Source organism: Podarcis raffonei, chromosome 10 (assembly GCF_027172205.1).
Source record: "Podarcis raffonei isolate rPodRaf1 chromosome 10, rPodRaf1.pri, whole genome shotgun sequence".
NCBI lineage: Eukaryota > Metazoa > Chordata > Lepidosauria > Squamata > Lacertidae > Podarcis > Podarcis raffonei.
In genome coordinates, this window is record NC_070611.1 from 71399120 (window position 1) to 71627100 (window position 227981).

General features: G+C 46.4%; 6 protein-coding genes and 1 long non-coding RNA gene across 17 annotated transcripts; 3 read left to right on the forward strand and 4 right to left on the reverse strand.

Annotated features, from left to right (window-relative positions):
• Positions 1-3488: 3488 nt before the first annotated feature.
• NET1 (neuroepithelial cell transforming 1) lies at positions 3489-70423 on the reverse strand. 5 transcript variants are annotated; one of them, XM_053405074.1, is made up of 12 exons: positions 70098-70423; positions 46289-46355; positions 40500-40559; positions 14648-14755; positions 13070-13237; positions 11857-11919; positions 10805-10901; positions 9836-9912; positions 8847-9104; positions 7797-7967; positions 6348-6534; positions 3489-5575 (listed from the first exon to the last, which is right to left on the reverse strand). In XM_053405074.1, the coding sequence occupies exons 1-12, from the start codon at positions 70319-70321 to the stop codon at positions 5166-5168; spliced, it is 1890 nt and encodes a 629-aa protein (XP_053261049.1). In that variant the 5' UTR covers positions 70322-70423; the 3' UTR covers positions 3489-5165. The 5 variants fall into 5 exon arrangements, with proteins under 5 accessions (XP_053261049.1, XP_053261050.1, XP_053261052.1 ...); XM_053405075.1 differs by lacking the exon at positions 40500-40559; XM_053405077.1 differs by lacking the exon at positions 46289-46355 and having other exon boundaries at positions 70098-70289.
• A 25122-nt stretch (positions 70424-95545) lies between these two features.
• TUBAL3 (tubulin alpha like 3) lies at positions 95546-106399 on the forward strand. 2 transcript variants are annotated; one of them, XM_053406014.1, is made up of 4 exons: positions 95546-95785; positions 102546-102789; positions 103704-103852; positions 105005-106399. In XM_053406014.1, exons 1-4 carry the CDS (start codon positions 95783-95785, stop codon positions 105983-105985), a joined length of 1377 nt encoding a protein of 458 aa, XP_053261989.1. In that variant the 5' UTR covers positions 95546-95782; the 3' UTR covers positions 105986-106399. The 2 variants fall into 2 exon arrangements, with proteins under 2 accessions (XP_053261989.1, XP_053261991.1); XM_053406016.1 differs by lacking the exon at positions 95546-95785 and adding an exon at positions 99843-99875.
• A 1248-nt stretch (positions 106400-107647) lies between these two features.
• Positions 107648-227515, reverse strand: LOC128422779 (uncharacterized). The gene is made up of 2 exons (XR_008332594.1): positions 227071-227515; positions 107648-109619 (listed from the first exon to the last, which is right to left on the reverse strand). It is a non-coding gene; the product is annotated as an uncharacterized LOC128422779 (long non-coding RNA).
• COPG2 (COPI coat complex subunit gamma 2) lies at positions 110643-142903 on the forward strand. 2 transcript variants are annotated; one of them, XM_053407237.1, is made up of 24 exons: positions 110643-110812; positions 115150-115202; positions 116350-116430; positions 117292-117363; positions 118161-118240; positions 118891-118966; positions 119845-119937; positions 122363-122449; positions 123021-123178; positions 123454-123587; positions 124834-124901; positions 125770-125958; positions 126592-126687; positions 127877-128120; positions 130223-130298; positions 131776-131879; positions 132152-132277; positions 133455-133517; positions 133667-133806; positions 136372-136543; positions 136724-136821; positions 138969-139107; positions 140470-140568; positions 142345-142903. In XM_053407237.1, the coding sequence occupies exons 1-24, from the start codon at positions 110776-110778 to the stop codon at positions 142473-142475; spliced, it is 2616 nt and encodes an 871-aa protein (XP_053263212.1). In that variant the 5' UTR covers positions 110643-110775; the 3' UTR covers positions 142476-142903. The 2 variants fall into 2 exon arrangements, with proteins under 2 accessions (XP_053263212.1, XP_053263211.1); XM_053407236.1 differs by lacking the exon at positions 110643-110812 and adding an exon at positions 111105-111184 and having other exon boundaries at positions 115154-115202.
• Positions 147109-170689, reverse strand: MEST (mesoderm specific transcript). Of its 3 annotated transcripts, XM_053407241.1 has the most exons (12): positions 170618-170689; positions 164936-165090; positions 162687-162766; positions 162093-162170; positions 160936-161072; positions 157437-157495; positions 155275-155315; positions 154421-154491; positions 153362-153463; positions 149158-149234; positions 148962-149025; positions 147109-147529 (listed from the first exon to the last, which is right to left on the reverse strand). In XM_053407241.1, the coding sequence occupies exons 2-12, from the start codon at positions 165087-165089 to the stop codon at positions 147412-147414; spliced, it is 981 nt and encodes a 326-aa protein (XP_053263216.1). In that variant the 5' UTR covers position 165090; positions 170618-170689; the 3' UTR covers positions 147109-147411. The 3 variants fall into 3 exon arrangements, with proteins under 3 accessions (XP_053263216.1, XP_053263217.1, XP_053263218.1); XM_053407242.1 differs by lacking the exon at positions 153362-153463; XM_053407243.1 differs by lacking the exons at positions 147109-147529; positions 148962-149025; positions 149158-149234 and adding an exon at positions 150522-150789.
• On the forward strand, positions 172662-191683 carry CEP41 (centrosomal protein 41). 3 transcript variants are annotated; one of them, XM_053407238.1, is made up of 11 exons: positions 172662-172742; positions 177076-177139; positions 177843-177890; positions 180976-181037; positions 181466-181535; positions 182370-182514; positions 184189-184340; positions 186624-186691; positions 187911-188025; positions 189374-189592; positions 191474-191683. In XM_053407238.1, exons 1-11 carry the CDS (start codon positions 172710-172712, stop codon positions 191620-191622), a joined length of 1125 nt encoding a protein of 374 aa, XP_053263213.1. In that variant the 5' UTR covers positions 172662-172709; the 3' UTR covers positions 191623-191683. The 3 variants fall into 3 exon arrangements, with proteins under 3 accessions (XP_053263213.1, XP_053263214.1, XP_053263215.1); XM_053407239.1 differs by lacking the exon at positions 172662-172742 and adding an exon at positions 172749-172916; XM_053407240.1 differs by lacking the exon at positions 172662-172742 and having other exon boundaries at positions 177780-177890.
• On the reverse strand, positions 197098-219934 carry CPA1 (carboxypeptidase A1). The gene is made up of 11 exons (XM_053407244.1): positions 219777-219934; positions 218289-218370; positions 214961-215095; positions 214125-214223; positions 212306-212407; positions 211358-211459; positions 202785-202895; positions 202569-202659; positions 199863-200062; positions 198519-198603; positions 197098-197379 (listed from the first exon to the last, which is right to left on the reverse strand). Exons 1-11 carry the CDS (start codon positions 219839-219841, stop codon positions 197192-197194), a joined length of 1260 nt encoding a protein of 419 aa, XP_053263219.1. The 5' UTR covers positions 219842-219934; the 3' UTR covers positions 197098-197191.
• Positions 227516-227981: the final 466 nt, after the last annotated feature.

The following is a 227981-nucleotide window of genomic DNA, read 5'->3' on the forward strand; positions in this document are numbered from 1 at the left end:
CTTCTAAAACTCTGGTAGCTGTTTTTCTCTTTGACATCTGCTGGGAGGGCATTCCACAGGGCGGGTGCCACCACCGAGAAGGTCCTCTGCCTGGTTCCCTGTAGCTTTGCTTCTTGCAGTGAGGGAACAGCCAGAAGGCCCTCAGAGCTGGACCTCAGTGTCCGGGCAGAACGATGGGAGTGCAGACGCTCCTTCAGGTATACTGGACCAGGGCCGTTTAGGGCCTTAAAGGTCAGCACCAACACCTTGAATTGTGCTCGGAAATGTAAGAAGACCAGAAGAGGCTAGTTGCTGGATCAGGCCAAATAGATCTAGCCCAGCATTGCCTTCCCATAGAGGCCAACCAGATGTCACAAGGGGAAGCCTGCAAAGAGTTACCCTCCCCTCCTGCAGTTTCTGGTATTCAGAAGCACTGCTGATTCTGCAATTGGAGGGAGGATATCGCCATCAAGGTTAGTAGCCCTCAATAGCCCTCTCCTCCTTTGTGGATTTCTTGAATCCTCTTTTAAAACTATCCAAAATTGTGGCCAACCCTGCTTCTTGTGGCAGTGAGTTCCATAGTTGAACTACATTGAGACCCACGTACCTACGGGACCACCTCTCCTGGTATGCCCCGCGGAGGACCTTAAGGTCCACAAATAACAACACTTTGGTGGTTCCGAGCCTCAAGGAGGTTAGATTGGTCTCAACTAGGGCCAGGGCCTTTTCAGTACTGGCCCCGACTTGGTGGAACGCTCTGTCACAAGAGACTAGGGCCCTGCGGGACTTGACATCTTTCCTCAGGGCCTGCAAGACAGAGCTGTTCCGCCTGGCCTTTGGTTTGGAATCAGTCTGACCCTTATGTTTCCCTCCCCTTATGGTCTTGATCTATGGGCTAGTATTAAAATAAGGCTGCATTTTAAATTGTATTTTTAACCTGCATTTTAAATTGTGTTTTTCCCCCTATTTCCCCCCCCCCTGTAATTTTACTGGTGTTAGCCGCCCTGAGCCCGGCTCTTGCCGGTGAGGGAGGGGTATAAATAAAATTATTATTTACTATTATTATTATTATTATTATTATTATTATTATTATTATTATATGCTGTGTGAAGGACTTTCTTGTATCTGTCCCAAATCTTCCGGCATTCAGCTTCATGGCATGTCCACAAGCCCCAGGGTTATGAGGGAGAACAATAGCCATCATTGCTAGTTGGGCGACCTGTAGTTTTGTGCTGGATTTTCCCTCTGTTACCAGACTGGGGCTAGGGTAGGATGCAGCTGGGAGACGCAAAGGGATAAGGGGAAAAGCTGTTGCACAGCTTCAATGAGGAACGGCGCACGAGCCGCAAGTGGTACCCGCAGCCTCATTACAAACCAGCTCGGCGTCTGACGTGCAGCTCAGCAGCTGAAAACAATTAGGCTTCAATTGTGTGACCCCCTCCCACCCCTTTTAAATAAAACGTTTCTGGACCAGATGTTTTCCAAAAGCACATCACGCACAGCGAGACACAAAAGCCAGACGCTGCTTTGAACAGAGCGTGCCGATTACAACTTGGGCAGAGGGAATAACCGCGTGAGCTTTCTGGGGTTCAGAGGGCACTTTCGAACAGAAGCAAAGCCTCGTGTGCTTTCATTTCAGCTGAATGTATGAAAGGTTGGGGGATGGAGAGGTCTGGAGGCTTTCTCTTGCTGCGGGAGAGGATGGAGAGGTCTGGAGGCTTTCTCTTCCCCTTGGTGCAGGCATCCCAGATCAGCATGGAGTCAAGGAGTGGGACTGCATGTCCACCTTTCCAGTGGACAGATTTCTCTTTGAAGGGTGGTTGGGAGAGCTGTGTACAGGATTCAGCTAAAGCCAGACTGAATCAGGCCTATTTGGGAAAGCCATGCTTCAGCCAAGGATGCAGGTGACAGCTCCAGATCACTCCGAGATTGGTTGAGCCACCTGGTGTGTTCTAGGGATGTCAGGAAGCAGGGCAGACTGATACAGGAGGGACATGTTTTGTTGCAGCTGGGGCAGAGGAAGGCGTCCGGTTGTGCTGCTGCGGATGCACCAGGGAGGACGTTGCTTCTCTCTGCGCTTCTCCCAGTGGTCATTTCTCCTCTGGTCACTGCACAACCTTTCTGCCTGTCTCCAGGCAACTGCAGTCGTCTACAAGGGATTCCCACACGGCGGAGTTGACGGAGACATCTTTGTAATGCAGTGCGCGGGTGGCGCTGTGGGTTAAACCACAGAGCCTAGGACTTGCTGATCAGAAGGTCGGCGGTTCGAATCCCCGCAATGGGGTGAGTTCCCGTAGCTCAGTCCCTGCTCCTGCCAACCTAGCAGTTCGAAAGTACGTCAAAGTGCAAGTAGATAAATAGGTACCGCTCTGGCGGGAAGGTAAATGGCATTTCCGTGCGCTGCTCTGGTTTGCCAGAAGCGGCTTAGTTCTGTTGGCCACATGACCCGGAAACTGTACACCAGCTCCCTCGGCCAATAAAGCGAGATGTGCGCCGCAACCCCAGAGTTGGTCACGACTGGACCTAATGGTCAGGGTCCCTTTACCTTTAATGTTATTATGTAGGCATCAAGCCATCAGTTTCAAGCAAGAGGTATTTTTTAAAAATGCAAATATTTACAGCCAGGTTCCCTTGGACTGTTTGTGTATGCAATGCTAGCTTCTTATTGTGCTGGGAATTGGGGAAGGGTGGTAGTTTAATGGTAGAACTCATGCTTTGCATGTATAAGGTCCCAGAGACAGTTACCAGAATCCTCAGGTAGGACTGCAAAGGTGGACTGTTGGTTTGACTCCACATAAGCCAGCTTCCTATGAATGCGCACATTCCCTTACTGTCAACAAGCATTGCTGCCACATCCAGATCACTCAGTCAGATAGAGCATGAGGCTCTTAATCTCAGGGCTCTGGGTTCGAGACTCGCGCCGGGCAAAAGATTCCTGCCTTGGCAAGCGGCTTGGAATAAATGACCCTTGTGGTCCTTTCCCAACTCTATAATTCTATGATTCATTTCCCAGCAGCAAAGCCCATATAGCTTGCAAATAGCTCATCTCGACTTTTAATTATGGATGGAGATATTTTTTGAACTAAAACCATCAGCTAGATGAACCTTACTACTTTAGGCCCACAAGAGGCCAATGGGCTCAGTAGAGAGACAGAAAATCCAGCCTACTGTAAGGGAGTATGTTTCACAAGATAAATATTGTGGTTTTTTTCAGGTAATGCAGCCTCAAAGCTGCGTGACAGAGCTCACGTCAAGTGCCATTTTGCTTCACTATGTGTTTACTGTCAAAATACAGAAAAGGAACCCTCTCGGAAAAATGAAAGCGATAAGGATAGTGCAATATGCACCAACAGGTTTGGGACAGATGTTCCCATTGGGATAGGAACCCAGGTATCTGAACCACAGCTGGAGTTAAAAGATGCCAGTGAGATTTCTCTGCTTGACCGGGAGAGCTGGCGATTGATGTGCCTGATAAACCACTCTCACATTAAAGATGAAGGACAAGGAAATATGCAGGAAGTTTTAATTGTACACCACACTTAACACTGTACAAAAACACACGCATTTTTACAGAGTCGTTGTGCTTTGGTTGTTTTATTATTTACATTTGTTTCCAGAATTTCATCCCCATTCTAGCTTCTAGCCTGATGGTTCTTCTGCACCAGAAATTCCCCCTCAAAAAGAAAACTTGCAGAACTCGGCTAATTTTTGGAAGTGCTTCAGATGCACTACTAGAAGCGCTCAAAGTTTCTTCCTGCTAGTTTGCGTTACACTAAGGTAAACTGCCCTCCTTCCTTGACATTAAGGAGGGGGGAAGACCTCAAAACCGCAAGTAAGGACTTCACCTGTTTCCTTCCTTCTCCTCGCTAACACCACCTCCTACCAAGTCTTGCTACATACACTGTGCCTCCTATTGCTTCCAAATGCACCTTTCTGATGCTCCCCTTCTAAAGACCTCATCCCTTTTGTGCTCTCTGTAGTATAATCTCCTCTTTACCTAAACCTTCTGCGACATTCCCTAAGCCTTCTGCGTCCACTGCGATCTGCTTTCAGTAGTTCGGAGTACACAAGGCACTCTACGGGCCTGTGGCCAACCCAAAATGCTACATCAAAACGGACCTCAAATCTTCCCTCCCCGTAAGATTGCCAAACTTGCAGACCACCTAGGTTCTCCTGTACCTTTAAAAGGAAACACAATTCTGCTTACACAGCACCTTCTCTCTGCTGAAGTAGAGCTGTTTTAAAGGCACAGGCACCCCAGGTCAGTTTGGGGGATGGGGGTAAAAACTCTGTTCTCCCATTTTCCCAATGGCTCAAGAACATATGGCTTTGTTTCACCTTGAAAAGTCCTGAACTGGTTTTTAAATATACATAACATACCAACACATGCTCTCTTCTCACACACACACACCCATCAAGTACTTAAAAAAAAAAAGGAAGAAAAACACCAATTCGGATGTTGAGAAATACAATGAAATCAAAGTACAAAAGTTCTCTACAAATGTATTCAGGTAAAAATAATAATAATAATAAAACAAGATTAAATACTTGGCAGGTCATGTCAATTCACACAAGGAATGTACAACGAACAAACAAAAATTAAGTACAGAATTCCAGTCAGTAAAATGGAAACCTGTTGAACGTGGGAGTCTGTTTCTCTGAGAAATGTGGGTTGCAGGTCTCAGACCACCTTGCTTCTACACTAAGGGCTGAAATAAACCAGATTTAACAACCTAGGGGGAACTGCATCAATCCGAATCGCTCCACAAGCCAAAGTAAACTCAAATTTTAAATAATGAGCATTTTTCCATGTGGAACTGCTGAGAGAGAAATAAAACACTCTTTTAAAGATGGGCCCGCTCTATTTTCTTTGGGAATCAAGCCTCAAAAAATTCACAGCTCCTTGGCAACAGCTGAAGCTTGCTCCAATACGTTCCTCACAGATGCAACGTTTTCAAAACCCACTTTGTAACCCCAAAAATCAGAGTCCTTGCTTTTCAGAACCAGACTCCAGTTCAACAGTGTTTGCTGAAAACCAGTAGCTGCCATCAAAGGAGAACAAAAACACAAACAAAAAGACCACAGACATTTATATTCAGAAGGAGAAACCATCCTCACATTACAGGAAAGAAAATGTACACTTTTTATTTATAAATAAACAGTGGGGAGAAGGGCTTCCGAACCCTTCAAACGAGTGTCTCTTTCCGCTTGCCACTGAGCTGGGCTCTCTCCCTCGTCCTCCGGAGCCCGGAGTGCATCCGGTACGGCTTGGGGTTCTTGGCCTCATCCGCCGCCATGTCCGTGACTGAGCTGCACTCCACGCCGTTCTCGTCCAGCTCCATGTGGAGGCTGCCGGAGAGGGTGGACGGCCTCCTCTTGATTTTGGCACTGGGCACAGAGGGGTTGTTCTCCTCTGCCTCTTCGCTGAGCTCCGGCAGCTCTTTGAGCTCGCAAGGCGCAGCGCTCAGCTGGTAGGGCCCAATGGCCGCCCGGATGCAGTTGAACCACTGTTGCTTGTGGAAGATGTCGTTGGCCTGCAGCGTGTGGGACTGGCCAGGAGCTGGGTCTCGGAAGCGGACCCGGAAGATGTTCTTAGCTGCAGAGGGGGGAAACAAGGGGAGGAGAGATGTCATCAGAATGGAGCTTCAAGATTGCTGACTGAGCAATAAGGACGTGGGTGGCACTGTGGTCTAAACCATGCAGCCTAGGGCTTGCCGATCAGAAGGTTGGCGGTTCGAATCCCCGCAATGGGGCGAGCTCCCGTTGCTCGGTCCCAGCTCCTGCCAACCTAGCAGTTCGAAAGCATGTCAAGTGCAAGTAGATAAATAGGTACCACTCCGGCGGGTAGGTAAATGGCGTTTCCATGCGCTGCTCAGGTTTACCAGAAGCAGCTTAGTCATGCTGGCCACATGACCTGGAAGCTGTCTGCGGACAAACGCCAGCTCCCTCGGCTAGTAAAGCGAGATGAGCGTGCAACCCCAGTTGTCCGCGACTGGACTTAACAGTCAGGGGTCCCTTTACCTTTTTAACTGAGCAATGGTCATAGAGGTTTGCTTGCCTGACTACTTTGACACATGTTCCTGGGTCAGCCAAAGTTCCCTCCCAGCTCCCTCCCCCAGAGGTTTTCATTTGCTGAAAGGGTTTCACAAATGTTTGACCTACATCCAAATCATGAGTCACATTCAGGACCAATGCTGATATTTTTTCAGGGCCTGGCAAGTCCCAATCTGGATTTGTGTTGAGGTTTATGCCAAAATTCAGGGGAAAGGGGACTAATCCTCACAAATTTCCATTAAAGCAAAGACAGCTGCATACAAGCCAGCCTTCAGACAGAATTGCTGAAGGATGTGAGCCTATTTGCTTCATACCTTTATCAGAATTGCCAAAGGCACCTCGAAAGGAACCTCCCATTTTCACATCGCCATCCTGCAAGTCCTCCAGCACCAGGTCCTGAGCGGGTATCGGCTGCCGGTACACTTGGTAAGAATGACGCTCGTTACGTGTCACAGGCCGAGTTAGAACCAAGATATCTTGAAAAAGGAAGACGTAGAGCTTCTGAAGGGGGGAGGAAAAACTTTGGTCAAGATCTTAAACTGGAACAAAATACATATATATACATGCTACATGCAGAATGACTGTATTTTTTGCTGTATAAGACTCACTTTTTCCCTCCTAAAAAGTAAGGGGGAATCTGTGTGCGTCTTATGGAGCGAATGCAGGCTGCACAGCTATCACAGAAGCCAGAACAGCAAGAGGGATTGCTGCTTTCACTGCGCAGCGATCCCTCTTGCTGTTCTGGCTGCTGGGATTCAGAATATTTTTTTTCTTGTTTTCCTCCTCCAAAAACTAGGTGTGTCTTGTGGTCTGGTGCGTCTTATAGAGCGAAAAATACGGTATTAGGCACTTCTCCAGTTGAAAGGCTCCAAGGGGCCCTTGCTTGAAAGACCTGCCCAAGGCACAGGAGACTGTGCTGGCAGTCAGAGAAAATGCTCAAGCAAACTGGGTCAGCGGAACAACTCCAAATAAGTACCAGGTCTCCATAGGCAGACAACCACAATAACGCTAGAGGGTTTGCATTGCCAGAGCAACTAATGATGCAGGGCCGCCAGCCAGGGAGACACAAGATAGTTTTGACTACAAAATAGGTTGAGCTGACCTATGACAAGACGTTTTGCTCATAGCTGGGAGGAAGGCCAAGCAACCCCTTTCAGGTTCCAGCTTCTATTTTTGAGAAGCAGCACCGGCCAAGCTTTGAGAGAGCCGCTTTAGACTCCAAGCTGTCGTCAGTCTTCTTCAAGCCCAAAAGATTACATACTTGGAAGAATCTAAGGGATGCATTACATCACTGGGAGCCCGCAGGAAATACCTCTTGACCCACCCACCCCCAGCAAAATGCGTGCTGTGCTTTCTGTAGTAACTTTATGCTAATTATTTCACAACCATCTGCAGATGCCAGCCCTGCTTTCGGTGTCTAAGTGTTGCCTGGTGCCTCTTAATGGGTTCTTTAATGGCCCGGCACCAAAGCCAAGGTCTGGAAAGAAAGTGGGGGAAAGGGGTGCCAATTCTGTCACAGCAAGATAGTCTTCTCTTTTAAAAAAGAGAGAACAAATTGAGAGGTAAAAGTGGCCGGTCCTGGGCACTTATTTCTAGAGGGTTAAAAGATGCACCGCCATCAAGAATTTGAGACAGGCCAAGTTCTGGACCATTCCACCCTTTGCTTTAAGGTGGTGCCATTTCACTCTGCAGTTCCTTGGCAGGTGTTGTGGCTGCAGGATGGGAGCATCTGCAGCATCACCTCTGTAAAATCAGGTACTTACATGGCCGTTCTTGTTCTTCAGCTCCCCGTGGCAAAGCAGCACTTTGCTCGCTTCGATTCGTGGGTCTCTCTGCTTCTCGTCGAGGTACTCCAGCTTGTCAATGTAATACTGACATTCAGACTCCCCTTTCTTCAAGTTGATGTCAGAGAGGACTCCCTGGATTATGGAGATCTAAAAGCAAAGGGTCCACCAATTAATGCTGCTTGATAACTGAAGTCGGGCAGTGAAATCACAGGCCTCAATACAGGCAATGGATTGAGAAGATACATGGGACAGGGCCTTACTCAACCGAGTAAAGGTAAAGGGACCCCTGACGATTGCCACAACACAAAACAGAAAGAGAATGTTCAATTGCTTGAGCCAAGCAGGACTGCCCAAGACGTTTTGGGGCTGGGGTGGAAACTCCAACTAGCATAGAATCTCTTCCACAAGCACACACACAACACACAAAGCAGTTTCCTACAAAACTGCACTGAGGTGAGCAGAAGCCCTTGGAAGAGCACTGCTTTGTGCTTGCAAAGTTCCCAACCCATTTCAATGGGACTTGCGCAGGAGAACTTCCTGGCAGCTGGAACCCCCACAAATCAGACCTCTCCCTTTGCTTTTGTGCCTGGTGTTGGGCCTGCCGCATTTAACAACGTATTTAAAAGAACGTCAACTAGTACTAATTGAGAGGGGCCATTTCCACCTAATCTGATCCATCATTCAACAAACTGCATTTACTTTTTATTGCAAGAAAGAGACAGTTTGTAAGGTGGGACTTGGTTTTAAAAAGGTACTTTACTATGGAAAGAAGATTCCGATTAAACATCAGGAAGAACTTTCTGACAGTAAGTGCTGTTTGACAGTGGAACAGACTCACTCGGAAGGTGGTGGACTCTCCTTCACCGGAGGGTTTTAAGGAAAGGTTGGATGGCCATATGTCATGGATGCTTTAGCTGAGATTCCTGCATTGCAGGGGGCTGGACTAGATGACCCTTGGGGTTCCCTTTCAACTCTACAATCATTAATATATTAGAAGCTCTGTGCAGAGAATCCCCAGGCACTTACTGCTTCTTCCAGAATCTGAACATCGGGGTGATCATTGGGTGTATGCCTCAGGATTTCCTTCAGGAGGAGAGGGTACTTGACCAAGCGACTCCGAGGGATGTCCAGAAAGCTCCAGAGGTCCAGCTTGCGGCTGAAAGGAGATTCAAGGCAACGCTGGAGGAAGTCCTGGACCCGGCGGTCTTGCTTCTTCTGGTCCAGGAGGGCTTTAGCTGCCAGCTGGTTGCTGCAATAGGCCTTGTACGCATTCAGTCCTGGTAGCTAGAATAGAAGATGCAACAACATTTGTAAACTGCTGCTTCAGAACTGCTGCCCCCTCCCCACTTGAATGAGTCAGGCAATCTGCTAGGTGCTCTACAGTGTTAGATATGAATGTGAGGAATTCCAATTATGCAGCTCCCACTGTGAAGAATATAGCAGGGGGAGAAGAAAGCAAGGGGCACATTCCACAGCCAATTCCTCTGGAGTTCATGGCTGCCTTTTGGTTAAGTGAAGCCCATCTACCCTCACGTGAAGATCTTCAAAAGTGCAAAACTTATGAACTCCATCATATACCGTACTTTTTCAGCCTGGAATGCTAATATACCTGTTCACAGTTGCAGTGTACAAAGTTTCTTTTAGCACAGTTTATTTCAAGTGCCCAGGTTACTTCATACAGGTTATCTCAGTAACCCTTACACAACAGCCCTGTAAGTTAGGCTACTATCATTCTCATGTTGTAAATGAGTAACTGAGGCTGGGAGGAGGCGAATAACGTGAGAAGCAGGGCTCAGATGTTTGTTGTCTTGCTCATCTCAAATTAACTGGCAAGCAACCAGACAGAAATGCAAGTCAATTCGGCTTGAAAAGTTCATTATGCAAATGAAATCCAGAGCAACACACATCAGCTTAATTATAGGATCTCATGACTTTCCAAAGCCAATGTTCCCATGAATTTTGGATGGTTGATCTCCCGTAAGGAACAGAGGGAGAGAGATCTGAGGGTTACTCACCCATTTCACAAGAATGGGTCCAATTTGCTCCACTGTCCCATCTGGCCTTGTCGCTTCCCCCAACCTTGCCAGAAAGTCTGCAAGATAAACACAAAAGGGGATTAGTACCAGGACACTCTTCTCAACATACACATTTTTTAAAAATTCACATTTAAAACAGTAATCAACGCAAGTGCAGAGTGCTGGGGATGACGTTCAAAGCCTTCCACCTCTGCACCACAGAGAATGCTTCTTCTCATGTGGCTTTAGATCTGCAGAAAAACCCTGCTCCACATCGCAGAAGAGGTCTGCCGGAGGAGCTGGCCAGCCCTTCTCTCTGCAGTGGCACTTGCTGGTGGGTGTATGAAACAGCCCTCGCCACGGACAATTTACAGTCAGGTAAAAACCTGATTGGACGCGGGTGGCGCTGTGGGTTAAACCACAGAGCCTAGGACTTGCTGATCTAGAAGGTCGGCGGTTCGAATCCCCACGACTGGGTGAGATCCCGTTGCTTAGTCCCAGCTCCTGCCAACCTAGCAGTTCGAAAGCACGTCAAAGTGCAAGTAGATAAATAGGTACCGCTCCGGCAGGAAGGTAAACGCCATTTCCGTGCGCTGCTCTGGTTCGCCAGAAGTGGCTTAGTCATGCTGGCCACATGACCTGGAAGCTGTACGCCGGCTCCCTCGGCCAGTAAAGCGAGATGAGCGCCGCAACCCCAGAGTTGGCCACGACTGAACCTAATGGTCAGGGGTCCCTTTACCTTTTAAAAACCTGAAGCTTTCAGAAAGCTTTTGCCATAGGCAGCCCTGTGCTGCCTGCACATGGAATTTTATGTGAGTATTTTGTGGCAGATGCATTATGGTTTTAACATTTTATAGGCCGGTTTTTCGAGCTACTTTGATGTGACGGGCAGGGAATGTGGCATGTTTATGTGAATTCATGAGTGCTGGAGGTTTGGGGGTTTTTTGGAGATGGGGTGGAGAAGCTCACCTTCATGCAAAGGGATATAGGAATCCAAGTCGCCAAAGATGTGAGTGAGCTCTTCTTCAGACATGATGGACAGCTTCAGCATGGGGTCATGGTAAGCCTGTCAACAAGAAAGGATGGGAAATTACAAAAAAAATAAATAACAGCTTGACAGGGCATTGCAGTGCAGCTGCACAGTTTGGAGTGGGGAAAAGGGTAGTGACAGAGCCGTATCTCAATGGTAGAGCACATGCGTCACATGCATATGCTTCCAGGTTCAGTCCCCAGCACTGGTCTCCAAGGAGACCTGGGAAAGACTCAAACACCAGAGCGCCACTGCCAGTAAGTGGACACAAGGCTGAGGGCCTGACTTGTTATATGGGCAGCCTCCTATGGGAATTTCCATCCAAAAGGATTGCGACCTCCAGGCAGCTGAAGCAAGAGCTCCCAGAGCACTTTGTGGCTGCGGGATTCACCGCCCACAAAAAGGGCAGGTGCACTTGCTGACTGTTGGGCTGGGAAGGGCAGGTGAGCCTATAGCTGAGCTCTCTCCTCTTACACCTTCTCCCCTCCCAAATGCTATAGCTGCAATTCCTGCATTGCAGGGGGTTAGACCAGATGACCATTTCTAAACCACTTTGTGTTTTTAAGAAAAAATCTCAAAGCAGCTTGCTGCACATGAATGGTATATCCTGCCACAAAGGTGCTGCTTTGAGATTTTTTCTTAAAAACATAAAGTGGCATAGAAATGAAAATATTATTTATTATTATTATTATTATTGTTGTTGTTATTATTATTATTATTATTATTATTATTATTATTATTATTATTAAAATTACCATGTGACTTATTTCACTGAAAAACAGAAATTGGCACAGGAGCAACCAGCACAACTACTTCCACAAGGAATACATTTCTCCAGTGACCTTTAATGGAACGAGCAAAGTCCAGGAAGTCTGAGGCCTAATCCAGGATATCCAGTGCATTTAACTGTTGCTAAGTGGGGGGTGGGGAGCTAACAAATATATTGATTTGCAGTGTCATCAATATAAAGAAAGCAGAGAAAGATACTAACCTTTCTGGCAAGCTTCAGGTCCTCAATCAAATCCTGCTCACCCCGAGACATTTCGTAGATCGCCTGTGAACAAAAAGTGGAGGAAATATCAGAACTGTCTCCATTTTATTGCCCTAGAAATAACAGCTGCTGAAGTCAAGAATCTACCACTTCCGGGTTTCGGCGGTTTTGCTGACCACAGACTATTCCACTACCCACTTATGTTGAAGCAGAAGCAAAGCAACAGCCATTCAAGCCCCACCTGTATAGCCCAAACTGTTTTGATCAAGAAGCCAACCGCTCTGCAGCCCAAAAGGGGGGAAGCTCAACCGTTGAGCTGCATCCACCCACCTGGGCTTAAGGGCCAAAACGGAAGGGAAAGGCTTGAATCATTGCTGAGAAAAGTAAACTCCTTGTCATGAAAGGAGGCTTTGAAGCTGCGAGATCATGCCAAATCAAACATTGGGACGCGTTAGACTTCAGTGTGAAGGGCTGAACTCACCCAGAGGGCTGAACTTTGGCCCTCTTTTTTTCATTTGCTGCTTCAGTCATTTGTATTAATGCATAACTTTGGTCTGGATCATCATGAGTCATAAAGCTGGCGTTTCAGAATTAATCATTTTTTAATGCCCAATATGAAGTATATTGTCTCCCATGTTGGGGCCTTGGCCAGGGGGGATGTATTATCAGTCAAGATTCGGAGGGGAAATTTAATCTGTTTTTTAAGGAATGTGGCGGGACAGAAGCACCTTCATTTTGGAGAAGAGAGCAGTTCTTCAAAACTCTTCCGCCACTATCTTCTACACACTGAAGAACTGAGGCTTCCTCCCTTTCCCATCCTCACCCCCGCACAAGCTGCATCACAGAAATGCAAAACCAGAGAGCACACTATTTATGCAATCTTCTTCTCATGTATCTACTTGCCCAGTTCCTTTGCCCTTAGTCCAGGCAGCAAAGTAATGCATTCTGCAGTTCTGGGGATATGGTGGTGGCAGGAGGTTAGCTGTCATACATGGGGGGCTGGAAACATGATTGCTGCCTCCTGAATACTGGGTGCTTCTCTTTACACTGCCAACAGGTCATCTTAACACGCCTCCGGAGACCATGAGGACTTAGAAACATATTGCTCTTTTCCCTCTCAGCCAAGATGCTCAGAAATCCCAATTCAGTGCTGAATTCTAACAGCCCCATCCGTCTGGGGCTGGCTGTTGGGGTTGCCCCACTGGAGGCATACCTCTTGGCGCTTGATTTCTTTGGTGCTCAGCGTCTCTTTCATGTTGACATCCAACGTCTCGGACCAAAGCACACTGTTTCTTCTTTTCGGTGGCGTGGGGGCAGCTGACCGGCTGCACAGTTTCTGCGCGCTGCCTGGAGATTTGCTCTCGCCGCGAAGAGAGAACGACTGCAGGACAACAGGGTGGGGGAAGGAGATGGTTTGCATTCGGTCGTGAACCTTAGGAACTTAGGCGTATTTTAACAGACGCTGTACAGAAAAACAGCCGCGAGGCATTTCATGCCAACCAGGGATGTTGCACAGCCCAGCAAACTGTGTGCATAAGCACAAACACCACAACAAAGTCCTGGTCAATGCAACAGCCTCTTGAAGAATGCCTGTGGAAATATCCTTAAGATCAGGCCCACATAATCTGTCACAAACCCACTCATGCAAGCCAAAGGCAGCTGCATGCTAAGGAAGTGACAAATAGGTGAGTTGTCAAGTACCTAGCAGAACGCCATGCCCTGGAGGTGGAATCCAAATTGCACAGGCCTGCCTCAAGAAACTTCACCCTTAATGGCTTCAGCAACCAGGGTGTGTGTGTAGCTAATCCAGGCACCACGGAGCCTTGAGAGATCTAATTTGCCAATGCCCTCTTTTGCTTAACCCTCCCCCTTCCCATACTACAGATTTTGGATAGCTGGAGAGGGTTGGGGTTAAGCAGGCTGAGAATCTGGTTTCAAGTACATAAATAGTGTAATTCTACCTCTCCCAGCTCTGGTAACATTAACAAGCCATGGGAGCTGTGTTCTTTGTGGCTTGAAACAGCACTAGCATCCAGAGCAAGGAGTATTTACACAGTTGGGGTGGATGGTATATCTTACGTGACAGGCTTTGCTGAGGTCACGTTTCTATTATGAACAGCCGGGTAAACTCAGACTGTAGCACATGCTGCAGTATGTCACATGCAGCCATCAAGTGTTAGCACAGGAGGCAATCTAATGCCCCCCCCCCCTGCACACTGGCCTCAGTTTATAGGCTGCTCCTGATAAAACTGCACCAAGGTCTTGACTGGGCCATCTCTACACAATTACCTTATCTGCAAAAGTAACCAGGGGGGAAAGAATTCTGCATCCAAAAGCATGCAAATTTCATTTGTTCCAATGACTTGCTTATAGGTTTGTGCAGAGATGTGGACTACAAGGCAGTTAGGACACAAAATGCCAGTTGGTATGTGGAAAAACTGAATTAAAAGATTTGTGGGGAGGAAAAATTCTAAATCCAAGTTCTGCAACTGTAAGAACTGAGCAAGTTTCTATGTCCCCCTCACCCTGTGGCTTCACTAGAGGTGCTTGGAGAAGAGAAGGAAGACAAAGAAGCTATTGATACCCTCAAACATCCACTTCAATTTCTCCCCTCTGGACCCATGAGGACTATAAACTTGCTCATTTTAAAAAGTAAAAAGAGGAATATGAGGCTCGGTTCTGCAGGCTGTAGAAATCCTTTCTTCAGCAGAACTGTGGGTAATACTTACTCCATAGTCGCCCCCTCCCAACAATTGCAACATCAAACCCACATGCTTATCTACTCTCTTACCTGTATTGTCTGTCCAAATCTTCGCACTGCACCATTTCTCACAGGAGAAATCAGGTTTGCCAAGGAGGTGACCCGAGCCAGAGGTCGGACGCGCTTATTGCTAGGCTCCTGCAAACAGATGAGAGAACAAGTTGTACTGACTGTTTACTCAAGACTTAGTGCGCTGACAGTGTCCAGACTCTCTTGGAGGAAGGGGATAAGGACTGCACAGAGCATCAAGGCACCCAATCCCAAAGCACACAAGCCCCATCAAAAGACAAATATATTTTGTTTAAACACTAAAGTCATAACCATAGTACAAACCAATTGCTCAGGTTAGCAAGAAGCAAGAATAACAAAGTCCACTATAGCTGGAACAAACAAAGTTGTTTTCAGGGCCAACTTTTTTTTTGGCCTGTCCCCCAGGGAGAATGAGGTGTGAGGTTTTTTTCTGACTCTTAAGTAAGACAGGCCACCACAGCAAAGTACATGAATAAAGGAAGAGACCAGCTATCTAATGAGAGGTGTGGAAGAAGGAAGAGTGTCTCTGCCCTGGAAGATGACTCCAGTTTGCTAGCAGCTTGCTCACACATAGGTTTGTGTGTCACTGGCAGTCGCCTCCTGTGTATCACTACAGATGTGTTGCTACCACTGCCAGGCAACGTGCTGGAGGCAGAGAGCAGGGATACATCCTTGCACTCCTATGCCTCTCTCAGAAAGACACTCAGATTCCCAAAGCAAGAACAAGGCACAACCGTGCATTGAGAGAGAGAGATGTTCAAAGGCCTGAACTAAAGAGAAATAGGCTGCTCAAATACCTTAGGGCTGCATAGCTGAGGTCTGTGTCATTGCTAGGGCTGACTTTCAAGAGATAATGTCTTAAGGTATTGTCAAAGTCTGTCCCAAAACAGTAACTGCACTTTGAAGTTGCAAGACAGGGATTCCCCCTCCCTTGGAAATACAATCGTGATCTCATCAAACTTCCCTCCCAGTACTTTTGATTTAGGCTATCAATTCCAACCCAGCTTCCCTCCCCCAATTGATTTCAAGCCCTTGGGCAGGATCCTGTTGCTTTGTCAGTTTTGGTACAGCACCCACAATCGCAGAGGCCTTCTACACTTTTATTTTCGATGGGGAATTGACAGGATGCCATAATTTTACAAGAAGCCAGAGCAGAAGGCAACCCCGTCACAAGACTGCGTTGTCAGCCGGCTCTACTTCACACTAGAAAAGGGTCAAGTTCGTTTGATGTTTTCAATCCAGGAGATTTCTCCCTAGAGAAACCAGAAAGGTGGAAGCTATTGCCATGGGGATTAAAAGTGGGACCGACTTCATTCTTAGGTGCACAGATAGTAATGGTTGTTGGGGTTGGGAGATTACACATGCTGCACAGAGGAAGTGGTAGGACTAAAAAAGGAGAAGGACTGAGTCGGTCGGGCTTTACTGTCATGTCCAGGAGTGACGATTCAGAAATAGCTCTGCTGAAGTCAGTAAAGCACAGCCCCAGCGAGCAACAATGCTTTGCTCTCCCATTAAGATACCAATGAACACGGAGGAATGATGTCATGAATTCCACGGGAGGGGGGGGTTGGCAGAGTGCAGGATCCACTTTCAAGGTGAAGCAAGGAACATGCACATCGACAGCCCTTCTGACAGAGGAAAGTCCCATCACTGTTTGCTTGCAGTTTCATAATGTATCTCATTTGGGGGGAGGGGGGGAATGAACACACACAAAAAAATCTACAGTATGTGAAACTGTTTTATATAGGTTTTATTGTTAAATCGCTTTGAGTTGTTTCATAGGAAGCAATGCACACACAAAAAGAAATAAATAAAAGTATGCCATTTTCATGTCCATGGGTGTATGCAGAACTCCTTTCATACAGACCTGCTAGGTCACCAAAACTCATGACAGATAACCATGTTTCCTGTTTTATTTGTTATTGCGGTTAAAGCTGTGAAGCAGGGTGCTGTTATTTCCAGTTCACACATGTTGAACAGAGGCTTGGGAGACAAGAGACTCGCCAGTTCAGCTATAGCCTAAAGACCAGCTCCTCCCACCGTGTCTAGCCCAGAGAACAGCAGGTTGGGGTTGGGTCTGGGAGTGCCCCATTTGCCTCACTGTATAGCCTTGGGCAAGTCACTCTTCCTCATGTAAATGTTGTGTGCAACAACTATCTGAAAGGGGTACTGCCACTATAAAGCCCTCTGTAAATAAAATACTATATTAATGACTTAGGTGGATGAAGCCAACTTAAGTTTGCACTCAAAAAGAGGAGGTGGTGCACATATTCCCCCATTTGCTCAATGTGGAATGTATTACGGTGGGTGCTTTAGTTTGTGAGCCTAAAAAGGTAGACTAGACATTGATTCTTTTTAAAAATAAGCAAAAAGTGATGATAAAAAAACCAAGAAGAATGAGTTTTTCACGGTGGCTTCTACATTCTTTAGGCACTACAATGCATTCCACAGCTGTGCTGCAACTTGATATTTCAAGTGGAGAGTAAGGAAAAGGTTTACATGGGTATATGCTGAATTCAGAACTGCAAAATAAGGTAGAAGAGGAGCACCCAGAAGCTAGAGCTCTGCAGAGGAAAAACTGAGAACTGGCAGGGGAGCTCCTTTTCTCAAGGGCCTGTTACAGGCATGTACCACAGCACCATGCTGTTGGTGTGTACATTAAGTTTTCAGATGCCTGTATAGTACAGCACTGCCAATGTGAAGCACACACATGTGGCAAGGCTGGCAAAAAAATAATCCCTTTTTTACAGAGCACAAAGGATTCCACACACACACTCCCAATAGGCTTAAGTTGCCACTCAACATCTTGGCAATTTCATTCCAAATCAGACAGACACTGGGCAGAAACAAAACTGGTTTTCTTCAGACTGGGGGGAGAGGAACTTCCCCTCCTCTTCTAATTTTCTTTAGCCTTAAAAAAAGGAACAACACCCCTTTTAGACAATTATTGCTCTTCTGGAAACCTCTGTGAACAGGCAGACTGCATACATTTTGAGTTCACTGTTCTCACACCGAAATAGTTCACCAAGTATTTTTAAATTGTCTTTTGAGCAATTTGTTCATTGTTCCTGATGGGAGATTGGGAGGCAAGCTTTGAGTTTCGGAGTTGCTGCAATGGAGAGCATGACTGAACCAGTTTTTCAAGTCGTGAATTTTAAAGAGAGCATTATCTGGCATCCTTGCCTGTTCTCGTGTAGAAAACAGCCTTCACACTTCAGCACAGAAGCAAGCAGAGAAGAGAATATAAAATATTCTTCCAGAGGCTTCTTCAGAAAACAAATCAGTCACGTTCAGATGAAACCTTTGAACTGAACCTGAATGCCTCCCAGGCAAGCAAGTCCAAATGCTGAGAACACCTGGGAAACATAGGCTTTCAGTTAATGCCAAATGAGATGCGAGCTGAAGAGCTCAGGGACACCAGCTGCCTGGGAGAAGAAGCTGACACTTGATAGCCACATCTGGAAATTCACTTCTAAGACTAAAGTCTGATCCCACAATGTGCTTCTGTTTGTAGTTAGATATCCATTGGAACAGACCATGTAGGTGGTTCCTCAGCACTCATCCAAAGGTGCTCATGTGACAGTAGTTTCTCTCCACCATTTTGCCATATCAAGGGTAACAAAGGATTTAGGACTATGCAGCTGTTCATCTCTGAACCCAATAGAGAAACTACAAGGTTTCTCTGGAAGCAGAAACTCTTCTCTGTCACAAATATATGACTTAGACATAAACCCTATAAACATACTGGTGAATCAATAAAGAATCTGACTTAACCTCCACTCCTCAAAACATCACCAACATCTAATTTATGGAGTCTCTTTCATCAAGTCAAGATGTTAATCCTAAGCGCCTGTGTGTACATTTCTAATGGCATTATCTGTTCGGCAAGAAGAGCAGCAGCTCACTACATCTATTAATATCCACTTTAGGAAAGTTATGGCAATATCCCAAATTAAGACAGATTAACAAATGGCAAAGAGACACACCCTGTTGTCTTCAATTTGGCCATCTCAGGCAGTACATCCAAGCTGCGTTCAAGACCTATATAACCTGTCAGGACTCACAGTACTGAACCTTCAGGTTGGCAGATAACATAAAAACGGTCTCTTGCCCTGTCCTCCTAAATTAATAAAGTCTCCTGTACATGGAACATCCAGACAGACAAATAAAGGCAAGCTTACTGAGAAATATCCTGAAGTTTGCTTTCAGTTGGTATATTTCACCTCCACAGCTGCCAAAAATCCTTGCGTGTCGCACCAGAATGTTTAGACTCAACTTCCAAGTTCTGCCTTATTAAAGCCGAACTGTTGAATCATAAAGAAACCAACTATGCTTCCGGACAGGATGTCATATGTCACAAGTACTCACTTATAGCAGTCTTGACTTTTGAGTTCTCATAATTCCCACCAGAAGACACCTTGAGGTATGCATTTCAGCAGGATTAAAGTACTTTCGTTATGCCTCATATCACCTGGTCCATACAAGCAATAATCCTGTAGGAATCTCTTGGAGACCAATTTACTCAAGCGTAAGGGAAATGCCATTAAAGTGTACAACTAAGCACCCACAGTGGAGCTTGATCCCCTGAAAAACACATACCCAAACAAGTAACCCTACTGGCAGTCAATGAAGTACTGTAACTCATTTGTTGCTTACTCCATTGCAGGACACATACACACAACATCACAAGATTGGGAGGTGGGCGGAATTAATGTAAAAGAGGAACAAGCCATGCTAAACTCAGAAGGTGAGGGGGAGAGGAGAGAATGAGCAACCAAATTCCACTGACAAATGGCTCAGTTGCTTCAGGTTCCTTAAATGGTAAATGGATGGGGGGGGGAGCTTATTTCTCTTTTTTGTAATCATTTTTATTAAGTTTCCAATTTTACATTTCAAAACAAACATTTTACAAACTTTAGAATATCCAAAGACTTCCCTTCTCCTTCCATGGTTCATGTCTTTGTCAACATGCAACTTTAGATAACATGCATAATATTTTAGAACTATACAGTCCTGGCTCCTCAACATCATTGCTGTAAGCAGTCCCTCCCTCTTAATAAATAAAAGCAGGGTCAATGCCTAGACCTCAACAAATACCCAAAGGGTTTCAACACTCCCCAGCGGCTTCCTTTTAACAGGAAAGGCGTGAGACACACACTTGGCACCCTAATTAAGGAGTTCAGAACTGCCTGCCACAATTACACCTTTCCTTAACAGCACCCAGCTTTAAGAGAAGCTTTTCCTCAAAGGGCTGTGTTAAGTCATGCTTAGCTAGCAGCTTCAAATAAAGTATGCAAGACACAAAAGTACAAATAGTACTACTAACTTATCCATCTCTACTCACTGACTCACACCTTAGCCTATGGAGAGCAACTCCGACGGTTTTCACTCTCTTTTGCACCTCTCCCAGAAAGCTGACGGCGTTTCTACAGGACTTCCACGTTTGCCTGCTACAGGTGACTTCATTTCAGTCATTTTTAAACAGGCGCGTTTAGGAGCAAGGTGCCAAACAAACCAACGCTTCCAGCTCTTACACGCGCAGCGTAATCCCTTGAAAGCTTACTCTGAAGCAAACCTCCTTCTGCTGAAAAGAGCGGACTTTGGGCAACGCTTTGGGCAACTGTGCAGAACCGTGCCACTTAAGAAAACCCTTGATCGTTCTTCCGATTGCTTAAGGCTTTTTACGCACGCCTTACCTCTTGTTCCCTGAAAGACTGGTTCTGCGCATCTATCACCCGAATAGTCCTCTTAATGGGGAGCAGCCCCCCGGCGTCATCGTGCGCCACCATAGCCCCTCTTCTTTTCCAAGGCTTCCTCGTGGTTTGTGCTGACTGTAATCCGCCCTCCCCACCCCTGATACTGCGAGCGAGGCGGTTACTCAGGCACGATCTGCCCCTCGCCGCGCTCTGAGCTCTGCTGGGGCTGCAGCAACAGCTCCATCCCGATTCCAGGTGACTCACGCAGACGCGCTCTGAGCCAGCGGCTCCGAGGAGAGCAGTCCAAGAGGCAGTGGGCGGGGCTTAAGAGCGGGCTGGTGGGCGGAGCTTCCTGGTGCCCGGGAGCCATTGGCTAGCCCGCGGCTAAGTGGCCCGCCCAGCCGTCTCAGGTTCCCCGCGGCAGGGGAGAACCGGCGCTGGACCACTGGGCTGGAGCCCCCTGTAGGAAGTATCCTGAACCGTCGCAGCACCAAGGGAGACTGGCTTTGCGTGTATAGCCCTCCCACCTTCTCTTCAGACGTTTGCCTTGCACAGGAGGACGCCAAGGGGAGGCTCGCGTGTTCCTCTAACTTGCAACAAACTGGCAGTATTCACACCCGCGCACCCTGGAAACGTAGGAAGAAACTAAACTCTAAATGCTGAGATCAGAAGCCTTTGCAAAACCGCTAAAATTGGTCGACGCGATCCCGAGGAATAAGCTTGCAAACCCCATGCATGTTTTACCGAGCGGCGCTTACTTGCAAGTAAACGGGCTTAACTTGTGAATTGCAAAAACAAAGGCTGCGAGCCTAACCGTGTCCACTCATAAGTTATTGAATCCAGTGCGGCTCACTTCCAGGAAAACGGAATTAGGTTTGCAACCTAACCAGCAAAATAAATGCACGGGATCGCGGCTGGGTAACCCGATCCAGTGCATGCTTTCGCAGAAGTAAGTTCCGCCAAGATCCGTCGCACTTTACTCCCAAAGTAGGTTTCAGGGGTTAATTTCCGAGTTAACATGCATACGGTCGGGTTGCACGACGGCAATCATATACACGTTTACTTCAGAGTAAACCACGCTGAACCCCCAGCAAAAGTCAAGTTACACCGCAGCAAAAGGATGCACGTATCTGGAAGGAAACCCTACCGGTGGCTGTGGGATTTGTTTCTGAGCAAACAAGCATAGGCTCAGGTCAAAGATTTATTGCTTAAACAATGAGACTTCGCGAGTAAGTAAACAAGAGTCGTGGCACTTTGCGGGAGGCGGAACTAGCTACGCAGATCGCTCTTTGCAAGAGGAATTTGCGGAGGCGTCAGGTTTCTCACCTCTGCGCGACAAGTGACACCTGCTAAATGCCTGCTTTTAACACAACGTTTTTGCATCCTTCACACCTGGGTTATTCCTATTTTCCCTGCGTGGCACGTTTGATGCAGCTTTATCGGAACTGTTTGGAGGGACTGGCTAGAAATCCAGAGCGTCTTTATAAAAATGAGCTTTAATTTACTGTATGTGCAAGTATTTTTAAGAGTGCAGCAACAAACTCCGCTAGTAGTAGTGCTAATTCCAAAGCAACTGAAGTTCAAGCACAGCACTTGGGCAGCTTAGGGGAAATTTAAGACTGCAGTTTGGGGAACACTTCCTGGGGAACAACTCCGCGTCAGATCAGCTTCTGAATAGTATAACAGGACTGAGAAACCTTGGTCAGACCAAGGTTAGCATTCCTTTGGGGGCAAACTAGGGGTGTGTGGCATATGCCAGTGGTGCGTGGGACCAGAAGCAAAAGTGGGCAAGGCAACTAATGTAAATTTTACCTTTGTCCAGGCGACTGATTTCTGCACACACCCCTCTCTGTTCTCTACCCAGGCAGGCGAGAGGCGTTATCGGAGTTCAGGATGCATCCCAGCTTGGGAAAAGAGGGACGTGGCCTGGGGAGAGTTTTAAGGACTGGGCAAAGAGGCCACATTTGTTTCCCACGTCTGAGGTGGCCCACCCTTGGTGTATAGGGCTGGGCTGAAAGATAACCAGGTGCTAAAGACAACAAGGCTTCTTCCTGTATCTTTAATAGTGAAGGCTAAGTGGGAATTTTAGCAGGTGATTGATTTTTTTCTCACTCCTGGAGGGGTGGGGCAGGGCAGCTGCATCTGCACCAATCGCCTCTTCTGCCCCACCCTGACCCTTGAGACAAGCCCCGCCTTCCTTTGCAAGTAAAAGTTAATGGTAAAGGGACCCCCTGACCATTAGGTCCAGTCGTAACCGACTCTGGGGTTGCGGTGCTCATCTCACTTTACTGGCCGAGGGAGTCAGTGTACAGCTTCCGGGTCATGTGGCCAGCATGACTAACCCGCTTCTGGCGAACCAGACCAGAGCACGGAAACACCATTTACCTTCCTGCCAGAGCGGTACCTATTTATCTACTTGCACTTGGACATGCTTTCAAACTGCTAGGTTGGTTGGAGCAGGGACCAAGCAACGGGAGCTCACCCCGTCGTGGGGATTCGAACTGCCGACCTTCTGATCAGCAAGTCCTAGGTTCTGTGGTTTAATCCACAGCGCCACCCGCGTCCCTTATCCTTTGCATGTAGCAGCCCCTAAATATGTTTATGAGCCAGTGTGATGTTGCTAGACTTTGACAAGCAAGAAGGCATGGGTTCAAATCCCTGCTAAAGTTGCAAAGTTCACTATGTGATCTGCGGCCAATTGCCCAACTTAACCTAACAAGACTGTTATGAGGATTAAACGGGATGGACGGACTGGGGGGAATCATGTGGGTGGTGCTGCTCCAACCACCTTAGAGGAAGGCAAGGTGATGCGATGGCTAAAACCGAGTTAAATAGCCCAACTCTAGTGACTTGAGTTAACGGAGCTTACTCCTGAGAAAGTGGTTCAAGGATTTCAAACTGTGTGTGTCTAGAGCAGGTGTGGGGAACCTTTTTGGTTCCAGGCCACACCTTTATCAGATCTGAACCTTGTGGAGCCACACATGCATTGATCACCTGACATCAGGCAATTGAACTTGAGGACTCCTGAGTGCCCAGATTTCAAAGGTACCAGAGGCTTTGGTTTTACGGCCCATGAGGTGAAGGGCAGTAGCCAAAGCTTTCCTTAGCATAATACATATACTGTACAGTAGTATCATATCCCGATCCTCAATTGGTTGGATTAAACAGATTTTGACCCCAATCTCATGCCTTGGCCCATTTCTACAGTGCCAGAGTAATTATGCACCCAGGTCTTAAAACGAAAGACATGAAGCAACCCCCTTCACATCTCAACAGGACTTGTAGCCTAGTAAAGATGCTCAGGGCTCACAATATTCAGCCAACCTGTAGCTCACACCTGTGCATGATTATTCAAGGGGGAAATCCCACCAAGTTCTATGGGATTTATTCACACATGAGCGTGCATTAGACTGCAGCCTTGCAACATGATTTTTCTTGTATGGACATTATCCTCTGCTGCTAGAACCTTCAGCTTTTCTCTCAAAACTAGATAACAATTATTTGCTTTAGATTAGACAGCTTCCTTAGGTGTTCAAATATTCAAGATTTGCAAAACCCACATGGAATAAGAAAGAGGGCAAAACCAACTAAGATGTTGTGACATTTTCTCCTGCGGCAAAGCAGCTATGTGCTACAGTTTTTATTAATGAAACTGGAACCCCTGATTAATATATCCTGCATTCCACCTTCTTTGTTCTCAAAGCAGCCCCAGCCAGCCAGCAAACTGGATATGTTAACATCCTCTGTTTTATTTTCTGCTGTAAACAACTGTGCCTGCTGTAGGGATTAAAAAAAAAAAACCTACAAAAATCCAAACCTCAGGATGGTCCAAGGCAGGAAATAAAATCAGTTATTGTGGATAAGTGCTAAACATTACAGCCATTCTTTGCAGATGCCCACATTTCAAGCACTTTCCCCCCACATTGCTCCCTTACTTGAAAATAAGAGTCAACTCCAAGCATTTTGCTTGCTTTAAGGAGTGTGGCAATGTGCATCTTTCAGATTGTTTAGGGCTGAGTGACCCATAGCTGGTCCTCAGCACCCTCTGCAACATTAAAAGGGAACCCAAGGCAGGGGGGCAAAGTTCAGGTGAAGCAGCTGTTTCAATGGTACCCGTGGGCACAGAAAGGATTTATGTTGGGGGGCAGAACCTCAGTTAAGTGTTTTTATTGGTTTACTTGATTTGGGAGGGGCAGCTGCCCCCCTGAACCCTCTTGGCTACGCCCATGGTGGTACCTGAAATATTTCACATGGCTTGTGAAGTTAGATTGATCCTGGAGTGAAGGAACTTATCTTAGTGGCTCCCTCTGGAGGCCATGGGTCCACCAGAGGGGAGAATGTTGTTTCTACACTTAGGGGATACAGTGGTACCTCGGGTTAAGTACTTAATTCGTTCCGGAGGTCCGTTCTTAACCTGAAACTGTTCTTAACCTGAAGCACCACTTTAGCTAATGGTGCCTCCTGTTGCCGCTGTGCCGCCAGAGCACGATTTCTGTTCTTACCCTGAAGCAAAGTTCTTAACCTGAAGCACTATTTCTGGGTTAGCAGAGGCTGTAACCTGAAGCGTATGTAACCTGAAGCGTATGTAACCTGAGGTACCACTGTACTTCCTTTCGGGTGGACACCACTTACATGGAACTGCTCTGTGACTCTTGTTCTAGAAGTCAACATGACTGCATTTGCACTACTGCTTTTGAATTAAGCAGAACTCTTCATTCTGTTTAATGAGACATGCTAACTTCCTCCTCTGCCTCCTCTCTACGATCTAGAACAGGCTCCCCCAACCTGGTACCTCCAGATGTTTTGGACAACCATCAACTCCAGTCAGCACAGCAAAAACAGCCAGAAGGCACAGGCTGGGGAAGGCTGCTCAAGAACGTATTATTTTACTCATTTTGCATCTCAAGATCACACAAGCACCGCTGTAATAACAGCTCATCTGTTTTCCAGTAATTCTCCCCACCCCTACCCCCCAATCCCATCTTCAGTGCATTCAGTTCCTAATAAAATCTGTGTCAAACGGGGTCAAAGAACTGGTCCTATATTTAGGTATTTTAAAAGGATGAAGGAAGTTCTCGTGAAACTGAGAGGGGCGGGGCAGGGGAAACACCCATTGCATCCAGCTGGGCTCTTTTTAATTAATGAAGGTTCTCCCCCAAAGTAATGAGAAGATGTAGGCCAAGCCCTTCCAAGGTGTAAATAAACCCACATTAAAGCTTAATTAAAAGGTGGTGGACAGCAAGGGTTTAGATCATGGTCAAAATAAGGAGCACCTGATGCGATCACAGAAAAGCAAACCGCCATTGCTTTCTCAGGGATTATTTAGACAGAAACATGATTAGAATTTGCAGTCCACCCCTATGCATACTTGCCCAGAAGTAAATTTCACTGAATTTGAATGTGAAGGGACTGTAGAGAATGTAAGGACACAGGAAAGAACGTAGCAAGCTGCCCACTGCCGAGTTAGACCATTAGTTGATCTAGCTCGGCATTACCGTATTTTTCGCTCTATAAGACGCACCAGACCACAAGACACCTAGTTTTTGGAGGAGGAAAACAAGAAAAAAAATATTCTGAATCTCAGAAGCCAGAACAGCAAGAGGGATCGCTGCGCAGTGAAAGCAGCAATCCCTCTTGCTGTTCTGCCTTCTGGGATAGCTGCGCAGCCTGCCTTCGCTCCATAAGACGCGCACACATTTCCCCTTACTTTTTAGCAGGGAAAAAGTGAGTCTTATAGAGCAAAAAATACGGTATCTACATTGGCAGCAGCTCCCCAGCATTTCAGACAAGGCTCTCTCCCAGCCTCCATGGAAGATGCCATGGATTGAACCCGGGACCTTCTGCATGTAAGGCAGATGTTCTCCCCACTAAGCCATCGCCCTTCCCTGATGTAGAGGTCCTTCTAGCCGAAAGGATCTCAGCTACCATGGATGGGAAAGAACTCTGCTGGAGCCTTTGGAGAGCCACTGCCAGTCCGAATAGACAGTACTGGGCTAGTGGACAGTGGTCCGCTGCAGTAAGATGGCAGGGGCCACAAAGTAGGGCTTGCATCTAAATAAATAGGCACAGGATTGAAGCCTTAAGCTGGGTCTTCTTGTGCTGTTCCTGCTTCACCACAGCAAAAGAGGCAAGGGAGCACTTTCAAACCAAAGAATAGTGGGAAATACTTATACCAGCACCACATGCTATCCTATTGGCACACCAGCAGTACAGATCCCGTTACTTATTTGTGTAGCAGCATGCAGTCAATACACAATTTTGCCCCCAGTTTAGTTAAGTTTCTTTTTCATTTTCGGCTTTGCCAACCCCTCAGGCTCCATTGCTTTGAAAAAGGGAATGAGCAACTTGAGATTGTATAGCTGCAAAGTGTTAGGGGCTATAAATCCATTTCAATCGTATTCGCAATTATTTCAAGGAGATCAAGGGGCAGGTGAATGGCACAGCTTTCACAAGTGACACAGGGTCTCACAGGTGCCAGTTCTCTTTCTCCAAGAGTGTGCCATGTGATTTTTTTCTTGCTCTCAGGAAGCTAGATTAAAGGTATGAAAATTTCAGCTTCTACTATGAAAGTTTGACAACATGTGTGAGAGAAAACACACCCATTCTCTTGAGTTATTTCAATTTCATTTATTTCAGCTTTTCATCTGTGCCATTCTGGCTTAGAGCAGGTAAAAGCTTAAAATCATCATCATCAACAACAACAACAACAACATCCTTCAGAAAAGGCATTACCTAAAGAATAAGGTTCTTTCCCCCGTCTTCAGGGTCACACTTTGGCAACCCTTAGGAGGAACATATAGTAAGGGGATAATATCAAACAACCTCACAGAGCAGTCATAAATATTCTCAGTAATGTATATTCTCTAAACCATCACAAGACATGCAATATAAAAACTAAGTAAATAGGTTTTGGACGCAGTGCACTTGGATTGACTATATGTGCTGGTGTTGCTTTAGTTTTCAAAGGGAAATTGTTTCAGGTGGATTTGGAAATGCAATAATTATGGAAAGGAACCATATCAAACTTTGTTCCCAGTTCTGAAACACAATTACCGCCCCAGCATTCATTCCAGCATCACTCTCACTACACTTCTTTGCTAGGCTTCCCTCCCACCCACATAAATCCCTGTTCCAAGTTATCTACTTCAAGCTAGTGATAGGGATGAGAGAATGAGACAACTGAGCCTTAGACTCTCATACTTCTTTCTTCCTTTCTATATGAGGGGAGGAGGTTAAACTCTTGTACTTCTAAGTTTGTGTCAAACCATAGCTTTGACACAAAATCATGGCTTGCCTCTGCCTCATGAGGACGAAATGATAAGCTATGGTTCAAGTGTGGAGTCTTCCCATCACATCAAAAAGAAGAGTGAAGAGTGTATGAAACTAAGGTTCTTATCTGTTTATTTTTAACAAATTAGCATGGTGTAAAAATTGAGCCTATTGCTAGATCCTTGCCCCCCAACCCGGCCCCACATAACAGGCCCAGTTGTACAGGAAACCAGTAGAATATCTTGTATAGGAGCCTTTTTCTATTACATAAAATACATATTTTCCTTACCCCATCTCAAACTATTTGCTATTTTTAAAAAGAGCATATTACTTTAAAAACTCACTTCAAAGGACCAGGTAGACATCAAGGAGCTGTTCTAATTGTACTGGTTCTTCAGATGCTCAAGAAATCACCACATTTTCCCGTCAGCCAAAACATCCTCTGGTGGGCAGGAGATCATCACATCGCAAGATTTGTACAGCTAGTCTCTAAAGAGAGTCCCAAAGATATCCACAGCACAAACATCTAGCCAACAGAAAGGCTAGCACAGCAATGTAAATGTGGTGAAGAAAAGGACACAGCTACTAGCAGAAGAGCAGCTCTATGGAGTCACACAGGAACTTGTCATTAAGTAATTAGTGTTAATTACCTAATACAATGAACTGATGTTCTGCCTCTTAAACATGCTTGGCAATGGATTATGTAAGCGTGGGCATATTTTGTGGATGTGAAGTGTTTTCTTGTTACCAAGGGCCTTGGTATGGAAGAACTGTTCCTGACCTGGGATTTGCCAATGCTGGCCAACTTTCACCTACCCAAATGCTCCAAGCTCATACTTAAATGAAACTACCACATGATCAATGTTAGTTGAACTGCAAAGGAGCCCTAATCTATTGTGACACAATCTTTTGCCCCTGGGAGGTATAAGAGGTGCTGAAAAATCCTTTGCAGCCTGTGAAGTGCCTTGGGAGGGGACAGCAGGTGATGATTTAATGCTGCAAGGTACAGACAGGCAGGTATAAGTAAGTGGATGTGATGATTCTCTGCAAAGGCATTTATGGAACTAATCACATGTGGACAATCTCCAGGCATGAGCAATAAGAGGCTCTTGCAAGCATGATGGTGGGGGTGGGGAATGCGTTGTTCCTCCCTAGCTGTGGCTCCAATGTGCAGTTATTACATTTTGAATTACTGTTCCCTCAAGGAGTTCAGCATGGCATGCATGTTCTATCCACCCCCTCTTATGGAGTAGGTTAGGCTGAGTAGCCCAAGATCACTTAAGTAGGTTTTGGACTCTACATTTCCCAACACTTGTTTAACCACTACACGCACTGACCCCTGTTTACTCAGAAACAGAGAACGAACAATCAAATGGAAGACAAGAAAGTCAGCAAATGTCCCTATTTCCACCCAAGAAATGTTGGAGGGTATGGCATTTTCCAACCCCCAAGTAGGCTAAGGCAATCCTGTGTAGGGAAGTTTTTAAATGTTTATTGTTTTATTATGTTTTTATATATGTTGGAAGCTGCCCAGAGTGCTGGGGCAACCCAGTAAGATGTGTGGGTTATAAATAGTAAAAGTATCATTAAGGAATGGGACGTCCATATTTTCATCAGAGAATCGTTGGAGGGTATGCATTATGGGCGTACAGCTTCTCTTTGCTTCTCACCACTCTCTGACCCAAATGCCTGGGAATTCAGAAAGAATGTTAACTCTTAAGGGGTGGATGCACAACTTCACATTATAGTGTTTGTGCAGAGCAGCACCCAAATTGCATGGGGAGCATTGGCCAGCAAACCCGGTGACTTGCTGAACTAGGACATCCATGTCGTGACCAAGTTTTAGAAGGTTCTCCCCAATTATTATTTTTTATTCCTAATTATTATTTTGTAATTTGTGTAATTTGACTCTAAAGTAGGGTTACCAGACGTCCCCAGATTTGCAAATCTGTCCCCGGACAAATTCCGTCCCCGGAATGTCCCCAGATTTGCAAATCTGTCCCAGGAAACGTGACAGCGGCAGCCTCAGCAACCTGGAGCCAGCCTGGTAGCGCAGTTGGCTCTGGCTGGCTTCAAGAGCTGCTCGCAGCTGTGGCGTCCGCCATTTTCCCTCGCCGAAAGTCCCCAAATGATGTGTCTTGTGCGCAACACATCATATGGGGACTTCCGGCGAGGAAAAACCGGCCATTGCCCAATTTTTTAAAAAACTCTGTGCATTTATGTTTGACAGGGTGCGAAAGAAGGGCTTTGCACCTTGCCTGGCAGAGAAACCACACGCCTTGCACCCCTCCTGGGCAACGCCTGCCCACCTGTGACTCCCGAGCCTCCCCCAATCTGTCAAGACAAAGGGGGAAGGGGTCAGATCATCAGGGAAGGCTTGGGATATGCATGTGTGCTTGGGCCCAGGGTCTTTTGCCTCTCCAACCCCACTACTGACTCCCTGTTGATACTGAGCTTCTAAAAAAAAAAAAAAAAAGCCTCCCTGGATTCATTGAAAAAAATCTGGTAACCATACTCTAAATCAGTGTTTTTCAACCTTTTTTGGGCTAAGGCACACTTGTTTCATGAAAAAAATCACGAGGCACACCACCATTAGAAAATGTTAAAAAAATTAACTCTGTGCCTATATTGACTATATATAAAGTAATTCTCTTGAATGTTGTTGTTTAGTCGTTTAGTCGTGTCCGACTCTTCATGACCCCATGGACCAGAGAACGCCAGGCACCTCTGTCCTCCACTGCCTCCCGCAGTTTGGTCAAACTCATGCTGGTAACCTCGAAAACACTATCCAACCATCTCGTCCTCTGTCGCCCCCTTCTCCTTGTGCCCTCCATCTTTCCCAACATCAGGGTCTTCTCCAGGGAGTCTTCTCTTCTCATGAGGTGGCCAAAGTACTGGAGCCTCAGCTTCAGGATCTGTCCTTCCAGTGAGCACTCAGGGCTGATTTCCTTCAGAATGGAGAGGTTTGATCTTCTTGCAGTCCATGGGACTCTCAAGAGTCTCCTCCAGCACCATAATTCAAAAGCATCAATTCTTCGGCGATCAGCCTTCTTTATGGTCCAGCTCTCACTTCCATACATCACTACTGGGAAAACCATAGCTTTAACTATACGAACCTTTGTTGGCAAGGTGATGTCTCTACTTCTCAAGATGCTGTCTAGGCCTGTCATTGCCCTTCTCCCAAGAAGCAGGCGTCTTTTAATTTCGTGACTGCTGTCACCATCTGCAGTGATCATGGAGCCCAAGAAAGTAAAATCTCTCACTGCCTCCATTTCTTCCCCTTCTATTTGCCAGGAGGTGAATTCTGTGCCGCGGAACAGTGGTTGAAAAACACTGCTCTAAATGTTATTAAAGTTATACCACCTTCTAAGGATCTCAAGGTAGTGTCCATGGTTCTCTTCCTCCCCGTTTCATTCTTACAAGAATCCTGTGAGGTAGGTTAGGCTAAGAGATGGTGACTGGCCCAAGGTCACCCAGTGAGCTTCATGGCTGAATGGGGATTTGAACCCAGCTCTCCCAGGTCCTAGGTCAAACACTTCATGAGTCTACCACTTTATTCTGCTTTCTGTCCTTTAAAAAATTCAATTTTATTCATTATCTACTTATTCTAGGTAGAACTTTTAAGAATTTACATTTCCTCATAGTAGGGTTTGGGGGCCCACAGCTAGTTTAAGCTGCTGCCTTGTTCAAAGGTGTCATCTATCAAATGCTATGACCAGAATGCACATACACTGAGAAAATTACTGCTTGCTTTAGCTCTTTGGGAAAATACACAGCTTTGTTCGAATGAGTACTTATAGGAAGTCAGCCCATATGACCTGCTTGACCACATTACTTCTTGGCTATAACCTGCTTTTAACATTCCAGCAATAGATATTTATGTCCCTGTCAAAAATGTAAAGCTGTGTTCTTGTAAGCAGACGAAGGGGTTGCTTGGCTCCTATAATGTATACATGCAGTCTGGAACACAGCATTTTATTAGGCTGATGGGATGTCTCTGCAGTTAAGATGGACTATATAAATAAAAAGCTCAGCAGCACAGATGTGTTTTTTCTACAATTCATTCCCCCACTGAAATTCAGCAGTATAGACCATCACTAGTACCGTTCAAATATCAACATTCAAGATGGATGAAAGCACAGAAAATCAAATAAAGCCTTCTCTTTATTCTTTCACATTCTGCCTGTGTTAATTCAAGAGCTTTGCAATAAGCTCCTGGTGTAAAAACAAGCAAAGATTTACATGAAAGGAAGGGAGAAAAGCAGCCACCACACTACAAGTTTGAAACTACTTTATATTCTTTATTTAAACTTATATGCTAACCATACACTCATAGTTATTTTCTCCTCATGACTTGGGTGGTCCAGTTGGCAGTTCATCCTAAATGCTGATCTCCAACTAATAATTTATCTTTCAGGGCTGGCCAAGACAAATGCGTGAGTTTGAGCTGCCATGTCTGACTAGGGTTACCATAATTGTGGGCCCTGAAAGTGGTACCCAACACAGGAAAGGATGCTATTTTTTACAGCAGCATCTATCTGGTACAAGAGTAATGGCCATTCTTTAAAGAAAGTCATATAGTCTAAAACCCACTGGTTCTAAAACTTTTTTTTCTCTTGGCTACACTTTCAGAACAAAAATCTGTTCATGGCCACACCATTTTTTTTTAATCGGTAAGAAATACATTGGAAAACAAAAAGAAACAACTCCTAGCAGTGCTTGATTTATAACATAGAACACAACGACTTTATAATATGATCATGGGACACCCATACAGTATAAAACAATGCAGCTACATAAGAACATGAATCATTCCCAAAATATAATTATAAACGAGCCTCTTACACATGTACTTTAAGTATGTATACAAACTCAGTGAGACGTGTGAGCTTGCTTTTTTGCCGGGTAATCTCATTTATATTAGTTCTGCTTTGAGACAAACTCTCATCTCCTCACTGACACAAAGAAACCTTTCTCTTTTATGATCTTTCATATTTGTCAGAGTCAAAAATCCCTGTTCGCTATATGCAGTGATCAGGGATTTTCGACTCTGACAAATATGACAAATCCGTTTTTCACTATATGTAGTGGAGAATAGTAGAATAATAGCCAATGCTCTTGAAGAGAGGTATGGATAGTTTCTGGTTGAATATTTTTAAAAAAATACTTTGATACTATACTATATTATACTACACTGAATTGTTTAAATGTTTCTTTGATTGTCCTTGAATCTTCCTGCCACACTTGCCATCCTTTCCTGCCACACCCTTTGAGAACCACTGCTCTAACCCCATGAAAGGTTCATTTACTCCCCAAGGACTGGTTTATGTTACTACTAACAGCGACCATTTTACACTCGTCCAATTGATGCACAATCATGCACACGCTGGTCTCTGCCAACCTAGAAGTGGTCTGAAGGGGGGGGGCAGAATGGGGTGGACTTAATGTGTGCTCCACTGATGCACACAGGGGCCCGGAATGGAACTCCCGTGCAAAATAGTTGCCACCTGTATTTTGCTTGACTACTGCAAGTTTCATAAAGCAGCAACAGCCGAGAAGCTAGTTTACCATGCAATATAACTTTATCTGGACAAATCTAGAGTAATCTTAATTAAAAAAGGGGGCCCAGGTCAATTAAAGAAACAAAAAGTCCACCTACTTCAGCACCTCATTTTCTACAGAAGTCTGCAGAAAGTTCAGGCACAGGGCGTGATGGTAATGCCCCTCTACTGCGGTCCCATTTGGCCATCACGATTAATAGCCATAGATAAGAGATGCTGCCTATAAACTTGTCTAAACTCCTTTCAGATGGTTTAAACAACCGCCTACATTTGCGGTAGTCACATCTTGGATCAGCAAATTCCATAATGAATAATGTGCTGCGTTAAATACTGTCATCCTTAGGTCTACAGCCCATCAATTTGAATGGCCCCAAGTTCTAGAACTGTGGGCAAGGAAGGGAGAAAATCATAACCTACTTTCTCCATACAATGTCTAACTTTAGTACATTTCTCATGTCTCTGCTCATGTCGCCTTTTTTCTTAAGCAGTGGTGGGGACTCTCTAGTATGCGAACCTATTTAGGTATGGCACAGGTCCAATTTGGTCTGTGAGACTGTTCCCTGCAAATTATGCCCATATGCCCCATGCCTGATGCTCTCAATTGTTCCTTTACAAGTGAGGCTCCCCGCCAGTGCCCATCAACTGACAGGTGCTGGCAGGAATCCTCACTGAGATCAGATGCACTAAGGAGTTTCCCTAGAGCGGCCATGGGGACTTTGTTAGAAGCAGAGAAAGATCTTTTGATACCGGGATCTCACTTTTATATGGACTTGCTCTGTTTTCTTGAAGTAGTTTGCATTCAAACCACTTGGCTAAAATAGTGCTTCAAGCAAATGGAGTGTGCTCCTTGAAAGATGCACTTCCAGCACCAATTAGCTGATTGGAGCTGGGAGTTCACTTTCAAAGTAGGTCACTGTAACAGGTGAGCAGCTGGTTGGGGGTTTCTAGTGATTCCCACTCAACTTTGACATCATTATGACATCAAGCGATTGACAGGAAGGTGATCCCACCTATCAAAGTAGGCCCACAAAAGGTGGGGGCATTAAGGATCCGGCCCACTGGCAGATCCAGTTCTCCACCCTGATTCTAACGCAAAAAGCCATAATGCTTTAGCTTTCTCTTGTAATAAAGGTGCTCCAGCCCTTCATGTGCCAAGGGTCCTGCATTCTGTTGCACATGTAGCAGATAGTTTATGGTAAGGGCTACTGGCTCAGTTCACTCTAAAGCAGGATTAGACAAATTCGCAGAAGATGTCAATCAGTTATTAATATGCTATCTAACTGACTTTCCATGGTAAAAGGCAGTATCTTCCTATAACAGTGATCTCAATTCCAAGTGCCGTTTTTTTATGTGGTTTGCTACATTTAGTGTACTAAACTTCTTCTTTTTTATAAAAAAACAACACACTCATATTTTCTTGGCACAGAATTCCTATTTCTTACACATAACAAATTATCACAGTACTCCTTACCAGGCTTTTGAGGACCTAGAGCAGAGACTAGACTGGAGATTACTAACTATAGCTTCATCATGCCCTTTGCAAGCTGCACTGTACTTCTCTTCGACTCAGCGCTGGCCCCCGCAATCTTGTTGCTAATAAACATTGGGCCCACACCTTCTGAACATACACACACCTTGGGCTTCACCTGGCATGAATCATTAGTTTGCAACTTACATAATAGCAGAGCTTAGCATTGTAGCACAGTATATACAATGAAGACTTTATCTTATGCCAAGTCATAGAGTTGCTAATAAGTGCCAGTCCACTTAATTCATGAGATCCCTCAAAGAACCAGAGGAAGCCTAGTGTTATGACAGTGCACAATAAGAACATAAGACAAGATTGCTGGATCAGGCCAACGGCCCATCTAATCCAGTATCCTGTTCTCACAATGGCCAGTCAGATGTTTGTGAGAAGCCAGCAAGATGGACATGAGAACAACAGCACCCTGCCCATTTGGGAGTCCCAGAAACTCCTAGTCCCAGAAACTAGGTGGCACCTAGAGGGACAATGCCTCCAGCAATGGAAGCAGAATCACGGGTAGTAGCCACTGATAGCCTTGCCCTCCATGAATTTGGGTAATCCTCTTTTAAAGCCATCCAAGTTGGTGGCTATATCACCATAAGTTTAGCAAGACAAGCTATGGCACATCAGAGGCAGTTTTACTGCAAGTATAGTAGACAGAAATGAGAATGCAGTGGAAAGATACACATGCACGGGTTCAAGTACACAGTTTTGCAAAGATTCCTGCCAGCTTCACATAACTACATTTCCTGTGTAGTGGTTAAGAGCGGTAGTCTCGTAATCTGGAGAACCGGGTTCGCGTCTCCGCTCCTCCACATGCAGCTGCTGGGTGACCTTGGGCTAGTCACACTTCTCTGAAGTCTCTCAGCCCCACTCACCTCACAGAGTGTTTGTTGTGGGGGAGGAAGGGAAAGGAGAATGTTAGCTGCTTTGAGACTCCTTTGGGTAGTGATAAAGCGGGATATCAAATCCAAACTCTTCTTCCTAAGAGAAAGCTAAGCATCTAAACCATACAATTTATCTTTCACAGTGCAGCTGTAACCATAGCTATGCTTACAAATTTGGCAGACTACTGAAGCTTGTCAAATAGTGTGGACTGGGATCCCCATGAGTTGAGGAGGAGTTCACCAAGCAGTAGAAAGTTCTCTCATGAAAGCAGGGGAGAATTAGGAAGCAGACAGCCTGTATTTCTCAGTTTTAGTAATAAAGGGAGAACCCCCCGAGTGAAGTGTGATACTAAGAACGTACCCCAACCTTTCATAGTTTCAAGACCAGGGTCTGCATCAAATATGCTTTACCATCTTTATCAATGTGAGGAAGAATTCACAACGCCACAAGAAGTTCAAAACTTCCAAAGTCAACTGAATCTAAAATGGCCATGCATTCTTGTCCCTTCAATCCACCTGCAGTGCTGCAGCTGTCTCCACAGCCTCACTCTTCACCGCTCAGAATAGCCGCTCATTTATTGAATTCTAGGCTCTCGGCCTTCACTGTTTGGCCATTCACCAGCATTTAAGAAGAACATATCTGGATACTGGCCCCAACCAGGATGAGGCTTCTGGAAAAGTAGTGGGACCAACAGGGCCATCATGGGTCACCAAGCAACCTTCACCCATTAACCTTAAAGGCAAAGGGCTCAAACACTTGAAAGATGCTGTCATCAGCTTAAAATAGACAAGATATTTTGCCATCGATCAACATTTGTTGGCACAGACCTTCACCAACCTCATGCTCTAATAAAAATAGTTTCTGTCTCTCTTTGTTTCTCTCTTTTTCTCCAAATGTGTCAGCTTGAATGCTAGAGGAAGGTCAAGGATTTTTACAATCCTACAGTGACGTCAGCAAGACAAACTTGAACTGCTGAAAGCTAAGATCTAACCTTCCACCTTGTTGGCTTTGAATGTTAACAGTTGTGCATGTTCAGAAGCAAATGTCATTCAGACAAGACCTTTGCAATAATTCGTACCAGCTGCAAGAGAGATGGAACCCAGTTAATGTGGGGTGTATGAGCAACGTGCTACTGAAAATAGCAGCATTTTTGCTTAAATGAGTCAAAATGAAACAATGCCATCTTAATGTAGACAGCCACACCTTTTCAAAGCAAATATTGAATTATAACCACTAAGCATATATATTTGGTTTGGTAGTACCATTGCACTTAACTGTGTGCGACAGAACAGAAAGCCATTTCAATGAATTAAAAGCACACTCTGTTGGATGCTATCAAGCCAATTAATACTGATGTCTACCCTTTTGGTATTAAGACTACACTAAGCCTTATGCAGAACATACAAATGGTTCACTTAGACCAAGGCTGGAGACCTGGGGATCCTTTAGATATTGTTGGACTCTCATCTCCCATCAGACCCAGCCAGCACAACCAATTATTATGGATGATATGAGTTGTAGTTCCACAGCATCTGCAGGGCCTCAGGTTCCCCATCCTTGAATCAGTTGGACAAGCCAGGAGAGGTGAGAAGACAGAGACCAGCAGCAGCAGGACAAGCCAGAGAAGTTGTTGTTGTTGTTTAGTCATGTCCGACTCTTCGTGACCCCATGGACCAGAGCACGGCAGGCACTCCTGTCTTCCACTGCCTCCCACAGTTTGGTCAAACTCATGCTGGTAGCTTCGAGAACACTGTCCCACCATCTCGTCCTCTGTCATCGCCTTCTCCTTGTGCCCTCCATCTTTCCCAGCATCAGGGTCTTTTCAAGGGAGTCTTCTCTTCTCACGAGGTGGCCAAAGTATTGGAGCCTCAGCTTCAGGATCTGTCCTTCCAGTGAGCACTCAGGGCTAATTTCCTTCAGAATGGAGAGGTTTGATCTTCTTGCAGTCCATGGGACTCTCAAGAGTCTCCTCCAGCACCAGAATTCAAAAGCATCCATTCTTCAGCGATCAGCCTTCTTTATGGTCCAGCTCTCACTTCCATACATCACTACTGGGAAAACCATAACTTTAACTATACAGGCCTTTGTTGGCAAGGTGATTTCTCTGCGTTTTAAGATGCTGTCTAGGTTTGTCATTGCTTTTCTCCCAAGAAGCAGGTGTCTTTTAATTTCGTGGCTGCTGTCACCATCTGCAGTGATCATGGAACCCAAGAAAGTAAAATCTCTCACTGCCTCCATTTCTTAGCCAGAAAAGTATCAATTAGCAAATAGGTACAGTGAGAATATGCTGATTCAGCAAAGGCTTTGTTGCCTTCAGAGTGACAGGAGGATAAAGTTTTGATGAGGAGAGCGGGGAAATTTATTTCTTTATTGACAAAAATAGTTATAGACCACCCTCTGCATATAAAATATCAGGGTGGCAGAAAACAACATTTATAAGTGCAATAAAATACAAAATGCAATTAAAACAATGCAAAATAATCATAAAAATGAAATGCAAACTAATAATAAATGACTGGCTCACATTGAATAAGTTTAAACAACTGAATAGCCCTGTTGGCATAAAAGGGTTTTAAGAGACATCTGAAAATTAGTTGCAAGGCTGCCTGCTGAGTCCCCACTGAAGAATATTCTACAGCATGGGACCCATGACACTAAACAGCCAACTTCTAGCTGAAGCTAGTCAGGATTTTGAAAGACAGGGACAATTAACCGTGCTCCCCAGGACTATCTCAGTGACCAAGCTAGGATGTAAGTGCTCAGGTGATCCTTAATGCATCCTGGACTCAGGTTGTGCAAAGCTTTGTATAACAATTCAAGAACCTTGAACCTAGCCTGGGGGTGTAAGGGCAGGCAGTGCAGAAGTTTGAGCTGAAGTGTCTACACTTTAGCTGGAGTGCTAAGTACAACAGCAGCAGCAGTGGGTGAAGGCGGTAAAAGTGGTAGATTATTATCCACCTGAGAAGAGGCACATATTTCTTTCAGTGGTTATCTCTGGATACTTGTATATTTACTGAGCTGATACTAAGCCTCATTTCTTCCAAGGTTTTGGGGAGCCCGATGAACAGGGAGATTTGTGCAATCCGATATGAAGCAATCACTGAAGAGGGCAACAATTGTGTTGTCTGAGCCTGCTTTGATACCCACTTGTTCTGAGCTGAAGGAACCTACACCTGAACCTTAGATAAAAAAAAAACAGTCATGACCATTCACAGGTCAGTGAATCCACTTTTGAGAAATAATAAAATTGAGGCTGATAAAAAGACCAAACAACAGAACCATTAATTAACAAAGGAGGCAATGATTGGGGATCCCATAAACCAGAATTAGCATGTCTCAGTCTCATAGTGTTTACTTCAGAAAAAGATAAAGCCACATACAGGAAAAGTACTGCATATACTCTTAATGCCAGTTACACTCAAGGGGCGGTGCACTGCAAGCTTTCACGATTACAAACCTTTCACCATTGCCAAGTTCTTGTTTTTGGCAGTGGGAGGTGTTCTTTCATTTATAAAATGTCTAAGTTACCTTTCCATTTTGTGCTCAGGATGCTACGCAGCATACATTTCAAATTGCCAGTATATATTTTTAAATATTGTCACACACATTAGAATTAAGATTACAAAACCAACAAAAGGAAGCAATTTTGAGCAGCACAGTCTTAAAATACTCTCTTCATCTTCTGGAAAAACAGTGGAAGAGCCTGGTGGGTCTTCCCAGAGAAATGTTATTCTGCAGCAGGAATAGCCAATGTGGTACTACAACTCCCGTCAGCTTCACCAGCAGAACTAATGGTCGGGGCTAATGGAAGTTGTAGTTCAACAACATCTGGAGGGCACCATATTGGCTACACCTGCTCTACAGCATGGATGCCATTAAAAAGCCCAGAGAAATGAAGCCCATCCTAGGAAAACAGATGGCATTTTACAGTCCCTGCTAGAAAAATAGGGGGGAAAGGGTGGTATTCAACTAGGTTTACTCAGAGTACACCCACTGAAATTGATGGAGATGACTGGGTTAGGTCCATGAATTTCTATGCATCTAGACCAAGCAAAACCTAGTGTAATATTATTCCCCAATGTCAGGCAGTGGGAAATTGGTTGCTGATGGGTAGGGAAAAGCTGAAGGGAGAGCAGTCGGATACACTGTGGGATGTCTGTTGATAAATTATATTAGTTGTGGAAGGTACAGAAATAATTATTCAGAAAAATTGCCCCCTTTTATGGCATTTTGCTAGAAGAATGCAAAAAAGCAGGTATTGAGAATCTTCCATCTTACTGTGTATCTTGAAGGGAAACCATTTTTATAGCACAGTTTCTTATTCTTGCCTCTTGTAATTGCTCAATAAAGTTAGAATTCTGTAATAAAAAAGCGAAGGAGCAACATTCTAGGTTTCACGGTCACAAAGATAGGTTTGGAAATAAACCAAAAATCTTCAGGTAGTATAGCCTCTGGTGATATCCAATGCTCACCATACTAAGGGCAGAATCAGTGAAATCACTGGACTTGTCCATCGCTTTCAACTATGAGGACAGAGTAAGATACCACCTTCCAGGTCTGGAGGTCTCAATTATCAGAGACGATAATTTTGGGTTCTTTCAGGTGTTGAATTTGTCAGCACTGGCAAGTAGGTAGGTGTGCTGAACCTGAAGCTGGGCAACTGATGTTCAAATGCCAGTTCAGCTGGAGACTTGGTGGGTGGAGCCTTTGGAAAGTTGCAATCTCTCAGTCCCCATTTCCCATCAATTAAATGGAAACAGGAATATCCTCTCAACTACCTTGGGTGGTTGGTCAACAGAAGAAGGAAAACAATAAAACCCACCACAAGCCTTCAATATAAGGTGGACCAGAAACCTCAATGAATGCAGCACCTTTGCTTATCAGTACAATCATGCGAAAAATGTTTTAATTACCTTAAGATCGAGGCTACAAATACTGACAACATCATCATCTCTCTCTCTCCGCTTCCTCTTCTATAAGGAAAGAAAACACTAGTTATACGAGTTACGTGCCTGGCTTTGATATCCTTGAAAGGAACCAGCTTCCCCAAGTGTTACGTGCCCCAAAGCTGCCCTCCTTTTTACAACTATGATGTAAACAAGCTGGAGGAATTTCATTCTGGCAATTAACGTCATTTGACTTGACATACAAGCAATTCGCCTAGAAGTTATTGCCTCCTTTGTGCTCCTATGAGAAACAGATTAAAAAGAGAACAATGAAAATCCAGAAGGAAGGAGAGCAACTTGCATTAATGTCGCTATTGACACCTGGAATTCTTTCAAGAATTTACTTAATGAAACAAGAAACCTGTTTGGATTCCACAGTTCTCAGTTATGCTTACCATTATATAAGAGCCAATGTGTGCCATCTCCCACTTCTAAGTTCTACACATCACAACTATCCCATAATAACGTCCTTACCAGTTCTCCTCTGGTTGTTGTTTAGTCATTTAGTCATGTCCGACTCTTCGTGACCCCCTGGACCAGAGCACTGGTAGTGGCAAGTAAAATTTCCTCCCAGTGACCAGGCAAGTCCCCTTTGTCAGAGGAATACAGGCATGTGTCCCACCACCAGAGCATGGTCTTGTGTTCATGAAGGACCATACTCTGAGAACAACACATATGGCTCTCATTCCCCCTTCTAAATGTAAAAATATTTTAGCCTCATGTGGGATCCCTTTAGCACAGCCCTCTTTAACACAAGACTTGTTATTGTGGTTGCGCCCACAATTCTATCACCACAACACAGGGCTGTGTTGCAGAGGCTGCATGTGGCACTGTTTCTCTCCCTGACAGAATGCTGCTTTGGAGATCAAATGTGAGTCTCCTGTTCATGCAAGCATTGTGGGTTGGGGATGGACAGAGTGAAGCATGCAGGAGAAGCAAAGGAGAACAACTTGAAAGATGCTCCTTTCTCCACCAAATGACTTCCTAAAACAATATTCAAAAAAATTGTAATACCACAATATTATGAACAACATGGAAATGAGTGTTTTTGCACTTCAAAGTATTTCTAACCATATCTATTACATATCTGCAAATTATTCAAAGGAACAATTTGCTAATTAACTTTACAGACTTGGTCAGAATACCATTAAAAATAGACATTGTTTTCTTTTTATGAATCTTGCAACGCTACCAAGAATTTCAGATTGTGCTTTTACTCAAAAACCCTAGTTTCTGCAATTCAGCTTTACTCCCTGCTTATAGCCAACCTATAGGCTTTAGTCTCATCCAACTCCAGACTCTAAAGGAAGTCCAGAGGTTTGTTTTTAAGACTGGCTAGACTAGTTTTAATAGGTCTTGCCTTGGCTGGGCCCTTCATTTTTCTCAGCCCAGTTGCGATTCATACAGACAGCAGACATTTGACAGCAAAGCCAGCTGTTTTACATCTGCTAAATCAGATGCAGACTCTTAAAAAAAACTTGCACTTGAATGGCTCAGAGAAACAAAGGGCTATCCGGATTGATACGTTCTTCTCAGACTGGATGACCCTTTTAAACCCTCCTGAGATCAGTTCATGTGGAAAAGTACTTCTGAGGGTGCACCAGACTGAAAAAAGCAGGATGTCTAAAGACTCAGCAAAAAGTGTTCATCGCCTTTTTATAAAACAAAAAAACCCTTAATTAGAAAGAAAACCCATCTTTCTAAAATGGGTGATTCAATGATTGTATCAGATAACAGGAGACTTCTTATTTGTAAGGAGAGAAACCTCCTTTGGGCGAGGTTGGCTTTTCTATTTCCACACCAAATCTTATTTTAAAATAGCCTTTATAACATGGCTCTCCCCTCCGGAACTCAAAAGTGTGCACATATCACACACATGCCACATTTTGTCCTCACAATTTGGAGGTAGATAGGCTGAAAAATGGTGTCTAGTCCAAGGTCATCCAGTGAGCTTCACGGCTGAGCAGGGATTTGAACCCAGGTCCAAGTCTGACAGTTCCTCACTTGATAAATCCAGGGACCAGGAGATGCCGAGGTCAGGTTAATGGTTCCCTTTTATGATTTACAGGCTCATCTTGCTACAAGCTTAAAATCAGCTTGTCCTAATCTCCCAAATCAGGAAACCCTAGGAGCTGTGCTACCCAGGTGAGGTCAGGATTCTTGGCAGCCTCATGTCATTGGGGACAATTCATGTCTGTTAAACTTGTATAAATACAGTTTCAGGTTTGTAATATATAGCATCTAATCTTGTTATCCTCTTCTACTGGAACTAGCCTCTATTAAAAAAACATTTACTTACCCTAAGCCTTAATAACATAATGAACAGAGCAAAAAGTATACAAAAGCAGCTCCTCAAGAGATTAGGAGCGGAGAAGTATCACCTTGAGAAGTAACATTTTGAGAAGTATCACCTATCAGAAGTTATTACCAAGGGGCTGGAATTAAAAGCAAAGAAATATTTCTACAGCCATATTTCTAGGTTTGTAGCACACAGACTTCATCAAACAGCACTTATTACTGCTAGGGGTGCTCTAGCTCTGATTCAGCATCAATAGCCTGAAGGCAAGGTGGATTTTCTGATACACAGAAGTGTGGGATGAGCCAGTGTACTCCATTTACCTTATGGCAAATTTCCATCACTTCCACTAATCCCATACAAGCAAACTGAGAAGCAAAATTTAATAGACCAGACAGGCACCAACTTTTGCTTCTCGATTTCATACTTAAGGGAGACTTGGCACTTCTTTTTTTATGTGTTCTGCATGGGTGCACATGCAGATATGCATTCATCAAGTTTCAAAAATCTTGCTTACAATCCTCACCAGCTCAAAACAGGGAAAAAATCAGGTTCTTCCATGACCTCATGCTGCATTTGAAACACGGCACAAGGTTGGGACCAGTACCATGAAGTAAGAGAAAACTGCTTAGACCAGGCTTCCTCAACCTCGGCCCTCCAGATGTTTTAAGACTACAATTCACGTCATCCCTGACCACTGGTCCTGCTAGCTAGGGATCATGGGAGTTGTAGGCCAAAAACATCTGGAGGGCTGAGGTTGAGGAAGCCTGGCTTAGACTACGGGTGGCTAACCTATGGAACTCCAAAAGCTGCTGAACTCCCATTAAAGGTAAAGGGACCCCTGACCGTTAGGTCCAGTCGCGGACGACTCTGGGGTTGCGGCGCTCATCTTGCTTTACTGGCCGAGGGAGCCGGCGTACAGTTTCCGGGTCATGTTGCCAGCATGACTAAGCCGCTTCTGGCGAACCAGAGCAGCGCATGGAAACGCTGTTTACCTGCCCGCCAGAGCGGTACCTATTTATCTACTTGCACTTTGATGTGCTTTCGAACTGCTGGGTTGGCAGGAGCAGGGACCAAGCAACAGGAGCTTACACCGTCGAGGGGATTCGAACCGCCGACCTTCTGATCAGCAAGCCCTAGGCTCTGTGATTTAACCCACAGCGCTACCCACGTCCCCACAACTCCCATTACCCTTGACTATTAGCTATCCCAGGCTGGAGCTCATGGGAGCTGGAGGCACATCTTAACTTACATTAGTTAGGGTAAGGCCTGCAGGGCTTCTCCTACCTCAACCATTTGTTCACATAAAAAGATAAAAAGGCATATATAGTGAATAGGGAAAACACAAATTAAAATAAATATTGCTGCCCATATTCCTATCTACTTTCACTCCTTTGCTTTTAGGACAATAAAAAAATAATGGCCTTATTGTACTATCATCATTTTCCTGTACCGCAATCAACCTTAAAACTGAACTTATGTGGCTTCATTGCACAGGGACAGCCAGATCGCTAGTCCATCCAACCAAGTACTCTATTAATTGGCAGCTGTTCTCCAGTCTTTTCTAGCCTTGGTATCTCATGACCTTTTGGGTGAAGCTATCAGGGATGGAATCTGGAACCTTATGCATGCACACCATGTGTCCTACCACTACAGCTGTTTTCTAGTATTTGCTCTGGTGGAAAAAAGTGAATACGAGCTATTAAAACCCTAGTGGACAAGTGCCCTGTGCCTCAAAGCAAGAAGAAGAACTTGAGTGTGATCCAGCTTGGTGTCAGGGAACTGCCATCGGAGAAACAGGAGGTGAAAGGGCTCACAGAGGCTGAGAGAGACTTATCAGCTGAGGAGGGAACCAGCAGGGGGAGAGGAGGAGCTCCAAGGGAAAGTGAGTCGGAGGGAGGGCTCAGAGACACTTCCAGTGAAAACAGTGGTGAGGTTTCAGGACCTCCCATAGGGACACCCACTCCTCGCTGGAAACTGTCACGCCGAGAGTCCAGAAGACGCGTTTCCGTTAAGGAACTTTTATGCTGGAAGAAGTTCCGTAAACGCCCACTGTCTGATTCTACAAGCGACTGACGGAGCCATGCTTAAGGAGCTCCGTCACAGACAGAGGTTTGTGGACTTAGCCAAACTCTGAGGGACTAGGAACTTCACGCACAAGCAGCTCATCATCCCATCACACTTGGTATTCAGTCAATGCTCTGTATAGGCCTCCATTCTACAAGATCCAAAATAATTTGAATTGTATCCAAAGTTACTCCTACTCAGTGCAGACCCACTGAACTCAATGGGCGTGGCTAACTTAGTTTCACTTAAGTTCAGTGGGTCTACTTTGAGTAGAAAATGCTGGATATATAACCCTTAGCATCCCTATCTAGCTTCTGCAACTCATGAAGAAACAGAAGTGGTGGGAAGATGAGGTTCAAAGTAGGCAGAGCGGGAGCATAGCTTTGTAATCACTTTTTTGGTTGTTGCCTTGAAGGAATCACCAGTCTTAGCTAGTCACCGCAGGATCAAAACTGAGACAACAGTTAAGATCATAATAGTTAGTCACCCTTGAGAAGCACATTTCCCCCTAGATAAACAGCATGAACTTCCACTTAATGAGCAGGGTACGTCTGTAAGGCCTTGTTCTTGTGATTGCTTGAACATGAATATAAATCTCCATGTGACTGGGGACACTGATAAAGGATAACATGTATGGAGACATTGGGGCAAGACGTGTGTGTATGCCCCTGCCTCCCACCACAGATACAGCATTCACATGTTCAGACAAATGCCTGAACATGCCTTCTGTGTTCTAAGTTTGAAATGCACCATCTCCAATAAGCAAGATGAAAAAAATAATAATACTATTTTCTCCAATGATGCCAATAGTCCCAGGCAAGAAACAAATGTGTAAGCAGAAAGTGCCATTGGAAGATAAAATTACTTTAGCTGTCTAGCCACAGTGTTCCTGCTAAAAGCAATATGCTTTTCTGAGCCGCAGGAGTGGAAGTAGCTTCTACATGTAAGGAAATCAAGACATAATGGGCACACACATTTTGAGGCGGGAAATATCTTTTTACTGGATGATTTTTTTGGAAATCAGTTCCTGACTGTAGATACTGTATATGTCACACTGACTTCAGCAGGTCTTGTTTAAATTCTGCTCGACCCACAGCTGGTCAAATTATTCTGTTACAGTATGCAAAAAGAAGAAATTAATGGCAGACGTTGTTCTAGCACATGGAAATACACTGCTGCACATCATGTAAGTCTCACAAGGCAGATCAGGTACACTGACTACCATCTGAGAGCTAGCAAAGCTGGTTTAACCACCAGCAGAATACAGAAAGGAAAAAACTGTAGCTGTCTGTCTGGGCACAGAACAAACTTTTAGTTGAGAGAGGAAGAACATGATCTGTTTCTTTGTTCATTATTCCAATTGTGAATTAATAACGCTGTTTGCTTTACTCACCAGAGTAAAATCCCAATGTGGCCCAGGAGTTAGAAATGTGAATGAGCTTCCTCGCCGCAGAGAGTACCTGTGGACAGAAAATGTTTTCTTGTTTATGACAGCAGTTACAAGGAAAACTCTAAAGCTCTTACAGAGTTCCAGGGTACTTTGCTATCAATAACATTTAGCACAAGATATACATACACATGTGTGCATGTGCCAGTGTGCCAAGTGAGCCTTGACCCCATGCAAGGCAGAGAGCTTTTAAGCAGAGTTATGTGTCATCAGCATATTCTGACAACCTACTCCAAAACTCTAAATGATACCACTCAGCAGTTTCATGTAGATGTTAAGCAGCATAGGGAATAAAATTGAAGCCTGGGAAACTCCACACTGATGGCTCCCCAAGCATCACCCTCTGGAAAAGAAAATCCAAGTAGGACAGGAACCACTGCAAAGTGGGGCCACCCACCCCTAACTCGGACAGCCACTCTAGAAGGATACCATGACTGATGGTATCAAAAGCCAGTGAGAGGTTGAGGAGAATTAACAGGGACACATTTTCTCTGTCTCTTTCCCAACAGAGGTCATCATACAGGGTGATCAAAGCAGTTTCTCTTCCAAAACCGGACCTAAACCCTGGTTGAAATGAATCTATAAAGTGAGTTCCCTCCAAGTACACCTGGATCTGGTCCTTGACCACCCACTCAAGAACCTTACTCAAGAAGGGGAGATAGGTAACTGGCCGGTAAGTTACATAAATGTTTCTCTATAACCAAGCCTTTGGCTAATTAACATTCTAGGGCATTTTGTGGGGAAGGGGGTTACTGGTTTGTTTTTGTTTTATTATGTATTCTGTGTTCTCATTTTGAATGTTTATGTTGTGAAGTGCCCTGTGATCTTCAGATAAAGGATGGTATACAAATTTTAATAAATATTAATAATAATAATAATATCATGAAATTGCAGCCCACTAAAATGCCCTCACAAGTAATTCCAGGCCAAGAACTGAGAAGGGAACACTCCATTCCTAACAACTTCCATCTCAGCACCAGTGCTTGGTTTCCAAAATTAGATCTGACTCTGCTCAGGTCTCTGCATGCTTGCTCTCATCAGAACAGAACAGCTGTTTCTGGCTTTCCAGTGCAAGAGAATGGAAAAGCTCTTATTTCTTTGCATGATCACTACCTGAAGTTTCATAAAGGTACAAAGTAAAATAAATAAATATTGTTATTCTTTCTGTGCTTCTGAACATCTGCCATATGTCAGTGACTTCCATGGAAATTGCAGGTTCTGAAGAAGCCATATGTTTCTGACAAATATTCCAACTGCAGTGTTGTCTCAGTATTTCAGTGGCCAAATCAGCCTTGCAGAGAATGGAACAGTGCCAGGGAGTATTTCATACAATACCACAGTTGTGTGACATACACCTTTTAAGGGTGTTAAATCCACTGCCTTAAGTCATTCTCCAGGACTAGTACAGACTTAAGCAAATACGTTCACTTCCAAGTTTCACTGTCTAATAAGCTTGAGGCACAGACCTTTTCATTTATTTTGGACTCCGTAGCTTTTATCCAAAACTCAGATTTTTAATATCTCAGAAGAGTAGTTTTATATAATTGGCCAACGACAACACCTAATTTGATCAAATAATGGATTTTTTATTGCATGAAGCTCCAACAACTAGCAGCTATAATGTTTCCACTCTGTGCTTCAGTTTACATCATAGTATTTGGGTGGGTGGAAGTCCTATGAATGCTGTAAACTGTATAACTTCAACCAGTGCTCTGCTGAATCAATCTGAAACACATGCCTGTTCTACATCATTTACACAGGAGACATGCAGGAACCTGTGCAGGTACAATCTTTAAAAACTGGGAAGAGAAGTGATAGGTGGGAGATCTGTGGGGGATGTGGAGACGATTCTGAGAAGACAAAAAACATCTACCATTTAGCATGTACATTGATGTTGCTGCTACAATGCAGAAGAAAATATTTGTTCTAGCCACCATGACCAGTAAGATGATAGTTACTGAACCTGGCTCCTCTCTTGCAACTTCTGCTGGGTAGAATTCAGAGGGCCAGGGCATTGTTCTGTTCCTTTGTATTTACTGATGCTCAGAGCTCTTTGGTGCTATTTGACAAGCCATTTGAGCATACTAGAAACTCTTAAATATTTACTTGAGGAAGACAGAACAATGGCACGACTTCCTCCAGCAAATAGCTGCAGTCACTCTGGGATTTGACAGGAAGCTTCTGAGCCTCTCCATTTGTCTATATCAATATGCTAATTTGTCAGTTGCTCACCCCCCCCCCGCCCCGCAGAAAAATTGTTGGAGTCACTGACCTCCAAACTGGTGTGGAGGAACTGGATAACTTTTACATCTCTCAATTGCACAGACGAGTTGTTCTTAAGACCGTCCTGGAATACACTATTCAGCCAGCCATAATTTGCAGTTACCATCATCCTAGCCTCTCCTCCCATTTGGAGGTGAGACAGGTTTTCATCCCTAGGAACATAATACAAGGCAGCTTCCCGAGTTATTGCTCCGCCTAGCTCAATACTGTTTACATTGATTGGTAGCAGCTCTCCAGGGTTCCACAGAGATCTCTACCAGCTGGGACATTTTGCATACAAAACACATACCATGTCTAAGTCATCCCTAGGAAGCCCTACTATTTTCCAAGTGTCTTTCCAAGGTTCTTAAGCAACTTGGGTCCAGGACACCTCATGGAACACCTGATCCCTTATATTCTGTGCTCAAACCCAGCTGTCTTCAGGGGAGTCACTGTTAGTGGTCCCCTGTGGCTCAGATGTACAGATGCACTGGCCCCCGGTGGAGTACAGGATCAGGTTTAAGGTGCTGGTTTTAATCTTTAAAGCCCTATATGGCCTAGGACCCTCGTACCTATGGGACCGCCTCTCCTGGTATGACCCATGGAGGACCTTACGGTCTTCAAACAAAAACATCTTGGAGGTCCCAGGCCACAGGGAGCTTAGGCTGGCCTCAACCAGAGCCAGGGCTTTTTCGGCTGTGGCTCCCATCTGGTGGAATGCTCTGTCACAAGAGACTAGGGCCCTGCGGGAATTGACATCTTTCCACAGAGCCTGCAAGACAAAGCTGTTCCACCAGGCCTTTGGCCAAGGAACAGCCTGACCCCCTCCTTTGGTAATTCTTCACAGAACTCTAGCCCAATGGTTGCCATTAATTTGATTTGAACTGATTTTGTAATGAATTGATTTTAGAATGCTGTATTATTTTACTGTTAAAATAATAATAATAATAATATCTTTCTTGTCATTGCCCCCTCTCGGGGACAACGAAATTACTTGTTGTTAGCCGCTCTGAGCCCAGCTTCGGCTGGGGAGGGCGGGATATAAATATTTTATTATTATTATTATTATTATTATTATTATTATTATTATTATTATTTCCAAGCAAGAGCCATTGTGGGCCCAATTTTATGGAACTCACTTCCAATTGAAGTAAGACAGGCCCCCTTCCCTGTTGAACTTCTGGCACTTACTGAAGACTTCTTTAATCCAGCAAGCTTTTAATTGGGATCTGATTTTATTGTTTTAACTCATCTTTAGCCTCCTGTACATCACCTAGAGACAACTGTGATTAAGCGATAGACAAGCTGTTGAAATAAATATAAATATGTTAATAAATTGTGGGTGTCTTGCTCCATAGTCACAACTTGCACAAGTGCAGTGGTATGAGGTCTCCCTTATCCACATTTGGTCTCATCCAGCAGACCATGGGTAGGTAGGGTAACGCAGCGAACTGAATCCTGTCATTGGCAAATCCGTCATGGAGCAGCAGTGCACGCCATCCACTTGGATAGAACAGAACAGGATATTCTCCTGTTGAGGTTGGATGGTGCCTTTGCTTTGCAAGCAGCCAGGAGTCTGGCCAGCATATCTCAATGTTTATGCCATCTGGTTCTTTTTCTAATTTCTGCTTTGCCTCTCCAAAGATGCTTTGACAGCAAGTTCCTTTTGGCTGCCTGGCTGGAAGCTCAGCTTGTTTGCTTAACCTTCCCCACCCTCTCTCCTTCCAGAATTAATCTGCACCAAGGGAGGTAAACTGAAGAAGGAAAAACAAGAGTGTTTCCCTTCAGCCAAATATACTGGACCCTTGTGGTAGGTTTCCTGTTCTGCCTGCTTAACTGAAAGGAAAGCCTGCTACCCATCCCCACTATATGCATATCTTGTCAATCTATGTTGTGGAGGAAGCATGCTGGGAACATCAAACAGAACAATAAGCTGGGATTCTTCCCAAAATATAGATAAGAGGACCCTTTGAAGGTCCCAAAAGATGCAGATGTAAAAAAAATAATAGCAGAGCTGTCAGGTATTCAAAACATTTTTAGTTATGCATCAGTCATCTGCCTTTAAAACAGATGGATCAATTTTAATAAATCTGCATATTACTAAAAACTAAATATGAATGCCTTATAATTCAACAGAACTAAGTTTTCTTCTTCATTCCTTGCTTGAGCAACACACACTGGTCCATTCAGCCTGAACATTACAGTCCGGATACCTAACACTATTAGACGAGAGACATAGATACTCCCCTTAAAGGTAAAGGTAAAGGTACCCCTGCCCGTACGGGCCAGTCTTGACAGACTCTGGGGTTGTGCGCCCATCTCACTCAAGAGGCCGGGGGCCAGCGCTGCCTGGAGACACTTCCGGGTCACGTGGCCAGCGTGACAAAGCTGCATCTGGCGAGCCAGCGCAGCACACGGAAACGCCGTTTACCTTCCCGCCAGTAAGCGGTCCCTATTTATCTACTTGCACCCGGGGGTGCTTTCGAACTGCTAGGTTGGCAGGCGCTGGGACCGAGCAGCGGGAGCGCACCCCGCCACGGGGATTCGAACCGCCGACCTTTCGATCGGCAAGCCCTAGGCACTGAGGCTTTTACCTACAGCGCCACCCGCGTCCCTTGATACTCCCCTTAGGTAGCAGTATATCTTCCAGTCCAGCTTCTCCTCCTCCAAGTCACCTAAATTACTGCAAGTCTCAAAAGATTCCATCAGCATATTCTACCAAACTTTGGTAGCTGTTCTGTTTGAGGGTTTGTCCAGAGAGTTTAATCTAGTAGCCCTGTTAACTTTAAAACACCCTTCAATGTCCAAAATAAATTGGGTAGCAATTCTCTATTTCCTTCCTCTTTGGCTTCTAACCAGCTTTGTTTTTCCAGTTTTAAAACACTGGCGCACAGCTCTATTCAGTGATATTAAATGCATATTAAATAATGCATTTTCAGGCAGCTAGATTATGCTAATGACAATTTACAATTACAACAAGGAAATAACCTTCAGCACCCTCTAACTAACAGTTGTAAACAAGGCAGAAACCGAGTGAGCATTTTTAACTCCTAGGTTGGAAAGCGAGTTCTTTCAGCCCAATGTATTTGTATCTAGTTTACATCTTTTAAAGCCACAATTCTACATGTTTACTGAAAAGTAAACCCCACTGCACATAGCTTATACTGTTACCCTACTTTTGTTGTTTCTTAAAATATATATACTGTATATAGCTTTTCACATACAGTAAACATAATGTTAAAATTCTTAAATCCTTAGGAGTGGGAAAGGTAGAAATCTCAAATCTAAGCAGAAATTCTACCCTTCGAGAGAAGCAACTCCCAAAACACTCTGGCTGAGCCACTATTTGGCAATCTGCAACTCTGAATCAATTAGCAATTCTAGTGGCTGCTTCTAATGCAGCAAAACCATAAAAGTGGCACAACTGGGTAGAAAAGTTTAAATAGCAATTGGTGGGTGGGTCTGTGTGCAAAACAATATCTGACCACTGAAACCAAGTGGATCGGACACAGACTGCTACTGTTGATTTCAGGACTTCTTGTACTTTTCAGACAGTCTACAGCAGCCACTACTTTGATCTTTTCATATCCTTTGGGGTTTCTGGGGAAAGTGGCTTTAGACACCTCAGACAGGTTTCAGCAATATTGTGCATGTGCTTCCCCCACCTCCTTTTAAATAGCGAAAACAATGGCTGTAATCATAAACACACCAGCTTTTGAACAAGTCCCATGGCGCAGTGGGACAGACTTCTAAGAACATTTGCCCTCAACTTCTTTGTCCAGCTTGAAAAGGTGAAGCAACACAGCTGAACTAATCAGAGAATATTAACGAAGTGTCATTATCCACGAGTAATTTATATGATGGGCAGTGGTGATCTGGCATGCTTCCCACATCATCACGGCAGCATGCATGCATCAACACCGAAGTCACCATTTAACTCCTCCACTATCTCCCAACAGCAGACTTCCTATATTGGCAAAGGACCTTCCTTTCATGTTCTCTCCGGATTTTCCTCCCATGGGACTTCTGGTCCAAGTCAACTGCCTAGCAACCTGTAATAGGTTCGGGCCAAGCTACTCTGCAAAGGAAATTAACTCTGGACAACATTCCAAGCTTGCAGAGAGTCACTCATTTGAATCTCTGGGTAGAATATGAGCAGGTAGGGAAGCCTATACCTTATAGCTTTATTTGCAGAGCCGCAATATTACAGTCCTGCTCAGACAACTGTAAGCAGGCACTTGCTTGGAGATGTCTGCTTCAGTGGCTTAAGGTTCTCACAGTGCCAGAGTCCAGCATACTATTTCAAACCACAAAATGTACTCAAAAGATATTCTGGGCAAAGTGTTATGACAGCGTGACCTCTGCAAGACTTAATTCTGAGTACATCCACAGAGGACTTCCCTGGTCCCATCCTGTCTCCCACCTGCACCCACCCCATGCACTGAAATCAGACTTCAAAGGACCTTTCTATTTGAGTCGAAGGCAGCTTTATTCAAACCTAATTGTGGCACATGGGTATGAGTAGTAAGTGGAGCACATGAGTAGCTGTGTGGTACATGCATATGCCTACGTTTCCGAGCACAATTCAAAGTGTTGGTGCTGACCTTTAAAGCCCTAAATGGCCTCGGTCCAGTATACCTGAAGGAGCGTCTCCACCCCCATCATTCTACCCGGACACTGAGATCCAGCGCCGAGGGCCTTCTGGCGGTTCCCTCGCTGTAAGGTTACAGGGAACCAGGCAGAGGGCCTTCTTGGTAGTGATGCCTGCCCTGTGGAATGCCCTCCCAGCAGATGTCAAGGCAATAAACAACTATTTTACTTTTAAAAGACAACTGTTTAGGGAAGTTTTTAATGTCTGATACTGTATTGTTTTTAATATTCAGTTGGAAGCCGCCCAGAGTGGCTGTGGAAACCCAGCCAGATGGACGGGGTATAAATTAATTATTAATTATTAATTATTAATTATTATTAATATTGTGGCATGAGGGCAGTGCTAACAGTCCCCCCCCCCAAAAAAAAAACTTGGGAAATCCTCTTGTACAGGTTTTGGAATGGGGAGCAGACATGCAAATCCATGGGGCTGTATCCAACTGCATCCTACTCTGAGTAGACCCATTTAAATAAATAAATCAAGTTAGTCATGCCCATTAACTTCAGTAGGATTACTCTGAGTAGGATTATGCTGAATACCCCTCACAGTGATACCTCTAAACCAGATAGGAAAACAAACCAAGTTTGGGAGAAATATCAGATACTTTGTAGCCTGCATCAAATCTCCAAGAGTCCAAAAACACTCCCGGCTCTGTTCCCAGTTATCCCCATTTTACAGATAGGGAAGCAAGCAGAGAAACTGCAACGGAATCAAAGACATCTAGTGAGTCAACAGCAGAACACACCACAAGACTTCACAGGTCCAAGTCCACCACACTCTGTTGGTGCTGGCTTATCAGTTAGGACATGTTATCTCTTGCCTCCTACTCTTAAAAAAAAAAAGCAAGCAAGCCTGGGCACACAACTGAAAAATGAAGGTAGACAGTTAGGACCAACAAAACCCAAGACCTAGCACTAAGCAGCAGTTACAGCCTCAGCGATAAATAGGATTTATATATGGCCAATGCTCAAGGATAAAAGTGAACTCTAATTCCAAAGCAGAACAGCAAACAACAGCGTTGATGGGAAAGGGCAGATTGTGCTGTACTCATTCCTGCAGAAAGACGCACACCACGTTGTTTCCACGTGGACCGTGGCACAGCCCACGATTCCTTGCTGCCACCCACCAGCCCCTCGGGATTTGCTCTGCCTCCTTTTTAAGTAAGCTTTCCAGCTTACTTAATAGACTAGAATAGAATTCCAGACTAATAGCATGTTTCCAGTTAGCAGGCAAGAGGCCAATTCTAAGGCTAGCTGAACTTGATGCACATTTTTTCCTACCTATTTCAAGTGCTCCCACAGACGAACAGCAGAGATCAAATAAAGGCACTGGGCCAAATCCATGAACAAAAACCCCACTCGCAGATTATGCCAGCTCAAAAGAATTGCCAGTTGTGGGGTGGGGGTGAAGTTCAAGAGACATTTTAAGTTCTTGTGGGAAATTATGCCCAAATAGGATCAGCAGAAGTCGTGGCATGAGATTTGTCACAAAACACATTTCCCATGATTAAGACACTGTTTTCCGTTAGCTACTTATTTTAGATGATCACCTTGTTTATGAGACAAGTATTCCTTTATTTTCAAGCGGTGTTTGCAATGAATAGCAGCAAGATTTCGGCTATACTTTTAGTTACTGGAATAGACAGTGGTACCTCGGGTTACAGACACTTCAGGTTACGCTTCAGGTTACAGACTCCGCTAACCCAGAAATAGTACCTCAGGTTAAGAACTTTGCTTCAGGATGAGAACAGAAATCGCGCGGCAGCGGCACAGCGGCCCCATTAGCTAAAGTGGTGCTTCAGGTTAAGAACAGTTTCAGGTTAAGAACGGACCTCCAGAATGAATTAAGTTCTTAACCCGAGGTACCACTATATAGGGGATGGATGCAAAGAGATCAACTGTATTCTGTACAGTAAACAAGTTTCCATATTTTTATCTTTGGGAAATAAATCCATACATAATAGGCTAAACTTTGTCCACTGTTGTTAGGAACATATTGCCAATCCTTTCTAGACATTGCAAAGTTATGGAGTGTTCACTCATATGATGAGATGGAAGCTGACCATCAAAAGGATAGTCATAACCAGTTTACATACGGTACTTAAAAGGAGGCAGTTGTGGGGCAGCAGTTGTGTTTGACTGGGAAAAGCCGCACAGAGAAATAGAAAGAGTTTGTGCTCAGGGCAAGCAGGTGGGAGAGAGGGGGAGACTGAGAGCTTGGAAACAGAGAGCAAATTAATGAATTAGTAGTAGTAGTAGTACCACCCTGAAGATCACAGGGTGATTTACAACATAAAAATGCAGAATGAGAACACAAAATACATAATAATTAAAAAAAATCAATAGCAGCCCCCCAAACACATTTAAAAGGCCATAGAACTTTTAACCAGCTAAAGGGCCTAGTTATAGAGAAACACTTTCATCTAACTCCTAAAGATATGTAATGAAGGCACCAGGCGAGCCTCCATGGGGAGAGCAGTCCATAAATGGGGAGCCACCGCAGAAAATGTATTTTCTCATGTTTCCACTGTCCAGACCTCTTGGGGGGGCACATGAAGAAAAGCCTCAGATGATGATCTGTAGACAATGAGTTCAAGCACATGAGCCTAAAATATATCTTGTTTGCAGAATGTACAGGCCTGAAAGATTAGAGACAGATTAGAGAACTGGGCCAAAAGAAACAAGATGAATTTTAACAGGGAGAAATGTAAAGTACTGCACTTGGGCAAAAAAAAATGAGAGGCACAAATACAAGATGGGTGACACCTGGCTTGAGAGCAGTACATGTGAAAAGGATCTAGGAGTCTTGGTTGACCACAAACTTGACATGAGCCAACAGTGTGACGCGGCAGCTAAAAAAGCCAATGCAATTCTGGGCTGCATCAATAGGAGTATAGCATCTAGATCAAGGGAAGTAATAGTGCCACTGTATTCTGCTCTGGTCAGACCTCACCTGGAGTACTGTGTCCAGTTCTGGGCACCACAGTTCAAGAAGGACACTGACAAACTGGAACGTGTCCAGAGGAGGGCAACCAAAATGGTCAAAGGCCTGGAAACGATGCCTTATGAGGAACGGCTAAGGGAGCTGGGCATGTTTAGCCTGGAGAAGAGGAGGTTAAGGGGTGATATGATAGCCATGTTCAAATATATAAAAGGATGTCACATAGAGGAGGGAGAAAGGTTGTTTTCTGCTGCTCCAGAGAAGCGGACACGGAGCAATGGTTCCAAACTACAAGAAAGAAGCAGTAAGAGCTGTTCGACAGTGGAATTTGCTGCCAAGGAGTGTGGTGGAGTCTCCTTCTTTAGAGGTCTTTAAGCAGAGGCTTGACAACCATATGTCAGGAGTGCTCTGGTGGTGTTTCCTGCTTGGCAGGGGGTTGGACTCGATGGCCCTTGTGGTCTCTTCCAACTCTATGATTCTATGAAAGAAAGAGGGCAAATAGAAACTGGTCGAGCCTTTAAAGTACCCCATAGTCGCCTTGGGCTGGTCTTAACCATCCAGGGGTCCTTTACCTCTTTTTACCATTTACTGGCATATTGGAATAGCCAAGAAATAAACTTTCGGGTCAGAGAAGAGAAATAATTTCAGAAGTATTCAGATCTGAGTGGGACAGAGGAGAAAAGCAGGAGCAAGACAAATACTAGGCATTTAGCAGAGATAAGTGGGAACTGCAAGAGCAAAAGGAGTCTTCCAGGAAAAGGCTGAGGCAGCAGAGACAGGCAGCTTGGGGGGTGAACACAACTGGGCTGGGTCTGCTAGGAGTAATGCCTATATCATTTAGCAAACCTTAAAAAAAACCAAACACCATTGTGTGGGGGTGGCCAAGCTATATTCATGGATCCTTCATTTTAAAGGTCCACAGTGCTTATAAAAGAACAGCCATATCTGTGTCTACTGTATGTCTCCACCCTCTCTTCTTAACCAACAACCAGGTAGTTTGCAAATTGCTAAAGACACAAAGCCCACAACTTTTGGTCTGCACAAGGATTTGTGGTCAAGTAATAATAATAATTTATTATTTATACCCCATCCATCTGGCTGGGTTTCCCCAGCCACTCTGGGTGGCTTCCAACCGAATATTAAAAACAATACAGCATCAGTAAACAGGCGTGCTGAATTGGCTATCAAATTTCAAACAAGCCATCTTTTTTAATGGAGCAGTAAAAAAGCCAAATGTTCAGCACCTAATTTCTCCCCTTACCCAACAGTCTTTTCTCATACCTAGCATTTTGCCGTTGGCCTTTGTGCAGATACCCTCCTCAGCCATTGACAGGTTGAGTCAGAAATAATTTTTCCTTTTTACCAAACAACTGTATTAGGACCATGAAGAGGCTTTAATGTTAAACTGCAACTTATGGTAATAAGAAAATTAAAATAAATAATAATAATAATAATAATAATAATAATAATAATAATAATAATATCTTTATTGTCATTGCCCCCTCTCGGGGACAACGAAATTACTTGACTGCTCCATAAAAACACTAATTAAAACAATACAGTATAATACAGCAAGGAAGATTAGATGACTTTCAAAGTCCAGGCTTCCCATTCAGGGCCGAGATCGCTCTGGAGAAGAAGCTGCTCTTAAGACGGCTCGTTCTTGTCTTCATCGTCCTGTATCTCCGTCCCGACGGCAGGAGCTCGAAGAGACAGTGACCAGGATGCGATGGATCTTTTACTACGTCCAGTGCCTTCCTATGGCACCTTGTGGCATAAATCTGCTCTAAGGTGGAGAGTGGGCAGCCAACAATGCTCTCTGCTGCCTTAACAACTCTGCACAACCCCATCCTGTCCTGGGTAGTACAGCTTCCGTACCACACACATAAGCCATAAGTGAGCACGCTCTCAATGGCACAGTGATAGAAGGCAAGCAGCAGTTTCTGCGGAAGATGTTTTTTCCTTAGAATTCTCAAAAAGTACAGTCTCTGCTGCATCTTCTTCACAAGCCCCCTTGTGTTGACACTCCAGGACAGATCCTCTTGTAATTCAATGCCCAAAAATCTGAACGTTGTTACCCTCTCCACACAGACCCCATCAATCAAAAGTGGCTGGACATTGCTCTTCTGTCTCCTGAAGTCCACCACAAGCTCCTTTGTCTTCCTTGTATTTATGAGCAAGTTGTTAGCTCTGCACCACTCTGTCAGCCGCTCCACCTCATCTCTATAATCCGTTTCACCCTCCCTTTCAGGGATGAGCCCAATCACGGTTGTGTCATCTGCAAATTTGACAACCCTATTACTAGGGTGAGCAGCGACACAATCGTACGTGTAGAGAATATAAAGGAGCGGACTGAGTATGCATCCCTGTGGTGTTCCTGTGTTAGTCTTAAGCATATTAGAGGTATAAGGGCCCAACCGAACCCTCTGGGGGTGGTCTGACAAAAAGTCCAATATCCACCCACAAAGTGATAACGGAAGCCCCAGATCTTCCAGTTTAGACATCAGACGTTGTGGTAGAATGGTATTAAATGCCGAGCTGAAATCTAAAAAAAGCAGTCTGGCATAACCCCCCCGCTGCTCCAAATGGGCAAGGACGGCATGGAGGGCAATCGCCACAGCGTCCTCTGTCGATCTTTTCGTTTTATAAGCAAATTGGAATGTGTCCAGTCCCTCTGGTAGGCAGGCAATGACATAATTTCGTACCAGCTTTTCAAAGCACTTCATGCCTGGGACAACAGAGCTGTAAGATCTAGTGCGGCATGAGACACTAAATTTGTGTTTGAAGATAGAAGTTTGAAAGGGAGCAGCCAAAACCGAAGATGAGGAAGTTCTGTGCCTCATCTCCAGTAGCTCATTTTGAAATTGAATAGCATGAAGAGCTGGTAATAGGCTTCCCTTATTCCAGTTCCTGTCTCAACTGCAGTCACTTTGGGACCCAAATGAGGAAATGCAGGGTGTCAATTCTCTGCTAAATAAATAAGCAAGCCTTTAGATGCAGCTTACTATGGAGCACCTAGCAAGTGATAATGTAGGTCACTTTGCCATGCATAGCTCCTCCTGCTAATTCCTGCATATCACCCTGCTTGTAAAACACATAGCTAGATGAGATGACTGAAAAGCTAGCAACCACATCCCATTGTCCCACCCATCCTGCTTCATTACCACAGCCTCTCCCCTTTAACATTTTAAGAGCTGATTTGAGGCATAGACACCCTTTCACCATAGCCAGCTTGCTAATTTCCTTCTGTAAGAAAAAAGGGTAGTTTCTGAACTTGCATAACCCTGACTATTTTAGTCTCTTCCTTCATTTCCTTTTTCATGCCACATCAAAATCTCTGGTGAAAGGATAGTTGTACAGGTGTAATTGTGCACATTCAGAAAGGTTTGTTTTACTATTTGATATGTAGTATATTAGATGTATATCCAAGAAGTTATGTTGTTCTTAGGGGGGTGGGTGAGAGAACATCATGCAGGTCAACAGTGTTTCAAGTCAAAGTTATAGCATACAGTATTCCCTTTCATATTCCCATATACATTGGGCATCACTTTGTATCCATTTATGAATTGTGGTGCCTTTTGGCATGGCCATAAACAAAAAAGTTTGCATGTGCATTTTATTAAAGCCAACAAAAGTGGTAAAAGCAGGCCTCCGGTTTTGAGTTAATCTACACAAAGAGATGTGTTATTCTCTGACCAAGCAGCCAGATTGCATTTTCATGTAAACACCAACCTGATGGTACTGTGGCCTTCCCAAGGAATAGTAATCCCTGTTTCTACACTGTGTGCGGATCAAGGACAAGATGAACCTACATTCCGTAGTGTGCAAGAACGCTGCTTATTAAGTCAATTGTGAAGGAGCTGTTTTCCATGCGCTTGGAACCATAGAATGGTAGAATCGGAAGGGACTGCAAGGGTCATCTAGTCCAGCCCCTGAAATATAGGAATCTTTTGCCCAACGTGGGGCTCAAACCCATGACCCTTAGATATACGATATCTTTATTGTCATTGTCCCATACAGAACAATGAAATTGAAACTCTATTGACTGAAGTATCCTGAGTTATGTTGATGTGCAAAGTATCTTCTAAACACTTTGGGATTAGAAGAGAAGGAAGAAGGGCATTTATTTCAATCGGAACACATTACAGAAAATAGCTTGCAGCTTTACAATACATTAAGAGTGCATGGTGCTTCCCACCCCCCAACATACCCTCAGGTTTATTAAACCAACGCAATCCAGTTAAACACAACCCCAGCATAACCATCTGCACAATTCACTGTTTTCATGTTACTTGCAAGTCTACTAAAATAACAGTCCTCAACAATAGATTGTTGTGAGAGTGAACAATTCAAGTGCCGTATTTTTTGCTCTATAAGACGCACCAGACCACAAGACGCACCTAGTTTTTGGAGGAGGAAAACAAGAAAAAAAAATATTCTGAATCTCAGAAGCCAGAACAGCAAGAGGGATCGCTGCGCAGCGAAAGCAGCAATCCCTCTTGCTGTTCTGGCTTCTGGGATAACTGCACAGCCTGCATTCGCTCCATAAGACGCGCACACATTTCCCCTTACTTTTTAGCAGGGAAAAAGTGAGTCTTATAGAGCCAAAAATATGGTATTCTGTGGCTGCAACCCAAGCATACTATCAGAGAATAATCGCCACTCAACACAGTGCGATTCATTTCCAGGTAACCATACATAAGATTGCACTATAAAAACTTTTCTGTTCTGAAACAGATGCAGAAATATTGCTGCAACACAACCTGTTTGGTGTAGCTTAGGTTGAAGCTTCCGAATAACATGTCAAGAAACTTTTACTATAGGGGAGAAGCTAGGGAGGGAAGAATGCACACTTTTCTATTCAAAAGGGAAATGGCCTGTGGTCAGGAAGAAAAAATATTGTACAGCCAAACACAGAACAACCTTTGCAAACACATTGTTCTAGCTACTGAAAACTGAAAGACTTTCCATACAGAACAAAATATGCTGTTTTCCACAACACTGACCAAAAGCAGCTCCGTACAAGGACCAAGTTGGTTAAAATACAAAAGCAGCATCATTTGCGCCACCCTGTGCTCATGCATATACAGCATGTTAAGATACATGCCATAATCAGATTTAGTGGCATTCCCTTTAAGAACTGGAAAAAGATGTGCAATATAAAATGATATGTTTAACTGATTAATTCTAATGCCAGTAACTAAAAAGATGGGGCCTTTTCTGATAAGAGGGGGAAAGAAACAGCAACAAAACACATCCTTTCAGACTAAGATAGAACAAAATACAGTGGTGCCTCTGGTTAAGAACTTAATTCGTTCTGGAGGTCCGTTCTTAACCTGAAACTGTTCTTAACCTGAGGTACCACTTTAGCTAATGGGGCCTCCTGCTGCCGCTGCCGCACAATTTCTGTTCTCATCCTGAAGCAAAGTTCTTAACCTGAGGTACAGTGGTACCTCGGGTTAAGTACTTAATTCGTTCCGGAGGTCCGTTCTTAACCTGAAACTGTTCTTAACCTGAAGCACCACTTTAGCTAATGGGGCCTCCTGCTGCCACCGCGCCGCCGGAGCATGATTTCTGTTCTCACCCTGAAGCAAAGTGCTTAACCTGAAGCACTATTTCTGGGTTAACAGAGTCTGTAACCTGAAGCATATGTAACCCAAGGTACCACTGTATAGTTTGCCTCTAAGCAATGGCTGGCTGGCTTTTCCAGCAATGACAAGCTTTTGGGCCGGGGGGGGGGGAATTCCCTGATGGGGAACATTACAAAATCAGCATCAACGGTAAAATCTGATGCACTGTTTGGAATCATCATTTGTATTCATGAAGTCCACATGGCTTCCTGGAAAGCATGGAGCTTGCTCTTCGTTCCCCGCTTGCATCATCAGTCATAGCCATACGGGGGAAGCCTTGTTAATTTCACTTGTTCTGGATGGCTTGCAAATCACGCTGACAAAGCTTTTCCTTTCACTTTCTACTCCTGGCTCCCACCACCAATCAACCCATTCCTGTGTTTCATTGTTATGCTGTATTATGAACCATAGAGTAAAAAGAAAAGAGAAACTGAAAGGAAAGTATTTGCTATAGTATAGATTCAGAATCTACCTTGGTGCATCTAGCTCAGTGCTGTCTACATGGATTGGTAAACTCGCTCTCAGTCCTCCCCAGAGATGCCAGGGATTGAAGCTGGCACTTTTTATAAGCGAAGTATGTACTTTGCCTCTGAGTTGCAGCCTTTTCCCAATTATCTGTTTACTTTTCTCTCCCATCTGTACATGTTCCCTTGAGACCTGCAGGGAAAGCTCACACCCAGAACTTAATTTCTTTAAAAAGCAAGAAAGGAGGTAGGACACTCTATCACACTACAGGCAAAAACCAAAGTGTTGGGATTATTTTTTTATTGTGTAGAGGGAAGCATTCAACCTCAAGAATACCAAGAAACACCAAACCCAATATATAGTTATGTTGCACTCAGAATCATGGAATTGTAGAGTTTGAAGGGATCCTGAGGGTCATCCAGCCCAACCCACAGCATGCAAGAATCTCACCTAAAGAACCTAGGGCAGATGGTCACCCAAAACTACTACTGCTAGCTGGGGGAAAGAGCAGAATTTCCCTTTGAAATCCACAAACATGTGTGAACACCTGTTTGTTAATAGTAATATTTTCTGTGAGTGATCTGAGTGTATTTCCCTCATCTAATCTTTGACATTCAGATCACAGCTTGCATTTCTGGGAAATGCTGTCAACACTTTAAAGGAAGAAGTATAGTTCTTGGTGGTTCAGGCCACAGGTACCCAGGAGTCTTACTATCAGAAGACATACCGTATTTTTTGCTCTATAAGATTCACTTTTTCCCTCCTAAAAAGTAAGGGGAAATGTGTGTGCGTCTTATGGAGCAAACGCAGGCTGCGCAGCTATCCCAGAAGCCAGAACAGCAAGAGGGATTGCTGCTTTTGCTGCGCAGCGATCCCTCCTGCTGTTCTGGCTTCTGATTTTTTTTTCCTTCTTGTTTTCCTCCTCCAAAAACTAGGTGCGTCTTGTGGTATGGTGCGTCTTATAGAGCGAAAAATACAGTACTTTCCTTGTAATAATTTGTGGTTTTTAGTATATTTTCTCTCCTTTGCTTTTTACTAGCCAAAAGGTGGAAAACCTGTGGCCCTCAAGGTGTTGCTGGACTCCCTCATTCCTAGGAAGCATGGTGAATAGTAAGGGGTGACAGGTGTGGGAATCCTACAACCTTTTAAAAGGCCCAAGTTCCCATCTTTTAGGAGTTCAGCACCCAATTCTGCTTTGTTCTGCATCCAGCCTTCCCAAACCATGTCTGCCTTACCTAGTTTACACTGCAAACTGCAGGCAGGGGCTGCTAACATTACAGCTAATTTTTACAGCGCCTAGTCTCTATAATTATCACTATCATCTACTGGCATCTAGTGGACAGGAGCTGACTTACAGTCAACACTCTACAGATAGGCTGGCACTGTTACATGTCTCAAGAACTGTATTTACAGAGTCATCAAGGATTAGTTAAATCTAAGCCTATAACGCATAGGTCTGCTTGTCAGGCCTCACTTCCTAGATCTAAAAAGAACAACTTGCACCCCATGCTTTCCTGTTGGAAGTCATTTTCACACCATACACCTTACATTAGGTAGGAGAGACTGAATAGCTAAGGAAGTCCAGACTATAAAAACAAAATCAGTTATGCTGAAACAATCACCCAGAGCACTTAAGGGCTAAATAAAGCTATATTTTGTAATTTTACACCCTAATTAAGGCTCCTGGGACTAATCCCCAATGAATACTACGGGACATATACTTCCAACTAAGCATGCCTCGTTTTGTGTTGCATGAAATGTCCTTAAGGGAAGAATTGCACCCACTCACCCTGCCTTGCCTTGTTAATTTATGTAAGGAGTTTTGTGCCCTTGAGCTTGAGGTTGTAAGGAGTGCCCCAATGTGAGAGCCTGAGTGTATAAAAAACATCTCTGCATCATTAGAACAGACATTCAGTTGGGATAAACAGAAGAAGAAGAAGAAGAAGAAGAAGAAGAAGAAGAAGAAGAAGAAGAAGAAGAAGAAGAAGAAAGTTGGATATTTCAAAATGCAATTGAAGGGATGGGCTGATTTCTTAGCATATACCCAAAGTGTATTTACAAAGCGGCCTACAACTGGTTTGAATCTCTCTGAATTACAGTGGTACCTCGGGTTACAGACGCTTCAGGTTACAGACTCTGCTAACCCAGAAATAGTACCTTGGGTTAAGAACTTTGCTTCAGGATGAGAACAGAAATCATGCTCCGGCAGCGCGGCAGCAGAAGGAGGCCCCATTAGCTAAAGTGGTGCTTCAGGTTAAGAACAGTTTCAGGTTAAGAACGGACCTCTGGAACGAATTAAATACTTAACCCGAGGTACCACTGTATTATGATAAAATTTGTATTGTGGAGTTCTGGGCAGTGATTGGACACTGGCAACTCTTTTCCATATGCTATTGGAACAGTGCTTCATCTTACAATGTTTCAACAACCAACTAACCAGCCTCATTTTAAAGTTAATATTGACTCACTTTAAACCTGGGATTCAGAAAAATGGGTAAGACTCAAGCATGCATGTTTTTGAGGGTTCCACAGACTGATACTCAAAATCCCAGTACCATGTATTTGGAAAGTAAAGCACATGTGGTACACATATGTGAGCCACCTTTAAACATTCTGCCATTAGTAAACTTGTACAGGATTGCTCCAAAAGTGGCTGGCAGAATGGTAAACCTGTTTTGTCACTTTCTCTCACCCTAGAATAGTTCTGCTATAAAATGGATGAGTGGTTTTAATGTTCTCCTAGCTTACACAAAGAGGACACAAGCACTGCAACTCGTAAATGCTAATACAGAATTGGTGTAAAATAACTTTATACCAGCTTTGACCTACCTTTTAGTAATGACAAATGTTTCAACACTGCCAGTTGGCACTCCATCTGCAGAGTAGGGCTGGGATGCTGGTCAACTGGCTGCCTATTTCATTGGGGCCAAATATTATGTGAAGTTGAGAATACCCTAACCTTTATTATTACATCATGGAATCGTTCAATAGGAACGGCAGGAGTGAGGGCACCTTCCTTCACCTTAGAGGCAGCACCTGAATCTCCACCTGTCTCTCACACATTCTGTATTTAAGGGGAAGCCTGCATTGCACTTTAACTCCTAGAGAGCTTCTGCTCTCCTCACTTTCCAATTAATGCACATGATTTAAAATTTCCCAGGACCTCTGAAAAGGTACGTAAGAATTCAAGAGAAAGGATGCCATAGCCATCACTGGCTCCAATAATGGAGACCAACTCTATCAATTCAATTTTTACCCTCCATTAAGCCAGCTATTGGTATAAAGTACTGTGCAATGGGAGCAATCTTGGCCAGGGCAGAAACGCTTTAAAACAACCCTGTTTGTCCTTGTATGCCTTAAGAAAACTTGACCTACTTGAAATAAGTAAAAGTATGTTGCTGGTTGCTGAATTTTAACTGGAGTTACAATAAAAGGCTAGTAGAAGGCCATCTAGCAATAAAAGAAATGTTGCATGTTGAAGGCTTCATCTGCATGTTGCAACATTATGAGGTCAAGGTTAGCAGTGGTAGAATGTACTGCACAATTTTAGGCTGTGGGGAGGGGGAGGTTGTCAGATTTTGAATGTGACCTGGTTTTAAAAATAAAAAAACACCCCACTAGCAGACAACTAGCACAACAGCAGGGAGAAGGCTGGGTTAGAACTTTTATCCTTAGTGTGCTAGTGTGTTTGCTTGTTACTTGATTACTCCCTCATCTACAACTACACAGTCTATTTTATCCTATCATGATTCTGCCACCTCATTCTGCTGCATAGGTAGACCAGACCTAAGGTCGGATTTAGACATAATATCAGGTCTACAAGAAAAACGTATCCTGTGCATCGTTCCACACAACTAGCTTCCCTAAACTGAGAAGAGAAGGAGCCCAGGGCAGCAAGTGCAAATTCTATCAGCTCCCAGTTAGAATGAGAGGAATGTCAATCTTCGTTTTATATAATGCAGCCATTTTTGTGCTAAACTTGAAAACTGCCTGACGTGCCTGAGCAGAAAAGCAGTATATAAATCCAAAAAGTGAATAATGAACTGATTTGAATGGAATGTGAGTGACGCTTGCCTGGGTCGTTGATAGAATCACAGAATTGCAGAGATGGAAGAGACCCCCAAGGGTCATCTAGTCCAACCCTCTGTAATGCAGGAATCACAGCTAAGGAATCCCTGACAGAAGGCTAACCAACCTCCATTTAAAAACCTCCAAGGAAGGAGAGTCCACAGCTTTCCATGGTAGTCCATTCCACTATCAAACAGCTCTTACTGTCAGAAAGTTCTTCCTGATGGTTGTCAGAATCTCCTTTCTTGTCACCTGAAGCCATTGGTTTGACTCTCTGGAGCAGCTGAAAACAACTTCACTCCATCTTCCATGTGACAGCCCTTCAGATAATCTGAAGATGGCTCTCATGTCACCTCTGACTCTTCTTTTTCAGGCTAAATACACCCAACTCTTCCACATAAGGCTCGGTTTCCAGACCCTGATCATCTTGATCGTCCTCCTCTGCACACATTCCTGCTTGTCAATATCCTTCTTAAATTGCGGCACCCAGAACTGGACCCAGTATTCCAAGTGTGGTCTGACCAAGGCAGAATAGAGTGGTGTCCCTTGATCTGGACAGTGTACTTCTGTCGATGCAGCCTAGAATAGCATTCACTTTTTGTGATGCTGCATGACCCTGTTGACTCACATTAAGCTTATGGTCCATTAAGATCTCCAGATCCTTTTCACATATAAATGTACTTACACAGCTCAGGACCTCAATACCTTAAGGACCGCCTCTCCCCATACAAACTGACCCAGACCCTGCAATCGTCATCTGAGGCCCTTCTCTATATCCCCTCTCCCAGAGAGGTTCAGAGGGTGGCAACAAGAAAACAGTTCTTTTCTGTGATAGCTCACCATCTGTAGAATGCTCTCCCCAGAGAGGCTCAGCTGGTGCATCATTACATGTCTTTAGACACCAGGCAAAAAAATTATTCTTTACCCAGGCCTATGGTTATTAAATAATCTATGGCCTGCAAAAGTGTTGGGGATAGGACTCTTATTATTATTATTTTACTTTTTATTATGATTTTATCATTGATATTGTGCAATATGTTTCTAATGTTGTACACCACCCTGATCTTTTGATAAAGGGTGGTATATAAATTGAATTAATAGTAATAACAACAATAGTACAGTGGTACCTCGGGTTACATACACTTCAGGTTACATACACTTCAGGTTACAGACTCCACTAACCCAGAAATAGTGCTTCAGGTTAAGAACTTTGCTTCAGGATGAGAACAGAAATCATGCTCCGGCGGCACGGCGGCAGCAGGAGGCCCCATTAGCTAAAGTGGTGCTTCAGGTTAAGAACAGTTTCAGGTTAAGAATGGACCTCCGGAACAAATTAAGTACTTAACCCGAGGTACCACTGTACTGGTAAGCCAGGTTTCCCCTATCTTATATTTGTGCAGCTGGTTCTTCCTGCTTAAGTGTAGAGCCTTACATTTGTCCCTACTGAAATTCATTTTGTTAGCTTGGGCCCAGTTCTGCAATCTCTTAAGGTCATCTTGAATCCCGATTCTGTCTTCTGTGGCATTAACTACCCCTCAATGGGCACACATCTTGAGGGGCAGGGAAAAGACTTGCACCTTGAACACACTGCATAAACAGCTTCTGTGTCATCGGGAAAGGTCCCTTGGGCATAAACATGCAGTTTTGCCAGTTGCCGGGGAGCAATACTATTGAGTTTATGCCCTCTTTCTGACCTTCCCAGGGGTGGGATGGGACAGATTTGGCTGGTTTTTGTGGGTGACAGGATGCAGAATGAGATGGATTTCGGCTGTAATCCAGCAGTGCTCTTGTGTTCTTACGGATGCTTGCTGTGTCATTATTTTTTTTTAACCACACACATCACATATCAAGTGCCCACTTCAAAAATCCGGATGAAATATACAAAAGAGCTGGCTGGCTACGTCACTCTGATTTTAGGATTTTTGCCATACTGCTATGGGTGGTGCAATAGGGGACTGTCGCATTTGCTCTGCTTCTTCACCCGCCATTCATTTTCTTTTATTTGAGTGCAGTGGGGGCTCAAAATCCTTTTAGATGAGGGCAGCGGGGAGGGTGGTAATAACAATACAACAACACAATAAGAATAGTTTGCACTCGACTCATGATGATACAAGGATATAATACGAATAGGGGCTCATCCCTTTAACAAGTGGGGGGGCTGTAGGTTCTCACACTTTATCTCAGACTCCCTCCGTCCCCTTTTCAGGTAGAAAGCTGGGTCTGGGCATCAATAACACTACTACTACTACTAATAATAATAATAATAATAATAATAATAATCTTCTTTGGCGATCACTCGTAGCTGAGTAAGATTGTCTTCTATACAGCAATGTGAATAAATTGTACTGGACTCATCCCTTTAACAGGTGTGCCTTGGGGAGGGGAGACCCCTCTGCAGGTTCTCAGCTTTATCTCAGACCCCCCCCCCCTCCATCCCCTTTTCAGGTAGAAAGCTGGGGCTGGGCATCAATAACAGTAATACTACTACTAATAATAATGGCATACAGCAATGCGAATAAAATTGTATTGCACTCATCCCTTTAACAGGTGTGCCGTGGGGGAGGGGGGACCCCTCTGCAGGTTCTCAGCTTCATCTCAGACCCCCCTCTATCCCCTTTTCAGGTAGAAAGCTGGGGCTGGGCATCAATAACACTACTACTAATACTACTACTAATAATAATAATAATGGCATACAGCAATGCGAATGAGATTGTACTGGACTCATCCCTTTAACAGGTGTGCCTTGGGGAGGGGAGACCCCTCTGCAGGCTCTCAGCTTTATCTCAGACCCCCCCTCCATCCCCTTTTCAGGTAGAAAGCTGGGGCTGGGCATCAATAACACTAATACTACGACTAATAATAATAATAATAATGGCATACAGCAATGCGAATGAGATTGTACTGGACTCATCCCTTTACCAGGTGTGTCATGGAGGATGGGTGACCCCTCTGCAGGTTCTCAGCTTTATCTCAGACTCCCTCCATCCCCTTTTCAGGTAGAAAGCTGGGGCTGGGCATAAATAATACTAATATTACTAAAAATAATAATAATGGTAATCTTCTTCTTTGGCGATCACACATAGCTGAGTAAGATTGTCTTCCATACAGCAATGCAAATAAATTGTACTGGACTCATCCATTTAACAGGTGTGCCGTGGGGGAGGGGAGACCCCTCTGCAGGTTATCAGCTTTATCTCAGACCCCCCTCCATCCCCTTTACAGGTAGAAAGCTGGGGCTGGGCATCAATAACACTACTACTACTACTACTACTAATAATAATAATAATAATAATAATGGTAATCTTCTTTGGCGATCACTCGTAGCTGAGTAAGATTGTCTTCCATACAGGAATGCGAATCAGATTGTACTGGACTCATCCCCTTAACAGGTGTGCTGCGGGGGAGGGGGGACCCCTCTGCAGGTTCTCAGCTTTATCTCAGACCACCCCCCTCCCCTTTTCAGGGAGAAAACTGGGCCTGGGGTTCAATAGTACAATAGTAATCAATAATGGTGGTGATGCAATCGGATCGTCCCTGTGACGATGCAATCGGATCGTCCCTGTAAGAGCCTTCAGCCCCCTCCCCACTTTTTGAAGCGAATAATATTGGGGAGGGGGTCAACACCCCTAGCACCTCATGCCGCCCCCCGTCGATTACTATTATTCCTATTACCATGGATTTCTTCGTCACCCGCCCCTCACCCTAAGGACCCAGGGCGGGGATGCGAGGGGGCACTTACCGCCCGCAGGAAGCTGAGGAGGAGGCTGAGGCGGCGGCTGAGGAGAAGGAGGAGGAGGCGGCCTGCCGGGCCCCTCCGGGGGTCTCGAAGAGAGGCGCGCCTCCGTCGCTTCTCCTCACAGGCGCTCCCCCCGCGGCGCCGGGCCTCGCCGCTTGCTGCTGCTGCTGCCGCCGCCTCCCCTTCCTCCTCAGAGGGGGCTTCTCAGCCAAGGGGCCGCTCTCCATGCCGGGCGAGACCAGACTCGCCTCCGCTGAAGCCCGGGACGAGAATGGTTAATGGCGGCGGCTGAGGGAGGAGGGCCGCCCGGCCGCCGCGGCACAAAAAAAGCCGTTTGAAAATGGCGGCGGGAGCCGCGCCGGCCAATCGGCGCCGCCGACGGCCGGTTGCTAGGAGACGGCGCGAGGGGGGGAAAGAGGCCTAGCTGCCAGGCCTGAGGCCTTCCTCGCTTTGGGGATTATTTATTTTTCAACAGTATGAGGGTGGTGTTTTGTTTTGTTTTCCGCCTCTCTTCCTCGTATCGCCTCGTCTCGGGGAACGTGGAAGGAGTAGGATTAGGCCTACGGGTTTCAGTGGGTCTACTCCCGAGTATGGTGTATTATGTAGGCATCTGTGCACGTCAGGCGGCTTACAGATAAAAGACCAGAACACAGCTAAAATCATCAGAAAAAGAAAAAGAATAGAATAGAATACACACATATTTTGTGTGCATTTATTTTTTTCCATAAAATAACTCATTTGAGAATTCAGCTCCCATTATGGCAGTATCCATGGTTTCCATCTCCACTACTAGCATCCAGTTTACTCTAATAATATTAATAATAATTATTATTTATTTGTACCCCACCCATCTGACTGCGTTACCCCAGCCACTCCAGGCGGCTTCCAGCATATATAAAAAAATGTTTTACTATAACATTAATGTTGTGACGTGGGGTTTGTGATTTCAGCTCTCTTGACATAATATGCTGGAGACAGTTCTGTAGTAACACTTCTTTATTAAAGCAAACAAGACTGAGAACTGAGGAGGGGAGAGCTACATTTATAGGGACAGGGAACTAGCTAGAAGGGATACATTTTGGAGGGAACAATATCAGGCAATCACAGTCCTGCCTTTTGGAGGAAACCAATAAGACAGAGGATCCAAATACAGCAGCTTAAATGAACCAATAGTAGCTGTACCCTCTGGAACCAAAAGGCAGTTACTTTACCCTAATGCAAATACAGACAATAATAATACAGATATAAAATCCTTTGACTCAACACACAACAATTAAACTTTAAAAAGCCTCTCTATAGAGGGCTGCCTTCAGATGTCTCCTAAAATATAGATCCAGTTACAGAAAGTGTATCTGAAGAAGTGTGCATGCACACGAAAGCTCATACCAAGAACTAACTTAGTTGGTCTTTAAGGTGCTACTGGAAGGAAAAAAAATTTTTGTTTTGACTAAAATATAGAACTATTCAAAGCTAAGAAATGAATGCTGGTCCAGGGAATCCTTTGTTAGGATAAACCTGCTGACAAGTTTATTCTGTTAGTTGATTAATACACTTATATTTCACCTCTACTCCAAGGAGTCCAAGGTGGTGTACGTAGTTCTCCTGTTGCATGTAATATTATATATTGCATCTATTGTCAGCATATAACCAGTGCTCAGAGATGTGCAGTGTTCAAGGTGTTACTATTTTGGACCAGTTCACCTGCAAGTTTGCCTTAGCCCATAACATGTCCATCTGACCTCTTGGATTTGCAGAACTGGCGCTGCTTAGATTCAGTTCTCCACATCTGCACACCAGTTGGCGATTTATTTATTTTTTAAGTCCCAATATCCAGTTTTGCCTAACTTTTTTTTGCCAAGCAATTTCCCCTAACATGTGCATTTATACTCGCACTTTACTCTGCTATGTGCATCTTAGTACACATGACTTGGTTGGAGAACTGCCAAAAAGTGTGAATTTTGGAGTATGGCTGCATTGCGGTTTGCACATTGCTTAAAGGTAAAGGGACCCCTGACCGTTAGGTGCAGTCGTGGCCGACTCTGGGGCATAGCTGTCAAGTGTCCCTTATTTGAAGGGAAAGTCCCTTATTCCAGTGCCATGTCCCGCCGCTGTCCCTTATTGATGGATGTCCCTTAAATGATGTCCCTTAAATTTCAAAGGAAGCAGCTCCTCTCCCTCCCTCCCTGCCGGCCAGGGAGGAGGGAGGCTCCAAGTATGTTGCTTGGCTGTGTTGCTCACCCAATAAGAAGTCTAAGAATGACTGGGGGGTGGAGCTTGGATGCCTTGTGTGTGGCTAGTTAATGCAAGCTGAGGGGGGTTTTGAATGCTGGACGCCATTTTGTTGCACGTGCTGCTGCAGACTTTGCAGTGCAAAGCCAGGCCGGGGAGCCATCTTAAGTTGAGGCTGCATAGGCCTTGTGGTGCATGTGATTCAGATTCTATTCAATTGAACCTCTGGTTACAAAGTTGGTTGGACAGTGTTCTCGCAGCCACCAGCATGAGTTTGACCAGACTGCAGGAGGACAGGAAGACTGGAGTGCCTGGAACAGGTGAGGCTGCAGGGTCCCTTATTTTGGCTGCTGGTCCCTTATTTTCAAGGCTGCTGGTGCCTTATTTTCAAATCTGCAAGTTGACAGCTATGCTCTGGGGTTGCAGTGCTCATCTCGCTTTATTGGCCGAGGGAGCCGGCGTACAGCTTCCGGGTCATGTGGCCAGCATGACTAAGCCGCTTCTGGCGAACCAGAGCAGTGCACGGAAACACAGTTTACCTTCCCGCCGGAGCTGTACCTATTTATCTACTTGCACTTTGCCGTGCTTTTGAACTGCTAGGTTGGCAGGAGCGGGGACTGAGCAACGGGAGCTCACCCCATCGCAGGGATTTGAACCGCCGACCTTCTGATCGGCAAGTCCTAGGCTCTGTGCAAATTAGATAGGTTTAAGTGTGAACTGAATCAATTTTCTCCCACATCCCTGTCTCACTATGGAGCTATGGTCTGCCCCCCCCCCAATCACCTGTGATACAGGCCTGTGTCAGGTCTGCAGTTGGTACAGAATACCCCTTTCTTTGGAGGCGGGCTGGTAAGGTGGTCTTTAGAACTGCCTCGTGCTCAGTTTCTGCATTTTTCACCTCCTCCACCCCCATGTGTTACATGTCTGGCCAAAGTCTGAAGGCTCCTTTCAGGTATCGGAGCAAATCTCTCTTGCTGGAGTGAACAGCCTTGGCAAAGAACCACCTGACTCTGGTTTCATTTCTCCACAAAAGGGCAAGGAGCGGAGGGGGGAAGCAGTAAATTAATGTCATCTGGTGCAAAGCAGTTTTGACTGGTTCAGTTATTTTAAGCCAAAGTGTACAGTTTAGAATCTCTGTACCAATGCTAATGAGTTTTGTTTATTGCTTGGCATGCACACAGGGCCATTCTAAGTACTCAGAACACATTTCTGCAAAGAAACTCCATTGCAATCTTGTACTGCGTTGGCATGTTTGGCTGACATACCCTCTTACCGGCTAATATTTCCTATTTTGCCACTGTAAACATTTGCATCTGCAGCCTCAAGGAGCCCCAAAAGTGATGTCTGTAGCTCAGATTTGTCTGCACTGTTGAAGGTATTGCTGGATGTGTACAAGAATTAGGAAACAGACAAATACTGAGCCAGTTTTCCAGGGTTTCAGGACAGACATCTCTCCCAGCCCTTCCTGGAGAGGCCAAGAATTGAACCTGAGTGTGTCTGCATGCAAAGCAAATACTCTACCACTGAACTACAGTCCTCCACTTGATCTAACATGGTTCGTCTTAGATCCTTAAGGAACAGTTTCTCCTAATCTGAGACATCCAGGTTCCTTTCCTTTCATCTCTTCCAAGGCCCTGGCTCATACCTTATTAGCCCAATCCATAGGTAAAGGTAAAGGGACCCCTGACCATTAGGTCCAGTCGTGGCCGACTCTGGGGTTGTGGCGCTCATCTCGCTTTGCTGGCCGAGGGAGCCGGCGTACAGCTTCCGGTTCACGTGGCCAGCATGACTAAGCCGCTTCTGGCGAACCAGAGCAGCGCATGGAAACGCCGTTTACCTTCCCGCCAGAGCGGTACCCATTTATCTACTTGCACTTTGACGTGCTTTTGAACTGCTAGGTTGGCAGGAGCAGTGACCGAGCAACGGGAGCTCACCCCGTTGCAGGGATTTGAGCTGCCAACCTTCCGATCAGCAAGTCCTAGGCTCCGTAGTTTAACCCACAGTGCCACCCGCATCCCAGCCCAATCCATAACTTCTTTCAAATATTAGTGAAGTCCGACTGCAAGTCATTTAATCTCACTCAACCCTTCAAAAATAGCTGGGAGTTTGCAGAATCATTTTCCTTCAAAGCAGTTTACAGCATATATAAAACATAGTAAAATCTCATACATTAAAAACTTCCTGATACAGGGCTGCCTTTGATGTCTTCTAAAAGTCAGATAGTTGTTTATTTCCTTGACATCTGAAGGGAGGGCGTTCCACAGGGAGGGCGATACCACCACCGAGAAGACCCTCTGCCTGGTTCCCTGTAACTTTGCTTCTTGGAGTGAGGGAAGCAGCAGAAGACCCTCGGAGGAGGACCTCAGTGTCTGGATTGAACAAAGGGATTGAAGACGCTCCTTCAGGTATCCTGGGCCAAGGCCATTTAGGGCTCTAAAGGTCAGCACCAACATAACTTCCCCGTTCTTTATTAAAAACTCTTTCTTCTTGATTTCTTCTTATTCCCATAAGTTTTGCCATTTCTGTGTAATCCATTAATTTTGCTTTCTACTCTTCCTTAGTTGAGACAGTATCTTCCTTCCATCTCTGCACATAAGGCATCCAGGCAGCCATGGCTGCTGATTCCTGTGCCCCAGATGTTCCCTCTATTTTCCTCCATCCTTCACTGCTCCCAGTGCAATAACATTTCCAACTTTCATTTCAAATTTTCACCCCTTCTCACGACGCATCACCTGTTCAGTTATCAATTTCTGCTAAGACACTTATGCATTTCTTACAACCTTTCCTCAAAGTAGTCGATTAGAGTAAATCTTCTTTTATCTATCTACAGCTAGAACTGGATATGGAACAACTGATTGGTTCAAAATTGGGAAAGGAGTACGGCAAGGCTGTATATTGTCTCCCTGCTTATTTAACTTATATGCAGAATTCATCATGCGAAAGGCTGGACTGGATGACTCCCTAGCCGGAATTAAGATTGCTGGAAGAAATATCAACAACCTCAGATATGCAGATGACACAACCTTGACGGCAGAAAGTGAGGAGGAATTAAATAACTTTTTAATGAAGGTGAAAGACTGCAAGGAGATCAAACGTATCCGTTCTGATGGAAATCAGCCCTGAGTGCTCACTGGAAGGACAGATCCTGAATCTGAGGCTCCAGTACTTGGCCACATCATGAGAAGAGAAGACTCCCTGGAAAAGACCCTGATGCTGGGAGAGATTGAGGGCACAAGGAGAAGGGGACGACGGAGGACGGAGGACGAGATGGTGGGACAGTGTTCTCGAAGCTACGAACATGAGTTTGACCAAATTGCAGGAGGCAGTGGAAGACAGGAGTGCCTGGCGTGCTCTGGTCCAGGGGGTCACGAAGAGTCGGACATGGCTAAACGACTAAACAACAACAACAACAACAACAAAGTAATCATTAATCACTCTTAAAACATTGCTCTCTGATACCTCTTGAATAACGCTTTGCCTGAGAAAAACAAATCTGACTCCCTCCCCAATCTACAAATCTACTCAACACACAAGGAATACATACTCTGGATGGATCAGAACTAAACGACCCAACCAGCTCAGCACCGACTAACCAGAAGGTCTTTAGACACTCATAGCACAGATATAAAAGTTGTAGTCTTTTCTCGTTCTCTCTTCCTGCACCTGATACTCAGGTATACTACCTCTGCAAACACAGGTTCTTTTAGCAATCACAGCTAAATCCACTGGCTCCGAGGCACCCCAGGGTCAGGTTAATCTGGCCCCACGATTTGCAGGATGGTCTGATGCTGCTTTAAATGCACATGGAGGCGGAAGAAGAGGTTTAATCCACAGGCATGCTGGCAACTGCTGGATGACGAGTAACAGCCCCCAGTCCAAAGGGGGAAGAATGTGCACCGAGATCTAACTTCAAACATTCTGCAGTTATTGTTTACATAGCGCCATTGGCGCGCCTGCTTCTTTGACATGTTTCAGCCTTGGCACCAAGGCAAGTTGTGAGGATCGGGCCCTGGCTTGAGCTAAACCATAAGCACAGTCTGTTTCAGCTCCTTTCGGACAGCGCATTGAGACTCTGCTGCCTGTTTGGAGTAGAGGTTATAGCATTTGGTGCATGCTTCTAGCTGCACGCTGCACCACCAAGCCCTTTTCAGCTCTGCTTTAATGGAAAAGCATTGGAAGTTAAAGTCACGGGAATCTTGCAGATACAGCTCTAAACTTTCAACTCCCCCTCCTCCTCCCTGCTATGGCGTCCAGATTAGGATGCTGTTAACCCTCTGCTTCAAGCCATTTTAATCACCGCTAATAACATCTGAAAGGGATGCGGGTGGAGCTGTGGGTTAAACCAAAGAGCGTAGGGCTTACCGATCATAAGGTCGGCGGTTTGAATCCCTGCGACGGGGTGAGCTCCCATTGCTCGGTCCCTGCTCCTGCCAACCTAGCAGTTCGAAAGCACGTGAAAGTGCAAGTAGATAAATAGGTACCGCTCTGGCGGGAAGGTAAATGGCGTTTCCATGCGCTGCTCTAGTTCGCCAGAAGCGGCTTAGTCATGCTGGCCACATGACCCGGAAGCTGTACTCTGGCTCCCTCGGCCAGTAAAGCGAGATGAGCGCTGCAACCCCAGAGTCGGCCACGACTGGACTTAACTGTCAGGGGTCCCTTTACCTTTTAATAACATCTGAAGGGCTGCTGGATCAGGCCAATGGGATATCTAGCCCAGCATCCTGTCCTCACAGCGGCTAACCAAAACCCGAAAGCAGGATTCAAGCATAAGAGCACTCTCCCCTCCTATGGTTTCAAGCAACAGATATTCAGAAGCATCACTGCATCTAGCTGAGATACTGGGGCAGGAGATCTGAAAATAATACCAATATATTTCATATCTGGCAACCAATGCTTCTCTTGGGTTTCAGATGGATGGTACATCTTTCCACAGGGCCTGCAAGACAGAGCTGTTCCACCTGGCCTTTGGCTTGGACTCACTGACCCTTACGTTTCCCTCCCCTTATGGTTTTGATCTATGGGCTACTTTTAAAATGAGGCTGCATTTTAAATTGCATTTTAACCTATATTTTAAATTCGTCGTTGTCCCCCCCATTGTGTTTTAACTGTAATTTTACTGTTGTTAGCTACCCTGAGCTGGGCCCTGGCCAGGGAGGGTGGGGTATAAATAAAATTTATTATTATTATTATTATTATTATTATTATTATTATTACATGGGTAGACAAGTCCCAAAAGCCCAGGACACAAATTTTCATGGCCCTCTTGCAGCTGTGGTGGCCCATTTACCAGAACTAAAGTATTTAGTGTTAACTCTGGAAGTGTGTACTCGATTCTGACCAAATAAGCCTCCTAGAGCCTAATGTACTTCATGGGAGATGCAACATCAGTGCCGGATTTACGTACGTACAGTGATACTTCGGGTTACGAACTTAATTCGTTCCAGAGCTCCGTTCTTAACCCAAAACCATTCTTAACCTGAGGCACCAGTTTAGCTAATGGGGCCTCCTGCTGCCGCTGCACCACCGGCGCGCAATTTCTGTTCTCATCCTGAGGTAAAGTTCTCAACCCGAGGTACTACTTCCGGGTTAGCAGAGTTTGCAACCTGAAGTGTTTGTAACCTGAAGTGTTTGTAACCCGAGGTACCACTGTATAAGCTAAACAAGCTATAGCTTAGGGCCCCACTCTCTTGGGGGGGCCCCCAAAAAATAAAGGGGAAAAAACTAGATGTACATTTCCAAAATATAAGATACAAAACAAATAAAATAAAACCTACATACGTACAGCAACAGTGTTTTGTGTTGTGTAGGCTCCTATGATGTAAGTCATGGGCCCCGCCTGCTAGCCTGCTCCCTAAAATATTACTGCTTTGTGCCTTTCTATATATAGGGTTCCTACATTCTGCATGGACTGGTTGCAGGGCAAAATGTGCAAATGGCTTGAGATACCTATGAGGTCCATAAATTACCATATAGCAGATATTCAACAAAAAAATCAGCGACCATTTGTTGTTGACAAAGGACAGCTGGACATATCAAGGGCCCCATTACCTTCAGTAGCTTAGGGCCTCATCAAACCGAAATCCGGCCCTGTGCAACATGCCCAGCAATCTGTGATGTGGAAGGCATAGCTGTCAACCGTCCCTTATTTGGCGGGAAAGTCCCTTATCCCAGCGCTGTATCCAGCTGCTGTCCCTTATTGATGATGTCCCTTAAATTTCCCGGGTTTCAAAGGAAGCAGCTCCTCTCCCTCCCTCCTTGCCGGCCAGGGAGGAGGGAGGCTCCAACTGTGTTGCTTGGCTGCGTTGCTCACCCAATAATGAGTCTAAGAACGACTGGGGGATGGAGCTTGCATGCCTTGTGCCAATCAAATCAGCCGCGTTGCCTGGGGACTCGCCTTTGCTCAGCGCTTCCCAGCGGAGAGGTGACGGTGGTTTTCCTTGCTGCATCCCCTTTGCCGGGTTGCTGCGCTGTGGGAACTACCGCTTGAAGCTTCGTTTGGTTGCTGGCTGGGCTTTCTGCCTTTGGCACGGAGGGGCTTAGAAGTTGAACCTACCTGTGCTTGGAAAATCCCTTATTTTGGCTGCTGATCCCTTATTTTTGAGGCTGCTAGTCCCTTATTTTCAAATCTGTAAGTTGACAGCTATGGTGGAAGGTGATGAATGGTAAGATTCATTTCTCCCTACCCCATAAGGCTTAAACCAGTTCTAATGTTAGGACCGATTTAAATTGGGAAAAGGATATGGGGAGAGAGTTATACCCTGCCTTACCAAGTTTCACACACACAGAGGCACTGCACCTGCAAAGGGGCTCCCCACCACCACTTTGCCCGCTCATCAGTGGGGCATTTGATTGAGGTGTCCTGACACTACCCCACTGATCTCCCATCAGGTTTGGCCCCCAAACAGATCCACAGTACTGGGAGAGACACCCACATTATGAAAAGCTCTTTTCTTTCTGCTGCATGCTGGCTTCTGACGCAGGTTCATCATCATCATCCTAATTTATTATTTATACCCTGCCCATCTGGCTGGATTTCCCCAGCCACTCTAGGCGGCTTCCAACAAAATATTAAAATACTGTAATGCATCAAACATTAAAAGCTTCCCTAAACAGGGCTGCCTTCAGATTTCTTCTAAAAGTCTGGTAGTTTTTGTTCTCTTTGACATCTGGTGGGAGGGCATTCCACAGGCCGGGCGCCACCACTGAGAAGGCCCTCTGCCTGGTTCCCTGTAACTTGGCTTCTCACAGTGAGAGAACCGCCAGAAGGCCCTCGGCACTGGACTTCATTGTCCGGGCTGAACAATGGGGTTGGAGACGCTCCTTCAGATCTAATGGGCTGAGGCTGTTCAGGGCTTTCAAGGTCAGCACCAACACTTGTGCTCGGAAACGTACTGGGAGCCAATGTAGGTCTTTCAAGACCAGTGTTATGTGGTCTCGGCAGCCGCTCCCAGTCACCAGTCTAGCTGCCGCATTCTGGATTATCGCTGAAGGTTTATAGAAAGCGTTCTATAGAAAGTTCTATAGAAAGTACAGCCGGAACAAAAGCAAGAGTAAAGAAACATGCCATCAAACATTCTTAAAAACGGAAATTTACTCCAGTTCGTTTATGATCCAGATAGGCTGTTTACTGAGAGGAGACGCGACAGATTCGGCAGCAGAGTTGTTCTGCAGCCAGGCACACAAGTGTCTCTCATAGCTGTCAACCGTCCCTTATTTGGCAGGAAAGTCCCTTATCCCAGCGCCGTGTCCCGCTGCTGTCCCTTATTGATGATGTCCCTTAAATTTCCCAGGTTTCAAAGGAAGCAGCTCCTCTCCCTCCCTCCCTGCCGGCCAGGGAGGAGAGAGGCTCCAAGTGTGTTGCTTGGCTGCGTTGCTCACCCAATAAGGAGTCTAAGAATGACTGGGGGGTGGAGCTTGCATGCCTTGTGCCGATCAAATCGGCCGCGTTGCCTGGGGACTCGCCTTTGCTCAGCGCTTCCCAGCGGAGAAGTGGCAGTGGTTTTCCTTGCTGATTCCCTTTGCCGGGTTGCTGCGCTGTGGGAACCACCGCTTGAAGCTTCGTTTGGCTTCTGGCTGGGCTTTTTGCCTTTGGCTCGGAGGGGCTTAGAAGTTGAACCTACCTGTTCCCAGAAAATCCCTTATTTTGGCTGCTGATCCCTTATTTTCGAGGCTGCTGGTCCCTTATTTTCAAATCTGTAAGTTGACAGCTATGGTGTTAATTGGGTGACGGGAAGAATCTGTGCAGTAATTTGCACCCAGCTCCTGCAGGACTGAAGATGGCAAGTTGCACACAGTGTCTTCTTAAGCAACTTTTTAAAAAAGGAGCATCAAAAGTCCAAAAAGGAAAAGAGAATCAAAGTTACAAGACAGTTTCTTTTAAGACGTGCTTTAATATTTAGCATTTATACAAATCCGGGGTGTGCAAAGCTTCGGGATCCTTGCAAGAAGCCAGGAAGATTATCCCTTGATGGCAGATATGTGAGGGTTAGAGCAGAAGGTGAAACGTTTTACATCTTACCTAAAGCCCCCACTATGAGCTTGTGGCAATAAAGGCAGCGTTAGGACCAGGGGCTGCCCGATTCACCGCTCAACCTTCCTGCAAAAAGGCAGCGCCTTTCCAAGCTTCAAAACAGATGGTTTTAACTTAATCCTTGGAAAGAAATTTTCTGGCTAGATGCCGTTCAAATTGACAAGAACAGCGGGGGCTGGCTCAATGGTTTTGACTCATACGAAAGAATCTTTCGGTTGGGAAAGCCATTACTCCCTTATAAGTACTTGTAACCAGAGTCCTTTTACTATATACATTCTGCGCTTATGCATGCTTACTCACTTGTTTGGAGGTTCTAGCAGGGGAGCGCAGCTATCGTATACCCTTGACCGAAGAACGGTACACTCCTTCTATCTGGGATGGTCGTCCTCTTCCACCGAGCGCGCAGCTTCGGGAGGGATGCACATGGAGCGGTGAGGGAGGAAGGGGACACCCGCCTAGCCAGCCAGATCAGCCGAATCAACCCTGGCGATCAATGGGGTGACAGATGTCGCAGCCAGATCGCCCTCACATCGCCCTCATTGCCGAATTGCTGTTATTAAGATGAATGTTTTGCCAAGAATGCTGTTTTTGTTTCAAACATTGCAGATTGTGGACAGAATGGACTGTTTCAAGAAGTGGCAGAAAGATATATCTAGATTTGTCTGGCAGGGCAAAAAGCCCAGAATAAAATTTAAGATATTAACTGATGCAAAAGAAAGAGGGGGGTTTGCCCTGCCGGACTTAAAACTGTACTATGAGGCAGCAGCTTTTTGCTGGCTGAAAGACTGGCTACTTCTTGAGAACACAGACATTTTGGACTTAGAAGGGTTCAATAATAGGTTTGGTTGGCACGCATATATATGGTATGACAAGGTAAAAACTCACAAAGGTTTCAAAAACCATATTGTTAGGAAAGCATTATACAATGTTTGGATTCGTTATAAAGATCTGTTGGAAAATAAAACCCCTAGGTGGTTGTCACCAATGGAGGCTAAGGAAGTCAAAAAACTTAATATGGAATCTAAATGGCCAAAATATTGGGAAATTATAGAACAAGAAGGTGGAAATGTGAAATTACAGAGCTATGAGAAACTGAAGTCTAAAGTAAGAGATTGGCTTCATTATTACCAGATAAATGAAGTATTTAAACAGGACAGGAAAATAGGCTTCCAGGTGGAAAAGTCAAAGTTAGAAACAGAATTGTTAGAACCCAATACTAAGAATCTGTCAAGAATGTACAACTTGCTGTTGAAATGGAATACACAGGATGAAACGGTTAAATCAGCTATGATTAAATGGGCACAGGACATTGGACATGATATTATGTTTGCTGACTGGGAACAGTTATGGACCACCGGAATGAAGTTTACGGCATGTAATGCCCTAAGAGAGAATATTATGAAAATGATTTATAGGTGGTACATGACCCCAGTCAAGCTTGCAAAAATCTACCATTTGCCCAATAATAAATGCTGGAAATGTAATGAAACTGAAGGTACTTTCTATCACCTTTGGTGGACGTGCCCAAGGATTAAGGTCTTCTGGGAAATGATTTATAATGAAATTAAGAAGGTGCTTAAGTGTACCTTTCATAAGAAACCAGAGGCTTTTCTCCTGGGCATGGTAGGCCAATCGGTGTCAAAGAAAGATAGGACGTTTTTTATGTATGCTACAACAGCAGCAAGAGTTTTACTAGCAAAGTATTGGAAGACACAAGAACTACCCACGCTGGAAGAGTGGCAGACGAAGGTGATTGACTACATGGGACTGGCAGAGATGACGGGCAGAATCCGTGACCAAGGGAAAGAGACGGTGGAAGAAGATTGGAAGAAATTTAAATTTTATCTTAAAAATTGTTGCAAAATTAGTGAGTGTTAAAATGTCATGGGTAAAGTATAGCAGATTTGCAGCGATAAATGATTGGACAAGAGGAAAGAAAAGGGTTAAAGAAAGGGATTTATAAGTAATTTAGATCAGGGGTTGCTGAAAAAGGTTAAAACAGGGATGCAGAAAAGGGAGGCATGGGGAAGTCGTTGAAATTGGGTATAAGAAAAAAAGACTATGAAATTATACATGTTTATATGTTTGTTTGTTTGTGTATTGTTGTTTGTAATGTCCTATATTATATGTTGAAAAACCAATAAAAATTTTATAAAAAAAAAATATATATGCATGCTTACTCACGAGCAGCGAACTCCTATACATGTCTGCTCAGAAGGGAATGCCATGGAGTTTGATAATAATAATAATAATAAATTTTATTTATATCCCGTCCTCCCCAGTTGAAGACGGGCTCAGGGCGGCAAACAACAATAAAATAATACAACATTCTAAAATCATTTCATTATAAAATTAATTCAAATCAAATTGATGGCAACCATTGGGCTAGAGTCTGTGAAGATTGCCAAAGGAGGGAGTCAGGCTGTGCCCTGACCAAAGGCCTGGTGGAAAAGCTCTGTCTTGCAGGCCATGCGGAAAGATGTCAAGTCCTGCAGGGCCCTAGTCTCTTGTGACAGAGTGTTCCACCAGATCGGAGCCACAGCCGAAAAAGCCCTGGCTCTGGTTGAGGCCAGCCTAACCTCACTATGGCCCGGGACCTCCAAGATGTTTTTGTTTGAAGACCATAAGTTGATGGGATGCACTCCTAGGTTATGTGCCTATAGGATCCCGCCATAAGTCCCACAACATTCAGGGAGAGGGGTTTACTCCCAAGAAATTAATTGTACAGAGAACTGCAGTCTTATATTACAGCCTGATTATTGCGGTGGGTTCTTTGTGTAGGTGTCAGTACAAGTGACGGCAGGCTTGAGAACTAAAGCCAAATTTTTAGAAAATCTTGGGTCAGCGCTGCCTCAGGGAGAGTCCCTCCAAAAGGTTTTCATCTCATTGTATAGAAGAGAAGAGAAGAGGAGTTTTCGATTTGATATCCCACTTTATCACTACCCGAAGGAGTCTCAAAGCGGCTAACATTCTCCTCTCCCTTCCTCCCCCACAACTAACACTCTATGAGGTGAGTGGGGCTGAGAGACTTCAGAGAAGTGTGACTAGCCTAAGGTCATCCAGCAGCTGCATGTGGAGGAGCGGAGACGCGAACCCGGTTCACCAGATTACGAGTCTACTGCTCTTAACCACTACACCACACTGGCTCTATAGTAGCAGAGTCGGCCCATCCATGAAGCACCTGCCTCAGCCAGCGGAAGTGCAAGGGGCAGCGTTCTGCCCGCCCCACCACTGTTGGCAGAACTATTTAGTTCTGTGTAACTCACTTTTGACAAACCTAGACAGCATCTTAAAAAGCAGAGACATCACCTTGCCAACAAAGGTCTGTATAGTTAAAGCCATGGTTTTCCCAGTAGTGATGTATGGAAGTGAGAGCTGGACCATAAAGAAGGCTGATCGCCAAAGAATTGGTGCTTTTGAATTATGGTGCTGGAGGAAACTCTTGAGAGTCCCATGGACTGCGAGAAGATCAAACCTCTCCATTCTGAAGGAAATCAGCCCTGAGTGCTCACTGGAAGGACAGATCCTGAAGCTGAGGCTCCAAGACTTTGGCCACCTCATGAGAAGAGAAGACTCCCTGGAAAAGACCCTGATGTTGGGAAAGATGGAGGGCACAAGGAGAAGGGAGCGACAGAGGACGAGATGGTTGGATAGTGTTCTCAAAGCTACCAGCATGAGTTTGACCAAACTGCGGGAGGCAGTGGAAGACAGGAGTGCCTGGCGTGCTCTGGTCCAGGGGGTCACGAAGAGTCGGACACAACTAAACAACTAAACAACAACAACAACAACACACTTTTGATGGCATTTAAACAAGTGGTCATCTTTGCTTGACAAGCTAATGAATGTACACTTTGCGGAGACCTAACAACCAGCTTGCTTGCTTGCTTATGTGATAGCTACATACAAAGAGAGAGAGAGAGAGCGCTAGCTATAGAACAGCTGTTTGTATAACACAGGAAGTAGGTGGTTTCTTCACAGGAAGTAGCTACAAACAAGAGGAGACCAAGCTGCATGGGGGGGGAAATGCAGAACTGCAAGCAGGAAGGAAATGTCCATGCCAGAAGGACAACAACAACTGCCTGCGAGGCTGTCCAGGATCATACTCTTGTTTCTGATAGATGCTCTGCTGAATCTGTACATTCGCAGCCTTTCATCTGCATCCAAGAGGGGGCATAGGAAGATTTCTGTTGGATCAGAACAAATAATAATAATAATAATAATAACAATAATAATAATAATAATTTATTATTTATACCCCACCCATCTGGCTGGGCCTCCCCAGCCACTCTGGGCGGCTTCCATAAAAACCAAAAATACAGTAAAATATCACACGTTAAAAACTTCCCTGAACAGGGCTGCCTTAAGATGTCTTCTGAATGTCAGGTAGTTGTTTATCTCTTTGACATCTGCTGGAAGGGCATTCCACAGGGCGGGCGCCACTACCGAGAAGGCCCTCTGCCTGGTTCCCTGTAGCTTTGCTTCTCGCAATGAGGGAACCGCCAGAAGGCCCTCGGCGCTGGACCTCAGCGTCCGGGCAGAATGATGGGGGTGGAGACGCTCCTTCAGGTATACTGGACCGAGGCCGTTTAGGGCTTTAAAGGTCAGCACCAACACTTTGAATTGTGCTCGGAAACATACTGGGAGCCAATGTAGGTCTTTCAAGATCGGTGTTATATGGTCTCGGCGGCCGCCCCCAGTCACCAGTCTAGCTGCTGCATTCTGGATTAGTTGTAGTTTCCGAGTCACCTTCAAAGTTAGCCCCACGTAGAGCACATTGCAGTAATCCAAGCAGGAGATAACCAGAGCATGCACCACTCTGGCGAGACAGTCCGCAGGCAGATAGGGTCTCAGCCTACGTACCAGATGGAGCTGGTAAACAGCTGCCCTGGACACAGAACAAAGGTTCTCATGAGTCTGGCTGCAGGATCCGACCAAAGGAGGTCCATCTAGCCCAGCACCCTGTTCTCAGCGTGGACAAATGTCTCTGGGAAACCTGCAAGCAAGACCTGAAAACCTGTAGACACTGAGAGACACACGACTGCTGAAGGTGCCCCAACTATAAAATTGGAGAAATCGAGAGAGATATAGCCGCACCAGCAGCATATCTCTTCTTTTTCGTATCCAAAAATGCAAGAAGGGCTTTTACACTCGCCAGAAGCTCAGCTCTGCCCTTGCCGGTCCTGGAAGGATCCTTTAAAAAAGTCCCATATGCTCAGAGACTTTGCACCTGTTCACTGGGGCAGATAGGAAGCCCAGAGCACTTGTTCTTTAGATGTCCCTTTTATGAAGAGGCACATAGTGAGACCATTGATCCCCTGCTGGTGAGGCTCGCTGACCTCCCAGAAAAGCAAAAATTCGTCCTTTTCCTGTTAGGCAAAGATCATAAGACGACCTGGATGGTCGCCAGATTCTGTGTACAGATCTGTAGGCGCAGACCATCCCCTGACCCAAACTAATTCGTTAAGAAAATCCCCAAACTCGGTTCCGTGGGAGACTCGGGGTCATCTCTCTGCGGTTGTTGTTTAGTCGTTTAGTCGTGTCCGACTCTTCGTGACCCCATGGACCAGAGCACACCAGGCACTCCTGTCTTCCACTGCCTCCCGCAGTTTAGTCAAACTCATGCTGGTCGCTTCGAGAACACTGTCCAACCATCTCGTTCTCTGTCATCCCCTTCTCCTTGTGCCCTCCATCTTTCCCAACATCAGGGTCTTTTCCAGGGAGTCTTCTCTTCTCATGAGGTAGCCAAAGTACTGGAGCCTCAGCTTCAGGATCTGTCCTTCCAGTGAGCATTCAGGGCTGCTTTCCTTAAGAATGGAGAGGTTTGGTCTTCTTGCAGTCCATGGGACTCTCAAGAGTCTCCGCCAGCACCATAATTCAAAAGCATCCATTCTTCGGCGATCAGCCTTCTTTATGGTCCAGCTTTCACTTCCATACATCTCTCTGCGGTAGTTTATCTTAAAGTTTTAAATTGTTTTAAATGTTTAACTTCCTTCTGGGATTGTACCCCCAAGTGTGTTTTATAAGCTGGTCTCTGACCGTAATAAATTATCTATCTATCATCTATCTATCTATCTATCTATCTATCTATCTATCTATCATCTATCATCTATCTATCATCTATCTATCATCTATCTATCTATCTATCTATCTATCTATCTATCTATCTATCTATCATCTATCTATCTATCTATCTATCTATCTATCTATCGTTCGATCTAGCCATTTAGGCTAGTACCCAATTACCCTCCAGCATTCCTCGGATGAAAATAGGGACATTTCTCACTCCCCGCAACTGACCCTCCTCAACCCCCCATTTTTGGTGCCCCCCCCGAGAATTTCCTATCAGAAGAAGGGCAAGTGTCACCGCCGTGACACCAATGGGACACAGCAGCCACTACAAGCTGCCCAAGGGAGGAGGCTGGCAGCAAAGGCCATGGGGAGTTAATGGGATGGCTCCATTGCATCTGCCACAACCGCCGTTGCTCAGGACAAGTGCCAGCTCCTCCTTCTCCTTGTGCTCCGGTGGGGGAAATAAGGACATTCCGGAATCAAATCAGAATCTGGGACAGCTTTCATAATTCCAGGACTGTCCCTGGGAAAAAGGGACCCTTGGAGGGTATGGGACGCATTCATAGCCTTTGGAGCCTCCAGAAATTTCTCTAGCCCTATGCGGCCTAGGACCCTCGTACCTACAGGATCGCCTCTCCTGGTACGCCCCATGGAGGACCTTAAGGTCCACAAATGACAACACTTTGGAGGTCCCAAGTTGCAAGGTGGTTAGACTGGCCTCAACTACGGCCAGGGCCTTTTCGGTACTGGCCCCGACTTGGTGGCACGCTCTGTCCCAAGAGACTAGGGCCCTGCGGGACTTGACATCTTCCCACAGGGCCTGCAAGACGGAGCTGTTCCGCCTGGCCTTTGGTTTGGACTCAGTCTGACCCTTATGTTTCCCTCCCCTTATGATTGATTTATGGGCTACTTTTAAAATGAGGCTGCATTTTAAATTATAATAATAATAATAATAATAATAATAATAATAATAATAATAATTTATTATTTATACCCCGCCCATCTGGCTGGGCCTCCCCAGCCACTCTGGGCGGCTTCCATAAAAACCAAAAATACAGTAAAATATCACACGTTAAAAACTTCCCTGAACAGGGCTGCCTTAAGATGTCTTCTGAATGTCAGGTAGTTGTTTATCTCTTTGACATCTGCTGGAAGGGCATTCCACAGGGCGGGCGCCACTACCGAGAAGGCCCTCTGCTTGGTTCCCTGTAGCTTTGCTTCTCGCAATGAGGGAACTGCCAGAAGGCCCTCGGCGCTAGACCTCAGCGTCCGGGCAGAATGATGGGGGTGGAGACGCTCCTTCAGGTATACTGGACCGAGGCCGTTTAGGGCTTTAAAGGTCAGCACCAACACTTTGAATTGTGCCCGGAAACGTACTGGGAGCCAATGTAGGTCTTTCAAGACCGGTGTTATATGGTCTCGGCGGCCGCCCCCAGTCACCAGTCTAGCTGCTGCATTCTGGATTAGTTGTAGTTTCCGAGTCACCTTCAAAGGTAGCCCCACGTAGAGCGCATTGCAGTAATCCAAGCGGGAGATAACCAGAGCATGCACCACTCTGGCGAGACAGTCCGCAGGCAGATAGGGTCTCAGCCTACGTACCAGATGGAGCTGGTAAACAGCTGCCCTGGACACAGATTTGACCTGTGCCTCCATGGACAGCTGTGAGTCCAAAATGACTCCCAGGCTGCGCACCTGGTCCTTCAGGGGCACAGTTACCCCATTCAGGACCAGGGAATCCTCCACACCTGCCCGCCTCCTGTCCCCCAAAAACAGTACTTCTGTCTTGTCAGGATTCAACCTCAATCTGTTAGCCGCCATCCATCCTCTAACCGCCTCCAGACACTCACACAGGACCTTCACCGCCCTCACTGGTTCTGATTTAAAAGAGAGGTAGAGCTGGGTATCATCCGCATACTGATGAACACCCAGCCCAAACCTCCTGATGATCTCTCCCAGCGGCTGCATGTAAATGTTGAAAAGCATGGGGGAGAGGACAGAACCCTGAGGCACCCCACAAGTGAGAGCCCAGGGGTCTGAACACTCATCCCCCACCACCACTTTCTGAACACGGCCCAGGAGGAAGGAGCGGAACCACTGTATGACAGTGCCCCCAGCTCCCAGCCCCTCAAGACGGTCCAGAAGGATGTTATGGTCGATGGTATCAAACGCCGCTGAGAGATCCAGCAGAACTAGGAAACAGCTCTCACCTTTGTCTCTAGCCCGCCGGAGATCATCAACCAGTGCGACCAAGGCAGTTTCAGTCCCATGATGAGGCCTGAATCCCGACTGGAAGGGATCCAAATGGTCCGCTTCTTCCAGGCGTGCCTGGAGTTGTTCGGCAACCGCTCGCTCAATCAGCTTGCCCAAGAATGGAAGATTTGAGACTGGGCGATAGTTGGCCATCGTGGCCGCATCTAAAGATGGTTTTTTAAGAAGCGGTTTAATAACCGCCTCTTTCAGCGGGTCTGGGAAGGCTCCCTCACGGAGGGAAGCATTCACCACCCCACGAAGCCCATCGCCCAGTCCTTCCCGGCTAGCTTTTATGAGCCAGGATGGGCAAGGATCCAGGAGACAGGTGGTTGGTCTCACTCGTCCAAGCAGCCTGTCCACATCCTGTCCGTATCCTTGTATTTTAACCCGTATTTTTAAAAACTGTTCCCCCCCCCATTATGTTTTATTGTAATTTTATTGCTGAGCCCGGCTCTGGACGGGGAGGGCGGGGTATAAATAATAATTTATTATTATTATTATTAGTCCTTTTAGAGCTGTCCAAGTTGGTGGCACCGCAGCCTCTTCAAACTATTTGAGATACTTACATCAGACAGGAGTCAGCCCCGAATCTTGCGGGGTGGGGCATTCCACCCCAACCTTTTTCAAAAAGCAGCTTTCATACTTCTCAGCTGCATACATTTGAAGCACATTGAAAGTTCATATACCCAACGGCAGAAGCAATGTGCTTTTAAATGTATTCAGTGTATGCAGCCTGCATCGTATTCAAGAGTCAGCTGTTCGTTGCCGTACGGTTCGTGGTAACCACCTGGGAAAGTTCTTCTGGAATCTCCTTCCTTGTCATTTGAATCTGTTGGTTTGGCTCCCACCCTCTGGAGCAGTAGAAAAACAAGCTTGCTCCATCTTCCATGTGACAACCCTTCAGATATTAGAAGATGGCTATCACTTTTGAATTCTGGTGCTGGAGGAGACTCTTGAGAGTCGCATGGACTGCAAGAAGATCAAGCCTATCCATTCTGAAGGAAATCAGCCCTGAGTGCTCACTGGAAGGACAGATCCTGAAGCTGAGGCTCCAAGACTTTGGCCACCTCAGGAGAAGAGAAGACTCCCTGGAAAAGACCCTGATGTTGGGAAAGATGGAGGGCACAAGGAGAAGGGGACAACAGAGGACGAGATAGTTGGACAGTGTTCTCGAAGAGACCAACATGAGTTTGACCAAACTGCGGGAGGCAGTGGAAGACAGGAGTGCCTGGCGTGCTCTGGTCCAGGGGGACACGAAGAGTCGGACACGACTAAACGACTAAACAACAACAATCATATCATCTGTCTCCTGTTCTCCAGGTTAATACCCAACTCCCTCAACTGTTCCTCATTCAGCTTGATCTGCAAGGATCAATATCCTTCTGAAACTGTGGTGCACAGGACTCTAGGTGGGATCTGACAAAAGCAATACATGTTTTTATACTGCTGTTCTTTTTTTTTATGTGTAGAATAATTTTATTTCATTTTTAATTTCCCCCTTTCCTTTATTTATTTATTTATTTATTTATTTATCAAATTCATATTACACTTTAGTTACTGTACAATTTCAGCACTGTACATAACATAGGTAAAGGCAACGGGACCCCTGCCCATTAGGTCCAGTCGTGGCCGACTCTGAGGTTGCGGCGCTCATCTCGCTTTATTGGCCGAGGGAGCCCGCGTACAGCTTCCGGGTCATGTGCCAAGTTTCCCTGAACCGGCATTTTACCCTAAAAGAGCAATGGAGCAGGGAGAGAAGTGGAGCAGGGAAAGGAAGTAAATTGTGGCACCAGCTAGTTTTGGTGAGGATTATTGTCATTTATTGCTACTTAGCAACATCCCTTCTCATTTCCTGAACCCTTCCGCTATATTTTCTGGCTAGCAGCTACCATAGGTAAAGGTAAAGGGACCCCTGACCATTAGGTCCAGTCATGGCAGACTCTGGTGTTGCGGCGCTCATCTCACTTTACTGGCCGAGGGAGCCGGCGTGCAGCTTCCGGGTCATGTGGCCAGCATGACTAAGCTGCTTCTGGCGAACCAGAGCAGCGCACGGAAACGCCGTTTACCTTCCCGCCGGAGCGGTACCTATTTATCTACTTGCACTTTGATGTGCTTTCGAACTGCTAGGTTGGCAGGAGCTGGGACTGAGCAACGGGAGCTCACCCCATCGCGGGGATTCGAACCACCGACCTTCTGATCGGCAACATATATTATATTAAATATACAGATCCCCCACATTCCCCTATACCCTATTCACCATTTACCCAAATACACATGTGACTTCCCTCAGCCACGTCCATGATGTCCTTCTCACTACATTAAAACTTGATCATTGTGTTCATATTTATTCATCACATTAGTCAATCCTCTATTCCAGAATCATTGCATTTTAGCTTAATGAACTCAATCAGCACTTATCCAAAGATTTCCACTGAAGTAATATTGTAGAATATATTCTTCAAGACACTTCCATTCCTTTCTTAATTCTTGTTCAGACTGCATTCTAATTAGAACTTATACCAGTGTTCTATTGGTTCTGGGCTATATTTATATTTTAAGGATATATTTTGTTTTTTATATGGCACACCACTTAGACTATAAGAGCAGCTTGACATTGGAATGGTAGTGGACTCTCCCGCAATGGAGCTTTTTAAGCAGAGGTTAGATACTGTCCTAGACTGGCTGGATGCAGTTAATATTTAAATCTTAGCTTTGGAAGTGGATATAGGCTGTAGGGTCAGAAGTAGAAGATAGTGTATTTTAAAATAGTATTATTTGTAAGTGATAAAATATGAAGTTTTCTATGGTTAAAGTGTGATTTAAAAAATGGTTAGAAATTATGATATATGTAAACTGCTAAAGTACAGTGGTACCTCGGGTTAAGTACTTAATTCGTTCCGGAGGTCTGTTCTTAACCTGAAACTGTTCTTAACCTGAAGCACCACTTTAGCTAATGGGGCCTCCTGCTGCCGCCGTGCCCCCAGAGCACGATTTCTGTTCTCATCCTGAAGCAAAGTTCTTAACCTGAAGCACTATTTCTGGGTTAGCGGAGTCTGTAACCTGAAGCGTATGTAACCTGAAGTGTATGTAACCTGAGGTACCACTGTAAAATGAAAATCAGATAGGTGGGACGTGGGGAAGCCCACCTAACAATGTTTAGAAAAATAGGGATAAGACAAGAATCTGTTGGTATTGTTTGTTTTTCTGTTTGGGTTCTTTATTTGTGTTATAAAATGAATAAAAAAAAATTGGGAAAAATAATAATAGACTGGCTGGATGCAGAGGAACGGTGGGAGGCAGCAATTGAGGAAGAAGGTTCAGAGCCTGGGGACTGGTGGTGGGGCGACGATGAGTGGTCAGAGGGAGTAGACTGGGAGGAGAAGGTGTCAAAAGTGGTTTAGTGCGCAGGAAGAGGCTGTGGCAGAGAAGTCCAGAATAGGGGGCAGAGGTCGAGAAGGGAGAGGAGTGGGGGAATCCAGAGGCAGAGATGAGGCAGGTTGGTGAAGAAGCCAGGGTGTGTCCCCCTCCTGCTGCAACCAGCTCCCCTCTCTTCTGGTCTGCCGGAACCAGAAGCGATATGAAGAGAGAGGAGCAAAGGCAGGCATGCTGGCATAGTCTCAAATTGCTTGGGAACAACCCGGAGGAGGAGGAGACTTAGACAACTGTGGGAAGGTGGGGAACTTCAGTCCCTACAACTGCCTCATCATCATCGTCGTCGTCATCATCATCATCATTTTATTCGTAGGCCGCCTTTCCATAGTGAAAACAATGCTCAAGGTGGCTTACAGCATGACAAGATTTACAGTCATACCTCGGGTTACAGCTGCTTCGGGTTGCGTTTTTTTGGGTTGGGGACTGCCGAAACCCGGAAGTACCGGAACGGGTTACTTCCGGGTTTCGGCGGTCACACATGCGCAGAAGTGCTAAATCACACTTTGTGCATGCGCAGAAACGCCGAATCGCAACCCACGCATGCGCAAACGCACAGGCGCAGGTTGCGAACGTGCATCCCGCACAGATCATGTTCGCAACCTGAGCATCCACTGTACATAATTACCAACTAAACAAAAGTCATAAATAATAATTAAAGCACCTCAAAAGGTACACAACCAAATGGAAAACAATTTCCACATCAATCATAAAATCTAAAACTAAAAAAGACAACATTAATGTCAGTAACAATTTAAAATGACATAGATAAAAAATATAAAAAAACAAGTTAAAATAAAAACAAGTTAAAATAAAAACAAGTTAAAATTGGGGCAAGAGCTACTGGGACGAGTTGCTGAGCTCACTGGGCCTGGCACCCAGGGTCAACCTTGTTTCCTTGAAGAAAGAGCCAGCTTCAGTGATGCCATGTGATTTATTGCTAACCTGTTCCTGACTCCCGCTCCTGACAGACAGCCATTTGCCAGGGCTTCTTTCGGCTGTGGTTCCTGCATTGCAGCGGTTGGACTAGATGACTCTGAGGGTTCCCTTCCAGTTCTATGATTCTGATTCCAAATATATGTATGTTTTAAATGGTTTTAAAATAAACTGGCAGCCAGCACTGCTCCCTGAAGGAGGGTGTTTACGCAGTGGTGTCGCAATGGGGGGGGCGGCTTTGCGCCCCGAGTGCCATATCTAGGGGGCTCACCCTGCACATAATAATTATTATTTATTATTTATACCCCGCCCATCTGGCTGGGTTTCCCCAGCCACTCTGGGCGGCTTCCAACCGAATATTAAAAACAATACAGCGTCAGACATTAAAAACTTCCCTAAACAGGGCTGCCTTCAGGTGTCTTTTAAAACTAAAATAGTTGCTTATTTCCTTGACATCTGCTGGGAGAGTGTTCCACAGGGCGGGCGCCACCACCAAGAAGGCCCTCTGCCTGGTTCCCTGTAACTTGGCTTCTCGCAATGAGGGAACCGCCAGAAGGTCCTCAGAGCTGGACCTCAGTGTCCAGGCAGAACGATGGGGGTGGAGACGCTCCTTCAGGTATACAGGACTGAGGCGTGTGGAGGATCCCGGAACCATCTGTACAGCACTGGAGCACTGGCGCCGGCAAACTCCTATGTACAGTGCATGTGCGGCGGCGCTACGTACACCCCGCCCCGGGTGTCACGACGCCTTCGTTCACTTCTGGTGTTATGTGCTCACGATCTGCTGCTACAGTCCAACAATTGGGGGGGGGGGGTAGCTTCTTGTTTGAGGGAGGGCACTTGCCCCCCAGCCCCCCATCTGGTGCAAACCATACCTGCAGCTTCCAAACCAAGGGCAGCCCCGCACAGAGAGCATTGCAGTAATCCAGTCTCATGGTAGCCAACGCCTGCATGGTATACTGCAGCTAAGCTAAGAGCAGGAAGCGCAATATGTTCCTAGCTGTAAAAGAAACAAAGTTTTCCCTATCCTGACAAGACAGAAGTACTGTTTGGGAGGGACGGGGCGGTATGGTGTGGAGGACTCCCTGGTCCTGAATGGGGCAACTGTGCCCTGAAGGACCAGGTGCACAGCCTGGGAGTCACTTTGGACTCACAGCTGTCCATGGAGGCGCAGGTCAGTTCTATGTCCAGGGCAGCTGTCTACCAGCTCCATCTGGTGCACAGGATGAGACCCTTCCTGCCTGCGGACTGTCTCACCAGAGTGGTGCATGCTCTGGTTATCTCTCGCTTGGACTACTGCAACGCGCTCTACGTGGGGCTACCTTTGAAGGTGACCCAGAAACTGCAATTAATCCAGAATGCGGCAGCTAGACTGGTGACTGGGAGCAGCCGCCGAAACCACATAACAATGGTCCTGAAAGATCTTCATTGTCTCCTAGTACGTTTCTGAGCACAATTCAAAGTGTTGGTGCTGACCTTTAAAGCTCTAAACTTCCTCGGTCCAGTATACCTAAAGGAGCGTCTCCACCCCCATAATTCAGCCCGGACGCTGAGGTCCTCATCCGAGGGCCTTCTGGTGGTTCCTTCACTGTAAGAAGTGAGGTTACAGGGAACCAGACAGAGGGCCTTCTCGGTAGTGGCGCCCGCCCTGTGGAACGCCCTCCCAGCAGATGTCAAGGCAATAAACAACTATTTTACTTTTAAAAGACAACTGTTTAGGGAAGATTTTAATGTCTGATGCTGTATTGTTTTTAATATTCAGTTGGAAGCCGCCCAGAGTGGCTGTGGAAACCCAGCCAGATGGACGGGGTATAAATAATAAGTTATTTTTTTTATTATTATATCACCACATTGGCAGTATTGGATAACCGACACCTGTGGGTTCCCCACCACCACCAAAAGTGTGCACAGGGCAGGATCCTTCCTGGGGGGGGGTCGGGACATAGTAGTCATTTCTTCCCCTGTTTTCTGAGGGATGTTCTCCGAAAGGATGTGAGGATTTCTCAGCAGCCGTTTAACTCCGAACCTGACAGCAAGCAGAGGCATAAGCCAGCAGCAAACTATTACGCCCGATTCCAGCCTTTTCCTGGCATTTTTTGAAAAAGCGCCTCTGTTGCTTTAAATGAGGAGAGGACTTCATCTTCAGGTGGAGTCAATTCTTGCTGGGTTATAAATTTGCTGGGAGCCGAGAAAGCAGCTGGTTGTTGCTTTTTTGCTGGAATCTTAGCAAGCGTATAGAACCATTATGGTAAGCTGATGGCATTGTAGTTTCTCCTTTGGATTTGAAACTGTCGCTTGAGTGCTGCATGTATTGATTTTATCTGGGCTGTGGATCTTTTTGATAACTTTCAGTTAACTTTTCTGGAAGGGTTATTGATGAATACTCTTAAGCTCATTTGGGCTGGTGTTTGCTCCTTATAAGGTAAAAGCTAGGCTGTAGCAAAAAGGGGAGTTTAGAGGGAGGGGGGTCTTTTCCGCACACCCCTCCCCTTAGTTTTTCTCTGTTCAGGGGCTTAGCTGATCTTCTTGCAAAGTTGTGGGTCTCCTTTCTGACAGCTGAGATCCCTTTTCCCTCTGGATCTTTAGAGGCATAAAATGTGTTCTTCTGCTGTATAAAGTCCCGCTCTCGTTTTTCCACCTCCCCTTTCCTCCTGCCCTTTACCCTACATTATTTCACACTTCAGTTATGAGCATGGTTTAGGTAGGAGATTACTGTACTTTTGCAGATTTCTTTCCCTTATTCCCCTCCCCTGTATAAGAGGAAACTGCCATATTGCCTTTGTCTACTGTAATCCCAAGGGCTGATATGCTAAAAGAATAGAGTCGCTCCCCCTTTCCAGAAAAAGAAAAATTATATATATTATTTGTGAATGTTTCAAAACTATAGACTCTGGGACAACCTCAAAAAAAAAGTTTAGCTGAAACTTCAGGGAAGCGCTTCCAAAGGACTGCTGCTTGCATTTCATTTATTTATGCTAATCTTAATGGATTTTAATTAGGATAGCTGCTTAGGGGGTGTGGGGGGAGTCCAAAAATCTAGAGTGCTTTATCCCAAAAAGGAGATCCATTGTTGGTCTTTACTCGTGAGTAGGCCCAAGTCCATTGACAGGGCAGTTCTGGAAGTCTATATTGCATGAGCTGAATTTCTGAGCTGTGACTTCACTCCTTAACCCAGCAAAATTTTGGATTCAAAGACCTATTGTTCTCTTGTTATCAAGTTGCCCAGTTGAGTATTTGCATGGAAGTTTAACTAGGAAAACCTGCCAGTCCAACAGTGTTTAGTTGGAATTCCTAGAGGGGGAAGAAAAAAACAACCCTGTACAATTTTGATCTTGTATGATCCTGGAGCAGAAAATGGATTAAGCTTTTTTTATTATTATTTTAATTTTTTTTTAAGTTGGGGGGTGGTATGCTTTAACAGTTGCACGTGGAAGCCAAGAGACGGCTGTCCGCCGGCTGAGGATATCTTCTGCAATTCCAGACTGGCTTTCTTGCTCTGTGGTTCTGTCGGGAGCAGGTGCTACCACTTGGCAAACTGTTGAGAGAGAAGAAAAAGGGGAGTGGGGACTTCTCTTCTTTGCTGGCCGCAAGGAATGTCCTCTGAGTGACTCCAGCAAATTGGGACAGAAGAGCTACAATTAGAACTCCCATCGTAGATAGATGGACGGGGACTGTGGCATGTTGCGGAGGGCGGCGTGAAAAGCAGCTGTCAGATCTGATGAGCAGAAGCTGGTGTGGTCATCTTGCATTTTGATCGCCTGTAGGCTTCCTGGGGCTGACCGCTGTAGGATGCGGGAGGGAGGGAGCGAAGGACTGGATGAACTCTCCTCTGATCCTTCGCGTTGTGTTCTTGACACATGACTCATAATCTCGCCGCAGTTGGAAGAACGCGGATCAGGCTGTGGCTGACCGTAGTCATCTCACTGGGATAAAGCTTTTTTAAAAAAATTAATGCTGCTTCTGCTTTATTTCTCCGCCCAAAAAGCACGCATGTGTCATGGTCGTGGCATCTCAAATATGCTGAACAGATTTCGCCGGGTTTTACACCTGTTATTGAGGCGCTCTTGTCTCTCGGGCCATTTCTGGGCTCTGAACCAAAGTCTTGCCACAACTCCCTCTTAAAAAAACAAAACAAAAAGGGAAGGCGCTATGTGGAGTCATCGCAAGTAACTGCGGGAGTCCAGGACAGCTGAATGGAAGCAGTACTGCATTTATGGTCAACCAGGATGATCGGCCTGCTTCCATCAGTTTGGGGAGCTTTCAGGATGTTCCTAGTTTGGGGTAGGATTCCATTGCATTGCGGCCAATTCAGGTGGCGCAATGATAGTCGATCCGAGAGCTCAAGCCACAAACCTGCTTTGGCAAAAGCTTGGGCGTTTCTGCAAGAAGGAAAATGTCAGGAAGATGCGCTTGCTTTGATGCAACATCATCTCGCCTCCCCCTGCAAACAAGCCAGGACAAATGCACACCGACTAGCCAATGTTATCCAATCCCCTTGCAAACGAATCGGGATGAATGCTCAATATAACAGAGACATCTGTAAGTGAAGTGCCCTTAGTTTGAAAAACACAGAGCTCTTCAGCCAAATGTTTATTATCTGCTCTTCACCCTGAGATCCCAAGGGTGGGGTGTTGTTGTTGTTTAGTCGTTTAGTCATGTCCAACTCTTCGTGACCCCCTAGACCAGAGCACGCCAGGCACTCCTGTCTTCCACTGCCTCCTGCAGTTTGGTCAAACTCATGCTGGCAGCTTCGAGAACACTATCCAACCATCTCATCCTCTGTCGTCCCCTTCTCCTTGTGCCCTCCATCTTTCCCAACATCAGAGTCTTTTCCAGGGAGTCTTCTCTTGTGGTGTGGTGTGTGGTGTAGTGGTTAAGAGCAGTGGACTCATAATCTAGTGAACCGGGTTCGCGTCTCCGCTCCTCCACATGCAGCTGCTGGATGACCTTAGGTTAGTCACACTTCTTTGAAGTCTCTCAGCCCCACTCACCTCACAGAGTGTTTGTTGTGGGGGAGGAAGGGAAAGGAGAATGTTAGCCGCTTTGAGACTCCTTTGGGTAGTGATAAAGCAGGATATCAAATCCAAACTCTTCTTCTTCTCTTCTTCTCATGAGGTGGCCAAAGTCTTGGAGCCTCAGCTTCAGGATCTGTCCTTCCAGTGAGCACTCAGGGCTGATTTCCTTCAGAATGGATAGGTTTGCTCTTCTCACAGTCCATGGGACTCTCAAGAGTCTCCTCCAGCACCATAATTCAAAAGCATCCATTCTTTGGCGATCAGCCCTCTTTATGGTCCAGCTCTCACTTCCATACATCACTACTGGGAAAACCATAGCTTGAACTATATGGACCTTTATCAGCAAGGTGATGTCTCTGCTTTTTTAGATGCTGTCTAGGGTGGGTTACAACAATTTACAATTACAACCCAGGGTGGGTTACAACAATTTAAAATACATCTTTTAACAATGATTTAAAGCAAATGGTTAATGTTGCTGGCTATGAAATGACCCAGACCTTGCGATCCCCTGAGGCCCTTCTTTGTATGGCTCCTCTTCAAGGCGCCTGGAGGGTGGCAGCACGAGAACGGGGCCTTTTCAACGGTGGCTCCCTGGTTGTGGAATGCTCTCCCCAGCCAGGCTTGTCTGGCGCCTTCCTTAAATATCTTTAGGCACCAGGCAAAAATGTTTCTCTATAACCAAGCCTTTTGGCTGATTAACATTCTGTGGCATCCATCTGTATTGGGAGACAATGGAGCAGTGCACCTCTCATAGCTGTCAACTTTTCCCTTTTCTTGTGAGGAATCCTATTCGGAATAAGGAAATTTCCCTTAAAAAAAGGGAAACGTTGACAGCTATGGCACCTCTGGGGGCTGAGGTCAAGATGTAGGAAGGTTGCAGCACCTGCTAGGGCTGCAGAGACGCATGTGGGAGAGATTACTGGTTTGTTTTTGTTTTATTACGTATTTTGTGTCCTCGTTTTGTATTTTTCTGTCGTGAGCCACCCTATGATCTTTGGATGAAGGGCGGTATACAGTTTTAATAAATACCGTACTTTTCCGTGTATAAGACTATGTTTTTTCTGTAAAAAATCATGCTAAAAAGTGGGGGTCGTCTTATGCATGGGTAGTGCATAGGGTGGGCATTTGATTGGTTGCTGCCGAGGCTGTCAGCGGCTATTGTGCATGTTATTGGTTGCTGCATCAATGGATGGTGTTGATTGGCTGACGCTTTGGCAGTTGGTTGTGCGATTGGCAGCTTCTGCCGGCGATGGGACAGATGGGAGGTTGAGCGATTTTTGGCAGTCCCCCCTGATAAAAGCTCAATAACTCTGGGTAAAAAAGGTAAAGGGAGCCCTGACCATTAGGTCCAGTCGTGGCCGACTCTGGGGTTCTGGTGCTCATCTCGCTTTATTGGCCAAGGGAGCTGGCGTACAGCTTCCGGGTCATGTGGCCAGCATGACTAAGCCGCTTCTGGCGAACCAGAGCAGCGCACGGAAACACCATTTACCTTCCCGCCAGAGTGGTACCTATTTATCTACTTGCACTTTGACGTGCTTTCAAACTGCTAGGTTGGCAGGAGCAGGGACCGAGCAACGGGAGCTCACCCGGCGCGGGGATTCGAACCGCCACCCTTCTGATCGGCAAGTCCTAGGCTCTGTGGTTTAACCCACAGCGCCACCCGCATCCCTCTGGGTAATTCCCCCTAAAAAAGCTCAACAACTCTGTGGCATCTTTAATTTTGAGTCCCCCAAAATAGGGGTTGTCTTATACATGGGGGCGTCTTATAGATGGAAAAGTACGCTAATAATATTTGAAATTGGTATGTAAAACTGAATTTTGCTCAGCTATGCCTGATTCCACACGTGTGTGTGTGTGTGTGTGTGTGTGTCTCCCTCTGGCAATCTTCTCTCCTCCTCCTGTGGATTATGTTGTCTTTTGGACACGTTAGTCCTCCTCACCATCACCACAAAATACAACTCACCTTTGGCCTTCTGCCCCAGGCTCCTGCCTCCTCCTCTCTTAGACTCTCTGATTTGAGCAGCACAGGCAACAGTAGTTCAGCTTTTCCCAGGGACGGGGGATAAATTTGATTCCGTTCACATTTAAAGGCAGGCTTACTGAATCAGCATTCGCTTTGCAAAAATGCGAATAGTAGGCAAAATTGCATCGAAAAATGTATATAGTAGGAGAAAGTCACACGAAATGCTGACAAATTATCCCGAAGAGTATTTTTTTTTTTTTTAATTCACAAACTGGTGTAGAAATGAGGATTGGGAAAAATGAAAAGCCACAGTAGCGAAACACACACACATTTCCCCATCCCTGTCTCTCCTGGCCGCCCTGTCCCTCTGTGACATCACAGAAGCTCATCCAATCCAGGCCGGAGGCTCCAGCCACAAAGAGTCTCTGGCACAGCACACTGCAGCGTGGATTTTTATTGCAGTTAAGGTCTATTATTGATCGCTGGCCACAAAAGATAAGGATGGAATCTCTTTAGGAATAATGGGGTTGTTTTAAACACGTGGCTATCATAAGACCAAGGGTTTATCAGCCAAGCTGGGGGAGGGGAATCACATCTGGCAACCAATGTGCCCCTTTGGTTTCAGATAGTACACAGGTAAAAGGTAAAGGTACCCCTGCCCATATGGGCCAGTCTTGACAGACTCTAGGGTTGTGCGCCCATCTCACTCTAGAGGCCGGGAGCCAGCGCTGTCCGGAGACACTTCTGGGTCACGTGGCCAGCGTGACAAAGCTGCATCTGGCGAGCCAGCGCAGCACATGGAAACGCCGTTTACCTTCCCGCCAGTAAGCGGTCCCTATTTATCTACTTGCACTCGGGGGTGCTTTCGAACTGCTAGGTTGGCAGGCGCTGGGACCGAGCAATGGGAGCGCACCACCGCCGCGGGGATTCGAACCGCCGACCTTCTGATCGGCAAGCCCTAGGCTCTGTGGTTTAACCTACAGCGCCACCCGCGTCCCTTGACTAGTATAGAATAGAATAGTATAGAATGATATTAAATATCAGCATATAAAAATTAAACAGAAATCCACTCCTAACAATCACAATAAATAATTTCTAAAGTACAATCAATAAAACAACGGCAAGCCGCATCTTTATAGCCAGTGCAGCATAATGGCTAGAGCATCAGATTAGGAGCAAGGAGAAGCGGGTTCAAATCCCCACTTGGCCATAAAGCTCGCAGAGTGACCTTGGACTAATGTCCTCCTCTCAGGCTTTTGTGGGGATCAAATGGGGTACCCATCTGTGCACCCCCCCATCTGTGCACTGCAGAGCTCACTGGGATTTCCCCCACTACAGTGGTACCTCGGGTTAAGTACTTAATTCGTTCCGGAGGTCCGTTCTTAACCTGAAACTGTTCTTAACCTGAAGCACCACTTTAGCTAATGGGGCCTCCTGCTGCTGCTGCGCCGCCAGAGCACGATTTCTGTTCTCATCCTGAAGCAAAGTTCTTAACCTGAAGTACTATTTCTGGGTTAGTGGAGTCTGTAACCTGAAGCGTATGTAACCCGAGGTACCACTGTATAAGAGAGAATCGGTGTTGTGCCAAGAATTCGCCCCAAGTTTATGCTCAGTCCAACCTCAGTCCAGTATACTTGAAGGAGCGTCTCCACCCCCATCGTTCTGCCCGGACACTGAGGTCCAGCGCTGAGGGCCTTCTGGCGGTTCCCTCGCTGCGAGAAGTCAAGTTACAGGGAACCAGGCAGAGGGCCTTCTCGGTGGTGGCGCCCGCCATGTGGAACGCCCTCCCACCAGATGTCAAAGAGAACAACAACTACCAGACTTTTCGAAGACATCTGAAGGCAGCCCTGTTTAGGGAAGCTTTTAACATTTGATGCATTACTGTATTTTAATATTTTGTTGGAAGCCACCCAGAGTGGCTGGGGAAGCCCAGACAGATGGGCGGGGTATAAATAATAAATTATTATTATTATTATTATTGCTGGTGAAGCCTGTTAAAGCATCTTTCTCTCTGTCCCCTTCCATTCCAGAGGGAGTGCCTGTCGATCCACATTGGCCAAGCTGGAGTTCAAATGGGCAATGCCTGCTGGGAGCTTTACTGCCTGGAGCATGGGATTCAGACAGACGGCACCATCGCCGGGAACCAGGCAGCTCCCAAAATCCTGCCAGAGACGGAGCAGGTGGACGCTTCTTTCGAGACGTTCTTCTGCGAGACTGCGTCCGGGAAGCACGTGCCCAGGGCAGTCTTCATTGACTTGGAACCGACTGTCATAGGTAATATCATCTGCAGAGATCCATTGGGATGAAAACGACCTCTGGGACGTTTTGTCGATGTCCGGTAGTGAGTGCTGCCAACTCACCTAGGCGCAAGATACAGAGAGCTGCCTTGGGGCTCACCCAAACCTCTTTGTTTCCAGGAACAGGTCTGTGCTTTAAAGCACTGTGTCCAAGCACTCCCTGCAATTAATGCAGAATGTAGCAGCTAGACTGGTGACTGGGAGCGGCCGCCAAAACCACATAACACCGGTCCTGAGAGATCTGCATTGACTCCCAGTACGTTTCCGAGCACAATTCAAAGTGTTGGTGCTGACTTTTAAAGCCCTAAATGGCCTCGGTCCAGTATACCTGAAGGAGCGTCTCCACCCCCATCGTTCTGCCCGGACACTGAGATCCAGCACCGACGGCCTTCTGGCAGTTCCCTCCCTGCAAGAAGTGAGGTTGCAGGGAACCAGACAGAGGGCCTTCTCGGTGGTGGCCCCCGCCCTGTGGAACTCCCCCCCCCCCCAGATGTGAAGGAAATAAGCAGCTATCTTCTTTTTAAAAGGCATCTGAAGGCAGCCCTGTTTAGGGAAGTTTTTAATATTCAATGCTGTATTGTTTTTAAACACTTGATTGGGAGCCGCCCAGAGTGGCTGGGGAAACTCAGCCAGATGGGTGGGGTATAAATAAAAAAATATGATTATTATTATTATCCTGTCGCCGCCATCACCAGCCCCTGCTGCTCGCAAGGCACAGATAAGCAGCCACCGGGGCTCGTCTGGTGCTATGGAGAAGGGAGGGGACAGTCAGTGGGGGAATTCCCCCCACAAAAAAAATATAGTCCGGCCCCCCACAAGGTCTGAGGGACAGTGGACCGGCCCCCTGCGGAAAAAGTTTGCTGACCCCTGCTCTTACCTCTCTCCCTACAGATGAAATCCGCACAGGGCCTTATCACTCCCTCTTCCATCCCGAACAGCTGATCAGCGGCAAGGAAGACGCTGCCAACAACTACGCCCGAGGCCACTACACCATCGGGAAGGAGATCATTGACACAGTCCTGGGCAGGATTCGCAAAATGGTTAAGTTTCCCCTGCACACGCACACACTAACACCTATGCCACAGGATGGCGTAAAAGCTTAATTCACAAATGTTCATAGCCAGGCTGGAGCCAAAGACAGGAAAATGCCTTAATAAAAAGTCAGGCCATCTTGTCCGCCCATCCCAGAGTTGTCTACATTTTTTGGCTGGCATGACCTTCCAGCGCCTTGCTCAGAGGTCCTTCCCATCACCTGATCTCATATCTGGAGGCACATGGGATGGGTTTTGGCGCACAGTGTTGTGAACTGGTCTGATGGGGAAAGTGGCAAGGCTGGTCCAAACATGTTGGAGCACAGGCAGCTCCGAGGGAGCAGATAGGGGCCTTTTATGCCTCTGTATCCAGGCTCTTCCCCCTTGAGAGTGCTTCAGAGCCTTAAAGAGTCAACCTCTGGCTTGAAGGTGGTGGCCATGCCGTCAGCAGGCCACAGCCTCCCTCCTAATGTGCTGCTGGACTGGTGATGAGCGGTGCAAGGCATCCAGGCTCTGGCCCAAGAGGCCTTGGTGGTCTGAGAAGCTCCACTGGAAGTTCTTGTCCAGCTGCCTCACGTGCAATGGCCTCCCTATCTTCAGCAATCAGCTCTGGGTCCTGACCCCAAAACCCTGCTCCACATCTTGTGCCCGGCAGCCTCTGACTCTGTGTCCAGGTCTGCTTTGCACTGCACCACTCTGGGCTCCTTCCAATGTCCAGAAGATCAGTGATTATGTACCTAGAGGATCCCACTTCCAGTGTTTCTAACATCTCAAATGGTTTGCTTTTAGGAGTAATGGTTAAATGGAGCTCTGACTTAGAAGAGGTACTTCTTGAGTCCTGGGATCACTGAGTGTTTTCTCTCAAATCCCCTACTGCTTTAAGGTGGGCTACATTCAGGTGCCACAAACCCAGTCCTTCAAACCACAGTTTACCAACTTGGGAATGTGCCATGGGTTCCCTCCTCCTCCACTTCCTGGTTTTCTCCCATCACAGTTTGCTGTGATACCCCAATTGGGCAAACCATGGTTAGCACCTAAACCTGGTCCCACTTTGTGCATATGTACATGATCACATAGCTGTTGAGCAACGTTCTTACTAATCGAGCTGTTTTATATTGCCAGCAGCCATTGCTAATAACCAAATTTCTCTTCCTGATGCAGGCTGACCAATGCAGCGGCCTCCAAGGTTTCTTGGTCTTCCACAGCTTCGGCGGAGGAACAGGATCAGGCTTCACTTCGCTCCTGATGGAGCGACTCTCGGTGGAGTACAGCAAGAAGTCAAAACTGGAGTTCTCTGTGTATCCTGCCCCCCAGGTCTCCACGGCCGTCGTGGAGCCCTACAACTCCATCCTGACCACCCACACTACCCTGGAGCACTCCGACTGCTCGTTCATGGTGGACAACGAAGCCATCTATGACATCTGCAACCGCAACCTTGACATCGAACGCCCCACATACACCAACCTCAACAGGTTGATCGGGCAGATCGTCTCATCTGTGACGGCTTCCTTGAGGTTCAACGGCGCCCTGAACGTCGACCTGATAGAATTCCAGACCAACCTGGTGCCTTACCCCAGGATCCACTTCCCCTTGACCACCTACGCCCCCATCATCTCGGCTGAGAAGGCCTACCATGAGCAGCTCTCTGTGCCAGAGATCACCAACGCCTGCTTCGAGTTCTCCAATCAGATGGTGAAGTGTGACCCGCGCCGGGGCAAGTACATGGCTTGCTGCCTCCTGTACCGGGGGGACGTGGTGCCCAAGGATGTCAACGCGGCCATCGCGGCCATCAAGACCAGGAGGTCCATCCAGTTTGTGGACTGGTGTCCCACCGGCTTCAAGGTGGGCATCAACTACCAGCCGCCCACGGTGGTGCCCGGGGGAGACCTGGCAAAGGTGCAGCGGGCTGTCTGCATGCTGAGCAACACCACCGCCATCGCTGAGGCCTGGGCCCGGCTGGACCACAAGTTTGACCTGATGTACGCCAAGAGGGCCTTTGTCCACTGGTACGTTGGGGAGGGCATGGAGGAAGGGGAGTTCTCCGAAGCCCGGGAGGACCTGGCTGCCCTGGAGAAGGATTACGAGGAAGTCGGGAGGGATTCTGCGGACGGGGAGGAAGAGGATGCTGAGGAAGAATATTAAACCCAAGGCCATGCGTCTGTATGGGCCAAACCTGCATGCAACTGGGCTAAGATGGGGAGGTGAACCAAACCTGTTGACTCTTTCTTTAAAAATAAAAAAAAACCAACGCCCCATAATAAACATTACTGTATCTCTTACAAGACTTGTGTAGCGTAAGGACTCTTTAACACGTTGTACTTTGTTTAGAAGGCACTTCCTTGTAGCTTTTTGAATCTTTACTTCCTATCTTAGAATTATGTGAAATTAACTCTTTTGAGTGTGGATCTTCGGATCGGCGGGTGCAGGAGAGGCTTGGCTGTCCTGTATCACTTCTGCGCACTCGAGAATGGGTAAGGGGGGGAGTACCCTTTATTATTAGAAGACGCTGTGATCTGCTTCTTTGTACTTTAATAATAAAAAAGTGGAACAATTCTAGTATGGGAGCTTCCTTTCCGATGCATATCCCTAATCTGGTTTGGGATCACACCAGCGGGGGGGGGGGTGTTAAAAGCCCTTAACCCACCCCCTCCGCAATGCCAGGGTCCAAATTGAGGCTGCTGTGCTTGATTTTTTAAAAACCAAGTTGTGCTGTTGTGTCTAGTTTGGCCCTTATATTCATTAACACAGTGTTCCCCAAACGTACAGTAATTGCATATTCCTTTTCAGAGTTTAGTCTTACCAGCATACTGGTGATTTGGGGGTAGTTCTAATAATAGTATTTTGAAATTGAAATACTTTATTGTCACGTGTGCAACTTGTATACAGTGAGATTACACGAGCACCCCCCCACTCAGCTCTCTTAGTCTAAATTCCCCTCGTTTACTGACGCACACCCACCAAACCCCAAAGTCAGTTGCCCTGTTGTTATCTTTTCATTCAGCAGCCTAACAGCCCATGGATAGAAGCTGTTCTTTACCCTGTTGGCGCGACTAATCATGCTTCTATATCTTCTGCCCGAGGGCAGGAGATCAAGAAAGTGCCGGCCAGGGTGTGAATCATCCCTGAGGATTTTCCTCACTCTCCTGAGGCAAGATTCTTCCGCAGTTTCATCCAGCGGATTCACGGGACAGCCCATTATATCTTGTGCTGTATTCACCACCCTCTGTGGGCGCTTCCTATCAGTTGATGTCAAACCAGCGTACCACACTGTGATGCAGTATGAAAGGACACTTTCATGGTGGACTGGTAGAAAGAGATCATCAGGTGTTGATTGACATCGTTCTTCCGCAATACTTTGTCTCGACTAGTTCAAATACAATCTCTCTCTCTCTCTCTCTCTCTCTCTCTCTCTCTCTCACACACACACACACACACACACACTATAAGTTAAGTTATGATAAAGTAAAGAAATTCTGCCATGTACCCTTTGAAATCCTTTCGCATGCCTGCTTGGCTGCGTGCAGCACACTTTGGAAAACACTGCATTAGTGTACTGCACTTCCCTGCATTTCTGTGCAATCATGAGGACTACGAACTTGTAATGAAAGCCAAATTCTGTGTTGGAATGGCACGTTTGGCGCATGCCAGTCATCACCCCAAGTGGTGACAAATTGTAAAAGTATCGCTCCTGCTTTTCAGACCTACCTTGTGTTTTTTCACGTCTTGTAAGGAATTCAAGTTGACCTCTCACTCTTGCGCCCAGTGCCCTGAGGAGCCATATGTGGAAGAAAAGCTCTCTTACTCTGCACCCCCTCTAAAATATCGAGAGTGGATTTCATGCTCTTTATTCAGCTCATAGTGGTGAGGAGGAATAGAAGTTTCCCCAAAATATCTGCTTTATATACATTATTTACACAGTGGGCCCCACATGATTGGCTAATTCCGGGATTCTCCTGTAGGCCAATCAGGTTGCGGATTCACTTCCACCTGGAGCTGGATTGGGTGGCTCCTGTGGACCAATCAGAATGCTGCATTCTGGGTCCTATTGTTCTAGGACCAATCAAACTGCTGCATTTTGGATCCTATTCAACTCAGTACATAACACCCTCCTTACCTGGGGATTGCCACTCACCGTGACTTTAGAGTGTCTGAGAACCTTTAGGCTGCCACTGACGATGAAACTCAAAAATTGTCACTACCCTACTCAAAAGCCATTTCTCTTTTTAAAAACCACAAAAATGCACTTGGTGCAGACCGTGCAAGAGGTTAACCAAGCAGGTTAACCTGTAAATCCCATTGTCTTCAATGGGGCTTACTGCTTAGTAGGGGTGCCTAGAATTTGTTAATTTTTCATTTCAATGGAAACCTTCTAAAAACATTACCTTTGGGGCTTGGCTTTTTCTAGCCGTTTGTAGCACTGTTTTCATTTAGATGGCTTGATGGCAGGAACCCTCAATTCTGACAAGAGGAGGCAGACCGTTGGTCAATTTTCCATGGCGATTACTGGGATTCTTGGAAAGAGTATTGGATCTCTGCCAGGCCCCGCAAGACATATCTTCACGCTTAAAGAAAAGCACTTGCCCTGTATCACTTAACCTATAATAATTATGCCTTTCAAGCAATGTATTCAGTGTCTCTAGATGGGAGGTGTGCCAAAAATCCTTGTTAGCTGCAATTTATCTGGAGAGGGGTCTTAAGGGAAGAGGGAGTACAGTGCATACAAAGCACTATAGCTTTTTATACTCTACATTATTAAAGGTGCAATTATTAGGGCAAGGTTTCTGGAGGACATTCTTTTGTTCCTAAATCTTGATGTAGGAAGGGAAATAATGAATTTAGGTGATGCTCAGTAGGGGAAGGATGCGGGTGGTGCTGCGGTGAGCGCCCCGCGACGGGGTGAGCTTCCGTTGTTCAGTCCTAGCTCCTGCCAACCTAGCATTTTGAAAGCACGCAGTGCAAGTTGATAAATAGGTACCACTCCAGCGGGAATGTAAATGGCATTTCTGTGCACTGCTCTGGTTTCACCAGTCATGCTGGCCACATGACCCGGAAAACATTGTCTGTGGACAAACGCCGGCTCCCTCAGCCTGTAAAGCGAGATGAGCGCCACAACCCCAGAGTTGTTCGTGACTGGACTTAACTGTCAGGGGTCCCATTACCTTCTACAGTAGGGGAAAAGGAGTTGGTTACCACCCATCTTATGCTTTTTCCCTGGCCGATTCAGGAATAAAAATTGGTTGAGTGCTTACTGTAATGTATTAGGCGGATGAAACATTTTACATGGGATAATCATGTCCCCATCAGGCTTTTTGTGGGGGTCAAATGGGGTGCCCCCCATCTGTGCACTCCTGAGCTCACTGGGATTTCCCCCACTATTAAATAAGAGAGAATCAGTGTTTTGCCAAGAATTCGCCCCAAGGTGAATTCTTGCAGTACAAGAAAAGAAAATATGCTCCAAAGTATCAGGTAAGTGGCTCCCATGTTTGAGAAATCTAAATGCTTATTTTGAGTCTAATTTCAGAAAGAGGTAGGGACCCCCGGGGGCTGCTGAAGATCTTTTGTGGATACCACATGGCAGGTCTTGCCAGATGGGTGGGGTATAAATAATAAATTATTGTCATTATTATTATTATTAAAGCCACAAAGTCTGCAGCTGCAGATACGAACCCGATGAGTCTCTGCTGAGCTCAGATTTCAGGCTGAGCGGGTGAGGGCTTGGATGAAGAAACAGTCATGACCAGGCATAGGCAGACTCGGCCCTCCAGATGTTTTGGGACTACAACTCCCATCATCCCTGACCACTGGTCCTGTTAGCTAGGGATGATGGGAGTTGTAGTCCCAAAACATCTGGAGGGCCGAGTTTGCCTGTGCCTGGTCATGACTGATCATGAAACATGAATATATTACTTTCAATTGTTTTTTGAAAACAGCAGCCCCACAAGGTCTGTCTCCAGCTGTAAGCCGAATTTGAATGTAAAAAAAGAAAAAGGAACACAGCCTTATGAGCAAAGTTTTAAGTAAAGAGTTTGTTGTTGTTTAGTCGTTTAGTCGTGTCCGACTCTTCGTGACCCCCTGGACCAGAGCACGCCAGAGCACAGTCTTCCACTGCCTCCCACAGTTTGGTCAAACTCATGCTGGTAGCTTTGAGAACACTGTCCCACCATCCCATCCTCTGTCGTCCCCTTCTCCTTGCGCCCTCCATCTTTCCCAACATCAGGGTCTTCTCCAGGGAGTCTTCTCTTCTCATGAGGTGGCCAAAGTATTGGAGCCTCAGCTTCAGGATCTGTCCTTCCAGTGAGCACTCAGGGCTGATTTCCTTCAGAATGGAGAGGTTGGATCTTCTTGCAGTCCATGGGACTCTCAAGAGTCTCCTCCAGCACCAGAATTCAAAAGCATCCATTCTTCGGCGATCAGCCTTCTTGATGGTCCAGCTCTCACTTCCATACATCACTACTGGGAAAATTAACTATACGGCAAAAGTATGTTGGCAAAAGTAAAGAGCTACTGGAAGCCAAAGGGTTTAATATTAGTTAGTGGTTGGAGGGTATGACGTCACCCTACGTTTAAAATCCCACCCGCAGCTGCAAAAAGCAACTTCCCTCTTATTAGGGCCGCTGTCTCTTTAAGCAGCGCGCTGCTGCCTCGCTCGCTCCCCCTCCCATCAGCTGTAGAAGGGGGCGTGGCTACAGCTGGGCGTGCCCTATGCAAATGAGGACCCGTACTTCCTCCTCTGGACGGCCGGCGTCGCCCATCAGCTGTCTGAGGGAGAAGAGCAGGCGTGGCCCCGCCCGCCTTTGATCGGCGGCCCCGCCAGCCAATGGCGCCGCAGAGAAGTAGGCCTCGCGGGCGGGACTTCCTTCCCCGGGCCGCGAGCGTGTCGGCTGAGGTAAAGCGGGAGGAGAGCAGCTTACCCGGCCGCCGCCGCCGCCGCCATGATCAAGAAGTTCGACAAGAAGGATGAGGAGTCGGGTACGAGAGCCCCGGTGAAGGGTGGTCAGGCGCCGAGCCTCAAGCTAGGCCCCGTTGCTAGGCAGGGTGGGCTGCCCCTTCCGCAGGTGGGCCGGAAGCCCCGTAGCGGCGCCGGAGGGCGCTTGCCCCGCCCACTGGCTCGGGACGGTTTAAAACGGTTTAAAGGGGGGGCGGGCGCTACCACTTCAGGACGAGGGAAGGGGGGGTGGAGGTGGTAGTGTGAAGAGGCCCTTCTGGATCGTACCAAAGGCCTTTTTCAGGGGTGGGCAGCCTGCGGCCTTTCCAGGTTCTCCCCCTGGCACCCCCCTCCGAGGTGGCGCCCATGGTTCCCCCCGTGCCCCATTTTCTCCTCACAACAACCCCGCGAGGTAGGTGAGGGCGCCTGAGGGGAATTTTTGCCACTAGGCTTCGTGCGTGGATGAAGGCCGCCCTGTGGAAAGATATTTAAAGCAAAAGAAATAATGGTCTCCCCGGCTATTTCTTCCAACAATAACAACAACAACAAAATAACAATGGTTTTATTGATTTTTGTGTGTTTGTTTTGAATGTGTGACATCTTAGAGTAATTTTGGTCATTCTTTTATATATATATACACACACACACACACACACATATATATATATATATATATATATATATATAATTTTTTTATTAGATTTTCCACAGTGATAACACAAACCACAAAGCAAAATGATACACAAAAACAGAAAAAAGGGGGGGAACAATAAACAGATAAACAATAACAACAAACTTGATTCTTCACAAATCCAACCTTTTACTGGCTTGGATGGAGGGCGCCCTGTGGAAAGTTATTTAAAACAGAACAAATAATGGTCTCCCGGTCCCGTGTCTAATACACAAGCGGCTATTTCTTCCCGTAATAATAACAACAACAAAATAACAATGGTTTTATTGATTTTATGTGTTTGTTTCCTGTTCAGGGAGGTTTTTCATGTGTGACATCTTAGTGTAATTTTGGTCTTTGTGGAAGCTGGCCAGAGTGGCTGGGGAAACCCAGCCAGATGGGCGGGGTACAAATAAATAATAATAATAATAATAGTTATCAATACACCAGCAGAGAGTTGCAAACCCAGCCAGATGGGTAGGGTATAAATAATAAATTATTATTATTATTATATGTTTATTACAGTGGTACCTTGGTTCTCAAACGTAGTCTGTTCCGGAAGTCCGTTCCAAAACCAAAGCGTTTCAAAACTAAGGCGCGCTTTCCCGCAGAAAGTAATGCAAAATGAATTAATCCGACTTTTAAAAACAACAACAATAATAATTTATTATTTATACCCCACCCATCTGGCTGGGTTTTCCCAGCCACTCTGGGCGGCTTTCAACAGAATATTAAAATACAATAGTCTATTAAACATTAAAAGCTTCCCTAAACAGGGCTGCCTTCAGATGTCCTCTAAAAGTCTGGTAGTTGTTGTTCTCTTTGACATCTGGTGGGAGGGCGTTCCACAGGGCGGGTGCCACCACCGAGAAGGCCCTCTGCCTGGTTCACTGTAACTTGGCTTCTCGCAGGGAGGGAACCTCCAGAAGGCTCTCGGAGCTGGACCTCAGTGTCCAGGCAGAACGATGGGGGTGGAGACGCTCCTTCAACCCCTGAAACAGCCATTTAACATGAAATTTACTATGTAATGAGATCACTGATCCATAAAATGAAAGCAATAATCAATGTACTGCACTTTAAAATAAATAAGACAGTATTGTAGGTGATAGAAATTGAAATTATTATTATTATCTTACCTGCACTGATGATAGTGATTGTTTGGATGGGGGGCTTTTATCCATTTCTGCAGCCACGCCATCAGTCGGTAGCTGAACTGGGTTCCACACAGTCACAAAAACAAACGAACCGAAAAAGCCTCAAAAACAAAAAACGCAAAATAAATAGCAAAAACAAAAGCGCCAAACTTAATCCGTTCAGAAGTCCATTTGACTTCTGAAATGTTCAAAAACCAAGACACAGCTTCTGATTGGTGCAGGTGCCCCGGAAACAATAGTTGACAGCCGCATTGGATGTTCGGTTTCCGAAAAATGTTCGAAAACCAGAACACTTCCAGGGTTTTGGAGTTTGAGAACCAAGGCGTTTGAGAACCAAGGTACCACTGTATAATATATCACAGCGGTTTGCAGACAGCCTTGCCCAACGGTCAACCCAGTGGGGGCTGCATGAGAAGTTTGCCATTACATTGTGAATTTTAGTGGGTTTTGTACTGTGAACCCCACACAATGTGCACTATGTAAATATTTATTTAAATAAAACAAGTAACAGTCTCCCAGTGCTCCAAGCCTAACACATAAGCAGCTATTTTTAAAATAATAGTAATAAATTGTTGTTGTTTGCTTGCTTAATTTAGCCACCTCTGTGTCCGTAAAGATGTATCACTGCAGTTAACAAACAATATTGGAAATGTTAAAACCAAACAGTGACATAACGATTCCTGCATTGTAGGTTCCCTTGTGGTTCCTTCCAACTCTAAAATTCTGTGATTCTGTAAATCAGGGACAGACACCAGCAGACCATTGTGGGGTCTGTGGGTGTGCTCTTAATGGCCTGCATATTTATTAAATAGGTATACTGTACAAGCAAACATATGTAACTTAAGAAAAAAGGAACACGGAAACAGGAAGGGGGGAATAGAGTTTCCCGTTTACATTAGCTGACAATTTGCATTCAGGAGTTTGAAGAGAAGGGGGAAAGGATGGAAAGAATTACAGCACAGTTTACTTCCTTGCAAAAAAAAATCTGTCAAAGAAATAAGGTACAAAACAAATTTGTAACTTCCAGGGAGGCGGGCAAGCAGCAGTTTCTTATAAGTTTAGTGTGGCAGTTGCCCACACTTTGGCAATCCCTGCATTTTGCACTCAGGCAGGTGCCTTCACTGTTCTCTTATCAGCGCCTGCTAAAAACATTCCTGTTTAGACAAGCCCACTCAGATGCTTAGAAAATTCATGTATTTTTAATCTGTTTTAGTAGGATTGTGAACCTTTCTTGGGTTTTACTGTTTTACCTTTTGTAAACCGCTTTGAGATTTTTCTTTTACCTTCAAGCGATGTGTAAATAAATAAATAAATAAATAAATAAGCAATGGCAGGTAAGGAGGCAATTATTCTCTGCTTTCCCTGTCGGGCTCAGCATGCTTCTGAATGAAACCTGTTGTTCGAAATCACAGGTGGGAAAATGCTGCGGCACTCAGGCCCTGCTTGTGCAGGCTTCTCGAAAGTGGCATCTTGGCTGGCCAGGGTGAGGACAGGGTGCTGGTCTTGAGTTGAGCCTTGGGCCTCATCCAGCTGCAGGGCTCTTCTCACGTTCCTTGCACACCATACTTGCTTTTTCATTGCTGGACTACAACTCCCACCATCCCTTGCCACTGGCCATGCACTAAGTTGCTTTAAACTGTTTTTAACATTGTGGTAGAATTGTTGTAACCCACCCTGGGCACTTAGGGTGAAGGGCAGGTAATGAATTGTGGTAGTAATACCGAATATAAGCCGCACCTTTAAAATTGATGGGGGGGGGGGGAGAAAAAATATCTGAATATGTTGTTGTTGTTTAGTTGTGTCTGACTTTTCATGACCCCCTGGACCAGAACACGCCAGGCCCTCCTGTCCTCCACTGCCTCCCGCAGTTTGGTCAAACTCATGCTGGTAGCTTCAAGAACACTGTCCAACCATCTCGTCCTCCGTCAACCCCTTCTCCTTGTGCCCTCCATCTTCTCCAGCATCAGGGTCTTTTCCAGGGAGTCTTCTCTTCTCATGAGGTGGACAAAATATTGGAACCTTGCTGCTCCTGGCTGCATACTGGGGGGGGGGGGAGGTCAGAGGCCTTTCCCCTTCCTTGCTCTTTCCTTTTCCGGCCATAGGGAAGAGGACAGGGTACTACGTGTTCCTGGCATTGTTTGCCCCGCGCTCCTAGCTGCATACCGTAAGGTTGCAAATATAAGCTGCACTTCAACTTTTCACGGTCGGAATTTGGGGGAAAAGTGAGGCTTATATTCAAGCCAATACAGTAATAGTAATGTTGGCTGGGGCTTATCGGAGTTGGAGTCCTACAATATCAGGGCAACAGGTTCTGCACCATTGGCTTCTTCCCTCAACACTCCTGTGGAGTTGTACAGTTCAGAGAAAGATCACTTGTGATGAGGCAAAGTATCTTTTGGGGATACTTGTCCATTATTACTCACCTTCTCAGGAAGGTAGGTTTCTAGGGAAGCCCTGAGTTCCTCCAAACACAGTTTAAAAATGACGTATAGAATTGTCATCAAGGTATCTTGTGGCTAGCATCTGTCCCCTGCCAACATTGTGTTTTGTTTTTCAGGCAGCGGCTCCAACCCCTTCCAGCATTTGGAAAAGAGTTCTGTCCTCCAGGAGGTACGACTACACCTTTCTATACACCCCGCATTCCAGGATTTCCCAAACTTGGGTCTCCAGCTGTTTTTGAACTACGGTTCCTATCATCCCTGAACACTGGTCCTGCTAGCTAGGGATGATGGGAAACAGGTCCAAAAACAGCTGGAGATCCAAGTTTAGGAAACCCTGCCCTATAAGATCTCTCTTTTTTGAAATCAAGTTTGGGATTTGCAGGCTAGAGTCTGTGGCTGTCTAGGACTCTGATTCTTTGGGGGGGGGCCCACTGTAGGTCCACTGAGTCTCTGCAACTTCCCTTTTTGTGGCTACCAAAGATGTGGCTGCACCTTTGGTGTGTCTGGAAGCAGCTGGCGTCTCAACCCCAACCACCATGTTTCCTTAAAGAAAGATGGCAGCCTGAGCTGGAGAAATGGGTATATGGGATGGATAAGAGGGCAGATCTGTTCAGCGTGAACTAATTTACATGAATCTTGGGCTTGGACATGTGAACCACAACATCGGGTATGCCATGGGATCATCAGCCGTAGGGGTGCTATATGGGTGTCAGAGAGCCTAGCCTTGTCTTATTGCACCTTGGGCATCTCTGTACAATTGGGGTGTTGCCTGTCTGCATAGTTTCTAAAATATCTTGGAACAGGGATAAGTGATGTGTGGTGCAAGAAACCTCCCCTTTCTTGGAGACTCTAGAAACTGCATCCTTAATATAAAAAGATACCCTTGTGTGTGGAGACTTTGGGTCTTGGGTTATAACCTTGCATTGGCCACTGAGCAGAGATGCTCTGAGGGCTCTTCCCAAAAGTAGAAGCAAGACCTTGCCAAGTGAAGCCTTCTGGGTTTATCTGTGATTAGAGCCAGAAGGAAATAGTGGGTTGTAGCCAACAAAATAATACCATTAGTACAAGGGTTTATCTTTGTGCAATTTCCCTTCCCTCTCCTCTTGCACCAAATCTGCTCCAGAAGATTGGGGGGAACCCCCCCAGAACAGATTCAGGTAAAGGAAAAGAGGGAGGAGTTATTTTGTGCAGCCGGAGGTCCTTGCTGCATATTGGTTTCCCCCCATTTTGTTGAAAAGGAATTTTAGGGAACTTCAGAATGAAAATTCCTAATATCCGTCTTTGTTGACTGCACAATTCCCGTTCCTTTTGCATAGGCTCGTATCTTTAACGAGACGCCCATAAATCCAAGAAGATGCCTGCATATACTTACCAAGATCCTTTACTTGCTGAACCAGGTAAGTGCAGCTGCTTTTGTGCAATTGAGTTGCAGTCTTTGGCTAATGAGGAAACTGTTAGAATTCCTGCTCCATGATTGCAGTCATGGGATTTTTGTCTGTCACATGACGTCATATGTTTTGACTCCACAGAGTGGGAAGTGACGGAGACAGGATGTTTGTGTTACTGTGTTCCGTGAAGTGGGACTATTGTCCTTTGTTCTTTCTCTTTGCTGTCTGATGCTAGAGAGAGAGGGAGCCATGTTGCAGTGCTCCATGTGTGTTTATATGTAAATAAAGTAGATTTGGCAAAATGCTGAGTTGCTGAGGTCTGTTACCCAAGCTGCGCAAACTCTGCGGATCCCTAAGTGTGCCGATGTCTGTTGGCATCGGTCGCTGTGACGTTCAGGCAGAAGAAAGCTTTTGAAGCTCCCGAATGAAAGACCTGTCAGGGGTCCCTTTACCTTTACCACTTGATCTAGTAATGCTCTCTTAAGCAGTTCACATGAGAACAAGAACAAATACGAACCAGAACATTAATCATTTCCTAAAAACTAGGTAAAGAGAAAACAGCACTGTATATCACACATAAAACTGCACAGTTTATAAAACAAACTTGCTAATTAAGAAGAGTTCGGAAAGGCTAATGGGTGGTGGATGGGGAGGTCAAGGCTGGGGCTTCTCTGCACTGGCAGATGAGAATCAGGATCACATGGCAGAGAATCCCACTCAAGAGGCAGGCATTAGGTCGTCCTGGGATCACCTGTGATGAGCATGGCTGAAAGTGATCTCTGGAGCTAAAAGCAGGTCTTAGTGGAACATGGTCAGCTTTTCATATACGTTGGCTTAATTTTTGTCACATATTAATTCGCTTCTCTCTAGGGTGAACATTTTGGAACAACAGAAGCCACAGAGGCCTTCTTTGCAATGACAAGATTGTTTCAGTCAAATGATGTAAGTTCCCACTGCTCCAGGAAAGGGCTTTCCCCTCTGCCTGTGTCTCTGTCTATGGAGGATTAAAAAAAATAAAAATTCTTTTGTGGGATGCAAAGCAGCTTCATGACAGAACATTTCTGAATTTTGCACAAAAATGTAAAAAGCAGCAGTACAGATTAGATGGTGGCGGGAATTTGCTTCTTTTTTCTTGTACTGGGAGCCAATGTAGATCCTTTGGGACCAGTGTTACGTGGTTCCGGTGGCTGCTCCCAGTCACCAGTCTAGCTGCCGCTTTCTGGATTAGCTGTAGTTTCTGAGTCACCTTCAAAGGTAGCCCCACGTAGAGCACATTGCAGTAGTCCAAGCAGGAGATAACCAGGACATAAACCACTCTGGTGAGACAGTGCGCAAGCAGGCCAAGATCACAGCCTGCATACCAGATGGAGCTGGTAGACAGCTGCCCTTGACACAGAATTAACCTGCACCTCCATGGACAGCTGTGAGTCCAAAATGCCCGCCAAACTGGTCCTTCAGGGACAGTTACCCCATTCAGGACCAGAGAGTCCCTCCCACCCGCCTGCCCTCTGTTCCCCAAAAACAGTACTTCTGTCTTGTCAGGATTCAACCTCAATCTGTTAGCTGCCATCCATCCTCCAACCGCCTCCAGACACTCACACAGGACCTTCACCGCCTTCACTGGTTCTGATTTAAAAGAGAGGTAGAGCTGGGTATCCTCATACCTTTGATGAAAGTTGGTGTTTCCATGGCTAACTTCCTGGGGGGTGACACTTACTGTTATCTTGCCCTTTCCACAGCAAACATTAAGGAGAATGTGTTACCTTACCATCAAAGAGATGGCCAACATTTCGGAGGATGTCATCATTGTCACTAGCAGGTAGTGATGTTCTTGTTTCAATGAATGGTGACTCTGGAGTCTTTCCCCAGGCATTTGGTTGAGTGTGGAGGATCTGGCTCCAGTCAGTAAGACTTAAGTCCCTCCTATCATGTTAAGGTGTGAACTCTCTTTTGCCACCTCTAACCACTGTTTCACACACCATGCAAAAGCAGACTTGCCTTTGCCACTGAGCGCCCCTTGTGTTTGCTTCCTGATGAGCTGACTGACTGGTACAATATACGCCAGGTGCAGTCCCTCCAGACATTGAGGGACTCCAAATCCCATCAGCCCCACCTAGCGTGGCCAGAGATAATGGGAGTTGCACTACAAGAACAACTGGAATGGTGCAGGTTTCACTTCCCTGATATTTGCAATTGCATATTGGTCAAATGTAGACTTTACACATTTACATGTGCACTTACAGCCTCAGGGGTGTATCTAAAAATATAGGTGAACATAAGCTGCTGTAGGGTTAGGAAGTGTCTCACATTTAAACTGACCTGCTAGTGCCAGGCAAAAGTGTGGTTGCCCCATTTTGTACCAATTGAAGCCTCCAGGCTGTCTTCAAGGGCTGCCCCAGAATTGAAGCCAAGTCCACCTGTTTTCTGCAAAAGGTCTGTGTTAACAGAAGCTTGCCTTAACTCTTCTAGCCTGACCAAAGACATGACTGGGAAAGAGGATGTGTACCGAGGCCCTGCCATCAGAGCCCTCTGTAGAATCACGGATGTAAGTATCAAATTCTTCAGCCATGAATGGAGTCTTGCTGTACCCATTTTTAATGCTAGGTGTTCTCTCTCTAACATGCCTGGAATGATTTCCCCTGAGCCCTGTCCTCCAAGCCATTTTCCCCCCCCAGTGACCACATGTGGTCACTGTAACCATTTGTTTAAGTTTAGTGCTGTCTGTTTTCCAGCAAATGGGTTGAATAATAATGTGATGATTACCATTATCCTGATGGTAACCTGGTCATCTGAGCTTTCATTGGCTGTTCCGCTCCCCCTACAGTTGTGTACAGACAGTAACAAGAGAGTGCAGTTGCTCATGTAGAGCTCAGTCAGATTTAGGAATGGGATACTAATGGGTTTTCTCACCCACACAAACATCTGTACATACAAAGCTTGGCACATTAGCCTGTGTTGCCTACTCAACGTAGTACTACGATTTTGCTTTTTAAGGAATGTTTTTCCTAAACGTTAAAACTTATTAAAACCAGCCAGGGTATAAATAATAAGTTGTTGTTGCTGTTGCTGTTACCACTGACTGGTGTTATTTTTAAACAATAAATGGTAAGAAAGGTTTAGGGGGTGTTTCAGGAAGAATAGTGGGAGGCTGTGAAAAGAGTGATGGAAGTAAGTGCAGAGCCCAGAATCTTGACCTATTGAACGCTGGAGCTTTTTGCAGACACTGTTTCCATGCATGAGGTCTAGAAGCTTTTATTTTAAAACGGAAAGTGAGCTAGTTAGGAATCGATACCAGGTATCGGGTTCTGCCTGAACTTGGAGAACAGAAGCAATCCCAAGAAGATAACATTCTCCGTGTTGGTATCTCTGGCGTCTCCGTGAGTTGGTACCTCTTGTTCTCTCTCTCTCTCTCTGGATTCCCAGGGCACCATGCTACAGGCCATTGAGAGGTACATGAAGCAAGCCATTGTGGACAAAGTCCCCAGTGTCTCCAGTTCAGCGCTGGTGTCCTCCTTAGTAAGTGAAGGAATCTCTTTGCTGTCATCTGATTACATTCAGGGACTGGGCAGACCTGAGCAGCTCCGACTTGTCGATATCTTGGCGGCCAGGCCACCACCTGTGTCTTTCTTTATTGGCTTGGCCATGTTGCACACTGTCTTTTGCTTTCTGGGTCCTTCTTGCCCTGTCCAATTTTGCAGCAAAGTGCTTTGCTGGGAACCACTGACATTCTCATTGCCTGGCTGGGGTTCCTGCCACCGCCCTCCTCCCTTGCTCCGGCAGTAATTCCAATTCTCCCTTGCTGCCCCAGCTTTGCAGGATTTTAAAATACGAGAAATAATAATAATAATAATAATAATAATAATAATAATAATAATAATGATTTATTATTTATACCCCGCCCATCTGGCTGAGTTTCCCCAGCCACTCTGGGTGGCTTCCAATCAAGTGTTAAAAACAATACAGTATTAAATATTAAAAACTTCCCTAAACAGGGCTGCCTTCAGATGTCTTTTAAAAAGAAGATAGCTGCTTATTTCCTTCACATCTGAAGGGAGGGCGTTCCACAGGGCGGGTGCCACTACCACGAAGGCCCTCTGTCTGGTTCCCTGTAACCTCACTTCTCGCAATGAGGGAACCGCCAGAAGGCCCTCGGTGCTGGATCTCAGTGTCCGGGCTGAACAATGGGGGTGGAGACGCTCCTTCAGGTAAACAGGATCGAGGCCGTTTAGGGCTTTCAGGGTCAGCACCAACACTTTGAATTGTGCTCGGAAACGTACTGGGAGCCAATGTAGGTCTTTCAGGACCGGTGTTATGTGGTCTCGGCGGCTGCTCCCAGTCACCAGTCCAGCTGCCACATTCTGGATTAGTTGCAGTTTCCGAGACCTTCAAAGGTAGCCCCACGTAGAGCGCATTGCAGTAGACCAAGCGAGAGATAACTAGAGCATGCACCACTCTGGCAAGACAGTCCGCAGGCAAGTAGGGTCTGAGCCTGCGTACCAGATGGAACTGGCAGACAGCCGCCCTGGACACAGAATTAAGCAAACCCCAAAAGAAAACGTTGCCGACTAGTTGCTAAACCTCCTTCTCCACAGTTTACATATGAAGCTGCCTTATGCTGAGTTAGGCCCTTGGTCCATCTAGCTCAGTTCTTCCTACACTGACTGGCAGCACCTCTCCAGGGTTTCAGGTGGAGGAGATGCCAGGAATTGAACCTGGCACCTTCTGCATCCAAAGCAGATGCTCTATTGCTGAGCTACAGCTCTGGCATTCCCTAATACTGGGTTTGCTAGAGTGATGCCTAGAATTGCCCTGGTGTCTGTGAAGCCTCTGAACGGGCCCCATATTATTACAGTCATACCTCATGTTACGTTTGCTTCATGTTACATTCTTTAAGGTTACGTCCCGCGGCGACCCGGAAGTACTGGAAAGGGTTACTTCCGGGTTTTGCCGCTCGCGCATGCGCAGACGTGCAAAATGACGTCATGCGCAGAAGCGGCGATTTGCAACCCGCACATGCTCAGATGCACAGCTGCGGGTTGTGATCATGTTGCGAATGGGCCTCCGGAATGGATCCCATTCGCAACCAGAGGTACCACTGTATTAATAATAATTTTATTATTTATACCCTGCCCATATGGCTGGGTTGCACCAGCCACTCTGGGCGGCTTCCAACATACATAAAAACATAATTTAAAAACTTTCCAGTACAGGGCTGCCTTCAGCTGTCTTCTAAAAGTTGTGTAGTTCTTTATCTCCTTGACATCTGATGGGAGGGTGCCACTGCTAAGAAGGCTCTCTGCCTCTCCACCCTCCCCATAAAGTTGAAAAGGGAACTTGGAAGAGGGACGCTTTCCCCCACTTCCTCTTTCAGCTCTATGTGCTTTTTGAAGGTTGGGTGCACCCCCTGCTTTTGGGACGGCAGCAGGCAAGTGACCTGCTCCAGAAAAGCCTTCCTATAGTGTAATCATTGTCCTTCTGATCTCTTCAGCCACAGTAATATGCTATTGGGTTTAAACTACCTGCAGGTGGCGCTGTGGGTTAAACCACAGAGCCTAGGGCTTGCTGATCAGAAAGTCGGCGGTTCGAATCCCTGCGACGGGGTGAGCTCCCGTTGCTCGGTCCCAGCTCCTACCAACCTAGCAGTTTGAAAGCACGCCAGTGCAGGTAGATAAATAGGTACCGCTCTGGCGGGAAGGTAAATGGTGTTTCCATGCGCTGCTCTGGTTCGCCAGAAGCGGCTTAGTCATGCTGGCTACATGACCCCGAAGCTGTACGCCGGCTCCCTCAGCCAATAAAGCGAGATGAGCGCCGCAACCCCAGAGTCGGCCACGACTGGACCTAATGGTCAGGGGTCCCTTTACCTTTACCTTTAAACTTGGTTGGTAGACGTGCCAAGGCAGGAGCAGGGCTAGTGTTATTGATTCTCGGCCATTATTTCCAGCACATGATGAAGATCAACTATGATGTGGTCAAACGGTGGATCAATGAAGCCCAGGAAGCTGCTTCCAGTGACAACATCATGGTGCAGGTACGATGCTCCCACCTTCCTTGAATACATGCTTTTAGCACTGCAGGTGGTTTGAATTGGCTTTGTGCAGTTGTAATACGTGATGTGGTTAAATAACTCCCCCCCCCCCACTTCCAGAGGAGTCTGTGCATTAGTCTGCTGCAGCAAGTACAGTCGTATCTTGGTTTTCGAACGCCTTGGTGCTCTGACGTTTTGGCTTCCGAACGCCGCAAACGCGGAAGTGGCTATTGCGGTTTGCAAACTATTTTTGGAAGCTGAACATCCAACAGGGCTTCCGATTGGCTTCAGGAGCTTCCTGTAGCCAATCAGAAGCTGCATTTTGGTTTCCAAACATTTTGGAAGTCAAACGGACTTCCGCAACAGATTCCAAGGTATGACTGTATTCCTGCGGCACCTTGAAGATTATAACACATTTTATTACAGTATAAGCTTTTGTGGATTGAGCCTATTTTTATAAGTGCTTAAGAGTAGCTTCATTTGAAAAAGCAATCATATTTAGTTATATTTAGCACAACAGTAATCATGTATTCATTTGCTCCCCCCCCCATTATTTCCCCCCCTGACCTGCCAGTACCATGCCTTAGGGCTGCTCTACCACCTTCGGAAGAACGACCGCCTGGGTGTTTCCAAGATGCTGAATAAATTCACTAAATCTGGGTTGAAATCCCAGTTTGCATACTGCATGCTGATTCGGATTGCCAGCCGGCTGCTGAAGGAGTCTGAGGAGGGGTAAGCCTGTTTGTTTGCCAGGGCTTTTAGCAGAACAGCCGTACTCAATTCCTGCAGCACCATAAAGGTGCAAATAGAGTCCATTTCAGACTTTCTCTCTATGGCTTCAAGGTCTTCAGGAGTTATTGAAGCTGCTGGGTAGTGTTGGGGTCAGGGCTGCATGTGAGATTGTAGCTGCAGTTTCACGGCAACCTGGGATTGTAGCTGCCATTTCAGAGATCGGCAGCTTTCAATTCTGACAAATCCATAAAGGCAGTTTCCTTTCTCTCTGGCAGGCATGACAACCCGCTGTTTGATTTCATTGAAAGCTGCCTGCGGAACAAACACGAGATGGTCATTTACGAGGCTGCCTCCGCCATCATCCATCTCCCAAACTGTACAGCCAGGGAACTGGCACCAGCAGTCTCAGGTGAGCTTCAGGAAGCCATGACCTTCGCCAAGAGCAGTTTCCCCCCCCCCATCCTGGTGCCCTTCAGATGTTTTGGACTACAACTCCCATCAACCTAGCAGGGGCTGATGGGAGTTGTAGTCCAAAACATTGGAAGATCGGGGGAGGCTGATAAGGCAAGTATTTCCATAGGGCAAAAATGGCTGCTGGCTACCGTGGGAGAATGAATTTCAAGTGTCTTTCAGCTTGCTCTCATCCACCTAAAGTTGGAAGGGGCTGAGATTGTTGTTCCTTCTGCCCTAGTGCTGGCTGCTCTGGCTTGCGCTCCTGCTCAGCAGTTGCTAGGGACTGGCCCAGCAGTTCTCAACCTGTGGGTCCCCAGATGTTGTTGGTCTATAATAATAATAATAATAATAATAATAATAATAATAATAATAATAATTTATTATTTATACCCCGCCCATCTGGCTGAGTTTCCCCAGCCACTCTGGGCGGCTCCCAATCAAGTGTTAAAAACAGTACAGCGTTAAATATTAAAAACTCCGGTGAACAGGGCTGCCTTCAGATGTCTTTTAAAGATAGGATAACTGCTTATTTCCTGTACATCTGAAGGGAGGGTGTTCCACAGGGTGGGCACCACTACCGAGAAGCCCCTCTGTCTGGTTCCCTGTAACCTCACTTGAGGGAACCGCCAGAAGGCCCTCGGCACTGGATCTCAGTGTCTGGGCTGAATAATGGGGTCAGCACCAACACTTTGAATTGTGCTCGGAAATGGACTGGGAGCCAATGCAGATCTCTCAGAACCGGTGTTATGTGGTCCTGGCGGCCACTCCCAGTCACCAGTCTAGCTGCTGCATTCTGGATTAATTGCAGTTTCCGGGTCACCTTCAAAGGTAGCCCCACGTAGAGCGCATTGCAGTAGTTCAAGCGGGAGATAACCAGAGCATGCGCCACTCTGGCGAGACAGTCTGTGGGCAGGTAGGGTCTTAGCCTGCGTACCAGGTGGAGCTGGTAGGCAGCTGCCCTGGACACAGAATTAACCTGCGCCTCCATGGACAGCTGTGAGTCCAAAATGACTCCCAGGCTGCGCACGTGGTCCTTCCATCACCCCTGAGCTCTGGCCTTGCTAGCTAGGGGTGATGGGAGTTGTAGTTCAACAACATCTGGGGACCCACAGGTTGAGAAAGGCTGCCCTAGGACCTGGGCGCACAGAGCGGTAAAAGTTCCTGGGATTGTGCCTTCACATGTGAATTCCTTTTCGTTTCAGTGCTCCAGCTTTTCTGTAGTTCTCCCAAGCCTGTCCTGAGATACGCCGCAGTCAGGACCCTCAATAAGGTAAGCATTTCCAAGGCACCTTGTACACCCTAGAGGTCAGATACAGGTGGCTTGTCAGACTTCTCCAGTGGGTTTTTACTGTTTTCCTCCCCCTCCCCACAAGGTGAGAAGGGGGCTCCTGTTGGGGCAGTGGGCCTGTTGCTGGTCTTTGTGGGGGTGGGCAGCAAATTCTTGACCCAGTAACCTCTAGGACAGGTCCTGGGTAACTACCGTATTTTTCGCTCTATAGGACGCACTTTTCCCTCTCCAAAAATTAAGGGGAAATGTGTGTGCGTCCTATGGAGCGAATGCAGGCTCCTTGGCTTCAGTGATAGCAACGCGAACCCTCCGAAGCGCAGAGGGAGCGCTCCCTCCGTGCTCCGGAGGCTTTGCGTTGCTTTCGCTGAAGCCTGGAGAGCGAGAGGCGTCTGTGCACACCAACCCCTCTCGCTCTTCAGGCTTCAGATATAGCCGCCTGAAGCCTGAGGAGCGCAGCGGGAACTTGCGCTGCGCTCTTCAGGCTTCAGGGATAGCCGCGTGCAGCCCCTCCGGCAGGGAGAGCCTGCACGCAGCCTGTACTCTGCTCTTTGGGGCTGGGGGGGGAAATAAGATTTTTTTCCTGGATTTCTAAAAACTAGGTGCGCCCTATGGTCCGGTGCACCTTATGGAGCGAAAAATACGGTATGCTGTTTATGCAAGCCAAAATACTATGTAAAATCCAGCAGTTTCAAAACAGAACACAGAGGGGTGCAATTCTTAAGAATCAAGAGAAGCTGGTCTCAGCAGCGGGTGTCTCACCTTCCTATTCACTGGACCCCTGAACCGCTGCTGTACGATTCTTCCATTCTGTAAGTTGTTCTGGGTTGCCAACGTCCGACTGCCCTTCCAGGTGGCGATGAAGCACCCGTCGGCAGTAACCGCCTGCAATTTGGACCTGGAAAACCTGATCACGGATTCAAATCGCAGCATTGCCACCCTGGCCATCACCACCCTCCTGAAGACGGGGAGCGAGAGCAGCGTGGACAGGCTCATGAAGCAGATCTCGTCCTTTGTGTCCGAGATATCAGACGAGTTTAAGGTGAGGCGATTTCCTGTCTGCCTTTCGGCCCGCAGAGTTCTTAGGCGGAAGGAGTTCCTGGCTGGCAGGGCGACCTTCGTCTCCCTGGAGTTGGGCAGCAGTCCTGGGCTAGGTGAGGACAGGAATCAAAGCTTTTCAGAATCTACAATAAGAGAACACTTGTAGTTTGTGAGCCCAGCCAACATTCAGCATTAAACAAAACCAAGGATCGTTTGGGAACCAGAATACAGTGGAACCTTGGAAGCCGAATGCCTGTAAACTCAAACATTTTGGCTCCCAAGCGATCGAAAACCGGAAGTGATTGTTCTGGTTTTCGAATGATTTTTGGAAGCTGTACGTCTTCCGCAGCTTCTGATTGGCTGCAGGACGCTCCTGCAGCCAATCGGAAGCCATGCCTTGGAAGTTGAACATTTTGGAAGTCGAATGGACTTCCAGAACGGATTCCGTTCGACTTCCAAGGTACGACTGTATTGTTTTTGTTTTATGAAATCATTTATTTCCTGCCATTCAGCCCTCACAGGGCCCAAGTGGGGCAAAGTGGAATCAAGGCTGTCCAGGGCCTGTAGAGATCTTTGCTGGAATGCAGGTACTGATGCCCTTCACTCAAACCTTGTGCTCCCCTTGCCTTAACAGGTGGTAGTGGTCCAAGCCATCAGTGCCCTGTGCCAGAAGTACCCGCGGAAACACAGCGTCATGATGACCTTCCTCTCCAACATGCTCCGGGATGATGTAGGTTGTGTTGCCTGCCTTGTGTGGGGCAACTGGCAAAGCATATCAGCACAAAGCTCATATTTTGGTGAAATACAGTTAATGTATCCAGTATATATTTTCATGCAAGCTAAACGTTTGCTCTTGATGTGAAGTTGCCACAGTGTGACGTTGACCCAGCATTTCTTTATCATGTATCTTTTCCCAAACAGGTCAGGTTGGAGGAACCTCACATCCTTGAGACCTCCTGCTTTTGGTATAAGCCTAGGACGGGAAGGTCGTGGTGGAGTTTAATAAGTAGGGCTTGTGGCCAGAGCAAACATACTAGCCTTTGAACAATCTGAAAATCAAGGATGTTCGTTTTAGTCCCTGTAAAGTTTCGTTTTTCCTGGTTATCTGTTACACTAGATTATCTGCTGCACCAGAACAAAGGAATTTAGATACTGTTTCACCACGGACAGCTAAAAGTCCAAGAAGCCTCTCTCTCTCTGTGTGTCAATCATTGTTAGCACAGCAGAAACTCAGTATTCAGAGCCTGCAAGTTGCTGGCAAAGAAAAATATTCTGTGCTAGGATATAGTAGAACTCAGATCTTTCCCTTTGGGAGCGTGTTCAATGCAGAAATTATGGTTAAACGTTGCATTGTGGCATTTTTACTTGTGATAAATACGATGGTGGGAACTGGGCTTTCAGAGGCCGTTCCAGACCATCCCTCTCCCTAGTCCCTTCCTGTGGCACTTGTGGCTGGTCACGGTTGGCTCACATAGCAATTTTCCCTGCTCCTGCTTTGGGACTCATTTCTACGACTTAGAATTGGCCAAACAACACTTGACAAATTTTGGTCACCTCGTTGGTTTGGCACATGGACAAAAATGAAGTTTTTTTTTAAGTTTTGCCTCCTAACTTCTCATTCGTTTTTGTCATTCTTTTTTCTATCTGTTAGGGCAAGAATTTCTCTGCTCTTTTTGTTTGATTCTGCCTGAGGACCCTCTTGCCCCCTTGTTTCCGTAAAAAACAAACAAACCCCATTGTGAACAGCAAGTTGCTCTTGCCCTTGCAGATGTGGGAAATCCCTAAGAGGGTGTCCATAAAGTGTGCTCTCAGTTGATTAAGTGCATTTGGGAATAGGATCTAAGCAGGATAGATGGATGTCTGGGCTAGGCTGGTCTTCCAAGCCCCCTTTGACTCGTGCTTTTCCGCCCCCTCCGCAGGGTGGCTTTGAGTACAAGCGAGCCATCGTCGACTGCATCATCAGCATCATCGAGGAGAACCCGGAGAGCAAGGAATCCGGCTTGGCCCACCTCTGCGAGTTCATTGAAGACTGCGAGCACACGGTGCTGGCCACCAAGATCCTCCACCTGCTTGGCAAGGAAGGGCCCAGGACCCCCTCGCCTTCCAAGTACATCCGATTCATTTTCAACAGGGTGGTGCTGGAAAACGAAGCTGTGAGGGCCGGTGAGTTGGCAGGCTCCGGACCTGTCTTTGCTACGTAGCCAAGAAGGGGAAGGGAGCAGGTCTTCCTGGGGGATGCTGCCGTGAATGGGGCCTTTGGGTCCACCTGGCGTCATCCCAGAGTTGAATACGTGCCCCAGATCCTTTAGCTTAGCAAGACTGTTTGTAGGAGGCCCAGGTGCTGCTGTGTAAAGATAAGCTTGGCTTTTTGTTGGGAAGGCTAAGGGAGCAAGATGCCAAGCTTCAGTCGTGAATTTTAAAGGTGAGGAGTTGTTGCTGTTGTTTATTAGATTTATATACAGTGGTACCTCTGGTTACAGACACTTCAGGTTACAGACGCTTCAGGTTACAGACTCCGCCAACCCAGAAATAGTACCTCGGGTTAAGAACTTTGCTTTAGGATGAGAACAGAAATCGTGCGGTGGCAGCGGGAGGCCCCATTAGCTAAAGTGGTGCTTCAGGTTAAGAACAGTTTCAGGTTAAGAACGGACCTCCGGAACTAATTAAGTTCTTAACCCGAGGTACCACTGTACCATCCTTCATCCAAAGATCTCAGGGCGGTTCACAAGATAAAAACACAATAAGTAGTTGAAACAAAAGCAACAAAACAAAACCTGACACCTAAAGATACATAATGAAATGGCAGGTGAAGAGTCCTGGGGAGAACATCCCGCAAACAGGGAGCCACTGCAGAAAAGGCCCTGTTCTTGTGTTGCCACCCTCCGGACCTCTCAAGGAGGAGGCACATGAAGAAGGGCCTCAGATGATGAACACAGAGTCTGGGTTGGTTTATATGAAGAAAGGCTGTCCTCGAGGTATTAAGTGTGCAAGCCTATGTGGAGAGACCGAAAGCAACCACAGGATAATAACTTACTGATCCAGGTAAGCATCAACAAGAATTTGAGGAAGACGAAATCAGCAATGCTTCTGAATACCTGTTGCTGGAAGCCACAGGAGGGGAGAATGCTCTTGTCCTCAAATCCTGCTTGCGGGTTTCCCACAGGCATGTGGTTGGCCACTGTGAGAACAGGATGCTGGCCTAGATGGGCCGTTGGCCTCATCCAGCAGCCAGGCTCTTCTTACGTTCCTATGCAAACTCCCAGTGCAGAGGCAATCTACCTGGATTACTAGGTTCTTGGGGGTATTCGGCCACTGTGAGAAGAGGATGCTGGATTCAAATGGGCCATTGGCCTGATCCAGCAGGCTCTTCTTATGTTCTTATACACGTGAGAGAAGTCTTGGAGGCAACCTGGTCCAAGCCTGCTTTAAATAGACAGGAATAGTGGGTGCTGCCTTATACCAAGTCCATCTAGCTCCATATTGTCAGCAGTGTCTGGCAGTGGCTGTCCAGCATTTTAGATGAGAGTCTCTACCTGCATATGCCAAGGATTGAACCTAGGACCTTCTGCAGGAAAAGCAGATGCCCTCCTTCAGAGCTATGACCCTTCCCCACTTAATAATAATAATAATAATAATAATAATAATAATAATAATGTATTATTTATACCCCGCCCATCTGGCTGGGTTTCCCCAGCCACTTTGGGCGGCTTCCAACAACGTATTAAAATACAGTGGTCTGTTAAACATTAAAAGCTTCCCTAAACAGGGCTGCCTTCAGATGTCTTCTGAAAGTCTGGTAGTTGTTCTTCTCTTTGACATCTGATGCAAGGGCGTTCCACAGGGCGGGCACCACCACTGAGAAGGCCCTCTGCCTGGTTCCCTGTAACTTGGCTTCTCGCAGGAAGGGAACCACCAGAAGGCCCTCGGCACTGGACCTCAGTGTCTGGGCAGAATGATGGGGGTGGAGACGCTCCTTCAGGTATACTGGACTGAGGCCGTTTAGGGCTTTAAAGATCAGCACCAACACTTTGAATTGTGCTTGGAAACCTACTGGGAGCCGATGTAGGTCTTTCAGGACTGGTGTTATGTGGTCTCGGCGGCCACTCCCAGTCCCCAGTCTAGCTGCCGCATTCTGGATTAATTGCAGTTTCCGGGTCACCTTCAAAGGTAGCCCCACATAGTGCGCATTGCAGTAATCCAAGCGAGCGATAACTTCCCTTTATCTACAGACTCCCTTTATCTACAGACTCTGTTTTCTTCTGCAGCTGCCGTCAGTGCATTGGCGAAGTTTGGGGCCCAGAATGAGAACCTCCTTCCCAGTGTCTTGGTGCTCTTGCAGAGGTAAGTTCAAAGTCAGGGAAGAGACTTTCAAAGCAGGTTCTTTCCTGTCCCTTGAGCATTGGGTTCCGTTGTGGCATCTTGGAAACAGCCACATAAGGGGCTGTTTGCCCTCTTGGGCATCTGTCAGGGCTGAGCTGAATGGCGATAGAAAGCAGGCATCTTAATTCACCTATAATTCACTTTTGATTTTGATTTTTTTAAAAAAACCAAATCAGCTGCCATACAGATAAATTTAGCTTTGCCGTAATATTGCAAAACATTATCCAGCTCTAGGTGGAAATTCGAAAAACTGGTAAGAAAAGGGAGGAGAAAACACTTCCATGTATAGGTGTAGAAAAAGGGGGTGGGATTCTTGCCGGAAGTTTAGTAGGCTTGACTGTGGAGGGCCCCGCCCAGTGTTTTAGCCACACCCACTTAGCAAGCCACTCCTCCAGCCTTCACCACGCCCTTTCTTCAAAACTACAAAGTAGAAAAAGGGAGTTGAGCTCTCGACCACCAAAGCTTGCCTTCCCACTCTCTTAGAACCTGTAATGCAGCTGTGATTCCTGAATTGCAAGGGGCTGGACTAGATGGGCTTTGGGGGTCCCTTCCAACTCTACAGTCCTATGACTCTTAACTAAGGAGCAGGGTTCTCAGGGCTCTGCATGTGGACCTGGGCCCCGGCCCCTCTCTCTTTTGTAAACAAGGACTACCTCCGCATCTGAGAACACACACTTAAAATAAAATAAAAAAATTCCTTCCAGTAGCACCTTAGAGACCAGCTAAGTTTGTTATTGGTATGAGCTTTCGTGTGCATGCACACTTCTTCAGATACACTGAAAGAGAAGTCACCAGACCCTTATATAGAGTGAGAGGGTGGGGAGGGGTATTACTCAGAAGGTTGGTGGGAATGGTTGATTGGCTGATAGGTGTGGTAAATGTCGATGACTGTTAACGACTGCTCTTGGACGACTCTGGGGTTGTGGCGCTCATCTCGCTTTACTGGCCGAGGGAGCCGGCGTACAGCTTCCGGGTCATGTGGCCAGCATGACGAAGCCACTTCTGGCGAACCAGAGCAGCGCATGGAAATGCCATTTACCTTCCCGCCGGAGCAGTACCTATTTATCTACTTGCACTTCGTGGTTTCGAACTGCTAGGTTGGCAGGAGCAGGGACCGAGCAACGGGAGCCCACCCCGTCACAGGGATTTGAACCACTGACCTTCTGATCGGCAAGTCCTAGGCTCTGTGGTTTAACCCACAGCGCCGCCCACATCCCTTTAAGTTTGGTAATAAGTTGCAATTCAGCAACTTCTCTTCCCAGTCTATTTCCGAAATTCTTTTGTAAGAAGACAGCTGCTTTGAAATCTTGTATAGAATGTCCTGGGAGATCGAAGTGTTCTCCTACTGGTTTCTCTGTCTTGTGATTCCTGATGTCTGGTAGTGGCCATCCGCCCTTCAGCAGCCTTCAAGGGCTTTCTCTCCTCTTTTGCCATGCAGGTGCATGATGGACAGCGACGACGAGGTCCGCGACCGAGCAACCTTCTACTTGAACGTGCTGCAGCAGAGGCAGCTGGCTCTGAACGCTGCATACATCTTTAACGGTTGGTGCCAGCTGGGAAGGGCGGAACTGCACCTGCGAGTCCTAAAAGAATGGGATGGGAGGAACAGGGGCCATTGGTTAAGAACTGGAGACCTTTGCAGGATATCCAGGGAATTGCCACACCTCTTGGGGCTGCTCTGGACAATGGCTAAAGCTCTGGTGTTGAGTATGTCTATTGGCCCTTCCCCACCCTTGACGCTCCTGCCAGCAAATTGGGCCTCTGAGCCTCACGTGATCCTTCCTTGAACACCTTTCACCCCTCGCTCTTTGCAGGCTTAACCGTCTCCATTCCCGGCATGGAAAAGGCCCTGCACCAGTACACCCTGGAGCCCACGGAGAAGCCTTTTGACATGAGGTCCGTGCCTCTGGCCACTGCCCCCACCTTTGAGCAGAAAGCAGGTAATGGGGCAAAAACAGGCTTAAGGGGGGAGGTCTTCTGCTCCAGATGTGGAACCCCACTGCCTTTTGTTGTTGTTTAATCGTTTAGTTGTGTCCGCCTCTTTGTGACCCCTGGACCAGAGCACGCCAGGCACTCCTGTCTTCCACTGCCTCCCGCAGTTTGGTCAAACTCATGTTTGTAGCTTCGAGAACACTGTCCAACCATCTCATCCTCTGTCGTCCCCTTTTCCTTGTGCCCTCCATGTTTCCCAGCACCAGGGTCTTTTCCAGGGAGTCTTCTCTTCTCATGAGGTGGCCAAAGTCTTGGAGCCTCAGCTTCACAATCTGTCCTTCCAGGGAGCACTCAGGGCTGATTTCCTTCAGAATGGATAGGCTTGATCTTCTTGCAGTCCATGCGACTCTCAAGAGTCTCCTCCAGCACCAGAATTCAAAAGCATCCATTATTCGGCGATAACCATAGCTTTTACTACATACAATATATTTTCCATGTTCTTTTGGAGAAAGCTATCCCGTGTTAAAATACCGTGTGTTTTAAGCAATTTTAACCCAATTCCTGCCTGGAGCCTGTGGCAGGCACAGTTTGGAACTTTGTACATGCCATGGGTCTCGGGTAGATTTTTTGCATGTTGTGTCTGGAGTCGCCAGAGTGGCTCCTGGACGCCCACATGAGCCTGCAAAAGGCCTTCCCTGGTGCGTAGTAAAATAAGCTGCAGTGTGTGTGATAGGTAAAGGGACCCCTGACCATTAGGTCCAGTCGCGGACGACTCTGGGGTTGCGGCGCTCATCTCGCTTTACTGGCCGAGGGAGCCGGCGTACGGCTTCCAGGTCATGTGACCAGCATGACTAAGCTGCTTCTGTAGAACCAGAGCAGCTCACGGAAATGCCATTTACCTTACCGCCGGAGTGGTACCTGTTTATCTACTTGCACTTTGACGTGCTTTCAAACTGCTAGGTTGGCAGGAGCAGGGACCGAGGAACGGGAGCTCACCCCGTCGCGGGGATTCAAACCGCCAACCTTCTGATCAGCAAGTCCTAGGCTCAGTGGTTTAACCCACAGCGCTACTTGCATCAGGACAATTTTTCTGGTCTGCAGTCATGCCTACGTGCTCACCCCTTGTGTTATGGATTTGTCTTGGACACCTTGGCTGGAAATTTTAATGGCTGTTTCTCATTTCAGAGATTGCCCTGGTGGCCAACAAGCCCGAAAAAATGGCTCCTTCGAGGCAGGATATATTCCAAGGTAATAAAAGACCCCAGAGCCGCGCTCTTAAAACTTGGAGAGCTACAGAAGGTTGTGTTTTAACTGCATTTGCCATGGCAGTTTGCAAGGGGGTGAGGGGAGAGAACGTGTTGTCTCCCTGTAGGCTGAGTCTGTTTCTTCCCCTTTAGAACAACTGGCTGCCATTCCGGAGTTCAAGAATTTGGGCCCTCTCTTCAAGTCATCCGATCCAGTGCAGCTGACCGAGGCCGAGACAGAGTATTTTGTCCGCTGCATCAAGCACGTCTTCTCAAATCACGTTGTCTTCCAGGTACAAGAAGCCATAGCGTTGTTGGCAGAGGCCACAGAGGATGTTAGGTGAAAGTTAAACCCTGTCCATGCCACATGCCCTGGAAAGGAATTTTTGGTGCTTCTTTGTAGTCTCAACCTTCAGTAGGCCACTGTAGTAAAAGTGCTGAACTCTGATTCAGAAGACCTTCAGTCACTTCCTTCCTCAGCTTGAAGCTCTTTGTGGAAGGCTTTGGGCAGTCGTGCGCTCTCACCGTAATGTACCTCGCAGGGTTTTTAGGGGGATTTTAAAAATGATGTTACTTTTACGGAGGAAAACACGATTGGGCTTATGATTACAATGAGGATGCACTTCAGTCTGAGATGACAAAAGATCCCTGACTCTGGTGTAGTTATTACAGAGGTCAGCAACCTTATCTGAGGATGGGACGGTCGACGCTTTGTCGGTCAGAGGATGGGTCGGAGCATGTGTGCACCCGTGTGCTCTTCCGGGTCGGAGGAGCACCCATGTGCACACGCTATTTCCCGTGTTCCTCCGTCCTGGAAGTGCACCAGAAATAGCGTATGCGCATGGGCGCTTCTCCATCCCGTACAGATGCAAACACACTATTTCCGGCGCACATCTGGGTCGGAGGAGCGCCCGTGCACATACGCACAGGTGCCATCAACCCAGAAGTCGGTCCCTGCGCCACACCAGTAAGAGCGGGCGGCAGGGGGCACCATGGGCCTGTTAGACAAGCCTTGTGGGGCTGCTACCAGCCCATGGGCCTTAGGCTGCCGACCCCTGAGGTTATCGCTTCATGCCTTTTGACCACTGTGTCCGCTGTGGAGAAGGGCCAGGGCTCTTCTGAATCATTTTCCCAGCAGGGCTGAGACCGAACCCCTGCCCGAAATACTCAAAAGCAGCTGTCAGCCAGTGTATTTATTGATTTATAAAAATACATATATACTGCTGTATCATGAAATACCATATTTTTCGCTTCATAAGATGCACTTTTTTCCTCCTAAAAAGTAAGGGGAAATGTGTGTGCGTCTTATGGAGCGAGTGCAAGCTGCACAGCTGCGCAGCGCCTCTTGTTCTGCTGGCTTCAGCGATAGCTGCGCAGCTTGCTCTGGCTTTTCAGGGAGGTGGGAGAAAGGACAGAGGGCAGCCCGTCAGTCCCTTCTCCCACCTCCCGGAAAAGCCAGCAAGAGCCGCTCTAAAGAGTTGCACCAAGCGAGCGTGTCTGCAGTTCTTGCTAGCTTTTCTTGTTTTCCTCCTCTAAAAACTAGGTGCGTCTTATGGTCGGGTGCGTTTTATAGAACGAAAAATACGGTACATCTCACAGCAGTTTATAACAATATAAAAACGCAGGCAATAAAATCACAAAAAGTTAAACGCAAAATGAAATTAAAAGCAAACCTCAATAGACCATTGTGGGTGGGTGGGATGTACTTTTATAGAACCCTAGAACTGTCGAGTTGGAAGGGATCCTAAGGACCATCTAGTTCAACCCTCTTCCATGCAGGAATCTTAGTTGCCTGCGCAGGCCTGGCAGGATAGAAAAGTTTTCAGCAAGTGTTTAAAACATCTGTCTTCCCCAGATGTTTTGATCCACACTTCTGGCAGGCCAGCCCTGTGGCCATGCTTGCTCGGGCTGAAACATCTGGCAGGCACCAGATTGGAGAAGGTTGGTGTCAGCGCTGCCCAAGGTCCCAGCTCACACAAGACCAACGCTGCTTCGTTCTTTAGTATAAAAGTCTTTATTGAAGTTCAGTTTCACTTCCACACGCGCAGCGTGCAACGCTACGTCTATACCTTAGACCGTCGAAGCTCCATCTGAATCTCCTCCCCCCTGACACCAGTTTAAGATTCTAGCCTTACTCCACCTCTTCCTCTGTTCCTTCCTTCTCTGGGTCCGCCTGCTAGTCGGAGTCTCAGCCCTCCTAGACTCCTCTGACGCTGAGTCCCCTGACTCTTCTCCCTCCCTCCTTCGGGCCTTTGGACCTGGCTCCCAATCCGGGTTTTCTGCTGTCCCACGCTCCTCCACATTTGAACTTGGCGCGCGCACGCAGCCTCCCACTTTCCTTCTGACCGTTACACTTGTGTCACTGCCCCCTCTTTCGGGGAGGCTAGCTGGACCTGGCCTTCCCTCCGTTCCCCCACTTCCCGATGGGGGCGTGGTTACCCCTGACTCATCTTCTCTCCCCGCTGGAGGAGAGGCTGGTCCTGACTCATGTGACTCTTCCCCCCCACTGTGCTCTGGTGGGGGAACTGGTCCTGATCCTCCGCTGCTCCCTTGGGAGTCCCCGCTGGTCCCTTGTTTCTGGAGCGTCCCCCCTGGGACCCCCCTTCCCCTTACCAAAGGCGCCCCCTTCTGGGAATCTTCTGATTCGCTGGAGAAGCTCATGGAATCTCTCGGGCCACTGTCATATTCCCCTACGCTGCCTTCTGATTCCTCTCCTCCGCTCTCTATTTGCTCTCTCCCCTGCGCTTCTGCTCCTGAGCCTCTGACAGTTGGTTTTGCGTGAGCCCTGGAGAAAGGGCAGCAGAAGAGAAATCCAGGCCACAAGCAACCCTCAGTTTGCTTCTCCCCTCCCTCTCTAGTTCGACTGTACAAACACCCTCAACGACCAGTTACTGGAGAAGGTGACGGTGCAGATGGAGCCTTCTGACGCCTACGATGTGCTCCACTGCATCCCTGCTCCCATCCTCTCCTACAACCAGCCAGGCATGTGCTACACCCTTGTCCGGCTGCCCCTAGACGACCCCACAGCAGGTATGTTGCTTTTTCAGGTATGTTGCTTTTTTTTTTCCGGGATGTGCCTGGGTTTTAATTCCTCGGCTGTCTGTCCTCGGCATTTGCCACTCGGAGGCTGGGCTGTTTTCCTTCCCGGCTTCGGGTTTTGCTCGGAGCAGCTCTCCCTCTTAACGTGGACTCCTTTCTCCCTCGCCCCAGTCGCCTGCACTTTTAGCTGCACTATGAAGTTCACTGTGCGAGACTGCGACCCTCACACTGGGGTGCCGGACGAGGACGGCTACGACGATGAATATGTGGTAAGCGAGCCCAGGGCAAATGTTCTGTAGGAAGAGCTGAACAGGAGGAGCTGAACACCCTGGAGATTTGCATAAAAATCTGTCTTTGATGCCCCCGACTGTTTTTAAAATAAGAAAACACACACACAATAGTAGTCTGATTTTTAAGTGTATAATTGCACGCTGCTTTCACTCAGCAATGCAGAAAAGTGTATAAATATGATCATTATTAGTGCTTTTTTTCTTAAAAAATGTTTAGAGGTACTCTCATTTTGCCTCAAGAAAATCACCATTTTATAGTTCAAATCGGGAACATTACAGTAAATGGACAAAAATACAAAGATTCACAAAATGTTTAGGGGTATGTGTACCCCTGTGCCCCCCAGAAAAAAGCACTAATGATGATGATGCCCTTCATCATACGATCTTAGGTGGTTCGCAAAATAAGATTCAAGATAAAAACACAATTAAAACAGCAGAACAATAACCCCCATTTCCCACATGCTGTAGAATATTAATCAGCACCGTAGTTTGAGAGCACATTCGGATTTTATCTTTTCTGACAAAATCCTGTCATTCTGGATAACCTGCATCTGTGGCCATTGAACACATATGGAGGCCAGTGTCAAAGACTTCTCTTTGGACTCATCCCTGCCAGCCTTGTTCCCAACTTGGCCAGCCATTGCATGGCTTCCTCGTTTCCAGAGGAAGCAGATTTCATGCCACGGGTAGGAGGGGGAGGAGGAACGCGTGGGGCAGGTGTGTAAGGAGCCCCTTCTTTGGCGACTTGGGGTTGCTGACACTAACCTTTCCCGCCCCAATCTGGCCACAGTGATCTGTGCAACGGTCACCTCTAGGCTTGACTACTGTGATTCACTCTACATGGGGCTGCCCTTGAAACTGTCCCATAAACTCCAGCGGGTGCAGAATGCTGCAGTGAGGCTCCTCACGGGGTCCCTGCCATGGGATCTTATTCACCCAGTGCTTTACCAGTTGCACTGGCTCCCGGTGGAGTATCGGGTCAGGTTCAAGGTGCTGGTTTTGACCTTTAAAGCCCTTTGTGGCTTAGGGCCCTCGTATCTACGGGACCGCCTCTCCTGGTCTGCCCTGCAGAGGACCTTAAGGTCCATGAATAACCTTAGTTTAGAGGTCCCGGGCCATAAGGAAGCCAGACTATCCTCCACCAGGGCCAGGGCCTTTTCAGTGATGGCTCCGATCTGGTGGAATGCTCTGTCTCATAAAACTAGGGCACTTCAGGATTTAACCTCTTTTTGCCTGGCCTGTAAGACAGAGCTATTCCGCCTGGCCTTTAATTTGAATTCAGCCTGATCTTTTATTTCCCTTCTCTTCCCTCCCCCTCCTCTTTTATGAAGATCATCCGCTCTGAGACCCCACAGCTAATTCTCCCCTGGTATCCTCGCTGGCCCAAGTAGGATCAATTCAGCCAGCTAGCCCTGGGGATTATCTAATGCTTATTTCCCCTAAATTGATTTTTGAATTTTATTGTTATTCATTTTTCTATACTGTCTTTTATGCTGCTTTTATCATCATCAATCTTTATTATGGTCCAGAGACCCAACAAATCATTACAAAGCGATACACAATCCATACAGCCTACCTCCAGGTTAAACAAGCATTTTGTTCAGACTTAAAGATAGGGATCATTTGTTCTTGCAACCACCGATAAAAACTTTGCCACTGCTAATGTTCTAGCATTTGTCTGGTCTTCCAGTAGGAACCTGACATAGTGAGCCTCTGATTTTCCCGGGAAAGGTACCAGCGAGGGTAGTATCAGTTCAGCCCTGGCTTGCTCGTATTTTGCACAATGCAACAAAATATGTTTTATGCAATCAATGTCTTGAGTACACGAGCAAAGTCTGTCCTGGTAGGGAACTCCTGCTGCTTTTATAATTGTTTTAAATTTGTTGTTAGCCGCCCTGATCCCTGTTTTTGAACCGGGAAGGGCGGGGTATAAATATTTTTTATTATTATTATTATTATTATTATTATTATTATTATTATTATTCGGCCTGAAGGCTGCCAGCGGATCACACAGAGGCCAAGTGCAGTATCCATCTTTGCAACAGGCCGACAGGGGTGAGCTTGCCGTCTTTTGCATCTTGAGGGCGTTTCCCCACCCTGAGAACTAACCTCCTTTTCTCTGCCAGCTGGAAGACCTGGAGCTGACACTCTCCGACCACCTCCAGAAGGTCTTGAAGCCCAACTTTGCAGCTGCCTGGGAGGAAGTTGGGGATGACTATGAGAAAGAAGAGACCTTTGCTCTCAGCACTATCAAAACCCTGGATGGTGAGATACGGCAGCTTTTTCCCAGACCTAAGATTGCATGTTAAAACCAATTTTAGAAAAAAACATTCCCAGGCTCCTGAGTGTCTTCTAAACAAGATAACTTTTTAGCTTCTGCTCCAAGAACAGGGTATATGGTCCTAGTATGGAAGATTCAAGAAAATGCAAGGCTGTTCTTTTAGCTTAGAGAACAAGAAAGGTTATTCTTGATCAGGCTTCCTCAACCTCAGCCTTCCAGATGTTTTGAGACTACAGTGGTACCTCGGGTTACAGACGCTTCAGGTTACAGACTCCGCTAACCTGGAAGTAATACCTTGGGTTAAGAACTTCAGGATGAGAACAGAAATTGCGCAGTGGCAGCAGCGGGAGGCCCCATTAGCTAAAGTGGTACCTCGGTAAGAACAGTTTCAGGTTAAGAACGGACCTCCGGGACGAATTAAGTTCTTAACCCAAGGTAAAGGGACCCCTGACCATTAGGTCCAGTCGTGACCGACTCTGGGGTTGCGGTGCTCATCTCGCTTTATTGGCCGAGGGAGGCGGCGTACAGCTTCCGGGTCATGTGGCCAGCATGACTAAGCCGCTTCTGGCGAACCAGAGCAGCACACGGAAACGCCGTTTACCTTCCCGCCAGAGCAGTACCTATTTATCTACTTGCACTCTGGCGTGCTTTCAAACTGCTAGGTGGCAGGAGCAGGGACTGAGCAACCGGAGCTCACCCCATCGTGGGGATTCGAACCGCGACCTTCCGATCGGCAAGTCCTAGGCTCCACCCGCGTCCCATTAACCCGAGGTACCACTGTACAATTCCCATCATCCCTGACCACTGGTCCTGCTAGCTAGGGATCATGGGAGTTGTAGGCTAAGAACATCTGGAGGGCCGAGGTTGAGGAAGCCTGTTCTAGATCTCTAGTTGTCAGAAGCAACTCTGACTTCCCCACTTAACAAGGTAGCTAGAGGCAAGAGGTCTAACTCAGTGGCTGAGCACCTGCCTTGTATGAAAAAGATCCCTGGTTCAATTCCCTGTATCTAGGGCTGGGTGATACCATTGTCTGAAGTCCTGGATTTCCCAAACTTGGGTTTCCAGCTGTTTTTGGACTACAACTCCCATCATCCCTAGCGAGCAGGACCAGTGGCCAGGGATGATGGGAATTGTAGTCCAAAAACAGCTGGAAACCCAAGTTTGGGGAATCCTGGTGTAGACAGTGGTGAGCTAGATGGACAGTTGCCTGACTCTTGTCTAAGACAGCTTCCTAGGATCCTGGGGTGACTGGCTGCTACTTTGAAAGATCCCCTTTGGATCTGACCACACAGCCGAGACAGCGCAGGGCTAACCCCAGGTCTTCTCGAAACCTCCTCTGAATGCAGAAGCTGTCAGCAACATTGTGAAGTTCCTGGGCATGCAGCCGTGCGAGAGATCCGACAAAGTGCCCGAGAACAAGAATTCGCACACGCTCTACCTGGCCGGTAAGAATCAGCTGGGGGGGGGGCGGTTCAGTGGTGTCTGGGCAACCTGTGGCTGAAATGGTGTCACCCCAAGGGAATTAATGGCACTGGAGTTGTCCCGTCCCAAGAACAGCAGCAGGGACCTTCTGTGAAGCACTTCTCTCAGGAACAGCATTCATTCTCATCCAGCAATAAGCATCACTCAGCGTAGAGCTGGAAGTGGCTTTAAAAGCTGCTGCTCCCCTCTGAGATCACTTCTGCCCAAATGCTTGTCTAGTTGGCACTGGCTCCCGGTGGAGTATCAGGTCAGGTTTAAGGTGCTGGTTTTTACCTTTAAAGCCCTTTGTGGCTTAGGGCCCTCGTATTTACGGGACCACCTCTCCTGGTATGCCCTGCAGAGGACCTTAAGGTCCATGAACAACCATAGTTTAGAGGTCCCTGAGGAAGTCAGATTATCCTCCACCAGGGCCAGGGCCTTCTCAGTGATGGCTCCGACCTGGTGGAATGCTCTGCCCCATGAGACCAGAGCCCTGCAGGATTTAACTTCCTTTTGCAGGGCCTGTAAGACAGAGCTATTCCGCCTGGCTTTCAATTTGAACTTAGCCTGATCTTTTATTCCCCTTCCTTCCCTCCCCCTCCCCTTTTTATGAAGATTACCCGCTCTGGGATCCCACAGCTAATTCTCCCCTGGTCTCCTCGCTGGCCCAAATAGGACTAACTTAGCCAACTAGCCCTGGTGATCATCTAATGTTTATTGGATGGATTTCCCCCCTAAATTGATTGATTTTTTTAATTCTGAATTTATTGTTATTCACATTTTATACTGTATTTTATGCTGTTTTTTGTTGCATCAGTTAAGTGTTTTAAATTTATTGTTAGCTGCCCTGAGCCTGGTTTCCTGAACCGGGAAGGGTAGGGTATAAATAAAATCATCATCATCATCATCAACATCATTATTGGCTGCTCTTTAAAGGCATTCAGAACCAACAACCCAAGGGTTATATAACTAGTTAGCATAGCTATTAGAGAAGCGCTTTGTTAAGTATTTTTGGCTGTGGGTTCTGAGTCAATTGCCTTGGATTTTGTAGGCGCAGAAGAGATTTTTACCTTAAATGCAGAACCAGGTCTCAGAATCTGGTCGTAGTTACACAGTGCAGCATAGGAAACTGCTGTTATCTCAGCAGCTGTCTAGAAGAACTGTGCAACTTTTAAGAGTTGGCATCAGAATTTGCTTCTTTCCCCACACTTCCTTACTCCTTCTTTTAAAAAAGATAGTCTGAACTTATGGTTAGGGACTGTAAAGGAGATAAGGCATCTTTGACCATCTCAATGTACTGTATTTTTCGCTCTATAAGACGCACCAGACCACAAGACGCACCTAGTTTTTGGAGGAAAACAAGAAAAAAATTATTCTGAATCCCAGCAGCCAGAACAGCAAGAGTGAAAGCAGCAATCCCTCTTGCTGTTCTGGCTTCTGGGATAGCTGCGCAGCCTGCATTCGCTCCATAAGACGCACACACATTTCCCCTTACTTTTTAGGAGGGAAAAAGTGAGTCTTATGGAGCAAAAAATACGGTAACTAGATTCCCAACCCCCACTGGCCCTGTTGGCTGGGGGTGGATGCGAGACCAGCCATGTCTGGAAGGCAAGAAGTTCCCCATCCCTGCTCTGAATCACTCCACAACATCCCCTTCATTCCTTGCCTGGACGATTGCAACTTGTTAGCATTTCTGCAAGAAAGGATGTAAGCAGGCCTGAGCCGGTATGACCGCAGTGACTCTCCTTGTCTGCCTCCAGGTGTGTACAGAGGCGGCTCAGATGTGCTGGTGAGGTCCAGGCTCGCTCTGGGAGATGGCGTGACTATGCAGGTGACTGTCCGGAGCACAGAGGAAATTCCGGTGGACGTCATCTTGGCTTCCGTCGGTTAGGAGTCTTGGCAGCTCATTCTGTGAGTCAACTCACCCTCTCGCCACCTCCTGCCTCCAAGGCACTCCCGGGACCTCCAGTCCTGCATGCCTCTTTCGTTTTCCCTCCTCTCGGTCAGCCGTCTTCTGTGGCAACTGGGGGCCCAGCAGCCCACCCTGCCTGTTCTTCCACACAACCGGAGCTGGGCGTTCAGCCCCCTCACCCACAAACACCCCCAGCTCCACCTCTGCATTCCTGTAATAAATTATTCTCTTTCTGTGCTGCCCGTAGAGGCAGAAAAGCTGTTAGAAGATCCTTTTTTTAAAAAAAGAAGAAAATCAACTTTTCTTGAATGGACTTTTATTAACAGAAAATAAACATGGGCTATCCCAACACTGTTTCATCTTTTCCCCACAACTTGTGCTGTTTAATAAAATACATTCTGTAGTAATTGTCTGCCAAATACTGTCGTGTTTCATGTGCCCCTTTCACAGAGCAGCTTGCAAGGGATGGTAAACCCCGGATTGCAAGGGCCTTTTGAGAGCTGCTTCAGATCTCAGCACTACCAGAAAGAAGGGAGTCGCAGGACAACTAGGCTTACTCTTGTCCTGCTAACCTTTTGCCCAGTGTGCTCAGAGCAGTATATCAGCTTTACACCAACCCTGTGATGTAGGGCAGGCCAAGGGCAGATGGCCGTCTGCCACACCTTTTATCGCTTGCCAGATTTCTAGGTGGGCAAGGAAAAAGCTCCCCTCCCTTCTTGGCAGGACACTGTAGATAACTAGTTTCCCACATGGTTGGTTCTGTGCGCAGGATGGTAATTTATATGCCTTGATAATTTCCCAGTGCTGTAGTGCAGGGGGAGCCAGCGTGGCACTCCTGGAGCAGTTGGTACCTTCGCCGTCTTCCGCTGGCACCCATGAAGTCTCTGAGCCCCCCAACACTGCCCCCTTGGTCACAGGCTGCTAACTTCCTTCTCCTTTAAAGTACACAGAGCTCAAAGATGAAGTTGGAAAAGGCGACATTTCTTTCAGCGCTCTGTACTTTTCAAGGTGCAGAGCAATTCTGATTATTCAGAATATCTTGTCCCTTTAGTCCAACACACATCTGTAAATTGGATCCAATTTATTTCTAAAAATACAGAAGAACCTCTGCTCACAATGGCTGCGTTGGAGGGTTGCTGATAAGCGGATTGCTTTACACTCAGCGCCTCCTACCTTCCGTCCTTCATATCGGGACAAGAGCCAGGTATCAGACGATCTGCGAGTGGAACATTACCCCCAACCCGGGGGGTGGGAGTTGCAAGGACAATTACCCTCATTTGTCCTTGTTTATGGTCCGCAATTGGTCTCCGCTAGTGTGGGATCTGCCTCCATTGTGGCAGAAAGCACCGGAAGTCCTGACTTATACCCCCGGGAGAACCAAAATGTGTACAGGCATTTCCTCTTTCAGAGGGAGGAGGCCAAGAAGTGACCACAGGCAGTGGGACCCGTGGTCACTTGCTTCAAAACTCAAACCTGCTTCAGGGCCTGAAAAGGTTGGCAACCCGGTGAGTTTCATAGGTAAACAATGGTTTGAAGCCACACTGGGCACGTCCAAGCTCAGTGTGTTACCCTCTGCCTTAAAGGCCGTATGAATGAAATCTCCCTCTTGGCCCAGGTTCAAGTTGCTAGACTCGCTCTGCAAATGAGGTTCTAGAGCTGCCTCCAGCTGTCTGGATTTCCTTTCAACTGGACCTTTTAGAGAAGGAAAATGCCAGTTTAAAGCCATCTGGGTTTGAAAAGCTGTTTCTTTCAGCTGCTGTGTTACTGCAACAACTTCACAAAGCTGTACCCTGGAAGAGGATGGGAGCCTAGAAGTTCTTAACAGACACCAAATATCAGTGGAAGAGTTTGGGCTGCCCCATTAGCCACAGACCAGATCCTTTATGTGCAATTCTTCCTACTTAATGGAAGAATACTTTATGTACAATTCTTCCTACTTAATTTCTGCCCCCTTTTCTGTAAGAGATGACAGCACTATCAAACCATGACTACTCAGAAGTGAATCCTACTGAATTCAACAGGTAAGTGATGTTAGGATTGCAGCTTTAGTTCTTGTTTTTTTGCAAATTCAGAGCACCAAGCATTCCTTTAACAATCCGTTTTCTGCCTGGCAACTCTGCATAGCAAATAAACTTTAAGATGGATTAATTTGGGCATCTTCCTGTGCAATGTTTTTCCCCTTAATGAACTAAAAACAGGATTTGCCGTCACCAAGTGGGCATGAGAGTCAACCAGACAAGAGATTGCACATCAAGGATACCCAAGCCAGTGTTGCAAATGTTTTATAGAAATTGGCTGCTGCCGCCACACTTTAAGCAGGCAGGCCGAAGATGAAATCCAAGAACTTCAGCGCACCCCTCCTTCAGTCAGCCCACAGTAACTTAACCGAAAAAAAGGAAAGTCCTTCACACAGCACATTCGTTAAACTATGGAGGTGGTGATGGTCGTCAACCTAGATGGCTTTAAGAGAACTGGACAAATTCATGGACGACAGGGTTATCAATGGCTCCTAGCCAGGATGGCGCTCCTGTACCACCTCAGTTGGACACCAATATGCTTTTTAATAATAATAATAATTTATTATTTATACCCCGCCTATCTGGCTGGGCTTCCCAGCCACTCTGGGCGGCTTCCAGCAGAATATTAAAAAGAAATGATTCATCCAGTATTAAAAACTTCCCTAAACAGGGCTGCCTTCATATGTCTTCTAAAAGTCTGGTGGTAGTTGTTCTCTTTAGGGCATCACCACTGAGAAGGCCCTCTGCCTGGTTCCCTGTAACCACTTCTCACAGGGAAGGAACCGCCAGAAGGCCCTCAGTGCTGGACCTCAGTGTCCGGGCTGAATGATGGGGGTGGAGACGCTCCTTCAGGTCTACTGGACCGAGGCCGTTTAGGGCTTTAAAGGTCAGCACCAACACTTTGAATTGTGCTCAGAAATGTACTGGGAGCCAATGTAGGTCTTTCAAGACCGGTGTTATGTGGTCATGGCGGCCGCTCCCAGTCACCAGTCTAGCTGCCGCATTCTGGATTAGTTGTAGTTTCCGGGTCACCTTCAAAGGTAGCCCCACGTAGAGCGCATTGCAGTAGTCCAAGCGGGAGATAGCTAGAGCATGCACCACTCTGGTGAGACAGTCCACGGGCAGGGAGGGTCTCATCCTGCATACCAGATGGAGCTGGTAAACAGCTGCCCTGGACACAGAACTGACCTGCGCCTCCGTGGACAGCTGTGAGTCCAAAATGACTCCCAGGCTGCGCACCTGGTCCTTCAGGGGCACAGTTGCCCCATTCAGGACCAGGGAGTCCTGAATACCAGTTCGAATACCAGTTGCTGGAAATCACGCGAAGGATAGTTGCTCTTGTGCTCGGGTCCTGCTCACAGGTTTCCCACAGGTTGGCCGCTGTGAGAAGAGGATACTAGACTAGATGAGCCATTGGCCTGAACTATCGGGCCCGTACTGTGTCCTAAACATCTCCCAGTGGAGCTTAAACACTTCGCAACCCATCTCTCGCATGCCAAGGTTGAGCTTATAGAGTGAGAGGAGCCCTCAGAGTCCCTCCTCCCCGGTACAGTGGTACCTCGGGTTACATACGCTTCAGGTTACAGACTCCGCTAACCCAGAAATACTGCTTCAGGTTAAGAACTTTGCTTCAGGATAAGAACAGAAATCGTGCTCCGGCGGCACAGCAGCAGCAGGAGGCCCCATTACCTAAAGTGGTGCTTCAGGTTAAGAACAGTTTCAGGTTAAGAACCTCTGGAACGAATTAAGTACTTAACCTGAGGTACCACTGTATTAGCCAGAGGTCTTTTTCCATGTTGGATGTGGAAAGGATCACAGCAGAAGACCGGGAACAACCCAGAATCCCCTATGCGCCACCCCAGCCCCCGTGGACCATGAACAAAACAGGAGAACTATCCCTCACAAGAAGCCATATAAGACCACACCTCAAATACTGGGAACCATATGTGGTGTCTGCGCTCCTAGGTGTGTGACATCATACTGGGTTCATAAGGAAAGGGTTAACTAATTGTAAAATGACTAACAAATGGGAACCCAAGGGGCAGAGTTAACTGTGTATAAGGTTTTAAGCACAGAGTTTTTTGTGGGGGGAGAGTTAGAGTTAGGGTGGTTGAGTAGACAGCCTGGAGTTAGAAGAGACAGAGAAGAGAAGTCTGTGTGTTGGGCTAGTCTGGTGTGAGAGAGGGAGAGAATTTGTTAAGAGGAGTCAGTCAAACAGTTGAGATAATCAGTCAGAAGGTATAGGCCAGTAAAGAAACTAAGATACTGATAGGAATATTATCGGAGAACCATAAACTTGTTAATGTTTGTAAAATAAACTTTTTTTGGTTCACTTTTAACAACTGTGTGATCACCGCCATAGTTTAAGGGCGATGTGAACAGCTCTGCGATGGGTGAACTACAGTTCCCAGAATACTTGGGAGGAAGCCATGTGTTTTAGATGCAGTGTGGCTGTGACCGTAGGCACGATTCAGTCCACCCTTCCTCTCTGCTTGCCTCCCAGCAAGGAAGTAAACAAGCCGTGCAAGAAACAGGACCTCTCCCCCTTCCAGAACCCAGCGAACGTCCCGGTCATCTTCGAAAGAAGACACGGATGCAGAGAAATTATGCACCTGTTTGTATGGCTCAGTCTAGCCCCTCGGCGCCATTCCTTCTCTCCTTAAGCAACACAGAGGAAGGACCAGCAGCTGAGCGTACAAGGAAATCGCTTTTGTCTCTCCATGCCAGCCACTGGTGACTAGCCCAGGAGTCTTATTGCTTCAGTCGCCAAGGGAGAAACTGGTTTCCTGCTCTTTGTACGGAGGCACAGAGACCGGAGCCCACGATTTAGCCCTCTTGAACGAAAGAACGTCTCTTGAGAGCAGAAAATCGGCTCTCCCCCTCTTCCTGCCCGTGGCTCAGAAGGAGTTGATGAAGTTCAGGTAGGAGTTCAGGAAGCCAAGAGGGTCTTCCAGCTGGGGGTAGTGGCTGATGTGGTCGTCCAGCACAGAAACCGTCGACATGGGGAGCACTTGCCTGTGGGGGAAGTAGCAAGAAAGGGCTCTTTAGAACACCCCACAACTGCTACAGGGAACAAAGGAAGAAAGCGGAATTAAGCTCCTCTCCTGATCCGTATAAGGCAGCTTCCTAGGAAGTCAAGCCAGGTTTAAAAAGTGTTTTCTTTTTTGGGATGAGTTATCAAAAATGTATAGAACAAGTACAAATACCTGCTGGAAATGTCCAGAGAAAGAAGGTACCGCTTATCATATGTGGTGGCCGTGTCAGGTAATAAAAGCTTTCTGGGAGATGATATGTAATGAACTGAAAAAAATGTTTAAAACAACTTTTTTAAAAAAAATTATTAGGGTTTTTTATTAGGGTTTTTTATTAGGAATTGTAGGTACCAACATTCCACAGGAGCAGAAAAGACTTTTTATGTATGCAACAAAAGCTGCACGGATGCTATTAGCTCAGAAATGGAAAGAAGAGTCCCTACCAGGAAGGAATGGCAAACCAAGGTGTTGGGTTAAGCTACAATGGCAAAGGTGACTGGGAAGCTCAGAAACCAAGAGGGCAAAAACTTTAGATAAGAATGGGGGAAATTTATAATTTACTTAGGAGACCACTGTAAGCAGGGATTGATCTGAGTGAAAAGAGGCATAGAAATATTAAAAAAGCAAATCAAACAAACAAGCTACGTACTTAACAGGCAGGCAGGCATTCAACAGAGGCTGCTTTTCCCAGCAGGCAATGCAGGGGGAAGATGCACGTGTTGAACTTCTGCCTTATGCCCTGGTTAAAATGTAAAGAGGCCCTTGGAGAGAAAAGGCGGCAACCTCCAGTATGTACCGTATTTTTTGCTCTATAGGACGCACTTTTCCCCCTCCAAAAATGAAGGGGAAATCTGTGTGCGTCCTATGGGGCGAATGCAGGCTTTCGCTGAAGCCTGGAGAGCGAGAGGGGTCGGTGCTCACCGACCCCTCTCGCTCTCCAGGCTTCAGGAAGCTCTCCGCAAGCCTTGGGAGCCTGGCGCGACTTCCCGCCGGGCTCCCAAGGCTTGAGGACAGCAGCCTGCAGCCTGAAACCCGGGGAGCGCAGCGGAGCGCGCCCCGGGCTTCGGGCAGATATCCGCAAGCCTGGGGATCCTGGCGGGAGTTCCCGTGGGCTCCCAAGGCTTGCGGATATCAGCCTGTTCTGGGGGCTGGGGTCGGGGGAAGCTCGGGGTTCCCCTGCCCCAGCCCCAGCCCCGTGCCTGGGTGGGGGAATAATTTTTTTTCTTTATTTCCCCCCCCAAAAAAAACCTAGGTGCGCCCTATGGGCCAGTGCGCCCTATAGGGCGAAAAATACGATACTTGGAAATCCTCGCTGGTGCTTAAAGGCTTCATTTTGTTTCAGACCGATAGAGAAATGGATGAAATAGCCCCAGGGCATTACATGGTACAACTGAGGCGCCTCACAATAAGCTTACTTGTAGAGCTGAAGGAACTCTGGGTGTGGATTCACCGGGTCCAGAGGCCCATAAATCAGATGTACTGCAAGAGAGGAAGAACAGCATCTTTGTCAACTTCCAGGATACAGGATACCCCACCCCACCAACCCGAAAGCAGCAGAATTTATCTTGGCTCTTCCGTACGGCCCAAGACACAATTGCAGCCTTTACTCACGGGGAACAGACGTGGATTGCAGAGCTCCCACCCAGCGGTCCCTGTGCTTTTTCCGTTGGTTGATGAACTGCAAAATGCTGAAGAACAAAATTAATCCGTGGATTAATCCGATTCCAAGCACTTGGCAGGAGCTGTCCGTTTGGGGGAAAGTCTGAAGCTCTCTAGTTGAGCACCTCCCCGGTTCAAGCCCCAAAGGGATCTCCACTTAGGGCTGGGGGGGAAATCCCTCATCGAAATCCTAAAGGTTTTGTCAGTGCTGCGAATACTGGGCTGAATAGCCTGGCTTTGTGTAAAGCACTTTTCTAAGACTGAGCCATCTCTGCGATGAGCCCCCAAAGCAGGCAGTTCTGAAGCTGACTTTTCAGCTGAGATTCCATAACGCTACGTCATAATAAGAGCTGGGCGATATATCGTCCAAAACCAGTTTGGAGTCCATATCCATGATATTGCAAATCGGGATTTTGGCGTGTGTTTATTCAAAAATCTCAATGTGGGTGAAACAGTGAAGCCAGCCAAGGCTTCTCTCGATTCCTACAATCCCTGTAAACTCTGCCTGCTCAGCTCTTGGGGGAGCAAATCCCATCAGCAGTTGCCGGCAATAATCACGTTGCAGGAAAAACCGTGGAACCATCCTTATGCCAGACATTGTGATATATCGGTATATTGCAGTGCTTAGCTGGTGATATATTGCAATGCTGAAAACCAGGCATCGCCCAGCCCTAGTCATAATATCACCTTATACAAGTGAATAAAGATAATAAAGATGATAATAATAATAATAATAATAATAATAATAATAATAATAATAATAATTTATTTATACCCCGCCCATCTGGCTGATTCTCCCCAGCCACTCTGGGCAGCTTCCAATCAAGTATTAAAAACAATACAGCATCAAATATTAAAAACTTTAATCTTTTATTAAACGGGTGTTTTGCAGGGTACGAACACTCAGATTTAGGGACGCGGGTGGCGATGTGGTCTAAACCACAGAACCTAGGACTTGCCGATCAGAAGGTCAGTAGTTCGAATGCCCGCGACGGGGTGAGCTCCCGTTGCTCGGTCCCTGCTCCTGGCAACCTAGCATTTCGAAAGCACGTCAAAGTGCAAGTAGATAAATAGGTACCGCAACCCGAGTGTCCACTGTACAGTCCGGCCCCCCACAAGGTCTGAGGGACAGTGGGCTAGCCCCCTGCGGAAAACATTTGCTGACCCCTGGTTTAGATTATCGGCTTCCCCCGGTCTCAGGCACCCAACCTGACGTGAAGGTACCAGATATTGAACCCTGCAAGCAAAGCATACCAAGCTAAGACTTCTCCCTTGAACGCAGAGCTGTGAACAGAAATCTCAGCAAGGAGCCGTGATCTTAGAGCGTCCAGCATGCGCAGCTTTGGAGCGGGCTAAGTGGGCATCCTGGGCGACTATCCTGGGGGGTGCCCCATATTTCAGGGGTGGCAGGACTTGGGAGAACTCCCCAGCTGGCAGCAGGCTCTTCACCCGAACCTTGAGCTCAACGCTCCAGGTTAATTCAGGTGACGGTAACACTAACCCAGCAAGCTTGCTCATCCAACACAAAGCAGCAGCCCAGGCGCTGAAACAGGATAGCCCAGGTGCCAAACCTCCTGCGAGGCCCTGAAAGGAAGATTGGAGTCAAGAGGAAGCTGAGTCTCCACCAGGTAAACATGAGACTCAGGATGCTTTAATTGTGCCAGGAAGAATGGATCCTGTTTTTCCCAACACGGCTAGGTAAACAGGGCTCCATGTTGATTGCAAGGGGCAATATTAGAATCATAGATTCATAGAATCATAGAATCATAGAGTTGGAAGAGACCACAAGGGCCATCGAGTCCAACCCCCTGCCAAGCAGGAAACACCATCAGAGCACTCCTGACATATGGTTGTCAAGCCTCTGCTTAAAGACTTCCAAAGAAGGAGACTCCACCACACTCCTTGGCAGCAAATTCCACTGTCGAACAGCTCTTACTGCCAGGAAGTTCTTCCTAATGCTTAGGTGGAATCTTCTTTCTTGTAGTTTGGATCCATTGCTCCGTGTCCGCTTCTCTGGAGCAGCAGAAAACAGCCTTTCTCCCTCCTCTATGTGACATCCTTTTATATATTTGAACATGGCTATCATATCACCCCTTAACCTCCTCTTCTCCAGGCTAAACATGCCCAGCTCCCTTAGCCGTTCCTCATAAGGCATCGTTTCCAGGCCTTTGACCATTTTGGTTGCCCTCCTCTGGACACATTCCAGTTTGTCAGTGTCCTTCTTGAACTGTGGTGCCCAGAACTGGATACAGTACTCCAGGTGAGGTCTGACCAGAGCAGAATACAGTGGCACTATTACTTCCCTTGATCTAGAAGTATATTGAGCCCCACCACCAGCACGGCTAGTGTTAAATTCTCTCGGTCTCCCAAGCGCCTTAACAAAAAGCTCTTTACCAACCTGGTGCCCACAGGGGATGTAGTCCAAAAGCTCTGGAGGGCACCAGGTTGGCAAATGGTGACCTAAGGCAGCGGTGGCCATAATCATCATCATCATCTTGGGAGAAAAGCAATGACAAACCTAGACAGCATCTTAAAAAGCAGAGACATCACCTTGCCAACAAAGGTCCGTATAGTTAAAGCCATGGTTTTCCCAGTAGTGATGTATGGAAGTGAGAGCTGGACCATAAAGAAGGCTGATCGCCGAAGAATGGATGCTTTTGAATTATGGTGCTGGAGGAAACTCTTGAGAGTTCCATGGACTGCAAGAAGATCAAACCTCTCCATTCTGAAGGAAATCAGCCCTGAGTGCTCACTGGAAGGACAAATCCTGAAGCTGAGGCTCCAATACTTTGGCCACTTCATGAGAAGAGAAGACTCCCTGGAAAATACCCTGATGTTGGGAAAGATGGAGGGCACAAGGAGAAGGGGACGACAGAGGATGAGATGGTGGGACAGTGTTCTCGAAGCTACCAACATGAGTTTGACCAAACTGCGGGAGGCAGTGGAAGACAGGAGTGCCTGGCGTGCTCTGGTCCAGGGGGTCACGAAGAGGCGGACACGACTAAATGACTAAACAACAACAATAATAATAATAATTTATTATTTATACCCCGTCCATCTGGCTGGCCTTCCCCAGCCACTCTGGGCGGCTTCCAACAAAACACTAAAATACAAAAACCTATTAAACATTAAAAGCTTCCCTAACTTGGTCCTTCAGCTGTTTTGGGACTACAATTCCCATCATCCCTGTTAGCTAGGGATGATGGGAGTTGTAGTCCAAAAACAGCTGGAAGGCCAAGTTTGGCAACCACAGACCTAAGCCTGCAACTTCCAAAGTCAACTCACTGGGACTTAACTTCTGGGGGAGTGAGCTGTTAGCTGCAAAGGAAGAACTTTTTCCCCCAAAACCTACAAGCGATATACCGATATATCACAATTGTCTGGCATAAGGGTGGCTCTACAGAACGTGCTCCCTCATAAAGCAGGAATATCTAACGACAGAGCAGCATAAATGCCTCATCTCTGCAGGCGACGGGCGGTTTTGAAATACTCTCAAAATCTATCTCCAGTGTTAAGAGTTCCCCTTCATGTGGATGAGACTAATTGTGGGTCCAGCGGTCAAGAAGGCGAATATTTGCACAATTAAGCTTTACTTTTACATCTCCCTTCTTTTCACACCCCTTTGCGCACTCTCTCTCTCTTAATGTAGAATATGGTAATTTGCTAAAAACTGAAATAAAAAATAGTAAAAAGGTAAAGGGACCCCTGACCATTAGGTCCAGTTGTGTCTGACTCTGGGGTTGCGGCGCTCATCTCGCTTTACTGGCCGAGGGACCAAGCCCCTTCTGGCGAACCAGAGCAGCACACAGAAACGCCGTTTACCTTCCCGCTGGAGTGGTACCTATTTATCTACTTGCACTTGATGTGCTTTCGAACTGCTAGGTTGGCAGGAGCTGTGACCGAGCAACAGGAGCTCACCCCGTCGCGGGGATTCAAACCGCCGACCTTCTGATCAGCAAGTCCTAGGCTCTGTGGTTTAACTCACAGCGCCACCCGCGTCCCTAAATAAAAAATAAACCGGCCCTATTTCAGAGACCGCAGCTGATTCATGGACTATAATATCCACTCCTCGCTTACAGCTTGCCTGGTTCCACAGTAGACCCCAAAAGCAACCCTGTGTCCACTATCGTTCTGTTTTTCCCCGTGGTGGCCTTACCTGTCAATCACAAGGTTGCCGTCGTTTGTTCGGACGGCTGTCCACATGTCCCAGTATTCAGCATCTGAAGGCTGGGTATATGGGCCAAAGACAGCCGCAAGTCTGGAAGATTCGAAAGAAGAAGGGAGTGGGCAAACAAGGAAGAGGATCTGCTCAAATTTAGATTGTATTAAACACCCTCCATTTTTTTTAAATAATATTTTATTCAGTTTAACAATAGAAAAATGGGACAATAAGATCACAAAAAATATAAAACACAACAACACAAACTTTCACAATACATAAAATACAAACATTTAACAAGAGAAAAAAAAACAATCAACACACAAACAATAAAATAAGAAAAACACAAATCACTCTTTTCTAATTATTCATCTTCAATTAACTTATTTTCCTGACTTCCTCACGCCTCCCTTTTTTATATCCCTTTTTAACAATTAGTTCAGCAAATTCGTACTAAACACCCTCCAGAAGGGGTTTCCAAAACCGTACAGCATCCTTTGAGCAATAAGTACGTTCTCTTTCCCTCTTCTCATAAGGAACAATAGCATTTGAGACCTCCTGTTCTCAAAGGGCAAGAATTCAAGGATTCCGACGAAAGAAGAATGGCAGACAAAATTAATGGACTAGGCAGAAGTGGATAAAATGACAGGAAGGATTCGAAACCTGCGGGGCCAGAGGTTTACAGAAGATTGGAAGAAATATACGAACTATTTGAAGAGCAACTGTCATCCACAAATTACACTGGTAGGACTACAAGAGGTTTTGTAAGGAGAAATATATGAAATATTGCAAAGAAGAGATAGAAGAGAGACATTAGATATGATATTTAAATGTAATAGTGAAAGTAAGAAATGTAAATTAAGTGAAAAGATTGGAAAATTTTCAGATGTGATTGATGGAAGTCAAAAAAATTTGTGTAAGATATAAAAGTACGTTTAATAATTGATGAAAATGTTATGTTAAAAAACTATTTATATATATATATATATATATATATATATATATATATATATATGAGAGAATATATGAATTCAAGGATTCAGAATACCAACTCACCCTCTGGCAAAGAAGAAGTAATTTGATAATCGGGTGATAATGGGTGAAATCAGGCCGCCATCTTTGAGAATCTTTGAAGGAAAAGGAAAAATTAATCACTGTTTAATTGGTTGAGGACTACAAATCCAACAGCCCCAGAAAGCACAGCTTCACTGGCTGCAAATGAAGTTTCTGGGCCCAATTCAATAGTGCTGGTTTTGACCTATAAAGCCTTAAACGGCTCAGGACCACAATATCACAAGGACCGCCTCTTCCCATATAAACTGAGACAGACTCTGTGCTCATCATCTGAGGTCCTCCTTCAGGTCCCAGCCAGATGGGCGGGGTATAAATAAATTATTTATTATTATTATTATTATTATTATTATTATTATTATTATTATTATTATGTGTCCTCCATGAAGTCCATAGGGCGGGAACACAAGAACGGGGCCTTTTCTGTGGTGGCTCCCCATCTGTGGAATTGCTTTCCCCTCTCCTGGCTCCTTCACTGCATATCTTTAGGTGCCAGGCAAAAATATCCCTCTCCTCCCAGGCCTTTGGTTAATTAAATGAACTTAATTAAGTTTAGTAAATAATAACAATAATGATAATGTTTCTGGAATGCTCTCCCCAGGGAGTTTTAACTGGCGCCTTCATTCCACTTTAACTAGGCCTTTGGCAAATTAAATCTATGGCCTTTTCAAATGGGGGACGGGTTGCTTTTGTTTGTTGGTACTGTGTGTATTTTTGTGCTTTTATATTGTGAACCGCCCTGTGATCCTCGGATGGAGTATAGAAATATATTAAGTAAATAATGGAACAATTCTATTCATAGAAGCTTGGTGTTTTTCTGCAAGAGCAAAGGTCCTTACCGTTTGGATTAATCTGGGGTGGTGAGTTTCTGGGAAAATACCTGCAGGAAACAGGAGGGGAGAGTCGCTCTCACACTCAAATCGAATTCTTGTTCTATTTTCTTTTTTTTAAATAATGCTTTTTATTGATTTTCAAAAAGAAAACAAAATTAAATAAAACATCATCTTTTACATTCAACATTTGTGTATCTTCTTATTTACCCTGCGCCCTTTCACACCTGGACTTCCTTTCATTCCTGCTTCGGTTTTCATAATTTACATCCTCTCTTACATATTCTTATTTACACTCTATCCACATCACAAGATTTATATTAGCCCTGCTACAGTTTTTAGACTTCTACAGTGATTCCGTACGTACACAACAAATTTACTCCACTCCTCTTCAAGCTTTGTTACTTTTTGGTATAGAATTTTATAAGGCATTTTCGCCAATTCTATATATTCAAACAATTTCGTCTGCCGCTCCATTACACTTGGAATCTCCTGGGTTTTCCATTTTTGGGCCACAAGAATCCTGGCGGCAGTCGTGGCCTACAAGAATAATTTACAATCTTCTTTTCTTAATTCATCTCCTATTATCCCTAGTAAAAAAAGCCTCTGGTTTCTTTGGGAAGGTATATTTAAAGAGATTTTTCATTTCGTTATATATCATGTCCCAATTTTTTTTTTTCATTTTTTCACATGTCCACCACATGTGAAAGAATTCTCCATCCTTTAGTTTACACTTGTTCTATTTTCAATGTATATTCTACCTGTAATAGCCTAATGTCCTTTTTAATTTTTTCATTATTTGGTTGTTGAATCAATTCATTTTCCTTTTTCTTTATTTTGTCCAACAGTCCCATTTTCTCCTTATCACTCTCTTTTCTTTGTAAGGCATTTTGTTTTATAAAGTTTCCCCCTGACATCTGGTTGGAGGCTGGACCAGATGGGCCATTGGGCTTGATCCAGCAACCTCTTCTTATGCACAAATTCTTTATGCCATGAAAGCAACTTTTACCCACAAACCTACTGCTGGTCACATTTAGGATCTCAGCAGAAACTCAAGCCCAAGGCTTCAAGTAGTACCTTTGTTCTCAAACTTAATCCATTCCGGAAGTCCGTTCCAAAACCAAGGCGTTCCAAAACCAAGGCGCGCTTTCCCACAGAAAGTAATGCAAAATGGATTAATCCGTTCCAGACTTTTAAAAACAAACCCCTAAAACAGCAATTTAACATGGACTTTACTGTCTAACGAGACCACGGATCCATAAAATGAAAGCAATAAATGATGTACTGCAGTCACACAATCAATCCATCAGGAGCTGAACTGGGCTCCACACAGTCACAAAAATAAAACAAAAAGAGTCGCGAAAACAAAAATGCAAAATAAATAGCAAAAACAGACAGACCACAGCGTAACACTCAAAACGGAGCACGTTCAGCTTCCGAAAACAGTTCGCAAACCGGAATGCTTACCGTATTTTTTGCTACGTAAGACACACTTTTTTCTTCCTAAAAAGTACGGGGAAATGTCTGTGCATCTTAAGGAGGGAATGTGTGGTCCCTGGAGCCAAATTGCCCAGGGGCAAAAAGCAGATCATGCTTTTTTTTTTTTAAGAAAAGAGGGAAGGAGGTGTTGAAAGGAAGCAGCTGATCGGCAAGCGATTGGGAGGGAGATAAGGGAGGCTAGCGATAAAGGAGGCTGCCTGGGAGGGGAGAGGTAAAAGTCCATGGATCCTCAGGATTTTTGCATTGGGTCACCCCAAATTCACCATCAGATCACATAGCATGTCCATGGCTACAGCCTGCACCAAAAAAATCACGCACCCACTGTAGCGTGGCGCACAAAAACCTGGTTACAAAGCACGGATCCACATGGATCCTCAGGAGTTTTGCATTGGGCTACCCCAAACTCACCGTCAAATCACCTGTCTGGGGCCACAGCATGAACCACAAAAATCATACATCCACTGTTTCGTTCAAAATATATTTTTTTCTTGTTTTCCTCCTCTAAAAACTAGGTGCGTCTTATGGTCAGGTGCGTCTTATGGAGTGAAAAATACGGCACTTCCAGGTTTGCAGTGTTTGGGTTCTAAGTTGTTTGAGTACCAAGGAGTTTGAGAACCAGGGTACAATAAGAATAAGAATATGGAGGACGCTCTTTGCAATAAAAGCCTTACCTCCATTTGACAGGCACAAGCTGTTGATGAGGACACTTCCCGTCGTATTGTGCTCATACCTGAGGACAAAGAATAGGTAAGGCGGAGCGGAGTCAGGGCAGAGCCACACCTCTTCTTGTGGCAGTGCGGTGCAATGGTTAGAGCGCTGGACTAGGGCCTCGGGTTCAAATCTCTGCTTGCTGGGTGGCCTTGGGCCAGTCACCACCTCTCAGCCTAACCTCACAGTGGGGATTATCAGGGCAAGGGGCAAACCACATACACCACCTTGAGCTGCCGGGAGAAAAAGGTGGACTGGAATGCAATAAGTGACAAGACACTCTCAGGCAAGCCCTCAAAGGTATTATTTCACAGATGCCTCTGTAGGAACAGCTGTATAATAATAAATAATAGTGTTCTCGAAGCTACCAGCATGAGTTTGACCAAACTGCGGGAGGCAGTGGAAGACAGGAGTGCCTGGCGTGCTCTGGTGCAGGGGGTCACAAAGAGTTGGACACGACTAAATGACTAAACAACAAAATCATCATCATCATCATCATCATCATCATCATCTATTTATACCCCGCCCATCTGGCTGAATTTCCCCAGCCACTCTGGGCGGCTTCCAATCGAGTGTTAAAAACAATACAGCATTAAGTATTAAAAACATCTGCCTTCAGATGTCTTTTAAAGATAAGATAGCTGCTTATTTCCTTCACATCTGAACGGAGGGCATTCCACAGGGCGGGTGCCACCACCGAGAAGGCCCTCTGCCTGGTTCCCTGTAATGTCACTTCTCGCAAGGAGGGAACTGCCAGAAGGCCCTCGGTGCTGGACCTCAGTGTCCGGGTAGAACAATGCGGGTGGAGACGCTCCTTCAGGTATACTGGGCTGAGGCTGTTTAGGGCTTTCAGGGTCAGCACCAACACTTTGAATTGTGCTCGGAAACGTACTGGGAGCCAATGTAGGTCTTTCAGGACCGCTGTTATGTGGTCTCAGCGTCCACTCCCAGTCTAGCTGCCACATTCTGGGTTAATTGCAGTTTCCTTCAAAGGTAGCTCCATGTAGAGTGCATTGCAGTAATCCAAGCGGAGGATAACCAGAGCATGTACCACTCTGGCGAGGCAGTCCGCAGGCAGATAGAGTCTCATCCTGCGTACCAGATGGAGCTGGTAGACAGCTGCCCTGGACACAGAATTAACCTGCGCCTCCATGGACAGCTGTGAGTCCCAAATGACTCCCAGGCTGCGCACCTGGTCCTTCAGGGGCACAGGTGCCCCATTCAGGACCAGGGCGTCCCCCCCCACACCCGCCCCCTGTCGCCCAAAAACAGTACTTCTGTCTTGTCAGGATTCAACCTCAATAGTGGGCTGTAAATAGTGGGCTGACTCTGCACTTGGGGGCAGGTTCCATGGCACCATCAACACCACCCCAAACCTCAAGCCGCCTCTTTGCAAACAGCTACATCAGACGGGTGCAGGGAAGACTGCTAAAACTGGGTGGGTCCATTTTCTAATGCTAATAATGTTTATTTAAATACTGCCATCAAGTCTACTGACTTTCTTTGCTTCTGCAAATATAACATGCTTTAGATTTCTGCAAATATAATCTGCTTTAAATGTTTAGAAGATAGTGAAATAGGAAGGTGTAATTACTGAGGGAAATCATTTAGGCTCTGCTGAGCCAAAAGATTTAGTAAGAGGATACGAGGTTACATATTGTGATTATATGTAAAATTAATAAAATGCATTATTTTTTAAAAAAAGAAAATCAGGAGGCATCTGCTTATTTCCTTCACATCTGAACAGAGGGCATTCCACAGGGCGGGTGCCACCACCGAGAAGGCCCTCTGCCTGGTTCCCTGTAACTTGGCTTCTCGCAGCGAGGGAACCACTAGAAGGCCCTCAGCACTGGACCTCAGCGTCCGGGCAGAACGATGGGGGTGGAGACGCTCCTTCAGGTATACTGGGCTGAGGTCGTTTAGGGCTTTAAAGGTCAGCACCAACACTTTGAATTGTGCTCAGAAACGTACTGGGAGCCAATGTAGATCTTTCAAGACCGGTGTTGTACAGTCTTGGTGGCCGCTCCCAGTCACCAGTCTAGCTGCCGCATTCTGGATTAGTTGTCATTTCCAGGTCACCTTCAAAGGTAGCCCCACGTAGAGCGCATTGCAGTAGTCCAAGCGGGAGATAACCAGAGCATGCACCTCTCTGGCGAGACAGTCTGCGGGCAGGGAGGGTCTCATTCTGCATACCAGATGGAGTTGGTAGACAGCTGCCCTGGACACAGAACTGACCTGTGCCTCCATGGACAGCTGTGAGTCCAAAATGACCTGCTTTAAATGTTTAGAAGATAGTGAAATAGGAAGGTGTAATTACTGTTATTTTAACGTTTTTGGGCTTGATGCTATGTTATTAATAACTTTTTCTGTTAAGAGATAGCAAAGTGGGTGAAAATAGAAAGAAATCAGAAGCGGAGGTTGGGGGGAGCCTTGGAGGGGAGGGAGGGAGGGAGGAATATATAGTAAATGTTAAGAATTTGAGATGCGTGTAATGAATGAAAAAGAAAAATGAGTAAGAATTTGATAAATAAATAAATAAATAAAACTGGGTGGGTGAGGGGAAAAGTTAATGTTCTGCCATGGAAATTAGCGACTGCAGTTATTAAATGTCTTCATGCCACACCTTTCTCCCCAGGAATTCCAAGACGGCTCGCGACATCACAAAATACGAAAACAAACTCATTAGAAACAATAATTAAAATACATCCAGGCACATTCAGAAAAAGCAATTAGAGTTTGCCCTGGCGGCAGCCCAGCGCTCAAAACTACACCTGAGCGCAAGTTTCCTAGGAAGGTATTTGCCCGTTGGCCGATGGAGGGAACCGGTCTATCCTCTCTGGGATAGAAATGAATTCTGAAAGTGGCTCGGGGAGCCTCAAAGGGCAGCCATATACCGTATTTTTCGCTCTATAACTCACTTCTTCCCTCCTAAAAAGTAAGGGGAAATGTGTGTGCGTCTTATGGAGCGAATGCAGGCTGCGCAGCTATCGCTGAAGCCAGGCGAACGAGAGGGATTGGTGTGCACTGATCCCTCTTGCTGTTCTGGCTTCAGCGATACCCACGCAAAGCCTCTTCGGGAGGAACGTTCCCCCTGCCCTGAAAAGGCTTGGCATGGCTATTCCAGAAGCCAAAACAGCAAGAGCAGCGAAAGCAGCGATCCCTCTTGCTGTTCTGACTTTGCTTCGCTGGAGAGGCGATGTGCAGCTTCCCCTCTCTGCGCAGCGCCCCTTTAGCGAAGCGGGAGGAGAAATGGAAAGGGCTCCGTTTCTCCTGCTGGTTCGCTGAAGGGGCACTGCGCAGAGAGGGAGAGAATATTTTTTTCCTTGTTCTCCTCTAAAACTAGGTGCGTCTTATGGTCGGGCGCGTCTTATAGAGCAAAAATACGGTGAATGCAAGGAAATAACGAAGCAAGCTGTTAAAGGGCGCCGGTGAAAACGCAGAAGCGTTGTGGCTTCCACTCACCTGTGGAGAAGCTCCTGCGCAACGGTGTCCCCGTAGTCATGCGAGAGGAGGTTGACCCGCTGGTTCAAAAGGCCCAAGTGGTCCAGAAGCCCTTCCACGATGCTGGCTTGCTCAAAGATGGAGTACTGATGCGGCCTCTGTTTGGGAAGTACAGCGGACGCTCGGGTTGCGAACGTGATCCGTGCGGGATGCACATTCGCAACCCGCAGCGGCGCGTCTGCGCACGCGCAGGTTGCGATTCGGCGCTTCTGCGCATGTGCAAAGCGTGATTTAGCGCTTCTGCGCATGCGCGACCGCCGAAACCCGGAGGTAACCCATTCCGGTACTCCTGGGTTTCAGCAGGGTTTAAACCACAGAGCCTAGGGCTTGCCAATCAGAAGGTGGGCGGTTCGAATCCCCGCGACGGGGTGAGCTCCCGTTGCTCAGTCCCTGCTCCTGCCAACCTAGCAGTTCGAAAGCACGTCAAAGTGCAAGTAGATAAATGGGTACCACTCTGGAGGGAAGGTAAACGGCATCTGTGTGCTGCTCTGGTTCGCCAGAAGCGGCTTAGTCATGCCGGCGACATGACCTGGAAGCTGTACGCCGGCTCCCTCGGCCAATAAAGCGAGATGAGCGCCACAACCCCAGAGTCAGCCACGATTGGACCTAATGGTCAGGAGTCCCTTTACCTTTACCTTTAACCCAAAAAAACGCAACCTGAAGCGTCTGTAAACGGAGAGCCCAGCTGCAGGCAGGCAGACTGGAATGAATCCAAAACACACCTCTCCATTCATACAAGCCATGGGTAGGCAAACCAAGGCCTGGGGGCCGGATCCAGCCCAATCGCCTTCTCAATCCGACCCGCGGACGGTCCGGGAAGCAGCGTGTTTTTACATGAGTAGAATGTGTGCTTTTATTTAAAATGCATCTCTGGGTTATTTGTGGGGCATAGGAATTTGTTCATTATTATTTTTCAAAATATATTCCGCCCCCCCGCCCCCAAATGTCTGAGGGACAGTGGACCGGCCCCCTGCTGATAAACTTTGCTGACCCCTGATATTACAAGCAGATAATGCTTAACCCTCAAGGGGAAACAAAGAACATCCTTATTGTGTCGCACGACTGACGGGCTGGTTGTCCTACTCACCTATCGGAAGCCCTTGCATGAGATTGCTTACCGGTTTGTCGCTGAAGCCAAACCCCACAAAATCCAGGGCGATCACTCGGTTAAATCGCTGTGTCAGCCCTTCCCAAATCTGCAGCAGGGGAGAGAAGAGGTGAAAATCAGGAGGCGTCTCTGCAAAACTGGCGAAACTGACAGGAAGAATCCGGAACGAGGGAGATCAAGTATTCCCAAAAAAGACTGGAGCAAATTTATATTATATTTGAAAGACAACTGTAAGCAATTAACATCATTAGCAGGGTTATCTGAAGATTTGTGAGATGAATTAGTTACCTATTCAGGTAGAGTAATTTTAATATTTAAAGTAATGATATAACAAGAATGGGAGAGGAAGTGAAATGCAAAAATGCAAAATTTAATTTTGGAAGCCATTCGGTGGGAAGGAGGGAAATCATTTAGGCTCGGCTGAGCCAAAAGATTTAGTAAGAGGATACGAGGTTACATATTGTGATTATATGTAAAATTAATAAAATGTATTATTAAAAAAAAAAAAAGAAAATCAGGAGGCATCTCTCTCTCTCTCTCTTATCAGGGAGCTCCCTTTATAACCGGTCTCCAAAATTTCAACGCCTCTCAGGGCCTGCCTCACCTTCCACCAGTCGTAGCTGGAGGTTGGAAAGCCATGCAGGAGGACCACAATGTCCGAACTGCCAACGGCGCCCGAGGCATCTGCAGAGAACAGAACATCCGTTATGGCACTGGCCCACCCTAATAATAATTTATTATTTATACCCCGCCCATCTGGCCAGGCCTCCCCAGCCACTCTGGGCGGCTTCCAACAAAGTATTAAAATACAGTGCTCTGTTAAACATTAAAAGCTTCCCTAAACAGGGCTGCCTTCAGATGTCTTCTAAAAGTCTGGTAGTTGTTCTTCTCTTTGACATCTGGTGGGAGGGCGTTGCACAGGGCGGGTGCCACTACCGAGAAGGCCCTCTGCCTGGTTCCCTGTAACTTGGCTTCTCGCAGGGAGGGAACCACTAGAAGGCCCTCGGCGCTGGACCTCAGTGTCCGGGCAGAACGATGGGGATGGAGACGCTCCTTCAGGTATACTGGACCGAGGCCGTTTAGGGCTTTAAAGGTCAGCACCAACACTTTGAATTGTGCTCAGAAACGTACTGGGAGACAATGTAGATCTTTCAAGACCGGTGTTATATGGTCTCGGCGGCCGCTCCCAGTCACCAGTCTAGCTGCCGCATTCTGGATTAGTTGTCGTTTCCGGGACACCTTCAAAGGTAGCCCCACATAGAGCGCATTGCAGTAGTCCAAGCGGGAGATAACCAGAGCATGCACCTCTCTGGCGAGACAGTCCGCAGGCAAGGAGGGTCTCATTCTGCATACCAGATGGAGTTGGTAGACAGCTGCCCTGGACACAGAATTGACCTGTGCCTCCATGGACAGCTGTGAGTCCAGAATGACTCCCAGGCTGCGCACCTGGTCCTCCAGGGGCACAGTTACCCCGTTCAGGACCAGGGAGTCCCCCACACCTGCCTGCCCCCCGTCCCCCAAAACAGTACTTCTGTCTTGTCAGGATTCAACCCCAAAAGCACTTTCTCCGCAGGGAGGTTCTCCCGGGTGCCATCATTGTCTATCAAGGACTGTCCTGGACTCTGTGATCATCATCTGAGGCCCTCCTTCGTGAGCCTCCTCCATGAGGGCGGCAACACAAAAACAGGGCCTTTTCTGGGGTGGCTCCCCATTTGTGGAAAGGTCTCCCCAGGAAGACTCACCCGGAACCTTCACTATGTATCTTTAGGCACTAGGCAAAAACTTTCCTCTTCAACCAGGCCTTTGGCTGTTAAAACCATCTACAGTCATACCTTGGGTTACAGCCGCTTCAGGATGAGTTTTTTCAGGTTACGGACCGCCAAAACCCGGAAGTACCGGGACGGTTTTGGCGGCTGCGCATGCGCAGAAGCGCTAAATCACGCTTTGCACATGCGCAGAAGTGCCAAATTGCAACCCAAGTGTGTGAAGACGCGGGGTGCGAACACTGTGGGTTGCGAACATGCATCCCGCACGGATCACATTCGCAACCCAAGCATCCACTGTACGACTTTTTAAACTTGGAGGCCAGTTTATAAACCTAATACATAGATCTTCAGGCACCAGGTAAAAACTATCAAGCCTTAGGCTTTTAATGATCTTGGACCTTTTAGAGGAGGTGGGATTTTTAAACATCTTCTTTTCTTTTCTGGTTTTAATATGTGTGTGTGTGTGTGCGTGTGCGTGTGCGTGTGCGTGTGTAAGTCATTTTGGGTTGATTGTGGCCACACACACCAAAAAAGCGAGCAATAAATCTAACGACAAAAATAAAATGCCACTTCAGTTTTAACTCTTATTAACCAGCAAAAAGCATATGGCAAGCAGGAATCACGGCCAAGTAGCCTTTCACAACTTTTTCCCAGTTCCATCTTCCTATGAATTTCCCTTCTTGTGGATTGCATGTGATCCTTATTACTGATCAATTAACGGTCCGTCCGTCCCCCGTTGACGGAGGCAGGGTTCTATTTTTCCAATATCGTGCAATGCAAATCTTTGCACCGATCAATAAACCTGCTAGCTAGATATCTACCTTCCTTGCTTCCCTTTTCGTTAGCATAGTCTGAAGGTTTCTCACTGAATGCCGGCCACTTTTAAAAATGGCCGATTTTAGGTCAATGAGCTTCCTTCGATTTGTCTGCTGCCTTTTGTGTCTGTCTGTCTCTCTTTTTTTAGCAATCGCAGAACAACCTCACGGCTATTTTCAAGGCCGTCTTTACTGCAAGCCGCACAGAGCATTTCGCAGAAAACTCGGCCAGGCATTTCGGAAACAAGGAAGCAAAATACAGGAGAGGAAACCTCTGTAGAAGATGTTCTGGTTCTGGAAGGTGAAATAGCTTCCCGACGACCTCCATAACTGCAGAGCTGGCGATAACTTGGGGGGCGGGATGTGAAGGTAAACAGCAATGAGGGGCACAGTTAGAAGGCCCACCTGGAGCCACCACTCTCTCATTCTGGCAAGAGAAAGAAGAGAAATTTAGTGTTTACACGGGAGGAGAGAGCGAGAGAACACCGCAGTCCTATTTCACCACGCTGGACTTTGCTCCACACTCCAAGGTTCAGAGTTAGAAAACTGCGCATGCACACATTTATCTTTTTTTTTATTATTATTACTTTTTTATTCAAAATTAAAACAAAACATATTATCCAGAAACATATCATCCTTATTTCCCCCCTTTTTTCCTCGCTCCCCCCACAGAACCCACCCCCCCCACCCCCCGACTTCCCTCAGTTCCAGTCTTTGATTTCTCTAAAAATGCTGTTTTCTGCATGTTACACAGTTGTATAGATCCTCAAACTATTTAAGTAATAATTATCAATGAGAAGTTTATTCAAAGCCAGCCAAGGAATCCAGTTCGCTTTGTTGTGTCTTCAAATACTTTGTCAAGGGTTCCCATTCATCTTTAAAGTCACAGTTATCCTTGTCCTGTAGCTTGTGTGTCAGTTTTGCCAGTTCTGCATAGTCCATCAATTTTTCTTGCCATGATTCTTTGGTTGGGGTTTCTTCCATCCTTGTGCTATTAAAACTCTTGCGGCCGTTGTCACATACATGAAGATGTTTTTCAGCTTTTTTGGCAGATCTTTCCCTACAATCTCTAATAAAAATGCTTCAGGTTTTTTAACAAATGTTAAATGGAACCTTTTCTTCAATTCGATGTATATCATTTCCCAAAATTTTTTAATTACCTTACAATCCCACCACATATGATAAAATGTCCCCTTTTCTTATGCACACATTTATCAAAAGGCTGCCTTCATGAGCTTGCCAGCCCCTATGAGAAAGGGACCTTCCATTAGCAAAAGAGAGAGATTTAAAAAATGGAGGAACTCCTACAGAGATTTGCTTGCATTAATCACATTGGGACACTGGGCAAGTTTGGGCATCCACACCCTTCCCTCTTAGAATCATAGAGTTGGAATAGACCACAAGGGCCATCGAGTCCAACCCCCTGCCAAGCAGGAAACACCATCAGAGCACTCCTGACATATGGTTGTCAAGCCTCTGCTTAAAGACCTCCAAAGAAGGAGACTCCACCACACTCCTTGGCAGCAAATTCCACTGTCAAACAGCTCTTACTGTCAGGAAGTTCTTCCTAATGTTTAGGTGGAATCTTCTTTCTTGTAGTTTGGATCCATTGCTCCGTGTCCGCTTCTCTGGAGCAGCAGAAAACAACCTTTCTCCCTCCTCTATGTGACATCCTTTTATATATTTGAACATGGCTATCATATCATCCCTTAACCTCCTCTTCTCCAGGCTAAACATGCCCAGCTCCCTTAGCCGTTCCTCATAAGGCATCGTTTCCAGGCCTTTGACCATTTTGGTTGCCCTCCTCTGGACACGTTCCAGTTTGTCAGTGTCCTTCTTGAACTGTGGTGCCCAGAACTGGACACAGTACTCCAGGTGAGGTCTGACCAGAGCAGAATACAGTGGCACTATTACTTCCCTTGATCTAGATGCTATACTCCTATTGATGCAGCCCAGAATTGCATTGGCTTTTTTAGCTGCCGCGTCACACTGTTGGCTCATGTCAAGTTTGTGGTCAACCAAGACTCCTAGATCCTTTTCACATGTACTGCTCTCAAGCCAGGTGTCACCCATCTTGTATTTGTGCCTCTCATTTTTTTTTTTCCCAAGTGCAATACTTTACATTTCTCCCTGTTAAAATTCATCTTGTTTGTTTTGGCCCAGTTCTCTAATCTGTCAAGGTCGTTTTGAAGTGTGATCCTGTCCTCTGGGGTGTTAGCCACCCCTCCCAGTTTGGTGTCATCTTCAAATTTGATCAGGATGCCCTTGAGTCCATCATCCAAGTCATTGATAAAGATGTTGAATAAGACCGGGCCTAAGACAGAACCCTGTGGCACCCCACTAGTCACTCTTCTCCAGGATGAAGAGGAACCATTGATGAGCACCCTTTGGGTTCGGTCAGTCAGCCAGTTACAAATCCACTGAGTGGTAGCATAGTCAAGACTGCATTTTACCAGCTTCTTTACAAGAATATCATGGGGCACCTTGTCAAATGCCTTGCTGAAATCAAGGTAGGCTACATCCACTGCATTCCCTTCATCTACCAGGCTTGTAATTCTGTCAAAAAACGAGATCAGGTTAGTCTGACATGACTTATTTTTCAGAAATCCATGCTGACTATTGGTGATCACAGCATTCCTTTCTAGGTGCTCACAGACTGTTTGCTTAATGATCTGCTCCAGAATCTTCCCTGGTATTGATGTCAGACTGACTGGGCGGTAATTATTTGGGTCCTCTCTTTTCCCCTTTTTGAAAATAGGGACAACATTTGCCCTCCTCCAGTCTGCCGGGACTTCGCCTTAAAATTACGCATCTTCCCCATAAAATTACGCATTGACACACAGAAGCAGATAATTGTAGAGTTGGAGGGGTCCCTGAAGGGCATCTAGTCCCACCCTCTGTGGTGCAGGAATCTCAACTAAATCATCCATTCAACCTCTGCTTAAAAACCTCCCAAGGAGTAATCCTGAGGGAATAATCACAGAGAAAGTGGACAAAGTTTTCCTCCTTCTTAACCAGGCAGAGGCAAACTCGGCCCTCCAGATGTTTTGGGACTACAACTCCCATCATCCCTAGCTAACAGGACCAGTGGTCAGGGATGATGGGAGTTGTAGTCTCAAAAAGATCTGGAGGGCCGAGTTTGCCTATGCCTGCTCTTAGAAATCACTGACATCGAACAAAGCTGAATTTTGGAAGATTCAGGGCAGGCAAGAGGAAGTCCTCATTCATGCAGTTAAACATCATCAATCAATCAATCAATCAATCTTTATTACGGTCCAGAGACCCAACAAATCGTTACAAAGCAATGCACAATTCAGACAGCCTGCCTCCGGCTTAAACAAGAATTTTGTTCAGACTTAAAGATAGGGATCATTGATTCTTGTGACCACCAATAAAAACTTCGCCACTGCTAATGTTCTGGCATTTGTCCGGTCTTCCAATAGGAACCTGAGATAGTGAGCCTCTGATTTTCCCGGGAAAGGTACCAGCAAGGGTAAAATCAGTTCAGCCCTGGCTTGCTCGTATTTTGCCCAGTGCAGCAAAATATGTTTTATGGAATCGATGTCTTGGGCACACGAGCAAAGTCTGTCCTGGCAGGGAACTCCTCTCAATCTGCCATCCGACACTGCAGAAGAAAAGACATTTAGTCTGGCTTTGGTGAATAACTTTTGATAATTTGGTACCGTCAGGTTTTTAATGTAAGATGTTAACTTAAAGACATGGCCATATTGTACTCCTACTGCCAGCGGACTACAGACTGCGTGTGATCGAGATCACAAGTCACTGTGTGTATTATCCCATAATCTTTGCTTTAACGTCCTTAGGGCGCCTTCATAACCCAGGTAATAAAGTGGGGGTCATGCAATTAAACTGTGGAACTCCATCACACAGGAGGCAGGGATGATGATGATACTTTATTTCTACCCCGCCCATCTGGCTGGGTTTCCCTAGCCACTCTGGGCGCCTTTCAACAGAACATTAAAAACAGAACCAAACTTCAAACATGAAAAACTTCCCTACACAGGGCTGCCTTCAGATGTCTTCTAAAAGTCAGATAGTTGTTTCTTTCCTTGACATCTGATGGAAGGGCGTTCCACAGGGCGGGCGCCACCACAGAGAAGGCCCTCTGCCTAGGATGGCCTCCAACCTAGATGGCTTTAACAGAGGAGTAGACAAATGAATGGAGGAGAGGGCTGTCGATGGCCACTAGCCATAATGGCTCTCTCTCCACAGCTGGAGGCAGAAATGGTTCCAAATCCCAGTTGCTGGAAAACACCGAAGGAGAAAGGGCTCTTGTGTTCGAATCCTGCTTGCGTGTTTCCCACAGGCTGGCTACTGTTAGAACAGGATGCTGGACTAGATGCGCCCCACCCCCAACTGAACATATCCAACAGATTCTTCTTATTTCCCTAGCTTCTTATGAGGGCAAGGAAATGTTCATGCGGCCTAGGACCCTTGTACCTATGAGAACGCCTCTCCTGGTCTGCCCCGCAGAGGACCTTAAGGTCCACAAATAACAACACTTTGGAGGTCCCAGGTCGCAAGAGGGTTAGATTGGTCTCAACTAGGGCCAGGGCCTTTTCAGCACTGGCCCCGACTTGGTGAAACGCTCTGTCCCAAGAGACCAGGGCCCTGCGGGACTTGACATCTTTCCGCAGGGCCTGCAAGACAGAGCTGTTCCGCCTGGCCTTCGGTTTGGACTCAGTCGGACCCTTATTATTTCCCTCCCCTTATAGTCTTGATTTATCGGCTACTTTAAAACTAGGCTGCATTTTAAATTACATTTTAACCTGTATTTTAAATTGGGTTTTCTTTTTCTTTTTCCCCTATTATGTTTTTACTGTGGTTTTTATTGGTGTTAGCTCCCCTGAGCCCGGCTCTGGCCGGGGAGGGTGGGGTATAAATAAAATTGTATTTTTATTTATTATTATTATTAATAAGGAATTGCAGAATGTAGGGCAAGGGTAGAGCTAATCCTGTCCTGCCCCAAGTTGCCTAGCCCAGTGGAGGGAAGATTGCAGGCAGCTCAAGTCGGGACACATTAAAGTCCACAATTCTCCTTTTCATATAAGTTTTGGAAGGGGACCCAAGGGTCATCTATTCCAACCCCAGGAATTTTCTTGGGTATCAGGGGATCCCACAGAGATGCAATCTCCAAGGTCTTCTGCACTCGGACTGAGAAACCTCTTGCTTAGGAGCACAGGAATGTTGCCAATGCCAAACTCTGGGTCTATCTAATTCAGCATAATCCACACAGTCCGTGAACGGCTCTCCAAACATTCCTGCAAACCGGGAGAGGCCACAGAGTTTGAACCTAGAGCCTTCTGCATTTATAAATGAGATTTAAGAAATCTTAAATAAGAAAATGTACGATAAGGAAAGTTACGTTATATGATTAGGACTGTGATATGGTCTTTTGAAACACTGATATTGGAAACTGCTACATATAATTACTAAGAAATTCAGATGGAAGAGATTCGAGGAAGTCAAATACTATGTTTATGAAGATGGATGGTACTTAATTTTAATTAATTAAGTGGTAATATGTGGTATGTATCTTTTTGCTTCTTCTTTTCTTTTTTGTTTGCCTTTATTATTGTTAATCTTTTCTTTCTTTACTATGTTGGTTTACTGAAAATAATAAATATTATTTGAAAAAATATTAAAATGCAATAATTCATCCAATGTTAAATATTAAAAGCTTGCCTAAAACAGGGCTGCCTTCTTCTTAATGCAATAAATAAGCAAAAAAACAAATAATTCTGCACCCATAAAACACCCCCTCCTGCTTTTCTCCCAAATTTCCATCAAAAAGAGCCCCAGGGCTGCAAAGAAAGAGAAATCCAGCAATTGCTCCTCCTGCCCCCCAACCCAGACCCCCCCAAGAGAAGAAGTGGGGGTCACTGCCCCTCTTCCTGGTCCCTAGAGAGGGCGCGCATGCGCTCTCCGCTCACCTGCGCTCCGGGCTGCGGGCAGGCGCGTCCCATGCCGCTCCCGCGGAAAGAAAAAGGCTTCTGGAGCCAGGGGACGGCCAAAGCGCATGCGCGCCCTGGCCAGCGCCTCGATTGCCACGCCCCCTTCTCGAGAACAGGCTATTGGGCAAAACGCGCCCTGGGTTGGAGCCGGGTGGGAAGGCTTACCCTTCCGCGCCCCCTGGCGAGGGCAGGCGGTAGTGCGGTCCGCAGGGAGAAGCGGCTTTGCTGCATTGGGGACGCGGCTAAGTCACCCAAGTTTTTATTACAGAAAGGTAGCCGTGTTGGTCTGCCATAGTCAAAACAAAAATTTTTTTTCCTTCCAGTAGCACCTTAAAGACCAACTAAGTTAGTTCTTGGTATGAGCTTTCGTGTGCATGCATCTGAAGAAGTGTGCATGCACACGAAAGCTCATACCAAGAACTAATTTAGTTGGTCTTTAAGGTGCTACTGGAAGGAAAAAAAATTTTAAGTTTTTATTAGTTGGGGTTTTTTGGGGGTGGGTAGCAAATAGAAGGGGAAGAAATGGAGGCAGTGAGAGATTCTACTTTCTTGGGCTCCGTGATCACTGCAGATGGTGACAGCAGCCACGAAATTAAAAGACGCCTGCTTCTTGGGAGAAAGGCGATGACAAACCTAGACAGCATCTTAAAAAGCAGAGACATCACCTTGCCAACAAAGGCCCGTATAGTTCAAGCTATGGTTTTCCCAGTAGTGATGTATGGAAGTGAGAGCTGGACCATAAAGAAGGCTGATCGCCGAAGAATGGGTGCTTTTGAATTCTGGTGCTGGAGGAGACTCTTGAGAGTCCCATGGACTGCAAGAAGATCAAACCTCTCCATTCTGAAGGAAATCAGCCCTGAGTGCTCACTGGAAGGACAGATCCTGAAGCTGAGGCTCCAAGACTTTGGCCACCTCAGGAGAAGAGAAGACTCCCTGGAAAAGACCCGGATGTTGGGAAAGATGGAGGGCACAAGGAGAAGGGGACGACAGAGGACGAGATGGTGGGACAGTGTTTTCGAAGAGACCAGCATGAGTTTGACCAAACTGCGGGAGGCCGTGGAAGACAGAAGTGCCTGGCGTGCTCTGGTCCAGGGGGTCAAGAAGAGTCGCACACGACTAAACGACTAAACAACAACAAATTGCTTGTTGCTCTTGCTCTCATTTTAAAAAGCTATCTATCCATATGCTGCAAATAAAAAAATATTTTCATACTGTAGTGATTGTCCTTGAATCTACCTGACACATGGCCCTGCTCTCTGGCCACAACCTTTCAGAACCAAAGGTATATGTGCATTAGCTTCTCTGCCCCCTTTGACTCTGCCCAGCAGACCTTAATTAATGTCTTAGTAAACAATAAATGTATTCATTTATTAAATAATAATATGCATTCATTTTATTTGCAAGCTGCTTTTCCACACACACACAAATCAGGCTCAAAGCGGCTTCCATCAAAGAAATAGGGATGCCTTTCAAATAAGCGCTGCAAAAGCAACTTCATGATAGGAAGAGCAACAGAACCATTCGCATGTGGCCCCCAGAAGCCTTCACAGAGGGGAATGCGGCCCTTGAGCTAGGAGGGTGGTATTTCCTATGTAGATTAACATCCTGCTCCCGGCAGACGCAACCCAGTACCCCAGCTGGAAGCCCACGGCCGGACACAAGGCACCAGAAGCACCCCTCGCCCGGCCGCCCCCCAAAATCCTCCGCACTATTTTTCTAAAGGACCCTCTTCTTTAATCTCAGAGCCTCGGCGGAAGGACACCAGCGGTAGGGCGCATCACGTCACAATCGCACCTCGCGTTGCCGCGGTAACCACAGACGCCTCTTTTTTTACGGTGCGCATGCGCCTACGCGCCGGGACTTTAAACACACGCCAAAAAAACCCTCTCAAAGGATTTTAAGAGGGAGAGCGCGCGGGAGAGCGCCGATTGGCTCTCTGCGCGGCGAGAGGCGGGCCAATCGGGGCGTCGGCACGCCGGCCGGAGAGGCGGGGATTGGTCGAGGGCGCGCGGGGGCGGGCGCGAGGGGAGGGGGCGGGGCGGTGGGAAGGCGACGCTGACAGTTGGGCAGGATGTCGGCGAGGAGGCGCATCGGGGACCCTGAGGTGAGGGCTCGGCCCCTGCGGGGAGCCCCGGGAGACCCCGTCGCCCCTCTGCTCCCCCCCTCACGAAGCCAAAACAGGGGGTTGTGTTTGGGGGGGTCGCCCTTCGTTTTTGGGGTCCCCCACCGACGACCCCCCCTCCTGAAGCCCAGCTATGGCGCCTTTTCTCCCTCCTTGGTGGGGGCCTCTCCCTCAAACAGCACCTTATCCCTCCTTTTTGGGGGGGGTTGTGGTCCTCATTTTAGGCGGGGTCCCCTCTGTGTTTTAATGTTGGGTTTTTACATAGCTTGCATTTTAATTCTTTGGTTCTTTGCTGTTTCAGTTAACCCATAGCATTATTTTAATAAATGTTATAATACCAACCTACTACTACTAATAATAATATTAATAATGTTCTATTTTAATCTTGTTTTTAAGTTGTATTCATTCAACTTGTTTTTATTCTTGCTTGTTAGCCGCCCTGAGCCGGCTGGGGAGGGCGGGGTATAAATAAAATTGATATTATTATTATTAGTATCTCAAGCAACACTGGACCTGCATAAGAAAAAGAAGAGTAGCCTTTCTCTCTTTCTTTCTTTCTTTCTTTCTTTTTCTCTCTCTCACACATATTAATGTCACCTGCCGACCTTGGATTTTGTAATTTGGGGGGGCTCCCCAAAGAGGCTGCTCTCCCCCCCCACACTTTTTTGGGGGGGAAGGGGTGGGGCGCTCTTTCTTTGCTGGGGGTTCCCAATAAACCCTGGATTTGAGTCCCTAGGGAGCCCCTACCATAGACTCTTTCATTGCGGGAGGGGGGCTATTGTCTTGTTCGCCTTTTTGTCGTGTGTTTCTACGTTGTGTTTTTATGCTGTAAATCCGCTTTCGAGCTTCGGATGAAAAGTATACAAATTTAATAAATAAGATAAAATAAAAATGGGTTTTTGGGGGGTGGGGGATTGTTTCCCTCAACCCAGGCTTCCCAAAGGGGACTAGAGACATTTGTGGAAGGGGAGAGGTCTTGTAACCATTGGCCACTCTGGCTGTATGGAACTTCCACAGACAGGAGCAGTATACCTTCCAGGAGCAGTTGCTAGGAGACAACCTTGTGAGCTTCTCAGAAGCATCCTGTTGGCTGGTAGAGGAAGAAGGGTGCTAGACCTGTTGTATCCAGCAGGGCTGCTGTAAATATCTTGTCTGAGTTGCACATTACCTCTCTCGCCCTGATCTAGCCACTGTGATCCACGCGACGGTCACCTCCAGACTGGATTATTGTAACTCGCTCTACGTGGGGCTGCCCTTAAGACTGACCCAGAAACTCCAGCGGGTGCAGAATGCTGCAGCAAGACTCCTTACGGGGTCTTCGCTGCGAGATCACATTCATCCGGTGCTATATCAACTGCACTGGCTCCCGGTGGAGTACAGGATCAGGTTTAAGGTGCTGGTTTTAACCTTTAAAGCCCTATACGGCCTAGGACCCTCGTACCTACGGGACCGCCTCTCCTGGTATGCCCCACAGAGAAACTTACGGTCTTCAAATAAAAACATCTTGAAGGTCCCAGGCCACAGAGAAGTTAGGCTGGCCTCAACTAGAGCCAGGGCTTTTTCGGCTGTGGCTCCGACCTGGTGGAACACTCTGTCACAAGAGACTAGGGCCCTGCGGGACTTGACATCTTTCCGCAGGGCCTGCAAGACAGAGCTGTTCCGCCAGGCCTTTGGCCAGGGCACAGCCTGACTCCCTCCCTCGGCAATCTTCGCGGAGCTCTGGCCCAATGGTGGCCAGTGGCTTGAATTTAATTAATTTTATAATGAATGATTTTAGAGTGTTGTTTGTGTTGTACTTTTGTATTGTTTTATTGTTGTTAGCCGCCCTGAGCCCGGCTTCGGCTGGGGAGGGCGGGATATAAATAAAATTTATTATTATTATTATTATTATTTATTATTCAGTGCTGCTGCCACCCTCATGCTGACTTTTTAAAAAACATGTTTTGGAAAGAAAGCTCTGGCTTTCTCATATTGATGCTTCCTAGTTCCGCTGATGTGGAAGGCAGGTACCAAATCATGGTACTGTTTAAATTTCCTGCTGTTACCTGGTGATGCCAACTGAATGTGAGAGCCAGTGGGATATGGGAGACTGGGTTTGAGTTCCAGCAAGGGATCTGGGGAAGAATTTTCTCTGTCATTTTCTCGGGCTGGAGACATCATACTTGTAACTCACTGTGATTGATGGAGGCTTACTAGGTTGACCATGTCGGTGGGTAGGTAGTCATAATACATAGTACATGATTGTTGCATCCTTTTAACTGAGCTCTTGTCTTGGCTTTGGGTTTCCCTTTGGTCTCTCCACCTCATATTGGTGATTTAATTGATGGATGCTGAAATTGCTTTATGAATGACATCTTCTAGAAAAGAGCTATCTAACTCTGGTGGGAAACCTGTGGCCCTCCAGATGTTGTTGCACTACAGCTCCCTCCATCCCTGACCATTGATGGGCCAGACTGGCTGGGGCTGATGGGAGTTGTCCAGTATCATTTGGAGAGCCACAGGTTCCCTGACTCTGCAGTGACTTTGGAGAGTCAGGACTGAGATGGCAGTGGGCTGATGGCAAAGTCCTGCTGAAATATTGTTCTACCCAAACAACTGCTTTCATTACTTATGTTGTCAGACATAACTAAATTAATGATTGGTTGTGACTCTCTGTTCAGAAGGGAGGCTGCAGCTCATTGGTGGAGCACATGATGCTTTGAATGCAGAACGTCCCTGGTTCAATTTCTAGCATCTCCAAGCAGGCCTGGGGAAAACTCTGTTGTGAATGTATATCAGAATTCTTGCTTCTCTGTTCTGCTGCAGAGTTTTGGGTATGGACCTGTGGTGATATGGTATGTGGTGTGTGTGTGTGCATGAGGGAGAGAGAAGCCATGACACAAATACTTTGCCAACCTACCTTATTGTGTGGAGGAGAGAGAGAGTAGTTTAAAACAATTTATTTCATTCAATAATTGCCATTTTAACAGGATCATGTGAAAGGACCTTTGAGGCAGTTGTATATAATATGGCATTACCAGTTGGACAAGTGAACAAGGCTGCAAAGCTACTGGGTGCCTCTTTGGACAGGCACCAATAACTTTTATGCTGGCTCCTAGGAATCTGGGTTATTTTTTCAGCCCTACACTTTTGCTGAAAGTTGATAGGAATTAAACGGAAGAGAATCATTTCCAGGGCATGTAATTGCCTGAGCTCAAGCCACAATATCTGTGTGCTGTCTGGCAGTCTACGGTTCTGTGCTGATATCTACAGTAGTACCTCGGGTTACATACGCTTCAGGTTACAGACTCCTCTAACCCAGAAATAGTACCTCGGGTTAAGAACTTTGCTTCAGGATGAGAACAGAAATTGTGCTCCGGTGGCAGCGGGAGGCCCCATTAGCTAAAGTGTTGCTTCAGGTTAAGAACTGTTTCAGGTTAAGAACGGACCTCCGGAACAAATTAAGTTCTTAACTTGAGGTGCCACTGTATTTGCCCTAGCAGGCCGTGAGTCCATTTGGAACCAGGAAATCAAATAACCCAGCCACTCTGGTCCTTCCAGTGCTGCTCTGACTGAGTGGATCAGCAGTCTTCAAGCCCTCTGTTCAAAAGAATGAACCTCACTATGATTAGTTAAAGTAGACTTGCTAACTCCCCAATGCACAGCATGAAGACAAGGCCCTGCTGTTCCTGGGGGCCTGTTAAAACCACTACCCTGTGTCAGTCTGGCATTACTGGAAGCAACAGGACAGCTGGGTTGTTAGATCATCTCCTCATCCTACATTTCCTTGAGGTGCACTGGGAGTCTCAGGGGTCACATTGGTACCAACAGATCACTGTGACCTGTAGTCCTGCATGGTGCATGGACATTGTGGAATGGGCCTACAGTAATAAGACTTGCTTTTCCTTTCTCCCAGGCTCAAATCTAGGCCAAGCAGAGGAGAAAGGACCAGCATAATAAACTCCTATAGTAAGGATGGATGGCATATTTAGTAAATAAATAAAAAGGATCCCCTTGGTTAAATTCAGCAAATGAAGTGGAAGTAAAGCTGTTAGAGTAGGGGTAATAAATGTGTAGCGTTGGTAGAGGCTAGAGGAAGAAATAAAGTTTGCGTTGTGATAAAATGAGGTCTTATGCCTTTTGCCTCTTTGCATATCTTAGTATATTGGCTCTTGCGTTTAGGACTACTACTGCCCAAATTTTCTTTCTACACTCTTGTTTCAACAATTATGTGCACATCTCATCTGGCATTCCAGTTCTTCACTCCATACTTGGGATACCTGTTGTGTATACTGAAGGTTTCTCTCTTTCCTTTTTTCTTTCAAAAACACAACAGTTTTTGACCAAAAGGATCCCACAGAATCCTAAATACCAGCATGTAAAAACTCGCCTTGACACAGGTAAGTGAACATCTCTCTGCTTGGATAGAAATGAATAAATCAGAGAAAAGTGAGACAGAAAACTTTCCCTTGCTACGTCCAACCAGTGGGGTTTTTTTCTATATCCTGGAGGTTGTTACCTATCAAGGGTTGTGGGCTGTGATGTCAGATCATGAGGTAATAATGTGCTTTTGTGACTTAGATCTCAGAGTAAACTTAGTACAAGCTATTAGAAAGTCAGCACATTTGATAATCTTGTTAGAGAAGGCTTGTAAACATAAGTATTTGGTCACCTATGATGAATAAGAATTCCCATGAGGCAATCAGGAGTGGAAGTATTAGAAAAGTTGGTTCTTTATTTCATTTCAGCCCTACTTATTTAAGAGGATTGTTGCAAGAGTCAGATGGGACAGGTGAAAACACGTTTGCCACCCTGAGCTCTTTGGAAGAAGAGCAGGACTAAAATGCAATAAATAATATATATATATCAAGCCTCACAGACCTAGCATTAACTATTTTTGGATGCCTATGATTTTCCTGCCCTACTAATCCACATTAAGGATTATGAGCACAGGATTAATTTAGAATAAACAGGTGAGGTGAGGCCTTGGTAACAGTTAAGATTTCTCCCAACATTTTCCCAACATTTCTATTGCTGTAGAATGAATTAATCACACATCTTCGGTGGGAGAGGATTCACCATTGGGTGTATGTTCTCTTGTAGGTAGCAGTATGACCAAATACACTGAAAAACTGGAAGAGATCAAAAGAAGTGAGTAACATCACAACCACGATTTAGACTTCTGTAATCCACTCACTCAGGCCCGCAGATGGAGCTGGGAGGGGGGTGGCAGCACAGGAGAACTTGTTGTTGTGGGTTTAGCACTTTGAGGCTCTGCCATGTGACTTGGGATTGTTCCCACCCAAGCAGGGGGCAGGGGTCCTGGAATTAACATGTTGTTGGCATATTTGCAGTTGCTGTCATGTATGATCTGGCTGAGATTCCTACATTGCAAGGAGTTGGGTTAGATGACCCTCAGGGTCCCTTGTTGTTGTTGTTTAGACGTGTCCGACTCTTCGTCCAACCCTGGACCAGAACACGCCAGGCACTCCTGTCTTCCACTGCCTCCCGCAGTTTGGTCAAACTCATGCTGGTCGCTTCGAGAACACTGTCCCACCATCTCGTCCTCTGTCGTCCCCTTCTCCTTGTGCCCTCCATCTTTCCCAGCATCAGGGTCTTTTCCAGGGAGTCTTCTCTTCTCGTGAGGTGGCCAAAGTCTTGGAGCCTCAGCTTCAGGATCTGTCCTTCCAGTGAGCACTCAGGGCTGATTTCCTTCAGAATGGAGAGGTTTGATCTTCTTGCAGTCCATGGGACTCTCAAGAGTCTCCTCCAGCACCAGAATTCAAAAGCATCCATTCTTCGGCGATCAGCCTTCTTGATGGTCCAGCTCTCACTTCCATACATCACTACTGGGAAAACCATAGCTTTAACTATACGGGCCTTTGTTGGCAAGGTGATGTCTCTGCTTTTAAGGGTCCCTTACAACTCTACAATTCTATGATTCTGAGATCTCCCGCAACCCAAATTCAAAGCATCTCTGTTCGGGGAAAGTCACGTTCAGGGATTAATCTTCACCAAAGTGTGCCTATGTCTCTGCGTGCATTTTCAGAACATCATTGTGCAAAAATGGGGACTGGAAGCTTTCCAAAACAAATTCTAAGATTCTCAGCTTAATTAATTCTGAGAACTGTCTTTTTAAACTTTGTACAGTTCAAGTAGCAAGTCACATTACATACTTAGAATACAAAGGGATTTCAAGTGTCTTTTTCAAAAACAAAACTGTTTTGGCTTTTCCTCACTCTGCGCTCCTTTTTTTAGTTGCAATTGCTTTGGTCAACTAGAAATGAAGTTACTTTGTTCCACAACATTCTTTTGTTCAGAGATTGCTTTTGAGTACTGAAATCTTAGCAGTGGTCTCGTCGTATCACCGCTACAAAACTTGTTGTGTTTCTGTCCCTTTCTTCCTCTGCACTCCCTGTTGTGCAAACCCGAGTGCCTCTTTTGTGTCAGACTCTTTTTTCCTCTTTAAATCCCACTTCAAGAAGCTTAGGTGCAGGTACCCTCTCACCGGGCTGGTGGTGAATAGCACCTTGTGTGGTTCAGATAATTTGCTAACCATCTTTGATTTCTCATGGATAGACGACACCAGTTGGACACAGGCTTAAATGCCTGGTACAGTGTTGCCTCTGTCTCTTCTGTAACTTGAGAAAAACAGCTACGAGGCTAGAAAATCAAAACTGAGAAGCCAGCAGGTGTAGTCCTCATTTGCCTATCTAGTGGACACGGTTGAGAAACAAACCACCTAGTTTTCCTCTCATTGTAAATCTTGTTTTGCTGCTCCTGAGGAGTTCTAGACTCTTCTGAACAGTCGTACGTTGGTTGTCTCTGAGTCTTTGCTTCAAGATGTCTGGAACCTTAAAGGGACCTTCTGAATTAGCTCCAGGTATGTTGTGCTGATGTTGTGGGACAAAGTGGCTCTGTTAATTTTCTCTTCTATCTGATGCCCCTAACTGCTTTGGGCCACAGCTCCCTGCTGGCTGGTGCTGATGGGAGCTGTAGATTTTCTTCTCTTCCCTTAAGGAGAGCCAGTGTGGTGTAGTGGTTAAGAGCAGTAGACTCGTAATCTGGTGAACCGGGTTCGCGTCTCCGCTCCTCCACATGCAGCTGCTGGGTGACCTTGGTCCAGTCACACTTCTTTGAAGTCTCTCAGCCCCACTCACCTCACAGAGTGTTCATTGTGGGGGAGGAAGGGAAAGGAGAATGTTAGCTGCTTTGAGACTCCTTCGGGTAGTGATAAAGCGGGATATCAAATCCAAACTCTTCTTCTTCTTAAGGACAGCAAATTGTTGGATATCCATATCCATCCTGCCCCTGGGACCAGGCCTGGCAGGGAAAATAATAAATAAATATTTACTTCGTGGCAGGTGGTGCTAAGATTGTTTCATTTAAGGTGTTGGTAGCTGAAAAGCAAAGTTCAGTCATGCTCAGTTTAGCAGCGTCTTGTATATGGTGACCTGATGAATATCCATGGAGTGGTTGTGATCCTTGTCTTGCTTTCGCACGTCATTCAGAGTTGTATGTCGGCTTGCGCTTCAGTGTGCTCAGTCCTCTTCTTGTTAGCTCAGTGTGGGCTCGAAGTAACTGGTGCTGCTGGCATGAAGTAACTGGTGCTGCTGATTTGAGGAAGGGCTTTCTTTGGATAGAAGGAGGTTTTAGGTGACCTTTTGGATCCCACCTCCAACCCTCTGTGAAGGCAGCAGTAGATAGTGCAGGGCTGAGGAACCTGTCACCCTCCAGATGATGATGGGGTGCAACTCCCACCAGACCCAGCCAGCATGGCTAGTGATCAGGGATATGAAGGGAGTCCAACAATGTATGGCAGGCCACAGATTTCCTCACCCTTGAGAGAGGGAATTGGCCTGGGAATTGGGTGAATCTTTAGTTGGGTAGATCTGAGGGGTTTGGGGTTTGGGCTCTGTGCTCTGCACAATCCCGTTCAAGGTGGTTGGGAGTGAGATTGGATTTCGTTCTAAGATAAGGTTACCAGATTTTTTTTTAATGAATCCTGGGACACTTTTCAACTTCCTACTAAATAGATGGGTTTTGTCGCAGGAATGATTGGTAAATCTGGGGACTGTCCCTGGGAAACGGGGACGTCTGGTAACCTTTTTCTAAGAACGGTTCATAAGTTTTTGTACATCCTTTGAAAAAGAACGGAATGCAAGTATAATACATGGAACTAATGCAATGGTACTGCCAAAGTTTTCTTTGATTACACCTCTTCACTGTTTTCCAGATTACAGATACAAGAAAGATGAGCTCTTCAAGAGACTGAAAGTGACTACTTTCGCCCAGCTGGTATGTTCTGTCCTTAAACTGCATTTTTCCTGAAGCGTCCCACTGTATTCACAGTAGTTCGAATGCTTCTCATAAGCGCCTATTGTCCCCTGCTCCCACCCCAGCTCTTGTATAACAGACGATCAGATCTGTGAGCTCGCCATACTTCTGCAAATGAGACTTCCATCGTTTAATATCCTGGACAACCAGCGGGATTCAAGGGTTCTTGGGCCCCTCGGGTGTCAACCCTGATATTAAACTATAATATGTGAAGCAGAAATAAAGATGCCTCGATATAACCCTCAGGGTCCCTTCACGCTCTGCAGTTCTGTGATTCCATGAAAACTCACATTAGGGTTGGCCTTCCTCTGGACCGATGTTGCTTCCTCAGCCCCAGAACAACCCTTTTGCCGAACTGCTTTTGATCATGTCCTTGCCTCAATCCACAGGTGACCCAGGTTGCTTCCCTAGCTGATGAAAACTCAGAAGTACCGTGTGAGGAAATTCAGAAGTTTGATGGTAAGGTCCGGGGCTTCTAAGAAATTACCTTTTTTAAGGTTCTTGGAAATGGTAGAATACTGCTACAAGGAAAGAAGTGCAGGCATAAAGTCCTGCCTTGTAACTTTGTGCCAGTGGTCCATTTTGTCTGGCGCTGGCTACTTGGTTTCCCCCGACCTATGACCTGAGATCCTGTTTTAGCATCAAACCTGGGGTGTTCTGTTTATATAAAGCATGTCCTCTGCCGCTGGGCTATGGCTTTTCCCCACATAGAAGTCTGCTTACTAGTTTTTTTCCTTATTTAAAGAACTGTTTGGGTTCTTATGTGACAAAGTTAGCACTTGTTAAAAGTTAAAGGATTGTACCGGAGATAGATGCATGACAAGTGGCTATGGTGGGCATTGTGTCTTGTCATCAGCGATGTCACAAATACTGTCCAATGGGTGCTGGTTCTGTTCCTTGCAGGAGGCTTTGGGACTTGGCAAGTCCCGCTTAAAACATTACAGACAAGTCCTGAAAATTTGGTTTCCTGTGAGCGTATGAATGCAAATATAATCATGTGCTGCAAGGGGAGAAGAGCACTTCTACGTCTCTGGAAAGCTTGTTGTCCATACAGTCCAGAGGCTTTGGAAATAGCCTCTATCTCATCCTCTACAGCAGAATCCCAGCCTAACTTATCCCTGCACTTACCCTGACTCCTCAGACTAAACCCTATTATTACCAAATTTCTGTCTTTATTGTTTTTCTCATTTTGTACACCATTGAGAGATTTAAAGGTCTTAAGAGATTCAGAAATGCTTTTAGATAAATACCTTTTCCAATGAAATATCTGGCTTCCCCCCACCCCTGTTTCAGAAGGCGATGCTGCTCCAGCAGATAACAGCCCTGACATGGCGGCAGAGACCAATGGCAAAAGCAGCCCTGGTGACAAACCAGCCAGTCCCATCCTGTTCATAAACAACACCGGAGCCGGGGAGTCGTATCGTTCCACCCTACAGAGGTATCCAAGAGTCTGTCTCTGTGCTTGGGCTTCCTTCCACCTGCCATGATTCCTTTTGCTCCCTGCAAAGATGGGTTTGGAAAAAATCAGTGATGCAGTTTGATGAAGTCCGCTAATACTAATAGATGAGACTCCAAAAGCGACACACGGTATTCCAAACCATTGCTTAGCTTGGCTTAAAATGCCGAAGCAGGTCCATTGGGCTCTTGGCATGTTTGATAGCCTTTCCAAAAAGTTGGATGAGACTTGATCAGTCAAGCTTCCAAGAGAAAGGAGTTGGAAAGCAAACAACTGTGATCATAGAAGCCTCCCTCCTGGTCCTAGCTGGGCACCTGTGTCCTTTTTTATCAATGGCCGTTAGCCATCAGCTAAATGGAATCTCATGAAGCAGCATACCTTCATACCGGCTGCTGGGGACAAAGAGCAGGAGGAGGGCTACTGCTTTCATGCCCTGCTAGTGAACTTCTCACAAGCATTGGGGAGTGTTCAGTGGGCGAAGTTGGGAAGCCTAGTGGGTCACATTTGGCCCACTGGCCAGATGTTCCCCACCCCTGGACTAGCTGGGCTTTTGTCCTTATATTTAAAGGTAAAGGGACCCCTGACATTAGGTCCTGTCATGACCGACTCTGGGCTTGTGGCGCTCATCTCGCTTTACTGGCCGAGAGAGCCGGTGTACAGCTTCCAGGTCATGTGACCAGCATGACTAAGCCACTTCTGGTGAACCAGAGCAGCTCACGGAAACGCCGTTTACCTTCCCGCTGGAGCGGTCCCTATTTATCTACTTGAACTTTGACGTGCTTTTGAACTGCTAGGTTGGCAGGAGCAGGGACCGAGCAACGGGAGCTCACCCCGTCACGGGGATTCAAACCGCCGACCTTCTGATCAGCAATTCCTAGGCTCTGTGGTTTAACCCACAGCGCCACCCACGTCTCTGTTCTTATATTTAACCTCACCTTTTCCCATTAAGTTCAAGGAATCATTCTATGTCTTCGCTCTCCTATTTTATCTTTGCAAGAACCCTGCAGAGTAGGTTAGGGTATCTTCAGATGCTCTTAGTTATTGGCACCAGGAGCAGAACCTCCTTCTGTGATCTTAAGGGGTTACAGGATTCATCACCTAGGAAACTGGCTGGATTGCTGTCTGTTCTGAACTCAGAGGGCAGTGTCTGTCTGTCACTGAATTGCTGGCTCCTTTGATCAGCTTCCGCCTAGCACTGATAACCACAGAAACATACCACCAGACCATAAGACACACCTAGTTTTTGGAGGAGGAAAACAAGGAAAAAAATATTCTGAATCCCAGAAGCCAGAACAGCAAGAGGGAAATAGCTGTGCAGCGATCCCTCTCACTGTTCTGGCTTTTGGGGTAGCCACACAGCCTCTTCAGGGCAGCGGGATGAAGGCTCCCCCTGCCCTGAAGAGGCTGCGCACGATTAGGCCAGAAACTAGAACAGCGAGAGGGAGCGCTGCGCAGCAATCCCTCTTGCTGTTCTGACTTCTGGGATAGCTGCGCAGCCTGCATTCGCTTCCTAAGACGCACACACATTTTCCCTTACTTTTTAGGAGGGGAAAAGTGCGTCTTATAGAGTGAAAAATACGGTATTTTGACCTGACAGGCTGACGGTGGTCCTTATTGTGCCTTTATCCTGAAGTTAATGGCTCCTCTTTCTCCCAGTGTCATCAGTGGCGTGGGTGAGCTGGACCTGGGGAGAGATGCCCCGAAGAAAACGGAAAACTTTGCAAAAGACAGACCTTACCCCGACTGCCCCTACCTGCTGCTGGACGTGCGAGAGCGGGATGCGTTTGAGCAGTGCCACATAGTGGGAGGTGAGGCAGCCAGAGCGTCACTCCAGGGGGTTGCGTGAGTGGGGGGTGCACCATAAGCATCCCCCCCCCTTGCGGAGGTTAATCACCTTTAGAGAAAACCAGAATGGACAAAGCAGCCTCCCAAGTGCAGAGAACGTTGTGGAGGTGTCCAGCTTGCTCTGAAGGCAAGAGCTGCTTCCAGTATCCCAACTTACATCTGCTGATGCCTTTTGACTCCCCCTGGTGTAAGATGGCGGCGGTGGTTGCTTGTGAGTAACCAGGCAGGACTCCGACCTGGCTTTTACAGGTTTTATTGTGCAAACTATTTACAGGTCAGACCTACCAAGTTCATGTCCGTCTCAGTCACTTGCAGAATCCAGGAGTGACCCCTTCCGGCTTCTCCCCCAACATAAGAACTTTGGCACCCCAAGCCTCCTCCTCCCCTCCTTGCGTTTCACCCTCTGCGCAAGCTGGGTGACAGAAGTGGCGTGCGTCCCTCCTGGCCAGCCTGGCTGGGTGAGGCGCTGGGGCGCTCAGCACCATCCTCCAGCCCTTCCCTCGCTTGGCTGGCCCCTTCCCTCTCTCCTCCACTGGAGGTGTGGCTTTTCACACTGCTGGAAGAGGAACTGCTCCTCAGGAGTTTCAGAGGCTCTCTCTATCCCAACGGCCCCCCTGCCTCCCTCCCCTGTTCAGATCCCCTGTTCAGTCCCCTGACACCTGGCTTCTTAAAAAGGGCTCCAAGAACTGCAGGCTGTTTTCTAGCTCAGGAGAAGGCAATGAGCAACTGACTCCCCAATCACCACTGCATGAATTCAGTCTGTGAAGTGGTCACCAAAGTGATAACACACTATTTTATTTATATATTCAATTTGTATACTGCCCTTCATCCACAGATCTCAGAGCAGTCACCACACCTACTTGCTTAGGTGATAATTTTCTGCACCCGACAAAGTGGACTCTGGCCCACAAAGCATAACAATAACATTTCATTCATTAATTCATTTATATGCTGCCCATCTGATTGGGTTGCCCCAGCCACTCTGGGCAGCTCCCAGCAAAAAATAGTAAAAACTTAGTACAACATCTGACACTAAAAACGTAGCCTTCAGGTGTCTTTTAAAAATCCCAAAAAGCTGTTTAAAGATTAACACAGGATTCTGAGTCATTTGTGCTGGCCAACAAGTAACAGGCTTCCTCCTCTGGGATTTGCTATCTGCAAACACTGAGCCTTGCTTAGAAGCAACTCTGTAAGACTGGGGTCCTACCACACTCCTTGGTACCAGAGGTGACCACATCAGGAGAGGGCGGGGGGGGGGGGTTACAACTGCAGTCCAAGCTGCAAGTCTGTCTCCTAAGCTTGGCCTCCTTCCTGAGTAGGAGAAGGCATCCTGGAAGAGGTATTTGGCCCATCTCCTCAGCAGCAGATCTGTACAACTGGCACATGTATGTTGGAGTTCCACCCTCCCAGTTTCATTCCCAGTGAGAGAGAGAAAGCAGGGCTTCTGCTGAGCTTTGTGAAGAAAAAGAAATTCACTGGTGTGATCAGCCTTTTCTCTCTTTCCCTCCCCTTTCCCGTTTCCGAGCACAATTCAAAGTGCTGGTGCTAACCTTTAAAGCCCTAAACGGCCTCGGTCCAGTATACCTGAAGGAGCATCTCCACCCCCATCGTTCTGCCTGGATACTGAGGTCCAGCTCCGAGGGTCTTCTGGCGGTTCCCTCATTGCGAGAAGCAAAGCTACAGGGAACCAGGCAGAGGGCCCTGTGGAACGCCCTCCCACCAGATGTCAAAGAGGAAAACAACTACCAGACATTTAGACGACATCTGAAGGCAGCCCTGTTTAGGAAAGCTTTTAATGTTTAATAGGTTTTTGTATTTTAGTGTTTTGTTGGTAGCCGCCCAGAGTGGCTGGGGAAACCCAGCCAGATGGGCGGGGTATAAATAATAATAACAATTATTATTATTATTATTATTATTATTATTATTATTATTATTATTATTCCCTGTCTTAGCTAGTGAACTGAAAGAGGAAAAAATGGTCAAGGTGTCTTCTCACACTGGGGTTCTTCGCCTGGCACTGCTGCCCTTGCTTGGAAGTGGATGGACCGCTAAGCCTCTGCTCTGGCTTCTTTTGTCCAGCATTGTCCTACCTTAAGAGCTAGAGAACCACCCTCCCACCTCCAAATGGATGCTCACGATTCCAATATGATTTTGTGTGTGTGTGCTTTTGCAGCTGTAGAAAATGAGAACAGGCCTGCTTAGCTTCTCTCTTCTGTTCTAAGCTTGCTTTTCTCTTCCCTTTGCAGCTTACTCCTACCCAATCGCCACGCTATCCAGAACCATGAATCCCTATACGAATAACATTTTGGAATACGTATCCTTCGTCCAAAGAAGCCTCTTCGTGTTCTGCCATTATTTCTGCTTCAAATGCACAGCTTGATCAGGAGCCCTGACCCCACAGGAAGCGACGCTCACAGTCCCGTAACGTTCCCTTTGAGGAAAGCCCAGTTCTGTGCTCAGATCCACTTGATCATCATATTTCGCTGCTTTTCCCACAGTATGTCTTCCAGATCCATGTTTCCTTTGCATATGTGGGTCTGGAACCCCATGGGGATCAAAGCAGATGGGGAAAACTTCAGGGATCTGAAGGGTGGAGAGAGGTGAAGCATTGGGGCTCCAGGATGCCTGCCTGGGTGTGACTTAGGAATAAGCCAATGTCCAATATGTGGAGCTTTTGCTGCCCCCACCTGCTCCCTGCTTACCAGTCTATGATCCTTCCTCTCCACAACATCCCCTGACATGCACCCTCTCACACCATTAAGGGGAGGAGATGCAGGTGGCGCTGTGGGTTAAACCACAGAGCCTAGGGCTTGCCGATCGGAAGGTCAGTGGTTCGAATCCCCGCGACGGGGTGAGCTCCCGTTGCTCGGTCCCTGCTCCTGCCAACCTAGCAGTTCGAAAGCACGTCAAAGTGCAAGTAGATAAATAGGTACCGCTCCGGCGGGATGGTAAACAGCATTTCTGTGCGCTGCTCTGGTTTGCCAGAAGCGGCGTAGTCATGCTGGCCACATGACCCGGAAGCTGTACGCCGGCTCCCTCGGCCAATAAAGCGAGATGAGCGCCGGAACCCCAGAGTCAGTCACGACTGGACCTAACGGTCAGGGGTCCCTTTACCTTATAATAAACTATCCATCTTCTTTCCTCCCAATCCTATTCCTTACCCCCAGGACTAAAAGGAGACACAGACTATCTCTCCTCATTTAAAATGTCCAGGGATGTTACCTAATTTAGCTCCCGAATACAGAATTTGAGTTTTAATGTGTTTTGATGGAGTCGAGAGCTGTTGCTTGCCCGTCTCGGACAGCAACCGAATGTTGAGGCTACTGACCTCGGTTTCCCTTGAGAGAAAGTGTTGACGCTTGTGTCCAAATCTCACTAGGTGCCTCTCTTCTGCCATTGGAGTGATCTGTCAGGCACTGTTACCTTGACATTCCTAAACACTTGAGGATGGGGTCAAGGGGGGGACTTTGCCACCATCTTGTTCTCTTCCCACTTCTGTTGATTGTACAAGCCTTAGCACCTCCACCCGCCAGAAAAACGCTCATGGAAAGATCATCATTCTGTACGACGACGACGAGAGAGTAGCGAGCCAAGCTGCCACCACCATGTGTGAAAGGGGTTTTGAAAACTTGTTCATGCTCTCTGGAGGTAGGAAGCCCTGGAATTTCCCTGCTAATTACCTGCTAGTTTCAGATATCAAACAGAGACACGGGTGGCGCTGTGGGTAAAAGCCTCAGCGCCTAGGACTTGCCGATCGAAAGGTCGGCGGTTCGAATCCCCGCGGCAGGGTGCGCTCCCGTCACTCGGTCCCAGCGCCTGCCAACCTAGCAGTTCGAAAGCACCCTCGGGTGCAAGTAGATAAATAGGGACCGCTTACCAGCGGGAAGGTAAACGGCGTTCCGTGTGCTGCGCTGGCTCGCCAGATGCAGCTTGTCACACTGGCCACGTGACCCGGAAGTGTCTGCGGACAGCGCTGGCCCCCGGCCTCTTGAGTGAGATGAGCGCACAACCCTAGAGTCTGGCAAGACTGGCCCGTACGGGCAGGGGTACTTTTACCTTTTACTTCAGATATCAAATCCATTCTCCCTCCTTTCCTGCCCTCACAGACAGAGGTCACTTTGGAATGTGATCTCTAGAGGACTGACATGCATTGCATATAGTACAACGATGTGCCCTGGTGGCTATGCTTGCACACGAACGTGCCTAAAGAGCTAAATTTCTGGAAAGATCAAACCAGTTTAATAGGCTCGGCTAATTAGGTCAAAACCCCATGCCAAAGTTGCCCCAAATCCTGCTTTTGTGACCTGTCTGGTTATGCAAATCACCAAGCACACTTTGCATATATCTGGGTTTCTCTTTTAAAAGAGCTGCGCATAGCACATTGGCCCTGAACACAGAAACCTCATTTCGTCCCTGCTTCCTCAGTGTTTCAATGAACTGTAATTTTTTCCCCACCATATTCCCTCGCCCAGCAGGCCAAAGAGAGAGTGATATGTGCACTGCCTCCATTTCCAGTGCTAAATGTGCAATGGAGCATGCCGATATAGGCAGAGGCTTCATTCTAAGTCAGCCTTTAGCATGTTCAGAGTAATGCTGAAGGAGCGTCTCCACCCCCATCGTTCAGCCCAGACACTGAGATCCAGCGCCGAGGGCCTTCTGGCGGTTCCCTCATTGCGAGAAGTGAGGCTACAGGGAACCAGGCAGAGGGCCTTCTCAGTAGTGGCACCCGCCCTGGGGAACGCCCTCCCACCAGATGTCAAAGAGATAAACAACTACCTGACATTCAGAAGACATCTGAAGGCAGCCCTGTTCAGGGAAGTTTTTAATATTTAACGCTGTATTGTTTTTAACACTTGATTGGGAGCCGCCCAGAGTGGCTGGGGAAACTCAGCCAGATGGGCGGGGTATAAATAATAAATTATTATTATTATTATTATTATTATCTGAAGGTGTCAAGCTGGACTGTGTTCTCAGAATCTCTTTCCTTGCCTGCCAGGTCTCAGAGTTGTTGCTCAGAAAATCCCCGAAGGGTTGGTAACTGGCACATTTCCTTCCTCTTGCCTGTCGGCCAGCCAGCCTGGGACCGCCCGGAAAAGAGCCACTCCCAGGCAGCCCCTCCCCCCGCCCGCTGAGAATAAATGGAGATTTACAGCAGAGGATCTACAAAAGATACAGTACTATCTAGAAGAGGAGCAACTTCCGACAGATTCCGCCAGTAAGACTTATCTGTCTGTCTCCTACAGCTGGGGTTGTCACCTTTGGTCAGGCAAAATATGGGACAAGTCCGGGGGGGGGGGAGATGGGGGGCTAAAATTACTCTCCCTGGTGCAGAAATGACTTCAGAGCAATCCATTATAATGGGTTGTTTCCAATGCTAGTCATACAATAGACCAAATGAAATTTACGGACCTAAGTTAGCAATGCATATTACCGTTTTTTTTGCACCATAACACTCACTTTTATCCTCCTAGAAAGTAAGGGGAAATGTCTGTGCGTGTTATGGAGCGAATGCCTACGGATGACGGGGGGATCTGCTGCAGTCGTGAGCAGAGGATCCATGGTTCCCCTTCCTTCCTTCCCTCCATGGCTCGCTTTGAAACAGCAAAGCGGGAGAAGAGCCGCTGAGTGGGGAGGAGAGAGGGACAGAGAGCCTGCTTGCTTTAAAGGAGCAAAGCGGGAGAGGAGAGGAGCCTTCTCCTCTTATACCCCTCTTCTGCATTATTAACAGCATCCTTCTCCACCCACCCTATGCGTGTCCCTTGAGTGCTTTTCCTTCCCTCCCCACTTAAAACGTGGTTACAAAGCATGGATCCACATGGATCCTCAGGATTTTTGCACTGGGTCACCCCAAATTCACCATCAGATCACATAGCATGTCCATGGCTACAGCTTGCACCAAAAAAATCACGCACCCACTGTTGCTTGGGGCCACAGTGGTGCAAAAACGTGGTTACAAAGCATGGATCCACATGGATCCTCAGGATTTTTGCATTGGGCTACCCCAAACTCACCATCAGATCACATGTCTGTGGCCACAGCATGAACCACAAAAATCATACATCCACTGTTTCGTTTAGAATATTTTTTTTGTTTTCCTCCTCTAAAAACTATGTGCGTGTTATGGTCAGGTGCGTGTTATAGAGCGAAAAATACGGTAATTTCAATGACTCACTTCCTCCCCACCTGCTGAATTTCTGTCTGTCAGAAAGAATGGTAAATGTAAAACTTCTGAATTACTGCTCTGGTGTTTTTTAAAACACTCAAAAAAACTTTCAGTCAGTAGAACATACAAGCTAAGAACATCTGTTAAAACCAACCCAATAACAACAACAACAACAACAACAACAACAACAACAACAACAACAATAATAATAATAATAATATATTATTATTTATACCCCACCCATCTGGCTGGGTTTCCCCAGCCACTCTGGGCAGCTACCAACAAAACACTTAAATACAATAACCTATTAAACATTAAAAGCTTCCCTAAACGGCTGCCTTCAGATGTCTTCTAAAAGTTTGGTAGTTATTTTTCTCTTTGACATCTGGTGGGAGGGTGTTCCACAGAGCAGGCGCCACTACCAAGAAGGCCCTCTGCCTGGTTCCCTGTACCTTGGCTTCTTGCAGTGAGGGAACCGCCAGAAGGCCCTTGGCACTGGACCTCAGTGTCCGGGCTGGACGATGGGGGTGGAGACGCTCCTTCGGGTATACTGGGCCGAGGCTGTTTAGAGCTTTAAAGGTCAGCACCAACACTTTGAATTGTGCTTGGAAACTTACCAGGAGCCAATGTAGGTCTTTCAAGACTGGTGTTATCTGGTCTCGGTGGCCGCTCCCAGTCACCAGTCTAGCTGCCGCATACAGCAATTCAATACAGCAATTCAATATATATATCATCACAGGTAAGTTATTATTTAGGTTACAGGATCAACATAAGCCCTGAGAAGCTTACAGCCTAAGTTTTAACATTGAGTGGGGCAAAGAGGTTCAGGGGCAAAAGCTGTGCCTTGTCGGTGGCGGTAGGAAATGGCCTGGGTTGCTTAGCCAGAGGCCAGCTTGCCTCACTCACCCTCCTGTTCTGCTTCCTCTCTTACAGCCCGTCTTAGCCGTGGTTCTTCAGCTCGAGACTCCAAAGCCACCGCCGTGCGGAGCAGCCAGAACCTGCCCACCACCACCAACACAGCGGTGGCCCTCTCCACCCGCTCCCTCAGCAGCAGCAGCCTGCAAAGCAGGCCCTGGAGATAGACGGTGTCCGTTTCCCACTCAATAAAAGAGAGTCCCTCTTCCTGGGGCCCTTTGATCACTACAGCCAGTCTTTCGCTTTTAGGAAGGTGGTGCGCACGGGACAGAGAGGGGCAGAGGAGCAAATGTGGGCAAGGTATGGAATAGGAGAGGGGGAAACGCCACAGGCCAAGGACCTTTGGAGCGGAAAAGAAGCCCAGGGTGGGAAGGAAACAGGCTAACCTTATCTAAACCTCCCAGCTAAGACTCTGGTACCCCTAAAGGTAATGGGATTTCCTAACTGCTGGTACGTGAGAACATGTAAACCAGAGCAATCCAAAAACGTGGCTGGACTTTGAGCAGAAATGGAGGGAAATGAGCAAAAAGTTAGTTCTAAGTGCTTGAGTTATAATAACTAGACATTTGTGGTACAGCCAGGCGATGCATGGGTGATCTGAGTGTTTAATTTATGGCCTTCTGCCCAGAGTTCTTTGCCGTCGTCCCAAAAATACTCTTAATAACAGCAGTTGTACATACAGGGGAAAGAACGTAACTCCTCCGCTTCCTGGCTTTTCAGAGCCATAAACCTTGGCCGGCTGTTTTTCCTGCTGTGGCCATTCCAGGCTATGATTGTGAATATGTGGGCAGCACAGAGGGAAAGTTCCCTCCCCTAACGTTGAAGGATAACTTTGGGGACCAGATCGTGAAAGATGCTGGAAATAAGATGCAAGGGATAGAAGGCAAAGCCATTCCATCCCCCAGATGAAATCTCTTCTCAATAAAACGCCCTGATTTTGGGAGAGTAGCAGAAGTTGTGGTGGAGGGAGAATGTATCCGTCCCACTTCGTAATTCCATTGTTTGTTTGCCTCTGGGGGTGATGCTGAGCATCGCAATGGAGCCGTGTAATTCCACCCCTGGTAGTTTTGAGGCCACTAATACCTCAAAAGGGCAGCGCTTCACATACAGATAGCTTCTGGCAAATTTGCTTGGCTTGTTGCGTTGGCAGAAAGGGGAGTCCTTTTGACCCCTTTTCTCTCCTCTCCCCCTGTGACATTTCCTTTCTCTCGCTAGGACACCTGAGATTAATGGCACATCGACTAGCAGGCCGGTGGCACATTGTCTCTCTGCCAGCCGTTCTCTTTTACAGTTTGCGCAGGAGAAAATGCCTTCACCTCCGCTGTGGTCCGAACAGCCCGGAGTGGCATCAGTGCCAGATCAGTTCTCCCTTGCACTTGTGGTTCACCTTGCAGGAGGCAGAGAGGTCCTAGTGTTCCCCAGCCTTGGCTCTTAGGACAAGCTGGTTTCTTGTCGGTGTCAAATAGAAACTGGAGCAATTATTTTTTGGCTTGCAGTCCTAAGCTATGGTGCCAGTGGTCTGTGGCATGGACATCTCCGCTCCAGAGGTCATGGGCAGCTTACTGCTGCAACTCTGATCCTGCTTAGCAGCGTCGGAGCTTACAGCCTGCTCCTCCTAAGCCCCTTTGTTTTCCTCTCTCTCCTGACCCCAAAGTAGGAGCTGGGTCGCCTCTGTTTCCGCGATGTGAACCAGCTGGGGGTCTGTGGAAACCACAATCAATGGTATCCCATTTTGGTCCCAGGAAGAGAAAGCTTCCCCTTTTCCTGTTCCTACTCGTTACAGAAGGAAGGTTCCACTGTGGTTTGTTAGTGCTGGAACAATTCCCTTGAAAGAATCCACGTGGGGACCATAAATGCACAATCCGCTTTGAGCAAAGATCCAAGATTCCAGCTGCCTCCCGTTTTGCAGGCCTTTCCTAGGAGAGAATCTGCCCAGATTTCCAGTATGCTGTTTCCCAGGTGCAGCTCATCCCACAAGCTTTTCCCATGGACAAAGATGATTCCATTAGATGTCCTAGGAGGCACAGTCTTCCCTGGACACTCTCCATCCCTACCATTTAAAGCACTAAATTGTAGAATTGTCTCTGCCACATCAGTTGCCTTTGTTGACCCCATACGGATATGGCTGTGTGTGGTTCCTCATGCAGGCGAGGGTTGCTGTCTCTAATTTGACACTTTGGCCTTGTTTCCGTCCTTCAACTTTCCCCATATGGCACTGTCATAAAATATCCCTGGAGCAGTCTCCCCCAACCTGGTGCCCTCCAGATGTTTTGGAACCATCGCTCCCATCATCCCTGGCCACTGGCCAAGTCAGCTGGGGCTGATGGGAGCAGAAAGTCCCAAAACATTTGGGTAACATCAGGATCTATTTCTTCTCAAGTTGTGACTGCAGCCATTAACTCTACAACCTAGTTGTATCCCTGGTGGCGTTTTAACCCCTGTCTGCATTCATAAGCCCCTGGAAGCAACACTACAGCATCTCAGTTTCGCCCTGTACAAGGGCGAAGCAAGGATCTCACAAGGATCTTAGAAGCAAGGATCTCGCTAGGGGTTCCATGTGGCACACGTGGGTTCCAGTCACACACATTTTTCTTCACCAATTTGAAAAGCTACTCTTTGGGGCTTTTCTTTTTATACAGAATTTTTTAAAGAGCTCTATTTTTATATGAAACAAATTCTGCATGGTTACAAAAAGTGGCCACCAACCCCCGTAGCAACTAAAGAGTTGGGCATTCATCAGCCACCTGGCTCTCTGGGTTTTTTCCTGCCTTTGCTTGTTCCTTGCCTTAGCTTTAACAGTAGCCTGGAATTGCGCCTCCTCTGTAGACTGGGGGATGTTAAGATAGGCATGAGAGCGTTTCACTCCTCAGCTGTTTGTTGGACGTCATCTGCAATATCCTTAAGCTATTGTGGACATCTTGCTGAGCAGTTCTCCCATTTGATTTTTGTTCGTTTGCGTGATCATCTTGAGCACTTGTAAAACTGATTGTAAAACTGGCGTCTGGGTCAGTCTGCAGCATGGGCAAAGCCCTTCAGCTAAGCTCGTTTGCCTTACATAACCAAGTCACAGAAGTCTTCTGTGCTTCCTCTTCCCCATATTTATCCTGAACCTTGCCTCACCTGGCAGTGATTTCCTGACCATTTGAAATGAGTTGTATTTAAATATCATGTATTTATTATAAATGGCGAGACTGGTGGTTGGTTGACGTTTGCCCTTGGCATATGTGTTGCTCCCTCTTGGTCTGCGGTGATCATCTTTTTTTACACAGTAGACTGATTGAGCTTTGTAGTGTTTTCCCTTTCCATCTGCTTTTTTATTGGCTGGCAGTTCTTAGTCCTTTTTAAAAAAAACAAAAACCTGGAGCCTATGGACACTGCCAGCTGCCTAAGGAATTCTGGAAATGGTACAAGTGAGCTAAGAGTTTCTAGTAAACCTTTGCCAAAGTGCAATGTTCAGGATTCCTTGGGGAAATGCAGGAAGGCAAACCGGTTTGAGACCAAGTAAGTGTTTTTACAAGAAATGCAGGTACTACGTCTTTTTTCTTAAACCCAAATACCATTTTGTGCAGCTGCATCAAGAGTCTGTTTAGTCAACAAACTACATGATTCCCCATTTCCACAGATCAGAACCTCAGTTTCATCAAGCAGATGTTCCTTCAGTGTTGGATGCTTGTGTGTGTTTTGTCCCAGTTTCGTTTCCGTTCCCCCAAGACTTGAGCTTTCTGGCCCTGGACTTCCAAATGCCATCTTGTGTATCAGAAAGGCAATCACATTCTGAATCGCACAGTCTGAAGAAGAGCCTCTCTTAATCCTTGGCACTGGAAGAAGAGCAGCTCAACATTGCTTTGATCCTCTTATTGGCTTTGTGGATTTTGTATATTTTGCTCATTAGGTTAATAATGTCAAACGGTTTGGCCAGTCCTGCTTTTTATGACGGGTGGATTAGATATTTCTGTGTATAGTTTTGCCTCTTACTTTGTTTTCAGCTCAATAAAATAAGAACCGTCCACCATATCTACAAGATTCTTGCATGGGCTACCAGTCAAGTCACTCCAGGAGATTAACTGCAGAAATCATTTGAGTTGTTGTAGTTCTTGGCATCTGTCTCGAGAAACAATGAAGTGTGTGCCTCCAGGAGTGAAGTCAAACCACTATGCTAGCAGCACCAAAGTGAACTTTCCAGGGTGCAAGCCTAGGCAGTGTGTATGGAGGTCCTGGGCTGTCCAGATGACAAGACCCCACCCTTGATTTCGCTGATGTGGTCCAAAATACCTCTTGAGATGCATTTGTGTTTGGTAATATATTAAAAAAAAAATAAAATTGTCCAGTAGCACCTTAGAGACCAACCAAGTTTGTTCTTAGCTTTCGTGTACATGCACACTTCTTCAGATACACACTTCTTCAGATCTGAAGAAGTGTGCATGCACACAAAAGCTTATACAGCGGTACCTCGGGTTAAGAACTTAATTCATTCCGGAGGTCCGTTCTTAACCTGAAACTGTTCTTAACCTGAAGCACCACTTTAGCTAGTAGGGTCTCCTGCTCCCGTTGCGCGATTTCTGTTCTCATCCTGAAGCAAAGTTCTTAACCAGAGGTACTATTTCTGGGTTAGCGGAGTCTGTAACCTGAAGCATCTGTAACCTGAAGTGCCTGTAACCCGAGGTACCACTGTACCAAGAACAAACTTAGTCGGTCTCTAAGGTGCTCCTGGACAATTTTTTTATTTTAATTTTTTATATATATTTCAACTGTGTCAGACCAACATGGCTACCTACCTTGTGTTTGGTAAAATAGGGATAGAGGTCCTCTTTAAATGACATCCACTCTTACATAAGCTGATAACAAAATGGTGCCTAAGTGTTGAGTGTTTGCAGACAGGAAACACACACACCCCAATTTGCAAGTTTTCCCAACAGTGACCACACACAGGTAGTCATGTAAAGGACTCCTGAGCCACTAGCCTGAAGTGGAACATCCTTTGGAGTTATCTAAGGCTGCTCTGAGTGAGGAGCTTTGCTTGCTAGCACAACAGCAAGGAAACTCTTTCATGGAAAAGTTCAAAAGGACATTCCTTTCTTGGCTATGATTTCTGCGTTGTAGGGGGTTGAACTAAATGACTCTGGGTCCCTTCCAGCTCTCCGATTCTATGATCACTCGAATTCTTTTGATTGAGAAAAGTGAGCGTTCAGGGCATGTGTGTAAATTGGAAGGGATTATTTGTGAGAGTAAGGCAATTATTTGTGAGAGGAGGCTGATGCTTTTGCATTCTGGTGCTGGAGGAGACTCTTGAGAGTCCCATGGACTGCAAGAAGATCAAACCTCTCCATTCTGAAGGAAATCAGCCCTGAGTGCTCACTGGAAGGACAGATCCTGAAGCTGAGGCTCCAAGACTTTGGCCACCTCATGAGAAGAGAAGACTCCCTGGAAAAGACCCTGATGTTGGGAAAGATGGAGGGCACAAGGAGAAGGGATGACAGAGGATGAGATGGTGGGACAGTGTTCTCTAAGAGACCAGCATGAGTTTGACCAAACTGCGGGAGGCAGTGGAAGACAGGAGTGCCTGGCGTGCTCTGGTCCAGGGGGTCACGAAGAGTCGGACACGACTAAACAACAACAACAAGGCAATGGAAAAGCTACTTCTGTACTCATTCCAAGTGTTTATTACGTATTACCAAGGAGGCACCTGTGTGTTGGTTGCAAAGTTGCCTCCTGAGACGAGAGCCTTCTACTTTGGTTCTAATAGGGGTGATCTCGTGTGTGTTCCATGATGACCATCAGGGCCAGCCAGGTCTCCTCAGCAGTGGGGATGATTTGGCTGGCAGGGAGCATGAACCCGTAACGGCCCGTGTCTCGCAGCTCAAAGGTGTACGAGTATTTGATGCCTTGTTCGTAGGTCCAGTCGATGGTTCCACCACTTGCTTGGTCTAGATCAAGGAAATGGGTACACAAAAGAAAAACAGCCGCATCACATCTCTTCTATACAACTCTTGCTACTCTTCCCATCTGGAATAGTTTAATTTCCGTCCTGTGCATGCTTTGAAACTCAGTGTTAGGGTTCTGGTTGAAAGTAAAGGGTAGACTCTGTTAATCCTCTTTAATAGGCAGCTTGGCATCCAAGCAGTTCACAGCTGACATAAGGCTTGGACCCAGTTCAACACACCTGCTTAGAGGGGGGACTCTGGGTTGTTTGCTATCTCATCTAGAATACATTTGACTTCAGAAATAATAAAAGCACAATGCCTTAAGAAGCACTTTCAACATTCTAAAAAGCAAGTGGGTTTCAAGTCCTCATGGTTATGAAGCAAACCTGGATTGTGTACCAGAGACTTTTAAGAGAAGCTCTTCAAAACCAGAGAAAGTCAGATGTTTCTGATACCCAGAGGATGAGAGTTCCTCTCTTGGGTCTTCTGTAATCCATCTCTCCCCAACCAATTCCCCTCCACACGCTCCTTCTAACCTCTTTTCTCCTAGCAAAATGTCAGCAAATTAAGCGTTACACAGGAATCTCTAGTTTTCTCACCCGTACAGAGAACCTGTCAATCACATATGAATCTTGCAGGCATAGCCTAAATAAATGCTGTTGCATTTGGCCTAAAACAAATTGTAGAAAAGACTTATGCCCAGGAAAGCCATATTTTGTGAATAGACCGTACTGTGTACTGTAAATACCAGATCTGTCCTGATTCCTGCCCATCCATGCTCAGCAACTGCTGCATCTACAACTGGCCCTGCCAGTCTTCAAGTAGCACAGCATAATATGGGTTCGATGATATATCACCTGGATAGCTCAGTGGGTTAGAGCATGGTGCTGCTAATGGCAAGGTCGCAGGTTCGATTCCTGTAAGGGACAGCTGCCTATTCCTGCACTGCAGGGGGTTGAACTAGATGATTATCAGGGTCCCTTCTAATTCTATGATTCTATGATGTGCATTGGAGCATCCCCAGTACTGCAACCTCCATAGAAAACTATACTCTTAGAGAAGGTAGAGTTCAATTCAAAATAGTTGACTGCCCCCTGGCAGCTTGGAGGACCACATTTGTTTTCACAAGTTTGGTCACTTACAGATGGTGGTGATGATGCTACCATATCTGTATTTGGTTCCATGGAGAGAAGTAAGGGCTTCGACTGCCTTCTGAGCAAGAGCGTCCTGGAAGGGAACAAGGGACAGAAGGAGAGGAAGAAAAAGTGAGATCTAGAAATGTCAAGCGCATGGGATGAGAACTGCTACATAACAAAGGTGATCTAAGAGATGCAGGTTTGTGGGGAGAGAATTTACCCCCTTCAGTGCATGGCACTGTGGTCCAAACCACAGAGCCTAGGGCTTGCCAATCAGAAGGTCGGCGGTTCGAATTCCCACAACGGGGTGAGCTCCCGTTGCTCGGTCCCTGCTCCTGCCAACCTAGCATTTCGAAAGGACATCAAAGTGCAAGTAGATAAATAGGTACCGCTCCGGCGGGAAGGTAAATGGTGTTTCCGTGTGCTGCTCTGGTTCACCAGAAGCAGCTTAGTCATGCTGACCACATGACCCGGAAGCTGTACGCCGGCTCCCTCAGCCAATAAAGCGAGATGAGCGCCACAACCCCAGAGTCATCTGCAACTGGACCTACCGGTCAGGGGTCCCTTTACCTTTACAGTGGTACCTCGGTTTCCAGACGCTTCAGGTTACAGACTCCGCTAACCCAGAAATAGTACCTCTGGTTAAGAACTTTGCTTCAGGATAACAGAAATCGTGTGGCAACGGCACGGCAGCAGCGGGAGGCCCCATTAACTAAAGTGGTGCTTCAGGTTAAGAACAGTTTCAGGTTAAGAATGGACCTCCAGAACAAATTAAGTTCTTAACCTGAGGTACCACTGTATTTTAATTTCTGCACTTGTCTCTTTCCCTACAGGAAATGTTTTCATGCTCAGGATCCCTATCTTTGTACGTCCTCCTGCTTTGGTGGTACTTCGCAAGAAAAAACACACCTTATATTCTGTCTCCCAGGTGTGCTTCTCTTTCTTCTTACCCCTCTTGTTCTAAAGAGGTCACTCCAGAGGAAGCCCCATCACTTTGGGTTTCATTCAGCTGCTGTCAGAAGTGACAGCTTTTTAGTAGTTCAGAATGGCCAGCTGAGGTTTTATCAGTGATGGGAGGCGGTTCCCTGATAGCTTGGGATTCCTTCTCCAGCTTTTGGAAGGGGAAGTCCATTGGAGAACGTGGGGCAGTGACACACCTCCAGCTGAGTGGTGAGGTGGAGGAGTGATTTGATCTTACAAAGGCTGAGTGTTTGGGGTTGGGGTGTGGAGTTAGCTGAAATGGAGATTCAGCAGGAGCTGCACGAGTTGTCCCCTCTGTGGGTCTACTGCTGGTTCCTTACACACAGACACCGTGTCCCTAAGGGAGGGGACTGAGCCATGGAGTCCTACCAGCTCCGCCTGATCAGCTGCTTTCTTGCTGGTGTAGCCATAAGGATAAAGGAGAAGCTGAGAGTAGCTGTGGATGGAGACGAAGGCTTTGATGTTGCCGTGACTCTTCACAAAGTCCACGATGGCTTTCACTTCGGGCTCAGAGTTAGGGTAGGGTCCACGGTAGGTCTCGGTGCAAGGGTTCCCGCTGGATCCAGCCTCTGTAATGCACAAAAAAACACTGTTTCATTGGTTGCTGTAGATCAGGAACAATTCAGATAAGGCACTTTGGTGATGCATGTTTAGCCTGGAGAAGAGGAGGTTAAGGGGTGATATGATAGCCATGTTCAAATATATAAAAGGATGTCACATAGAGGAGGGAGAAAGGTTGTTTTCTGCTGCTCCAGAGAAGCGGACACGGAGCAATGGATCCAAACTACAAGAAAGAAGATTCCACCTAAGCATTAGGAAGAACTTCCTGACAGTAAGAGCTGTTCGACAGTGGAATTTGCTGCCAAGGAGTGTGGTGGAGTCTCCTTCTTTGGAGGTCTTTAAGCAGAGGCTTGACAACCATATGTCAGGAGTGCTCTGATGGTGTTTCCTGCTTGGCAGGGGGTTGGACTCGATGGCCCTTGTGGTCTCTTCCAACTCTATGATTCTATGATACAACCCTTCCATAACCTGGTTTGAACATTAAAAACCCATGAATTGATAAAGGCAGGTCTACACAATAAAGTTAAATGTTAGTTTGCGACCATATCATGGCTCACTCATCCCCTTAGTGCTTTTTTTCTTTAAAAATGTTTAGGGGTACTCTCATTTTCACTCAAGAAAATCACCATTTTATAGTTCAGATCAGGAGAAATAAATACAGTAAATGGACAAAAGTACAAAGATCCACAAAATGTTTAGGGCAACCTTTCTCAACCTGTGGGTCCCAAATGTTGTTGAACTACAACTCCCATCACCCCTAGCTGGCAAGGCCAGAGTTCAGGGATGATGGGAGTTGTAGTCCAACAACATCTGGGGACCCACAGATTAAGAACCGCTGGTTTAGGGGTATGTGTACCCCCAGAAAAAAGCGCTGCATCCTCCCAATCACGCACACTTCAATTTTTGATAGAGAATCATAGAACAACAGAGTTTGAAGGGACCCTGAGGGTCATCTAGTCCAACCCCCTGCAATGCAGGAATCTCAACTGAAACCTCCATGACAGATGGCCACACAAGCTGGAGAACTCTAGCTCCAGTCTAGGAGTCTGGGGGCTGGAAGTTTTGCATTTTGCCATAATGAGTTGACAGGAAACTGACTATGGTGAATGGTTGGACACAGAATAATGGTGGAAGAAACCAACTGGGGAATCCCCAAGGGTGTTGGGTCATGCTTGAGGTTTTCCAGCAGGCATCTCAGTGGCTTCCATGAGAACAGGGTGCTGGACTAGATGGGCCCTTGCCTGATCCCACAAACTCTTCCTGTGTTCTTAACTGGAGGCTGGAATTGAAACGATGACCTTTGTGTGCCCCACCTCCAAGTGATAGCGTTCCACCCTACATCAGCATCCCCAATTAGGCACATATAATGATGTATGGAAGTGAGAGCTGGACCATAAAGAAGGCTGATCGCCGAAGAATTGATGCTTTTGAATTATGGTGCTGGAGGAGACTCTTGAGAGTCCCATGGACTGCAAGAAGATCAAACATATCCATTCTTAAGGAAATTAGCCCTGAGTAGGTCCAGTCGAAGGACAGATCGTGAAGATGGTTGGACAGTGTCTTCAAAGCTACAAACATGAGTCTGACCAAACTGCGGGAGGCAGTGGAAGACAGGAGTGCCTTGCGTGCTCTGGTCCATGGGGTCACGAAGAGTCGGACACGACTAAACGACTAAACAACAACAACAATGAGGTATGGAAGTGAGAGCTGGACCATAAAGAAGGCTGATCGCCGAAGAATTGATGCTTTTGAATTATGGTGCTGGAGGAGACTCTTGAGAGTCCCATGGACTGCAAGAAGATCAAACGTATCCATTCTTAAGGAAATTAGCCCTGAGTAGGTCCAGTCGAAGGACAGATCGTGAAGATGGTTGGACAGTGTCTTCAAAGCTACAAACATGAGTCTGACCAAACTGCGGGAGGCAGTGGAAGACAGGAGTGCCTTGCGTGCTCTGGTCCATGGGGTCACGAAGAGTCGGACACGACTAAACGACTAAACAACAACAACAATGAGGTATGGAAGTGAGAGCTGGACCATAAAGAAGGCTGATCGCCAAAGAATGGATGCTTTTGAATTATGGTGCTGGAGGAGACTCTTGAGAGTCCCTATCCATTCTGAAGGGAATCAGCCCTGAGTGCTCACTGGAAGGACAGATCCTGAAGCCGAGGCTCCAATACTTTGGCCACCTCATGAGAAGAGAAGACTCCCTGGAAAAGACCCTGATGCTGGGAAAGATGGAGGGCACAAGGAGAAGGGGACGACAGAGGACGAGATGGTGGGACAATGTTCTCAAAGCTACCAGCATGAGTTAGACCAAACTGCAGGAGGCAGTGGAAGACAGTAGTGCCTGGCGTGCTCTGGTCCAGGGGGTCACAAAGAGTCGGACACTATTAAACAACAACAAATCCTGTGCCATAGAGCATTGGATCCCTTCAGACAATCATATTCCGCTCGACCTCACAAAGGTACACGCCCCCCCATCGGGGTGGGGGATGAGGAAGCAAAACCCTTTACCGCCAAATCCTGCGTCCCAATTCCTGTTGGGATCCACTCCGATGCAGGATGACCCGCTGTTCTTGGACCTTGTCTTCCTCCACATGCGGTTCTGCAACAGCCAAGAAAGGCCCATCAACAAAGTTCAGAACTTCCAGACCTGCTTCTGAAGCTAAATGCGTAATTCAACCTACCAGCTTCATTCTGAACACAGAGTCTTGAAAGGCAAAGAAATACCTTGGAGTGGGTGAAGGCAAACCCATCTGGGTTTGTGACAATTTCTAGGAAGATGTCGAAGTTGTCCAGGATGGAGGTCAGGGAGGCATCCTTGCCGTAGCCATCAAGGATCTGAACAGGATGAAAAAGAAGGGCTTAGGGACAGAGCCTTGGAGTTCGTCATCATTCGTAGACAGAGGTGTGTCTGGCTTCTTCAGACAAAGACAAAGACATTTTTCTTTTCCATCCTTCCGTCCATCTTTCCTTTATTTCATTAATAACCCACCATTTTTTCCTCCAAGGAGCTCAAGGTGGCATCAGTGGTTCTCCACCATCTCATTTAATCCCAGCAACAGCCCTGTGAGGTTGGTTAGGCTGAGAGGCAGCGACTGGCCCAAGGTCATCCAGTGAGCATCATAGCCGAGTGGGGAAATTTGAACCCTGGTCTCCCAGTTCCCAGGCCAGTGCTCTAACCATAGCTGTCAACCGTCCCTTATTTGGCGGGAAAGTCCTTTATCCCAGCGCCGTGTCCCGCTGCTATCCCTTATTGATGATGTCCCTTAAATTTCCCGGGTTTCAAAGGAAGCAGCTCCTCTCCCTCCCTCCCTGCCGGCCAGGGAGGAGGGAGGCTCCAACTGTGTTGCTTGGCTGCGTTGCTCACCCAATAAGGAGTCTAAGAACGACTGGGGGGGGTGGAGCTTGCATGCCTTGTGCCGATCAAATTGGCCGCGTTGCCTGGGGACTTGCCTTTGCTCAGCGCTTCCCAGCGGAGAGGCAACGGTGGTTTTCCTTGCTGCATCCCCTTTGCTGGGTTGCTGCGCTGTGGGAACCACCGCTTGAGGCTTCATTTGGCTGCTGGCTGGGCTTTCTGCCTTTGGCTTGGAGGGGCTCAGAAGTTGAACCTACCTGTGTGGAAAATCCCCTATTTTGGCTGCTGATCCCTTATTTTTGAGGCTGCTGGTCCCTTATTTTCAAATCTGTAAGTTGACAGCTATGGCTCTAACCACTACACCACATTGGCCTTTGACACCTGGCAGGTGCATTTTCAGGACCCACCCTATTCTTGCAACTGTTCTGGGGCTGTTTTTAATTCTGAATTTTACATTATTGCGACCCACCCTGGGACCTGCCAGTGAAGAACAGGTCAAAAATGTGGTAATTATATTTTTTTTTTTTTATAAATTTTTTTATTGCTTTTTTCCAGAATCTAAATCCATCATCAATAACACAACAAAAGCGGTTTTACAGAAAGAAAAAGAAATTAAACAAGAAAAAATTCATTTTTCGAAGTCTTTTTTTTTTTTTTTCATCATCCACTGGACTTCCCCATCTCCTCCATCCCTGCATTCTTTATAATAAATATAAACAGCAAATTAATACCTTGTTTCCTGTGTTTTTGTATTTTCATCTAATTATTCACTCTGAAATTAAAACTTTTCTCAATCATTAACTTTGTTTCTATCAACTCCGAATTTCAATACTGAAGCATATTTACCTCAAACCTTAGCAAATTTTTAACATTCATATATCTTATAATGTTTTTGTAAATAGTCCTTAAATTTTTTCCAATCCTCTTCCGCAGCCTCTTCTCCCAGGTCTCGGATTCTGCCAGTCATTTCGGCTAGTTGCATATAGTCCATCAGTTGTGTGTGCCATTCTTCCAGTGTGGGTAGCTCCTGTGCCTTCCAGTATTTAGCTATGAGAATTCTTGCTGCAGTCGTTGCATATAGAAAGAAGGTTCTGTCTTTCTTAGGTATCCTCTGGCCCACAATGCCCAAGAGGAAGGCCTCTGGTTTCTTCTGAAAGGTATACTTAAATACCTTTTTCAACTCGTTATAAATCATTTCCCAGAAGGCCTTCACCCTCGGGCATGTCCACCAGAGGTGGTAAAAAGTTCCTTCAGCCTCCTTACATTTCCAACATTTATTATCAGACAAATGGTATATCTTTGCAAGTTTGACTGGGGTCATGTACCACCTGTACATCATTTTCATAATATTTTCCTTTAAGGCACTACATGCCGTAAATTTCATACCGGTGGTCCATAACCTTTCCCAGTCCTCAAACATAATGTTGTATCCAATATCTTGTGCCCATTTTATCATGGCTGATTTGACTGTCTCATCTTGAGTATTCCATTTAAGCAGCAAGTTGTACATTCTTGAAAGCACTTTCGTCTTAGGTTCAAGTAATTCTAGTTCTAATTTTGATTTTTCCACCTGGAAACCAATTTTTTTATCTTTTTTAAAGATCTCTAAAATTTGGGCATAGTGAAACCAGTCTCGCACCTTCCCTTTCAATTTTTCAAAGCTCTGCAACCTCCAAGTGTCACCCACTCTTTCTATTATTTCACAGTATTTTGCCCAGCCACCCCCCATATTAAGTATTTTTGTGGCTTTAGCCTCCATCGGTGATAACCACCTCGGAGTCTTGTTTTCAAATAAGTCCTTGTATTTAGTCCAGACAGAAAACAGAGATTTCCTTACAATATGGTTTTTAAACAACTTATGAGACTTTACCTTGTCGTACCACAAATATGCATGCCACCCAAAAGCATTGTTGAACCCTTCCAGATCTAGGACATCAGTGTTTTCTAGCAAAAACCAATCCTTCAGCCAGCAGAGGGATGCAGCTTCATAATACAACCTTAAGTCCGGCAGGGCAAAACCCCCTCTTTCCTTTGCATCTGTTAATATTTTAAATTTTATTCGGGGCTTTTTGCCCTGCCAGACAAACTTCATAATGTCCCTCTGCCACTTTCCAAAACATTCCACTCTGTCCACGATCTGTAGGGTCTGGAACAGAAACAGCATTTTTGGCAATACATTCATCTTTACTGCTACAATTCTTCCCAACAAGGAAAGTTTCAATCTTGACCAGATTTCTAGATCCTTTTTAATTTCAGACCAACATTTTTCATAATTATCTTTAAACAGATTCAAATTTTTCCCAGTCAAGTTGACCCCCAGGTATTTCACTTTATTAACAACGTTTAGTTCTGTTTCCTTCTGAAACCCATCTATTTCTAAAGGTGTCAAGTTTTTTGCCAAAACCTTAGTTTTTTGTTTGTTTAACTTGAATCCCGCCACCCGACCAAACTCAGAAATTAATTCCAATACTCTTTTTGTGCTGGACACCGGCTCCTGTAATGTCAAAACCAAGTCATCTGCAAAGGCCTTCAGTTTATATTGTTTTCCTCCGACCTGTATTCCTTCCACCTGCTGATCCTTCCTGATCAAATTTAGCAAAACCTCAAGGACAGAAATAAATAGCAAGGGTGATAGGGGGCACCCCTGTCGTGTTCCTTTTTCAATTTTAAACTCTTCTGTCACCACATTGTTTACTATCAATTTAGCCTTTTGTTCTGAATATATTGCATCTATGCCATTTTGGAACGCCCTTCCCACTCCCATCCCTTCCAAATTCTTCTTCATAAATTTCCAAGATATATTGTCAAAGGCCTTCTCCGCGTCTATAAATATCAAAACTGCTTTTGTATTCAAATTTGTCTGTAGAAGTTCCAGAACGTCAACAATGTTCCTAGTATTATCTGACAAATGCCTGCCAGGGAGAAAGCCTGCTTGGTCTTTATGAATAACTCCATTTAAGACTTTTTTCAATCTATTTGCCAAAATGTCAGCAAAAATCTTGTAATCCACGTTTAGGAGTGAGATGGGACGGTAGTTCTTAAGTTGAGTCTTTTCAGATTCCAATTTTGGTATCAAAGTGATGAATGCCTCTTTCCACGATTCTGGTGCCCCCTTCCCTTCCATAATTTGATTACATACCTCCATCAATGGCTGAGTCAGGTATTCCTTCAATATCTTATAATATTTGGAGGTAAGTCCATCTGGGCCCGGGGATTTGCCTAGTTGCATGTTCTGAATGGCATTTTCGATTTCCTGTTGGGTTATTTTATAATTCAGGTCAGTTTGTTTGTCTTGTGTTAGTTTTTGTAGGCCATAGCTTTTTAAAAATTTATTTATTTCAGTCTCCACTTGGGGTCCTTGGGAAAACAATTTTTTAAAATATCTCTGGAAACACTTTCTAATTTCCTCTGGTTTCTGAATACATTCTCCTTCAACCTCTAGATTGGTAACAAAGTTCAGTTTTTGTCTCTTTTTCAGCTGCCATGATAGCAGCTTCCCACATTTATTTGCCGATTCAAATGATCTTTGTTTCATCTGTTTGATTTTCCATTCAACTTCTTGATTTATCAGTTTTGCATATTGTGCTTGATGGAATTTTATTTCTCTCAAAACTTCTTTTGATTTTGGATTTAGTCTCAACTTTTTCTCTCCGTCTTTTATCCTTTCCAAGATCTTGTCCTTTTTACCGTTCCAGAGTTTTTTCTTAATAGAATTCTGCTGTATCAGAAACCCTCTCATAACAGCTTTGCTTGCGTCCCAGATTGTTTTTTTTTCCACCGAAGTGTTCAAATTTAGTTCAAAGTAGTCTTTCATCGTCTTTTGGGCCTTCTTCACTATCTCCTGGTCTCTAAACAATGCATCATTCATTCTCCATCTGAAGGATCCAGCTGGTGTAAGTCTCAAGTCCATTTTCAAGGGGTTATGGTCGGAGCAAGTTTTAGGGCAGATCTCTACTTTTTTGGTCTTGGGTGCCAGTCCTCTAGATATCCAGATTTGGTCGATTCTTGTCCAGGATAGGTGGGCCTCAGAAAAGAATGTTCCCTCTCTACCTAGGGGGTTCTTTGTCCTCCAGATATCAATCAAGTCCATATTGTCTGTGAGTTCAAAAAAAGTCTTTGGTAGTCTGCCATCTTTAGTCACGTTTTGATTTTGTGACTTATCCATGTGTGTGGAGACAACCCCATTCATATCTCCCATCAGAATGATGTTATTATAGTCCATATGGTCCAGCATTGTCTCATGCAGCTTCCCATAAAATTCAGATTTCCCCTCATTTGGTGCATAAATTCCAATTATCAAAAATTTTTCTCCTTGTGATTGTATTTCGATCGCCAAAATTCTTCCTTGTTCATCTTTGAACACAAATTTTGGTGCTAGGCTCTCCTTTGCATATATCACGACTCCCCTTTTCTTTTCTTTAGCTGATGAAATAAATTCTTGGCCTAGTCGCTTGTTTATTAGCACTCTTCTGTGGAGCCTAGTCACATGGGTTTCCTGGAGACAAATGACGTCTAGTTGTTCTTTCCTCAAAATGTGAAAAATCCTTTTCCTTTTTTCAGGGGAATTTGCCCCATGGATATTCCAACTAAAAAGCTGCAGAGACATCCTGGATCAGCTTGTTAGCCGATGGGGTTGTCTCCCTTCTCGTCTATGTCTGGAGGTGGATCTTTTGTACCAGGCGTGGGGGGTGGCCAGGTACCTGCTGTCCCTTTTCGAAGGTCCTCCCCGTGATCGTTTAGGAATTTTTCTTGCTCTTCTGCTGTTCTGATTCTCACCTTCTTCCCTTTCAAATTAAAAGATAATCCTTGGGGGAATTCCCACCTGTAAGGGATTGTGTTGTTTCTTAATAATCTTGCCAGATCCTTGTATGTAGTTCTTAAGTCCAACAATTGTTTTGGTATGTCTCTGAAGATTTCTGCTGTCTTTCCCTGTATCACCAATGGGTTTTTAAAATGTAGGCCAAGTATGTTGTCTTTTTCTTGCTTGTATCTCAATATGATCAAGCAATCCCTTGGTTTATCTTTCTTGGCCACTCTTCCCAATCTAAAAGCGGTGACGATTTTGAAGTCTTTCTCTTCTGCCAAACCCCAGAACTTGGATATTTCTGCAGTCAAAAAGCCAGCCAAATCTTCCTTTTCTAGTTCTGGAATATTTCTAATCCTAAGATTACTTTCCCGGTTTTTCAGCTCCGCCATAGACAGATAGGCCTGTTGTTCAGTGACCTGTCTACTCAGTGGTCTTACTTCCCCTCTTAATTCCTCAATCCTTTTTTTGTTTTGGTCTGCTTTCGTGTTTGCGTCCTCAGCTAATTTTCGGTTCTCTGATATAGTCTTTTCAAAATTTCCTATCGCCTGTGTGTTTTGAGCAACTTGGTCTGTCAACTTATTAATCGTTGCTGTAACCTGGTCAAATTTAGCCGCTTGTTCATCAGCTTTCTTATTTAATGCTGCCAGTTGATCCAATATTTCTTTAGAAGTAGGGTCTAATCCTCCTGCAGCCATATCCTCCAAAACTGGCTGTTTAAATTGTCCTTCTTGCAGACCTGTCACAATTGGAACAGATGATCTACGTGGCTGCACAGGCAAAGTTGATTGCAATAGTTCAGTTTGTTTTGCTTTCTTGGCAGCCCTTGTTTTTCCTGCCACACTCATTCCACAACTGTCTAGGTTTCAAGGTCAAATTGTAAATCCCATGGGAAAAGCAATCATCCAGGCAAAAAGATTTCCAAAACAACCAGCAGTTCTCAGAGGTTTATATTTCCACAATCCAGCAGGGGGGGCTCCCCAAAAGTTTCCACCATTTAATTCCCAAATATGGTAAAATCCAAAATAAGGGGGGGAAACCCTCTAAATTCACTTTAAACTGCAGATGATAAAGGTTCTTTGCGAAGGTGTGAACAACAGTTCCTTTTTTGTAACTGCAAAGTAGCCCAATGTAACTTTATGTCTCTATACACAGTTGCCACAGTCTGATGTTACTTTGTATCCAGGCAGCCCGTGAGCTGGGGCTTATAACTTTATAATCCACAAAATATAGAGAGGTATAGCACAGTCTCACAATCAAATCCAAACTTGCAGGGTAAGTTCCAACTTCTTTTAAACTCCTTTCAACGCTTCCGCTTTAAAAAAACTTTGCTCAATACTTTAAACAGGGACGGAAGACTGACTTCCTTTTTAGCGTCTCCCGCTTTCAGCCGAAATTCACCAATTTGATGTCCAAATAAAGCCTCAAATTTCTTACTCACGAGTTTGTTGTTTCCAATCAAATGTTCAAAGAAGAAAGGTCAGCGCTCATCAGCAGCAGCCGCGCGGCTTCGCTTCCGCGGAAAGAGCGATGGATTCACAGCACCGCTACCCCCTCCACGTTCCGGAGCCCCTTACGGGGTCCCTTCTGCGTATCCGAGGTCGCTCCTGGTGCCCGCCGAATCCCACGGCCACGGGCTCACTCTACCCGTGGTTTTCCTAAACGGGTCGTCGCTGTGCCGCAGCGCACGACCCTTTTCCGCGGAGCCCCTCTTCAACAACTGAAGAGGACCGCCATTGCTGTTTCGCGCCGCCTCCGGAAGTCCAAAAATGTGGTAATTATAATAACAATAATAATAATAATAAATAATATATTTTTCAATTTAGTCTGTGTTTGCTAAGTAGTGAGCATCTACTCTAGACGAGAAATGTGTTTGTTATGGTTAGGAGAAGGAAAACACAACTGCAGATGAGATCAATTTCTCCAGAAGACCTTTGATTTGATTTATTATTTAGAGGCTGCTTTTTTGACAGCACCACTGAGCTCAAGGGAGCTCAGAATTATAAGAAGGCATTAAAATTAGCAATCAGCATTCCCATAAATATAATCCTATCAATAAACACCACCGCATCCAAGCAAATCAAACCAAACTGTTCAAGTAGTTCAATACAAACTCATAATACTATTTTTGTTATATGTTGCCTACGTATGTCAGTTGCTGTCCTGGGTTCCTTCAGGTGGAAGAATGGGATATAAACTGAATGAATAAATACAACTAACAATTTACCAGAGATCAAACAGGTCTGGAAGCCTTGAATCCTGTGATTGGCATAAATATAAACTAATCAGGATGTATTTGCACTTTTGGATAGCCAGCTTCACTCTGGATTCCCATGGGAAGAGACCAAGGCAATGCAAGACATGGAAGCTGCACTCCTTCTCTCTCAGAATCCGGATGCCCGCCTCTGAGATTCTACACCAAGTCTTTCTTAGCAGCCTTGAGGACATTCGGAGGATGTTGGGTTCTGGGCCCCCGGTACATGGACACATTTGGGTGCATGCACACCATTTAAAACCCACCCACACCCAAGAATCTTGGGAACTATAGTTCATGATGGTGCCAGGAATTGTAGCTCTAAGCGGGAGACTACAGTTCCAATGATTCTTTGGGAAGGGTGCTTTCAATGGTGAATATGCATTCACGAAGTTGTGAAATCCTTGCAGCATTGGCGTCTCTGAACATGGGCGGTTCATTCTTGGCCAGCGGTTGCCGATGGAGCTCTGAGCCCTTCCTCCTGCGTGTGAAATGTGAGACTAAATTGCAGCCAATACCTTCTTTGCAAGGGACGCGGGTGGCGCTGTGGGTTAAACCACAGAGCCTAGGACTTGCCGATCAGAAGGTCAGCGGTTCGAATCCCCGCGACGGGGTGAGCTCCCGTTGCTCGGTCCCTGCTCCTGCCAACCTAGCAGTTCGAAAGCACGTCAAAGTGCAAGGAGATAAATAGGTCCCGCTCCGGCGGGAAGGTAAATGGCGTTTCCGTGCGCTGCTCTGGTTTGCCAGAAGCGGCTTAGTCCTGCTGGCCACATGACCCGGAAGCTGTACACCGGCTCCCTCGGCCAATAAAGCGAGATGAGCGCTGCAACCCCAGAGTCGGTCACGACCGAACCTAATGGTCAGGGGTCCCTTTACCTTTACCTTACCTTCTTTGCAAAGTAGACTCCACTGGCTTGAGTGACCCATTCCCGGGAGTGGATGCCGGTGTCAATCCAGATTGCTGGCCGGTTGCTTCCCCCGGTGCTGAACTGTGCGGAAAGAGGAGAAAGAGAAATCTGAATTCCTGCCTTCTCCTCCGCAAGGCTGTCTCCAAGTCTGATGGGCCTGCAAGCTCCCTATGAATGCCGGGTACTGAAAGTGGCATCGTAGCATCCAGGCCCATAAACCTGAGCAGTTTGTTAAACCTCATAATTCCCTAAAGCAATTTCCCAGTTCTTTGGAGCCTGGGGGCACATTTGAAAAATCTAAGGAAATGTTATGCATGCCACATAATGCCCATTTCACAGAAGGAGAATTGGTGGTGCTTGAAACACACACACTCTCTCAAAACAACAGGGGGGGACACACCCAAAAACCAACCTCCCAAAAAAACAATTTCTCAAAACATAAAAATTAGGAGGGACAAGGGTCCCATTGAATGCCAGAAGGAAGTACCATATTTTTTGCTCTATAAGACTCACTTTTTCCCTCCTAAAAAGTAAGGGGAAATGTGTGTGCGTCTTATGGAGCGAATGCAGGCTGCGCAGCTATCCCAGAAGCCAGAACAGCAAGAGGGATTGCTGCTTTCACTGCGCAGCAATCCCTCTTGCTGTTCTGGCTTCTGAGATTCAGAATATTTTTTTTCTTGTTTTTCTCCTCCAAAAACTAGGTGCATCTTGTGGTCTGGTGCGTCTTATAGAGCAAAAAATACGGTATTTGAAGAAGTCGGGGTGCCCACAAGTGCCATGTTGGAGACCCAATATTTAAAGGCCGAAATATTAACACATTATATCCATATGTGTTAGAGATGTGGGAGTTCCACCTCCTGCATGGCGTGGGAAGGTCAGGAGTGGAAACTTATGTTTGTTTGTCCAAATGCCCCAGAAGTGACTTACCTTCAAGATGTTGATTGGTCGGCCCTCGTAACTCTTCCCAATCTGGATTTTACTGACCAGTTTGGGGTTTTCACCCACCAGGAGGTCCATGAAATCGTAGATCTAGTGGAGAGAGAGAGAGAGAGAGGGCTGGAGTGAAGTGTGTCTGTGTGTGTCTCACTAAGAGTCTGTGTTCTGAAATTCTGCCTCAAGAAAGCAAACGTCAAGACTCCAGGGGTTCCTGAAATGAGGGCTTTATTTTCCATTGTGAAATATACTCGGAGTCGAGAGTGGATTTCATGCTCTTTATTTAGCTCATAGTGGTGAGGAAGAATCAAAGTTCCCTCAGAATGTCTGATTTATATACATTATTTACACAATGGGCCCCACATGATTGGCTAATTCCAGGATTCACCTGATTCACCAATCAGGTTGCGGGTTCACTTCCACCTGGAGCTGGATTGGGTGGCTCCTGTGGACCAGTCAGACTGCTGCATTCTGGATCCTATTGTTCTAGGACCAATTAGACTGCTGCATTCTGGACCCTATTGTTCTAGGACCAATCAGACTGCTGCATTCTGAATCCTATTGTTCTAGGACCAATCAGACTGCTGCATTCTGGACCCTATTGTTCTAGGACCAATCAGACTGCTGCATTCTGGACCCTATTGTTCTAGGACCAATCAGACTGCTGCATTCTGAATCCTATTGTTCTAGGACCAATCAGGCTGCTGCATTCTGAATCCTATTGTTCTAGGACCAATCAGACTGCTGCTTTTTGGATCCTATTCAACTCAGTACATAACACATTGTGTTCTACATGGCAATGTTAGTCAGTTAAATTGTGGAGTGGGCTAACTCACCTGAATTGCACATACCCTGTGCCGTGGAGTGGAGAGACCATTACTCTCTCTCCCCCCCACCCAATTATGACAGCTGCAATCTCTTCTTATTTATTACATTTATATACCATTTATATACCACTTATATCTTTCAATGAGTTCAAGGTAGGTGAGCCAGTTCTGCACACTTTCCCTCTGGACTATCCTCTGCAGCTTGAAAAGCATATCCCTTGTTTGATGACATTTTGATAACACTTGCAAAAATGTCCACCTACCCACCACCATTGCCCTCGCTCGCTTGCTCTCTCAGTTGACTTTGCCTGAGGTGATGTCACGACATAACCACCCCTGATTGGCTATTTACACATCTTATTCACTGTATGTTCTCTGATTGGCTTGGACTGGTGAAGTGATGAGCCCAGAATGCCCTCGCTCTCAAGTGGCTTGGTTAACCCTCAGTATTGTCCTCACATTGGCAAACCTGTTTGACTATATACAGTAGCACAGGGGTCAGCAACCGTTTTCAGCCGTGGGCCGGACTATCCCTCAGATCATGTGGTGGGCCGGACTATATTTGGGGGGGGGGAATGAACGAATTCCTATGCCCCACAAATAACACAGAGATGCATTTTAAATAAAAGGACACATTCTACTCATGTAAAAACACGCTGATTCCAGGACTGTCCGTGGGCCAGATTGAGAAGGCGATTGGGCCAGATCCGGCCCCCGGGCCTTAGGTTGCCTAGCCCTGATATAGCATAGTCATGACATCATCCCATCCCATCCAATGAGATTACAAGTTCAGGAAGCAATAAACAGGAGAGGTGAAGTGTACCTAGAGCAGCAACAAAAAGTGATAAGTATTTCTGCTATCAAAGCATTAGCTGGAAAATATTTTTTCCCTCTCTCCTAAACCCATGTCTTTGCTCCCCATACAAAACAATCACATTGAAATGGGATATTTGCAGTTACAACAAGTTTGCATTTATTTCACTTACCTCATCCAGATTGTGGTAAGAAGCATAGTTAAATGTCTCAATCGACCGGGGCATAAAATGTTGGCGGGACATGAAAAGCTTCTCCTCATCCACCAGTGACTGGAAGGGACAATGGGAAGAGTCAGGGAGGAGTGGGGGTTGTTGGAGAAAAGCACACTCCCTTTTCTTGAGTTTGTAGCTAATGCACATGTTACTTTAAACCACATGAGCCCATGGTCTATCTAGCAACCTAGCCAGCACTTACTTGTGAAATCTGTAAGTTAACTCTGCCCCTAAAAGCTGAGCCATTTTGTGGTTCTCTCTTATAACCTTTAAATAGTTCCTGCTCCTGCATGAATAAAGCCTTTGAACTCTCACAGTGGAAACGGTAGTGTGTGCACAGCATATATCTGAGGTGTCAATGATTTGGACAGCATACACATAATACTTTTAAAGCACACTTGAAACACATTTCCCCCCTGAAAAAATTCTGGGCACCATAGTTTGTTAAGGGTTGCTGGTGATAGATAAACTACTGTGCTCAGGATTCGTTGTAGTGTGTACACAGCCTAGGTTAAAGAGGTTTGTCTCCAGCATGATAGTGGCGGTGAAAAGGTAGACTCAGTCAGGGAAAGGTGCCTGTGAGGGGAGGCTTGCCTGAGGTCCCTCAAGAACCTGCAGCTGGCCCTGGTGTCAGGTCTCAGGGCCGACAACACACAGGTTTATACAGCAGGGTCAACCCTACCATTAGACGGTGGTAGAAGTGAGGTCTTGAAGGACAGAACTGGGCCAGGCCCTGCTTTGCAGACCACACACACCTGCACCCGTTTCCCTTGTCATCTGTGCAGGTCACTGACCTGAAGGTCCTGGATCATGATGGAATAACGGATGCCATTGGATTCCAGGAAGACCTTGACTCCTTGGAGGCTCTCGAATGGGACACGCACGTCTATGGGGAACTCGGAGTGAACTGGGTGGCGCCAGAAATCCAGCTGGAGAAGAAAAGTATTAGATTAATATATGTGTACGGTGTGTGGTTTTGTCATCTCTCCTGTGGTGCAATAATGTAAGAATTGCCTTGCTGGCTGTGGAACCTGGGGAGCTGCCTTATATTGAGTCAGACATTGTTCCATCTAGTTAGCATTGTCTACACTGATTGGCAGCAGCTGCCCAGGGTTTCAGAGGGGACATTCCTAGCCCTTCGTGGAGATGGTACTGAACCTGGGACCTTCTACTGAACCTGGGACCTTTTGCATGCAAGCAGATGTTCTGCTCACTGAGTTACGGCCCTTACCTACCTCCCCCCCCCCAAAAAAATCCAACTGTGAAAAGTTAAAGTACGGCTTAAATTCGCCACCTTACAAAAATTGGTTTTTACAATATCGCTGCTGAAACAGGCATGTGGTAAAACAAAACCAAAATATGTTTTATTGCCGATTTGCTAGATTGAGACTGTTCATTTGCTATTTGCGGGTGTGAGTGCCTGCGGAATTGTAGCAATAGCGATTTGCCATTTTAGCGATTGTACGGTAATTTTTGCGGGCTCGCAAGATCAAAGGCTTAAATTGGCTCAGAGTTACGATTCTACCAGCCGCAGCGATTTTCAGCCTGTAACCCAATTTTAAGGGAGCGGCTTATATTTGGGTATTGTTTTTTCCCCCTCTCCCCTCCTCCTTGAATTTCAAAGGTGCGGCTTATTTGCGGGTGCGGCTTATATTCGGGCCAATACGGTATCTCTCTGCCTATCCATCCATCCCTCCACTCAGCTGCCATTCGCTGTAAAGTCCCAGGGTGGGTGTCAGGGGCAGGAGCCAGGCAATAAATCACACAGCATCAGTGAAGTCAAGTCTTTATTCCTGAACACAAGGTCTACTCAGGAGGCCAGGCCTAGTGAGCTCAGCAACTCGTCCCTGTAGATCTTGCTCCATGGGGCAGTTGTGGGGACTGAAGGTGCCCTCCTTCCCACAGCGGCCTAGGCTAGGGTTACCAGACGTCCCCGGATTTGCAGATCTGTCCCTGGTCAAATTCTGTCCCCGGAATGTCCCCAGATTTGCAAATCTGTCCCCTGGAAATGTGACAGCGGCAGTCATCAGCCCGGAGCCAGCCTGGTTGCGCAGTGGGCTCTGGCTGGCTTCAGGAGCTGCTCGCAGCTGTGGTGTCCGCCATTTTCCCTCGCCGAAAGTCCCCATATGATGTGTCTTGTGTGCAACATATCATATGGGGACTTCCGGCGAGGAAAAATGGCAGAGCCAACTGCACTGTGGTGCCAGTGTGGTGTAGTGGTTAAGAGCGGTAGTCTCGTAATCTGGGGAACCGGGTTCGTGTCTCCGCTCCTCCACATGCAGCTGCTGGGTGACCTTGGGCTAGTCACACTTCTCTGAAGTCTCTCAGCCCCACTCACCTCACAGAGTGTTTGTTGTGGGGGAGGAAGGGAAAGGAGAATGTTAGCCGCTTTGAGACTCCTCCTGGTAGTGATAAAGCGGGATATCAAATCCAAACTCTTCTTCTTCTTCTTCTTCACTACCAGGCTGGCTCCGGGCTGCTGACTGCCGCTGCCACTGCTGAAGGGGAACCGGGGGTGTCTGGCGGTACAGATCTCCTGCCCCCTTTGTTTTGACGGATCGGGGGAGGCTCGGGAGTCGCGAGCGGCCAGCCGTTGCCCAGTTTTTAAAAAACTCTGCACATTTCTGTTTCACCGGGTGTGAAAGAAGGCTTTGCACCTTGCCTGGCAGAGAAACCGTGCGCCCCCCCCTCAGGCAACAGACACCCGCCCGCGACTCCCAAGCCTCCCCCGATCTGTCAAAACAAAGGGGGAAGGAGATTGGGGGAGGCTCAGGAGTCACGGGTGGGCGGTGTGCCGTTGCCCAGTTTTTAAAAAAACATTTATGTTTCACAGGGTGCGAAAGAAGGGCTTTGGACCTTTATACAATATGCATGTGTGCTTGGGCCCAGGGTCTTTTGCCTCACCATCCCCACTACTGACTTCCTGTTGCTACTCAGCTTCAAAAAGAAAAAGAAAAAAAGTGTCCCCGGATTCATTGAAAAAAATCTGGTAACCATAGCCTAAGTCTCCTCCTCTTCCAGGTTGTTCCCAAGCAATTTGAGACTATGCCAGCATGCCTGCCTTTGCTCCTCTTACTTCATCCCTCTCCTGGTTCTGGGAGACCAGAGGTAGGGGAGCTGATCACAGCAGGAGGGGAGATTCCCTGTCGTCTTCACCAGCCTGACTCATCTCTGCCTCTCAGCCCTCCTCCTCCTCTCCAGCCTCTGATTCTACCTCTGATTCTGGACTGCTCTCTGCCACAGCCTCTCCCAGCTCACTAAGCCCTGTTGCCTCTTCAGCTTCTGACACCTCCTCCTCCCAGTCTTCTCCCTCTTCTCCCCCTGACCACTCATGGTCGTCCCACCACCACTCCCCAGGCTCTGAGCCTTCTTCCCTTGGGGTTCCCCAACTGATGTCTTCCACCGCTCCCCTCTGGGGTGGCCTAGGACTCAGACTCGGAGCCAGAGGACTCTCAATCTGCACCAGATCATTTGCCTCAGGCGGCATCTGAACCAGGTCTGGGGCCTGATTCTGAAGAGCCCCAGTCTGCACAGGTTCCCCTGCAGCAAACACCAGCTGGGCCGAGTCAGGGGCCTGAGCCTGTCCTGGCTCCGGGTGCGGGGATGACCTCGTTGCCTCCAGCTGGGCCATCACTTACAGCTGCTCCACTACCAGTTGGGTCATGAGAGGCTGAGGCGGCCCCTGTGTCTAGTAACCCACCGACATCTCCCGAGCTGCAGAGACTCAGGTCTGAGAGAAGAAGAGACCTGAGTACTCGCAGGAGGAGTGTTCGCCTTCGGGCGAGACAGGGAGGTGAGTCACCAGGGGATCAGGACCGGCCGTTACCCCGACAGAGATAAAAGGCGGTCGGACTCCGCCCCAGGTTGCGGGAGCAACGTTGCTGTTTGCCAGAACCTGCCTGTGATCCTGTACCTGTCCTTGCCTGGTTTCCTGCCTCGTGACCTGCCTTGGCCCTGGCGGACTGACTCCTCACAGAACCCTTGGATTCGGGACCAGACCTGGACCACGTTGCTTGGGTTAACCCCGGGCCCAGCACATCCTGCATTCAACCAGTCCATGACAGGGTGTTACATCGAACAGAGATAAACAACCCCACCTGCATCTCTGCTCCAAGGCATTACCTGAAGATGCTCAAGAGCTTCCAGCTCCTTCAACTTCTCCACTTGGAACTCATCTGCAGCAAAGATCCTCAGCACCTGGTGACTGCAGAGACAAGTTAGGTGAGCCTTTGCCGCCGTCAGATAGCACACTTGACGATGCGCTTTCGTGAAGGATAAACGTGGTGGTCATTCTGTGGCTGGCTAGCTGAATTTCCCCCATGGCCTTCTGCGCTTGCTGGTTGTCTAGTCAGGCAGCACTGGTAGAATGGGACAGAGGAATGTGTGTCCCCACGCCCCACCTCCCCAATGCCCAATATACCTGCGTTAGTTCAAGCATAGCCAAAGTTGGCCCTCCAGATGTTTTGGGACTACAACTCCCATCATCCCTAGCTAACAGGAACAGTGGTCAGGGATGATGGGAATTGTAGTTCCAAAACATATGGAGGGCCAAGTTTGGCCATGCCTGGTTTAGTTGGTGATCTAAATTAGAGCTGTAATACTTGTGTTCCATCACTAGGTGCCGCTGTAGTGCTGCTCTCTTCAGCAGATGCAAAAAGAATTTCACATCAAGCTGCAAAACAGAAAAGCTTTGGGCATAGAGCACAAGGGATCAAATAAATGCTTCCAACATAGCTGCTCCTTCAGTTATTACTTATGAAAGGGTGCAAGCAGGGCCGGATTAAGACCTTTAGAGGCCCTTAGCACTTTAAAGATTATAATAATATTATATTATATTACAATGGTACCTTGGGTTGCAGACACTTCAGGTTACAGACTCTGCTAACCCAGAAATAGTACATAAGGTTAAGAACTTTGCTTCAGGATGAGAACAGAAATCGCGCGGTGGCAGCAGGAGGCCCCATTAGCTAAAGTGGTGCTTCAGGTTAAGAACAGTTTCAGGTTAAGAACAGAGCTCCGGAACAAATTAAGTTCTTAATCCGAAGTACCACTGTATATCGAACTGGCTAGATTAACAGAGGCAATTAGAGATCACACTAGACAAGAGTTTCAGAAAGCATGGGGGAAATGCGGAGTATACTTCACAAAACAGTGCCCTAAAATACATACCTGGACTTGTTTCGACTAATGTCTGCAGGAGACTTTGTGGATATTTAAGTTATAATTAGAAAAATCTTAATAGGAGGATTGGTTTGAGAAGATATTGAATTCTTTGAGTAAGTTTGAACAATTTGGGGCAATTAAAATGTCAAAAGTTAACATAAGAAACAAAAAATAAAGAAAAAATGAAATGAAATGTGGAAAACAAAACCTATAAAATAAAATGCAGAACCAGCTGCAGGTTGGTGCAAGTAAAAAAAAACCCCACAAAAAAACCACACACAAAAAAACAAGTCATGCTTTTCCATTTCCCTGGACTATTCCACCTTTCTTTCTGTCTGTCTGTCTGTCAGTCAGTCTGTCTGTCTCTCTCTCTCTCTGCTACCTGGAGATGGAAAGTGGAGCTAGGTAAATCACAACGTGGACCCCCCTGATCTTGTGTCTACGTACCCCACAAAGCTCTCGGTGCCGAATGCAACAGCCACGAGGGCACCAAACCACAGGAGACTCCTCATTTTGGCCAAGACGGGATAGCCACTCGGAACTGGGGTGCCTCCCCAAGGCCTCTTATATTCCAGCCACAGTGTGAACGCTGGCTGGAGCGTGGCCGGCGGCTACAGGGACCAGCCTTCCGCCAGCCGCCCTCCTTCCCACAGCTCCGTCGGGAAAAGGTCTGACACTTCCAACCCCTTTTCCTGATTGATGTTCTGGGGAACGTGGCAGCTGCCTTGATAAGCGAGGAGGTCGGGGACCCGCAAAGTTTCCTTTTGTCTCTGCCAAGCTTTTGTGCAATGCCAAGGGGTTGTTGAATCATCTGCCCCACAGACCTCAAACAGAGCAGAGGGCTTCAGATCCATGCCAGGAGTTCTGACCCAAATTAACCCCCCCAGACACACACACACCTGTAGTTGAAGGTGCTCCTAGACGGGTGTAGGGTGCTCTTTCTGTGTATAAATCATGGGTAGGTAAACCCAGGGGCCGGATCCGGCCCAATCGCCTTCTAAATCCGGCCCAGGAATCAGCGGGTTATTCCTCCTGGGCCGTGTCCAGAAAGTGGTGTTGGGGGATGAATGTTCAGACCCCTGGGCTCTCACTTGTGGGGTGCTTCAGGGTTCCATCCTCTCCCCCATGCTTTTTAACATCTAAATGAAGCCGCTGGGAGAGATCATCAGGGGGTTTGGGCCGGGTGTTCATCAATATTCAAATGATACCCAGCTCTACCTCTCTTTTAAATCAGAACCAGTGAAGGCGGTGAAGGTCCTGTGTGAGTGTCTGGAGGCAGTTGGAGGATGGATGGTGGCCAACAGATTGAGGTTGAATCCTGACAAGACAGAAGTACTGTTTTGGGGGGACAGGAGGCGGGCGGGTGTGGGGGACTCCCTGGTCCTGAATGGGGTAACTGTGCCCCTGAAGGAGCAGGCGCACAGTCTGGGAGTCATTTTGGACTCACAGCTGTCCATGGAGGCACAGGTCAATTCTGTGTCCAGGGCGGCTGTCTACCAGCTCCATCTGGTACGCAGGATGAGACCCTCCCTGCCCGCAGACTGTCTCACCAGAGTGGTGCATGCTCTAGTTATCTCCCGCTTGGACTACTGCAATGCGCTCTATGTGGGGCTACCTTTGAAGGTGATCCGGAAACTACAATTAATCCAGAATGCGGCAGCTAGACTGGTGACTGGGAGCGGCTGCCGGGACCATATAACACCGGTCCTGAAAGGTCTACATTGGCTCCCAGTACATTTCCGAGCACAATTCAAAGTGTTGGTGCTGACCTTTCAAGCCCTAAACGGCCTCGGTCCTGTATACCTGAAGGAGCGTCTCCACCCCCATCGTCCAGCCCGGACACTGAGGTCCGGCACCGAGGGCTTTCAGGCGGTTTCCTCATTGCGAGAAGTGAGGTTACGGGGAACCAGACAGAGGGCCTTCTCGGTGGTGGCGCCCGCCCTGTGGAACGCCCTCCCATCAGATGTCAAGGAAATTAGCAGCTATCTTATTTTTAAAAGACATCTGAAGGCAGCCCTGTTTAGGGAAGTTTTTAATATTTAATGCTGTATTGTTTTTAACATTCGATTGGATGCCGCCCAGAGTGGCTGGGAAAGCTCAGCCAGATGGGCGGGGTATAAATAATAATAATAATAATAATAATAATAATAATAATAATAATAATAATTTGTCCTTTTATTTAAAATGCATTTCTGGGTTATTTGTGAGGCGTAGGAATTCGTTCATTAATATTTTTTTTCCAAAATATAGTCCAGCCCACCACAAGGTCTGAGGGACAGTGGACCAGCCCCCTGCTGAAAAAGTTTGGTGGGTATGCACCTTTGGTTGGGCAAAATACAGGAAAAGTCAGGGGGGGATTCCACCAGGTAATTCCATTCTTCAAGAACGTTTTTCTCATTTTGTCCTGTAATTTAGTCTTGCCCTCACAGCATATTCCATCATCTTCATAAACCAGTATTTTTTCGCTGGGATTTTAATAATCTCTTGGGTCAAAGTGAATATCTGATGTCCTCCACAGATTATGTTTTTTCATGTTCTAGTGAGTAACTCAGCAGCTGTTGCAACCAGGGAAGGACACAGAGAGATTAGCCACTAACGCTATTTTTGCCACTGTGCCAGAAGAAATGTTAACCTTCGGGATTAGATCATATATACCGCCTTGGACTCCTTTGAGAGAAAGTAATAATAATAATCACTGGGATGTGGGTGGCGCTGTGGTCTAAACCACAGAGCCTCTTGGGCTTGCTGATCAGAAGGTCGGTGGTTCAAATCCCCGCGACGGGGTGAGCTCCCGTTGCTCGGTCCCTGCTCCTGCCAACCTAGCAGTTCGAAACCACGAAGTGCAAGTAGATAAATAGGTACCGCTCCAGTGGGAAGGTAAACGGCGTTTCCGTGCGCTGCTCTGGTTCGCCAGAAGCGGCTTAGTCATGCTGGCCACATGACCCGGAAGCTGTACGCCGGCTCCCTCGGCCAATAAAGCGAGATGAGCGCCGCAACCCCAGAGTCGGCCACGACTGGACCTAATGGTCAGGGGTCCCTTTACCTTTACCCTTTACCTAATAATTTGTTGTTGTTGTTTAGTCGTTTAGTCGTGTCCAACTCTTCGTGACCCCATGGACCAGAGAACGCCAGGCACCTCTGTCCTCCACTGCCTCCCGCAGTTTGGTCAAAAATTAATTAATGTCCTGAGCTATTTTCCTTTGAGTAGCCTGCCTTGGACCCTCTCTTAAAGACAATCATTTTCCAGCCGACACTTTTCCTGGTGCTGTATCTCCATCCTAGAAAAAGCTACGGCTTTTTAATGTGGATTATCAAGGCGGCTAGTTCACAAGCATCCGAGCCTCACCAGAAGGCTGTGGTGTGTGGCCAACCCTCAGTCTTGGTTGTCAGGTACCCCAGGAGACCACGGACTTTGTACGCTGCTACAGAGGCCTGCAGAGCTCAGAGCTGGGACGAGCGGCAGCCCCCCACGCTCTAGAGACAAAGGCAATCGCAACCCTTTGCCACAAGTCTGTGTGGTGAACGTGCAAAAACTGGAGCACGAGAGTTTCCAAAGTTCAGTCCCATTCCATGGAATCGATTGCCTTCCTGCCTTGCTTTGTGGCATCTGGCTAGTCGCTGCTGGAAGCAGAATCATGCACGAGAATTGTACTTTTGGTCCAGCCAGCGGTGAGGGATTTGTGGCCTTCTCAAGGCTGCTGGACTACAGTTTCCATAATCCTGCGACATCTATATTAGCCCTGCCACGAGGCAGAGTGACAGACTGCTTTAGGGGGCAGAGACTGGCGGCTTGGGTTGCCACCTGCCTTGCATAATACAGTGGTACCTTGATTCCCGAACGACTTGGCTCCCAAACAAATCAGCTCCCGAACGCCGCAAACCCGGAAGTGAGTGTTCCGGTTTGCAAACATTTTTTGGAAGCCAAAAAGTCCGACGCAGTTTCTGCAGATTCCAATTGAGTGCAGGAAGCATGACTTGGTTTTCGAACAGTTTTGGGAGTCCCCGGAACGGATTAAGTTTGAGAACCAAAGTACCACTGTACGGGGTTGTTCCTTATTTGAGTGTAAAATGCTGTGACCTATATTGATGCAATACAGGACGCAGTTTGTCCCATATCTCCCGTATTTCATCTCTCTCCTGTGCTGGATTAAACAGTATGGAGCCCTCTAGGCAGTCAAAATCGGGAGAGGGGGCTCACCTCTCAAATTATCTCCTAAGACATTTTTTTATTTTACCAACAAACCATGTTAATAAACCAATTTTATTACACAAAGCACTGGACGAAGAAAGCTTGGTTGTCATGTTCTTCCAAGATCAAATCAATATTGTTTTGATCTGTTGTCATGGGGCCCCTAAATGGCCTGGGGCCCAATAAGCCGGTGTCTACTCTGCCTTTTTGGTAATCGGGAAAATTCCTCTCTCTCTTTCTCCACCCCTCACTTCTTTCCTTTTCTTTTTTCTCCTCGCTGCCTCTTTTCATCCTTCTCCCAAGGAGCAGCAAAGCAGGGCAAGGCCTTTGTGTCAGTGCAGCCCAGAAGCCCCTATTCTGAATATAGTTATCTGCATGATATTTAGGGGGGGAGAGAGAGAAGCATTTCCCCAAAGCTTGTCTTGAGCTGGCTCCAGGGGTCCCACATCTTTGCACTAGACCAAAAGCTTCAGACACTGGATGTTTATGAGACACCTCAAAACTTGCACCGCTTTTGAAAGACAAGATAGACCCTAAAATCTGGCATGGCTCCATGCTTTGTGGGGCCCTGCGAGCAAATTGCAGAGCAACGTAGTTTGTTTTCTGTGTGTTCTTCTTTGAGTACATTATACCGTAATTCTGTTTGTTGCTTTTGTTATGTACTGAAGTTCTCACCCTAGGCCAGCAGGGGGATACTGTAGATAGTTTTCACTCAGGTCCACACATGCAAATAAGGGATCGAAAGTGACGTTCAGTGATTCGATAGTTACAGAAAGTTGTTACAGTTACGTTGTACTGGAGCTCTGTATAAGCAGGCTGGCTGAACCCTTCAGTTCAGTTCAGTTCTGGCCTGTGAATAAACAAGAGCTGTTTGGAGAATCGCTGTGTCGTCTGATATGTTCACCCACAACTTAACAGCTTTATTATTAAATATGCCATACAACTGTCCTTCAGTAATGAACAGAGTGAAGGATTCTGAGTCATGGGGATGGCGAGTGTGTGTGCTTAGTTTATTATTTGGTTCCTATTTTGCTCATGCTGTTAATATTGTTTTATAGATTATAAACGTACTAAGTTGTTAATCATATAATAGGACTTTTGCTGTAATTGTGAGGTTTAGCTTATTTTTTAGTTATTGTTTTGCTAACAATGTTTTACAGATTGTAATTGTTTCACTGATGATTTGTTAATTATTCTCTAGGCTGTATTGGTGATGATCCATTATATTCTATCATATTAATTATAATTATTGTTATTAGTGATTCAGCTGAATGAAAAGCAGCCTAGAAATATAATTACCAATCAAATCAAATGTTGCATTTGAGTCCAAATGCAGACCTCAGTGCCCATAATATTGCATTCACTGCATTAATTTACAAGTCCCTTAACAGCTGGGATACTTTAATAAATGTCTGCTTCCTTATATCCCTGAGGACTTTTGGGGGGGGTCACTGTTAAAGATCCCCCACAGCCCAGTTGCACAGAAGCCATTCATTCAGTACTGGGTGACCAGTTCTGTGGAACTCCCTCCCACTTGAGACCAGGCAAGCAGCCCCACTCCCTGTTAAACCTACAATACTCGCTTCTTTTTCTTTCAACAGGCGTTTTAAAAAGCTTTCTGATGTTGTGGTTAACTATTTTGTTTCTATCTATCGTAACTTCACTGTACCCTGCTTAGAAACTGTGGCTGTGCACACACCTATTGTAATATATTTGGAGTCGAGTGTGAATTTCATGCTCTTTATTCAGCTTATAGTAGCAATGAATGAATCTTTTCCCCAAAAAGTTTAGCTATATATACATTATTTACACAATGGGCCCCGCGTGATTGGCTAATTCCGGGGCTGCTCCTGTAGGCCAATCAGGTTGCGGATTCACCTCCTCCAGAAGCCTGAGTGGCTGCTCCTGCAGGCCAATCAGGTTGCTGATTCACTTCCACCTGGAGCTGGATTGGGTGGCTCCTGCAGACCAATCAGACTGCTGCATTCTGGATCCTCTTGTTCTAGAATTCAGCTCAGTACATAACAAATATATTTAAAGCACCCCCCCTGCTCCCAAGGAATCTTGGGAACTGTCATTTGTTAAGGGTACTGGGAACTCTAGTTTGAAGGGCTCAACTGTAATTTCCAGGGTTCTGGGAGGGCAAAGGCATGCTTCAAATGTATGGTGTGTTTGTCAGGCTGTTAAGCTTTTATTATTCACTCATTTATCCCATCCTTTCTCCCAAAGGAACCTAAGGCGATGATAAATGGCTGAAATAAATATACAGTGGTACCTTGGTTCTCAAATGCCTTGGTTCCCAAATGCCAAAAACCCAGAAGTAAGTGTTCCGGTTTTCAAACATTTTTTGGAAGCCAAACATCTGATGCGGCTGTCGGCTATTGTTTCCCAGGCGCCTGCACCAATCAGAAGCTGCGCCTTGGTTTTCAAACATTTCAGAAGTCAAACAGACGTCCGGAATGGATTCAGTTCGGCGCTTTTAAGGACTTTTAAATTGCTGTTTTAGGGGTTACTTTTAAAAGTCCGGAATGGATTAATTCATTTTGCATTACTTTCTATGGGAAAGCACGTCTTGGTTTTGGAACACTTTGGTTTGGGAACAGACTTCCGGAACGGATTAAGTCTGAGAATCAAGGTACCTGAAACCATATGAAGAGGTTAAAGAATATGTAAATGATTGGTTGTACTATCGCCATGTCAATGAAATATATAAAGAGGATTTAAAGGAAAAAGGATTTGACGATAAAAAAATCAAAATTTGAAATAGAAATATTAAACAATGAATGTAAAGCAATGTCTAAAATGTATAAAATACTGTTGGAATGGCATTTGAAAGATGAGGAAATGAAATCGGTAATGATACATTGGGCAAAAGACTTTGGATATAATACACAGCTTGAAGAATGGGAAAGGTTCTGGAATGAAAAGATAAATTGTACAGCCTGTAATACTTTGAAAGAGAATATGATGAAAATGATGTATAGATGATATATTACACCAGTGAAATTAGCTAAAATGTATAAGACAAATAATAAATGTTGGAAATGTAAAGAAAAAGAAGGAACATTTTATCATATGTGGTGGGAATGTAAAAAAGTAAAGAACTTATTGGAAATGATATATAATGAGATGAAAAAGATGTTGACATATACATTTTTTTAAAAACCAGAAGCATTTTTACTTGGTATTATAGGTCAGGACATTAATAAGCAAGATGTTAAATTGTTTTTATATGCAACAACAGCGGCAAGAGTACTGTTAGCCCAGAAATGGAAACAAGAAGAAATTCCGAAGAAAGAAGAATGGCAGACGAAAATTAATGCAGAATTGGACAAAATGACAGGAAGGATTCGAAACCTGTGAGACCAGAGATTTACAGAAGATTGGAAGAAGTATATGAATTATTTGAAGAGCAACTGTAATCAACAAATTACTCTAGTAGGACTACAAGAAGTTTTGTAAGGAGAAATATACGAAGTGTTACAAAGTAGAAAAAGATAGAGATATTGGTTATGAGTTTGAAATGTAACAGGGAAGATAAGAAATGCATACTAAGAGATTATAGAATCATAGAATCATAGAATCATAGAGTTGGAAGAGACCACAAGGGCCATCGAGTCCAACCCCCTGCCAAGCAGGAAACACCATCAGAGCACTCCTGACATATGGTTGTCAAGCCTCTGCTTAAAGACCTCCAAAGAAGGAGACTCCACCACACTCCTTGGCAGCAAATTCCACTGTCGAACAGCTCTTACTGTCAGGAAGTTCTTCCTAATGTTTAGGTGGAATCTTCTTTCTTGTAGTTTGGATCCATTGCTCCGTGTCCGCTTCTCTGGAGCAGCAGAAAACAACCTTTCTCCCTCCTCTATGTGACATCCTTTTATATATTTGAACATGGCTATCATATCACCCCTTAACCTCCTCTTCTCCAGGCTAAACATGCCCAGCTCCCTTAGCCGTTCCTCATAAGGCATCGTTTCCAGGCCTTTGACCATTTTGGTTGCCCTCCTCTGGACACGTTCCAGTTTGTCAATGTCCTTCTTGAACTGTGGTGCCCAGAACTGGACACAGTACTCCAGGTGAGGTCTGACCAGAGCAGAATACAGTGGCACTATTACTTCCCTTGATCTAGATGCTATACTCCTATTGATGCAGCCCAGAATTGCATTGGCTTTTTTAGCTGCCGCGTCACACTGTTGGCTCATGTCAAGTTTGTGGTCAACCAAGACTCCTAGATCCTTTTCACATGTAGTGCTCTCAAGCCAGGTGTCACCCATCTTGTATTTGTGCCTCTCATTTTTTTTGCCCAAGTGCAATACTTTACATTTCTCCCTGTTAAAATTCATCTTGTTTGTTTTGGCCCAGTTCTCTAATCTGTCAAGGTCATTTTGAAGTGTGATCCTGTCCTCTGGGGTGTTAGCCACCCCTCCCAGTTTGGTGTCATCTGCAAATTTGATCAGGAT

Excerpts from the sequence above, each read along its gene's own strand:
- TUBAL3 (XM_053406014.1), top strand. Across the intron at positions 102,790-103,703 it reads CTTGGAACCGACTGTCATAG|ATGAAATCCGCACAGGGCCT; the intron begins GTAATATCATCT and ends CTCTCCCTACAG. Across the intron at positions 103,853-105,004 it reads TGGGCAGGATTCGCAAAATG|GCTGACCAATGCAGCGGCCT; the intron begins GTTAAGTTTCCC and ends TTCCTGATGCAG.
- CPA1 (XM_053407244.1), bottom strand. The coding sequence starts at position 219,841 with ATGAGGAGTCTCCTGTGGTTTGGTGCCCTCGTGGCTGTTGCATTCGGC. Across the intron at positions 214,224-214,960 it reads TCATGATCCAGGACCTTCAG|TCACTGGTGGATGAGGAGAA; the intron begins GTCAGTGACCTG and ends TGTCCCTTCCAG. Across the intron at positions 202,896-211,357 it reads GAGTCTACTTTGCAAAGAAG|ATCCTTGATGGCTACGGCAA; the intron begins GTAAGGTAAAGG and ends CATCCTGTTCAG.
- MEST (XM_053407241.1), bottom strand. The coding sequence starts at position 165,089 with ATGAGAGAGTGGTGGCTCCAGGTGGGCCTTCTAACTGTGCCCCTCATT. Across the intron at positions 162,171-162,686 it reads CCAGCTACGACTGGTGGAAG|ATTTGGGAAGGGCTGACACA; the intron begins GTGAGGCAGGCC and ends CCCCTGCTGCAG. Across the intron at positions 155,316-157,436 it reads CTTGTGCCTGTCAAATGGAG|GTATTTTCCCAGAAACTCAC; the intron begins GTAAGGCTTTTA and ends TGTTTCCTGCAG.
- CEP41 (XM_053407238.1), top strand. The coding sequence starts at position 172,710 with ATGTCGGCGAGGAGGCGCATCGGGGACCCTGAG. Across the intron at positions 177,891-180,975 it reads ACTGGAAGAGATCAAAAGAA|ATTACAGATACAAGAAAGAT; the intron begins GTGAGTAACATC and ends ACTGTTTTCCAG. Across the intron at positions 186,692-187,910 it reads CGAATAACATTTTGGAATAC|AAAAACGCTCATGGAAAGAT; the intron begins GTATCCTTCGTC and ends TCCACCCGCCAG.
- COPG2 (XM_053407236.1), top strand. The coding sequence starts at position 111,135 with ATGGTTCCCCCCGTGCCCCATTTTCTCCTCACAACAACCCCGCGAGGT. Across the intron at positions 126,688-127,876 it reads CCAACATGCTCCGGGATGAT|GGTGGCTTTGAGTACAAGCG; the intron begins GTAGGTTGTGTT and ends CCCCCTCCGCAG. Across the intron at positions 136,822-138,968 it reads GCTACGACGATGAATATGTG|CTGGAAGACCTGGAGCTGAC; the intron begins GTAAGCGAGCCC and ends TTTCTCTGCCAG.
- NET1 (XM_053405074.1), bottom strand. The coding sequence starts at position 70,321 with ATGGAGAGCGGCCCCTTGGCTGAGAAGCCCCCTCTGAGGAGGAAGGGG. Across the intron at positions 14,756-40,499 it reads TTTGTAGCCTCGATCTTAAG|GAGCCTAGCAATAAGCGCGT; the intron begins GTAATTAAAACA and ends ATCTGTTTGCAG. Across the intron at positions 11,920-13,069 it reads AAGAAATCAAGCGCCAAGAG|GCGATCTACGAAATGTCTCG; the intron begins GTATGCCTCCAG and ends TTTTGTTCACAG.